This window comes from Lissotriton vulgaris, chromosome 9 (genome assembly GCF_964263255.1).
Source record: "Lissotriton vulgaris chromosome 9, aLisVul1.2, whole genome shotgun sequence".
Classification (NCBI taxonomy): Eukaryota; Metazoa; Chordata; class Amphibia; order Caudata; family Salamandridae; genus Lissotriton; species Lissotriton vulgaris.
Genome location: NC_141697.1, coordinates 792,265,208 through 792,534,842, shown reverse-complemented (window position 1 = coordinate 792,534,842; position 269,635 = coordinate 792,265,208). Strand labels below are relative to the sequence as shown.

The 269,635-nt window shown below is 45.3% G+C and overlaps 1 protein-coding gene across 2 annotated transcripts; it reads right to left on the bottom strand.

Moving 5' to 3' along the window:
- Positions 1 to 35,558: 35,558 nt before the first annotated feature.
- RIN1 (Ras and Rab interactor 1) lies at positions 35,559 to 197,468 on the bottom strand. 2 transcript variants are annotated; one of them, XM_086938539.1, is made up of 11 exons: positions 197,168 to 197,468; positions 173,708 to 173,871; positions 131,974 to 132,154; positions 88,894 to 89,008; positions 87,492 to 87,564; positions 83,764 to 83,855; positions 62,897 to 63,985; positions 57,085 to 57,390; positions 39,005 to 39,136; positions 37,518 to 37,675; positions 35,559 to 37,058 (listed from the first exon to the last, which is right to left on the bottom strand). In XM_086938539.1, exons 2-11 carry the CDS (start codon positions 173,776 to 173,778, stop codon positions 36,654 to 36,656), a joined length of 2,622 nt encoding a protein of 873 aa, XP_086794665.1. In that variant the 5' UTR covers positions 173,779 to 173,871; positions 197,168 to 197,468; the 3' UTR covers positions 35,559 to 36,653. The 2 variants fall into 2 exon arrangements, with proteins under 2 accessions (XP_086794665.1, XP_086794666.1); XM_086938540.1 differs by lacking the exon at positions 173,708 to 173,871 and having other exon boundaries at positions 197,168 to 197,427.
- Positions 197,469 to 269,635: the final 72,167 nt, after the last annotated feature.

Genomic DNA, 269,635 nt, shown 5'->3' with positions numbered 1-269,635 from the left:
CACATAGCAGTCAAATATCCAGACATAAAGTTTGCACCTCTGTCTGAGACAACCTCCTTCGGAAAACCCACTCTTGAGAAAACTCCCAGGAGGGCTATTGACACAACAGGTGCTGTTGTGGTCCTTAGGGGAATAGCTTCTGGGTATCTGGTGACATGATCCACTACCACCAGAATAAACCTGTGCCCAGATGTTGTTTGGGGATCATTGGTCCAGCAATGTCAATTTCCAACTCTCTCAAAGGGAACCCCCACCACAGGTAGTGGTATTAAGGGGGCCGTTGTGGTGCCACCTGATTTGCCACTGGCTTGGCAGGTGACACAGGAGCGACAAAACACCTTGGTATCTTCTGACATGTTAGGCCAGTGAAAGTGAGGGACAAGCCTGTCCCAAGTCTTGTTCTGGCCAATATGTCCTGCTAGGGGAATATCATGGGCTAAGGTGAGAATGAAGCCCCTGCATGCCAAAGATATGACCAACCTACTGGAAGCACCAGGCTTGGGGTCTCTAGCCTCTGAATACAGGAGCCCTTCATCCCAATACACTCTATGGGTACCTGTAGCATTCCCAGCAGCCTTAGCAGTATCTTGCTGTCTGAGGGGTTTAATAGAAGGGCAGTCCAACTGCGCCTGCCTCCGATCTGCCCTTGAAGGTTCCCCTGTCCCAAGAAACTCAACCTGATCAGGCTCAAGCTCTTCTGGGACAGTTCCTTCTTGGGTCTCACAATCAGCTTCCTTGGAAGGCTGATCCTAATCCTGAGGCAAGGGGGGAGGCACTGCCTTAACCCTACTGCTTCTCCTCCTGGTAGGCAACTTGTCCATATTTGCAGGATCCAGGGCCTGTTCAGTGTTGCACTTTTTGGCCTGTGACCTGGTCACAGCAAGGACATGTGCTGATATACCTAACATCTCTGTATGAGTCCTATACTCCACTTCAGACCAGACTGAAGATTCCAGATCATTGGCAAGCAAACATTCTACAGGGAGGTCTGAACTAACAACAACTCTTTTGAGGCCAGTTACCCCTCCCCAGGAGAAATTAACAATTGCCATACTATGGGTGGTAGTGACATTGCTTGCATTGGCCACTAGGTAATTGTCACCTAGTATTATCCGTCCAGGGTTCAAAAAGTTGGATGTCACCATTGTGACACTTGCTTATGTGTCCCTGTAGGCCTGGGCCACTTTGTTATTAATCAAAGGAGTCTGTCTGTACTTGCCCAAGTTACTGGGGCTCACAGTAGAGGACATAGCCATGTCCACATCTCAGACAAGAACAGCTTGATTTGGTATTCTGACTAGGCAAGAATCCACCTCAGTTCCCAGCGTCAACCCTACTACACCCTTCTGTTGAGAATCACTACTATTAGCTGTACTAGGGGGAATAGTTGCCTTAGGGGCAATGGTGGCTAGAACTGCCTCCTCCTTGTTGCATTCACTGGTCCAGTGAGTATTAACCTTACAAAAGTTGCACCATGGTTTCTTTTGACCTTCTTTCTTTTTAGACTTGGGGAACCCCCACCATTACAAGCTTTTTGGGGACCTGGCGAAGACTTCTGGTCTTTTGCTTTCTCCCCACCCTTTTGGTCTTGCTTCTTATGATTACCATCTTGGTTCTGTGCCTTCTGCTTCACCCTGGTTCTGACCCATTTGTCTGCCTTCTTTCCCAATTCTTGGGGGGAGGGCAGATTAGAGTCAATCAGGTGTTGATGCAATAACTGGTTCTGACAGTTGTTAAGTATTTGTTCTCTCATGATCAAATTATACAATCCTGTATAGTCATTAACTTCACAGCCCAGTAACCAGCCCTCCAGAGCCTTAGTAGCACAATCTACAAAGTCAGTCCAGTCCTGAGTCTGTGTCTTCGGGGTGTCTCTGAACAGCAACCTATACTGCTCAGTGGTTAGGCCAAACCGATCTATCAGAAGAATTTTCAGGACAGTGTAGTTGTTAGCATCCTCATCACTAACTGTGAGGAGCTTGTCTCTTCCTTTATCTGAAAAGGAGAGCCATAAGATCGCTGCCCACTGACTCTGGGGTACCTACTGTACTTTGCAGACCCTCTCCAAAGCAGGTATCCACTTGTGGATTTCATCCCCACCATTGTAGGGAGGGACAATCTTATTTAGGTTTTTATGGTCATTAGACCTTTCCCTATCTCTAGGAATGTTGCTGCCACCAGTGGGTTCTAACCCACTCAACTTTTGCTCTCTTGCAAGAGCCAGGGTCTCTTTTGCAAGGGCAATTTCTTGCCTCTTGAGCCAGAGATTTACTTCCTTCATCCTAGCTTTGTGCTCTCTCCTCTCAAGGGGATTCATCCTCCTTAGAGCAGAGGCATCAGACCCTACTGAGTCATCAGAATGCTCAGAGCCACTGGGCAGTGACCTGGGACTTCTGTGTCTCTGGTTAGGCCTATTTGGAAAGGTAGGAGGGGGCCCACCAAGGCCCTCTCCACCCCAAGATAGTCCTGTGTTGCCCAGGATAGGTTCATTAACTTCATCCTGGTCATCATCCCCATCGGAGACCAATGGATCTTCTCAAGTTGGATTTTCCTCTGTTGATGGATGGCCCCCCTCTATACTACCATGGTTACCTGGGTCTGATGCATTCTCTACATCATGAGCGGATCACTGACATAATATAGAATGCCAAAATATCGACCTACCAAAATATCGAGGTAAAAATATAGAATGCCAAAATATCGACCTCCTATCTCCAAACAGGTAAGTACAAAAATATTGAATCAAAAATATTGATGTAAAAAATATAGTTAGTCAAAATATCGAATTTTTTTAAATGCTTTAAATTAATTAAAAATTAATGAAATAATAAATATAATGAACTTTAACATACTTAAAATACTTAAATAACCTTAAAATTAATAAATAATTAATGTAAGTAAAAATAAACATACAAATTGATTTGTTAATACATATATATACATAAACGTAATATTAATAAAAAAATTACAATATTTTTACCGTAGGATAGCGGAAAGGGTAACATTTACTATTACCACTCCAGTGAGTGCAACAGTAGGGAAAGCGTTGGATAGCGTAGGAGTAAAAATTAATATTACCACTCTAGAGAGTGCAACAGTAGGGAAAGCGTTGGATAGCGTAGGTGTAAAAAATACTATTCCAACTCCAGAGAGTGCAACAGTAGGGAAAGCGCTGAATAGCATAGGGGTAAAAATTATTATTCTCACTCCAGAGAGTGCAACAGTAGGGAAAGCGTTGGATAGCATAGGGGTAAAAATTACTATTCCTACTCCAGAGAGTGTAACAGTAGGGAAAGGGTTGGATAGCGTAGGGGTAAACATTACTATTCCCACTCCAGAGAGTGCAACAGTAGGGAAAGCGTTGGATAGTGTAGGGGTAAAAATTGCTATTCCCACTCCAGAGAGTGCAACAGTAGGGAAAGCATTGGATAGCTTAGGGATAAAAATTACTATTCCCACTCCAGTGAGTGCAACAGTAGGGAAAGCATTGGATAGCAGGAGGGTAAAAAGTACTATTCCCACTCCAGTGAGTGCAACAGTAGGGAAAGTAAATACTTCATATGTAAATAAAAATAAAATAAATAATAATACCATTACAAATTAATTAAAATACTAAACACTTTTATATAATATATTAATTAATCAATTAAAAATGTAAATAAAAATAAATTAATAAAAATAATTACATACTAATACAAATTATTTACCAGTTAACAATAAATTAATTAACAATTAGAAAATAATAAAAAATTTGATAAAAGAATTTAAAAAAAAATAGATTACTTACAATTAAATTACTCCCCGCCCCATTCCCCTATAAACCCACAACCCACTACATAAACTAAATTAATAAAATTAACATAATTATCAATTAATACATTAATTAAAATTAATTACCCATTATATTTTAATTAATTACCAATTAATAATTAATTAACTATTACTTCACAATAAATACAAATAAATAAATTAACATATTTAATTATTTATAATTAAATAACTTCCCACCCTATTCTCCTATAAACCCACATTCCGCTACTGAAAATAAATTACTAAAATTAACATATTTATCAATTAATCTATTAATTTTAATTAATTACCAATTATATTTTAATGAATTACCAATTAATAATTAATTATTAATGATTTCAAAATAAATACCAATAAATAAATTAGCATATTTAATTAATTATAATTAAATTACTTACCCCCCTATTCCCCTATAAACCCACAACCCGCTACAGAAAATAAATTACTAAAATTAACATAATTATCATTTAATCAATTCATTAAAAATAATTTCAAATTATATTTTAATTAATTACCAATTAATAATTAATTAACAATTAATTCAAAATAAATACCAATAAATAAATTAACATATTTAAGTAATTATAATTAAATTACTTCCCACCCCATTCCCCTATAAACCCACAACCCACTACAGAAAACACATTACTAAAATTAACATAATTATCAATTAATCAATTAATTTAAAATAATTACCAATTATATTTTAATTAATTACCAATTAATAATTAATTAACAATTAATTCAAAATAAATACCAATAAATAAATTAACATATTTAATTAATTATAATTAAATTACTTCCCACCCTATTCCATCATAAACCCACAACCCGCAACAGAATTATATTACGCAAAAATTAAATACCATGAAAATAATTAATATAAATAATAAAATAAATATACACTTTTCAAACATATACTAACATAAAAAAACACTTTAAAAATTGATATTAACTTACCTCAAACTCGATATTTTTGTAGTCTATGTTATGTCCATTCTATATTTTTGTAGTCTATATTCTCTCCATTCTATATTTTTGTAGTCTATATTCTCTCCATTCTATATTTTTGCAGTCTATATTCTGTCCTTTCGATATTATGTCCATTCTATATTTTTTAATTCGATATTAATGCTATCCTATTCGATATTTTTGTAGTCTATATTCTGTCCAGTTGATATTCTGTCCATTCTATATCTTATAATCGATATTAATGCAAACCGATAATAAAAACTCGATATTTTGACTGTATACCATCTTGTCTCAACTTTCTGACTGCACACAGGCTTCTAAGTTCATTAAAAGTGAATGAGTCATACTTAGAAGGTACCCTCTGGGGGTCTTCTTGAAGAGGTCCACTAGGGCCTGCTTCCAAGGACATTTTCTAGTGAGGTCTGGTGTGTGCACCTACCTACACTAAATGGTTTCCTACTAGAACCTCTCTAGGAGTTGCAGTCAGGGTGTGCTAAGCCCTTTCCCCTACAAATGCTAAGTTCAGTAGAACTTGAAGTATTATAAGAACTTGATTTATATGTACCTACAGGTACCTTAATGTGATCTTTCAAATGATATCTTAAGATTATGTAGTCAAGTCAAGTCAAGTCAAGATTTGTATAGCGCACTACTCACCCAGAGGGTCTCAAGGCGCTTGAGGGGAGGGAGTCGCTACCTATCAAATAGCCAAGTTTTGAGTTGTTTTCTGAAGGAGAGGTGGTTCTGTGTGAGGCGGAGGTGGGTGGGGAGAGAATTCCAGGTTTTGGCCGATAAGTAGGAGAATGATCTTCCTCCCATGGTGGCTCTTCGAATGCGTGGAAATACAGGGAGGGCTTGATTGGATGATCATAGTTGGCGGGTGGGGGTGTAGAATGTCAGGCGTGTGTTGAGGTATTTGGGTCCTAGGTCGTAGAGGGCTTTGTGTGCGTTGGTGAGGAAGCAGAACGTTATTCTCTTGTTGACGGGGAGCCAGTGAAGGTCTCTCAGGTGATCGGAGATGTGATTGTGGCTGGGTATGTCTAGGATGAGTCGGGCGGAGGCGTTCTGAATGCGTTGGAGTTTTTTCTGTAATTTGGCTGTGGTTCCGGCGCAGAGGGTGTTTCCGTAGTCCAGCCAGTTTGTGACAAGTGCTTGGGTGACCGTCTTTCTTGTTTCAGTGGGGATCCATCTGAAGATCTTTCTGAGCATACGTAAGATGTTAAAACATGATGATGAGATGGTGTTGACTTGTCTGGTCATCGAGAGGGAGGAGTCTAGAATGAATCCCAGGTTGCGAGCATGGTCCGTTGGTATCGGTGTGCTGCCCAGGGCCGGTGACCACCATGAGTCGTCCCATGCAGAGGGGGATGATCCTAGGATGAGGACTTCCGTCTTGTCTGCATTCAGTTTTAAGCGGCTGTTCTTCATCCACTCGGCTACGTCTTTCATCCCTTCGTGTAGGTTGGTTTTGGCGGTGTTTAGGACGGTCTTTGGTGAGGGAGAAGATCAGCTGTGTGTCGTCAGCGTAGGAGATGATGTTGAGGTTGTGCTGGCGTGCGATGGATGCGAGAGGGCTCATGTAGACGTTGAAGAGGGTGGGGCTGAGCGCTGATCCTTGTGGTACGCCGTAGATGACTTCGGTGGCCTCTGATCTGAAAGTGGTGAGGCGGACCCTCTGGGTTCTTCCGGCTAGGAACGAGATGATCCAATCCAGTGCTTTTCCTTGTATCCCAACGTTGCTGAGGCGTTGTACAAGGGTGCTATGACAGACCGTGTCAAACGCTGCAGAGATGTCCAGGTGGATGAGGGCAGCTGTTTCCCCATTGTCAAGTAGTGTTCGGATGTTGTCTGTGGCTGCGATGAGGGCGGTTTCGGTGCTGTGTTTGGCTCGGAAGCCGGACTGTGAGGGGTCGAGGGAGTTGTTAGACTCAAGGAAGGCGGCGAGCTGACTGTTGACGGTCTTCTCTATGACTTTGGCAGGAAAAGGGAGGAGCGAGATGGGGCGGTCGTTCTTAAGTTCGGTGGGGTCTGCTGTAGGTTTCTTCAGGAGGGCATTGAGTTCGGCATGTTTCCAGCTTTCCGGGAAGGTGGCGGTGTTGAGGGAGCAGTTGATGATATCCCTGAGATGGGGTGTGATGATGGAGTTGGCCTTGTTAAAGATGTGGTGGGGGCATGGGTCGGTTGGTGATCCGGAGTGAATGGAGTTCATCAAGCGGATGATGTCTTCGGTGCTAATTCGGTTCCAGGCGCAAAGGGTGGTGGTGGGGGGCTTCAGTTCGGTGGTAAGGGGGGTGGACTGGTCGCCGAAACTATTATGTATGTCAGCGATTTTGCTGTGGAAGAACAAGGCTAGAGAGTCGCAGAGGTCTTGGGAGGGAGTGATGTCGTTGGTGCCGGCGCTGGGGTTGGTAAGCTCTTTGACGATGCTGAAGAGTTCCTTGCTGTTGTGGGCGTTGTTGTCGAGTCGATCCTTGAATGCTGATTTCTTGGTGGATTGGATCAGCTGGTGGTGTTTGCGGGTGGCGTCGTGGAGGGCGGTCATGTTGTTTGTGGTTGGGTTTTTTCTCCAGGCTTTCTCGAGGTTGCAGCAGTTCTTTTTGGAGTTCTTGAGGTCGTCATTGAACCAGGAGGCTTTTTTGCTACCTGGCTTGTTGTGATGGTTTTTCAAGGGTGCTAGTTCGTCAGCGCAGTGGGTGATCCATTGTGCGAGATTGATGGCTGCTTGATTTGGGTCCGATGATTTTGCGGGAGGGTTTTGGTTTATCGATGTGCTGAGCTGGTCGGTGGTAATTTTGTTCCAGTTTCTGCGGGGGACTTGTTGTGGGTGGTGGTGGGTCGTGGTCTTTCTGAAGTTGAAGTGGACGCAGCTGTGGTCTGTCCAGTGGAGTCCTGTGGCGTGATTGAAGGAGACGTGTTTGCTGGAGGAGAAGATTGGGTCGAGCGTGTGTCTGGCGTAGTGGGTGGGGGTGTTTACCTGTTGTTTGAGTCCGAGATTGGCGAGGTTGTCCAGAAGGGTGGTGGTGTTGCTGTTGTTGTTCTTTTCCAGGTGGAAGTTGAGGTCCCCTAGAAGAATGTAGTCCTCGGAGGGGAGGGCGTGTGGGCTGATAAAGTCAGTGATGTCTTCGCTGAATTGTGTGCGGGGTCCTGGTGGTCTGTAGATGAGGGTGCCTCTAAGTGTGGTCTTGGGGTCGGTGTGTATCTGGAAGTGAAGGTGTTCGGCGGCTGTGAGTGTGTCGTCGGAGCTGGTCGTGATGCGGATGGTGTTCTTGTGGACGATGGCGATGCCTCCTCCTGTTTGGTTGATGCGGTCCTTTCGGATGATCTTGTAACCGTCCGGGATGGCTATGGCGATGGCGATGTCGGGGGCAGATAAGGTGTTCATCCAGGTTTCTGTAAGAAAGGCGATGTCCGGCGTTGTGGTGTCTAGTAGGTTCCATAGTTCAATGGCGTGTCTGTGGACCGAGCGGGTGTTGAGCAGGATGCACTTCAGGTGGTTATTGTCGTAGCTCTGTTTGGCGTTTATGGATGTAGTGTGGGTCCGGTAAAACAACAGTAAGCTCTTATCCCATCCGCTGCACACCAATGTGAGAAGTTAGCCTGGCATATGATGTCCACTATTCTAGTGGGCACCTTGCACCAGTTTAAACGACCCTTATTGATGGTGGTTGTAAAGTCAACCTTATAGACAAGCTATCCTAGTGGTAGCATGGACCAGCAGTCTTAGGCTAAAACTTCAGAGAGCATGTGAAGCAAGATATTTTACCAATTATAATCCCTTGAATACCAAATGAAAGGACACCACACAAGGTATACATCAAATATATATGTATTTATTTCTAACACAACCCCCTGAACTCTTTATGAGGTCAGAGATCGAAGTACATCACAAGCTACTCAATTAGCATACGATAAGTTGCACAAATACAGTTTTGCCCTAGTGCCTCACAAACCATATACTAAGTAACTGGTATAAGAACCATTTCAGAAATAGTGAATAGGCCTAAGGCCTAGGGAATCACTGGGGCTACACTAGACAACCAAAGGTTAGGAAGTAGAAGACCCACTGGAGACGCGTGCAGTGTCTAAACACAGTTGCGAGTTACCATTGACTTATAATGGAGAACGAAGAAGTTACAAAGTTACTGATTAAGGACACTTCTGGGTGGACTACGGTGAAACTCCTTTTAACTAGGACACTTGAAGAGTCAATACCCACGGGAGCACCAGAGTACTCGAGTTACCTCACCCAGGGAAGCCGGGTGCAGAGGTGTCTTTTCGTGTCGGGTTTCGTCGATGCTTTCAATGGAGATCTGCAAAAGAAGTGCTGCAGGCGGCCAGTGGAAAAGTGTCTAGGTGGATCCAAGAGTGGATCGAAGAAGTGAAGAACCTGAAAGCAGAGGGGACAGAGTCTGGGTCACTAGCCAGTGACCAGGAAGGAACAAGGAAGGAACCAGGCGATGTCGCGATGATCCCAGGTGAGGAGGTGAAGCTTGTCTCTGCATCCACGAGGACCAGGAGGCGTTGACGACAACCAGGAGCTGAATTCGAGCTGTCCAACAAAGGATATAGTTGACTGCGGTGTCTGTATCCGGATTGGATCCAACAAGCCTTGGCAAATGCAATCCACGCAGGAAGTGAAGATTGGCTTCAGTTCAGACCAGCAAAGTCTGGAGAGCTTCTCCTTTGCAGAGAAGCTGGAGGAAGCCTGGAGCAACCAGGAAAGCAGTGTAGTTTCAAAAGAAAGTCTTCAGAGGGCTAACTAGCCAGCGGGCTAGCAACCGGGAAGACGCATCAAGCTGAAATGCAGGAGCAGGCCCCACGCGGTACTCGTGGAGTGTGGAAGGCTGAGCTTTCGTGCAAATGGCACTCGCGTCTGGGGCTTCTCATACCCCAATGCACAATTGCGAGGGTACCTCGGGAGTCGAGCAGTTAGCAAAATGCAGGAAGTCCAGGGTGTCTGGTCCCACGTCTCTCGTGTCCACCACGGGTCTCAGCTTTGCTGTGGATGTGGATCGGAGTCGGAGAAGTCTGAAAGTCTAGTTCCTGAGTCGCTGAGTCTTCGGGTACTGGCAGGAGCGTTGACAAACCAAACCGGAAAGTTACTGTTGGGGCCTGTTTGCACAGGGTGGACACTCCTTGACCACAAGGGAGATGTCTTCAGTCTTCTAGTCGATATAGAACATTGAAGGTCAAGTCAAGTCAAGTCATAAAATGTATATAGCGCACTACATACCCAGAGGGTCTCAAGGCGCTTAGGGAGGGGAGGAGGATTACTTGTCAAATATCCACGTTTTAAGTTGCTTTCTGAATGCTAGGTGGTTCTGGGTAAGGCGAAGGTAAGTGGGAAGTGAGTTCCATGTTTTAGCCGCCAGGTATGAGAAGGATCGACCTCCCATGGTGGTCTTGTTGATGCGAGGTACAGTGGCGAGGGCTTGGCTGGAGGATCGTAGTTGGCGGGGGGGTGTAGAAGGACAGTCGTAAGTTGAGGCATTCTGGTCCGATTTCGTAGAGTGCCTTGTGTGCGTGGGTCAGAAGTCGGAAAGTGATCCTCTTATTGACGGGTAGCCAGTGGAGGTTTTTCAGGTGACCAGAGATGTGTTCGTTACGCGGGATGTCCAATATGATCCTGGCTGAGGCGTTTTGGATTCGTTGGAGTTTTTTCTGGAGTTTAGCGGTAGTACCTGCGTAGAGGGTGTTTCCGTAGTCCAGTCGGCTCGTGACCAGAGCATGGGTGACTGTTTTTCTGGTTTCGGTGGGGATCCAGCGAAATGTTTTTTTGAGCATGCAGAGAATGTTGAAGCAGGATGAGGAGACGGCGCTGACTTGTCTGTTCATTGAAAGTGAAGAATCCAGGATAACGCCTAGGTTCCGTGCGTGGTCTGTCGGGATGGGTGCTTTTCCAAGGGCTTCCGGCCACCAAGAGTCGTCCCATGCAGAGGGGGATGTACCTAAGATGAGGACTTCTGTTTTATCTGAGTTCAGTTTCAGACGGCTGTGTTTCATCCATTCGGCAACTTCTTTCATCCCTTCGTGTAGGTTAGTTTTGGCGGTGCTGGGGTCATTGGTGAGAGAGAGGATCAGTTGAGTGTCATCCGCGTAAGAGATGATGTTGAGGTTGTGTTGGCGGGTGATGGCCGCGAGGGGGCTCATGTATACGTTGAAGAGGGTTGGACTGAGTGAGGATCCTTGTGGTACGCCACAAATGACTTCAGTGGCCTCGGACTTGAATGGTGGGAGGCGGACTCTCTGGGTTCTTCCGGTGAGGAACGAGGTGATCCATTCAAGTGCTTTTCTTTGTAATCCGATGTTTCTGAGGCGTTGTAAAAGGGTGCTGTGGCAGACTGTGTCGAAGGCTGCAGAGAGGTCGAGGAGGATGAGGGCGACTGTGTCTCCATTGTCCAGTAGAGTTCGAATGTCGTCTGTTGCTGCGATGAGGGCGGTCTCAGTGCTGTGTTTTGCTCGGAAGCCAGACTGTGAGGAGTCGAGGGATTTGTTGGCTTCGAGGAAGGCGGCGAGCTGGTTGTTGACAGCTTTCTCGATGACTTTGGCCGGGAAAGGAAGGAGCGAGATGGGGCGGTAATTTTTGAGTTCGGTGGGGTCCGCTGTGGGTTTTTTCAGAAGGGCGGTGAGTTCAGCGTGTTTCCAGCTTTCCGGGAAGGTGGCGGAGTTGAAGGAGCAGTTGATGACGTCTCGGAGGTGCGGTGCTATGGCGGAGTTTGCTTTGTTGAAGATGTGGTGAGGACATGGGTCTGTGGGGGATCCTGAGTGGATGGAGTTCATCAGGCGGATGGTGTCCTCAGTGGAGATTGGGTTCCAGTCGTTAAGGGTGTTCAAGGGGGGAGGATGTTCAGCATATGGTTGGGTGAGTTGGTCTCCGGGTTGGTTGTCGAAGCTGTTGTGGATGTCTGCAATTTTGTTGTGGAAGAATAAAGCCAGGGAGTCGCAGAGGGCTTGAGAGGGGGTGATGTCGTTGGAGTTGGCCGAGGGATTGGTAAATTCCTTGACGATGTTGAAAAGTTCCTTGCTGTTGTGGGCGTTGTTGTCTAGTCGATCCTTGAATGCTGTTTTTTTGGCCTTTCGGATTAGTTGGTGGTGTATGCGGGTGGCGTTTTTGAAGGCTTCCTTGGTGCTGGTGGTTGGGTCTTTTTTCCAGGCCTTCTCAAGGGAGCGGCAGAGTTTCTTGGACTTCTTAAGATCATCGTTGAACCATGATGCCTTCTTGTTGCCTGGTTTGCTTTGACGTTTTTTCGGTGGTGCTAGGATGTCGGCGCTGTTGGATAGCCATAGGGTGAAGTTGGCGGCGGCTTGGTCTGGGTTAGAAGAGTGGGCTGGGGTGTTTAGAAGGAGCGATGAGATCTGGTCGATGGTGATTTTGTTCCAGTTTCTTTGCAGAGTTGGTTGGGGGTGGTTGATGAGTTTAGGCTTGTTGTAGGTAAAGTGGACGCAGCTGTGGTCAGTCCAAAGGAGAGCCGTGGTGTGGCTGAAGGAGACGTGGTTGCTGGAGGTGAAGATAGGGTTTCATTTCAGAGTTTCAGTCCAGGATAATCTAAAGTCTCTAGACACAGCTCCTATCTTTATACTGATTTTAGGGGCTGGATTACCTGGTAGGTCCCTCCTATGGGTGGACCTGGGAAGGGGGTGGTTACACCCCTTTCCCTTTCTCCAGTTTTGCGCCAGAGCGGGGCTGGAGTGCCCCAGAATCTGCTTTGAACCGGGCTGTGCATGGAGCACCTTGTGTGCCCAAGCAGTGTCTGGAAAAGCATCTTTCCATTCAACCCACCCTGCCCCAATACACTACAGGCTGTGTGGGAAGGTGCTAGCACCTCCCTCGACAGGAAACCTATTGTCCAAGCCTCCCTGGCTGGAGTTTCCCCCAGCTACAGGAGGCCAGACTCGTTGTCTGTGGCAGCAGCATCCATTTTGTGATGCTGAGGCTCTGTTTAACTTTAACCGGGTAAAGCAGTAACTACATGTCTTCTCCCTCTAGAAGGGTGGAATGCTACCCCCGCCGCCAGAACTGGCGGGGGGGGGGGGGTAGTATTCCAAAGTGTTTGACACCTTACACAACATGTTTTGATAAAGCCAAACCAAAGTTAGCATTAACCACGAGGATTACAATGCACCTAAGAGTATATGGTATGGCTATATCATAGACCAGCTATAAGGAGATGGTTCTGAAAGCTGCAAAGGGGCTCAGCTCATGCTAGGTTACCCTCTCACATAAAACCAAGCACTCTGCCTCCAGGATTGGTGAGGCCTGCCATAGGAGTGACTTATATGTTACTATGTGTCTATATATACCATAGATATACTATATCTAAGTAAGGGGTGATTACACCACCTTACCCAAGCTGAGTGATCAGCCTGTGGTGTCAGTTTAGATGGCCAGCCAGGGGTGGCATAATACATGCTGCAGCCCCTGGTAGGCCTTGGATGCACCTATGCCCTGGGTACCTATGGTACACTATACAGGGGCTTACAAAGGTGACCCAATATCCAATCTGGTATGTACCTAAAGTTCATGTTATCAATTTAGAGAGAGAACAGCTGGGCTGTGGGTCTGATTAGCAGGCCCACAGCCACACAAAAGTCGAAAAACCAGAGAATCACAGCAAAAAGTGGGGGTGACCATAGGAAGCAGACCCTACTCTCCTACATAGTTTACTTGTTGATTTATATAGCGCAAGCGAATCCTCCCCAAAGGAATCTCTCGTCGCTTCAAGGAAAAAGGTACTTGTTGAACAAATGCAACTAAAACAGCCATGTCTTTACAAGTTTCTTGAAGCTGGTTAACTCATTACAAGCCCTGATGTTCTGTGGCAGTTTATTCCAGTGACTGGCTGCCAAATAGGAGAAGGCTCTACCACCCATCATAAACTTGTGTATTCTCTGGGTACGCAGCAGGTTGGCATTGCCCTATCTTAATTGTCGAGCAGGTTGATACCAGCTGAGTTTATTTCTAAAGTATACAGGGCCACTCCCTTGTAGTGATCTAAAGACCACACAGAGCATCTTAAATGAATTTGGAATAGCATTCCAAAAGACCAAGTAGTGACTTGACTCCGGTCTTGTCAACTGGCGTTCAGTCATCCAAAAGACCTTTCCTGGGTCTAATTCCTTCACCCAAAATGAGATGTCCAAGATACTCAATCTCCTCACTGAGGAATTTGCACTTCTCTGATTTGACCACAACACCATGAATGTGAAAGATGTCGAGAACCCTGCTCAATAATGAGTCATGTGACAGGACATCTTTAGAATGATCAGAACATCATCCGGAAACACTAAAACTCCCTCAATGCCACCCAACAGATTCTGCATAACACGTTGGAACACAGAGGCAGCGGAAGCTAACCCGAAGGGCATATGTTCGTACTGAAATGTACCCAGGGGTGAAACAAAAGCTGTGAGGAGGTGTGAGTCAGGATGCAATTCTATATGTTGATAGGCACTGGTAAGATTTAACTTGGAGAAAAACTTCGAGCCTCTGACACACGCAAAAAGGTCACAAATCTTTGGGAGCGGATGAGAGTTGACTCAAATCTCTTTATTTAAGGACCTAAAGTCAACGCAGACATCTGCTATCCCATATTATTGTCACATGTTCAATGTGATTCCTATGAAGTTATCCTTTTGCAATTTTATTTCACTGTTCTCGTATTTCTTGTTATTTCCTTGCTTTTATTATCTTTTCCTTATTTTTTTTAAATATTTTATTGAGAAAGGAGGATATGTTGCATTCTCTGCATGTCTCATTAGCCCTGTGTTCTACTGCTCGAGTCATCTTCTAATGAGTGTTCCACTGTTGCCTAGTTGCCTTGTTGGTTAGATTGCCTTGTTTGAAAAAAGGACTCAGTGAGCGGTTGGAGCTGGACGGTGAGCTGCTTATGTTTCTTGTCTGCTGTGTAGCCTTCTACCAATAAACTCATCAAACCTGACTCTGTTCCTGCCTCATCACTACAACATTTTTTAATTATCTTTTATTAACTCTTGCAATACATTGTGCTCTGTAAGTAGTTCTTTACATATGATGTTGCGTTCATCAATCTGAAGCAGTTGTATTTTGGGAAACGTGTATGACAGAGCAGCAGGAAGAAGTTACATTTTCTACTAAATTGATTTCTGTATATGGGTCATGGAATAAGAAACTTAAATTGAAGTCCGGTGTGGTGGGAAAGGATATTTGACTAACTTTTCATCTATTTTCTTTCTGTTTCGTTATTTTTTGGGCACACTTTCCTCCTGTGGTTTCAGGGTATTTTGTCGTGGATGGCTGCCACTCACACATTTCTGGCCAACTGTTAGTGAGGGTAACATTTGAGCCCATGCCTGAAACAATAAGTAATAACACTCCAGGCACAGTGACGCAGGCAAGCTGCTTCACATGCAGGGCGTCAAAACTGAAAAGAGCTTGCTATTTCAGTCAGAAATAAATAAGAGAAGCATATCCTAGTAAGAAGAATTAATCTTGAAGGAAATAGTCCCTCAGTCTCTTGGGAGGAAGCAATAATAATAATTCTCTTGAAACCTAACAAAAATCCGAGAGATTGTGAATCCTATCGTCCAATCTCGCTGTTGAACTGCGATCATAAAATCTATACGCAGGTTATTACACAACGATTAAATAAAGTATTAGGGTCACTTATACATTTGGACCAAAAAGGTTTCATGAAAGGGAGACAGTTAAGTGAGCTGACTCAGGATCTTATTGGAGCTATAGACGTGTCACAAACGTACAAGACCCCTCTAGCGGTAATGACATTCGATGCCACCAAGGCCTTTGACCGAGTTAACTGGAACTTTTTGTTCAAGGTAATACAGCGATTCGATCTGGGAGAAAAATGCTTAGTAGCAATTAAAAATGTCTACAAAACCCCTTCCGCTAAAATCTTGGTCAATGGGAACTTGACTCGTGAAATTAAAATTAAAAGAGGGAAAAGACAGGGGTGTCCTCTTTCCCCGTTATTATTTAAAATGTATATTGAGCCCTTAGCCGTTAAGTTAAGAATATCACGGAAAATTATCCAGTTTAGCTGTAACGGATGGGTAAAACAAATAGGGTTGTACGCTGACGATCTTATGGTATATACTGGGGATATAGAAACATCTTACCCTGAAATTTGGCTAGAGATTGGGAGGTTTGGAAAGGTTTCAGGATACCTGTTAAATCAACAAAAAACAGAGTTAATGAAATGGAATACAGAGTTTGTAAGTACCTATGAAAAGAAGGAGATAAGGTATCTGGGAATACAAATAACCAAAAACATAGATAAAATTGCACAAGTTAATTTTGATAAGGTTAAAAAAGAAGTTAGCACACTCCTAAAATCTTGGGGGGCTATGTCTCTTTCTATCCTAGGTAAATCTAATTTAATCAAAATGTAAATTCTTCCTAAATACACCTTTTTATTTAACACCATTCCCCTTGAGTTCCCAAAAAATTGGTTCAAGAAGGCGCAGGGTCTTTTTACAAAATTTATATGGGGAAATAAGAGTCCTAGGATCTCCCAGAAAAAACTTAGAAAGAATAGAGAGTATGGCGGGATTGCTAGCCCGGATCTTTATTTGTATAAGTGTGCAATTCAGCTAAAAAATTTCAGACAACTAATGATGGAACACAGTGCATTTTCACCCCTCTTTAAAGCACTTACACGGGCAGTATCTCAACAAGCCGACGCTTTTCTTCTAAAATTCGGTAATCCGAAATTTAAAAAAAAAAAGTGAAGTGAAGTTTTTTCCTTACGAAGGGAAGAGGATATGTTCTATTCTCTACACTTATGTTTTGCTGTATCCCTTTAAGTTTGACATTCCATTTCCCTGATGTCATTTTCTACTGTGTTCTGCCTAGTCAGTTAGCTCCCTGCTTTCTGATGGGACCACCAGTTATTCTCTGTAGTGCATAATAAATGCCTTATATTCTTTTAATAGCCTCATTGCTTCATTTACATCAAAGACGCTATTGACATCTGTAAAACTTTGGTCACAAGTAAGCCGCCTCTTAAAAATTCCATACTATAATGATATTACCCCGATCTGGAACTCTCCGGGGATACCAGCATGTCTGACATACGCATTGGCGTTGCCTTTGCGAAACTGTGGAATTTTACTGTGGGGCCAATTGTTAATTGATGGAGATCTTATATCTTGGCCACATTTATCAACCATAACTGGAAACTTGATCTCAAAGTTTAAATACTACCAATTAATATTTATTTATTTATTTATTGAAGTTTTGCATAGCGCTAGCTGGACCCGAGGGTATCAGAGCGCTTCACAGCAAATAGAGAAATGCAACCAGGGCAATAAGCATAGAAAACAAGAATCGGAAACGATAGGAGGGAAATATAGCCTGTACACCAACAGAACAACAACAATAATAACGCAATAAGAGACGGAGTTCGAGGGCGAATCAGTTAGTTCTGAGTTCCGCAAAGGATATCAGATTTCTGCTGTTGGGAGATGGGCTTCTCGCTAAATCCTGGAGCGTTCAAGGAAGAGGGCTTTGAGTAGCGTTTTGAATTGTGGGAAGGAGGCGGTCGTTCTGATATGTGGGGGGATGGAGTTCCAAATCCTGGGAGCGTTCCCCGCAAAGGATTTATTTGAGGTGTTGCGTTTCTGTGATTTCAGCGGGATGAGCAGGAGTGTGTTGGAGCTTCTGAGGTTCCTGGATTGTCCAGCCCTTTTGAGTTTAGAGGCGAGGTATTCTGTTTTGCCTCTATGCAAGGTTTTATGTGTGAGGCAAGCTGTGCGGAAGTTGGCTCGTTGGTCAATCGGGAGCCATTTCAGTTCTTTGAGTGCCGGTGAGATGTGGTCAAATTTCTTTGTTCCTGTGATCATTCTTGCGGCAGCGTTGAGGGTGGAGTTGAGGGGTCCCAGGTGTGACTTGGCTGTTCCAGTCAGTACAGCAATGCCATAGTCAATTCTTGAGAGCACAAGTGCCTGGGTGGCATGTTTCAGATCTTTGAGGGGGAGGAAGGGTTTGATTTTGTAGAGAAGTTTCAAGTTCATGAAAGCGCTTTTGGCGGTTTTAGAGATGTGCTTCTTCATGTCCAGTTTGGGGTCGAGAGTGATTCCTAGTGATTTTGCTGAGTCCGTTGGAGTAAGAGAGACATTGAGGGCATTTAAGGCTTTGAGCCATTCCACTATTTGTGGGTTTTCATCTTTGTTCGAAATTAGGAGAACTTCCGTTTTCTCTTCGAAATTGGACAAAAGCAGTTGGAAAAGATCTGAAAGGAAATACGTATTTACCAGTAAAGATTTGCTCAAAAAGCAACAAGGGAAAGGAGGTGGCGTATTGGTACTGGCTGTTGGTACAAAATGGAGAAGAGGAGCAGGACTCATTTATGAAAATTTGGAAGAAGGACCTGCCAGATGAAGATCTCGAATCTAGGGGGCAAGTATCAATGTCACTTCTTTGGTCTTGTATAAATGCTACACCATTAAAAAAGAATCACCTTTTTACAGCTCACAAAGCATATTGGACCCCCCAGAGAATTTCAAAGATGGGAAATCGGGAGATCAAGAAATGTCCTAAACGCGGAGAAGGTAATGCCAACGAGGTCCATATGTTTTGGAGCTGTCCGGTAATACACGAATTTTGGATCAAAGTGGGTGGGATCATATCAGATGTTATGGGGACAGAAATAAAATTATCCTCGAAATCTGTAATTTTTGGGATCCTTCCTAGTAGGGGGGGGGGGGGTGATTTAATATTAACAAAGAAATACAAGGCCTTGTTCTTTACCCTGATTTTGCTAGCACAAAGGGAATTGTGTATTAAATGGATATTAACATGTCCTCCCACAGAGAACGAATGGATATATTCCATTCAGAGGACGGCACGACTAGACCAAGCATGTAATTACACAAAAAAGACCAAATATTGGGAAATCTGGGATAAATGGGTGGAGATAGGGTCTCAGCACACATTTCGAGGAATTTGGTTTTAAATATTTTATTCTATTTCCTTTGGTATATGTTTCTGTAATCACAATGTAGACCTTGGTGTTGCTGAAGTCCTATGATGAATAATATGCTTCAGCTATGGTCCTGGGGACTAGTCTGAAAAGGGCCACTCACTCGTAAGTGAGAATATATGGGCTGCTTTCCGTCTCAAGATTATGGTTTTGAAATCCTAAAGAAGTGTCGAAGGTGCGGCTCTGGAGATACATAGTATCCTTTCTCCCTCATGGGGGGATAACCGGACCAGTAAACAAAAATGTCATCCTTTAGACACGGAAAGGGGTCAGAGAAGAACCATATATCTTGTTTTGATTATGGAAGCATATTACCTTTAAATGAGGACAAAAAAAAGAAGAACTAATCTCCAGAGAGGGATTATATACTGTGAATTATGATTTTACTTTCAGAAATGGTGTTCAGATTCAAACGCATTGTGGTGTACCATGAAGTGTGTCATAAAGGGTGTTATTTTCTTGGTGTGAGAACCAGTGCAGTACTTAGCAGAGTGGTTGTTAAAAATGTTTTTAGCTGATTCACCAACACCACGTGTGCTTCTTCATTCAGCCTCATTCTGAACCATTCAATGAACAATCTACTAAATCTAGGTAGAAAGAGTTCTTAAATTCAATTGGAGATCTCGCACCAGCAAAAGACACACAAAAGCAAAAATACTTCATTAACATAATAACAAACACCTGCACAGAGCACAAACCGGTGCAAGTGGGCATTGGAATTAATATCAGTGGCGGTTGGCACAGGTAAGATCAGTAGGGTGAGGTGGGGGGGGGGCGGTCGACAAAGACGGGATCGGTAAAATTAAATTTAAAAAAATAAACCGCTTAACTTGCACCTGCCGCATCTCCAAACCGGCGATGTGGCGACCGCAAGGTAAGTGTCTTTATTTCATTTTTATGTAATTTTATCAATCCTGTCGTCTGTCAACTTCTCCCCACCCTAGCCCACCACCGCCCCCACTCTCTTACCTGTGCCGCCACTGATTAATATTAAAGCTCTACCCCATCGCTGTAAAAATAATGCCAACTTCTTTAGAACTACTTTCTGCTTTGCAGAAGCAAATTCAGAATTCATACGGTGCCTGACCCTCTACACCCACTCTGCAACTTCACTTCCTCTTTTCCAAAGCCACACTTTTCACTCTCCTACAATGCTGACGAGTTTTGCAAAACAGCTGGTGTGAATGTGCACTGACTGAATCCTCTGTCACAACTAGAACTGCCGCTGACAAGGGGAGTGGAGGTTAGCATTTCCTGCCTTCTTCCTCAGGTCTGCATGGCCGGAGAGAGGCGGGAGGGGTGTTTGACCAATGGTCTCCATTGTACTGCCTCTCTCTGGTCTCAGGAGCACCCATATCAATATTTAGGAACATTGAAAAAGTGGTAATTTTCTACCAATGTCAGATGTGTTGACTTACATATGGGATGTCCAAGGGAAGAGATGGATCAGTGTGTGCCAGAATAACAGGTTTTAGGTCTTGGGTTGCTTTTTTTTCTATTCTGCCTGTTCGCGTTGAAAAAGTGTTTTGTCACTGCTATGTCACCAGACCGAAGAGGAGGGTTTCTAAATTTGCGTTCACGTAAATGACTTCTTGTGGAAGTGATACAGAGCAATATTGAGAGACTTTACAAAAAAAAATCTAGGGATAATCCTTTTAATTGATAGAATATATATACGGCACAATCTAAAGGGCATGAGAAAATCCTCTTATTGAAGCGTTGAATAAGGAAAGTGAAGTGTACAAAACAAAACCAATACATCTCATTGGAAAATTGAAAAGGAAAAAATAGACCAACAAGTAAGTAAAAGGTAATCCCCAAGAGTCAGATTAAATGAGAAAGGACATTAAAATATATTATTTACTTAAGTAAAAACAGCAGAAATGGTGATGCAAACAAGAATCAGCTCAAGAGACTAAGATGTAAATAGCGGGAAACCATAAAGCTTCTCTGATATTGATTTGAAGGAAAGTAGAATGAGGGCATGGGGAATTAAGATGAAGTCACAATACATACGAGTGATAGTAATAACTCAAAAGAACAACCATTGACTGAACAGCAAGTAACAAAGCTCCTCATCCACTGACTTAATGAAAATAATGGTCAGAAGACAAGGTGACACATTCAATAAATGCCCGCAGTGAGAACACACACAAAAGAAACTGACAGCAACAAATCTTACTACAACTGGGTTTGGAAACAAATACCAAAGACCTGGAGAAAATACAACTTAATAACACATAGGGACATTTAGATATCTGCAGTATAATGTTAGAGGTGGAATGTTGTATGGGGCTGCCTAGATTCTATTTGTGACACTTGGGGTTAGCCACCTGTGTGTGAGGTCTTGTTGACTGACCCTCCTTCTAACTTCTACTTGATTGTGAGGACTTTATTTTACCAATTTTATACTGGCGACGAGTGAGTGCAGGAAAACAACAAGACCTTAACTCAATGGGCCTGATTCACAAAGTTACTTACATGTAGTAAAGTTATGAGTTCAGAGACTCAGGACTTGTGGTTTAGCCTCCGCAATAAGAACTGCAGTGTGGTTTATCCGCCCGAGTGCAGAGGCTCTGTACTTATAACTTTATTACACATAATATCTTCCGGAATGGGGCATAGAGCAAGGATGATAAAGTGATTTTATTGAAAAGCGTTGTTTTCTTAGGAAAAGATGAAAACATAGAGGTTCTTGTGGTTGGGGTGATGGAACAAGATTGAGCTTGGAAGAAGAATTATAACAGAGATAATATGTCTGAAAACAAGGATATTGGCAATGCGGGCTCTGTATTCGAGTGTGTCCTTGTGCAACACATAAGACAGCAGACATGCTGGATCAGCTCTAAAAATAGAGTGAAAAGCTGGCTGCCATTTTTGGGAGTTTGGGTTGGCTGGAAACATACACTATCTCCTTTGGATAGTACATAGGTGATTCAATTTAAAAGGAAACAAGGTGAACAATTCAAATTTTACACAGAGGAAAGGCATTTCCTCTCGTTGTTTAAAGGTGATAGACACACCTTTAAGCTTCTCAGTGATGATAATAACAGATGAAGGTAAAGGAGAATATAGAAGCGTGCGAAAGTAATTCGACCAATTGTGGTCACAGGCACACCATAAAGACTACCAGAGGTGTATTTACTTATTTTCTGTGGCTGACAATCTTCATAGAATCTTTTTGAAGAAGTAATTCATTTGACAGCCACCTGACCAGCCTAAAGAGACAGAAAGAATGCATTTTATTTCCTAAGAGAAACAATATTTATATTTTTTATGCAGTAAATCTATGAAGTATCTGTTTAGGTGTTGGTCACATTGTGTTGGAAAATGCAGAATGTAACCGTGCCTCCGTTTTTCTTGCAATTTCCAGTCAACACAATGTTTGGGGATAGAATGGTTTGAAGTCTATGAAGGATTACCAGAGTTGGTTGCAGAAGGGGCACGGGGGTTGATGAACTGGAAATATATATAAGGAAACCGAACTTGCATTATCTACAGAGAATAAGTGCTATTCTAAAAAGGTTTCCTTTTGGAAAATGTGTCCAATGGGAAAATGACAGTGTTGAGGAGTATATAATCAGACTCTGCAAGCTAGCTGCAACATGTAGATTTGGCCCGCTTTGCGATGAGCAGATACATGACCAATTTCTACTTAACTGTAAAGATGAAAAGTTGAGGGAGGACCATTGGTTAAACGATGATCCTCCTTTGGCTGAAGTTTTGCTTATAGCAAAGACAGTAGACCATATGTTGGCTTGTGTTTCATAATTGCGAGGTGATGCAAAGAAATTAAAATACAGCCACAAATTAATGAGATGAAGAGTAATAAATAGAAGGATAAAGGAGGCAAAGTGGACAAGGGTTACTTTAAAGGTTCATGTTACAGATGTGGTCAATATGGGCATATGGCCAGTTACAAGGACTGTCCTGCATTAAAGGCTACATGTAATAAGTGTAGAAAGAAGGGTCATTTTATGAAATGTTGAAGATCCAAAAGGCAAACTTAACAAAAAATGAAACATCTGAAGGTTGAGGTAAAATTGTGCTAAAGTTGGGTAGTAATGTCACAATAATCCAAGAGAAATAGTCAGACTGGATAGAATAGATGTGAACATGTTCTTTGATTTTTTGCTCCCATTTTTAAAGAATGTCATGTGAAACTTCCCAGCATATCAAAGATGTGGGTAGTAGTCTGGAAGTGATGGATATAAGACCTAGTGAGTATGGATTTTTGGAAATTCCTATGCGAGGTTATTTTCAAAGATGTGTGGAGTTTAAAAGTAGAAAAGCTTAAAGAACAATTTAAATTTCAGACAAAGGTGATAATAACCATGAATGGCTTGGAGGGATCTCAAAGTATATTTATATCCTAATACTAATGCACATGTTCAAATTCATGAAATATAAACAGGCTGCAGGGATGCAGTGAAAGTATTTCCCGAGGTATTCAATGCTGAAATAGCATGTTTGAAAGGATATGTGCAGAAAATGAAACTAAAAAAAAAGCCATACCATGAGTTTTTAAAGCAAGAATGATACCCATAGGGACACAAGAACAAATGGTAGTGGAATTGGACAAGCTGATGGAACAAGGTATAATCACATGTGTAGAAGCTAGTGAATGGTTGTTCCCGGCCCCATAGTCGTGGCCATGAAAGCCAATGGGGAGATTCACCTTTGTCCTGATTTGAGAGCTCTATATGGGTCAGTTGCTGTAGGTCATCACCCTATTCCTAACACGTTGAAACTACAGCCAATGGTTGGTGAGGCTAAAATGTATACCACCCTGGATTTGGCCTCTGCCTATCATCAGGTACGGTTACATGAGCAGTCACAGGATCTGACAGCGTTTATCACTCCTTTGTATACATTCAAATTTAAACGCAAGTTCTTTTGTCTGCTTTTGGAGTTATTAGATTTCCAAGATGTGATGGAAGGAATTGCTAGTGTGAGATGTTATAAAGATCATGTTTTGGATTTTGGAATGTTAATTTGGGAGGAGCACAACAAAAAAATTAGGGCAGGTTTTGGGGCGTTTTCAAGATTTTTTTTTACTTTGAAGGCTAAAAAAGTGCAAGTTTGCAATGGAGGAGATTTGTTGTCTAGGACATAAAGTCTGCAAGAGGTGTCATGCCTAAAAGTTAGATGGTGGAATCTACAAGCAAGATCGCCTCTCCTCAGAGTAAAGATGAGTTGCCACCGTATTTAGGCATGTTGGAATTTACAGTTGTTTTATTGAATGTCATTCAAGAAAAAACGTTGAGATGAGGACTTTTTCAAGAAAGGGCGTCAGTTTTACCTGGCCGAAAGAATGTGAAGTGAAAAAAATACTTTTATGATTACAGGTGCTAGTCTAAAGGGTTTGGCAGTTCATTGGTCATTAAAGAAACATAGGAATGTTCTTTGAAGGGATTTGTTTATTGTGAAGCCTGTTCACAAACCATTCAGTGAGATTTTCATGAAGAAAGAGTTTGACACAGTAGCATCTAGGATATGTTGGTGCTTTATTGATCTACATAAATTGTTAATTTACTGTGGAGTGTATTCAATGAGCATGTAACAGTGCAGCTGGCTTTTTATCAATATAGGACAGGTGGAGGGTGGTGAAGCAGATGAATACATGGAGTGGAATATATGCTCTATAAGAACAATAGTTACTTACCTGTAATCTGTGGTTCTCCAGTATTGGTGTCTTTCATAGATTCACATGCCTGAACCATTCCCCGTCATCGGAGTGGGAGTCTCACGGTACATAAAAAAGCAATAATTTGCCTATAATAAACCAAAACCCTTGGTAATAACCAACCAGGAAGTAAAGTAGCCTGAGCTACAGTGAAAAAACTTCCACACTCATGACTATCCTAGTCATTTTGTTTAGACCAAACTACAGCCAATCTGGCGACAGCACCCACCAGAATGTCCTCCTCAGAGGCTCAGGCTCTCAGATTTTCTCGCACAGGAGTGAAACCAACATTATCGCCTGAGGAGCCTCTGAGGGGAGGTGGGTGGGTGCATGTGAATCTATGAAAGACACCAACACTGGAGAATCACAGATTACAGGTAAGTAACTATTGTTCTTACCCAGTATTGGGGTGTCTTTCATAGATTCACATGCCTGAATCAGAATAGATAGCAGTACACACCATCCTGCTCATAGACGCTTCTTATATCATAATGCATACACATGCTTTGCAAACAACAATGGCATGTAAAATAAGCGTCTAAAAGAGCATAGAGAAAGAGGGAGAACAGAGGCTCACCTTATTTAAAAAGATTGCGAAGCACTGCTCGTCCCACTGAAGTATCTGCATCGCTGGCAGCATCTAAGCTGTAGTGCCTGGTGAAGGTATGCTTGCTGGAACAGGTTGCTGCTTTGCAGATATGATGAAGAGGCACTCCAGCAAAAAGGGCTGTCGAGGAGGAGACCGCTTTCATAGAATGCGCCCTTGGCAATGATTGCAGTGGCCTTCCTGCTTGCTAATGGCATAGACCGATAGCTGAGGACACCCAGTGGGCTATGGTCTGTTTAGATACAGCGTATCCTCGACGGATCCTTCCGTATGCTACAAATAACTGGTCAGTCTTACGTAATGTAGCAGTTCGTTGTAGATAGAATTTTAGACATCTCCTGATGTCAAGGGAATGCAAGGCTTTCTCTGCTACCGTTTGCGGATTGGGAAAGAATGTCTTCAGAATTACTGGTTCGTTAAGATGGAAGTCGGATGGAACTTTAGGCATGGAACTTGGATTGGTACAAAGCACCACTGAGTTTGAAGTGAATTGCAAAAACGGAGACTTGATGGTAAATGCTTGAATGTTACTGACTCTACGTGCCGATGTCAGTGCTAGAAGAAGAGAAACCTTCAAGGTAAGGAATTTGAGATCCACCTTATGAATAGGCTCAAAGGGATGGCGCATGAGCTGAGTGACTACTACATTTAAAATCCAGGATGGAGGCGGGCGCCGAATAGGTGGAAACATTCGAAAAAGTTGTTTTAGAAAAATTGCTGAATCACTCTAGTTGAATTGAGAGAGTTAGAGCCATCTTGACGGAACCTCGAAATGGCTGTCAAGAATACTTTCAACGTGGAATGTGATAATCCCGATTTAGCCAAAAGAAGAAAAAACGGTAAGATCTGTTCTGGCTTGGCCTGAATTTGATGTAAGTTAGCAGAATGACACCAAGCACAAAATCTCTTCCATTTGAGTTTGTATGTCTTAATCGTTGCAGGTGCTCTAGCATTGGCTAAGACTTCTTGGCAATCCGCAGGAATATCTAAGTGTGCGAACTCAAGGTGTTGAGGAGCCTAGCTGCTAATTTTAAGGAGGCTGGGTCCGGGTGACAAACTTGACCCCCTTGGATGGTTAAAAGGTTCGGTATTGGTGGAAACTGAATGGGTTCGCACTCTGAGAGGAGGAGAAGCTTGTTGAACCAGTATTGGCGAGGCCATCTGGGAGCAATGAGGATGATGCGACAGGGTTGTTTCTTCATTTTGTGGATGACCCTGGGAACCAACGGAATCGGAGGAAAGGCGTATGCATATATCTGAGACCAATTCATCGAAAGCGCATTCCCGCATGATTGTTTGTGGGGAAGCCAGATTGCAAAGTGTGGGCATTTGTGGTTCGAAACGTCGCAAACCGGTCCAGATCTGGGTGCCCCCACTTCCGAAAGACTCAGTCCAGCGTCGTTTGGTGGATCTCCCATTCGTGATTGGATCTTGTCGCCCTGCTGAGAGAATCCGCTAGTATATTGGAAATCCCGGGAACATGGACCGCTGAAAGAGTGACCCTGTGACCCAGAGCCCAATCCCAAATCTCCTGGGCTTGTTGGGAGAGAAGGGCTGACTTTGTCCCGCCTTGTTTGTTTAAGTAATGCATACTTGTTGTATTGTCTGTTCGGATTAGTACTGATGACTCCTGTATGATTGGTCAAAAAGATTTCAAGGCCAAGAATATGGCCCGTAGCTCCAGGAGGTTGATATGCCACTTCCTTTGCTTTACATTCCACTTTCCGTTGGCAGTCATCACCTGAAGGTGTGCTCCCCATCCCTTGAGGGAAGCATCCGTGGAGATGGTAAACCTTGGCACTTCTGCCAGAAATGCACATCCCTCCTGTAACTGTTTTACCTGAGTTATGAAACATAAAATACCCAGGCAACACATAAACATGGTTTGACGGAAACCATATCTCTATTTTACTATTTGATTGTATAAACAAACTATATGCATTTGCTATATACTCAATGAAAGAAATCTTTCTATTGTTTTTTTAATCAGTATGTCAATGAATTATTTTGTGACACTTTTATATAATTTATTAAATTGAAATTTCTGTGCTATCTTAGTGCCTTAGTATTTATTAGTATTAATTTGTTACCTGAACTCTGCCAGTGTTTATGTGTTGCCTGGGTATTTTATTTTTCATAAATCAATTGCCCTGACCCAGGAACTTTATCCTTATCAGGGTGTCCTTGTTTTTCACATAATGTTTTACCTGAGTCCACCATCGAAAAACCTCCTTCATACGATGGATTATGTGAATAATGTCGTCGAACGACCCTGAAACCTGAAGGTTAAGCTCTTCTTGTAGAGCTCTCATTCTGAGACGACAGTTGGGTATTAGAGGGATGCAGGGTGAGATCATCCCCAGGAAAGATTTGTACTTTCGAACTGAAACAAACTCTTTTTCTTGTAGTTGGCTAGCCATCCTGCAGATCTTGTGTTGCCTTTCTCTTGAGACAAAAGCTTGAACGAGATAGGTATCTAGTGTGGCTCCCAAGAAAGGCTTTCTTTGAGATGGAATGAGATGAGATTTGTCGAAGTTGATGGAGAGACCCAGAGACTGGAAAAGAGACAGGCATCTCTAAACATGTGCGCTTGCCTTTGCAAAAGAACTGGCCTTGATAAGGTAATCGTCCAGGTAAGGGAAGATTTGAATGTCCTCTAGGCGGAGATGTGCTGCTACCGGGGCTATCATTTTTGTGAAAACACGGGGCGCTCAGCCCAAAGGGGAGAACTTTGAACTGAAAATCCCTGCCAGCCACTCTGAATCGTAGAAATTGTCTGTGCTTGGGGAGGATTGGCACATGAAAGTAAGCGTCTTGAAGGTCGAGGGTGGCCATGTGATCCCCCATTGAAAGAAGCTGGAGTATTTCTTGAAGTGTTAACATTCGGATGGTCAACTTCTTTAAGTATTTGTTGAGGGCACGTAAGTCGAGGATTGATCGCCATTCCCCCGATTTCCTATGAGGAAGAATCTGAAGTAAAAGCCCGTTCTCTTTTGCAAGTAAGGAACTCTTTCGATCGCTCCCTTCCGAATCATTGAGTGTATTTGGGTGAACAACTCCTGGATATGAGCTGGAGGTGGGCCCTTGGGAGGAGAATTCGGGGGGATTTTCTTGAATTCTAAACTGTGACCCCTGGCCACTATATTGAGGACCCACTTGTCTGTAGTAATTGCAGACCAATTTGAGTAGTATTGGGATATTTTTCCTCCAACTCTTGACTGGGGGAAGGGTAGAGATGGTGGCAGGCAGCGTGTCTCACTATTTTTTATTCGAATCTCTCCCACGGTAGGAGGACTTTCTTCTGGACTGCGTGTAGTAGTTACTTCTTTGTCCGTAAGACTGCTGTTTGTAGGGTTGATACCATTGGTTGGATTGGGAGGTTTGATAAGACCTCTGCTGACTGTAGTTTCCTCTGTTTGAAAAAGATCCGCGTCCTTTAGCTCCTCAAAAGGACGACTTGCGAAATTGCAGGCTACCCAAAGATGGCGCTGTTTCAGTGTCTTTCTTTATGGCTTGTAGAGCCTCGTCAACATGCTGGCCAAAGAGAAACTCGCCATCAAAAGGCATGTCAATTATCCTGGTCTGGACTTCTTGGCGAAACGATGTGGACTTCAGCCATCCTTGTCTTCTTAACACCGCAGCACCTGCAAGCTGTCTAAAGCCTGTAGACGCCACATCTACTACTGCATCGATTATTTCTGCTGAAGCAAGGTGCTGGAGATTGTGGTCTTGGAGATCTCAAAGTAGATATAGAGGCCTGAGGCATGGGAGTGGATGGAAGGGATGCCGCCGACTCCAAGGGAGGAAAACGACGATAATAATCTTGTAACATATACTGTAAATTATCAAGAAGCGCCAGAGGCATCTGTGCTGAGGGCACCGTGGTCGGAGCTTGATCTACGGATTCAGGGAACTATTCGTCGTCTGGATCCTCCTCTTGATATTTTATGAGCAGTTCCGATGGACTAGTAGGAGTGCGGAACCTGTCATCAATGTCAGATTTCTCCTCATCTTCATCTGAATCCAGCAATTGGTCAGGCAATTTAAGCGGTGATAGAGCTTGTAATGAGGAGCCACGTCTCTGAAGCAAAGAAGGTGATGTAATTGGTTGGCTAAAGGAGGTCTTAGATGGTGTAGAAGACCATACTTGTAAGTCAGTACACTTTGATAAAAGTGGCGTTGACGGTTTCTTCGTAGACGGTGCTGTCGTCGACGATGACGGCGTCGACAAGACAGTTACTTTAAGCGATGTTGTAATCTTCATCGACAATATTTTAGACAATGAAGAATCTTTCGTCGACGATGGGTCGTCAACGGGACATTTTTCGTCGACGATGAAGCAGTCGACGACGAGGCAGCCTTCGTCGACGGTGGAATCTTCGTTGACGAGGAAGTCTTCATCGACGGTGGGGTCGTTGACGTCGAGCCAATCTTCATCGATGGAGCACTCGTCGACGATGTAGTCTTCGTCGACGGTGTGGTTGTCGACATCAAGCTGCTTTTCGTCGACGAAGCACTTGTCGGCGGCAGAGCGTCGACGATGGAAGGCATTATCTTCTCCGACGAAATAGGCCTTACCGTGACCGAGACCAGCGCCGACGGTGAAGAGGCCGACGACATAATCATCTTGAACTTAGGAGACGAGAAGGTTACCGTCAACGTTGAGGTGGCGTCGACGATGGTAATCGACGACGACTCTGTCGACGGTGTAGACTTTTTCTTCTGAGGTAATATCTTCTCAGGAAGTCTTTTCGAGATCAAAGACTTTCCAGTCTTTTTAGGGTGCGACACAGATAAAGAAGGTGGAGAAGCCTTTTTTCCAGAAGACAGGCCAGAGCCCTTGGAGGGCTGAACCTTCCTCAACACCTTAGCCCCAGTGGAAGATGAATCTTCCTCAGCCTTCCTCTTCCTAGAAGTTTTTTATGAACCTGAGGCCACACTTCCTACCTCAGAAAGAGCGCTGTCTTGATCCTTTATCTTCTGTAGCCATGGAAGAAGGCGTGCTTCCCTGTCCCTGAGGGTCTTCTGAGGGAAGGTCCTGCGGATTTTACAGTCTTTAACCTCATGATCAGGATAAAGGTAATAAATGCACTTTTTGTGAGGATCTTCTTTAAAAAGCCGGAGCTTCCCACAAGAATCACAAAGCCTGAAGAGAGATTTCTTAGTTGATGACATCCTGGATGAATAAATTCAGTCAGAAAAGTGAAGTACTGAGCAGAGCTCAGAGAGACTCCCTTCACACAACGTGCGGTAGAAAATCTGAGAGCCTGAGCCTCTGAGGAGAACATTCTGGTGGGTGCTGTCGACTGATTGGCTGTAGTTTGGTCTATACAAAATGACTAGGATAGTCATGAGTGTGGAAGTTTTTTCACTGTAGCTTAGGGCTACTTTACTTCCTGGTTGGTTATTACCAAGGGATTTGGTTTATTATAGGCAAATTATTGCTTTTTTATGTACAGTGTGACTCCCACTCCGACGACGGGGAATGATTCAGGCATTTGAATCTATGAAAGACACCCCAATACTGGAAAAAGGATGTTGTCATTTGTGATGAAGAGTGGATGAAGGAAGTGAAAGATGAAAGAGAAAGATGATCCTGTCCATGTGAAAATAATTTTGAAATTGACATCTGGGTGGTATCATGGCATGAAAGAATGGGAGGAAAGTTCAAGACCTTCATGGATTGTAAGAGATGAACTGAGTGAGAAGGAAGGGTTTTCGTTCACAGATACACATTTGTTTTATTCTTCTTTGAAGGACAAGTTTGTACTCTTGCACATACAGGACAAAATTGTTGGTAGCCTGGGTTGGATATAAAGGTGGGAATGATGGTGCTGGACTATACCCCATGTAGCATTAATGACCCCTTTTTAAAGAGCAAAAAGAGCCCTATGAATAATAGGCTTTTATCTGAGGCCCCATGGGAAGAAACGCAAACTGGTGTACTTGGTCCATTTCAAGGAGAGCATTTTACTCCATATATCCTTTTTTTATTTGATCTGTTTTATAAATGGCCTGATGTCAAGTGTGTTCAAGATATTAGTTTGAAAATGATTGTCAGAATATTAAAAGATATATTTGAAAGAGCGGGATATCCTAAATCACTGCTATCTGAGAATGGAGTACAATCTGTTCATATGCGGTGGAAGAGTTTCTTAAAATATTTGTGGTTGTGGTTTTCAATTTGTCGCTACATTTAATTATTATTATTAGGGCGGTCTTGTATAGCGCGTGGTTACCCTAGAGCATCCCAGCTCTTATCAGGACAGAGTAATGCTCATGTGGAAAAAGAGACAGCGGTTAGCAGAAAAGAAACGTTTTCAGGTGTTTGCGAAAACGAAGGAGGCATGGCTCAGAGCGCAGACTTAAAGTGAGTGAGTTCCAAAGGGTGGCGACCCTCACGGAAAACCTCCTGAGCGGGTCTTTTTTACCCTAGGGGTCTTAAGGAGATGTTTTTGGTCTGAACGAAGTGTTCTGCTGGCCTGGTAGGGGGTCACCAGGTTTTGCAGAACGCGGGGGCCTTTACCCTGCAGGATTTTATGAGCTAGGCAGAGAGATTTAAATTTCACCCTTTCCCGCACCGGTAACCAATGCAAAGCCCTCAATGCGGGTTTAGCCGACGTTGACATGGGGATGTTGTTAAGCATTCGTGCCGCCGCATTCTGAATTTGTTGTAGTTTATTCAGAGTGGCCTCAGGAGCGCCCAAATAGATTGCATTGCTAAAATCCAATCTTGATATAATCAGCCCCTGGATCAAAAGCTTCCGAGATGAAAATGGAAGAAGAGGCAGCACTTTGCGCACAGATCGGAGAAGGCCAAAACAGACACCTGCCATCTTAGTAGCCTGGGTCCTAAAGGAGAGATCTTGCTCCAACCAAATTCCAAGGCTCTTGATCTCTGCCTTGGGTTTTGGCGGTGATCCCAGACAACTAGGCCAGACGGTCAGGGGGAGTGAGGGACTTTTCTGACCCATCAGCATGATTTCCGTCTTTGAACCGTTCAGCTTTAGTGCTGACTCCCCAATCCAAGTGTGGACTTTGGATAGCCAGGAGTGCAGCACCTGGGGATTTTCCGTGGCCTGGGATAGGGCGAACACCAGCTGGGTGTCATCGGCATAGCTCACGATTTTGATGTTAAATGGAGCCACCACGTCCTCCAAGGGGGCCATATACACATTGAATAATGTGGGGCTCAGGGAGGAGTCCTGCGGCACACCACAATGGAGGTGGATGGATGCCGATCGTGCGCTACCTTCCCAGACCTGATAGGTCTGATCGCTGAGAAATGACCGCAGCCATTTCAGTGCAGTCCCACGCACTCCAATGTCTGACAGTTGTTGAAGTAACACTTGATGGTTAACAGTGTCAAAGGCTGCACTACGGTCCAGGAGGATCACTGCCACTGATCCTCCCGAATCCAAATTGCTTCTTGCCTCTTCAATGACTGCCAGCAGGGCGGTGTCGGTGCCTTGACCAGGAAGAAAACCCGTTTGGGAACTTCTCAATAAACCGTTGGACTCAAGAAAATTGGATAACTGGAGATTTACCAATTTTTCCGCGATTTTACTAAGTCCCGGAAGTAGAGAAATGGGCCTGTAGTTCGCCATATCAAGGGGATCGAGGTTAGGCTTTTTTAGGAGAGCTTTTACTACCGCTCCCTTCCAGTTAGATGGTACCACTCCGGATCCCAATGAGGCATTGATAACCTCGGTTATCGGTTCAGCGATGGAAGGGGCAATTAGTTTGAGAATCCTCATGGGGACTAAATCACGGGGGAGCTACTCTTAACAGTCACCAGGACCTTAAGAACCTCATCCACAGATACTGGTCCAAAAGATTCGAGGGTCTCCAAGGGTCTCTCTCTGTCCTCATTGACACCCATTTACATGTATGACCTGCTCTACGTGTTCTTTTACAGACACCGCAGAGTGATCCCTTGTGCTAAGTACAATCTCAGACCTTGTGCAAATCTACCTGCCAGCTAAGGTAAACTGTGCAAAATGTCAGCGACGCATGTCGTTTTAATTCCCCTTTGGTTGATACTGAAAGGATCATTATCTTGCTTTAGATTCTGCCATAATCACCGCCCCCGGGCCGGTTTATAGCTCCAACCGCTCAATATAACTACTCTAGTGCATGTGGATTATTTATTTATTCATTTTTTCTGGTACTAGGACGCCTTGGTTAATTGAACAACACACTGGTTGGTTCGCCTTCCCCGGGACCCTTAGTCCATACCAAGCTCAGAGATTTCTCTTTCCTCATATATGAATTGCCATATGGAGACGCTAGTCCTGTCAAGTATTTGAAACACCAGCAATAACCTTAACGGTATACTCTCGTCTGTAGTTTTGTGTGCTCCAATTGTGCCTGACTAAACAATAAGAGGCATATCCCATGATCAATTAATACTAATCTCATTTATTTTATATACATCAATCAGGTTGCCTGCCCCGCACCTTGTCCTGATGAAGACCCCACAGCAAGGGCACCACTAATCCCTGCAAACTTTCGATGGTCGAAACGTCAACAATAACCTGTTTGGTTGTCAACTTCACGCCAATATTTTTCCATTTACTGTATTCTGTGGAGTATGATATGTTTTGATTTACGCGTCGAACCAACGGTCTTATGTCTTGTATATAGGAATTAACTCATCAATGCAGTTTTGTTAATTGGCTGATTTTACTGTCACTAATTCCCTTCCATCACACCATCCTCACCAGATCACTTCCTCCTCCCCCCTGGGGCACTGTACAACCGATTATGATATTGAATAATTGTTGAGTATATTCAATACACCTAGTCCCATTGTGAATAAAACAATGTGGATGCATTCATTGTCTGTGTAAATATTTTTTGAATTGCTTATATTATATCACACTCACGCTGGGACCCCTCCCTCTCAGTACTTATTTAACCCAGGTCCCAGTGACTATGTTTGGGTAAATCCCCCTATATATACACCGTGCACAAGAAGGGTGCACTTTATAATCCCGGAATATCTGGGTTGGCTGATCGCTTCAATAAAACATTGAAGGAAGGTATACGGATTGCTCGTATTAGTGGCACACCATGCAACAATGAACTTAAAGAGTGTCTGTTTGCTAATCGTACGTGCCCTCATTCAACAATAGGGCAGTCCCCTTTTGAAAAACCTAGCACTTGTTTAACACCTGGTTGGATGACATAGCAAAAGGGTTGTTTAAAACTAGTTGACGGTTAAATGTGGGAGGATAAATAGAAGTTGTGTCAAGAGAAGAAGAAGCAATATGTCTGGGAATTTGCATATGAACAATTGGAGTTAAACGTGGGTGAATGTGTCAAAGTTAAAACTCCTGTCGGGCAAGCAACATAGTCAAAAAAATGTATGCGCGATAGATTGTGAAGAAATTTAAAAATGCTGTTAAAACTGATGACAATATAATTTGGAATGTGAATAGAGTTGCCAAATTTCCAGATAAGGGCAAGGCTCATACGGAGGTAGAGGAAGGAGATGTACATAATGGTGCAAATAGTGGATTCCGTTAAGGCATCGTTGTAAACAGAAGTGAAAGGAAAACTGAAATCCGAGTTACTTGAAAAAGTATGTTTAAGAATAACTTGTATGCACTATGTCATACCTTATGCATAGTCACTACATTTCTAAATTTTTATTTCTATGTTTGTTTTGTTGGAATGCTATTTAAAATATCCTGATTTCTTGATATGATATATAACAAACTTCGTATATTTAACAAGAAGAAGTGTGATATCTTAGCAGGGCAGTAGAATGTTTGAAATGGAATGTTGTGTGGTGTTAGCTCTGTGAGGGCGAAGTCTTATTTATTAAACCTCCTTCTAACTTACACTGTATTGTGAGTACTTCATTTTAACAATTTTATATAAACAGAACTAGCAATAAAAATCATACCAATGCCAGGAAATGGACACCGAAGATCTGGTAGCAATAAAGCTCATTGAGGACTCCTAAGAGGAAACAAACTTGGGATGGCTAGTAAACACAAACAACTGTTTTACCCAGAGAAAGAGAAACAAATGACTGTAATGTTGTTATGGATAAATCTTATTCACATCAGAAGAAAGGCCACCTCATCGGTTTGCCAGATTACTCTGAATGAGATGCCCACAATGGTGTGCAATTTACCAGTCTTATTGGCAACATTATTGAGAACACATAACAAAGAATGAAAGAAATTTAGATCAAATAGCCAGTCACAAAGAAAAGTGCCATAGTTAATCAATCAACTAGGTTGAATTGCAAACAAAAAGATGCACAATGGAGAGTGCAACCCTCATCAAAGTGGTATGGAAAATGAGGAGCACATGCTGCAAGACTGCTCTTTATATCATTAGATATTTTCTGAATACTCTTAGTATGTAGGTCTGCCAATGCTTATGCAAGAGTTAAGCTCACTTTAATGTTATACTTTGTCAATTAAATGTTCTGTTTTAGTAGTCATGGTTTTTATAAGCTAATACAAAAAATACACCCAGTAGATAAATATCTAATTAAAAATATAAATAACAGCATCTCTTTATTAACATTTAGCACAGACCCCTTGCATAGCAGGGAAGCATTAAGGGTGGGAATATTATTTTCAGATCTTTAGACAAGTTAATTTAGACATTGTTATTTTGGAATGGAAATCCTTGCTTTCTGTCTCAAATGGACTGAGCAGTTAAATTCATAAAGTAAGGATTCTTATAGCAGCTTTAACATCATTAAAGAAGCTGACGGAATCCAGTGCAATGGTAGGCCCATCACTAAGTCTGGGGCCAGAACTAGGGGGCCAGAACATACAGAATAATTATGTACAAATGTGGATACATACAAACCCCCTTTGGTACATTAGGAATTTCAATGTTTTTAAATGTTCACTTGCATTCCCATTTGCAGTGTCCATAGTCAGTCTGTTCTGCTCATATACAAGCTCAGTACTCAACACTGATAAAAAAGGACTCCACTGTTTTTCACACCATGACCACACTACGTCTCCTACAATACTTTCTCTTTCCAACGTAATAGCTTACAAGATGGCTGTGGCATAGCTCAGTGAACTTTTGGCTTTCAGGATATTTTATTCCAGTTTTCCCCCTTTCTCCCATACGTTACTTGTGAGAAGAAAGGCAGATCACGTTCATCACAACATGCTTCTTCTTACCACCTTCTTGCCTTGAGATACACCAGGTCATTTCATGACATCTTAAGAGTGCATCTGTGCAAATATGAGAGAGTGATAGGAATATAGTTGCCCAATTATCACCAAAGTCTTCCTTTCTTCCGGGAAGCCCATGTGCATCTCATATAAAAGGAGCCTGATCAACATAGAGCCTTCCTTCCTGTGTGATGGTTCTGAAAAGACTCAAACCACTTACTGTAGTGACCCAAAAAATACTGGACCTTGGTTGTACAGAAGTATTCTCAATGGTAAGTTTTGACTTTTTCCTTAAGCGTTGCTTATGCAGAGTGAGGAAAGGTAAGGGCACAAAGCACCGCCAGCTTCATTATCTAACCTCTCTGTGAATGTCTTCTGAATTAAAGATGAATCATCTCCTCGCAGGTTAAAGCTTGTTGAGGCTTGCTGCGAGGAAGACAAGGTCATGAGCCATCCTCAACATCAACAGCATGCCGCCGCTGTAACTGCCAGACAGTGCTATCCTCCTTTTCTATATCTTCTCCATTAAAACCATTCTCCTCTTCATTGTGTTCTTCAAGTCTTTCTCTTTTCTCACCCTCTACCTCTTCTACACGCCTGTAGACAAAGTAAAAGTTGGCCTCTTGGCTCTGCAGTGTGGCCTTGATCTCTTGTGGGTGAACATCATCTGCCAGGCGCTGGTACTCCCCACCCACATAAAGGAAGATGCCATAACCCTCCTTGCTCGCCAACTTAAATTTCTGGGCACATAGGTGGCAGACTTTCTCTACTGTGTCCGAAGGGTGCACTACCAGCGTCTTGGATGTGCAGCCATTGGAGGAGTCCTGGTAGCCAATGCGTAGAAAATTCTGAAGGAGAAAGAGAGAGATTGAATTGATTAACGTCTTTTCCAGCACAATGCAAGAAGGATGACTTAGAGAAGCTACTGAAACATGGAAGTTGGCAGTGGATGATAATCCCCTGACCCTCTCCCTGACTATTTTTTTTCACGTACCTCGAATGATTTGCAGACATATCCTTACTTGATCAGTTTCATCACCCCCATAACTTAATTTCAATAAGTGTTTACAACTGCCCCAACATAATGACATGCTGCCGTTTCGTATTTTGAATGTCTGATTATAGGCAGGCAAAAAATTACATAACCGCACAGGTTTACCAGTGAACTGTTTCCCCTTCCTTTCAGAAAATTCACCTGCTTGAAAGATCCTTTCAACTTCTCTCATGTTTCACTTTTTACTTTGATGAAAGTCAGTGGCTGCTCCCTGCCCCATGCCTCCATCAAACAAAGGATTTGGCATCCTTACCTGGAAGTCATTGAATGACGGAAGGCCAGCCCGCCGCCTGTGCCAATGTGTGAGGGACTTCTTGAACTCCACAGAGAATTCAGTCTTTTCTGGTTTCTGCTCGTGATAGCTGCTCAGCATGGTCAAGCTCGCGTACAGGCTGGTCAGGTAGTAACCACCTGAAAACAAAAAAGGTGGCCTTCATAGGTGGGTCTGTGGTAAGGCAGGGAAATCATTGCTTTCCAAGCACGATCCCCCAAAGCAGCATTCAGTCAACATATTTCATACAAACTGTATCGCAGACTAATTAGTAGGATTCATTTTCATTTGTACGCAGTATTTGCTGCCAGTGTTATAGTCCATTGAATGAAACTCAGTGAGAGGGTGATGAGTGTTATGTTCCTGGAAGTTTATTCATAAAGGGTTATATGAGTAACTCATGACTTGGATAAAAGTAGACATGTCCACAGGACAGACACTGTGAGAGTACTGGTGCCCTGGAAGCTGTACAAGAACTTTCTGTGGGTAGAACCTCACGTACCTTGAAAGGTTATTTTGCAGAATATTTTGATTTGTGGAAATGTCAATGTATTTGCATTGTTCTTTTTCTTGACATGCACTATAACAGTAAATTTATAGAAAAACAAACTTAAAAAAATTACCAGCACCTTACGACACCTTCTGTCCAAAAGGTGGGGAATCGGCCAGAGACGGAATACGTATTGAATTGCACAATATGAAGGATATATGGAAAAGGTACATGTGTCTCTAAAACTGGGGAAGCCACATTTACACTCCTCTTGCCCACAATGGCGCAAGACAAACCTGTTCTGCAACGGTGCTCAAAGTAAATCAGCGTGAAATCTGTTGGGCAAGGAAGCTGTGTAATCTGCATATGCTTTACTTGTGATGTGTATGCCGTCAATATAGACAGGGCTAACTCTGTCATCTCCCTAAACTGCTTACCATTTTGAAAATGCTGGTAACTAGCCACAAGGAGTTCCACACAGGTGTTAAGAAGTAAGAGATATTGTGTTTGTGGGAGAATTAAGGCGTGTTATGAAGATGCCTGAATTTTCCAATATGCTGCTGTCAGTTCAGTTCAGTTCAAAATCAAAGTTTATTTGGACCATTGTCCTTAAACAGATAAAACATTCTAAAAACAGATCAATGTCACATGAAAACTTCAAAACCGTATAAAACTTATAACTCATTAAAATGGATCACACATGGCTTGGGCTAATCGCAATTCATAGTTCGTTTAACTATTTGCATGAATCTCCCCAATGCACAAACAATATCTAAGGAGAGCATTTCTGTTAGGAGGACACTTGCTGCTGTCAAAATGTTGATTGCCTTGGTAAGACCTGGGTGGATTAATACAGTGGACATTTTTTATGAATTGTGGGCATTTTGCAGAGACATCCCTGGTCTCTTGGACACCTTTGGCAGCTGAAGATGGTGCATGCATGTCTTTGATGCTTGGAGAGCATAGCAATGTGTCATACCTTCTCCCATGAGCAGAGCAGGGTCCAGGAGCTCCATCATGTACTCAACTTCAAGCAAGAGCTCTGGCAGGTCACACAGTGACAGGACATAGGACAGCAAAGGCAAGAAGTCGTCTGCCCCATATACGTTATCTATGGATAGAGGAATACAGCGACTTCAGGAAGTGTATCTCTAAATCACCATAGCAAAGGTCTATAGTGCACCAGACAGTCACAAGATTCCCCTTGGGGAATAGACACCAGACAACACTCATAGCAACTATCACTTACTACTATGAGCAACTCTTACCGTTTTCATAACATCAAAACAAAACTCAATTTTTGCTTTTGCTACATCTGCATCTACCCTATATTGTATGCTACAAAGGATAATAGCTCAGTTCTTCAAACATTTGGTACTCTACACAGTCGGGCTTACATTCAAGATGAGCGCTACAAGGGAAAAATTAAGAGCAAAATATTTTATTTTCTACTTTTAAAAGTTGGGTGTAAAACTCTTTTTAATAAATTATCTCTTATTTCTAGCAGAAATATTTTTTTATAGATATAAAATTCAAAATGTGTAGGGTCTAAAATCGGGGAGTGAATAAAAGCCTAGAATTGAAATGTCTGCAGTTGCACATCCCCAAACTGTTCCATATATTCTAGAAACCACCTTTTGCAATATATCACAGATTAGCTGGGATAGGAAGTAGACCATTTTAATCATCTAGTTCCTCTGTTCTATTTTTGACATTCTTCAAGACAGGGGCTGCAGTCTGAGTGGCATTTTCTAGAAAAATACCTTGGGCCAATCAAAACACTATCTGTTTTGGAGTAGCCAGCTTTGACTTTTGTATCAACGCGAGTTATCAAGGACTACTTTCAATTTCTAAACTCCACCCATTCCTCAAATCCTTAAAAACCCCTCACCACCCTAAACTCACCCAATACTGAACCCTAAAAAATATTTACCACCCATCTCTGAACTTTAAAAACATTTGCCATCCCTAAACTCTACCTATCTGAGAACCCTATACATTCCTCAATACCCCTGCCATCTAGCCATCATTGAACCCTAAAAACACCTCACTACCCCTAAATTCAACTCCTTCATGAATCCTAGGCACCCCCACCAACCCTAAACTCTACCCATTCCTTATACCTAAAACATCCCTTACTGCACCTAAAATCAAGACATCCCTAAAACCTTAAAACCCCTTTCTATGCCTGAACTCCACCCATTCACAGTCCCTAATACTCCCTCATCACTCCTAAACATTGCCCATTCATGAACCCAAAAAACCCTCACTAATCCTAATCTACACCGAAGTTTAGTGGAACTTTGTTTTTTTCCCTTAAAATTATCTTCCCTTTCAAATGTTTTCTCTAATTTTCTATTTATTTAAATTTCCTTAAGATTGTCTTTCCTTAAACTAGGTTTTCCGTGATTTGGTTTCTCCCAATGTGGTTTCTCAATTTTCGTTTTTGCATTAATTCACCTAAATCAATTCCCTACTCCAAAATTTAAAAAGCACCACACTCCTGAAACTCAAATATCAGAAAAGGTAGACCATTTTGATGTAATGATTCTCTTATCTTTAATTAAACAGGTTTCCAGACCTAAACCCCATCAGCACACCAGGATATTAATATAGGCAAGATAATTTTTTTTCAAAACTAAAAAGGTCCTGGCCTTATCTTATCTTATCAATATGTTATTTTCACTTGCTCTGAAGAATAGAATGCATAGGACTGCCTGTTCCACAGAGGACAAGGTCAACGTTCTACCCATGCCAAGTGAAGCAGTTTTATTACCAATAAAAAGGATCCAGCACCTTCAGGAAGAGGACGGAAAACTTCAATTTTACTGAAAGAGAAATAAGATGTGGCTGGCAAGGAACAAATGGTGTCCCTTAGTGTTCTAGCACCACATCTAGGGGCATATTTACAAGTAAATGTTGGAGCGCTGGGCTGCGTCAATATGGGAGCGCCACACACCTACATTTCCAAAATGCAGGGATGCACCACCCGAGTGTTTTCCCTAGCCATAGCACTAAAATTAGTTGCCTAATGCCAACAATCGCACCGTAGCACCACAGTGCAAGGATGCCTGCATTGCAGGTAAAGATTGCTTATGTGCAGGAAGGTTCTTCCTGCACATAAACAATCAATAATGTAGCACATATAGAAGAAGCAAATTGTCATTATTTAATGATAGTTTATGTGCATGAAGGGACACCATCCTGCACATAAACAATCATTAATAGCGTTTTTATCTTTCTATGTCTGCTGCAGAATGCAGCACACTTAGACAATGCAAAAGCTAGGAGAAATACAAAGCGCTAATTATTGGTGCTGCCTCAGATTTACACATCCTTGTAAATCTTGGGGAGTATCAAACAGCAAATAGGGTTGCAGTGGAAGGCCCACAGCAACACCCATTGCACACCCCTTTTACACAAAGTGATGCCTGTAAAAGGGGCCATATTTACTATGCGGCGTTAACCCGTTCGATGAGTCAGACGGACCCCGGCCATCGACGTCACAGTGGGCGTGTGTGGAGGACGGCCGGGGGCCGTCCGAACCACGCCCACTCATTATTCCTCCTGCACAGCGGCGAAATTCACGCCACGGTCAACGGATTAAGCAACAGAAAGTGGCTTGAAAATGTTTTGTCAATATGGAAAATGGCATAGCGCCACAAAAACGTCCCTAAAAGTGTTGTTCTGGTGGCACTTTCGCCTTGTAAATTTACCCTCTAATGTCATCGGCAAGGTATCAGTTATGTCATATTTGTGGCATAACTTCTGACATTGGAATATGGGGAGACAGACTGGAATCCTGGCCTTGGCTCTATCATTCTGTGATTCTAAATAAAACATTTAATCTTTCTGTGCCTTAAAAAAAATAGAAAAACATTTGTAGCATACTCCGGTTCAGTTTCAGAGCGTTCTAAAGCCTTTGGGCTAAGATTGCACTATAAAAAAACTGCAAAGAAATATGCTCATCTACAATTGTAAACTCCCTGGATTTGTTCTTCACGAAACCTTGATAACAGTTACTTTGTACCACCTCCATCTTTCCACTGCTTGTACAGGTCCAAGATGTCAATTTAATCTGAATAAAACGTAAAAACATAACGACTTGCATTTCCTGAGTTCTGTTTTTGTACTCCAATTTGGTTTAATAGGTTTTTCAACGATCAATTATTTTTATCCCAAAAATCTAAAATGTTAAAAAGTTGTGAAGGGCAAGGATTTTTTGTGTAATGGCATTCAGCAAAGAAAGACTTTGCTTACGTTGAGGGATATTCTTAATGAAGTGGCAGTGAGAGGCTTAACGCCCCACACCGCAAATTCATAAACGCGAGGCCGCACTCTTTTCTCAAGAATGTGCTGCAGCCTAGTGTTTCCCCCTGCGATAGCGCTAGGTTTCACAACTTAGCGCCAATGTAGGCACCCTTGCACCAGATTGCAAGGGTGTCTGTGTGCAGGGGAAGGTTGTTCATGTACAGGAAGGTGCCCTTACCTGCACATGAACATTCCTGAAATACCATTTTGCTTTTTCCATGTGTGCTGCACAAGGCAGCACACATGAAAAAAACACAAATTTGAAGAATGAAGCATTTCTCCTCGTTTCCCCAATTTAAGACCAGGATTTTTCTGGTCTTAAGTTCGGCACTGCTACCTATTATCGCCGCCCTTGATAATAGGTGGCAGCATCGATCACAATGGGTGTTGCGGTGGAAAGCCCACCGTAACACCCACTGCACGCCCCTTTCACGCTAAATTTAACGTGAAAGAGGCCTTATTCTCAAGGCAGCGGTAAGCCACTAAACGTGGCTTAAAGCCACGCTTGAGAATATGCCCCTTAGTGCTTTCAAACCTTTTCTGAACAATGAGTTAGTTAAACTACCACTTCTGACAAAACACACTGGCCTCTTGTCAAAAATTACAACTGCGAGTCCCCATATATCATTTGCAGAAACAATCAGTATTGAATTAGTATTCTAGTTATACTTCACTCTATTTATTAACTTTCTGTCTACTATATATATATATATATATATATATATATATATATATATATATATATATATATATATATATATATATATATATATATATATACATGTTTCTGGATTCTCCTTGCCCCCCACTCGTCGGCAGAAGTCACAGCACAGCAGCAGTAGGTAGGTTTCAAAATATTTCTTTATTCACACACCATGTGCAGGATGCAACGCATCAAAAAACGGACGGCCTACGCGTTTCGGCTACTCTAGCCTTCCACTGGACCATAGAGTCCCAGGGATCTAGACCTTATCTTATAGTGTAAAGTAAAAGTACCCTTTTCCATGTCTATTACATATGGCTTAATTTGAGCACCATTTTTGCTCTACATTTCTGTGAAGTACACATTAATCAAAAAGAAAAATATATTTTTTAAACAAAAATTTGGGTTCATTAAACAATGAAGTCTGGGCTAATGTATAATCTCCCAAAATTTCTGTGAAGTACACATAGTGAGAACAACAATTCTGGGCTTATATACACCTATTTACATGTATCTACATATTTATACACTTGGCATGAGATATCTAAAACATGCCTTGAGTTCCTCATATATTCCTAGTGGAATTCAACATTGTTTTTAATCATGACAAATATATTACCTAAATGTGGAAAAAAGGGTTTCATTTCAATTATATTTGTTAATCATCATGTGTTGTATATACAATTATGAGGATAAAACATAGATCATATCCAGATGTGTAAATGCATCTATTCAGTGTTCTCTCCCTCAGGCATGATCAAATTCTATTGCTATTAGTGAGCAATAATGGTGTAACGTGTATGTACAATTTTTTCACAATTTTCAAAGTCAATTCATGACCTCCAAATTATATGTACATCTAGGAATCTAAACAATATTTTTGAGCTATAAATATTTACACAAAACGGGGATAAACATGGTGATTTACAGGATCTTTCCCTACGTCATAGTGAAGTATATTCCATATTCTATGATTCCTGATTATTTTACACCAATAATATCCCAATCTCAGATCCTAGTAACGTTGTAACACCTATATATCTTTACAGAAAAAATAATCATGCTCCTCCAATGTGGATGTTTCCTTATCTCACGATGTTAGCCCATATATATATACATATGCCTTTACAACTTCCCTTGACTCATCAAGTTTGGCGCCAATAATCAATTATTTACATGAATGGGTCCAATTAATCAATTATTTACATGAATGGGTCCAATTGTTCCCTCTCAATTAGTTCTTTGTACTTCCCCATCATTTGGGCTTTCATGGAAGGAGTGCAATTAGTTCATAACAAGTGTACATATAGTTCAGCATCCAGGTTGTGTCCATCCGGGTGTTCAGTTCCCATACCAAGAATCATTCTAGATTCCAGTTTTCGTAACTGTAAAGTACGATCACCACCCCTCTCCGATGGTTTACTCAGTTTGATCCCTGAATATTTCAACAAATCTGGACTGCTGTTGTGATATTTTGCAAAATGTGTGGCCATAGGGTAGCTTGGGTCTCTGTTCTTGATCGCCCTTAGATGTTGTAAGATTCTTAGTTTTAGTTTGTTGATTGTGCTCCCTATGTAAAATTTCCCACATGGGCATTGTAGCCTATAGATCACATATTTCGATTCACAGGTTATGTGATCTCTTATTCTCTCAATTTTGCCATTTCGTAATCTGTACTCTTTTGCATTTGTGCCATGTTCACAGGCCTTGCATTTTGCACACTTCCAAAAGCCTGGCGTTGTCAACCATGTTGATTTTTTTGGAGTTTGTTCCTTTAATGTCAAATGACTTTGGGTTAAGATGTCACGTAATGAGGCAGTTTTCCTATATGTGATGCTTGGATGTTGGGTTAGTTCATGTTTTAAAGTGTTGTCCACGAGTAGTATGTTCCAGTTCTTTTGTAGAGCTTTTTTCATGTCCCTACTTTGTCTGTTGAAATCCATAATTAATCGTGTCTCTTCATCATTTTCGGTTTGCTCATCGTTGTCGCATTTCTTCCTGCTGCCACCAGGAGTCAGAAGGTCAATCCTATTCTTTTGAACCACTCTGTTTTTTGCAGTGATGATGACTTCTTCTGGGTAGCCTCTTTCCCGGAAGCATTGTGCCATCCTCTCGATCTCCTCTTTCATATCGTTCTCTTCTTAGCAATTTCTCTTTGCCCGTAGCTTTTGTCCATACGGGATGCTCCATTTTAAATTAGCTGGGTGTCCGCTATTAGCATGAAGTATGCTATTGCATGAGGTTGTTTTTCTATGAATTTTGGAGCACAGCTTTTTATCACTCACATACATTTCAACATCCAAGAAGATGAGGTTAGTTGAGCTGATTGTCGAGGTGAAATGGAGATTATAATCGTTTTCCTCTAGTGAGTCAATGAATGTTTGTAACGTTTCCTTGTCTCCATCCCAAATAATGAACAAGTCGTCGATAAAACGACACCAAAGTCTGATTTTTGATCCATGCTCCTTTTCTTTGTCCAGTACTGCAGTTTCCCATGCTCCCATCAGGAGGTTGGCATAAGTGGGCGCAAATGATGTCCCCATTGCGGTCCCCTGTTTTTGGAGATACAGTTGTCCGAGAAACAAAAATACGTTGTGCGTTAAGCAATAATCCAACATATCCAAAAGCATTGCCGAGTGTTCCAAATGGCTTATGGACCTCATTTCCAAAGTTTTTTTGACTACTTCCACACCGTCTTCATGGCGTATAGAGGTGTACAAAGAGGCGACATCTATGGTCGCCATTTGATAGTTGGTTTTCCATTCAATCTTGGAGATTTTATTCAAGAAGTCCATTGTATCCCTCAGGTAAGAAGGTAGGGCAGTTACATAGGTCATTAAAAAGATGTCTATAAACCTTGACGTTGTTTCCAACAATGATCCTATGGAGCTGACAATTGGTCTTCCTGGTGGTTTGCTGAGGCATTTATGTACTTTCGGCAGAAAGTATATTGTCGCAGTAATGGGATTCTCCGTTTTCAGATATAGATACTCATTGAAGTCTATGAGGCCTCTCTCCTTCCACACTAACAACATAGAGTGATATTCATTCGTCCAGTTTTCTAATGGATTCACCTCTAGTCGTTTGTAGTGTTCTTCTTTGTTCAATTGCCTATTAGCTTCATCTATATAGTCTGTCACGTCTTGCACAACCAGATTTCCTCCTTTATCTGAAGCTTTTATTATTATGGTGGGGTCATTCCTCAGTTCAGACATTGCTCTATATTCTTCTGCTGTTAAATTCTGAGTGTTGTTCCTCTTATTATTGTGGTCAAAAGATTTGCCTGCAATCCTTATTATTTCCTCTGTCATGACCTCTTGAAAGAGGTCCACTTTGTTTCCTGGTGGAAGCTGTGGGCAAAATCTTGACTTCCTTTTTAGGCCACTATCCCCTCCTACATTGGTGGGGATTCCCGATTCTTTGCAAAATTCAATATCCTTTTGGATTGTACTTGTATGGTCCTTTTGACTCAGGGAGACTGTGTCTTTGATTGTTGCTAATGTGACAATCACTGGTAAATCCTTGTGTCTAATGGACGATGTTGTTATCTTTGATTCCACGGGATCTGATTTCTTCTGGGCCTTTTCTGCATAAAATTTCTTCAGCTTAACCTTTCTGCAGAATTTATATAAGTCAATACGTGTATTTGGAACATCCATGTTTTTATTTGGGCAATAGGAAAATCCTCTATTCAAAAGTTTCAGTTGTGCATCAGTCAATTCTTTACTTGAGAGGTTGATCACTATATTGTCTGATGCCATACGTTTTATTGCAGCTACTTTTGCTTTCCTCTGTTTCTTTTTGCTTTGGCTCCTCTTACCACCCCTTCTTGTTCTGGCTTTGGTAGGGGTTTCTTTTGGAGTGATTGCTGTTCTCTTCCCCACGTGTTGGTTCTTCCTCTTCCCCGTTGCCGCGTAATCATTTGGGCCAACTGTATCCCCCCACGAAAATCCAGGGGTGTTGCATTAGTTTCTTCGTCATTAGAGCTTATTTCTGAGCTGTCCACCACCTCCGTGTGCTCCGGTCCAGTATTCACATCCATTGCTACATGACTCCTCAAGGTGTCGTATTTCCGGGCGAATGTATATATTCGACCATTCGTATAGTCCAACCTATCCCTGGTGAATTTGTTGGACTTACGTTTCTCTACCTCCAGTTCATGTTTTTCCACCTTCTTTTCCATGTTTTCAATGGTCTCTTTGTTCTCCTCTGATGAGGGAATATCTGTTCTAAAGCTTTGATGATCGCTGTTATTTTCTCTAGTTTTCTTTCCGCGTGAATGATGAGAGTTCTCATCAGTTTAAAGGAGCATTCATTGGTGTCAGTTTGCCATAGTTTTATAAGATCTGTATCCAAATCATTTAGCGTGGGCATGATTAATATTCGTAATCCCCTTGGGATTCTTTTGTACTCAATGTATTTTTCCAGAGTAGTCTTTTCTCACCATTTGTTTACTTCCAGTATTTTCTGTTGTTGTAGTTCTCTCACTATGGTTTTAAAGGTTTTATCTTTCTCTTTTTCCACCACATTGCCCCTTTGATTTATTCTTTCCGCGGGAGAGTCATCATTTAATAATTCGCTTGCCCTCATCTGGCGATTTCTTGATTTGTCTGCCATATTTTCTAGAGCTTGGTTGCGATCTTAAATCAAATTGATGTAGCCTTTCCTGGCTAGGTGTGCCTTTTTATTTTGTTTTACACTGGTTTCCCTGTCTCCCTACTCCTTAGGTTCTGCAGGTCACCATATATATATATATATATATATATATATATATATATATATATATATATATATATATACACCGCTTAACCATCACTATGTGTCTACTTAGCCTTAGAATGTGCCCACCAAACCGATATATCTCCCATGTTCATTTTCTTGGTGTTTGTGGGCATCTCTGCTACCTGGTTTCCAATTGGCTTCAATATCAGTGTCTTCAGTAAAAATATCAAATATATCCGACAAGATGGCAGATATTACACAAGTATATGGCATCAATCGTGAAGGTATCTATAGGGTACGGCTATGTTTTTTTTTTAGCAAACACATGACCAGATATTGCAATTATATTCATGGTAAATATAACACCACCATAGTAAAATGACCATTCCCCCTGGGGAATGGTCATTTTACTATGGTGGTGTTATATTTACCATGAATACAATTGTAATATCTATGCATTAATGATATAAGAACGTTTTGCACATCATAAGATGGCAGCCCTTTACGGCGTTAATGTCTTCCTCTATGTTTAGTATTGTGTAATAGACATAAAGAAGAGCCGTTTCGTGCACGCCATGTTACCATCGATAAAGGCGTTTGCCGAAACACTTCTGGCCACTGTGAGTCCATGGAAATAAAGCTTTTTATATTGGCCCCTGGGAGTGCTTTCCTGTGTGCTGGAGGAGTTGCGTGGAGATTGGAGCAGTGATATATATATATATATATATATATATATATATATATATATATATATTTGCACTTTAGCACTTAATTTGCACATTTCCACCATGGTTTCGTCCACGTGACTGATGAATTAAATCCTTAGAGAGGAAGAAAACAAGTTACTTACCTGTAACTTTAGTTCCCCAGTATTGGTAACTTTCATAGATTCCCATGCTTTGTATCATTCCCCGTCGTCGGAATGGGAGTCTCGGTAACAAAAATACCATAGCTGTAGGTACAAAAGACAATGGAAAAAGGCCTAGGCCTCATTACCTTTTGTAGCATATCACTCTCTTTGTGTAAAAGAGACCAAACTTTTGGCCTCAGCCAATCAGAAGTGCCTCACCACTTAGAACCTTCCTGAAGGAACCTCAGAGCCTCAGATTTTCGTAGCCGTTGTGTACTGAGACACCATCTGTGCTGTAGGCTGAGCTTTCCCCGGGGAGGCGGGTGGGCGCATGGGAATCTATGAAAGTTACCAATACTGGGGAACTAAAGTTACAGGTAAGTAACTTGTTTTCTTACCCCAGTATTGGAACTTTCATAGATTCCCATGCTTTGTATCAGAGTAGCAAGCAGTAGCAAGATAATCACATTTTGCATCATAAATAATAGCAGTAGACAACATAACATTAGATACAAAATGTGAAAAAATGGAAGGTGGGAAGACAGGAAAGCTCACCATTAGTGGAAGAGGTTCCTCAGGACAGCCTGTCCAACTGCTGCATCCTCCTGCTGCAGAGATTCCAAGCAGTAGTGCTTGGTAAAAGTGTGAACGCTGCTCCAGGTCGCAGCTCTGCAGATGTCCTTAATTTGCACCCCTGCGAAGAGTGCTGTGGAGGAAGCCACAGATCTTGTGGAATGCGCTCGTATCTTTCCAGTCAGAGGCTTACCAGCAGCCCTGTGACAATGTAATATAGCACTTGTGATCCACCTTGAAACACCCTGTTTGGAGAGTGGAAGGCCTTTACTTGGTCCCCCGAAGGCCACAAACAGTTGGGTAGATTTCCGAAAATCCTTAGTACGCTGTAAGTAAAACTTCAAGCATCGCTGTACATCCAGTGAATGCAAGGCTTTTTCCGCCGGTGTGGAAGGCTGAGGAAAAAACGTCTTCAGAATGACCGGTTCATTCAAATGGAAGTCTGAGGGGACCTTTGGCATGAACCTAGGGTTAGTCCTCATGATGACAGTGTTCCTTTTGAATTGAAGGAAAGGTTCCTGAATGGTCAAGGCCTGTAATTCCCCTACACGCCGAGCCGACGTGAGAGCGAGGAGAAGAGCCAATTTCCACGAAAGGTATTTGATGTCAGAACGATGGACTGGTTCAAATGGGCCCTTCATGAGTTGAGAAAGGACCAGATTTAAATGCCACGTTGGTGGAGGTGGTCTCACCGGTGGATAGACCCTGAACAGACCCTTAAGAAACTGTTTGATTATCCTTGAAGACCATAATGAAGGTCCAGATTCCGTCCTCCTGAATCGTGACAAAGCAGCCAAATGAACTTTAATCGATGAGTGGGCCAGACCAGACTTGGCCAAGGACAGTAGGTATGGGAGGACCTGATGAGGTTTGGAATTGAATGGATCAATGTGTTGCTGTCGACACCAACAACAGAATCTTTTCCACTTAAGGCGGTAAGTTTTGTTAGTAGAAGGGGCCCTTGCTTGGGACAAAACCTCCCTAACTTCCTTAGACAATGGCAGGTTCATAAATTCTCGCTGCTCAGGAGCCATGCAGTCAGGTGTAACGACTGAGGGTCTGGATGTAGAATCTGTCCTTCGGACATCGTGAGAAGATCCGGCAGAATTTGGAGAGGTACAGGAGGAGCGATCGACAGCAGATGGAGCTCCGTGAACCAGAACTGCCTCGGCCAAGCCGGGGCTACCAGGATCATCCTGCACGGTTCCATCTTGAATTTCTTGATTAGTCGTGGTATTAGAGGAATGGGAGGAAAAGCGTAGACAAATGTCTTCGACCAGGGTATCAAAAGGGCATTTCCCAGAGAATTTGGATGGGGAAGCCTGCTTGCGTAAGACCGGCATTTGCTGTTGGTCGGGGTGGCAAACAGGTCGATGTCCGGTTTTCCCCACCGGCTGAAGATTTGTTCCAAAATGTCTTGATTCAACTCCCATTCGTGGGTGACCGAGGATGACCTGCTCAGTTTGTCGGCGTTTTCGTTGAGGACGCCCGGCAAGTGTTCCGCCATCAGAGACATGTTGTGTTGAATAGCCCAATCCCAAATCTGCTGGGCTTCTTGTGACAATGGGCGTGATCTGGTCCCTCCTTCCTTGTTCACATAGTGCATGGCCGTGGTGTTGTCCGTCCTGATAAGCACTTGTGAACCCTCCAGGAGAGGAAGAAACGATTGCAGAGCCAGACGTATCGCCCTGAGTTCTAACAGGTTGATGTGAAGGCCTTTCTCCTGGGGCGACCAATGCCCACTGACATGAAGTGCCTGCAGCACTGCTCCCCAGCCTTCCAACGACGCATCCGTCGTTATCACTTGTGGAGACGGGTCGCTTGCGAAGGATAGGCCTTGGGACAAGTTGTCTAGGTCTGTCCACCATAGGGCCGCATTCTTCATTTCCGGAGTGATCGCCACTGTGTCGTCGAAGGAACCGTGGACTTGCCGCCATTGATTGTCCAGTTGTTCCTGCAAGGGACGCATCCTTAGTCTGCAATGGGGAACCAGTGGAATGCACGACGATATTACTCCCAGCAGAGACTTGTAGCGGCGAACTGAAAGAGACTTTTTTGATTGCAAGTCTTGGGCCATCGTTTGTAACTTGTGCCTCCTTTCCAGAGTGGGAAAAGCTCGTGAAAGCTTTGAGTCCAAGATGGCTCCCAGAAACCGGGCTCTTCTGGACGGGATCTGGCAAGATTTCTCGTCGTTTAGAGTGAAACCCAGGTTTCGGAATAAATTGGTACACGCTTGAACCGCCTGTAGCGCTGCCTCTCTGGACGGAGCCTTCAGCAGCCAGTCGTCCAGATAGGGGAAGACTTGAAACTTGTGCCTCCGTAGGAAAGCCGCTACTGGAGCCAGCACTTTCGTGAATATCCTCGGGGCTGAACGGAGTCCAAAGGGTAAAACCCTGAATTGGTAATGGCTCTTGGCTACTGTGAATCGCAGAAACCTTCTGTGTGCTGGGTGAATCGGAACATGAAAATAGGCATCTTCGAGATCGAGTGTGGCCATGTAATCTCCTGGGTTGATTAGTTTCAAGATGTCCTGGAGGGACACCATCCTGAAGGATAGAGAGATGAGATAGGTGTTTAGCCCCCTGAGGTCTAAAATGGGACGCCACTTGTCGAGCGTTTTCCTCACCAGGAAGAACCTGGAATAAAATCCCTGGTTTCTCTGATTCGATGGAACTGGCTCTATCGCCCCTTTTCGGAGCATTTGTTGAACCTCGAGCCGAAGGAGACGCTGGTGTTTTGAAGGAGTGGCTGTCGGGGGCTTGGGTGGCGGAACTTGAGTGAACTCTAAGGTATGCCCTTTCCGAATGATGTTGAGCACCCAACGGTCCGATGTTATGAGGGACCAGTTGTGAAGGAATTTGTTGACCCTGCCTCCAACTGCTGATTTCCTGGAGGAGGGTCCAGTAGGAAGAGCCAGGAGGCCGCTATTGGCGCTTGGACGAGTCCCGTCCTCGCGCACCTTGCTTTCCTTTACTGTAAGGCCTGGAGTAGTTGGTAGACTGGCCTTGCCGCTGTTGGTAAGATTGGCGGTGCTGTTGGGAACCGGATCCTGTGTTGGAATACCGTTGGTGTTGGAAGGATCCTCTATACGTACCACCCCTGCCTCTGGCTCCCTTGAAGGGGGACTTCCTGTACTGAAGTGTTCCTAAAGACCTAGCGGTCTCTGTGTCTTTTTTAATATCTTGAAGGGTGTCGTCAATAAGTTTGCCGAATAGAGCCTCACCATCAAAGGGAAGATCCAACACTTTGTTCTGGACCTCTGGTCGGAACCAAGTAGCTTTAAGCCACCCTTGGCGACGGAGCACTGCCGCTCCAGCTAGTGAACGAAATGCCGTAGTAGCAATATCCATTGCACAATCGATTATTTCCATCGATGTCGCTTCCCCCTCTTTCAGAACTTTCTTTGCCTCCGACATTGATTCAGGAGGTAACTGGTCAAGGTACGGGGAGACATCGCACCAAAGTTGACGGTCGTACCTTCCCAGGATGGCTAAGGCATTAGCCGCTCTCACCAGCAAACTCGCCATCGCTGAGAATCTTTTCCCAACATTATCTAGCCTCCGTCCTTCCTTGTCCGGAGGAGTTGTCAGCGGTGCCGAAGGGTTGCGCGATTTCCTCTGCGCTGCCTGCGAGATTACAGAGTCCGGTTTTGGATGACCTTTCAAGGCCGCTGGGGCATCATCGGTTGCTCTATATTTCTTTTCCAGACGCGGTAGTACCGGCACCACCGTCGCCGGGTGTGTCATGGTCTTTAGGCCCTCTTTCCATACATGATCCACAATCGGAATAGATCTGGCATTTTTCTGGAAAGGTTCCTTAAAGTCATATAAGAAGCAATCCGTGGTGACTTTAGGCATTGCCAACTTAAATCTTGCCGCCGCCCTCTCCATTAGCTGATGGAAACCTCCAATATCCGCCGGCGGGGAGTCCGCTGGCTCTGGATTTGGCGATGCGGGATTGTCAATAATGTACTCATCATATTCCGTGTCAGGAATAGAGACGTGATCCGAATGTTGATCCTCATCCGAAGAGTCATCAACATCATGCGATCTTGGTACCCCAAAGGAATCCTGAGGGACGGTTGTTTGAGGCTGCGGAGAGGTTGGAGCCGAGAGCGTAGGTGGCACCACTGACGCCTGAGTCGTGGAAGGCGTAGCAGGTGTTGACGTAGCTGGCAAAGGCCTACTGGCCTTAGACTTATAGTCCTGTAGCATTCTATGAAGATCCTGTAGGAAAGATGTTGGCACTGAAACCATTCCCTGGTCCGAGTGCCGTTGTTGATAGTGACCATGACTATGATCATGCTCCTCGTGGGTGTATTCGCCCTCTGAGTCGGTGTCCTGACATTTGACAAATAGTTGCGAAGGACTATTGGCATAACTGTATGCATCTTCCTCTGACTGACCCTCTTGCAAGAGCATTGTTGGAAGCAGAGGGGACACTGCCCTTGGAGAAGTCATCTCCGGTGTAATCCGCGTCACAGAAATGGTGATACGCTTTTCCGTGGCCAAGATCGTGGGTTCCGTCGTCGACGGTTGTACATACGCCGTCGAGATAGGCGTCGTGGACGTTGTCGTCGACGAGACTGTGGACACACCAGCCGTCGTCATGATCATCGTAGTGGTCGTCGACGCTCTCGTCGACGAGACCATCGTCGACGACATCGTCGTCATTGTCGTCGACGGGACTCTCGTCGTCGACACTGTCGTCGTCGCCTTCGTTGGTACCATCGTCGACGGGTTCTTCGTCGACGGGTTCTTCGTCGACGGGGCCTTCGTCGACGGGGCCTTCGTCGACGGGGCCTTCGTCGTCGACTGGATCTTGGGCGTCGACGGGCCTCTCGTCGACGGCTCCTTCGTCGACGGCTCCTTCGTCGACGGCTCCTTCGTCGACACTTGTGTAGCCGGTGCCTTCGTCGACGGCGCCTTCTCCGCCGACGACGGTCTCGTCGCCGACGGGCCTCCAGTCGATGGCGCCTTAGATGACTTAGTCGACGGGTCTCCCGCTATCGACGTCTTCGTCGTCGAGGACCTAGAAGTCCTCTCAGAAGACTGGCTTTGAGGCGTTTTGAAGGCTGTGGAAGTCTTCGCGCCAGCAGACTGCGTAGAAGGTCCATCCCTCTCCTTTACACTTCCGTGAGGAGATTTGCTGGGACCTTGGCTCTCAGACTCACTAGGGGTCTTTTTTGAGGCCTTAGAAGATCGACTGACAGAAGAAGAAGGGGAACCCCTACCCCTTTTCACTGACCTTCTAGTAGATGTCATCGATCCAGCATCTTCACTGTCGCTGGAGACAGAATCCTTCCTTGATTTAAGCTTTTGCAGCCATGTCAGGAGCCTACCCTCACGGTCCCGGAGGGTTTTGGCAGAAAAAGAGCGACAGATTGCACATTTATCCACTAGATGGTCAGGATAGAGGCAATAGATGCAGTCCTCATGCTTGTCCTCCACAAACAGCCTTTTCTTGCCACAGGAGGAACAAGGCTTGAAAAGCGCTTTTTTCTTCACAATCTCCGACATACTGGCAAACAGCAACAATCCTGAGAAGAATCCAAAAGATCCTGAAGAAAAAACTGAGAAAAAACTGATGAAATCCTGTAGAAATTGTAGAAGTTGAGCAGAGCTCAATGGAGACTCCCTAGCACAACGTGCGGTAGAAAATCTAAGGCTCTGAGGTTCCTTCAGGAAGGTTCTAAGTGGTGAGGCACTTCTGATTGGCTGAGGCCAAAAGTTTGGTCTCTTTTACACAAAGAGAGTGATATGCTACAAAAGGTAATGAGGCCTAGGCCTTTTTCCATTGTCTTTTGTACCTACAGCTATGGTATTTTTGTTACCGAGACTCCCATTCCGACGACGGGGAATGATACAAAGCATGGGAATCTATGAAAGTTCCAATACTGGGGTAATGTTGTCTTTTCGCCCGAATATGAGAATGTGAATATTTGTATTATTTTGCACACTCATCATTTTATCGGTGACATATAAATTTGTTTTTTATCAACAGTTATCTTTCAAAGTCTTACCGAATGTATTATACATATAAAGTGTTTTGGGGCGAGTAGTATGTTTTCCAGCTTCATTAGCTGGTCAGTCACGAGGCCAATACAATGTCTATGCACTGTTACTTTAAAATGTACTCTCAAGGCAACACTCATTGTTGAGTGAACAAACGGTTGTGGCTGCGAAACGCGTCTTGACAGAAAAGGAATAAAAGAAACTTGACGCACATACCTTGGGTCCGTGTCCAGATTGCGGCAAGCGGCACGAATCAGCGAGTCTGCGTGAGTCGTGTTTTGGAATTTTGCATATATATATATGTGATCAAGCTTTGTTGAAAGCGAAACGCGTAATGGCGGCTGGCTGGCTGGAGAAAATAAACCACCTTGATTAAGCACGAACTATGGGTCTGCTCTTTCGTCATTGGGATAAAGACTTGGGCGGCTGCCTGGAATTGTTTGTTTGGTGAACTACATACTCATATATATATATATATATGTATATATATGTGTACACACACAATGCATTGTCCCCTTTACGTTTCAGGGAAAAACATCCCGAGTTGTGTATGCAGAAATGAAACACTTATAAAGGAATTACGCAACAATTATAAAGCATGGACCAGAGGTACAAAGCCATGTTGTAATCACAAACCCTGTGATTGACATGATTCACAAAATGACATGAACTGCAAATACGGGGAAGGGATGTGGTTATTAGCAAACAGGGAGGTGTCCTTCCTCGTTGTGCATAATGTTTTTTCCGACCTCGGGGGAGCAGGCAGTGGTCCTGGGAACCATTGCCATCTCCTCCTTATGTAAACCCAAACAGGAAACTTTTTAAAATTATTATTATTATTATTTTTTTAACAGTGCAGGCTCCAGTATGGATTGCTTTATGGAGTGCTTTTGAAAAAGTCGCGCATTTAAGAATGCAAACTAAATGACGTTCTTCTGTGGCTGCAGGCCGCCAACCCTTTGTATCCAATCACAGGGGGGCCCAAATTGCAACTTGCTAAATTAATTTTTATTGTAAATGAGCCCCTAAGTGAGCAAACCCCGGTTACTTTCCGCAACCTGTTTCTTAGTACATCGGCGCCACAGGCCTTATCTCGTTTTCTGTTCCTATCTCATTCTGTTCACATCCCTGGACAAATCACGTGAAGCTAGTGGAAAACAATCTCCCAAGGAACAGATCAAATTCGCTGGAGTCATCATTTTGTGTCTGAAACATTTTTTGGAGGCTGAAGCCTGTTTTTTTTAAATCTTTTTTTATTGATGCTCGTTTCACTTTTTGGACAATGGGGCACTGCAAGCAATCGCAACAGTGCATGCGAGAGAGCAACGAAATGAATTACAAATTTACAAAAACAGCTTTTGTTTCTGTGTCTGCTCCCCTTGCCGAAACAGTTGCAATGATTTGATTCAACTTTTCAAGGCTCAAACACACTAGCAACACCCACAGAACCATGATAAAATTCTCCAACGGTTTGCTTCCTTCAAGGCTAGATTTGAGGCCACGGTACAGTGGATTTGAACTGAAAGATGCGTTTTCATGTTTAGTGTGTACTCGCAGGTGAGGTACTTCACAATGTGGTATTTGAAAACAAATTACACGACAGGATCGTGAAAGACTAGAAATAGGGGATAAACTCACAATATAAGGTGGAACCTAGAACACTAACTGTGCAGTCATTTCTGGATGTCCCCAGGACACTGTAAGGGTGTGATGACCTTTTGTCTAATAACTAATTCACCATCTGTTATACTTTTCAAATTTCTAAAAACTTTGTAGCAAAGATAATTAAGAATTCTCCAGAGTTAGAAGAATGTGACTGTGTGTTTCTGAAATGTTTGTTAGAGAGTGTAACATCTGAACCAATAAGGTAGGAGTAAGAGCCTCACCTGAATGGGCTGCCATGGAGTTGTACATCAGCTTGCAGGCCTGCAGCAGAATGATCACCTTGTCTGTCGGCGAGTAAGCCTTCTGCATCTTAACCAGCTTGTGCCGGATCTTCTCTACTTCCTGGGGGGTTGGCAGGCCTGATCTAACCTCAAAGGCCTGTGGCCCCCTCTGCCGAACAAGCGCAAGGTTCTCCCGTAGTTGCTGAAGGCATCCATCTTCAGTGAAGGCCTTTCTGAGACGACAGTCCAGGTATCTCTTCAGGGGCTTTAGGATACAGCGATACATAGCCTTCTCCATGACTCCATCTTAGCAGAAACAGAAGCGAAGAGGGAGTTCAGCAGAATTTAGTGCAGATAGAGCACAGGCAGCAGCACTGTGTTTCTCTCTCAAACTCACACTCTTAAGGTGCCCCCACACACACACACACACACACACAGTTTATTATACTGAGCTTTCTTCTCAACCGTAACTCACTTTAGGATTGGTGCCTTTTTTATCATCTTCTGGGTCATTTCTCATCCTCTATCAAAAACTACCAAATATTGCCAAGGAGTATTTTTCTGCCATATTTGACTTTTTCCTCCTGAGACACTTTAATGCAAGCTAGCATCATGGTTACTGGGAGGCGTTGCTCTTTCTTCAGGCAATCAAGAAGGAAATTAGAAAGGCGGCCACAGCGTCCAGCCCTTGATAGATTGTGACTCCAAGACCCCATAGATCAGCCTTTGCCATGGATCTTGTTATAACCTGAGTCTAGAATTCGAATAGCTTCAACTTGAAAATATAGCTTTAAAACAGATCTTAGCATTAAGTTCTACTGCTATCCTAGGAGCCCTTTCTTGGACCCCTGGTTTCACTTTGATCGTTGCTCAGGGACATATCTCAAGCCAGCAAGCACTGATCCGAGTGGTAGAGGAACTGCTGGAAGGGGGACACTATCTAGAAAGAGGACAATGTCCACTTTCCAGCGGTACCTCCCATGTTAATGTCTACTTGAGGATCAATGCCGGACTGCGATCGCCAAATATCAATCCACCCACTAAACACCATGGGGGGAAGGTGGAAGGACGACCCAGGAATGGGAAGTGGTCCCATCAATTAAAAAATGAAAAGAAACGATCATTCTGAAACTAAGGATTTACAAATACAAAGAAGGGTGCTGGGTGGTGCACCCTGGCATAGCACCAAGCTCCCATCCCACAATGATCCCTGGCAGACTTTCTGCTCCAGATGATGGGGTGGGGGGGCAGATTGGGAATATTTATCCACAATTTACCCCGCTCCGGGGTGGTAGAAATTTTACTACATAAAATGGACCATTTGTTTTAACAAAAAAGATGGGGTGGGATGGCCGGCTCAGCCATCAGGCAAGCACTCTCTTTCAATAATGACACAAGCAGTCTTTCAGCCCACGCCGGTGGTCAGATTGTGGGGGGTTACCCACAATCTGCCCCCCTTGTGGTTGGAGGGGCAGAGAGCCCACTGAAGAGCAGGGAAGTTTTGTTTAAAAAAAAGGAAGGGGTGGGGTCGGCCCCAGCCTCCCTGCCATGCCGTTACCCCATAACAGTCCCTTAGGGAGATCAGAAAGCCAACTAGACACCCAACAAAATTATTTAAAAGAACAAAATAAGTGATAGGAGGCCTGTCCAGACATTAGGCTGTGGCCTACCCCATACTGTCTCCAGGAGTCATTCTCTATGCCCTGGGAGGGGAGCGAATTGGAGAGGTTTACTCCTAATCCAACCCCTCATGAGATCCAGATAGCCCACAATACCTAGCATTTTCTTTTTTTTAGAAAAGAAAATATGCAGTGGGCATAGCCCACCCTGCCATCCAGCCTTACCACCACTGCTAAAGACCCAACATTCTGTAGGCCACTCCAGGATGTACATGGGGGTGTTTACACCCAATGTGCCCCTCTGGGGAGTGGGGTAGCAAAAAGCCTACTCACCTGTGGATTAAAAACAAATGGGTTGGAAGGTGAATCGAATTTGGCCATTTCTCCCAATCCTAAAACCCCAAATATCTTCCTGCACCGCCGGGAGAAGAATGTATGGATTTACCCCCAATCTTCCACTGGGGCATACAAAACCAAATGGATGCTAGCGATATATTAAAAAAAAAAAAAAAGCAATGTGGCAGCTGTCCCTTCCAGACATCAGGCCACAATCCAACCTCAAAAGCCCCAACAGTGTGTCTTCCTCTTTGGGGCATGCAAGAAGAAATATGGATTCTTTTGGGTTAGTTTTGACATATGGACCGGCAGAGAGGCGGTAAATCCCAATTTCTCTCACTTACAATGGCGAATGCCCACAGATTCCGGCTCTGAGTCAGCCAGCAACTTGGAAACACTAAGGCATTTCTGATACCTAGAGACCCAGCTGAATCCAAAGTAGCATGGCTTGTTTTGATACCACTATGTTTTCTTACCCAGAATTCCCTGCAGACATCAATCTTTGGCTGAAATCATGCATTTTCCTTGCATATTCTATGAGGGAAAGTTACGGAATTTGCGGTGATCCCGAAAATTCCTACCACCCAGCTTTCCCACACTTCTCACAATAAAAATGGTACCCTACTTTTCTGCTATTGCCTTCTCTTTTTAGCAACAGTGGACTCTGGAAAGCGAATTTACATTATATTACATAGGGACAGTTGTCAAGCCAAATGGACATATTTCTTTTGACAGTAGATATTTGTCATAATGTATATTCCTGGTTTAAAAACTGTTATGGATGATATGTTATATTGTTGTTATTCTGAATCATTACATATCTACAACCAGCTTATTTTCCTTTCTCATCTTGCAGTTGAAATTGTTCAATCTTTCTTAGAAAGGGTCAAAGAGGATCTAGAACTGGATCCAAAGGAGTTAAAGGATCTTAACTTAAAACTCCACCTACATGAAAAGCGAATTTGTATTTCAGCCACAAGGTATTTCATTCCTACTAAAGAACTACGGGCCAGATGTAGGAGAGGAAATACTGGTGGGTAATGGCCGAATTCGGCCGTTACCGACCGGTATTTAGGAATCGGCATGTAGGGGTCAGTATTTTACAGAATCGGTAAATTTACCGATTCGGTAATTCCACATGTAGGTGGCACTCCTGAGAGTGCCACAGGCCCTTAAGAGTCGGTATTTTACCACCCAATCCTATTGGGTGGTAAAATACCGAATGCAGGTGTGCATGCACATCTGTGCATGCACACCTGTGCCATGTGACACACAGACATGCTTAGGGCATGTCTGTGTGTCACATGGCACACATGCCTGTATTTGGGGTGCTAGAGGGTGTCAAAGTGACACCCCCTGCACCCTTGCAGGATTTGGTATTTACCGATTCGGTAAATACCAAATCGTTTTTGCCCATTGATTCCTATGGGCTTCAAGGCCCATAGGAATCAATGGGCAATACCGATTCGGTATTTACCGAATCGGTAAATACCGAATGTTAGCGATTCGGTAATTGAAAATTGAATTTCACCTACATCTCCCACCTTCTATTTTACCGATTCATAAATACTGAATCGGTAAAATTCGGTATTTATGAATCGGTAAAATAGAATTACCTACATCTGGCCCTACATCTTTATTTGATGCATATGTCATGATTCTGTCAATTAGGCCAAAGAGGAGTCCTAGCTATATAGGTACATCTTCTATGTCCATTTTGGTGGCATACAGTTCATTTTGGTGTTCAAGAATATGTTGTCTCTAGCGCCATCTGCGCTCAAAATAAATCACTACATTCCAAACTTTTTAGCTATTTCCAGCCATTTGAGTGGCTCATGAACCTTGGTATACAACCTCTAGTAACTTCATCATGGATATTCCGCCTATAGAAGGTTTCCAAATTATAATGGTTATCATAAAACCTTTTTCAAAGTCGGCTCATTTTTCTTCTTTGCATATTTAGGGGCCAATAAGAAATGGCCCGATGCTGTCTGATATACATAACTTCGGGCACAGGAACTCAGTGTTTTTCACACTTTTGGAAAGCTATTTGTAAGACACAAAAACAAGATCTCTCCTTTAATTACCGCCCTCAGTCCAAGGGGCAAACATAATGAACTTTTAGTGTCTTGAACAGTTTCTATCGTGTTACAGTAATTCCACCCAAATAACCAAACTTCTTATTTTCCTATTGCTGAATTGTCATATTATGCAACTGATAATGCCACCAAAGTTTCACTATTCTTCTGCATGCACGGTTATCATCCAAGAATTTCTGTTCTTAATATCATATCAATCCGTTTGTTCCAGCAGTTGCTGACTATATAAGCCATTTACAAATAAAGACACCAGTCTCTGATTGTCTATATCATTCTAATGTCAGAATAGAAGAATATGTTAAAAATTCAAGGTCAAGCTCTTCGTCTCTTGCTCCTTGTGTCAAGGTCTTATTGTGTTCTTATTTTGTTCTTGTTCAAGTGTCAGCTAACATGTTTTTGCGCACTTATCATCGTTCATAGGATTAATCCTGTCACTATTTTTCTAAAGTAACCTAGTATTTGAGGATTTCATACTGACTTACATCTTCACAAATGAAATCTTATGTTTCTGATCCATATCATCCTTTACTTTCAGAATCACCTCCTGTTATGGTGCAAGGTCAACCTAAATATGAGGTTCAAGAAATCTGTGACACCCGAATTTTCCAAGGTTGCTTTCAATTCTTCCTACATTGTAAAGATTATTCATCTAGTGAACGCTCTTGGAAAGATACTTCTGTCCATGCGTCCTGGCTGAGTCTTTATTTTTTCTAGTGGCATCCAGATAAGACTGGACCTTCAGAAGGGCGCACACAGTTTCACCTGGAAACAAGACTACCTCTAGGCAATGATAGAATGCTCATGGTCAATTAGCCTGTTGTCTACTGCAAAGAAGACAGTACCTCTTTGGTTCTCATGCTTTGCATGTGGGCAGCAGATTGCTTCCACTTGTTCCCACAGCCCCTGCAACCCAGAGCACTATTTGTGCATAGTGGAGTGCTGAGCTGAAATGTTCACTGCAAGGCATGGGAGTATGGAGGAAAAAAGGATGTTGAAAATAATCTCCTTCTCACACCTGCCCTTTCGAGGGACCACCATTCTCCTGAAGAAGATGGCATGAATAGCCTTAAATCCATTACTAGTCAAGATTTCCACCTATCCAGGGATTGTTGCCAGGATTTCCCAATAACAGATGGTTCCAATCATTTTTTCCTGTGATTTCATCTTTTGTTTAGACCATATAAATAAGAAGGCACTGGTCAGAAAAAGACCCATTGTAACATTTCATTGACCTATTTTTTCTTTGTATTCATTGCTGTATATGATGCTTTCTGACACTGACTTTTTGTTCCCTAGCTGTACCACAGTATTTCCTATTGGATTCCATGCTTGAAAGACTTTATGTTAGGCTCCTTCATAACCCTGACTCAGGGTAGTGTAGGAACTTTACAGTGTCCAGTCCATTGCAAGAATATGCACAGGATTCTAATGTAGAGCTGCAGTCCACGCTTTCATTTCAGACCTAACTTGCATAGCAAAGAGAAACCAAGATATGCACGTGCACACACACATGCACACACACCTTAACACACACATGCATACACTCTCTTCTCTATCTTCCCTTTCTTCACATGTACAGCACAGAGAACAGCAGGGTGAACAGTCTTGAACACACAAAGATCCCATTAGATGCGCCACAATCTACTATTTAGTGATGTAGCAGAGTGGGAAATCTCAATGTGCAATCAGTTAGAATCTGTTGAAGTCGACTCTGTAGTGAATGTCCAACTAACATTACATTGCTATGGTTCTACTCACCTTGGTCTTCTTCAGGGAGCATGGTCTGGAGATTCAAATTTAGCTCTGATCCATCTAGAAGGCAGTTCTTCATCTGCGACATAAACTGTCGTACCGCCTGAAGTGTTGCCTTGCAGGGCTGTGGCACCTTCTGCCTACTCCTCACCAGTGTTAAGAAATCCTGAACCATATTGCCAAAGGCTGTCCTCCTGTCCTGGGCAAGTTCCTCTACTACCCTCAGAACCTTCTTCTCCGGTGGCAAGAATGAGAGGAAGACCTCGCTGACAGCCCGAAAGGGTGTCTTGGTCCGCCGACTCGATGTTATTGTGCTCTTGCGCTGCAGCTGAGGTGAAGAGTGTTTATGGTGCCCATCCATTTCAACCTCATCCAGACTGCTGAGGGAGCTGCTGTCCAGCTCTGTGAGGGATGGTAGCCGCTTGCTATCAAAGTCCAGTGTTTCTATGTCTGAGATCCTAGAAGAGTTCATGGTTTCAGGATCCATAGATTTAACATCATTGCTCACCATGAGTCCTTCAGTGGGGGCTAACTTCTGGATCTGTTCAGTTTGCCCAGACCGGGGCACCTGGTAGTCCTCTTCTTCTTGTGTTGGTGCAAGCATAGATACTCCTTTGAGACCAATATCAAAGCTCCCTTTGCTAAGTTTCTTCCGAAGACGCGAACGTAGTGACATCTTGGGCTGCTTATACTCCTCGTCCACACTGAGCTGCTTTGTGACTAGCACTGTTCCCGGCCTTTGCCTGTGTAGGGCCTCTGCTGGGATCGGGGGTGGAGGGTTGGGAGGTGGTGAGAGTGGGCTGGAATTCTCTGTTGACACACGCACGGTTATACTCTTTTTGAAGCGTCCACGCTTGAGACGGCTCTCAGTCACACCGTCCTCCAGAAAGAGTGGGTTGAAGAAGCGGAGTGCCCCATTTGCTGTCAGGCAGTTAAGCTCCAGGGGGCTACGGGTCTTCAGGATGGAGACAGGATTATTGTCCAGCAACTCAGGAGTGGAACAGTTGGAGAGGTCAAGGACTGGGACATCTGGTTGTGCAGCCTTTTCTTGATTAGGCTTCAATTCCTGCGTGTTGAGTGATGAGTTCCAGAACTCTAGAATAAGAAACAATATGTAGCTATGTGTTAATAATTAGAGAAAAATTCTGACATCATTTTTAATAATAAGAAAATAGTGTTTCAGTTAGATGTGTTTAAGTTAGCCGAACTAGGCCTTAACAAGACTGTGCTGTTGTGTAACATGGCTGATAGTAAAGAAAATGACAGTCAAAGCTGGCTGCATCATAGCACTAATATTTTCCTTAGTTTAAGACATGTTGCACAGCAGCCTATGCCACAGTGCAACATATCTAAAAAAACATTGACAAAGCCAATAGATCTTGTGTAGGCCAAACTTATTGGCTTTGCCAATGCTTGTTTTTCCCACCTAATAAGCTGGATGCTCAGAATGTGTATCCATATACTTCTGAATAACCTGTCCTTCCTCGGCAGTCAGAGCGAGACCTACTTTAACGAAAATGGCAACCTTTGCCTATGCTTGTTATTCTAGGACTTTGACCTCTTAGAGAAACGCAAAAGAGGGTGGTAGAAGGAGGCAAGATCAAAAACAGTGACAGAACAAGTGGGAGGAATTAAAAGAAGAATTTGGCAAAGCCAAGAGATCTTGCCTATGTGACATTTATTGGCTTTGCTAATGTTTTTAGCTTGTTGCAAATGGCTGAAAGGAATTTTAAAAACCTGTATGACACAGCCAGAGCTGTCTGCGTCATAGCACTTTTTCTTTATTTTCAGTTATGCTGAACTGAAGCTAGCGCTACTGTATACAATAGCCCAAAATTTTTTGAAAAAGCCAGTAGATCTCGCATAGGCGAGACCTTTTGCCTTTGTCAATGTTTGGTATGGCATGCCATATGGTAAGTTATAAGTATGTATTCAGTGTTTCAATGGTTGAAGTGCTAAAGTTATAGAATGAAGAATGCCTTTGCCAAGGTGGTAGTGTGTTCAGATTCAGAAACATTTTAGGACCATACAGAAACTGCGAAGTTGTACCATATAAATACGCTTAATGTAACATAGCTTGTAGGTAGACACAAAAGTCCAAAAGGTTACAGTTTTTATTACAGTGGTGATCTAGGCTCTGTGTTACTTTGGGTACAATGGTTACAAAAAAACCTAAAAAAGCACTCCTGAAGACGGTGCAGTCATAAATACAGCAGCAACGAGAAAACTGTAAAATTGGCTGAAATTTATGCATGTGTGCTGAAGTCCATTGCCTGTACATTTCGCCTATATTAAATTACACTCCTACTTTTCATCTTGCCCTGCCTATAAATGCCTCTTTTAATATTTCTTTAGGTCTGATCCTTTTACTAAGATCTATTGAGGTTAATTATGCCTACGACATTTATTTAGAGTTTATTTGCTTAAGATGACAGCATTGGTAGCGGCTTTGCACAGATGGGTTCACCATTCAGATTAGGACCCTAATGCCCGCAAGGTGACTGCACTTGTAACTGCTTGTTTAGTAATAAAATAGAGCAATAATCGGTGTTCAATGGGTTTCCTAGAGCTTTTGGCCCCTGTGCCATTGCACCTGCTGCACCATTCAAATTATGGCCCTAGGGGCCGCAAGGTAACTGTACTTGTGACTGCTTGTTTAGTAGTAAAATATAGCAATAATCGGCGTTCAGTGGGTTTCTTAGACCTTAAGGCAGGGCCGGTCCTAGGATTCGTGGGGCCCCGGGCAGGATAGGAACATGTGAGGCCCCTCTAATTTACATAAAATGTAGTATCACAGAAGTGTCCACTGACTAATCATTTTTTGGCACTGTTGAAGTAGCTTTGCAAGAAGCTACCTCTCTAATGTGTACATCACTGAGATGGCTACAAATACAAAAAATAGCCCTAATAAAATAAGTGCAAATATTTTAAAGCTGTATTATGTGGAAATGCAACACGTCAAACAGGGTTTAAAAGCTATGCCTCTATCTCTCCAAAACCAATGTTTCCAGATTAGTGCATGAATAAAATTCTAAGACAGACTGTCCCATAGCTGTACAGTGGATCTTCAGGGGGCTGCCTGATACTCCAGTTGCACCAATGAAGTTCAAGGTTAAGGCATTTGGTTTTAGCAGGCATGGACATCAACATAAAGGGATCCATGATGGTTCGGGTGAGCGACCTGAAAATGCTCCAGTAAACAGAAAGCACAAATAAGAGGATGAGAGGGCACTTGGAAAATAAAGAGGCAGGTAATTGAAAACTTTGGCAGAAGGCTCAATGTACTTAGCAGCACATGCTAGTTCAAAGACAATTTTACCTCTCCTCCAGCCTCCTACTTTTTTTTGCTGGTTCTGCCCACTTACATTCACCTCTCTCCTCTGTGCTTTACTTTTTACCTCACCTCTTGCTCAGCCTACTTTCTTCTCTTGCTGGTTCAGCCCCTCTTACATCCACCTCATTCTGCATGCTCTCCTTTTAACGTATTATCTTTCCCCAATGCCCAAGCCTTTTACCTTTACTCTTTGGTTCTGCCACTCTTACATCCATCTTGACCCTCACACCTCCATGCTCTACTCTTTACCTCTCATCTTTCCACCTTGCCTCTGATATTCACTTGCTGATTCCTCCCCTCTTAAATCCACATCTCTCTTCTCTGTCCTACTCTTTACATCCCAACTCTCTACCCAGTCTTTATCTTCTTTGCTGGTTATGCCATCCTAAATCCAGCCATGCCTTTAACTTCTTCTCTTTCCTTTTATCTTTTCTTTCTGCTCCTACTTCATTACATACAACTCTCCCCTTACTTCCTTCCTCTCTCCTCTTGCTGATTCTGCCACTCTTCCATCAAACTCTACTACGCTATCTTCACTGCTCATCTCTCCCCCAGCCTTATAACTTTTGTCACTGGTTCTGCCCCGTTTCCATCTTCTCTCGATTTTCATCCTCTTGAACACTCTAATCTTTTCTCACAGATTTTGCCTCTTACACCACCTATTTCCATTCATTATTCATTCATATTATCATCTCTTCCTCAAACTTTATTTCATGGATTCTGCCCCTTTTACATCAATCTCTCTGCTATCCCCAGCTTTGTTGCTTCTCTTTCTCGTTATGTCCTTATATCCATCTTTCTCCTCCATGCTGTATGCCTCATCTCCCCCCCCCCCGCCTCTTACCTTTTTCACCGATTCTGGCCTTCTACATCCACATCTCATCATTCCCTCTCTCTTCTCTGTATAAGCTTTCTTGATTGTTCTGCCTCTCTTACATCTGCATACCGCATCCATGTACTGCCATTCTTCTCTCATTTCTTCCTTCAGACTCCTAAGATTTCTTTGCTGGTCTGTCCCCTTTGCATCCACCTCTCCTCTTTGATCCCCTTACCTCTTACCTTGTCTCACTGTTTGTCTCATAAATCCATGTCTCCCTTCCATGCTCTACACTTCACTTTATCTTAACTACTGTCTCTTACCTTTCTCACAAATCCTGCCTATACTACATCCACACCTCCTACCTACCTGCTGAGCTCTTCACCTCTCATCTCTCTGCAGTCTCTAGCCTTCTCTCACTGGTTCTACCTCTCCCCTGCCTCTCTACCCTAGCCTCTTACCTGCTCTTGGTTGTCTTGCCCTCTTATATCCAATACTCACCATTCCCTCTCTATGACACTTAAGTTTTCCTGAGGGTTCTGCTTCTCTTATATCTACCTCGCCTATCAAAGCACTGCCTTTCATCTTTCTCTTCTACTTTGTTCACGGGTTCTGCGTCCCTCATGTCCACCTCGCCCCTCCATTCTCAACTCTTTTGGGGATATTCCGAAAAAAGTCATGTGACGCATCGCAGCCTCCCCCTCCCCCCCCTGTGCGGCTGCGCTGCCCTGCGCGACAGCCAGGGAGCAGGAGAGCACTATATCTTCAAACACTTGGCTCTCTCATCCCCTTTCCCTTGCACCGTCACTCGTTTCAGCTCTGTGCGCCATGCACACACCTTAGCGCTGAAGCGCTAGGGTGTGTGCATGAGTGTTGCATAGGTTTTGTACAGAAGGGTACCCTTCTTGTGCAAAATAACTATGCTGGGTACGATACTACGCTTTTCCCACTTTGCATACGTGCTGCGCAGTGTAGTGCGCATGCAAAGTCGTAAAAGCATGGAGAAATGAAAGCATTTCTCTTGTTAGCGCCTCCTTTGAAGGAGCGTTAACTTTTGTCGCAAAACCATGTTCACAAATTTTTGTAAATATGGTTTTGCATCAAAGGGCATGGGTGGTTACATGGGCACGCCCATGTACCACCCCCTCGGCGCAAAGTAACGCAAAGCAGTGCTTTGCGCTTCTTTGCATTACTTAGAGGGTGCTTTCCAGCACAAAACAAGTTTTCGCTGGAAAGAAAATAGCAGCAAAAAAAATGTGCGCTGGTTAACGTCACTTTTATGACGCAAAACCTGCACAAAAGGTTTGAAAATCTCCCCCTTCATGTTTTATCTCTATCACCTCTACTCTCCATTCACTGTTTCTGCCTCTCAAGCTTCCACCTCTCCCCTACATACCCTGCTATTCACCACTCTTCTCTCCGGCCTCTTACCTTGCTTCACGTCTTGTGCATGGGCGCAATACAGTCCCCTGCATCACAGATGTGCCCACAGCACTTCTGAGGGCCCCATCCCGCCAGGGGACTCCCATTCAGCCTAGGGCCAATGAATATCTGTGAGATGTGGGAGACTCTGGGGCCCATTATCACATTCTGCAGGGAGGGACCCCATCATTTTGTGTTACACAACTGCTCTCATATTACTTTTCAGATGCGTAAAGCAATGAATGGTGAGTGGCCTGAGGGGTTATATGACTTGGGTGTATCTTGGAGGGTTCATTGCACTCCCCTTGGGGTGATAAGGATGGATGTGGGATCACCCCCCCATCGCTTCCCCTAACTGAATGTTAGCATCTCAACTTAACTTTTAAAGAGCGAATTGCTCATTCTTCCTTCGGTTCATGTAAATTACATGAAAATAAAAAACACCAAGCGCTTATAACTGTAGTTATTATTTATGTTAAACTCCTTTTATGTTTGTTTTGGATGAACATGCTTGTTTGAGAAAAAAAAACAGAGTTGCAAAAAAAGAAAAGAATAATAAGCCCTTTATCCATTTCTTCCATAGAAGGAGCAGCACCTTTTGTAATGTGAGATCACTCTGTGGTTTTGTGTTGTGAGCCCTGCAAGTTGCTCTGCGTTTCTTTCATGCAGGGGCAGGGCTCACTTCACACCTCACGCCAATTCAAGCATCTCCCTAACTGCTTTTATGCAGATGCAGTGATTAGGCTGATCAGGGCCCAATCTGCACTGCAGCATCTGAAAGGAATGGGGTGTCATATTGCACTTTCAGTCCATGGCAGCCGGGGAGTGAGGGGGCCCCCGCCGTGGGCCTCGCTCATTGCAACACGGCTGCAAACCCCAAGGGAGGGGGCTCCCCACCTGTTACTCTTACAATGGCACCATTTCAAAGGTTGATGGGCCCGTGGGGGGCCCCCCTCACAGTAACACAGCCGCGAGGCCCTGGGCGGCTGCCCACTCTGCCCATGCTTAGCGCCGGCCCTGCCTTAAGGCCCCTGTTCCACTGCACCTGCTACACCATTCAAATCGTTACCCTAGTGCCTGCAAGGTAATTGCCCTTGTGACTGCTTGTTTAGTAGTAAAATATAGCAATAATCAGTGTTTAGTGGGTTTCCTAGAGCTTTTGGCCCCTGTGCTACTGGACATTCTGCATTATTGAAATCATGACCCTAGTGCCTTCAAGGACAAATGAGAAATCGTTTATTTACGGTAATATATAAGTTGCAAAAAAGGCACAGTTGCAGACTGAATACAAAAATATTGTGTAGCTAAACATAAACACAAAAGCTTTCAAAAAAAGTTCCTTTAAACTTATCCAACTCTGCAAAACGAGTTGCCACAGATGTCATAAATGAAGCATTTGCCGTACACATCAAAGTGAAAACAAGGCATTGTTAAATTGTGTTACAGTGTGGCTAGCCCTTTCCTGTGAATAAGATCTTATCTTGTGCTTGACAGTGAATGGCCCATATACAGGGTAAATTGCCCAAGATCACCATATGCTAGTCTGTCACTCAGACTAAAATGCGGTTTTGTACTTTGTTCCTAAAAAGGCAGTTTCACAAATAAAATGGGCTCACCAAAGAGGAGGAATCTTGCAAAAAAAGTGCAAATGTTTTGTGCAGCTGAAGAACGAGATACCTTTTGAGATGGCTACATCTAAAATAAAATATTTTTAAAAGGGCACCAGCTGGCTCCATGGGGAAAGTATGATGCATTACGCTTTTCTATAAACGCTTTCACTTTGAAGTCAGCCGAAAGCAAAAGAAACACCAGGCTCCCAGGAAAACCCAGCTTGTCATTTGACCGCGGTCTTTGAATGTTCAGCAAAGTGACAAGATAAGAACAAGATTTAAAGGCCTATTTATTACAGAAAATAAGTTTGTGGAAGAATACTCTAAATACGGATTTAGCATGGGGAGGTACAAATTCAAGCTGCACAGCCAAAAGCAAATAAAGCCAGCAAATGGAAAGGCAGAAAATGTGAGTTACGAACCACAAAGCCAATAGCAAGCAACAGGCAGAGTGTATTCCTTTCTGAAAGTCCCAAAGATGTCTTTAACAAAGCCAGACAGCTATGCTGTCGGGTAGGTGGTGACCTAAACCCTGAAAGAGTTAAAGAAGACAGGAAATGCAGGGTGGGGGACCAAAACGCCATGGAGTAGAAAACAAATATAGACAGCTTGATATTCAGCAGAACCGGCAGCAGATTTCTTAAAAACCCAAAGCCTTTCTCTGCAATTGAAAAAAAATCAAATTAGGCATTGGACTTTACCCTGTATATATAGAAATACGTGAACAGGTTTTATCTAAAGAACTAAACTGTCTAAAACGTATGTGCATCTGAGAGACGGAACAGATTAAAATAAGGCCAGAATTATTGGCATTGATATTTTGTGAATAGATTTTGTGAGTACACTTCCTTATGTGATTTTAAATGCTGGATAATTCTATATTTAATGTAAAAAATACGCAAAACCTACTCTTGTGTATTTATCGTTAGGATTTTAGTTTGAGCAGCAAGAACTAAACAATGAAAAACAAGTGTTTCCATTACTAAGCTGAATGATACTGATTGTAACAACATCAGAAGAATAAAGGCGGAATCACTCCCGCAGAAATAGAAACCTGTGAACAGTAGTTTACACATAGATCTTTACAGTTGAAAGATTTCAGTGAAATCTAAAAAGGACAATATCTGACATTAGAAAAAGTGGCAGGCCACACAATTTGCAGGTGAATTGTGACCGGGAGAGGAGCCGGTATTGGAACTGTGGCCTGCTTCTATGGTTTGAGCAGCCCATCCTTTTGTCACCTGTACAAGTATGCTGCTCCTCTCGGTTCTTTTAATGGCTCCATGGTTTTTGTGTGCTTACCTTTTAACTCTGTGTGACCTTTTTCCACAATACTATTCAACCTGTGCTATCCCTGTCCTTTTTCGATTTGACGTTTATGATGCTTCTGCCATTCATGGCAAACATATTTTGACTTACTTTAAGTAACTTTGGGCAGTCTCCTTCAGCGATTGGTGTCTTTTGATTGGCTCCTTTAGCAATTGTCTTGAGACATTATCAATCACATCTTGGATCAGCGCACATCATTATTTGGTGTCAATGTTTTTCTATTGGCTGTTTAAGTGTATTCTTCCACCTACACCTGGCAGTGTGAGGATCTATTTTACAATCTGCAAGTGATCCATTGGCATTGAGGAACGAGCACGGACAAAAGCATCTGAAACAATGGATACAGCTGAAAGAAAACAACCCTTTTTTCCTGTTGTGCTCATTTTACAGATGATTTTGTCTTCGCTCACCTCACAGTGCAGCAAGGAACACTGACAAAGCCAATAGCAGGCAGCAGGGGCAGCTCCTCCACGTGGGCGGAGGAGCGTCGCCTCACTGCTTTCTCGCACTGAGAGAAAGCAGAAGGGTTTGGTTGGCCAGTCCTGCTCCAGGCCAGGGAGGAGTGGCTTGTCCACTGTTATGGGCGCTGACTGTTTGGTCGGTCCCAGGGCCGACCAAACCAGTCCTACGCACTCTACCATTTTCACCATGTTGGCTGCATGCAGCCTGCATGAAGAAAACGGCCTCCCCATAGATGCCTGTGCTGCCATTGCTGCATTGTGATTGGCTTAGGGGTGGAGAGGGAGGCTGCCTGCTTCCTGTGAGGAGCAGAGGGAAGAGACGTGACGTGGGACCGTAGGCGAAGGTAAGTTTAATTAATTTTTAGGTTTCGCCTCGTTGAGAGCTGCACACTGCGCAGCTTTTTGGCGCAGGCGAAATCTAATGTTAGAACAGTGTGGCTTGGGAATCCGCCCCTCTGTTCCATTGGCTAGCTCCATAAATGGAGGCTAGCCATTGGAACAGAGATCTGTCCGTCATGGTCGGACCAGATTCGTGGGCGTTCCCGCAATTTCTTCCCTCTCCGCCCCGCTGTGCGCGTCATCTCGGCGGTGGGTGGGTTGTTCATTTTTTTTTTTCCAGCTTTGTTTTCGGCATTTTTCTAAGTGTCGTTTTCAGGGGTGGGTTGCGCGATGTCCCGCTCTCCGTTCCCGCCTCCCCTCCCGCTGTCCGTGTGCCTGTTCCTGCCCCCCTCCCGCTGTTCGTGTCCCCGTTCCCGCCCCCCTCCCGCTGTCCGTTCCCACCCCCCCTCCCGCTGTCCGTGTGCCCGTAGGTGCTTGTTTTAAACAGCAGTTTGCTAAATACTCTAGGAAGAATCTCAGTCATGCATCAAGCACCTAACTCCTCCGAAGCACCAAACACTCAACAGGGGCACCTATACACCAGCTGGGTGGCACAATGTAGGCTGCACAGCAGGCTCCCCCTCCTCACCTCAGAGCCGCCCCCTGCAGTAGAGAGGTAAACACACCTCCACTCTATCAGCACGGGCGGCCATGAGTTACTGCACGCGCCACGCACGGGCTGTAATGTGTTCTTGACTCGCTCTGTGCAACAGATGCCTGTGGTGTCATGTGAGCTCCTGTTTAAAGGAAACCTGTGTCATCCTCCTCCTCCACTTTGCTTCATCTTACGGAGCACCCATGAGCTGGCTAAGATATTTCCTGCCTCGCCGCTGATTTCCGTTCTGGCAGATTAGCAACATCCGTCCGAGCACAGTTCTAAAGGCTCTCGAGTGACTGATTCGGGCATTAGATATGGTCGTGTTAGACTGAGCTCCCCGACGCCAGCCGTCAGATGAGTGTGCGCCCTTTTCAGGTTGTCTCATTCTAGCGCTTTCTACAGGCTCAGAGCGGACGGAGGGTGTCCCTTCATAAATTTTCCTCTAGCGCGTCTCACTCGAGCGCTTGTCTTTTAAGCTCAGGAAAAAAACACAGTCGGCTCCTTCTGATCTGGCAGTCGGTGGCCGTACTAATGTGATTGCAGCTTCCTTGTTTGTGAGGAAAAGGTGCAAACGTTGTTGCTCCGTCCTTTTACCTTCCAACGAGGAGCCTGTCGTTTTCCACTCCCTGTTGTTTCTTCCGGTTTGAAGGTTATGAAACCCTGCGCTAACAGGCAGCAAGGCAGAGCTTGTGTGTTATACCCACCGTAATTGCGCCAATAAGGAAAGGGGCATGAAAGACATTTGATTGTGAACTAAAGCCATCCATATCTCTCCCAAAGTTCAAGTCGACCGGTGCATTGTTTAGTCATTTAAATGAAAAAAAATGTTGTGTTTTATTTTTCAGTTTTTAACTTCTCAAATGTATTTTTCCGATTTGGTTCACTGAGGTGGGTCAATAGATACCAGCTGCAGTCTCCGCAACATTTTAGATTTAATTCTGTCATTTCTACCTGCAGTGGCACAGCTTAAAATGACAGATCCTTTGCGAAATATACCGAGGTGTCCCTAATATTTACTTAGGTCTTGCGTACACACCAACATTTGAAAGCAGGGAACATGAATATTTTGAATACAATTGACTTGTTTTTTAAATCTCTACCTTTAGTGAACCATTCACTCTCCCCCAGCACCCTCCCCTCCCTCACAGACACACACACCAAGGTGCATGGAGGCAGAGTGCGGGCTATAGGCAAAATGCAGAGCCTGATAAAAATGTATGAAATGGGAACACTTTCCGACAAGAAACTTCGGCCTTGAAGCTGAGGAACGGGGTTCGAGTCTCTGCACGGACACCCAACAACCTCACCTGTGATTCTGGGCAAATCATTTAATCTCCCCGTTTATAACACAATGAATGGGTCCCTCTTTAACGCAACGGGTGCTCATATAAAGTGCTCTGATACCTTTGAGTTGAGTTCACGCTATATAAAACTCCCTCCATCCCCAAGAAAGACAGACAGAATGGGTGGGAATAGAAGGAGTGGTTGCGAGAAAGATGGAAGAAGGGGCGAAGGTAAGGTTTGAGAGGGCAAGGGATGAGAGAGTGAGGGGCAAGAAAATAGGAAAGACTGGAAGGGGAGAGATGTAGGAGGGGGAGGAGAAAGGAAAGGAGATACGGTGAAGTGACAGGCAATGGGGGGTGAGAGCGTGTCTGTGTGCACACACTGGGGAAGTGATTGAACAGCTATTGGTGTATTTACTTAACAGTCGTATATAGCACCTATGCACCAACAGTTGCTAGGATGCTTTACATATAACCCTGGAGTTACACACAATTACAAAAGACATGCCTGGAAACAAGCAAGCAAGTTGGGAGGTGGAACACAGACCAGGTTGTGGCTTCTGAGTGGGGAAAACATTTGTTGAACAATGGCAGTACCTACACAACTACTACTAATTAGCACACTGCAAGTGCGACAATTCAGTCTATTCCAGGCCCCCAAAGATATAAAAATAGCTTGGGCAGCAGGTATTTGTTGTTTTAAAGCGTACTGAATTAATAAACATTTGCTGTTTGCTCATCTCTAATTTATACAAACAGCATCATAATGTGGTGGCTGTCATAAGTGCCAGTGTCTGCAATTACATGTCGGTGCAGACAATTAAATGCTGGTGCCAAACATTAAGTGCCGTTGCCGAGCACCGGAAACCACTGGCTTAAATTACGCACTGGGGAACAGATGTGCTTCTAGGTGCTTCCCCGGAGCAGAGAAGGTGGGCTCAATTCTGGATCCGAGAGGTGAAGTGTCCAAGCAACAGTAGGGCTGCACAGCCGCACAGCGTCCCTCGAGTATACCAAGACACCCTCACAGCAGCACAGCACAGAGTGACAGTCATTGTTACTGCACTGCAGAGACCTCACTGCATAACTGTAGAGCCTGACCCTCACTGCAGGGCTGAACAGCATCCCTGCAGTATACCAAGACATCCCCACAGCAGCACTGCACAGAGGGACCGCCATTATTACTGCACTGGAGAGACCTCACTGTAGAGCGTGACCCTCACTGCAGGGCTGCACAGAACAGCCCTCCGTGCAGTACTACACAAAGAAGCGCTTAATGGAGAAATGCACAGAATAATCCTCATTACCACACTACAAACAGTACCCCTCTCAGAAGCACTGCGCTAGAGGGCAACACTGCAAGGTGATAATCATTACATCACTGCCCAGACCGACTCTAATTACAGCACTGCACACTGTGGCCACCTCTGCAGCACTGCACACTGAGGCCTCCTCTGAAGCACTGCACACTGTCTCCTCCTCTGCAGCACTGCACACTGTGGCCTCCTCTGCAGCACTGCACACGGTCTCCTCCTCTGCAGCACTGCACACTGTGGCCTCCTCTGCAGCACTGCACATTGTCTTCTCCTCTGCAGCACTGCACACTGTGGCCTCCTCTGCAGCACATTAAAAAACAGAAAGGGAGGTCTCCTCACAAATCCAATCCAGGGACGAGGAATAAGGGGAAAACAAGAAATCAGAACGGTCCCTCTTATTAAATTAAAAAAGAGGATAATACTGTCCACATTATGCCACCATAGCTCAAGAGATCCTTATATTTAGACCCACTCCAATCATTTATATACAAAATATGAAAACAATTCTGGTAAAATTTTAAACAATTTATTATAAAAATATACAATGTGAAGTATCAATTACTGTGCCACAGTACAAAATATTTAAAAGAAGAGAGTGTCAGCATCCTACAATTGATTCAATGGTGCACAACTTGTTTTTAATAATTCACTGCTGTTTTTAATTTCTTATTGTGTGTGTTTATGAGATGTGCACCATTGAATCAATTGTAGGATGCTGACACTCTCTTCTTTTAAATATTTTGTACTGTGGCACAGTAATTGATACTTCACATTGTATATTTTTATAATAAATTGTTTAAAATTTTACCAGAATTGTTTTCATATTTTGTATATAAATGATTGGAGTGGGTCTAAATATAAGGATCTCTTGAGCTATGGTGGCATAATGTGGACAGTATTATCCTCTTTTTTAATTTAATAAGAGGGACCGTTCTGATTTCTTGTTTTCTCCTCTGCAGCACTGCATATTCACCCTCACTGCAGAAATGTGTTTGTATGGCTGGCTCTGGGTGTGTGTGTGTGTGGCTGGCTCTGGGTGTATTTGTGTGGCTCTGGGTGTGTGTGTGTGTGCTAGTAATTGCTGTCTGCTGAGCTCGTCCGTAGGGTACAATAGGTCTCACATTTGCGAGAGATTAAGATAATGGCAATGTAAATGACAATGCCATTTATTTATCTGTTTTCAAAACCAACACATAAATACAAATTTTGTCATTTACATTTACAATGCCAATAGCTCAAACTTTTCCAAAGGCCAAACCATTGCATTGTAAATGCTTGTTTTTAATGAACCCCCCTCCCCGCATGATCCTCTCCCTGTGTTTTTTTATTTATTTTATTTTATGCGTTTTTATATAGCGCAGACTTTACCCGAAGGTGCCAGAGCGCTTTACAATAGGAACAGTAGTGAAACGAGGAAAAATTACAAGTCAGCATGTTACAAAAGCAAACGTTACGTTACATGTGACCCTTCCCCACCCCCCTCACCCGCAAGTCAAGCCGGCAGTGACTGGCAACCAGTAAATGGCACACCTGTTGGCTTGAAAATGCTTGATCACGTTCTGCTAGAAAGACAGCGCACCTGCAATTTAGAGCCCTTCTATGTGTACTGACATCAGTATAGGTGTCCACATCCCACTGTAGGTGGGGGATTAATGCCCAGAGAGAGCTCTATGAAAAATAGCCTGTATTTGCATTCATACCACCAGGTTCAGCAGCCATGGCACTTCTTTAGATACGTGGGCTCCTTGAGGCTGGTCCAGATGGACCAACAAGGAAATGGTATAGGTGGGCAATCTAAAAACTTTGAAACTATCATATTTTCGAACTCCATGTGTATTCTCTATGTCAACAACTATCTGATTTGTCATGCCAATAATAGGCTTTGTAATAAAGAGTTTGAATGGTAAAGAGGCAGCTTCCAGAGTAAGGAGATCTGCAGGAGGGTTTGAGGAGGTGGTGGTAGGCAGGACGTTGAGCTGGGGTAGCACACTGGACACACAGTTGTAGGGAAGATGATGGAGGGAGATTCTGCCTCCGGCAGGCCTCTCCCCAATGAAAGAGGGTGAATTTAGTATTCCCCTATTTTCCTGCATCAATATATATATGACCAAGGCCTCTGGGAGGCCGAAACGTTATGCTGTCCGTGTGTTGCAGAATAAATTAATTTACTCACGGAAAATACTGGGTCTCCTGTTTTCTGGCGGCGCTGCGGTGATATTGAGACTACGGCGCTGTTTCGTGAGAACTCGTGTGGATATATATATATATATATATATATATATATATATATATATATATATATATATATATATATATATATATATATATATATATATGCCACGAACCTCGCACATCAGTTTATCCAGAACCACGAAAGACGAGCGTAGGCCCAGGTTTGGTGCTATTTAATTTTATTTGGATACACCACCAGCCGCCATCACGACATGTTTCCCTGCTTTGATCACATGAAGATACATATATATATAAATCTATATCTATATATACACATACATACATACATACACACACACACACACATATATATATATATATATATATATATTCTCCAGTAAGTGCATATGGATGGCGTGCAACCTGAATGACAGGGGTGCTCATTGAAAGCACCAGACCATGCATGCATAAATATCCAATGAACTTCTACAAGCAGTCATTCACAGAATGGCACTCCAAGCAGTGTTACATTGTTCAGTCAGCACGGCAGATCAAAGAATGTTGGGGGGGGGGGGGGGGGTGGAGATGTGGATTAGTAGCTAATGCTCCTGACTTGGAAACAGGGGAACCGAGGTTCAAATCCCAGGCTCAGCTCTTTGATCAACATTGTGTGATTCTGGGCATATAATCTGCCCATGCATAAAAAAATATGAAATGTAATGCGTGTAAAATGTATTGTGTATCCTCACTAGATCTTCTGCACCCCCCCCCCCCCCCCCCCCATGAAGTGTACATTGCTTCGTTGCTAGGTTTGCTCTATATAAGTACCACTACTTATGTACAGATTAGAATCTCTGTCTTTGTGTTGCAGCCAAGATTTATACTTCAAGCACTCTCTGACAATCTTGTCCCTTTATTTTCTGAGGATGGGAGGTTCTCTAGGATGCTAGTTAGAGGGATCTCAGATCTACTTGACCACGGTCACCTCTGTAGGAACTGTTTCTTTTGCTTGGATTGTCTGTAAACTCAGTTGCCTTTTAAATTGTTTCTGGTCCTTTCTTTGTGCAGTGCAGTGACTCTTGGAAGTGCAATGACAGTATAGATCTCAGACAGTCCCTGTGCTGTGTCTCTTGTAATATTCTATGTTTTATGTGCTGTAATTAGGCTTTGCCTGTGTCCCCATTCGTGTTCAGCTAGGATGTTAAGGTGCTCCACAATGTTTAGCATCTGTTAGTTCCTGCAGGCTGAACGCTGCACCATGGCCCTACTGGGACATATCCAGATGTCATCCTGACCCTTTTATGTACCTGGCCAATCATCATGTATCTGTAAATAAATTACTGCCAACCATAGTTGCCAACATTTGAAAAAAAAAATTGGGTACACTTTGCAGCACCGCTATCAATTACTTACTTGAAAATGTATCCCACCCACTGCTTCTAAGCTCCGCCCACTCCGTACAACCCACATAACTAGCATAATGTAAGACCGCCTACTTATCATAGTGCAGAATAAAGGGTCTACTCAATTAAGAGAGAATTGCAGGGAATTGAGACGGGAATTTCAAAATTAAGGCCATAGTAGCTGTGTTGGAAAAAGTCTCCCATTCAGCTGCATTGGAGAATTTTTCCAACTCAGTTACTTTGGTCTAAAGTTTGAAATTCCCATCACAATTCCCTGCAGTTGAATTGCTGGGACTGTCCCGGGAAAGTGGATTGCCTGGGACAGTCTCCAGCAAAAAAGAGGACAGCTGGCAGCTAAGTTCCAACCAGTGTTTACTATGATCAGCTGTTTGCTAGCAGCACACCTTCGGCTAACTAAGTGTGGGACTCCTGAAGTCTGTCAAAGAAGTGACTAGATCCAAGCTTAGATTTAGAAACCCAGCCAAAGCAAATAGGAGTTAATCTGACCAGTTGGCAGACAATTAACATATACAGACATGTTTTTGTCCTTGAATTCTGATACTTCTAATTTGCTTCCTATTAGAACTGCTGGGCTACGTAAAACATAGCGAAAAGGAAAAACTACAGTGGATAAACGACACATACCAGACCTGGAACCACTCGCGATCAGTGGACAATTGCTTACTTGAAAGAAACGGTTACATTTAAAGTATGTATCTATAGTGGAGCAGAAATCTAGTTGTAGACAATGTACATGGCAATGGGGCTGACAGAGAAAGTATATCACAGGAGCGGGGAGAATGCTGCTGATCGTGCTGCCAGCTGCAGCGAGTGGCACCAGTGGCAATCTTTTGAAAAACGCCATTGGGCCGTGGAAAGAACTCATACAACTGAAGGGTAAGCACTTCTGAAATTGTAACTAGATATGTTACATTAACCTCGCTCTAGTCATACAATAAGGGGGCATATTTACAAGGCCCTATTGCCACAGGAACGTCACTTTTCTGTGGCGATAGGGGCTTTGCCTTATTTACAAGGCAGCGTTAAGCCACTTAACGTGGCTTAGCGCCGCCTTGTAAATAAGGCACCCTTTTAAGCAATACTGTGGGGTGAGCAATGGGTGTTGTGGTGGGTGTTCTCCAATAGCATCCATTAATTTTAAAGCTGCCCCATATTTACAAGAGTGGTGTAAATATGGGGCAGTGCCAAATTTAAGAGCAAAAAAACCCTGGTCTTAACATGGCGCAACGAGGTGAAATGCTTTGTTTCTCCTCTTTTTTGCTGTTTGTATGCGTGCTGCATTGTGCCACACACAAGGAAACAGCAAAAGGCCATGCACGATTGTTTATGTGCAGAAAGGTGTCCCTTCCTGCACATAAACAATCATTTTAAAAATGTCAATTTGAAGCTTCTATTTGTGTTGCATTTAGCACCACACATAGAAGTTACAAATCGTCATTTAAGATCATTTATGTGCAGTAAGGAACACCTTCCTGTACATGGACAATCATTCCCACAACGCAGGCTGAGCCTGCGTTGGTGCTAGGCAGGGATGTATGACGGTACCACGCGTACTTGTACAACGCGTACCGTTACAACGCTACTTTTACCACGCAAGTCGTTACAACGACTTGCGTGGAGGGGCGCTGGATAGTAAATTATTTAATTTACTATTCCAACTCCAGTCCCCGTGGACTCTAGGGAAAGGAGTTGGATAGTAAATTAAAGTATTTACTATCCTGGAGCGCCCCCCAGCGCATTTCGTTGTAACGACCTGCGTGGTAAAAGTATCGTTGTAACGGTACCGCGTTGTAAAATATGCATGGTAACCGTTGCATACCATAGTCAGCTGTAATTAGCGCCAGCGCAGGGGGAAACTCAGGGCTGCTCTGTTTTGTTGTAAAAACGGTGCAGCCGTGCGTTTCCAAAGAGGCGGAGGGCAGCATTAAGCCAAGATGGCTAACACTGCACTCTGTCACTTCTCTTGTAAATATACCCAAATGTTTTGTAGTAGGGGTGTCCAATGCAGGTTCAGGAGGTGTGATACAAGTCTGGTTTTTAGGCTAGACACATAGGATAAATGTAAGTGAAGTGAATGTGAATGAATTTCGTAGTATTATATGTAAACTTTACCCTGTCCTACTGGTAGAAGCTGAATATGCCTGGCATTCACATATGCCAATGGCAGAGGCCCCGCATTTCACACAGACAAGACAGGCTGAGGCAACAAACAGCAGACCTATCCTTCAGGTTGGACAGATGTTACAGACGCACGAAACTGTACAGCTAATTCTGAGGATGCTCGAATGTAGAGACACGTTCCTTAGACAAGTGCCAGATACACAGAGGCCCCTGGAAAGTAAGCTGCCTCTCGGGCTCCAGGACTCTTACAAGGTTAGGCCACACAGAAGAGACACATTCACCAACGCGTGAGGGTATAGGCTGGCTGTCTATCAGAAGAGGCATTCACAATATGCACAGAATGTATAGTCAGTCGTAATCCACAAAACTATCCATTTTGCTACAGAAATAAAAGAGTCTTCACCACTCCAAAAGAAAATATAACGTACAAAAAACTTGGGCACCACACAGAAAGGCCTTCCCTCATATTACCAAGATCAGGAGCTAAGGGCTTGCACAGCAAAGCTATCACTTGACTTGTATGGATCTCTCGTCCCTGTCCTCAGATGGCGGAGTTAACCTTGACAATGCACACTGTGTACAAGCTGAAGCCTCAGACAGCACGACTCGTCCCCTGGGCTGTACAACAAATGCAGCCTCGGGTCTCAGACAGCAGAAATATCTCAGATTGTACAAAATGTTATAAAAAAAACACACACAGAGACAGCAGAGCTATCCCTCAGGTTAGACAGCATGTGCAGGCTCAGGTATCAGGCAACAGAAGTGCCCTCGGATTGCAAAGAAGGGTTGGAGCAGGGGAAGTTCAGATCTTGGAAATAGGTGCTCACTCAAAACTTACAGTATAAGTATCCAAAAGGGGCCAAGGAAGAAGTTCAGGTTATCTATCCGTTTAGAACAAGACCTCTGTCTCTGACATTTCTTTGTTATTTCATCAATTATTTGTAAATTACAAGTAATATCCCTCGCAGTTAAGGATTGCATTCTATGCCTCTATGCTCTGAAAAGAGACAGATTTGTTATTCAATAATGTTTGTCGAGGCTGTAATGAAGACCTGGCCGAATTATAGTAAAAGGGTCAACAAATGTTGATGCACACGTGTTTTTGTACACTGTGAACTTTGTATTCTGGTTGTTTCTGAATGATGTATAGCCACAGGTACTGATAATTTGTAATTTATGAAACACAAATTGTGGGTTTGCCTACTTCGATCCGCACATCAGATTACTGTAGATATTTCGAAAAAGAACCCATCATTCTAAACACAACTAAGGCAGAGGTGCTCTTTAAGGTGTGTGACACCCACCCACCAGGGTTTCGATCCGTCCACAGATTCAAAAGAACCCTGGCCACCAAATTATATGCATTCCACCTGAGCACACCCGATCATTATTTCTGTAATCCAATATATGTATGTCGCACTCCGAGAATACCGCAGTGTCACTCCACACTGTGGTCCCAAATCCAAAGATTTCAAGTAAAAAGAAGTAGTCCTTTCACACTCCTCAGTTAGATGTGTGCTTTTAATGACGCGCGTTTCGCCCACAGGGCTTTTTCAAGGCTTAGTTCTATAAATCGAAACAAAAACTTGATACGTCATAGGGGAAAGATCTTTCTTTTCAATTGATACTGTCCGGATGTCAACACAGGCGGTCTTTGTGGAATTCAGATTAGTTCCACCTCTTTTGATTCCTCAATCGGTGCTAATATCCCAAATTGTTATACGCTTCTCGGTCTTTGTATAGTCGTCGTCCAGGCAGCATAAACGATCAACTGTGTCACTTTCCTTTTGTTACTAGTTAGATAAAGTGTTCGGATCTTGATACATCCGACGGCCTTGAGGCAATCACTCAAGGCTAAAGGACGTGATTCCTCATCTGTTGGCTTCTACCACGTACTCCTTGTGGACCAAAAGAGGTGGAACTAATCTGAATTCCACAAAGACCGCCTGTGTTGACATCCGGGCAGTATCAATTGAAAAGAAAGACCTTTCCCCTATGACGTATCAAGTTTTTGTTTCGATTTATAGAACTAAGCCTTGAAAAAGCCCTGTGGGCGAAACGCGCGTCATTAAAAGCACACATCTAACTGAAGAGTTTGACTGGACTACTTCTTTTTACTTGAAATCTTTGGATTTCGGACTACAGTGTGGAGTGACACTGCGGTATTCTCGGAGTGCGACATACATATATTGGATTGCAGAAATAATGATCGGGTGTGCTCAGGTGGAATGCATATGATAATTTGTAATGTTTTTAACCAAACACATCACTGTTTATGACAGCGAGCCATGTTATATACGTGTGCATTTCGCAGATTTGTGGGTTTAATTGTGATAATATGGACAGTGATGTTACGCTATCATTCATCACACCCATTTTCGTTTGCATATTTAAGACTCAATCTTTACTACTGGTCACTTAATAAAACAACAATATTTTGAAAATAAACTTCAGGAAAAAAATCTATGAAAAATCTATGAGGGAGAGCTCTGGCGTCTCTTTCCTATCCCTCTGGCTTCACGTACTGTAAAACATTTCAAATCCCAATACCACTGACGTAGTCAGGTGAGTCTCATCTAAAAACGCACATTACAGGAAAGACACTTACCAACCCCGAGATGAGAGATCGCCTCCAGCTGCTTGTGAGACGTGGCCTTCATGATGGCCTCTGGCAACCGTAGCAGCTGCGGGAGGATGTCCCTGCGAGGAGAAAAAATGAGAATGTCACAATAAAGTGCTCTCAAGCGCCGTCTCATGAGGACCATGTAAAGTGCCCAAGAGCCATGCACTTTTCCAAGCACTGGGTGGTTTGAGGGAAAAGCTTGACCTGAAAGTATCAGCAGATATGTAGAGACATGGACAATCTTGCACCTCAATTCACAGCTTAATGGAGGCCTCCATGGGGCAGACGTATGGATCAGCAGCAAATGCTACTACAGCCTTTCGGCCTGTGTTGACCACAATGTGGGCAGCCCCACTGATGCCCCACCGTAGCATAGCCTCAACCACAGACAATATGTATGCAAATAAAAGTGTTGAGAGTCAATTTCTCTCCCAAACCCTAGAACAATTATTCTTCAAACGTCTCACTTGTTACCCCTCTTTTCTTCAACCTACTTAATCCACTGAAATCTGCGATTTTCCACCCCCATTTCACGGACACAGCCCATCTGCATCTTGGTTCTTCCCACAAGCATCTGTCGTCCATCCTCACTCTCATACACCTTTCCACATGTTTGACAGCACAGTTCACTCAGCCATGCTTATGACGCTCATCTCCTTGGACAATAATGGTAAACCATTAGAAATTGAAGTGCCTCTTCTGTGTTTACTGGTGCCCAATGGATTCACCGTCCACCCTTGGGATACGCCTTTAGGGTCAGCTGATCGACCACTCCTATTCTTCCTCAACTGCCCTTTGTGACATGGTCTAGTCCTTTGGCTTACAACATCAACATATATATACAATGCTCAGGCCCCCCTACATCCCACAAGATGCAAATCCTTAAGAGTTTCCAGGAATTTCGCTCCTGAGCATCCTACAGCCACTTCCTCTCTCTCACCAAGGTTTAAAATCCCAGCTCCTAGCATTTTAAAGTCCAGACACTTAATAATCTGTTCTAGCATGCACTACCCGCAGCCCTGTTCTCTCGATACACACAACCTTCCAAAAACCCTGTTCAGTGCTTAATTTGAGCCAGTGGTTTCCGATGCTTGGCACCAGCACTTAATTGGTTTCCAGTGCTCAGCACCAGCACTTAATTGTCAACAACCCACGTATGATGGCGCTGCTTATCTAATTTCGATGTGAGCAGAACAACGGTTGTTTAGGAATATAATATACAGTAAGAGTTACTAATACCTGCCTACCCAGCCATTTCTTTAGCTTTAGGGACCTGGAATAATAGAGAATGTCGCACTTACGGGTGAAAGAGTTGTTTTGGTACCGTTATTGACAGCGACGATGGGCAATTGGTGGTGCAACCTGTAGCGGCCTCCTGGCCAGGGCCTTGTCATTTATTATTTTACAAATTAAGCACTGACCCCTGTTCCAAATGCCACCGCAATGCAAGCATGTAAGTCAATGTGAACATGTGTGATGCATAAATACAATATCACGTCCTCCATCACCACTCACATACCATCAACTCTTCTTTCGCAAACCACCTCATCTATCAGCATGTTCTTATGTACTATCTGCACCTAGAAGCAGCTCAAAGGGCTGCTAAATAAAAATAAATGCAATTGTTAAAAATAGCCTTGAGGTTGTGTACCGTGATCTGCTGTGTTGTTACTGATGAGGCGCTGGTACATTTGGGATGTATCCAAAGATGTCAGCTAGGCCAGGGTTGTACCCTGCTGCAGTCTAAGCCCTTTTATAGACTGTTGTGGATGAGAAGGCAGCCCACCCGAGGGTCAGAAGGTACAAGGCCTGGACTTAGCTTCCAGTGACTCTGAGCCCCTAACCAAGACCCTAAGTTGAAAACCATGGCGTTCGGTGGCCTTTGAGGAGTGACACACCTTAGCAGGCGCGCAACGTCCATAGGGCTAAAAGGGTTTCATCAAACTCCCCCCCGCCCGGCCCATTGTGTATCTCAGCCGGGCTGCTGCAGCTCCAGCTGCTGTGGGCTCGGCTGGGCAGTGTCTGGAGTCTTATCTCCGGCACACCCGAGTTTTTCATAGGTCTTTAAAGACAATTTGCATATTTGCAGACCTTTGTTAACTGGTTACCAAGGCTTCGTTTTTTTCTGGTTCCAGTTTTCCCTGGGCCCCCACTCTGCCTATTCCTTACATTTGTATTTTATATCTACGGCGGTAGTGTGAGAATGCATTTCATGAAAAGGAATATAAAGTAGGGTTGGCAAAAGAAAAATTCCAGCCATGTGTTGTTTAAAGAGCCTGCAAATACATTGTCTTGACACTAAACAGGGTTATAAATACAAAAGTATGTATTCATTTGCAGTGTGACGTCTGCCTTTGTTCCCTTTAATCATCAGTCTTGGATCATTCAGGCAGCCCTAGAACACAAATAAAAGTGCTTTCAATTTATATTTGCTGTTCGAAGTATGCACAGATAAGTGCTAAAAATACGGCTTTAGGTGACTGTTTATTTTTGGACTGTCTGGGACATCAAAATAATGAGCTGGCAACCCTAATCATAAGACTGGAAGTTTGTTGCAAGATCAGCACATTATTTATTTCCTCCATCCTCGATCCCTGATTAATGCCATAATAGCAAGAGTTTAACTTATATCTGAAACCCTACGCCCGCCAATAACAAGATGAGTTACTTCAAGTGTCTGTGAATGCACCCTGCATTCAGACAACTCACTCCTCATTCTCGCCCTTCACTTTCACGCTCACCCTGCACTCACAGCTATCACAATGCACTCACACTGATCACCATACACTCACACCATTCACCACTCACCCTGAACTCAAAGTGATCACTCTACACTCACAATGCACTTGTGCTGTTCACCCTGTACCTCACCCTGCAGTCACACGAGCACACTACCCACCCTGCACTCATGTGACACTTCACTCACATGTCCCCCTCACTGCTCAATCTGCAATCTCACTCAAACAAGCCCATCACTAACCATGCATTAATTCATTCCACTCTGCACTTACAGTTTCACCCAAATTCATATGGTCACCTCACTCACCCTGCAATCCCTCCTCTTACTGATTGCACCTCTGCACTGTTGCATCTCTCACCGGTTGCACCCACATTGGCAATCCTGCCACCCACGCAGCACAGAGGTTTAATGTGCCTGCTACAAAGAATGTGTGCCATGCAGATCACAGAACTGAGTGTGAGTAAATAATGAGTAGCACTATGAAAAAATAAAATGTTTGTCAGAAAGCGGCTATGGATAAATGAGGTGCATTGTTGGTGAGTGGCAGTGAGTGAATTCATGGAGAAGGAGAAAATGGGGGCGGGGTACCAAAAAAGACTGTTGCACCATGTGTAACGAGTGCTAGTACCAGCCCTGGCTGAGAGTATTAGCCCCCCAATCTCCCCCGCCCCCCCCCCCCCCCCGAAGTTCGGTCTGATTGAAACCTTAGCGTATGTGAAGTGGGGGCAGAGCTAATGTAGGTATGTACTTAGAGGTCGGTTTGCAAAGTTTTGTGGGCTCAATACATTGTAAGAAAAACACTGATCCCATGTTTTTCTGGTCCCAGGCTTTGCTCTCACTCACCAGAGCCCACGTCAGTAACGTTGGTGGGCGAAGCTCAGTTAACACAAGGTGTGTGTGTGGGGGGGGGGGGGGGGTGTAAGTGGGAGCTTCGTCCCATTCTCTTCCTGGGAGGAGCTCAAGGGAACCTTACCTGGCACTGCAGTAGGAGGAGATGAGCCGGAACAGATCTGGGAATGTGAGCTCGGAGCTGTCCAGGGACCACTCTGAAAGAGAGTAGGAGCGCAAGAAAAGCTTCAGGCCAGCAGAAACGGAGGTCAACATGAGAAGAAGGTAGGAAGAATGAGGGAGAGGAGGAGAGAGCAGGAGAAAGGAGGGAGTGAAAGAGCAGTGAAAAGGGGATTAGAGTGGAACTGGAAAAAAATGGAAAGAAAAGTGGGGTATTAACTCAAGGGAACAAAGCAAATGGGCAGAAAAATATAGAGCAAGCAAAGAAACAAGATAGGAACAAGATAAAATGTGATATAATGAACAACGAGGAAAGAAAAACGAAAGTAAAAGAAAGACCAAAAGTATTAAAGAATAATAAATTAAGAACTAAAGAAAAAACGAAACAAACAGGGAAGAATAAACAGAGGACAAATGGAGGTCAAAAATTATAGAAGTAGAGCAACATAAGGAAATATCTACATAACAAGAAAGAGAATGAGTCTCGGAACGAGAAATAAAGATGATTTGAGAAATAAAATACAATAGAAAAGTCTAATAAAAAATTGCAATCAAAACAAAAATTATACAAGTTGGAAAGTAAGAATTAAAAGAAGATGGAAAAATAAAGCAAGACAGGGTAGGAAAAACAAGGAAATAAAAACAGGTACATAAAAAGAGTGAGAAACAGGAATCAACAGAGGAAACAAGAGAGAAAGCGATTGGCAAATGCCTGGTGTTGCCGCCAGATTTGTGGGGTTGTCAATGCATGTTTGTTCTGTCTTAGCATTTCCAAAGCTTTCTTGATGGGCTAGTTTCGAGACCCTCATCCATCGGAAAAAACATTTAGTAAAAGCAAAACATTTTTGGTCTTAAAAACATGCATTGCCATAGTAGTAGTCCACATTACTTAAGGGAACTAACTTGTGTGTGAATGTGCACCTGTGAAAGGAAAGAATCCCATCACTCACAGGGAAATTAGCCAATGGCTTAAGTGGGCTGACAAAGTTTGAACCATGCTGTATGATGTAGTGGGTGGAAGAAAAATGTAAATAACACAATAAAGGACCAATGGATGAAGATGACTCGCTGAAAACCCCTGTAAGTAAGTAAGTATAATATACATATACTTTTAGTAAAATTAAAAGATCTAGGCTAAAGTCAGACCTTAAAAGAAAGAAATGCATGAAAAAATATCTTCATTATGACCAGCAGGGGGCAGCAGGACAGAGGACATGGAATAAAAGCAGGCTCCCATTGAAAGATATAAAACCCCAGACGACGTCTCTCTAAGATATTTTACTTTCTACACCAATGTGCTCAATGTCAAGAACTGGAAGTATTTCCTATCAGCTTCCTCCCTTCACTGTAGAACCCACAGGTCTCACCAGAGTGTTCCTCTTGGATGTATACATGGTGGACAAAGGATGGGCCACACACGTCCGACAGTCGCACACAGAGGACTTTGCGCTGGTTGGTGTTTGATTTGCGCACCAGGAACGTCTGCGGAAAGAAGGCCAAACATTGGGATCAGAGACATTTCTGTTTGAACTACACAGTTGCGGTCTCAATTGAGTCTTAGAATGTTATGGTGCCGATTGCGATGTGGGTGAACACTGTATGTATGTATGTATGTATGTATAGGCATTTATATAGCGCACTACTTACCCGGAGGGTCCCAAGGCGCTTCGACCGCTGCGAAACCCTTCCTGGCTTCCCTGAGAGATGGTCCCTTAATGGGTATCTCCAGGGTGAGACCAGGCATCCCCGGCGGTCTGGTGGGGCCGTTAGTGAAGATCAGGCAAGCTAATGCCCAGAGTTGCCGAGTGTGAACGCTGGATCAGAGTGGGCACCGAGGCGAGAGAATTATCGAGTCCGCTGACCCTGGTCCAGAAACCTGCCGCGCCGGGAATCGAACTCTGGTCCCGGGCCGTCCTCTGCTCTCGGGTCTGCCGCCTCTAACCAGTGAGCCACACTACAGAAGCTAAGGTGCCTTATACTAGGGGTCATATTTCTGAGGGATTTGCCTCATGCTCGGACCATGCAAAGTGGTACATGCTTGACACAAACCTCTAAGTCAGATTTTTGAAGCCAAGCAAAGCCAATGTGCACGGCTTTGAATGGCTACAAAAATCTTGAGTAAGACAACGAAGCACAAATCGCTGCGTTGCGTAACAAGGAGAAATATCTTAATGTCTCCTCATTGTTTCCTTTTTCTACGTGAGCAGCATTCTGCAGCACACACAGAAAAAGGAAAACGTCTCTTGGGACTGTTGTTGTGCAGGAAAGTGCCCCTTCCGTCACAAAATCAATCCTGCGTACAACGAGGCACCGTGGTGCAAGGGTGCCTATGTTGACCCTAGGCTGTCAAAACGGTGCCAGCGCAAGGGGAAAGGACAGGAATGCACCCTTTTGAATAGGGTGACTTGCTGCGCTGCCCCGTGCCACACAAAACATCAATTTGTCCCCAAGTGTGCAAATTAGTAACTGTGCAATATGAACCCGACTCTAAGTTTGACAGCTCAGAATGGGAAACAAATGATGTGCCGATGGTGAGGTTATGCCACATTCCATACCAGCCCTATGTGCTCCCTCCATCTACAGCAAGTTTTACCTGCTGCAAATGGCGGTAATGGAGGGAGCAAATGCCCATGATTTGTGCTCGATTCGTGATCTTGTTTGGGGCACAAAAGGGATTTGTGGCCCCATCGTGACCGAGCACAAGGTAGCATTTGATAACGCACTGTGACTGCAGTTGTTCTGACAGGAGGGGGAGCCCTATTTGGCACAATAACTAGATTATGCACCATAAATGATTTTAAAAGTATGTCACTGACTGCAGGAATACTTTCCTGAGGCAGAATGCATCGATTAGTATCGCATATACATATCCCTACGTGCCTACTGCAGTGCAGGCGCGTCAAGGAGGAAGTCCATGCAATCAATGCAAACGTTCCATATGTACCTCGTGCCATTGCCAGAGCACATTCCTTCCGGAGTCCTCAGTCAGCAACTAAACACATATACTTGTAGAGAAAGAAACCATACTACTAAACCATGCAAAACCCAACAAATATCATCACTGATAAAGTTCAATGACTCATTCATTTTACACATTCATGCATGGTGGCAACGACAGGCTCCCTTTCCCGAGACAAGCTAGGTGATGAGTGACTCCTTGGTAGGCGCCCCTTGCAACCCACAAACTCGCGTGTACACAAAAGACCTGACTGACACACACCTGATCTACCTCTCAACCTCACAAAGTGAATGCTTGCCGACAGTCAGTGACCAAAAAAGGCTGATATTCCCAGGTTTTGAAATGACTAACTAATATAATGGTGAAATGGCATCGCGCAAAACCTGGCTGGTGACGTCACAGGAAATCATATTATTTGCTATGTGGCATGGAAAGAGCCATGTGGCTACTGGCCCTCATGGCAATATGAAAAATAAGTGAACACAGTGGCAAGTTTTCATCTTGCATATTCATCGTTTTTCAGGAAACATATCTCTGCAATCCACAGATGGAAGGCAGTAACTCCAGCAGCATTCAACACATGCATTGCAGAACACTACAATACTTTCAGAGACTTGTTGTCAGTTCTGCTCATTTGCCCCTGCCAGCACTGTCAGTGCTAGTACCAACAGAACTAATAACCATCACACTCCTACAAGTGTGACAATTCAGACTATTCCTGGCCAAACAAAGTATAAAAATGCCCAGGACAGCTGGAATTATCAATTGTAATGCATACTGAATTATTAAGCACTGTTGATGTGGTCACCTTAAAAATAGACAAACAGTCCCACCATGTGGTGGACTGCCATAAGTTCGGGTGTTGAGAATTAAGTGCTGGGGTTGAGCATTGCCAAATACTGGTTCAAATTAAGCACTGCCTTTCTCCTTCTGCTCACAAGCTTCCTTCTGAGTGCCAAGAGATGCATCAGCACTCTCCAACACCTATTTGACATAACATAACGTGTCTCAAATGGGGAAACCTCTCCAATTGTCTTTCTACTTTTCTCCTGGAGGAAAATGTTTTATAGAAGCGGCTTAATGCAATAGACCTGGGAGGTTCGATTTTCAGTTATGGTAAGCACCCAATCTGACGATAGCACCAATAGACACTCTTGCTGCTGTTCTCACTATAGAAACAAACCCTCAATGAGTTACATTATGTCACTGAGTATTTGTATAGTGCAGCACTCATCACTTAGCCTCTCGGTGCTCTATCGAGACTTCGGTATAAGATCATGATTCACCCAGCATTAGTTTCCTGTTAGGTGACATTGATTCTCTAACCACATTTCAGTCAATGGTTGGTTTTGAGTGTGCAGGTTATTGTTATGGAGGTGTTTGATTGGGGGTGTGCTGGTGGAGAGCTTCCAAGCTAACCCATGTCAGTGTGGTGCTTGGAATGGGTTGTACTTGCGTGGTGCGTCACAGTGTGACTATAGGTCTTGATGCCTTCTGCCTAACTCAGGTCAGCTGGTGTTTGCCGGTAACTGGCCCTGGTTCACATGGACAGTTGAGGAGAGTTATATTGAAGTTGTATTAAATATAGGTTCCTCTTCTAATTCAATATGATGCAGGAGACACTTCTGATTGTTGATGGAGGGGGAGAGGTAGCTCTTGGCTTTGCTGCGCATTGTTATAAGGGGGTTGGGGTGGGCTTGTGTGAGATTGGCTCAAAGGGATGTATAACAAAGAATGCACTTCAAGTGATGAACATGGAGGTGGGGGATGGAAAGCGGTTAAAGACGGAGGGTAGTCGAATGTTGGAAGTGTGGAAGTGGGTGACAGCGGTTGTCATGTTTCGCAGATGGAAGTTTGTACTGGATACGTTCTGGAGAAAAGGACTAGTGAGTTAGTAGAAGGAGAGTAATCGTCAGATGCTCCTCCCCCTTGAGGGTTGGGGGTAGGGATCTTCTGATCATTGGATGTCTGGTCTGTTACAGTCTTGTAAGGGACGGTTGAGGAAGCTGGTGTCGACTGCTAGAGGGGGTTCTGAGGTAGTTGGATAATGTGAGGTGTCAGGTGTGAAAGGTGTCAGCTGTGAACATCTCTCCCCATTTCAGTTCTATTTCCTAATCTGAAGCTTAGTAGCCAGGAGGAGAGTTTGGAATGGTGAGAAGGTCATGGTGGCAGGAGGTCGAGCGAGGGGATCATCTAACATGTACTTGGAAGTTGGAGGTGGAGCTGGTTCACAGGGGTAGTTGTCAAGGCCAGTCGAAGGATTTAGGAGTGAAAATTAGGAGGAATGGTGGGTGATGGGAAGGAAACAGGAAGATCGGAAGGATGTATGCTTAAAGATAAGTAAAGGGTGTTTGCCTAGCAACGCCTGCATTCATAGTCCTCCCATCCTATCTGTCTTACAACCATCCTCCTTTTCCTGAGCTCCATCAAGTTCTTAATACAGTTCTGAATTTGGTAAATAAAAGAGGACTTACTCTCACTGGATATGGAAGGGTGGGAAGGGTCTGAAACATGAAAGTGGGTAGAGACACACACTGTCTTGCTTTTAGCATTGCAGCCTCAAATTTACCTTACCCTGCTATGACCTTTTCTCCAGTACTGTCCAATGAGAGACATTTATCGGTTTGACTGGAGGGGCTGAAAGTCTATGAGTGCGTGAGTTACACAAGTTTAGGAGATGCCCCTTTTCTCTGTAAATGTTCGACCATCCCTGAACCATCTTCAAACTATCTTTATCCTTCTAAAGCCCAGACCCACAAACCTGGACGAAAAAATCGTGTCACTTGTGAAAGCACTTTCAATGAGAATTACAGAACTAGGCTGCACATTGCAGCTGCTCTTAGTAGAACAGAATATTATACTTCCAATATGGCCTCCAAACTGGACAATGTGTCAGGTGAGGACTCAACAAATGTGAGCAGTGTTGCATATACGGCCTTCCCATTAAGAACCTGTATTGAACGTGAGGCTTCTAACACTTGTTATAACAGCACATATGTGGTCTTTAGAACTAGACACAGCAGTGCAGATTTGGCCTTAACAACTGGAGGCAAAACTCCAGATGTGTCCTCCATTATTCTGGGTTGTGATCTGTAGCAGCCTCCTATGCGTGTTTAGATTATGTTAATAAATAATTGCAGGTTTGATATATGTTACTGTGATATATGTTATCCATAACGGAGGAGTCGTTGCTATCACCTTAAAAGGAGGGTGTTTACACTAGGAACTTTTAACAAGTACAACAAGATTGACCGCAAGTAGAGTGATAACTGGGGCCAATGGAATTTAGGAGCTATGAAATCTGGAAAACTCAAATGTATCTTTTTGTGCATGATGGCCATTGATGTAAAGATGTGATGCTTCTTGCTGGGAAGCCGATGTAATTCATCCAAATTAGGTAAGATGTGCTTCCGCCTAGGCACCGAGTAATCGGGCGTGCTGATGCCTTCTGAATCAGTTGTTATCAGGATTTATTTTTCTTTTGGTGAAAGATAGATTTCCACAGTTAAGATGGGATTGGACTGCGGCTTTGAATATGGCTATATGATGGCCCTTTTCTTCACCCCGTGCCGGCTGCTCCGGCCCTTTTGGAGTACTGTTTGGTTTACATTTTAAGGATGTCCTTGCTGTACTGCAGCGAAGACCCATTGGACAATATCACCAGTGCACCTATATCCTTGCAAAATCTTGGTGTTTCGGTGTAGATAAATCCGGTAGTCAGCATCAGGATAAGAATATTGATTTGTAAAATCCTCATGAGTAGTATTGAAGTTCTTTTAACTGTTGAAGAACCAAAACCCCGGATTTCCCTCGGACCCAGGGTAAGCGGCGCGGGAAACGCCTGAATCTACCTTACCCTCCTTATAGCATGCAAAAGGAGACTCTGCAACCTTCGTCCGCAGAAAGAACAGGATTTATTAGTTTAGCCCGGGCTATAGGACAGAGTCCCAAGCCCATCAGAGATAAGACAAGGGAGGCTGCGGCTTCACTCCGTAGGTACAAGCCTTATATAATCATTCTCCCTGCCCATGCAGCAAACATTTATGAAACACACAATACGCCCCAATCATGGCTGGCGTCACCGAGTCTGGAAATGCCCACACAGTCCTTTGTTCGCGCTGACTGATATTGCGAGACCACGGCGTGACCCACAGGTGTTGGCAAACAACAAGCAGAATGGTCTGTCGCTAGGTGATAAGCTCATAGCATAAGAGTGTTCTCGTCTTTGTTCTTCTTCTGAGAACTGACTCGATCATAAAAAGGAGGGGGCTCATTTACACAAGCGGTGCAGGTTTGCAAAACAAGGTCAGGCAGAGCTTTGACATGCAATGGTAACATAAAATGGAATCTTAGGAAAACAAGATGGAGTCAGAAGAGAAGATCCTTTTCTCAGGCCCTCCTTTTGCCATTGAGTGGCAAAGCTCGGAAAGTTCAGGAATTGTCTATTTGCATCATCTCTTGCTCCTCGCGTTGCAACATCATCTTAGCATTGTTATCACGTATATTAAAGGGTGGTTGTTTGAGAAGTTGGGTCCACAAGGAGCAACAAACAGGAAGACACTGAAAGCAAAAACAGCAGGAGAACAGTACTGCAAGGGTCAGTGCCACATAGACGAGAATCTTCCAACCCCATTGAGACAGAAGACCCCAGAGCCAACTGGTGACGGACCAGGTACCAGCGTCCTGGTGAATTTCTGAAGAGATCCGGTGCATGTTTTCGATGGCTTTGTATACTGTTTGTGCATTGTCTGGAATATACACACAGTAGCTAGAGCCGATCAACCTGCAGACGCCTCAACCATCCGCCAGGATGATGTCGAGGATCATATGATTCTGCAGAGTCATAAGACGATCCGCTTGAACTTCAGCAGTTATGTTAGCAAGGGCTCCTGCTGTTGCATTCACCATGGCCTCAACCACCCTGGTGAGGTGGCGAATATTCCGGCTATTCATCATGGGACCCCAAAATGGGACAACGCGCAGGAGGAAATCAGCAGCTTCTTGTCCCGCTGTATCCTCGACTGATATCACACCTCTGGACACACGCCACCCGGGAAAGAACGGTGATGCATATCCGAGGCTGAGTAGGTGGACGGCAAAAGGAACGCTATGCAGCAGGTCCCTCCCCAATTCTGGTGGAGCCAAGTATAGGCCTTCGCCCCACACACAAAATAGGTATTAGGAGAGGCAATCAGTGGGGGTGAGGACGTGCTATTCAATGTCCTTGATATAGCACAATAACTGTCCCCAACACGTTCCGTCCCCAATCCTTTAATGCACACAAGGCCGGGAATACGGGCCACAGAGATCGGTGACGTACGTTGGGCTGGATTCCTCTGTTTAAACCTGGTGAACTGGAGGCGACCAGTATCATTGAATATTGACATCTCTTCTTTCTCTTCAGTAGACGCAAGAGTGGAGCCACTGGTGGGGCAGAAGGGTTTGGAAACATTACCCTTCTTATTCCGCCAGAACTCATCACAGAACTGTTGGATAGCCGTTGCGTTGAGGTTTCCCTTTTCAATGGCATCCATGAGGAGCATCATCCAGGCGAGGCAAGAGGCATGCACAGAATATGGATAGGAAAGGAAAGGCATTGCCCGAACGGCAGAGAAGGGCAATAGACCACAGACCCAGCAATTAGTTGTATTAATAACCAATTGATGTTGATGGTGCATCTGTATGAAAGTGTTGTTAAAGAATTCCCGGTGACGGGAAAGCTCATGGACAGGTAAGGTGAACTGCAGGTGTTCAACAGGAAGTGGGGTAGGAGTAGGCAACACAGTTGGGTACTCTCAGTGAACCCCTGTGGTGCGCGACAAAACCAGAAGCTCCTCCCACCCAAGGAGAAGCCAAACAGATGACGGCTGTCAGGATGAATGGGTATACTGAAGAATGCATTCTTGAGCTACTGGAAAGAATAACGGGCGTTAAATGAACAATTGAATCAGGTAGGGGGGCTGGGCTTCCCGTAGTCACAGCAGAAGGTGGGGAGGGAAATGTAACCACCGGCGGCGCAGGCCGATCCAAGAGTGCCGGGGGCGCTCCTGAGACCGGAGACCGTCACATCGCGTGCCCCCTGGAGAGGAGGGGGAGGAACTGGGTGGGCCTGTGGGGTGGGCAGAATCACGGGATACATGGGGGCATAGGCGTTAGGGTGATCCATCAGAGATTCACCCAACAGTGAATCCTCTTCCTCTTCTGTACCTTTAGGTCCTTTCCCATTATTCCTGGCCAGATAGCAGCCCTGCATCCTAGCTCGATGTTCCCTATCTGCAACCTCAATGGCTTTCTCTACCCTATCCTGCTGATATTCCCTCGCTTGATCCGCCATCGACATTCTTGCCCTCTTTTTCTCCGCTGCCTCCTGTTTCCTCTTGCGCTGATCTACCTTCTTCCGCCACATTCGTAAGGAGTCAAACATGGCGGGTCTAACCTTTTACTTAAAAAGTTGCTCTTCCAAATAATTTAGTGCTTGATAATCAAAGGTGCCAAATTGTGGCCATTGTAACTCCTCCTTTCCTCGCTGGGTATACCTCGTCCAAAGGTAAGAGAACACGATGGGGGAAGGACCATACTTGACATACATATCATAATTAGGCGTCCCCACCGGAGGAAGCGGACAAGATTCCTCCAGTGGGAGTCCTGCGTGCATGTACAACAACAAAACTTCCTAAACGTGCTGCACACCGGCATTTCAGACAGACAACAGCGGGTCCTTGTAAATAACTCACCTCGCTGGCTTGACTTTTGCAAAAGTCAATAAACAAGTTTATAAAACAGTGGGTGATCAGCCTACCCTTACCTGACAGACATAGTCCTCTTCTGCAGATGCAGGGCAGCGTCTAACTCCGGACAGAAAACCACCTTCCGGGGGACCCCAGTGGGAACGTGGTCAAGTGGCCCAGACCGGGTGGGGAGGGCCTCAAGCAAGACATTCGGTCTACCGGACATCAGGGTCCTTCAGGTAGGGCGCCTCCTTCAGTCTTCCTTCGCAGGCCTCATCACGACCACCGGACCTGACCTGCGTCCCCGTGGAGTACCTGTTCAGGTGCCAATTGTAGAACCAAAACCTCCCTCAGACCCAGGGTAGGCGGCGCGGGAAATGCCTGAATCTACCTCACCCTCCTTATAGCATACAAAAGGAGACTCTGAAATCTTCGTCTGCAGAAAGAACAGGATTTATTAGTATAGCCCGGGATATAGGACAGAGTCCAGAGCCCAACAGAGATAAGACAAGGGAGGCTGTGGCTTCACTCCGCAGGTACAAGCCTTATATAATCATTCTCCCTGCCCATGCAGCAAACATTTATGAAACACACAATACCCCCCAATCATGGCTGGCGTCACTGAGTCTGGAAATGCCCACACAGTCCTTTGTTCGCGCTGACTGATATTGCGAGACCACGGCGTGACCCACAGGTGTTGGCAAACAACAAGCAGAATGGTCTGTCTCAAGGCGATAAGCTCAGGGCATAAGAGTGTTCTCGTCTTTGTTCTTCTTCTGAGAACTGACTCGATCATAAAAAGGAGGGGGCTCATTTACACAAGCGGTGCACAGTTGCAAAACAAGGTCAGCAGAGCTTTGACATGCAATGGTAACATAAAATGGAATCTTAGGAAGACAAGATGGAGTCAGAAGAGAAGATCCTTTTCTCACTGTGATGACCCCGAACATTGAATAAAACTATCATTGGTGATGCACCAAAGATGTCCCATTGCCACTAGTCAAACTATTAATGAAACATGAATTGGCAAAGTCACTAGCTTTGAAATGCTAAGTGCAAGCCGCTGTGCAAAACAATTAAACAACACAGGATTGCGTGGATAAAGGTTTAAATGGGTGATGACAGTGTCATTTTCAGATCATAAAATAGCACTCCATGGATCCATCGGTGGTGAAAGGATATACCGAAGCAGCCAATAGAAGGAATGGCAGATGAAAAAACTCAGCTGAACTGAGCCAAGATGCAATTTTCAATGCCTCAAGCTGATAGCTGAAGAGTTTTGCTAGGGGATGCTGTAAAAAAGCCCCCAGCCCTCCATATACTATGTACTGAATATCTTCTTATTCTCACACACAAGAAGGGGGAGAACCATGATACAAACAGTACTCCAGCCTCCCTTGTCACAACCGTAGCACACACAGAGATAAGTAGTGTGTATAAATCTGTTCAAAAGAGGTTGCATGTGCTCAGTGAAAAAATACTGCCCTCACTCACAAAATTGTGACATGCTTCATCCTCGGGCTTGCTTCAATACACCCCAGCGCAGACAGACAAACGCCTGGGGTGGAGCAAAAGGGAGGGGAAGACAATACAAACTTATAAAAATAATAATCTAAGTAATGGATCCTGGGATCACCGAAAGAAAAAGTGCAGTGAAGATTACAACTAGTTCAGTGGTATCTTTTATAAGTAATTTATTCCTAGATCCACTTACTAGGATTAAAAATGTGAAGGATGGTGGTGACAGGAAAGTATTAGGAGTTCTTTCACCCCTCCTTACTGCCAGGTTGTCGACATGTTTCAGCTACTTAACTTGTGCCTACAATTTCAGGTCACCACAGCATGCATCAGGACCTTCCTGATCCCAGATTTTTAATCAGTCCCTCAATACCCCGTGTTTATGGACTCCGGAACTAGTTGATCTCGCAGACAGGAACCCATTCTGTAACTCACTCCAGATAATCGAGTTTTAAATAAGTCTTGCTTAAACTGGGGAGTAAGAGGAGGAGACCCCCTGTAGTCACATTTACTCCAAGGGTGGTGCTATGCTTCGACCTCTTGTCTCTGGCTCGCTGTGAAGAGATGCCTGAATATCTTCTTACCATGAATGCGTAAGAAGCATTCCATGTAAAATCTAAAAACTGGCCACAATGACAGTCTAGTTATTGGCATTGGTGCAAAGAGGGGCACTGCACTGTGTCAGAAGCGGAAAGCCCAAGCGGAGAGTCTTTTTTCATCATCTCTCCTAAATTACCAGGGGTCAGAACCGTGGGCATAGCTACAGACATTCCAACTTGACCGGCCAAATATTCAGGGCTGGCGGCTACCAGCCATCAAATCAAAGCTGCTGCTTTTTAAGATTTCCAGGCACAAAATACTGCACTTGCCCACTAAATTTGCAAGATGCAGAAAACTGGATAAGCAGACATGAGAAAAAGAGAAACCACATGGAACAAGGCCTCACGGTTGAATGTAAACTCCCATCAGACCTGAATAAAGGACACAGGCAACCCACTGGAGGGAATGTGATTTAAAATTACATAAATTGGAATTGCTGTTGGTAGACTCCACAGAGAGACCTAGATCTGTATGAGCATTGCATTTGAATTCCCCTCTCACACATTTGATTGATATGCACTAGTGAGAGGGGTGCTGTACTTTCACTGATGTAGATGACAGTGCTCTCCGCCGAGCATCTTTCAGACTTTTCAGATCCAAGCCATGGATTTACCTCGGTGCCTAAAGGTGATTTAGTTCCATGTATGCACTATTCGAAAAACACAATCACAAGGGTACAGCTGATGTATCTGACAGTGCACTATGGCGCACACCATGATAATTGCTCCCAGGTTTCAGGAAGAGCAAAAGCCACGAGACCTACCTGTGTTGCAAAGGTGTCATTCGCCCTAATGCAAGCAAACAAAATGGGGTTCCCATTCCCCAGTTTGGTAGTTAAAAAAGTTAGAATTGGCACTCAGATCAAGGTGCCACTGCACCTACTCCAGTATTGAGAGCGAGGTCCCTGGTGGGGTCCATTTTATGCAGGTATGGGGATTTTTTATCAGGAACAGACAGATAGCCTGTGCAAGTCCCCAGAAACTCTGGCCCAGTTATAGGGTTGTGGAGACCTGTATTAAATTGTGGAGATTATGTGAAATTAAGAAAATTTGTGTGAGATCATATGGGCGCGAGCAGTCCAGTATCTCACACGAGAATGAGAGTGGGTGATTCAGGACCAGCATTCCAGCCCAGTGACACTGACATTGGCGGATAAGACTGCCCGTCAGTGACGTAACACAGGAAGTGATTAAGGGTCAGAGCAGGCTGACACGGAAATACCCCTCTTAGACCACCGAAGACTTGTTCACTGAGTTGCAGAATTTCCCATCGGAGGTGTGAGTCACTGCATGTCAGCCCACAAGGCCCTAACTCAAAGGGCACCACCTGTTTGTGGTGCATGGCCCTTCAGGGTTCCAATATGGCCACGGTTCACACAAGGCTAACGCTCTGTACAACAAACTCACAAAGGTGATGGGAAGAATGCGTGCCAATAATCTTAACCATTGGGAATCAAGCTGGGTAGCATTTCAATCAATTGTTTTCTACCCACTGTGCCACTCTAGGCATAGGCCTGCCTTATGCACATCTGTAATGACTCTAATCCATCTCGAAATGCATCCGAGGTCCCTCCAGAGAGGAACACCAGCAACCCAAGACCGGTTTCTCTCTCGGTGGTGGGAGGAAGGTCAAGTAGATACCCATTCCTGAATGCTCTACGGACCAGAGGACAAAATGGAGCTAGATAAAAGTGACACTGTGGCAGGGGATGTAGTTAAAAAATGTAGAAGTGGAGACACATATACAGGAAGGGGTGAATGACCAAGGAGTCAGGCAGGCATAAGAAGCTGTGGTCATGATAGTGGTTTATCCTGTCCTGTTAGTTCTGTCATAAACAGCGCATGGACTTAAAGTTTGGTCTAAATGGTGTCTTTGTTAAAAAATATTACTAAACAGTGTTGACTTTGCTCTGCATAGTGCTGCAGTGCATATTGGTGAAAGCAGGGCACAGTGATCCTGTCTGAGGCAAATAATGCTCACCAAATCATTAACAGGCTTTGATCCAAAGACTTTGATCTGGTATCATAGATGTTAGTGGACTCAGGGCTCTGAACATATGAAGTTAACTGACACTGTCCACAAACATTATTTTAAACTCCCCCTCTATGCCTTTTGATTTTTCACAGGCGCGTGTGTCATTACATCACTCCTGTGACACTTGTGAAGCCATGCTGTGTGTCCCTGATCACACTTCATGCTCATTATTTTAGCTTTATCGCCTCCAACCACCGTGATGTGTATTCTGTCCAGACCAGTAGAGGAGGGATCTAACATTCATGTGATCTGCCAGCCTGGTCACTTCTCTGCCTTCCCACTACTAACAAACAGCCCACGATCAGCAAGTAAACAGCTAAAGAGGGCATTCACACTGTTTGCTGATCATGATTCTGAATACCCCTCCTTTTGTACATTAATACCAGTGCCAGATTACCACACAGGCAAAGTAGGCACCGACCTATGGGCCCCATTCCTTTTAGTGGCCAGCGACAACGAATCAAAATTATATTGATTTAATCTTCAAAGAAAATCCGGTGCATTAGGAGATAATTTTCGAGTGGGGAAGAGGGGGCGAAACTTGGACTGCCTAGGGGACTCTATGGTAAATACTGACACTGCAAAGAGCGGTATTTACATGTTGGTGTTATATCACCTTCGCATTCTGAGTGATGTACCTGGGAACGGGGGATAATGCAGTAATACTGAACGCATTCCCCTGTTCCTACTGAACACACTCAGAATGCTGTGGGTATCCTTGGCCAACTCTGGGCAGGAGAAAGTGCGCCATTTTTGCACTACTGCAGTCATAGTGCCGAATGGGTTAGTTTGTGCCCAAATGAGAATTACTGATACCTCTCGGAATGATGGTCAGTGTTTGGGCCAAGGCCAAATCCTGGTGTCTTCCACGCATCCTCAATACACATTCCTCTGAGAGGACAGTGACAATACAGTCAAATCTCATGTTCATTTCAGGGCAACTTAGGGGGATAAGGAAGTATATATTTCACGTTTGATTCTTTAACAAAACAGGAAGTACATTTTCAGCACATTTCATACGACTCACCCCTGACTGTATTTTCTGGGAAACGCGCTATCGCCGAATTTATTGTATTGTCATCAAGTAAGTAGAGAGGTCGCCGTCAACAGAGCTCCTTCCACTACCCAGAAAGGAGCTGGCCTAGATAAAAATAAGTTTTCTGAGAGCCAGGCCTTCCTCTGCATGCTGTGTGCATGTGTACTTGGTGTAGACGCCACGTTGTGTCAGAGGGAGGTGAAGTGGTCTACACAGAACAATGACTTCTCAAAGGACTTGGGCAGTCACAGACTTCCGGTTTCCGCTTCCCTTCTGGCCTTCACATCCTCAGACCGGCTAAATATTCCCTGACTTCTTAACAACCTGTCCATCCAGAAGCCTGTTTATCCAGAGGTTGCAACACAAACCCCCATCCTTCAGTGGGCATCAAGGAAGCCTAAGGCCTCTCTGTGTATCTGTGAGATATGCGAGTCCAGGGGTCCCTCACCACGTTCTGCTTCAGGCCCCACCATTTTGTGTTACGCCGCTGTGTTAACCTACTGTTGTGTGCGAACACCAAGAAAAAGTGGTGTCATTGGTGATCTGGTCTACTGAAACATGTGTATTTATTGATAGGGCAGTACATCAGAGAAGCCAGTGGGGCTGGCGTAGCTAGTCAAGAATAACAAGGGTGTAGCCAAAAAATGAAAATGCCCCCAAACCCCCAGTTTGAACAAATCCTCCAGGGACTCAGACTGAGCAAAGCCAGTTTGCACAGCTCTTTCTCGAATAGTTTCCTTGACCCTTAAGTCCACTATTCTATCCACCCCCCTCCCATCCACTTTCAACTTTCCATCCTTCTGTCATTTCACGTATCAGACCATCCAACCAACATACCATCGATTCTTCCACCATTCCACCCATCCCCTGACATTCGATTATCCATCTATTCCAATCTCTTTCAATTTAAGAAAATGCTCAAGACCTGGCTATTCTAATTTGGTTCTCACTGTCAATAGGGTGTTCTTCTTTTCTGGCGCCGACAGATCCCATTGGGGATGATTTGCTGCGCCTTACAAATGAGTAAATTAAATAAATAAATATTCATCCATCCACCTTTCCACCCTCCCATGCACCTTTTCAACATTCCATCCTTCCAATGACTATACAATTTACACATTGATCCACCCTCCCACCGATCCACCCTCTGACTATTCCACCCATTCATCCTTTCACTATCTATCTATCTATCTATCTATCTATCTATCTATCTATCTATCTATCTATCTATCTATCTATCTATCTATCTATCTATCTATCTATCTATCTGTCAATATCTATCTATCTATCTATCTTTATGTCTGTCTACATCTATCTGTCTGTCTGTCTATCTATCTATCTATCTATCTATCTATCTATCTATCTATCTATCTATCTATCTATCTATCTATCTATCTATCTATCTGTTTGTCTGTATATCTATATATTTATCTGTCTGTCTAGCCATCCTCTCACCAATAGAATCTTTTACCTTCCATCAGTTTATCATTTTATCATCCAACCTCGTACCCTTTCTTCCTCTGTTCTTTTCTATCTTCCTTTCAAGGGACCTTACCTCTATGTTTCATTTGTTCCTTTAGTTCTTCCTTCCTTTCACCTTTGATTCCTCCCCTCCTCTTTTCTAGTTGCTATCTACACTTCATTCATTCCTCAGTCTTTTCTCGCCTTTTTTTAAAATTACATTTCTCTCCCCCACACACTATTTTTTGATGCTCTTCGTCTGCCCTCGCTTCATGTTTAAATCATTTCTTTGTCTCGTCACAACTTGATTTTCTTAGCAGCCCCTGAGACACACCCCTTAGCCCAGACAGTCCTTACAGATTTTTAAGATGGTCTTGCTTGCATAAAGAGAGGTCGCTATGAATCTAGGAAATGGTTAATGCGGTCTACATTATCAGGTCATCGCTTCGAAAGACAACCCGCACTCCAGAGGCTAAAGCAAGGGGAAACCTTGTTTACAACACACGTGTTACAACACATGTCATTACAATGCATTTTTTACATCGCAAAATCCATTACAACGCATGTAATTACATCGCATAATCCATTACAACGCATTCCCAAAGTAACGCCCCAGCGGAGTAAGAATAGTAACTGTGTTGTAATGGATTATGCGTTGTAACAACATGCGTTGTAATGAATTTTGCGATGTAAAAAATGCGTTGTAATGACACGTGTTGTAACGCGTGCGTTATAAGTGTCATATTCTAAAGCGAGTGGTTCACACTGCCCTTGAGACGGAGCCTGGCACTGAGGAGCCAGATTTCCCTGCATGTCCTTCTGTCTCTGGGCAGCTGTGCTCGGCTTCAGAATATACAACCAGGTGTCAGTAGTAAGGTGGCCTACTGGGACATTCAGCCAGAACTTTGCTTCTGAAAAACAGTAGGGCTGGGACACATTTACTCCACGTCAGCTGAGCCCTATTGCTTGACTCTGCGCCGTTCCCACTGCCCTTTTAGCTAATCTCGCCTGTTAGTGGCTCTCCAGGTCAGTCCACCTTGCATACCAAGCCGATACAGCAGGGGCGAAACGCAGGAACATACAGCGCAGGTAGGCACTCAGCTCTCCAGGGGTGGGGTGGGGAGGTTGCCATACACTTCAAAGGGACACTATTCGGGCCAAGTTCAATGAATATCTGTGAAATATGGGGTACTGCAGAGGGCCCCATCATTTTGCATTACGCCACTGGCACAGCATGGTTTTAATAAAGTAATTACCAAAGTTGACATTGGCCATCTAGTAATTCTGCTTCTGTAGCCTTGTTTCTAAAGATAATATCAAATTACAAGTGATAGTATTTCAATAAGAAAACAAGTATTTGCCTCAACTGTTTCCTCCTCCTTTGTTTCACTTGGTTTGTGGCTCTTGTGACACCTGGTGGTTTGCACGCCGCAGTTTCGCAATGTTATGTTTTCTCTCAGCGATTGCATCAGGAAAAACACCACAGAAAATGAACTGAGAACATGAAGAATTCTTAGATTGATTGTTGTGCAGAACCGCAGGTGGGGCAGCCATGTGGCGTGACACCGACTGACTTTTTCGCAACACCGCGGGCTTTTGTAGACACTGAAGTGAAGGCTCTTTCCATGTCTCGCGAGCACAGGCAGCACCACAAGAGAAACCTGACTGAGCAGCCGCAGAATTTTCGATCTAAATATGGCTATCAACTGCTGCATAATTTACAGATTCGAAAAAGACTGCGTTTCTAGCTAAAACAGATCAAAAGTTTAATAAACTCAAAAGTACCACATATGTTGCAGCTCAGTGACAGAGTCTTTACAAAGGGTCACTTTCAGCTGCTGACTTCAGTTAAGAGGGTACAAATATGTTTTTTTTCCCCACACAGTAGTAATATCTTCAATTGTTTGGCCGGGGAAATTCTTTTGTCAACAGCACAATACAAATCCTGAGATGTAAACGGGATTCAGACTGGTGGATGTAAAAATTCCTCAATTTTTTTTTAATTCTTGCTAATTCACCTTAGCCTCAAATGCTGCTGGCAAAACAGCAGTTTCTAGAAAGAACTCAGCGTGATGAAAAAAACACACCTTTTCATTTTACAGTGTATGTCTTAAAGAAATTAGTTTGATCTGGAGTTGGATGAGGCAGGGTTAATAAAATAGTGTTCATGTGCTTCCATGTAAGGCAAAATGGATATTTTTGGTAAGCAGCATTTTGCTGGTAGACAAGGTTCTTATGAAACCTTTTTCTTTTTACAAAGTTTAAGGATCTATTTTGTGTCAAATATATGTTAATTAAATGTGTATCAGCTAGAACCGTGCTTTTTCCTTTTAAGGGAACAGCACAATTGCAACAAAATGTTTCTAGAGAGTGAAAAAGGTAGCCAGGTTTGGTAATTCATGATGAAATAGCAAAGCAGCCTCACCATCAGGTTGTTCCTAATGCTGGTGCTACCTACTAAAGTTAAACTGTATCCTAAGAATATATTTTTAGGTCGAGCCTACCAGACAGCACAAATTGTCTCATTGCAAAAGAACTATTGTGGGCTTGCCAATAACTTACAGATCGCCTATTGTTTACCATTGGTTGCTTTTATTGTCACTTTTATTTGCTTGCTTCTCATTCAATGGCTTTCCTTGGTACAGCTTGTCCATTTTGTGTTTGTCCCTATCCTTGGAGCATAGACTCTTTACCATCTCTCTGACTCAGTGCCTTCTATCCTTCCACTGCTCAATTTTAGGAAACTTTTTTTTTCTTTTTGGTTATGCACTCCATGACAGTGCATGTGTTTTAAATTCTTTTTCTTCTCCTTGCGCTTCCACTAAATATCCATCCTGAACCCCATGCTCCATAGTAGTGCACTTCTTCCTTGCCCCCTTATGCACTTCTCTCTGGCTCCCGCATTGCTGCCACTTTCATGTTCTTCTTGCTTCTTGCTCTCTCAAGCGCTGTGTTTTAATCTCCCATGCGCCCTAACAATGTATCCCATCAATGTGAGTTTTGCCCCACTCCCTGTGTTGCCCTCTCCCTAATGTGATACTTTGCCCCTCTTCGCCCCCACCCAATATCCCCATTTACTAGTACATTACACCCTTCTGCCACTCAATCCTTGTATTTAATATATAAATATATATCTTTCATGCTAAAATATATTTATTTATTAAAATTGGGTTATCAAAGTGGCATCGGCCATCTTGGATCAGAAATTAAAAAAATCAGATCAAATGGTGTCATCCCCATATGCCAGCAGGGGGTGCGTCATCAAGCTTTTTTTTACATTCATATATTCCTTTGACGTTGTTGCACAGCAGTGGAAAAAGCCTGATGCTGTAGAGCATCACCAAAAAGCATTGGCAACATTATAGGTCCCAAAGGCGAGACCTATTAATGCTTGTTTCTTCATGGATTGAGATACACCTTGTTTGAAAATCATACTGGTGCTTGAAGTGACATTTTTGACCAACTCCCAAAAAAAGCTTCAGGCAGGTCTTAATTCATTTCTTAGATTATTTCTGAGTTGGTAGGTGGATAGATCTTCCCTATATTCGGTAGGGCTGTTGAGGAAGTGGTTTCTCCTTGTGGAAAAATATTTTCCGCATGGAGCAAAAAAATTTGAGTTTCAGAAGGCTTCCTATTCCAGCTGTGTGGAGTTCTCTTCGTGAAGGACTCCACAAGGCAATAGGATTCCACTTGGAATGTCACATGACCGTCCCAGAAGTACAAGAGCAAACCCGCGCATGGCACTACTTTCCATGTGTACTTTTGGGACCTTCTGTGAATTCTAGAAAGTAGAAAAAGTGTGTGAAGGTACCAAGACTGAGATCTTCACCTGTAACTTTCCTACTTTTACTGTGATTAGCCCCTGTGTTCTCTTAGTAGTCAATTAGGTACGTCGTTGTTTCAAAATTGTTCTGCTATGCCTTGACACCGATGAATGTTTTTATTGCATATGAAATATGTACATTTGTCCTATTTAGAGGAACCTGATAATGGCCCTTTTTGTTTTTTCTTTCTGGAACAAAACATCAAGCCCCTGTTAGCTACAAAAAGAAAAATATTGTGTCTTTCATGATTTGATAGATTGCAATTATATTTTATAATTGTTTTCAAATCCTCTTATTGTCTCATCATGAACCTATTACTCACACTGGGGGTCTGGTATTTTTCACTGAATGCTATCTAGTTGTGTACTGTTGAGCAATTCTCTCTTATCGTGAATACATTCTACTTGCTTGTGTGCCTTGAAAAAAAGTCATAGTTGTAGTTACTATTTACAGAAATTTAAAATTTGATTAACTCTAAAATGGGATAGAAACTAATATACCAACTCAAACTATTGTTTATAAAAAGTAAAATGTTCATAATTATCCTTGGGAATCCTTATAACTATCATATCCTCAGTATAAAGGCATGGGGAGGAGTCATGCCTGTGTTTTTGAAGAAATTGCCCTGTACAAAGAGAATTTGGAGAGAAAAAAAATTACCAGGAGAGCTGAGCCAGAGCGGTGTAACGGTCGGCTGTGGCTTTAAGAGCCGGTGCAGGAGCCGAGCCATGAAAATGTTTGGAATGTGAATCATGAAACAAACATTAAAATATATTCAAAAATCTTCAGAATTAAAAAAAAGAGTAGTTTTTAGCACGTGGAATCATTTTATTTCACATCAGATTAGATCATTGCCCTCAGAAGCATTTATTAAAAATGTGTGTACCCTATGTGTGGCCTAGTTTTCCGTTTTTACTGATTTTGAGATAAGTGCACATAGAAAGCTATCTCTATTCTGTCCGCATTTATTTTTAAGTATGGAAAAATACAGAAAATTGGTCTTCTTTGGATGATCTTCACGACTGTCAATCACAAGTGTCATTCAGTAAGTGTGCAGATTGAGAGATATAAGAATAAAAAAAAAACAAGAAAAACGATTTCCTAATTGAGTACCTAATACGTGTACATATAAACCTGTTTATACTGTTCTATAATACACATATTTTCAGATAACTGTATTGCAATCTATATTGCAGACTTCTTCTGGACATTCAAATTGAAACATACACTTATCAGTTAAATAACTATGAAATATACCCATTGCAGATTCATATATACTCTAAACACAAATTTAAAACTGATAAATACAGATAAAATAACCAAAAATTAAATATGAATAAATACAGACGTAAATGTCAACAAAGTAGCAGCATAAAACCGGGAGCTCTAATTATTACATAGGGAGCAACATTACAGTCTATTAACCACTTGCGTGTGGTGCAAATTTTCACGCTGTGCAGGGATTTTCATTAGTAGGCGGGATTCGGATGGCGGGGGCCATCCTCTGCACACGCCTACCGTGACGCTTGACAGCTCCTGGCTGTCACAAGCATGCAAGGGGTTAAATCATGCACAAGAGATGTTTTTGGAAGGCGCATATCTTGAACTCACATATTTCAAGGCACTCTCATATGCTATAATGAAGAAATAGGAGGCACAGTGTTATGGTTATCATGCTTGTTCCTTTTAGGTATTCCTTTTTTTGAAATATTTATGTTGGTTATTAGTATGGCTACTGGAAAAATTTGATTTTGTGGCTACAGCTATTTCTGCATGATTATGCCACATTTGCCACATAATCCATCATCTGCTATATAGACTGCAGATTTTAACAAAAAAGATATCTTTCTAATTCAAACAAATAAATTGCAGCAAACCGGGTTACAGCGAAGCCCTATGCAATGGCTGAAGAGTCATCTTTCAGTTGTTTATTACCTTATTTAGATGTTAATATGTACTAATGCATGGAAAGCTTTGCCCAGACAGTGTTAACATGAAAAAAAAATCACAATATGTTGCCACATAATTTAGTCAGCCCTCTTGCATTATTTGGTCCTTTTCCGCCGCATAGATCCAATGGCCCAATTTGATATAAATGATGAAACACAAAATGTACATTTTTTCATGCTACTATTTATTCCCACATGATTATCATGTTTGCTTCATGTTATTTCGTAGGAATGAAATCCACAGTTTTAGTAATTTTTTTGAATGAGGAACAAACAGTGGGGGCTGGTGGCATTTGAAAGTGGTGAGGCGTAAAAGTTGAGCAAGAGTTTCATGTAGTGAGCGAAGTGAGTAGGTTTCATGGACAAAGGTGGGGTACAACTGGGTGCTCCTCCCAAAAAAAAGTTTAAAAAGATTGTCAAATGTTGCATTTTGAAGCAAATTCATTTATTGAGAAAGCAAAATTTACAATGCAGTGGGAAGGTATAGTCTTGAAATCTTAAACACATAAAAAATTGCCCCATATATTATTGCATTAATATGTTCACCAGTTACTGTAATGTACAAATTGTACAATGCACCAACTTCAGCCCTTTAAAGTGTGCTCTTGCTCAGTGTCCAGCACTGCATGTGGGATTTAGGAAGAAAATGCTCTAAGCCTTCCACAGGAAGCACCCCCCACTGCTGGCTGCAATCAGTCAGATTGAAATATATGCAGAGGTGTCTTAGTGGGATGGGAAAAGCTGGGGCTCTCTAAAAGGGAACTTATTTTTTTTTGTGTAAAAGTCTTTTCTTCTTCTCCTTTCAGAGTCACCAAGTAGATATTGGCAAAAAGATTGCCATGGGCAGCGAGAATACATGCCTTTGCCGGTGCGGTGTTTAAAGTCGATCAACGTGTGCAAGGTTTTACAGTTACTGTGTGTGCAAAGCAAAATAGAGTAGTACCTATGCAGTACGTAGGAAATTAATCCTCAAAAAATCTGTGTTCAGGGCGCTTGTATGCATCACTGCTCAGGTGAAGAGCCAACTGTAACAGGCACAAACCCTATTCCCAGCCCTCCAGGCAGAGGTCACGATACTCAGCCCATGTAAAACACTGACCAAAGGCCCAGACAAGAAACATAAGCAACTGTCTGCGCTGCTTAAATTTCAAAGGGAGCATCACTGGCACTGCTAATGAGTATGAACCCTTCTCAGTAGCAAACGGTTCCTCCGGGATATTGCATACCTCCAATGTTAGACTTCTATTTCTAGCACCACCAGATCAGGCGCAGCTCTAGGCTCATGGCGGCCCTGGGCAGGGAGCGTAGGTAGGGGACCCCGGAAGAGGGGGTCTGGGCGGGGCGTAGCGCGGAGGCCAGTGAAGAGGGGGGTCAGGGTGTTTGGAAGTGAAACAGAGCCGGAGGCTGCCAAATCCCTGCCAGGGGCCACCACGCAAATATGTATCCATCCTCAGAGGATTATTATAATAAGGATAAATATTGGCGTGGTGGCCCCTGGGGTTTGGTGGCCCTGTGCAGGTGCACAGCTTGCACATGCTTAAGGCCGTCCCTGACCAGATTTCCAACCAAACCGCCAGGCCCCTTCCCAAATGTTTTGAAGTCTAGTAGTACAACAGTAGTACGCTATGCCTGCGGAACCAAGGAGGTGCATTGTGGGTTAAATAAACTACAGTACTTCAGTGAGGCCCAACTGGTACAAAGTCACGGACATAGGCCCGACTTCTTCACGGAACCTTGTATCAAGGAAGCCCTTTCCTGCAAAGGCCCTCTGATAAATACTCGTGGGTGGCATGAAGGGTAGGGGGGGGGGGGGTATCGCGTGAGGGGGTTGCACATGGTGAGGGGAGACGAGAGGGGTTTAATTAAAAAATAAAATAAAACTTACCTGCCCCCGGGTCCCGCGTTTCCCTGCTGCCACAGCTCTCTTCAGGAAGCTGTCACCCACAGGCAGCCTCCCTCCCCTCTACCAATCACAACGCTGCAATGGCAGCGTTGTGGTTGGTGAGGAGCAGTGGAGTGCTCCTCATTTGGGACATTTTCTCTATGTAAGCTTCTGAATGCAGCAGCCTACACAGAGACAAGCATTTGCAATGCAATGGGTCTCGCAATGACATTGTTTTGAGCTATTGGCATTGAAAATGTTTTGGTTTTTTTCCCTTCGTGAAGCTCCCTGCTGCGAGAGCTGGCGCCAGAGAGAAGAGGAGGCGGGAGGGAAGGGAGGTGGGTGTGTGAGGGGGGACAGAAAGAGGGGTGGAGCAAGATGGGGGCGACTGTTGATGTTATTATTGTGCAAAGGAATAAATAAAGTGTCCAATTGTCAGAGCAGCTCCTTAAGTTTCTCAATCCCACAGAAGCGCCTTGCTGCCTTGTCAGGGGAACCTGGCACTATACAAGTGAGACGATGCTGACAGGTGCCGTAAGAAAGAGGCGCTATACCAGTGCTACAATGCTGATAGGTGCCTATGGCACGTGACGCACGTAAACAAGTGGGAAAAGAAACACTGACATATTTATGTCTCCATAACAGACACACACCTACGAGTGTTAAAACCAAACCTGTTTATGTTAGCACTCACTTGACACAAGTCTCAAAGCACAAACGTGTTCTTATCTTCACACGGAAACAAGATCTCAGTGGAGCGCACCTACACATGCACTGTTTGTAAACATCCAGTTGTGGCCATGGGGTTTGTCACGAGGCACTCCTGGAGCATCAGAAAGTGTGGTGACTGCAGACGCCTTACAGACTTTAACAGGTGTGAAAAAATGCCAGCATGTTCATATCTGCATGCAAAAGCCTCTTGTGAACAAGTGTGAAAACACAACGACACCACAGCCTTGCTGATGCTACTATTACCCGTTCCAGTGGCGCTGGTGTTCTTATCTTGAGGAGAATGAAGATTTGATAGAAACATGTTGGCATTCAGCTCCCTGCCTTGCTGGCTGTACATGGGTCTCTGCAGCAGCAGACAGGCGCATGGACCTGCTGGTCTATCCTAGTCTAAAAGCGGAGGAAGTGATGCAACACACCCCAATTTATACTTCACTTGCGAGGGTCACACATTAAACGTGACAGATTCAAAGAAAGGATTGATTCCCTTTAAAGAAAAAAGTAAAAATTTTGAGATGAACCCTCGGGAGACTCCGCCCTCTTCAGCCCTCGAACCATATGCTTCAATAAATGTCAAAGAAAACATTCCTACTGTCGTAATTTGACAATGGCTGAGTTAGCGCTTAGCTGTGCTACACGTTTTTCCCCTTAACTTGACTATACTTGGAAACGCCATTTTGTATGGTACGGCGGCCATTTTAGAGAATGAGCGGCCTCGTGGTCAGCATGCCCTTTAGTCCGTTGTCCGTACCACTGACCACTCGACTTTGCCCAGCAACAGGCTATTTTTAGTAACGGTCAAGCCTGTACATGCGCAGTTCCAACTGACCAGTCACCCCTCAGGAATGTGCCGCCAAACTGACCAGTGGAATTGTAACCCCTCCCATGAGTTGGCTGTGTTCCAAAAATGACCATATATGTACATAAAGCTCTGTAACCACGTACCGCCTATCTTTTTATTACCTGTAAACTGTATAAAAGATCGAATCACACCACTGTTCGGGGTGATACTTCTTGCATTGCCGAAGGGTGCTGTAGGAATGTACCACCACCCCATGGGGTCTTAATAAACTTGTTCTTTGTACTTTTCAGTTTCCGTGCCAACAGTTCTTTTTGTGTACGTGGGTTATCTTCAGAACATGTAGGCCTTGGGAACCCGATACCACAAATTGGCGACCACGAAGGGACTCATCGGCGACTCGGATGCCCGAAGGAGAGGTCGTGACGAAGGTTTGGAAACTCACCATGGACGCGTACGCTGCCACTGAGTGACCCGAGTCTTGGCACCCACGGTGTTTCTTCCCTTCCTTCCGATCTGACCTTCCAGGTGGCGCCGGTCTCCGACTGAGTTCTTGATCGTCTGCGTTGCTGGATAAGTGCCGTTTGGCTGATTCGATTAAAGACCTTGGCAGTTGGAACCTGGATATTTGAGACTGGGTAAGATTTGTGAGCGGTAAGGTAGTCTACGGACGCTTACTGAAGTTCTATGATTTGTGATCGGTAAGGTAGTCTACGGACGCTTACTGAAGTTCTATGATTGTGTCTATGATTTGAGTTAGCTAACATTTGTGACTTTGTGACCTTTCAATCATATGTGTAGTGCACTCCACATAGGCAGGCATGTAGAGATGTTTCTCTAACCTTGTTTTTTTCTTCTGAGCGGCACATTTTGTGTGAAGTACTGTAAGTGCCAGTTTATACGGTATTGCGCTTTCGTGATACCTTTCGAACATGCCTGTTTTAAGCACACTCCGAGAGATGTGCTGTCTTGGAAATGGTACCTCAATCAGGTTAGCGGAAGCACAGCCGGCTCCCCCAGAAGGAACTCCAAATCGTGATATGTACATAAAATTTGGCCTTCCCCCTATAATGTACAGTAAATTATGGCATAAATACACTAGAGCCGATCCTGAATTGCAATGGCCACTACATGGGTCGTTTGACTTACGAAAGGTTCAGTTTGTGGAGCAATGTTTGTTTCAGCGCAGGTCTAGACAGAATATGTTTGATTGTGTACGAATGTGGGAGAAAGCGGTGCGTGAACGTATGAAACGTGAAGTTGCCTTGGCGGACAAAGAGCAGCGCAAGGCTGCTCGAGATAAGGCTTTACAGCTTGAGGAAAAAGAGGCACAGGAAAAGAAAGAGAGGGAGGAACGGGAACGTAAATTGCAAACGACCGGTCAATTTCCTATTAGGCGACCACTTTATCCTGTCCTTACTAATGAAATTGATGATTTTTCATTACTAGATCGATCACCGCCTCCGTACGTTCCTCCTACGGCTCCGACCGCAGAGTCTGACGATGAAGGAGAGGATAAGTCGGGAAAAAGGGACAAGTCCGGTGTCAGGTTATCTGCGGAAAGAACAGCGGATTTGCGTAGTTGGGCCCGTAAATTGAATACAAATTTTTGTAACTGTGTCTGACGTTCTTCTCGAGAGGGCTAAATGGACAGAACGAGAATTGATGTATTTTCTGGCTACTTTGGCTGATGAAGTTATTACTAAATTTCGTAAATTTTCGGATACGTTAGAACCTAAGGCTGTGTCGGTCATCATGAGAATATCGGTAAAGGTATATTTGTTCTTGCAGATGTTGATACGTTTTTCAAGCAACTGATCCAGCTACGGGACGAGACGTCCAGATTACGGGACGAGCAGAAAAAGAATAAGGAGTCTGGGCCGGAGTCCACTGAGCAGTCTAAGGAGTGTTCTCTCCGGGGTTCAGATAAGAATTCTAACGTGCATGTTATGCCTATGCGTGAAGCTGCACCTTTGTATGTTCCCCCTAAGGGAGAGGGTACAGATGAGGATAAAATGTCGAAGGATGCGAAGGGGTACTTTATATATAATTGGGTGTACACGCCTTGGAATAGAGCAGATGTTATGGCGCTTAAAAATTCTTTGCCTGATCTTCGGAAAAATCCGGCCGCATTTTATGAAGGGGTGGAGGGGGCTATTTCGTCCTGTGTTATGACTCTTGTTGATATAGATCTGTTTTTTGGGTTAATTCTTCCACCTGATATGTGGAGATTAATTCGTAAAAATAATGATGAAACAATACTCGGGGCAACATGGAAAGAAATAAGCCGAGCAGATTTAGATAGGGAGCCTGCATGCAAGCCATGTAACTTGATTCTAGACCTTCCGGCTGCTATTTTAATTAAACTAAAGACGCTCGTTCCTTCTAAAAAGATCGATTGGACCATGCTGGCTTCATGCAAACAAAAGTCCGATGAAACGGTCTCAGATTTCTTTACACGCTTTGAGGAGGCGTTTCACGATTACAGTGGTCAATCGTTAACAGATGATACGGGTAGGCATTTGTTTGTAGATAAGTATGTGGCTAATCTCCTACCGGAGATTGCAAAACGATTAAAATCGAGTGAAAGTTCCTGGGCCACGGCGACCCCTGTGTCTTTGTTAACTATGGCTCAGTATTATGAGCGGCAGGAATTGGAGGCTAAAGAAAGTGTTGATAAGAAAGCGAAGGAATTGAAAACGAAGGTGATGTTGGCACAGATTCGTGGACCGCAATCTAGAGGGAATGAGAGAGGCAGGCGTGGAGGGGGTAATGCGTACGGGCGTACGGATATAGCGGAGGACCAATGTGCTCATTGTAAGGAGTTTGGTCATTGGGCTGATGATTGTTCGGTACTTCGGGAGCAACGTAGTCAGCGTGGTCGAGGAGGTGGACGGTCGAGGGGAAGTTATTCGGGGGCGAGGGGCAGCGGAGGTGATCGAGGAAGGAATGAAGAGAGGGGCCGTGGCCAGGATGAACGTAACACTTTTGATAGGCGAAATCAGTATCAGATATCGGAGGGTGAGGATGTGGAGCATCAGGATTATGTGCATGCATAGGACTGCGTAGGATGGGGTACGGAATCAGTTGAAGTGCCAGTAGATCAGAGTGGTCCATATGTATCAGCGGGCATTTTGGGTTCTACTGATCAGTTTTTAGTCGACACAGGAGCTACTCGTAGCGCTTTGTCAAAAAACTTGGTTCCGAGGGCTCCCCTGTCTGGCGAGATGATAACATGTGTAGGGTTTGATGGCACACCCTCTCCCAGCCCATTATCAAAACCTCTTGCACTTTGTCTTGATAAATTCTTCAGTTTTAGGCAATTTTTGTTGTCACCCTATACACCAGATAATATCTTGGGCATTGATTTGCTTAAATATTTTCGAGCAACGATACGTTGCGCTCCCGAGGGAGTGCGGGTCATTTTGAATGACAATTATCCCGAGGCGGATAGGTTTTGCACTGTACAAGAAATTACAGCATTAGCCTCTCTCCCTCACACGTTATGGGCAACCTCTGACACGGATGTGGGACAGATGCTTATTCCACCAATTCGAATTACTGTAAAGGAGGGAGTACCTTTGCCACGTGTACCTCAGTATAAGATCTCTAGAGAAGGTGAAATTGCCCTGACGCACATTGTCCAAGATTTGATCATTCCAGGAGTAGTGGAGGAAGTTCCTTACAATGTTTGCAACAGCCCCATTCTTCCGATTCTTAAGAAAGATACTGACGACAAGGTCTATCGATTTATTATTGATCTGAGAGAAATTAACAAAATTGTCGTCCCCCAATACCCGGTGGTGTCTGACATTACGACTTTGCTCACATTGGTTCCCCCAACGGCAACGACCTTTAGTGTTATTGACCCGAAAAATGCGTTCTTTTCGATCCCTGTCCACCCTGATAGCAGATATTTGTTTGGCTTTACGTTAAATAATAAATCGTATAGATTTTGTCGTGTTCCTCAAGGTTACACTGAGAGTCCTAGTATTTACAGCCAGGCTTTAAAAAGGCAGCTTGATTCTTTTGTGTTACTATCTGGAGTTGCCCTTATCCAGTATGTCGATGACCTTTTATTAGCTGCAGACTCTTATGCACTATGTGAGGAGAGTACACTTGCGTTGCTTTCCTTTTTGGCACAAAACAATCACAAGGTTTCGAAGAAAAAGCTTCAATACTGTAGACCCAAGGTGACCTACCTCGGTCATCTTTTGTCTAAGGAGGGGCGTGCATTAACATCGGATCGAATTCAGGCGATTCTAGACACACCAGTCCCCCGCACACAGAGAGATGTACGCGCCTTCATAGGACTAACGTCCTTTTGCAGACAGTGGATCATGGGGTTTTCGCACATTATAAAACCTTTGTTAGCGTTACTGTCCAAAACTACACCAATGCCCCTTGAATGGACAGATGAATGTCAGAATGCTTTTGAACAGTTGAGACAGGCCCTTTGCTCTGCACCCGTGTTAGGTACACCAGATTATACAAAGATTTTCACATTGTACGTGCACGAGAAAGATGGGTGCGCATTATCAGTGTTAGTGCAGGCACACGGGGATAAGCAGAGACCATGTGCGTATTTTTCTGCTGTTCTTGATCCTGTAGCACGAGGGTTACCGGGGTGTTTCCGAGCAGTTGCAGCAACAGCAGTAGCTATACGGCAGAGTGAGGGAATAGTGTTATCACATAAACTGCTAGTGTTAGTTCCCCACGCAGTAGACACCCTGTTGAATCAAACGAAGACACAGTATCTTACGAGTGCACGTTTGACAGGATATGAGCTCACACTTTTGGCGCCACATATCACACTGAAAAGATGTGCTACCCTGAACCCTGCCACTTTATTGCCCTATCCGGTCGAAGAGGGTCAGGAAGAAAAACATCATGACTGTGTTTTCCTCACAGAGGAACAGACAAAGGGTCGTGTCGACCTACAGGATATGCCACTTCCAGATGTGGATGGGGAACTGTGGGTTGATGGATCGTGTTTGAGGCTGCCAGATGGTACGACTTCCGCAGCATATGCGATCACGACACTTAAGACAGTGGTAGAAACAGTACGGATACCACAAAAATCGGCTCAGGCAGCAGAGCTGATAGCCTTGACAAGAGCATGCAAATTGAGTGCCGGCCTATGTGTGAACATATACACGGACAGCCGGTACGCCTTCGGAGTAGCACATGATTTTGGGCTGCTCTGGAGAGAACGCGGGTTTTTGACTTCTCATGGAGTACACATTATGCACGGAGAACTAGTGCGTGATCTCCTAAACGCGTTGCTTTGCCCAAAGAAAGTAGCGATAATCAAATGCAGTGCCCATAAAAAGATCACTGATAAAGTGGGTCAAGGAAATGCTTTTGCAGATAGCATAGCAAGACAAACGGCTATGTCCCGAACTGACTCCCCCATGTATGTAACAAAATCACAGGCTGAGCGATGGTGTGATGCTAGAGCAGAGATACTAGATATCCAAAAATCAGCGACTGAAGCAGAACTTGCGGCATGGGCAGCAGATGGGGCGTTAGATGATGAGGGTTGTTGGAGAAGCAAAGACATGGAGAAATGGAAACTGCCTGCAGCTTACTTGCAGGCGATGGTTCAGATGACACACGGATTAGCACATGTGGGAGCTCTGGCGATCACTCGTTTGTTATCACGAGTTTGGGAGCATCCCGAGATTGCTAATACTGCCAAGAGAGTAGTGCAGACCTGTCTGATATGTTTACAACACAATCCTGCGAAAGGGACCCATACTCCGAAAGGAGGGTTCGTACCACCTTCTGCACCATTTGAGGTACTCCAAATGGATTACATCCAGCTTGAGCGCTGCAATAACCTTAAGTATGTCCTGGTGGTGGTGTGTGCTTTTAGCAAATGGGTTGAGGCCTTCCCCACGAAGGATAATACAGCTTTAACAACAGCTAAGGTGTTGCTCAAGGAGTACTTTCCTCGCTTTGGAGTTTGCAAATTTTTGTGGAGCGATAATGGGCCTCATTTTGTTGGGAAAATGTGGAGTATGTATTGAAGGGGTTAGGGATCCAGCAGAAGTTTCATGCTGTGTTCCACCCTCAGTCAGCAGGTCTTGTCGAGCGGTACAATCCTACGGTGAAGCTGAAACCGGCTAAGATTGTGGCGTCCACGTCATTGAAGTGGCCGGATGCCTTACCGCTAGCATTGCTCTCTCTTAGATCAGTGCCCCACTCTCGGACAGGCCTCACACCGTATGAAGTGGTGTTTGGAAGGCCTATGAACATATGGGGAATGCCTAAGCAGCGATTGATTCATGATGTGCCTTGTATAATGATGAACGATTATTTGGCACGATTAACAAATGATTTGCTTTCTATTCATCAACAGGTTCGAGAAGCGCTCCCTGGCAATTCTACTGGAGAGGCTCATAATCTCCGTCCTGGAGATTTTGTGATGGTCAGATCGTTTGAGAGGGCGAACAGCTTGGAACCGAGGTGGCGTGGCCCCGAGCAGGTCCTCCTGGCTACTCGAACAGCTGTACGAGTGACAAATAGAAAGCGGTGGGTGCACTCGACTCACTGCCGTCGTGTTTCTCCGGATCTGGTGAATCCTGCCGTGCTGACCGACTACAAGGAGATTCTAGATAAAGAAAAGAGCCCAGCTGTGACATCGGCCGAAGTCGAGGGAGCCTTCCCGGACCACACTGTTTCTGGACGACAGCGTTACGATCTGCGGCCACGATAAGGAGAAGATTTTTTATTTTTGGTTTTTCGAGACTGGTTGGTTACCGCTCTGGGGTTTGTGAAACGGAAGCCGGGAATCTCAAGGGGGGGGATCAGTTCTGCCAAGAGTAGCGACACCCGTCTTGACCCCGGAGAAGAAAACAACGGCTACCTCGGAGCTCAGCACCGTATTTTTTAATTTTTTTAGATATATTTGAGACATTGTGAACTCTTTGAACTATGGCGTCTGCTGCATCACGAGATAAGAGAATTCTTGGTGCCATTTTGTTCATCTTGACGATTGTGGTGATAGCAGTGATAGCCTGGGTAGTAGAACTCGTGGTACCTGTACGTGAACATTTGCTGCCGACTACCCCGGCTCCATCCGAACATTTTCACTTCACTTTGCCTTACCATGAAGAACGGCACCAACAGACTTATTTGAACAATAGTTTTATTCAGATTCTGCATCACACTCATAACATGACAAATACTTCCAACTGTTGGGTGGCGGGATGTTGCCTGGGCATCAGAAGAAAGGGGGCACTCCACTTATCCCGCTCCCATTTTCACATAACGGTTCCTGTAACGCCTGGTACACTCTTCTTTTCACCTTACGATGGCCAACGAAAGGGGGGGTGCTCTTCCGTTTGAATAAAGTTTGCCACCATGACCGGGATGGGTATCCACGAGCTGAGGGTACTCGATTCGAATGGGAAGAATACCGCCCCGATAATGTATCTGCACCTCGTGTCTACAGCAATCAAAGGAACATTAATATGTCCAGTACACATGTTATTAATGTCGTCACTACTAAGGCAGACCTTTGCATTTGTAATAAAGGCACAATCCCGGTGGGGAAAAGTGAATGTAACACTACACTTACATTTGATAGTCCAAACGGTATATCATTTGTGGCATCTCGAAATACGTATTTTATTTGTGGCAATAAAGGTTACCATCAACTCCCTTTAGGATGGTTAGGCACATGCTACGTATCGTTTGTATTGCCCCCTGTATTTATCGCCCCACCAATGTATCATAATGACTATATTCTCTATCATGACTTTGTACTAAATCGTGTTAAACGTGCTGTTGTACTGGATGACATCGATCAGACTGACACCGCCTTACAGCAATATGTGGACTTTAATTTGGGATTGTTTTCCTTTGTGGGGGCTGCATTGAATAGTCGGAAAATAAGATGGCTGACCCGTGTTGTTGAGGCTGTAGCCAATGATACTGCTATTGCATTGGGGAACATAACAGAAGAACTCCAAATTTCTAGGATTGTTACGCTCCAAAATCGTATGGTTCTAGATGTGGTTCTAGCTGACCGTGGGGGGGCATGTAGAATTATCGGAAGTAGCTGCTGTGTATATGTACCTGATAATTCGCCATCTGTTTATGATGCCATTTCAAAGTTGCACAAAATAGCTGCTGAAATACACCCGGACAATGGCACTTGGACTCTCTCAGGGTGGTTCTGGTCGATGCTTGCTACTTGGGGTTGGAAGCTGCTGACGATTTTTTGTATTATTGTTGGGATACTGTTCTTTGTATGTCTATGTATGCAATGTGGCCCAGCTTTATGTTCCATGTGTTTGTCGGCTTGTGTACCATCAAGACGGGCTCTTGCTCAAAACAAAATGATGCTTCATAAAGAAGTAGCTCAGATCATGCTGATTGATATCGAAGATGAACATCCTGACTACGTCCATTATGAGGTAGCTTCAGCTAAACGCTAAAAGGGTCGTCTGTCGTAATTTGACAATGGCCGAGTTAGCGCTTAGCTGTGCTACACGTTTTTCTCCTTAACTTGACTATACTTGGAAACGCCATTTTGTATGGTACGGCGGCCATTTTAGAGAATGAGCGGCCTCGTGGTCAGCATGCCCTTTAGTCCGTTGTCCGTACCACTGACCACTCGACTTTGCCCAGCAACAGGCTATTTTTAGTAACGGTCAAGCCTGTACATGCGCAGTTCCAACTGACCAGTCACCCCTCAGGAATGTGCCGCCAAACTGACCAGTGGAATTGTAACCCCTCCCATGAGTTGGTTGTGTTCCAAAAATGACCATATATGTACATAAAGCTCTGTAACCACGTACCGCCTATCTTTTTATTACCTGTAAACTGTATAAAAGATCGAATCACACCACTGTTCGGGGTGATACTTCTTGCATTGCCGAAGGGTGCTGTAGGAATGTACCACCACCCCATGGGGTCTTAATAAACTTGTTCTTTGTACTTTTCAGTTTCCGTGCCAACAGTTCTTTTTGTGTACGTGGGTTATCTTCGGAACATGTAGGCCTTGGGAACCCGATACCACACTACTATTAAGGATTACGTCTTTGCTTAAAATCTTATCATGCGTGCCTGTAGGTGCGCTTCAGTGGGCACACACACACAACTGAAAGTGAAAGATTACTAAGAGGCCAGGCGCAGCGTTGGTTATTTAAAACAGAAATGCGCTTGGTTTGTACGCTATATAATAAAGAGTGAGATTGCTACACTGAATCATGCCTACTATAACATGTATATACATCACTTTAAGGTTGCTTCCGCCCGCATCATCAGAGGCAGGATTCACAGCTGACTGTACAGCGGAGCTGTACCTCATGTACATGCCCAGAGGGACTCCAGCCTCTGAACACCCTCCATGCCGCTCCCCATTGACTCGTCCGCTCCTCCGGCAGGCGCCTAATACCAGGACCTAAAGTGACCACCCACCGACTAAGATATTCAAGCCATTGGCTGCCAGGTCCTGTTCTGGTGAATGAATGGCGACCGTAGATGACTTAAAGTTTCAAGAATTCGATGCTGCTGCTAACTTGCTATTCAGAAAAGGGGGTGGTGATGTACAGAGTATCTGAATTAAGCAGACCACTCCTACCCAGTCCAAAGATCAGGGCTTGATCCATCACCGTGTTTTAGCTCACTGCACCATCCCAGCTCATACCTGCCTACAAACAAATTAGTCTGTCCCTGGCCCAGTGCATCATGGGAACAGGGCAGACCAAACTACCAAGCCAATTCTTTTACTGGAAAGGAAACAAGCTTCCGGGGACCGGTTTCTGGCAACTTGCTGGCTAAATCCTGATGCCACCACAACCAGCATAGATGATCCAAGTAAAACAAGGCCTACACAGCTTCCCATCAAATAAAATGGGTATTGTTAAACTGTGTAATGTGGCATCTCGTATTTTCAGCGTGTAGAAACAGTGGACGTGCTGTATTAAGTCCTACAGTTTATGAGGTGTTGCACTGAGATGCTGGACAGAAGGGTAGGGCCCTATTTTTTAAGGCATTTTCCTTTGCCTACATTCACCCTGGAAACACAAAGCTCAGTGGGTCAAGTATATAGCATCAAAACATAACTTTACTGGACGCGCCCAAGGCTGAGTCAGAAAAGAGGTTAATTTCTCTATACACCAGTCCGAGGCGAGGGCTTCTCCAGCCGAAGCTTTGCATTACGTATACACTTCCATGCAAATGAAATAGTGTGCCTTTTTGTTGGTACCAGCTCATTCACACACTTACGATCAAGACGTCTCCCTATAAATGTAATTAACATGTGCAGCTTGCTGCTTGAATAAGGGAAAGTGAAAGAGAGACATGCGCACTCTGTAGGCACGCCGTGAGCGTGCACATTGGCGTGGCCTGGGGCTCGTGCCCAGTGGCGGCGCCTGCAGACTTTGCCGTACTCCAATGGGTGCTGCGCAGCTCGTGCGGCCCAGGTAGGGGGCCGCCAAAGCAAAAACACATGGCATGCCGCGGTTTGGAGAGGACTCGGAAGTAAAAACCCCAGAGGTGCTGCTGCTGTGATCAGGGGTGTTGTGGTTACTTGCGAAAGATGCCAAGGTGTGCTGTGATTGCCGGAGAGGAGCACTTCGGTACGCGCTGACGGGACGGCAACGGGAGGCTACCATATCATAGAGACCAATTTGAAAAGCTGTCTCCGTGGAGCCTATGGGGAGGGGGGTGTCGGTGCACGGTGTCGGCTCTCTTGATGCTGTCCCACAGCATCGGGTTGTCGTGCAGTCGCAGCCCCTTGCAGAACCAATGCACCGCGTGGACCCCCATAGAGGGGGCAGCGAGGGCTCTGAGCATCAAGGGTCCGTATGGTCTCCTGCAACTTCTCAGTCCCTCTGCCCGCTCCTGTGCCGGTGGTCGGGCAAGCAGCAGTTCACTGCTGTTGGGATGCGGCGATGTGCAGTGGGGGGGAATCATCCTCAGCGCAGAGGTGATGGAGAGAGGGGGTTGGGGGCATGGTGGACCTGGGGCGTGGTGGTATAGGACAGCGGGGGAAGTGGTGAATGCAGAGATGGGCAGTGGCGCTATCAGGCAGCGAAGATGGCTGACCAGCCGTACCTGTGTAGATAGGCAAAGAGATGCTGATTGGCCACAGGGCTGGCTGGATGAAGGATGATCTTCAGCCGGGGCAGCGCACGGGGGTAGGGTCTTCTATTGGGCAGCGAAGCTGGCTGGAGGTTAGCATCAACGGGGAGGGGGGAGGGAATGGGAAAAGTGAAAGTAACGCTGCTTGAGGCTTGCCTCAGAAGGGGGACAGAGATGTGCACACCACGTGGCTGTACGTGCGTGTGCACGAGCTCCAATCGCCAAAAGCCCAGCGTGTGGCCATCTCTGTCTCCCTTGAGAGCCAAGACAGCAACAATAGATCTCGCTGGCGACAGCGCTTTGCGCTGCGTCGCTAGGTGCGAGACCTAAAAAAAAAGGGAGAGTGGGCGATCCTGCTCAAGGGCAGGGGGGAGTGGCTTGCCCACTGTTGTGCACACTGACTCAGGGCAGACCAAACAGTCAGTATGCACAACAGTGGGCAAGCAACTCCCCCCCCCGCCCTTGAGCAGGACCGGCCACGCCCAACCAGGCACTGACTTCTGCTTTCTCGCTGTGCGAAAATGCAGAAACATAAAATGGTAGTTATTACCATTTATGTTTCTGCCTTCTCGCACTGCAAGAAAGCAGTGAGGCAGCCGTCCCACGCCTCAATGGGGGAGCCGCCACTGGGAATAAAGTTTCATGGAAACAGATAGTTTAGCTTCTCGTTTACTGCCTTTTATGGTTTAAATCTCTTTATTAAAATTTCAGAGAAAACAAGACAACAAGACCTCAATCTCTTCTTTAGACATCGCAATACAAACTCCAGCTCAATAAAGACAGTCTTGCTCAGTGCGTGCTAGGAGTTGGTCAGCAGTACAGGACACGTTGAACGCCCCAGAACTGAGCAACAGGACCCCCCGCCCCTCCCCCTCTGTCTACAAATCAGAAGGAGAATCCCACTAGTTGGAAAAAGTAGAAGATAGACAAATCAGCAGAGTGTGGCCTTCCGCGGGCGCACAGATTTCCTCAGTTCTGGGATTGGGGTGTCTGCCAGACGCAGAAGGCGTAGGTAACTTGGACAACTCAGTTCACAGAACTCCCCAGTGAGTAGTGTCAGGAAAGGCCGCCACAATTCAGGGAATTCCTCCCCTCTACCTGCTAGGACTAGCGACAGTTTATCCATGCCTAGCACCATCCACAACCTATGCAGATGCCTGTATGTGGGGGGGGGGGACCTGCGGGGTCCTCCAGTGTACTAGAATGTTTTGTGTGGCTGCCGCTAGTGCTATAGCGATGAGGCAGCCTCTCCATGATTTCAAGGGATACATTAAGGCATTGGGCAACCCCAGGAGGATATAGGATGGGAACCGGGGTAGTTGGGTGTCCAAGTGTGAATCGTCCAGAATTGCGCTCCAGTACTCCTGCAGTCGGTCGCAACTCCACAGCAAATGTTCTAGTGTGCCTAGTACCCCACACCATCTCCAACAGCGGTCACTAATGCGGGGGTCGAATTGATGAAGGCGCTCAGGTTTATGGTACCAGTAGGTTGCCACTTTAGTCAGGGTTTCAGTGAGGCCTGCATGATATGCGGAGTGTCTGGCTCTGTAGTAAATTCTTTTGGTGTGAGAGCCCTCCCTATTTCCCGCTCCCACCGACATCTGCAAACATTGTACGAGTAAAAGTTTGTAACAAGGAGGTGTTGGTACAAATCGGAAATTAATTTTTTGTCAGACGTGCGCGTGACTAGCCACTTCTCATACGGAGTGAGATGATGTTGCGCTCCTGGCTTAACCTGTGGATGAAGTGCTCAGTGACGAACCTGCATATAGTGTAGGCTATCACCCTCTGGGATGCCATAGTCATCTCTTATTTGTTGGAATTAAAGGATACTGTCCAGGTTAAAAAGGTGCCCCAAAGACCTGGGGTGAAATCGGGGTTGGCAAATAGTGGTGTTAGGGGGGAGGGGAAGGAGGTTAACTCGTGTTCGGTAGAGACCCGATCCCACACATCCATGACCGTGCCAGTGATATGGGACGCATATAGATTAGGCGGCCGGTGGTGCTTTGGGAGGAAAGGAATCCCTTGCAAGGGCATGCCCGCCACCGCCTGGTCCTGGAACAGTCAGTTTTTGCCAGACTCCAGCTGGTGCCATTCCACCAGGCATCGGAGCTGCGACGCATAGAAATAGAGTTGTAGATTGGGTACCCCCACTCCACTGTGCTCGGGTGGGAGAACTGCGATGGCCTGCTTAAAACGTGGACGATGACCCTGCCATATGAAACACGCCAATTCAGCCTGCGTCTGCTGGATCCAGCCTGTCGGAGGACGCAAGGGAAGGGTCTGGAATAGGTATAGTATCTGCGGCAGGAGTGTCATTTTGGTGGCCGCTATCCTTCCTAACCAGGAGAGGGAGTGGCGCTTTCATCTCTGGAGCTCTCCGCGGAGTTGTGTGCAGAGTCTAGAATAGTTTGCGTCTATGGTGGCTGAATGGTGGGGCCCAAGAGGACACCCAAGTATGGAACCGTGGTGTTGGACCACTGTATAGAGTGTTCCTCCTGACCCGCGGCCAACGTCTCGGCCGACAGGGAAATATTGAGGGCAATGGACTTATCGGTGTTGATCTTGAACCCGGAAGCCAGTGCGAAGCTGTGCATTTAATTAAAAAGAGCTGAAAGAGATTGGATGGGGTCAGTGAGGGAAAGTAAAATATCATCTGCGTAAAGGCTAATCTTGTGTGTGTCCCCTCCAAATTTGATTCCCGTGATGAGTGCATGTTGCCGAATCCTTTGTGCTAACAGATCCATGTATAGAGCAAATAAAATTGGGGAGAGGGGACACCCTTGTCTGGTCCCTCTGCCGATCAAGAAGCAAGAGGACGTATGCCCATTGACGCGCACCACAGCATTAGGCAGCCTGTAGCAGTTCAGAATACGGGTACAAAAAACGTCCCCCAGTCCAAAGAGGTGCAAGACCTGTTCAAGATAGGGCGAGTAAACCCTACTGAAGGCCTTTTCGGCATCTACTGCTAGTAGCATGCAGTCTGGTCGCGTGCACGACCCCGCTTCAACTAGATGGAGGACCCGCCTAGTGTTGTCGCTAGTTTGGCGCTGGGGTATGAAGCCGGCCTGGTCCGGTTCCACCAGCTGTGGCATGTAGGGTGCTAACCATCCTCCTAGAATACTTGTATACAGCTTGAAGTCAATGTTCAAGAGCAAAATCGGTCAATACGAGCTACAGCGGGTTGCATCCTTTCCCGGTTTCGGTATGACCGTAATCGCCGCTTCCAAGAGTTCAGCAGGTATCGCGCCGGGTTGGGCAAAGGAGTTAAAAAGATCTCGCAACAGGGGGGCCCCCTGGTGACAGAACATTTTGTAAAAACGCCGGATACCGGATACCCATCTGGGCCGGGGGATTTCCCCAGTTTCAGATGCGAGATCACTGACTCCTCCTCTTTGAGGCCGATGGCTCTGTCCAAGAATGCCGCCAGAGCTGAGTTCAGGGGTTTACTGCCTTTTAAACAAAAATCACGGGTTTACTGAACGTAAGTGCATGCAAGGGTGCCAATTAATTGTTTATTCTGAAAAATTAAAACATGAATTGGCATGTTATATAAACTAAGATTAGAGTGTGAAAAGATAGAGAGGACTCTGTGCCAAAGACTCTAGACAGAGGCCATATATAATTATATCAAATGTATTGCTGAAGGCTACCGAGAGACACACTTAGCCTTTACTCTGTGTGATTACCAGCCTTCCTTTTAACACAAATGAGAAAAGCAAACAATGCTATTTCACTGAACATTGACTTAATTGTTCAGAGGAGGTATGCGTTAAGAATCTTATAATTTCCACAATATATTGCAGTGCTATTTGTTGTTCGCACTATTGATAAATATTGCTGTTACTATATTATTTATTTTCATACAAACTACTATTCGTATGTTGCACACAACAATAGAATTTCAATTCTAAAATAAATCTTTCAAATATATCACTGGTTTTATAGTGTCCTTGATTGTGTAATTCCATTATGAAAGGGAGTTTGGATTCCATAAATGTGCCCTGTAATTTCTCTTAGGAATGAACGTTACCTGAAACGCATCCCATATGCATAGTGTTCAGTGGGTTGTGGGGTGGTTGGAGTCCATCTGGTTTTCTGTCTCAGGCTTTCAATATAAAAGGGGGCATCCATTATTCCTAGGAATTCAGGTAATGAAGGCATCCAAAAACTATGTTCCCCTAGGAATTACTTAGAAAAGTGTTGTATTGGCCTTACTAGAGTCCGCAATAAATACAAATAATACAGATTCATCAGTAATCTGTGTTATTTTATCAAATGAGTTTTGAAAACTGAATTTAGAAAAATGACAATATAAAAAATGTAGGTGCTTCAAGTGACAGCACAGTGCAAATGCAAAAAAGTGAGCCAAACACATATAGCACAAAGTGTAAGAATATACACAATATATACAGACAAGAGATTACCCAAATAGGACAAAGATTTTGCCGAATCCGATAGTATCACCATTCAGATTTCAATAGTTCAACAAAGTATGATATGGGTGTAGACCTCATTAGTCAATGTTTCAACCCCTTACAAGAAACCACACGAGGTCTTCCTCATGACAACAGTGAATTGATAGCACCCTGACCACTAAGACTCTCGTCTATAAGAGGTCTCACTTATGAATCCTTGTCAAAAAGGACCTTCAAAACCTCTAGGATTTAAAGTGACAACTTGTGTGTAATGGGCTTCCTCTATCATGCTACAATGCAGCTCAAACAATGTAAGGCTTATTTGGGTGATCCCTCGGCTGTATATATTGTGTATATTGCTTACACTTTGTGTGCTATATGTTGTTTGGCTCCCCTTTTTGCACTTGCATTGTTCCGTCACTTGAAGCACCTACATTGTTTATATTGTCATTTTTCTAAATTCAATTGCTTAAAGATAAGGTACACGATGTTACAGTGAATCTTTATCATTTGCATTTGTTACATATTTGATTAGGCCAATACAACACTTTTCTAAGTGACTCCTATGGGAATATTGTTTCTGTCTCGGGCTAGCACACTGACGAAGTCTATAGTGCTATGGGGTTTAGAAAGCCTAGTCCTGGGTTGTGTTCAGGAACATTATTCAGAACACATATCAACTGTAAAGTTACATATTTGCCTATAATCACACAATGTGGTCAAGCAGGGAAGCCAGGATTCCTCCCAGGGTTTCTGGGTTCACATTGTGCAATTCAGCGACAAGATATATATTTTTCTCCTCTCCCATTTTTACAAGAAAGGATAATGATTGCATGACAATGAGGTTAGAACATGAAAGGCAGACAGACACTACATGAAAGCTCTCCTTCTTTTGGGCTCGAGAGTCCACGGGGATCTCAATTTTAGCCACTGCCAGGCATCTGGCTCAAATCTGGCTCAAGCTTTCAGTGGCTCGCCTACCTCTACTCTCTGCAATGCATATGCTTACAACCAATTTCATGCTATGCTTTAGGAAACATCATTACTCAACAAGGATTGTCAATACCAATAGGTCTCGCTATTAAATGAAAGTCCTTCCTCAGTCAATGATGGGTTTAAGCCTTCAATAAGTCATCATATGTACACTCTGTCACTCATCTTAGCACTCGTGTGTTAATTCCTTCAACCGCTGTATTATTCTTGCATTCATCCACTTACACAATCACAATAAACTGTCACACAAAGACAAAAATATATGCAAGATAAATTAAAAGAATAGAAGTACAAAAATAAAAAAAAGAAAACATGCTTCCATATAAAAAAATCTCAGATATGCTTGCAATAACAAATAAATTAAACTTAGCAGCAGGTGACCGTAAAGCAACTCAGATCTACAGTAATGAGCATACACTTTACCACAAGGCAAACACCAGGTACACATTAATACATTTCCAAATATCTTCAAAGTTACAGTTGTCAAAATGTAATACAATCCTTCCTAAGAGGGCCTAATAAGGACTATCACATAGCAATTCTTCTATCCCCGAGTAGGTCACCAACACCAATGCTCTTGCCTACTAAAGTAATCTGTGAGATTCAATTTAACAAACTTCCTGCCTACAGGATTTGACCACAGTCTAATAGGAATCCACAGTTAAACGTCTATTGCCTTTTTACAATAAGTAAATAAGACCTACTTGCTTTCTCATAATGTTTCCTAATAAACAGATCAAACCTATTACGTTTGAAATAACTTTTCCCAATGAACGAGAAAGGCCCACAGCCCGGTAAGGGCCTAACAAGGATTATCACCATGAACATCTTGTACGCTCAAGTTTTGTCACGTGGCTTCACGAACACTAAAACACTTCCCTACTACTTGTGAGACAGCATTTAACGAAGTGCACATCTACAGCTTGTAACACAGTGTGATAAAAATCCACCATGAAAGGCCTATTGACTTTAACAAATGCTTTTAACAAGTTATTAAGGTGTGCCTACTGTGTTTGTCATATCGTTCTATAATAAAAAGATCAAACCTATAGTTTCTGGCATAACTTCTTTAAAGTGAACGAATCAGGTGTTTACCTTTTATTACTGGCTTGTCAAAATAAATCAAGCCTACTGTTTGAGTGTAAGCTTTCAAGCAAGGAAGCCATCAGCCATACGCTCACAAAATTAGACATGTAAACAACGCTACAGTTGGTAAAGCAAAATACAAGGTCTCTTGAAAGGGCCTAACAAGGATTGTGGTAGTGTTAATCTTCTTTCTCCAGGTTTTGTCAGAGGAGTTAACCAACACTAAAACCCTTACCTATTCCAGTAAACTATGAGGGCCTGATTCACAAAGGGCCTCCACACTTATGGCCGAGGCCCTGCAGTCATTGTTGTGGAGTCTCCGCACTCAGGGCGGAATCTCCGCAAGGAGAATTCTCGTTGTGGAGATTCCGCCCTGAGTGCGGAGCCTAGCCCTCGACTGCAGGGCCTCTGCCACAAGCGCGTCGGCCATTTGTGAATCAGGGCCTGAGTTTCCATGTAACAAAATACCTCTCATCAGATTTTAATACAATAATAATTATGCGCCCATAAATCTCTCCTGACTTTAGTGTATCCTTTTCACAATAAATAAGTCAGCCCCATTGACATTATCATAACATTTCCTAATAAACAGATCTTGCTAATAACTCTGGTCATTGGCTCGCCACCATAACCAACAGAGCCCTGCTGCTTTGAGCTTGAGTTTTCAGACAGGGCAACCAGACATGAACACGCCATACATTTCTAATCATATTGGAGTCATTTGTTTAACCTGAAATGCCAAGTTCCATCCCAGAGGCATGTGTGTGACCAAAAGGTCAAACACAATAGCTTTTCTTGATAAAGAGCCTGGTTCAGAGAGCTAGACAGAAAAATGATCACAGATGGTTGGCAGGCAAGCACTCTTTCTGAGGAAACACACAACTTTTGACAAATCAAAAGCTTCACTCAGATGAATCAACGTCTGGGTGGAACCACAGTTTCTCTCTGTCTCACTCCGAAAAGCTCTTTTTTGGTCACATAAGGTCTGCCAAAAGCTGCACTGTCAAACCAGACTTAAAAAGCGGCACAGGGCTACCTTATGTGCCTATGCGCCAAGTTCATAACATGACCCAAGGAGCATTGGCTGCTTATGAGCTGCATGTTTCTGCGCTCTGATGCCTGAAGCTCTTGCGCCAACTCATGGAGTTAAAGGATTGTTGTATAAACTGTAGACAACACGATTTCTTCACATAGGGGCACATTGCTTCATTCGGTGATTGAGAGCAGGTGCATAACTAGCAGGCCTCTGGGGATGTTTAGTCTCTCTGTGGCATCTGGAAGTTCTGCTTCATCCACTGGACAAAATAAAGAAATCAAATTGTGATACGTACCCCAGGGGGCTCTCTCTGCAGGATGTGAAGGGCTGTGGCAGAGTTCACTGAGAGCTGGAGCCAGACAGCCTGGGTGAGCAGGAGGCGGTCGAGCACCCGGACGTGCTTCAGAGATCCCCGCTGGACGATCCTGCAGGGGGAGGAGGTGTCTGGGTAGTCATAGACAGGATCTTTCATCACCCTGGGGAAAAGATCACACAAAAAGAGAATTATTATGTTCTGGTGCAAAGCAAACTCTCTGCTCATGACTGAATTTGTGAGAATATGTATTCATGCCAGATACATAAAGTAAACGTATCCTAACGAAGAAGCCTGGGACAACTGTCAGCAGCTGGAATCTCCAGGCACAGGATTCTGCCTACATGCCAGATTCCAGCCACTAGGATTGGCTAAGATGTAACACATTTCCACCTGTTAAACAACAGTAAATATATATACAATCTTAGAAATAATAGCTCGTAATACAATATGAAATGAAGCATACATTCTCATACTTGTATAATCCTTGCAATTAGTGTGATACATATGTTTATTGAGTACAATACAAAGTTCATTGTTCATATGACTCTATAGCAACAAATAACGAATATGACATGCAGTAATCTATATACCATGTCAGTTTCTGCTTTAACCTTTTACCAAGGCGATGCCCACCTTCTTCCCATCTTCACTAACCTCTAATATGGAGTGAGATTTCCTGTTTTCATTTGCACAATTACCCGGCTTTTCAAACTCCGGCCATTGGCATTTAGGTAGCCATACTACCTTACTCATACTTTAAACATTTCCATCAGTTAGCTCAACTACTTGGCTTCCCCTTTCAATATTTTCATGGGTATCAAAAACCTAGAATCCCCTGTCCTCATCAACCTCCCCTTTCGCACACACACCCATTCACAAACTTTGAGCGGTTGAATATTCCTCGTTTGTATTTCCTTTAACCCCTTCAGCGCGGCGCGAATTTTCGCGCTGTGCTGAAGGTTCTAAGAAACGGGCGTGGCCGTGACAGAACGGTTCCGTCATCAGCACAGCCCAACCGGCGCTCATGACGGAACCGCTCCGTCATGAGCATCGAAGAGGTTAATTGCACTTTGTCATTTACAGTCCATCTGTGAACAACTTCCGTCACCACACCAACATTCACTTTATCTTTTATATCCATCATCCACATCTAATTTAAATTATACAGTGCCTGTCTACCTCTCATTTTCTCAAACAGAGATATATCTCCTGATGCTCCTGGTGTAACTCTGCAATTTCACAGTAGCTGTTTGAGTGCTTGATAGCAATTTTTCCCTTTAACAAATGCCAGTTGTAAACCTTCTTCAACACTTTGATCCACCTTTCTACAATGCCATTACTTTGCGGATAGTACACCGATGTGGGTATGTGATTAATCTCATGGTCCTCCAGAAATTCTTTCATCTCAGTCGATCTCAATTACACACCGGTGTCTGTGATCAGGAATTACGGAAATCCTTCTTTTTCAAACACCTCCTTGAGGAACTGAATCACAGCTGGAGAATTAAAATGGTGCACCATTTTAACTTCTGGCCATTGTGATAGCTGATCAATTAAAACAATGGCAAACATTTGACTGCTGGATAAACACATTGGTCCTGCTATGTCAAGAGAAACTCTCTTCGATACTGTAGCTGGTCTTGACACAGGAACTTTTTCATAATTTACCACTTTTCTGTGTTTTATTACTAACTTCACATTCAATACACAATCTAACCTTAGCTTCTATGCACCGATCAATAGCTGGCCACTAACGTTCACTTTTGACTTTCCTTTTCATGCTGCTCATCCCAGGATGACCCTCGTGAGCCATATCTAACACAACGTGTCTTAAACTTCCTGGTACCACAAACTGCTCTCCTCGTAATAACAAACTGTTTTGTTCTGATAACTCATTGGCTACGTAAAATTATAGTAATACATCATCATCCAATGACTACTTATATGGACATTTTGATCTATTGTACTTTAAAACTTTCTGAATTTCCTAATTGTTTTCACAATTTTCTTTCTTCAATGCAACCACCTGACTCTTGACAAATGGACACAACCTTCTCCATACCGTCATCAACAATACTCATATCATTGTCATCCATAATCAGCAACCTTGATGAACAATCCGACAATATATTTCTGGCTCCAGGGATTTACTTGACATCAAAATAAAATTTCTGTAGTTTGTACTGCCTTCTCGCAATTCTGGGTGTTGCTTTTCCACAACATTTAGGTGTGAATAGCTCTACAAGTGGTTGATGGGCTGATCTCACTTCAAATTGAGTACCATATGCATATTTTTCAAAGTACTCCATTCCCTAGCAACATGCCAAAGTTTCTTTCTCTAATGTTGAATACTTTAGCTCCACATCTCTTAATGGCCTTGAGACAAAAGTAATTGGGACCAATGTGCCTTTATGGTTTTGCATTAAAACATCTCCAATAGCTACATTACTAGCATCAGTAACAATGAGGAAATTATGGAAAGAATCAGTACGCTCCCCTCCTATGCCACAGCGAACACTGGCTGAGGCTCCATTATACAGTTGTTGCAATAACACTATTATGTTTTGGTCAACCCCTAATGCTGTCAGGATCTCCCATAGCCTCCCATGCCTTACGAAGTCAAAAGCCGCGGTGAGGTCCTATGTAGTGTCGAAGGTTGCTAATGTTGGTGCTGAAGAAATTAAATTTTTTTTGTGAAAATTCACCCCCAAACCTTTTCCCTTTTGCCTCCTATTTTTCTGACCATGTGTTTTATTGCTATAGGATTCTGGGCACTTTACCACTGCTGATCAGTGCTAAAACGCATATGCTCTCTGCATAAATTATGAATATTATTGGTTATCTAAGATTGGCATATTTGATTTACTGGTAAGTCCCTAGTAAAGTGTACGGTGGGTTCCAGGGCCTGTAAATCAAAATGATTCTAGTAGGCTTGCAGCACAGGTTGTGCCACCCACATGAGTAGCCCTATAAATGTTTCTCAGCATACCACTGTAGTGTCTGAGTGCACAGTTGTAAACTGCCATGTTGTCCTGGAAAGTGCAACCACTTTCCAGACCCACCCCTTCCCTTTCCTTACATGTAAGCACCCCTAAGGGAGGCCCAAGGTACCCCCATGGACAGCCTGCAGTGTATATGAAAAGTAGGCCATATTCTGGTGTATATGACATGTCCTGATAGTGAAATACTGTGTATTTCATTTTTCGCTATTGAAAGGCTGTCTATCCCATAGGCTTATCATTGGGGATGAGCTGTAACATTATATATGTGTAGCTTTCCATAGGGACAAGAAAGAAGAATGGAGTTTAGGCTCTCTGAACTCAGAATTTATTAACACACCTTTTGGTAAAGGTGGTTTTTAAATTATGTGTTTGAAAATACTACTTTTAGAAAGTGGGCATTTTCTTACTTTATTGTTCTGCGTGCCTCTAGCTGTTTGCGTATTCAGCGTCTGGTGTTTAAGTGATATTTTCTGGGGATTTGCATTCACTCTTGACAGTCACTAGAGGTGTCACAGACTTGCTCTGGAGCAGAAAAATGGCAGTTCCCAATGCCCCTCCAGAAACCTCCACCACTCAATTCTATGCTTGAGTTAGCTGAGTTCCCTGGGGGAAAGGGGATGGGGAAATAAGAAGAGACAGCCTGATAGTCTTGGTTCATCTCCAGAAAGGTTACTTCCACTTCACTTCCACCCTTTCTCACTCTCAGTACCCTTCTGAGCTATTGGAATAACTGTAGGAAGAAACGCACAATGTAATCTACTTTATGGTAACATTCTAGCATATTATTATTATTATTTCCTAATTATCTTTATCATACCCAAAACTACTATGGCTCCTCTTCTATGTCTTATGTATGTATGTCTTCTTTTTTAATAAAAATTTCTATTGAAGAATTTGCTTAACTGTTTGTACATTATTCATAACAACTTTAATACTTGTATTTTCTTTTCTTTCGTTTTTAGAGTCTACTTACATGTTAGGAAATTCAACTACATGTCTCTGGATCGTTAGTCAGCTCAGGTAAGATGACGAATAATTCAGTTAGTATTCTCTGATAGTTCAAGTGACTTCTTCTAGCAGAAAAGATTAATTAAATAAGGAGTTTCTTCTTGTAATTTTTTAGTTAGTATAACATCAGGATGCTTCAACTAAACTAGGAACTCTGGCACTCGCTATTCCCTTGGGTGAACTCAAGTTAATCTTGGTATTCAGTATGGCACTTTCGGAAATGGCTCTTTCCTTGATGATGCGCAGAAAGCATAAGAAGAGTTACAATACTCATGTGCAAACGATATGGAGGTTACTGCCGATCGACTCTCTGAGAAGACACTTATTAAATAGGCTTGCGGTCGGCCATCTCCCTGGAGAGACACTTCTAAAGGAGTCGCGTCTGCTCAAATGACAGTAATTAGTTATTCAGAAGAACACTTACCAGGAATAATCCAAAGAAACTAAACGACGACAGATGCCACTACCCTAACTAGCTAGCGCATCGGAAAAGGCTGCTACCTCAGAAATTTCTTCAGGTGAAGTGCGTGGATGTATGATAGGGCAAACTTCACATTCCATTGTGGTTTACAAAAAGAACTAGATCACCTCAAGAGAGATCAGCCTGGCAGCCATCTTGAGTTTCCAGTGCTGCCAACTCATCCTCCAATCATTAATCTCAATAGCTTGTTTATGTCTCCAATTAGTTTTCCCACAGGATGTACTGGCCGTTGTTTTTGTGGGAATCTTCCTAAAAATCTTGACAAGAGGGGTTGAGGTGTGCCCTGTCTTGCCTGGGCGACTCATTGCTGGGCTGAATAGACTTGGTCTGCTTTTAGAGTGGTGGGAGGAGTTTTGCATGCAACTGATTAGGCTGTGTCTCCTTTTTAACAATGCTGTCTCTGCCCCCTGTAGCCATGCTGCACCAGGAGGACATGACAGGTTAGTAGATGGTTGAGAGACTCTTACAGCAAAGAGAACAATGGCAAAATGAGGTATAAGTATTGTACTTAAAACCCCAGGACTTTAGATTACTTCAAGAAACAAGAGTACCCTGCCAAGAAGAAGATTGGAAGGACTGTGTGAGAAGCGCTGCCTTTTCTGTGTGAGGGGTGGGTTGGCCTGCAGTTGCTGCTTCTGTCTGTGGTGGAAGAAACAGACCAACTCTTTTTGCCCTGCTGTGGTATCCTGTTTGGGAAGAGTCTCTAATGCCTTGTGTTTGCTTGCCTCCTGTTAGAAGTCGCAGGGAGATAAAAGACTTCAAAGAAGGACTGGATTTTTCTTTTTTCTTCTCCTTTTCTTTCCTCTAAAGAAAGAAAGCCTGCAGAAGTGATTGATTTTTAATCCCCAGCTGAGGAAGTGTTGAAAGAATTAACTAGCGTGTGGTGAACGCTTCTATTCCTTATGAAAAAGGGATTAAGCCCTAGTGAGCACTGTTCCAGGCTATTTTGGGGGTTTGGTGCCTTTTGGCACATTGAGAGTACCGTAGTTACTTCCCCCGTCATTCTGGCTTGCCAAAATGGGAGTGCATGGTGAGCATGCTTATTTTTGTGTCCTCCTTCCCCCACGGTGTGCCAGGCTCTCTAATAGAGAATCGACTGCCACGCTGCAGGAACCCCTCTGGTGGGGTCCCTCGCCCCACGATGGACATTGTAAGCGGAGAAGAGCAAGTGCAAACCCGTGGCTCCATTACTGGCTGAGGGCCACCGTAAACCCCCCACCTGGATGCCTTACTAAAGAAGAGGCAGCAGCACCTGGAAGGAGAACGCTGCATCCCTTGTCGGCAGCACAAGTGGGTTCCTTGGGGCGTGAGGGCCGCTCTCACCCTGGAGATCGTTGAGGTGGGCTCCATCACAGCTGCACCGCGTGCAAGTGAGCAGCTGCCTAGCCCGATCGATTTCGTACACAGGGGCTAAGGGAGGACTCCTAGCGCACTTCCAGTGTGCCTGTGCCCACCTTCTTTGGGGGACACACCGGTTGGATGGCAACCCAGGTGGCAAGGCATTGGTGGGGTCAGATACCTGAGACCTGGAGAGTTGCACCGCATGATCGCGGGCAGCTGCTGCTTTTCAAACCTTTGGGGCCACCGCTTTTCCCTTGTGGTCATTGTGGTGCGAGCACAGGACAGGCCCCCACTGCAATTGTCTCGCCTGCTGCGCCACGTGTCTGTGGTCAGCTGCCTTTCACTGTCGTTGAGGGACATGTCGTGTTTCCTCACATTCACAGAGCTGGCATTGTAGGTCCATCAGTTAGGATTTACATGTACTTGGAAAATTCTGTATAAAGTGTTTTAGGAGTGCAGGGAAGCTGCACCCTATATGTTCATGATGATGGTATGTTGATTCGTGTATTTACATGGTTTCCCCAAACTGCGGCAGGTTGAGGTCCTAATGTTATACTTATTGCCTTATTTTACACTAAATGTTTATGACAAATGTGCTTTAAATACTACAAATTGATTGTTGATTTATGTGATTATGATCTAATGTGTTTTGGTGTAGAATACAAAAGATATTTTTATATAACCTTGTGTGTAGTCACTTTTGTGTGTGGTGTGCCTAGTGTGCCACTGGTGTGTGTGTGCGTGTGTTGCACAAACGCGTTAAACATGGCCTCTAGGATAAGCCTGACTGCTCTGCCAACCTACCAAGGGGGTGAGCAGGGGCCCGTGTGTGTAAGTCCCTTACCCTGACTAGAGTGGTAGGTTCTGGCTGGGCATACCCTAGCCAACCAGAAACCTCATTTCTAACAGTAGGTTATCAAAAATACATTTCTTGGCTAACTGCTTGCAGTTCGAAAGAGTACTGCCAGTTTTACAACACATTCTGAAGTTGGACTTTCGTATATAGATGATAAAATTAAACTTCAATAACCACTCTTATTGTGGTTGAAGACATGGCACTCTCCTCATACAATTTTTCTAGCCACGTTTTATCAGACTGTGTTAAACTGGATCATTGGCACTCCATCCCCTGGCTTACATGTATTAAGAAAACTTTTGCAGAGCTTGGTGTCCCAAATGTATTTTATTCCCCAGACACTATTGACAACAAATCCAGAGCTGATGTATACTGTTAGCTGAAATGTAGAGATTATGACAAAGAAGGGATGGAACCTTATTTGTTGTTGGTTCCCAATATTGAACACAGGTTGTATCTTATCCATTTTAGACTGTGCACTGTACACTTTTTGGCATCTTTACCACAACAGGGAACATGGGTTTCCTCCTTAAATGACAGTCCCTGAGACAATAGCAGCCAGCAATCCCTTATTAGTTTTATGTTTTCGTGGTTTTTATAACACAACAAATAGAGGAGTGTTCCCTTGAGGTTCGTTACAACCTCTAGGGGACACTCCTTGTCCCTAATTGGGGGTACAATATATGCACCTTATAGAACAGAGGTTGTAACGAACCTCAAGGGGACACTCCTCTATTTGTTGTGTTATAATAAGTTCAGGGGACCATGAGTTCCTTCCCCACCTACATGGTGAAATACCCTTCCTCTCTCCTTTGTTGATTTATATTCATGGTTTTTATAACATGCCTAGAGTCCAGCTTTTAAGGTCTATCCTACGTTCAAATAACCTAGGAACTTGCAGGCTTGGCCTCTGTCTTTTACAGCTGCTAGATTCCATCTTTACATGGCATGCAGTTCTTGGTTATATCAGGCAAGCATTGAGAATTAGGAGAGAATTCAACATTCCACAGAAAACTCTCCTATCCTATGTATTTTAAGATGTTTGTCATTTTTCCTTCACATTTATGAGATCTTAAAGCGGATATGATTTTGTTTTGGGGCCAGGGGAATGTCATGTCTAAACCTTTTTTTTAATGAGGTACTCTTGGAAAACCAGTTTCTGTATGAATGCGTTAATCTATTTCGGTGGCAATGGAATCTGCACTTTAATGTCTAATAGGACGTTATATTTGTAATGTATCTTTTTAACGATTATGTATTTTTTATGTCTGTCTTTTTAATGGCTTTAATAGCCCAATAAAAGTATTTGACATATATAATATATATATATATATATATATATATATATATATATATATATATATATATATATATATATATATATATATATATATATATATATATACATCCTTCCATTGTTTTTTCAAGCAATCATCACGCAAAGGGCAAGCTGCATGTTCACCCCAAGTCAGACCTACGCATATATCACATGCATTAGGATCATGTCCATAATAACACAGGAAAAGTACAGACAGGAACAACACCTTACATTTTTTTAGGTTCCACCAAGGTTCCTTGAAGCAACACCTGCCATTTTCACAAATCCTGCGCGTTAAACGCATTGTCTCTGATGAACAGACATACATCATGCGCATTAATGAAATGCATGAACGGTTTCGTGTCAGAGGATACCCTGAACACATCTTAAATGAAGCCCAATCTAGAGTCGATCCTATTTCCAGAGAAGACAGCCTTTTTAAAAACCAAGAAGGAGCAAGATCAACGCATGGTGTTAGTCTCTAAATACTCCACAGTCAGCCCTACATACAAGAAGATCATACGGAAACACTGGCCCATCTTACAAAGTGAACCCGATTTTAAGGGCATTTTCGAAAAACCACCACTGTTTGCACATACCAGAAGCAGGAACATCAAAGAGATCCTATCAAAACCCACCGAAACCCACATACAACACCGTGGCACCATACCTTGCTACAATTGCAACCACTGCAACAGCGTTATCAAAGGCAGCAGCATTCAACACCCAATGAAAGGTCATAACATTAAACTCCAAGTTGATGCCACCTGCGACTCGATGAATCTTATTTATGCTCTGAAATGTCCTTGTGGAAAGCTGTACATCGGCAAAACTGAGCGCAAGATCAAAACTCGCCTCAACGAGCATAAATCTAATATCAGGTTGAAAGTAGAGAAATCCAACATTGCCATGCACTTTGTTGAAGCCAGACATTCTATCGCCCAATTGAAGTTCATAGTGCTTGAGACCCTAACTAAACGAGAAGGAATAGATAACCATAAACTATTGCTAAAAAGAGAACTTGAATGGATTTATTTGTTACAGACCCTGAAGCCACATGGCCTCAATGATCGCATTGAGTACAGTTGTTACCTGTAATGTTGATATTATGTATTGTGTATGATTTTCTGCTTATTTATGCAACACCACATCTGTTTCCTGACATTGACTCCCTGTACCCCTACCCTGTTTGAACGATCAGCACACCTTACTCCCACACTCCAAGATGGCCGCCACTGTACTAAAACAACACCAGTCCCTCGTTTATGTTTAACCTGTTCCCGTCACACCACCGAGTGATTTTAACTAGCGTCCAACCGCCCGAGTCACCTACAGACCTTTCGAACACGAGATGGACGGCACGCCTTGCCACCAGTCCCTATGAAGTAAGTCTCCCCCGCTTATAGCGCGACCCGTCTCAGCAGGTTATCGCGCACTGCGCGCATTGAAGATAACACACGCAGTAACTTCCATTGCACTACCCTTACCCTCACGTAGTCACTCGGAAGCCCATTAGTACACCCGCTTTCGTCATTTTTGGCACTCTGTCACATAGTGCACATGTACATAAATATTAGTTTAGATTCACCTAACTCCTACTGATACCACCTTCCCTCCCTTCCTCAACACCGCTCCGTGACCAAGGGCTTCCCAGCCCGAAATGCATAGGAGAGCAAAGTTCATGGATGTACCTATATGGATTACAAACCGTCATTTGATATGCCTAAAATATCGAACTGAATAAATTTGCTGAATAAAAGCATTTAACGTTCTACCTTGTGGATGAATCAATCACTTTGATCACCTATTGGAGTGCCTACCCAGGGGATGTATTTGCAGATCTCTGCAATACACTACTCATGTGCATAATAATGGGCAACTAAATAATAATGAATTCACGACATATCCCTGATCGAATATTTTGAGAACTCCCTATTTGCCTTGGCACATTATGTTACTGTGCTGCTTTGTGGCTAAGTAATTTAGCACCTAACTTGCCTACTACGGAGCAGATGGTCTTCAGTATTGTGTCCTCTTGGGCAGCATACCCCCTCCCCCGCTAGCAGCTAGTCTTCCTCTTCTCTTCTTCTCTAATTAAGGGGAAATTATATATTCTTTTTTACTTGGCCTCCTCTAAGGAGCTGGAGAGAATATCTCACTGGGACCCCTATCTTGGGTAAGTAGCAATCTCAAGCTGAACACAATGCATTGATCTGAAGCATCACTCGCGCGGGGGGGGGGGGGAATGGAGCGGGCGCCGGGGGTCGGCGGCGGTGGGATTCTCACGGGGTGTCACCGGGGTGGTGGGGGATCACAGGGGGTGTCGCGGGGAAAGAAAACAAGCATTTGCAATGCAATAGGTCTCGCATTAGGAAAGTTTGAGCTATTGGTCTTGTAAATGACACATTTTTTATTTATGTGTTGGTTTTGAAAATAGCGAAATTAATAGCTTTGTCATTTACAATGCCAATAGTTATAACTTTCGCAAATGTGACACCTATAGCATTTGTAATGCAATATGTGTTGTATTTACATGACTTAGATATATTGTTAATACCCATAACAATGGCTTTTAATTTTTTTTATAATTAATACTTAAAAAAAAGTGATTGTAATTTATAATGGCACTAGCGTACATTTTTGTAATTACCTTTTGTGAAGATTATGTTCAGTGTATTTTATTGAGACGAAAATCCAAGAACAGAAGTGAAATATTAACATCTTTTTGTGGGCTTGAAAAAAGTACAGACGGACAGGAGGACGGTGTTGCAGCTGCTGAGATGGGGCTCGGGAGCATAGAGTGTGGCGTAACAGGACAGTGGGGGGATGGTTGGGTTTGGGGGGGATGTGAGGCTTAGATTCGGAGCTGCCATCTTTGGAGGGGGTGAGGTTGGGTTTGGGTCTAGGCATGGTTTATCATCCTGGAGCTCATGTAGAAGGGTGCAAGGGGGGACACTGTGTTTAGGCAGCTCGGGGAGGAGGCAGCGAGGAGTTTTCATTGCTGAGTTAGGGGGAGCTCTGCATTTCTGCTGTTTTGGCCCCTGGAGGTTCGTGGTTAGGATGGAGGAGACGGATTGGGGGTTGGGACGGAGGCGCACCTGGGTTTGCAGTGGGGGGAGGGGCAGTAAGTTGGACAGCTGGGGAGGGGATAGCGAGGGGTCTGGCAGCAGGATGGATGGGGAGGCGATGCCGTAGACAGAGGGGACCGTTGCGGCAGGGGGGGAGGGGGTAGTCATCATGCCAATGCCTTTATCCTTCAGAGGCCGGTTGGGTACAGTGTCTGCGGGCACTCGGGAGACATTCAGGCGCTGTCTGGGAGGGGCGAAGGGGGAATTGCAAGGGAGGATGCGGGGAGGGCTGAGGGTGATGGGTACAGGTATTGCCGAGCAGATTGTCACCTTCAGAGGTGGCATGGATGGAGTGACCTGGGTTATCCGGGCAGAGGGTGTGCGGTTTCACGGGGCGGAGGGGTGTGGGGCTCCAATTTGAATGAGTGAGGGAGTGTCGCAATGCTTGGGAGCAAGTGGGGGCGCCTGTAAGGGGATTGTGTCCCGGAAGGCGGGAGGTTGAATGGCGGTATAGGAATGCTGGTGGGGGGGGGGGTCGGGAACACGTAGGGGAGGAAGAAGCAGGTAACAGTGGGCGGGGTGTCAGTGGAGGGGACGAGCCTTCGGGGCTAGGCTGGTAAATCAAAATAGCAAACATACACGCTGACTAGGGTTAGAAGGTGGCAAAAGCATGCCAGGGGCAGCAATTTACATAGCTGAGGTAGAGATAGCAATGGGTCTGATTACAGGGTAAAGGAGGGAGGGGACTGGGTTGGGGGGATGAGGTCGTCCAGGAGAAGGACTGTCTCAGATAAAGATATCAGGGCGTGCGGTAGTTATTAAGGAGCTTTTATTGGAGGTCAATGGGTGCGGCAGAATCAAGACAAGAACCGCATATGGGGGAAGCAAGGTGGGGTCAGGGAGCCTGAAGCAAGAGGGAGGTTACAGTGGAAGTCAGGCGGAGGAGAGGCAGCCTTTAAAGTCTGATGCGAGGCACAGACAAATGGGGCAGTGGGGAAGAACCTGTCGGTACGGTCGCTCCACCACGCTCCTCCTCACTATCTGCTGATACGCGCCCTGGTATCGTTTTCTGCACGTTTTAAACTGCACTGTTGTATCCTGTATTATAGCGCTTTACACGCATAGCGCCACTGTAACTATTTGCATAATTCAGCGCGACCTCGCTCAGGCTATTGGGATAATATTTGCCTGTGTGTGTGCATTTGTCTCTACTGCTCACTCGATCATTGTTGTTTGGGTCTGTGCTTTTGGTTGGATTGCATTTCTCTCTCGACGCATTTGAGTTTCTGCTGCCCCTGTCTGCCTTTCCCCTTTGACCCTCCATTTTGTTGTTGTTATCCCCTGGCCCGCCCCTCATCCACACTACCGCCTCCCTGCTGCCCCTCCCACGCTCCGCCCCCTCCACTGTCCATTTATGTCAGATGGTCCCACGCGCTACGGCCACGCCGAAGGTGCGCCAAAGGTAAGCCCGTCTACGCCCGTCCGCGCCTGGACCACGCCCAGCGCCAGACCCCCTGGCCCCCGTAATGCCCAGCCCACTCGCATCACTTACGATGCCACCACCCTCCTAGCCCTTAACCCCGGCCGCTCCCCCAACTGCGTCCAAGCCGCTCCTGGACACACCCATGGACCCTTCTCTTGCAACTCCTGCAAGTTCGACGGCACCAAGAACAACTCCTCATCCACTAACACCAACCAGATATCTGACACCATCCACCTTAAATGCATCCTGCTCAACACCCGCTCGGTCCACAGGCACGCCATCGACCTCTGGAATCTACTAGACACCATTTCACCGGACGTCGCCTTCCTAACAGAAACATGGATGAATGCTTCTTCAGCCCCAGACATCACCATTGCCATTCCGGAAGGATACAAGATCATCCGAAAGGACCGCATCAAGCATACAGGAGGAGGCATCGCTATCGTCCATAAGAACTCCATCCACATCTCAACCAGCTCAGACGTCAACCTCGCTAGCGCCGAACACCTTCACTTCCAGATCCACACCGACCCCAAGACCACACTCAGAGGCACCCTCCTCTACCGGCCTCCAGGACCCCGTGCACAATTCAGTGACGACATCACTGACTTTATCACCCCACACGCCCTCCCCTCCGAGAACTACATTCTATTGGGAGACCTCAATTTTCACCTGGAAAAGAGCAACGACAGCAGCGCCACCACCCTTCTGGACAATCTCGCCGACCTCGGACTCAAACAACTTGTCTCTACGCCCACCCACATCGCAGGTCACACGCTCGACCCTATCTTCACCTCCAGCAAACATGTCTCATTCAGTCACACCTCAGCTCTTCACTGGACGGACCACAGCTGCGTTCACTTTACCTACAATAAGACCACAATCCACAACCATCCTCAACCCACCCTGCGAAGAAACTGGAACAAAATCACCAGCGACCAGATCTCCTCATCGCTTCTACTAAACCCCCCCGCCCACTCCTCAAACCCCGACCAAGCAGCCATCAACCTCACCCAATGGCTATCCAACAGCGCCGACATCCTAGCACCGCTGAAAAAACGCCAAATCAAGCTAGGCAGCAAAAACGCATCCTGGTTCAACGATGATCTTAAGAAATCAAAGAAACACTGTCGCTCCCTCGAAAAGGCCTGGAAAAAAGATCCTAACACCAGCACCAGGGACGCCTTCAAAAACGCCACCCGCATACACCACCAACTAATCCGGTCTGCCAAGAAAGCCGCATTCAAAGACCGTCTAGATAACAACGCCCACAACAGCAAGGAATTATTCAACATCGTCAAAGAATTCACCAACCCCATTGCCAACTCCAACGACATCACCCCCTCCCAAGCCCTCTGCGACTCCCTAGCTTCCTTCTTCCACAACAAAATCGCAGACATCCACAACAGCTTCGACAATCGACCCGAAGACCAACCCACCCAATCTTCTGCAGGACCTTCACCCCCCTTGAACATCCTTAACGACTGGAACCCAATCTCCACTGAGGACACCATCCGCCTGATGAACTCCATCCACTCAGGATCCCCAACTGACCCATGCCCTCACCACATTTTCAACAAAGCAGACTCCATCATAGCACCACACCTCCGAGATGTCATCAACTACTCCCTCAACTCCGCCACCTTCCCGGAAAGCTGGAAACACGCAGAACTCAGCGCCCTTCTGAAAAAACCCACAGCTGACCCCTCCGAACTCAAAAACTACCGCCCCACCTCGCTTCTTCCATTCCCGGCCAAAGTCATTGAGAAAGCTGTCAACAACCAGCTCGCCGCCTTCCTCGAAACCAACAAATCCCTCGACTCCTCACAATCCGGCTTCAGAGCCAAACACAGCACTGAAACCGCCCTCATCGCAGCAACAGACGACATTCGAACTCTACTGGACAATGGAGACACAGTCGCCCTCATCCTCCTCGACCTCTCCGCTGCCTTCGACACAGTCTGTCACAACACCCTTCTACAGCGCCTCACAGATGTAGGAATCCAAGGAAAAGCACTGGAATGGATCACCTCGTTCCTCACCGGAAGAACACAGAGAGTCCGCCTCCCACCATTCAAGTCAAAAGTCTGAAGTCATCTGCGGCGTGCCACAAGGATCGTCACTCAGCCCCACCCTCTTCAACGTATACATGAGCCCCCTTGCGGCCATCGCTCGCCAACACAATCTCAACATCATCTCCTACGCGGATGACACTCAACTGATCCTATCACTCACCAAAGACCCTAACACCGCCAAAACCAACTTACACAAAGGAATGAAAGAAGTAGCCGAGTCTATGAAGCACAGCCGTCTGAAACTGAACTCAGACAAAACAGAAGTCCTCATCTTAGGCACCTCCCCCTCCGCCTGGGATGACTCTTGGTGGCCAGAAGCCCTTGGAAAAGCCCCCATCCCGACGGACCACGCACGGAACCTGGGCGTCATCCTGGACTCCTCACTCTCGATGACCAGACAAGTCAACGCCGTTTCATCATCTTGCTTCAACATTCTTCGCATGCTCAAAAAAACATTTCGCTGGATCCCCACCGAAACTAGAAAAACGGTCACCCACGCACTGGTCACGAGCCGCCTGGACTACGGAAACACACTATACGCCGGTACCACCGCAAAACTCCAGAAAAAACTCCAACGCATCCAGAACGCTTCAGCCAGGCTCATACTAGACATCCCGCGTAAAGAACACATCTCTGGTCACCTGAAAAACCTCCACTGGCTCCCCGTAAATAAGAGGATTACTTTCCGCCTCCTAGCCCACGCACACAAAGCACTTTACGAACTTGGGCCCGATTGCCTCAACACACGACTGTCCTTCTACACCCCCTCCCGTCAGCTGCGATCCTCCAACCAAGCCCTTGCCACTGTTCCTCGTATCAACAAAACCACCATGGGAGGTAGATCCTTCTCCTACCTGGCAGCTAAAACCTGGAACTCACTTCCCACTCACCTTCGCCTTACTCAAAACCACCTAGCATTCAGAAAGCAACTTAAAACTTGGATATTCGACAAGTAACTCCCCACCCTCCCTCTAGCGCCTTGAGACCCTATGGGTATGTAGCGCGCTTTATAAATCTCTTGACTTGACTTGACTTGACTCCGAAGTGAACTCGAGCGGCCATATGGAGAGGGAGGGGGTGGGATGCCTAGTGAGTTTAATGCCCATGGCAACAGAGGGAGAGCGTGGCGCGCGCGCACGAAGTCTCTGGGAGCAAATGAAAGCTCCTAAAACAAGCTTGGAGAATATGTAGGAGCGAGAATTAATTAGCATAATATGATTATGTCATAGGGAGCGATGGTACACAAATTTGACATTAATGGCAAGAGGAGAAGGGGCATCAATGAAATGATTAAATCAAGGCAAGTTTAAAATACCGTCAAAGATGTCACTAAAGTAAACTTACTGCTTACAACAAGAAAAACAAGAGGATGGGGATACAGCCTGGTAATAGGGTGCTGTGGGGAGGGGGGTGTAAAGGGAGAAATAAAAGTGCTTCAGCCATTGTTGAAGGCAAACGCATACTACTAAAACAAGCTCTTGGCATTGCTGTGGGGAGGGGGAGGAGAAATGTGAGACACGGCCTGGCGGCCGTGAAGTGTGAAGCAGTGGGTGGGGGGAGGAGAAATGTGAGACACAGCCTGGCGGCCGTGAAGTATGAAGCAGTGGGTGGGGGAGCCCTTTGAAGTGAAGCTCTCCGGGGAAAAGGCGCGTGCTTGTGCTCATGTGAACTGTCGGAAATCCTCCCGATGTTTTGAGAACTTTTTTGCCCACTAAAATTCTCCCCTATCCATTTCTTGCGGAATGGGATAGGCGAGCCCTAAAAAGGAAATAGAATTAAACGTACCTTTCCGCCTGGTCTTGCGTCTTCTCTGCTCCTGCCTCCAACAGGAACAGGAAGCAGGTAGCCAGGGTCCCTCCCCCAAGCCAATCACAACACTGGAATGCAGCATTGTCATTGGTCGGGACAGAGCCCAGCTAGGGGCTAGTGGGGTGGGCATGCTCTCCATGTAGGCTGCAATGCAGCATGCAGGGAGAAGGGTATAGTGCACATGACTGGTTTGGGCTGCCCGAGAGGGCCGACCGAACAGTATTTGCGCACTTCGGAGTGGGTAAATCAATCCTCCCCTGCCCTGCTCGGAGAAAAGCAGAGCAGCCCAGCCCACCCGCCCGCCTGCAATTCTCTAAGCAAACCTAAAATGGTAATAACTAAAAGCTGTGGTGCGATGCTCCTCCGCCCTAGTGGAGGAGCTGCCTCTAAGTTTATGTTACATTTATAACCATATTAATTCGGAAACTGGAGCTCTAGTAAGGCCATTCTGAAGGAAAAGACTTAACTCTTTTCTGCTGATAATTTTCAGGAGTGCCAAATGTAAAGATACCCTTCCACCTAAGCAGTATGAAACACTAGCATGTTCCAGGGCTCTTGTCAGGAGGCCACTGCAGCTTGCACAGCACACTACCCCTAACATTGCTGCCAAGGAGTCACAACACAACTACTAACCATCACACTCCTAGAATTGGGACAATTCAGACTATTTCAGGCCTCCAAAGCTATAAGAATGGCTTGAGCGGAAGGTAATAGCCATGTTTCATGTATATTAAATTAAAAATTACCTGTTGTTATGGTCATCTCTAAATTAGCCAGACAACACCACCTTGTGCCAGACTCTCACAAGTGCTGGCATTGACAATTAAATGCCAGTGCTGAGCACCTGAAAACACCAGCTCAAATTAAGTCTGGGCTTAATGCAAACTTATGCTAAATGAATATACTCAAAGACAAAAATCCATGCAATTTTAAGAACTGTGACATGCATAAACATCATCATAACACAGAGTGCACCAACAAGACAAATTTTGAAACCTGATGCATACCATCCTGGCGCTGCCTTGCCGTCAGACCAAGATACCGGAAGCCCCATAGAAGCATTGCCCAGTGGTTGTGATGTCCAGCACCTAGGGCACCGAGGGGTCTGAGTATTCAGCACCTTAGTCCGGAGGGCCTTGGGAGATGCTTTAGTTTACACAAACTATAAATGATAAACATGTTTTCTCTAATCTCATTTATTGTAGATCACATGAAGTACTCCCTAGAGCCAACACCTGATACATCAAAGAACTAGTGGCATAGCTAGCAATAATAGAGCTGGTGCAGCTGCAAAGGAGCTCAGCAGTGTTAAGGGCACAGCGCACTTCTATTGTGAATAGTGGGGCTGATTCGCAAAGGTAAACTTACAGTTTTGTGTAAGTTTACGATTTTTGGGGAATTCACGAAAGCTGACTTTAAATTATACTAGTACTAATTTCACGACTGTAGAGACTCCGCACATAAAAAAATAAGCCTCTCCTATCTTTTTATATGCATAGTCGCCCTATTCGTAAAATTTTGTAGGTGCTACATAAAATGAATACATCCGCGGCTTATTTATTGTTCTTGACTTAGGGTGAGTTCTTTCTTTCAAGGGTATTTTCCATGTACCATTGTCAATTAATTTTGAGGGCATTATGAAACTAAGTTGTTTGGGGTCAGGTTCACGCTTTCAACTTTAGCTGGGGACAATGTTAAGCGTGCCTTGTTTTGCAGTGTGAGGGATCGGTGTTGCATGCGTCTCTTGGCGCTTTTTATCATTTGGGAAATGCTGTAAGTTGCCGCTGTGAGGCAGGGAGGTTTTCTATTGGTGGGCGCTGTTCACTACTGAGGTGCTGTATGGTAAAGCGGACTGATGCAGGGTACGCGCCAAGCCGACTCTGTTATGTTTTTCCTTCCCTGTTGGCCCAACTAGGATGCCATTTTGGGTGGCAGTCTAGTTGGTGCCGGCAAGCTAAGGTGTTGGCAGGAAGGGCCTATTTAAGGAAACCTTCTGGGTAACCGCTCAGCAGACATGCCAAAGACAAGCCCATTTATGCCCGTCTGTCCCCTGGACGCACTCAGGGAACCACACAATTGACCAAGACTGCTATTTAAGAATGGATTTTTTGTATACTGGCCAGTTGTGGCTTGCTTCATCTACGTTTTCTGCCATTATGGAGCCATTGCAAGCTCTCTCGGGGATGTCTACATTAGACGAAAGCGGTGAATTGCTGTCAATCCCTACTCTTTAACTTTGGATTCAGTTAAGGTTACTCTAACACGCGATCTAATTAACACCTGATCGGCAATTAAGCATGCTATCAATATGCTTTATTTTTTTAATCCAGTCAATTAAGGCTTATGATTTACAACTTACACCTGGTTTAAGTCGGCGACCTTACAGTGTGTTATAAAATTGTACAGTGCCGAAGTCCCTCGAAACTTTGAGGGTTTGGGGGGTACGGCCATCATCTTTAAAGCTGACTTCATGGTTCAAGAAGTGAGCTTGCATACACCAGGTCTATGGCTTAACATGCAATCATCCCCTGAGGCCCCTGGGTGATTTCACTAAATACTGGTCTGTATTTTTTTTTGATAATCAAATGTATTGAAATTTTCAAGCACAAATTCATAAAAGCATCACAGTCAAGCAGAATATCATATTGTGCATACATGTGTAGAGCGACAAAGATCGGCGAATCAAATAACAGGGTAAATTCATACAGAGGGTTAAACCCAGAAGACAAGCTGCCCTTATCCACTCCTCAAGAGCACAGGTTGAACCATTTGCGCCATATCTTTTGAAAGAGTTCAGGGCAGCCCTGGGCATCGAAGAGGTGCTCCTCCTGAGTCTTTATTATGATTGTTAATGCCCTACTCTGTATTTATAGTGCTGGTCAAGTTTAGCATCTGGGCTCAGTTACTTTCTGATATTCAGGGCACTCATTTAATTTACACCCTTCGAACTTTTTCAAGTTGTAATTGGGCCTACCAAACAAAGTAGTCATATGTTGTACCTGATTTTAGATCCCATTGGAAGAGAGAGCTGTTTGGCTATTGTCTGTACCATGTACCTGGACAGACCACTATTTAATTTATTTTAATATTATTAGTGATAGGAAGGCCTATCTCAGATAGGCCTGGGTGTGAAATTCTGCTCTGCTCACTGAGTTTTTCCTATTCCGGACTCCGTGTAGTATGCAGTGTTCCAAAAAACTCTGCGACGCAGAGTTTTTTCTTCGCTCACTCTTGCCAACATTAAGTTGGTGAGCGCGAGTGAGGAAAATCTTACTCCAGACCACCTTTCGCTGAGATTTCTCAATGCGGGCGGGTGCGGATGGTTGCTAGAGCTCGCATTGAGAAACCTTCTGTTCGTGTTGAGGAATTTGCCGCTCGAGTAGAATATCTCTTGCGCTGCGCATGGTGCTGTTTGTTGCGGATTTTACAGTGCAGGACAAACAACCAGGGCTAAAAAGCAGTGCAAACGACAATACGTAAGGCACTCCACCGCTTGCGGAAGTTCGCGTAGCGCTGCAGAGATTTTGGATCACTTTGGAACTCCTCCCAGGCCTATTCTCAGACACAAACTGATGAACGCCTCACAATTAATACTCCCCAAGGCAAAACTTCTATAAATAAAGCAAGAGATTCCCTACGACTATAAACGTTATGTTCAGTGGGTCAACACATCCCCTGATGTCACCCTTCCTTTAACCCCTTGCGTGCTCATTTATTTATTTTATTTATTTGAAAAGTTTTATAAAGCGCAAACAAGATCCTAACGGATATCAGAGCGCTATACAAACAGTAAATGTTACATATACAGGCAATAAGAGTAGATACACACAGAAGTACGGAGAAAATGATAAAGAAAAACAATATTGTTATATTTGGCATCAATCAGTGTCTTGTGGTTGAGAGCTTAGGTGCCTTTCACCACATTGATTCAGCAGATCATACTCATGTTTAGCCAAGAGGATGGATTTAACTTCCTTTTTAAAAGCAGTAGTGGAAGGGTTAAGTCTGATTTCAGGGGGTAAGGCATTCCAAATTCTAGGCGCCATCCCAGAGAAGGATCTGTTATAGGTTTTTTTCTTATGGAATTTTTGTGGTTTCAGTAGTAATTTTTCTGCATTTCTTGAGGATCTGGTACCACCAACGGAGATCGTCAGTTTCTGTGCCAGGTAGCTGGGGGTTTTTTGATGTAAGGCTCTGTGCGTCATGCACGCAATTTTCAGTTGAATTCTCGCATCAATGGGTAGCCAGTTCAGGCATTGGAGGTCCGGGGAGATGTGGGAGCTACGTTTAGAACCAGTTATGAGTCTTGCTGCAGCGTTGATTGAAGCTCTAAGGGGTGCTGTTGATGCTTTGGGCAGGCCACAAAGGGTGACGCAACCGTTTTCCACTCTGGGTATAAGCAGAGCTTGTACTGCCTGCTTAAAGTCATTGTGTGGTAGGAAAGGTTTTAGTTTCCTCAATGTGTTTATCTGAAGGTTAGCTCCCTTTGTAGCATTGCTGATATGTTTTTGCATATTGAGGTTACTGTCTACAGTTATTCCAAGTGATTTCGCTGAATCCACAATGGTCGGTTGTATGTTGAACGCCGGTATATGTTTGATCCAATCTTGCAATTTCGGGATTTGAGCCGGTGGGGCTATTAGAAGAAATTCAATCTTTAGGGCGTTCAATTTAAGATGATTTTCTGCTTGCCAAGTTTGGGTGTTCCTAAGAGCTGTGTTGAGTAGGTTGATATCCTCTAAGGGGTGTCTCTTGAGGTATAGCTGTGTATCATCTGCATACATGTGGTATTGTATGTTAGAGGTTTGAAGAAAACCCATTAGAGGATCCAGGAAGAGATTAAACAGTGCTTGTCGTATAGAGGAGGTGTACCAGGGGTTGGTGAGCCTAGACCATTTGAGAAAGATACTTATTAACCCCTTCACTGTGCCGCGAATTCCACCGTGGCGCGGGGGGCTAGGGGGTGAGCGCAGCGCTTCGGTGCTCATGACGGCTCCACGCCATTATGAGCCACGGGCGGCGTGTGCTCATGATGCCAAGGAGCCATCATGCCGCTGCCGCCGCTCCTCCCAAGCGATTCAGAAAAGGGGGTGGTGATGAACAGAGTGTCTGAATTAAGCAGACCACTCTTACCCAGTCCAAAGATCAGGGCTTGATCCATCACCGTTATTTATCTCACTGCACCATCCCAGCTCAGAACCTGGCTATATGCAAATCAGTCTGTCACTGGCCCAGTGCATCATGGGAACAGGGCAGACTAAACTACCAAGCCAATTCTTCACCAGAAAGGAGACAAGCTACCGGGGACCGGTTCCTGGCATTTCAGCCGTCTTCGGCCCGGCTTGCTTGAATCCTGATGGTGCAGTGAGAAAGGGACTCATGTCTGAGTATACCCTGCCACACCTAGAGTGGCCAAAAACGATTCAGAAAAGGGGGTGGTGATGAACAGAGTGTCTGAATTGGCAGACCACTCTTACCCAGTCCAAAGATCAGGGCTTGATCCATCACCGTTTTTTATCTCACTGCACCATCCCAGCTCAGAACCTGGCTATATGCAAATCAGTCTGTCCCTGGCCCAGTGCATCATGGGAACAGGGCAGACTAAACTACCAAGTCAATTCTTCACCAGAAAGGAGACAAGCTACCGGGGACCGGTTTCTGGCATTTCAGCCGTCTTTGGCCCGGCTTGCTTGAATCCTGATGGTGCAGTGAGAAAGGGACTCATGTCTGAGTATACCCTGCCACACCTAGAGTGGCCAAAAACGATTCAGAAAAGGGGGTGGTGATGAACAGAGTGTCTGAATGAAGCAGACCACTCTTACCCAGTCCAAAGATCAGGGCTTGATCCATCACCGTTATTTATCTCACTGCACCATCCCAGCTCAGAACCTGGCTATATGCAAATCAGTCTGTCCCTGGCCCAGTGCATCATGGGAACAGGGCAGACTAAACTACCAAGCCAATTCTTCACCAGAAAGGAGACAAGCTACCGGGGACCGGTTTCTGGCATTTCAGCCGTCTTCGGCCCGGCTTGCTTGAATCCTGATGGTGCAGTGAGAAAGGGACTCATGTCTGAGTATACCCTGCCACACCTAGAGTGGCCAAAAACGATTCAGAAAAGGGGGTGGTGATGAACAGAGTGTCTGAATTAAGCAGACCACTCTTACCCAGTCCAAAGATCAGGGCTTGATCCATCACCGTTATTTATCTCACTGCACCATCCCAGCTCAGAACCTGGCTATATGCAAATCAGTCTGTCCCTGGCCCAGTGCATCATGGGAACAGGGCAGACTAAACTACCAAGCCAATTCTTCACCAGAAAGGAGACAAGCTACCGGGGACCGACTAATTTGTTTGTAGCCAGGTTCTGAGCTGGGATGGTGCAGTGAGCTAAAAAACGGTGATGGATCAATCCCTGATCTTTGGACTGGGTAAGAGTGGTCTGCTTAATTCAGACACTCTGTTCATCACCACCCCTTTTTATGAATCATTTTGTCCACCATAAGCGTGGAAGGGTATACTCAGATGTGAGTCCCTTGCTCATTGCACCATCAGGATTCAAGCAAGCCGGGCCGAAGACGGCTGAAATGCCAGAAACCGGTCCCTGGAAGCTTGTTTCCTTCCCAGTATAAGAATTGGCTTGGTAGTTTGGTTTGCCCTGTTCCCATCATGCACTGGGACAGGAACAGACTGATTTGCATGTAGCCAGGTTCTGAGCTGGGATGGTGCAGTGAGCTAAAAAATGGTGATGGATCAAGCCCTGATCTTTGGACTGGGTAAGAGTGGTCTGCTTAATTCAGACACTCTGTTCATCACCACCCCTTTTTATGAATCAGCTCCTCCCACGCGGCACTAATTCCCCGCCTGTGCGGGTGAATTAATGAGCGGGCGTGGTCATGACGGAACCACACTGCCATGAGCACATGCCGCCCGTGACTCATGATGGCATGGAGCCACCATGAGCACCGAAGCGCTACGCTAACCCCCTAGCCCCCCCCCGCGCCACGGTGAAATTCGCGGCACAGTGAAGGGGTTAATAAGTATCTTTCTCAAATGGTCTAGGCCCACCAACCCCCTAGTACACCTCCTCTATATGACAAGCAAAGTAAAGTGTGAATTGTGAATGCAAGAAGCTGGAAAGGGTCTCTTGCTCGCACTATTCTTTAGAAACCAAAGCGTACTTGCAGGCTACTCTGCAAACACATAAGAGATTAGCTGTTTCTGTTAAAGCTGACTATTATGTAAACCACATCCTGTATACAGAACTCCTTTGAAGAAATCTTTTCCGTAGTGTGTTTATAATATTCACCTGTATGTCCTGTGCTGGCAATTGAGCATTCTCAATTTGCTCTCTAACCTTTTTTAAGACACAATTGCAGCAAAATGCAACAATTTTCCTCAGGCTTCACCTCCAAGTACATCGAAGGTTGGGTTTGCAGATGAAGTTTCCATTCTGGCTGATGAGGGATTTGCTGAGATTTCTATGAGTTTAGGCAGGGTCTAACCTGGACCAAAATAAGCACCAAAATAAAAGTGGCCCACATTAGCAAAGAATATAGTTTAAAAAGTGGTAATATTGGGGAAATTGACAGGAAAAACCAGTTCATCTCGTCATAAAACTGGCCCAAAACTGCTAAAAAAAGCGGTGCACGCACTGAACTAGACCGGCCCATAGGGCACTGCTTGATTGCCCTATAGGCCAGCCCAACCCTGAATTTCGGGCACTTTGATTCTCTTCCAGCTGACTTGGTCAGATAAAATGCTGGATCTGTTACATCTGGCTCTCCTCTTAACCCTATTCCACCTAGAATTGGAAAGGATTCTTTCTCTGACCTAGCCGAGCCACTATGGGATGTAACAGCTCCTCAGCCAAGGGTTCTGTTCAAGATGAGTAGAAAAAGGCCTTGGATGTCCCACTTCTGAAAAAGTCCAATGCTGATCCTGGTGTATTTTATTTTATTTTCAGCCAACTTCATTGTTGCCTTTCTGCATAAAATATCCTGGAGAAGTATGTTAACGGGCTTATCTCAGGATTTTGGAGGAACATCAGATATTAGTTTCTGTCCAATCTGGTTTTCGTACGTCCCACAGCCTGGAAAAACACTAGTGTTGGTCCTTGATGACCTTAGAATCATGGGCAGATACCGGGCAGTGTGCTGCCATGTTGCTTACAAACCTTTCTGCCTCATTCAATACGGCCTGTCATTCCATCCTGTTGACTAGACTGGCTGAAGTGGTCATCAGAGGGTCTGCTCTGCAGTGGTGCAAATCTTATCTGCAGGGTCAAGGCAAGGGGGTCTAACTTCACCTTTCAATCAGAATAAGGGGTTCCATGGGGGTCAACCCTCAATTCTACCCATTTCAAACTCTATATCAGTCCTCTGGCCTAGGTTATGATATCCTTTGGCATTAATTGTATAAATTATGCAGACAATATCTATTTTGATAACTCCGCCGTTACTCCCTTTTTTGATTTACATTAGAGTATGTCTGAAGTCACACCCTAGTTAAGGCAGAATGCATTCAAAATGGAAGCAGGTAAATAGGAAGTACTGTGGTTTACCTATAGCAGTCCCCAGAGGGCCTTTCCCATGGATTTCTGGTTGCGTCTTGGATGAATGATCCTTGTCCAGCCAAGGTGGTGTGTGTGAGAAGTTGGCCAGGCATATGTTGTCCACTATTCTAGTTGGCACCTTGCACCAGTCCAAAGGACCCTTATTGATGGTAGGTTTAAAGACAACCTATATAGAAAGCTATCCTAGTGGGATCACTGAAATAATATCGACGGACAAAATATCGAGTTGCCAAAATATCGTGGACAAAATATCGACAGTCAAAATATCGAGTTTGTATCTACAAACAGGTAAGTACAAAAATATCGAGTACAAAATATCGTTAACAAAAATATAGATGTAAAAAATATCGACTTTATTAAAAACAGTGTTAAATTAAATTAATATTAAATTTTAATTACTAAAATATACTTAAAACGACTTAAACTAAATTATAATAATTAAATAATAAATGAAAATAATAAAAATAATTTTTTTAAATCTTATTTGTTGACCCTGAACCCTAAAAATACCCCTTTACCCAAAAACCCAAAACTGACCCTGAACCCTAAAAATACCCCTTTACCCAAAAACCCAAAACTGACCCTGAACCCTAAAAATACCCCTTTACCCAAAAACCCAAAACTGACCCTGAACCCTAAAAATACCCCTTTACCCAAAAACTGAAAACTGGCCCTGAACCCTAAAAATGCCCCTTTACCCAAAAACTGAAAACTGACCCTGAACCCTAAAAATACCCCTTTACCCATGAACTGAAAACTGACCCTGAACCCTAAAAATACCCCTTTACCCATGAACTGAAAACTGACCCTGAACCCTAAAAATACCCCTTTACCCATGAACTGAAAACTGACCCTGAACCCTAAAAATACCCCTTTACCCATGAACTGAAAACTGACCCTGAACCCTAAAAATACCCCTTTACCCATGAACTGAAAACTGACCCTGAACCCTAAAAATACCCCTTTACCCATGAACTGAAAACTGACCCTGAACCCTAAAAATGCTCCTTTACCCAAAATTTATCAATATTATTTAATTAGCAATTAATTATTAATTAACAATAACAATAAAGTAAATATATTAGAACATTAGCTGTAATTATTTTAATAATTAATATTATTTTTTCAAAATTAATTACTTAAAAATTACACAAAATTATATATATTAAAAATGTACTCTAATTAATGTAATTAACTAATTACAATTAATTAATTAACAATTATTTACTAATACAAAATATGTTCAAAATTATATTAATTAATTAACTAATTAATATTAATTAATTATCAATTAATTATTAATTAAAAATATTAACAAACATATATTAATTAATTAATTATTATTAAATTACTTCCCACCCTATTCCCCTTTAAACCCACAACCCGCTACAGAATTACATTACGCAATTATTATAAAAACAAAATTCATGTAATAAAATATTTTATAACATTAATACACACTATTCACACATATTATTACATAAAAATACACTATAAAATATTATATATTATTAAAAAATCGATATTTTTGCTATCTATATTTTATACAGTCGATATTACTTCACTTACCTGAAAAACGATATTTTTGTAGTCGATATTATGTCCAGTCGATATTTTGTCCAGTCTATATTAAAAACTCGATATTATGTCCAGTCGATATTTTGGAGTCGATATTTTGTCTCTATACCATCCTAGTGGTAGCTGTGGAGAGCAGCCTTCAGGCTAAGTCTTGAAGGAATGTAAAGCTGCTTGTTTTACCAGTCTATAATCTTGTGAATGACTAAATGAAAGGAGAACACACCAGGTATATATAAAAATATATGTATTTATTCTAAACACATCCCTCAAGTCTCTTTATGAGGCTAGAGGAAAAAGTATAAACAGTAAACTTAATTAGCACACAGTAAATTAGCACAGTATACGTTTTGCCCTAGGGGCCTCACAAACCATATACTAAGAAAGTGGTATGAGAACCACGAGGGACAGAGACAAGGCCTAGGGCCTGTAGAACCACTGGGGCAACCAGGATCCACCCACTGTAAGGACACAGGAGACCCACGGGGGACGCGTGCAGTGTCTAAATACAGCCTCAAATCGCCCTTGACTTCTATGGAGAAAGTTGCGGTTAGAATTTTAAAGATTAGGGACACTTAGGAGTGGACTAGTAAAAAACCCCTTCAGTACTGGACAGTTCGAGAGTCAAGACCCATGGGAGCACCGAAGTACTCGTGTTACCTCACCCAGGGAAGCTGGGTGCATAGGTGTCTTTTCATGTTGGGTTTTGTCGTAGTTTCCTATGGAGAGCTGCAAAGAAGTGCGGCAGGTGACCAGATGAAAAATGTACGGATGGATCCAAAGGTGGACAGAAGATCTGAAGAACCTGAAAGCAGAGGGGACAGAGTCTGGGTCACTTGCCAGTGACCAGGGAGGCAACAAGAAGATGCCCACCGAAGTCAGGTGATTTCAGGTGTAGGAGGTGAAGCTTGACTCTTCAGCCACGAGGACCAGGAGGTGTCGACGACAACCAGGAGCTGAATTTGAGCTGCCCCACATTGGATTTCGAGTGTTGCGGAGTCGGTATCCAGATTGGACCCAACAAGCCTTGGCAACAGCAACCCACGCAGAATGCAAAGATTGTCTTTGGAACAGACCAGCAAGGTCTGAGGGACTCACCCTTTAGAGGGGAGTCAGGGCACGTCTGGAGCAACCAGGGAAGCCCAAGAAACAAAAGAGTTACCTTCGTGGGGACCCACCAGTCGACGGACCAAAGATCGCAAAGGGGCCTCAAGCAGGAATGCTAGAAGCAAGCCCATGGAACACTCGTGGAGTGTAGGCCTACAAGCTTTGATGAAAATGGTGCTCAGGGCTTGGACTATAAGTAGCCCAATGAACAACTTCAGGAAATCTCGGAAAGTAGGTGCACTTGCAAATATGCATGGTGTCCAGGAGTTCCGGTCCCACATCTCTCATGATGGCAGCGGGTCTCAGCTTTGCTGTGATCTCTTGTCAGCTCTGAGGTGTCTGGAAATCCATGCCCTGTGTCGCAAATCCTTTGGGATCCGGCGGGAGCCTTAGAAATGCAGACCTGAAAGATGCTTCTTTGGTGCCTGTTTAAACAGGGGAGTCACTCCTTGACCCCAAGGGAGATTCTTCCATCTTCTAGTCTAAATAGAATGTTGAAGTTCCAGGATATATGTTGCAGAGTTTTTTCCAGGGTAATCTAATCTCCTAGGGACTGGGTTCCTATACTTATACTAAGTTTAGGGGATGGACTAACTCTAAGCTCACACCTATGGGAGACCTGGGGAGGGGGTAGTTACACCCCTTTCCCTTTGTCCAGTTTCACCCAGAGCTGGGGCTGAGTGCCCCAGCAACCGGTTTGAACTGGGGTATGCACAGGGACACCTTGTGTGCCCCAGGTACTGTCTGAAAAGCATTCAGTGAATGCACCCACCCTGCCCCAATACACTAAAGCCTGTTTGGGGAGGTAGTTACACCTTCCTGGGCAGGAAACCTATTGTCCAGGCCTCCCCTGTCAGAGTTTTGTCTAGCAGCAGGAGGTCAGACTTGTGTCTGAGGCAGCAGCATCCATTTTGTGATGCTGGGGCTCTTTTAAACTATACCGGTCAGGTAAGTGTGTACATGTCTTCTCCCTCTAGAAGGGTGGAATTCTACCCCCGCTGCCAGGACTGGCTGAGGGGTAGGATTCCAAAGTGTTTGACACCAAACACAACATATTTTGATGCAGCAATTCCAAAGTTAGCATTTATTGCGAGGTTATAATGCACTTAAGAGTATATGGAATGGCTGTATCACAGAACAGCTATAAGGAAGGGATTCGGAAAGCTGCAGAGGGGCTCAGGTCATGCTTGGGCACCCTCTCACACAAAACCAAGCACTCTGCCTTCAGGATTGTCAAGGCCTGCCATAGGAGTGACTTATAGGTTTACATGTGTCTGTATTTAAAGGTAGATATAGGTAGCCTATTTCTTAGTAAGAGGTGCAAGCACCATCTTACCCAGGCTGCAGTAGCAGAAATGTGGTGCCTTTTTGGAAGGCTTCCCAGGGGTGGCATAATACATGCTTCAGCCCCTGGTAGGCCTCTGGGGTACCTATACCCTTGGTACCTAAAGTACCATATACTAGGACTCACAAGGATAACCCAGTAACCAATCTGGATTGTGCCTAATGTACATGCAACCAATTTAGAGAGGAAGCAGATAGGCTGGGGTCCTGGTGAGCAGGGCCCCAGCCAGTCTAAAGTTGATAAATCAGTGAAACACAGCAAACAGTGGGGGTAACAATAGTAAGCAGATCCTACTCTCCTTCAGTATGGATACTTGGGTTTCTCTTGGATGACAATCTGTCCCTCTCCAAAAAGGTCAATCATCTTTCTGTCATTTAATGTTTTTTTATGCTGCAGGTTTTACTTAAAATCCTATTGCTACTTCCATTCTCTGTGCATCCGGTGGAGGTGCAGGTGACTATTTTGAGCAAATTGGATTATTGTAAGTCTCCTTTTTCAGGGGTATCTTATTGTACTTTTAACTAAGCTCCAGACTAATTCAAAAAGCAGCAGTCAAGCTGGCTCTTGGCTTGCCAGTTATGCCTCTACAGGGGCGGCTCTGAATCCTTTACACTGGTTATCAGTTTGAAATAGGATCTGTTTTAAGCTACTGAGTAGTACACACAGAGCCTTCTATGAAACTGGCCCCAGCTACCGGTGCAACAAATTCATTCATTATCCGCCAACCCGAAACTTAAGGTCCACTTTACTGGTGGTCCGCAGGTATGAGAGGGTACCCCTTGGAGGCAGATCTTTTTCTGTCTCGTCACTAAGTTGTGGAATGCTCTTCTATTTACCCTGTGTAAAATTCATGATCTTTCACTTTTTTGTAAAGTGTTGAAAAGGTGGCTTTATCCTCAATAGATTTCTGTTTTTTTATTCCTCGTACAGTCTTTTTTCCCTTAGTGCCAGGACACCTTACAGGTATAAGAGCGCTTTAATAATCTATTAATATGTAGCAAAACACAACATAACATAACGTAACTGTTAGATTTGGGGGTCTCTAGTTAGCACAGGTAGGTACTTGTGAAAAATAGGGACCCTCTCCTCTAGTCAGGACAAGGGGATTACACTCCTAAAATAACCCCTGCCCACCCTCTAGGCTGTGTGGCGCGAGCAGTCAAGGCTTATATCAGAGGTGTTGTAAGTTAAGCAGTTGTGACCACATACAGTAACCCAGTGACAACACTACAAATGGACACCACACAGGTTTTATATAAAAAATAAGTAGACTTTATATAGAGTTACCACAAGACCAGAAACGACAAAAATACACACTACGATTACTTTAAGATGGTAGATTTAAGCTTAGTTCAGTTCAGTTCTTAGATGCGACACTCTGCGTCAATGTACCTTAAGTTGCGCTGCGCTTCCACGACAAGCAAGGTCGCAGCGATGGGAAATGCAGCAAAGTCAGGTGCAAAGAAATAAAGACGTGAAGATCTTCCAGATACGGCGTGCTTCTCAGGGATGCAAGAAACTCTCGGTTCAATGCGTGGACTGCAGTGGCGACACCCTTACGATGCGACGGCAACAGCTCCAGCGGCGACGCTCTTCTCCACGATGCGTGAAGCTTCCGCTCGATGCGACAACTACAGCGGCGACATCAAAAATGCAATGGCAGCAGCTCCGACGGCGGCGCACTTCTCGGGGATGCGAGGTGCTCTTGGTCGATGCATTGCAATGCGACAGTTCCAGCGGCAACACCCTCTGGCTTCGGAGTTGCGACGGCAGGCACAGCGACGGTGACACGCTCCAACCTCGTTGCGAGATTCTTCTCCTGATGCGGTGCAGTGCGACAGCTCCAGCGGCGACACCCTTCTTCTTCGGAGTTGCGACAGCAGCAGCGACGGTGACACGCTCCCTCTACGTTGTGGCACGCTTCTCTCTGTTGCGGTGCAGTGCGACAGTTCCAGCTGCGACACCCTCCTTCGGAGTTGCGACGGCAGGGATAGCAGCGGCGACGCGCTTCTTCTCGTTGAGTCGCACTTCCAGCTCCTTGCGACACGCAGTTCCTCAGAAGGCCCAAAACAGCAGCAGGCACTTCCACAAGAACTCTGGGGAGCTGGGGGGTGAAGTCTGTTGTCCTGAGACTTCAGCAGGAGGCAAGCTCTTTTCCAAGCCCTTGGAGATCCTTCACAAGTTGAAAGTAAAGTACACAAAGTTCCTTTCTCCTTCCTTTGGCAGTAAGGCAACCACTGCAGGCCAATCCCCTAAGCAGCACTTCAGCTTGGGAATAGTCTCTCCTCAGTTTCTTCAGGTTCCTCTTCTCAGTGAAGGTTTCTTCTTGTAGTCCAAAATGATCTAATTTCATGGGATCAGGGTCCCAATATTTATACCCCAAAATCCTTTGTTCTCTGAGGGGAGAGGGGCCTTTGCCCAGTCCAAACCAGTTCTGAAGCATTCTGTTTACCAGACATCTCCTTTCCTTTCACAGTGCAGGGCAGGCACATCAGACGCCCCACAGGAGGTGGAGCCAGCATTGTGGAAGGCAAGTATAGTCCTGGAGCACTTTGTTTACAGGACTCCTTCTCTTCTTTCAGTGTGTAGGGCAGAGACATCAGCCGCTCCTCAGGGGGTGGAGCCAGCATTGTGGAAGGCAGGCACAACCCTATTCAAGGTTCAGGTGCAGGTTTGGTGAAGTGTGGCTCACTGGTTAGAGCAGGCAGACCCTGAAGCAGAGGTCAGACCCGGGACCAGGGTTCAATTCCCGACGCGGCAGGGTCTTGAGCTCAAATGTCCATGGACTCGATAATTCTCGCTTCGGTGCCTGAACTAATCATGGGTTCACATTCTGCAACTCTGGGCATTAAGCTTGCTTAATCTCCACAACGGCCCCCCGCGGCGGGATGCCTGGCTTTCACCTTGGGGATGCCCTGTAGGGGCTATCTCACAGGGAAAAGCCAGGACGGGTTCCCAAGGCAAGCGTGGAGATGCCCCTTCAGGGGTCGATTCTGGCGCTATATAAGAAACATAATAATAATAATAATAATAATAACTCCTCCCTCCCATCTAGATGCAGATCTCTCTATTCACCACTGGGTGACTTAGCCTGTCTCCTGGAATTCCCCAGCCCTGTCACTCACAAAACCAGACATAGGAATACACAAACTAGCAGAGGCAGGTTTGAATGGTTAGACAAGCAAATACCTACTTTCTAAAAGTGGTATTTGCAAACACAGAATATTAAAATAAACTTTACTAAAAGATGAATTTTATTATTCTGAGTTCAGGCATTCTAAACTCGAATTTCTACCATGTTCTTTGAGACAGTTCAGATTATAAGATGTAATACCTCTAGCAGCCCATTCTGGCCTATGGAGAACAGGTAAATAGTGAAAAACGAAAATGGCTGTAATTCACTATTAGGACATGCCACGCACATCAGGGCTTGTCCTACCTTATACTTAGAATGCACCCTGCCCTTGGTCTACCATAGGGTTGACTGATATGAAGAAAAGGGAAGGTTTGGGGACTGGGAAGTGGGTGCACTTACGCAGTCCACATGATAGTACCAGGGTGCATGCAGGCTCTGCAATGGCAGACCTTAGACACATTTTACAAGGCTGCTTCGGTGGGTGGCACAACCCGTGCTGCAGGCCCACCAGCAGCATTTGGATTTACACGCCCTGGGCACACTCAGTGCACTAGACTAGGGTCTGACAAGTAAACTAAATAGCCAAACATGGAACCACTGATTAATACATCAATTTACAATAGGGAGAACTTGCACTGTGGCACTGGACAGCAGTGGCACAGTGCGCAAAGCATCTAATTCCAGCAAAAAGACATGAGGCAACAGCAAAAATGGAAGGGAGACCCACGCCAATGGTGCCAGTTCTAACACGAGTCCCCTTCAGCTGAAAAGTGGGGAGAACTACCCTAACTCCTGGGAGTTCTCTTCACTAAGGCGAAAAAATCTGGACAGACCATCAGAGTTGGTGTGTTATGTACCAGGGCAGTGTTCCACCGTAAAGTCCATACCCTGTAGGGAGATGGACCACCTCAACAGCTTTGGATTCTCACCCCTCATCTGCATCAACCATCTGAGGGGCTTAAGGTCTGTCTGAACCCGGAAGTGAGTCCCAAACAGGTATGGTCTCAGCTTCTTCAGTGCCAAGACCACAGCAAATGCCTCACGCTCAATAGCACTCTACCTCTGTTCCCGTGGAAGTAGCCTTCTACTGATAAAGGATACAGGTTGATCTAGGCCCTCCTCATTCATCTGTGACAGAACAGCCCCCACACCATGCTTTAAAGCGTCTGTTTGGACAATAAACTCTCTTGAGAAGTTGGTTACCAGGAGCACGAGCGCCGTGCACATGGCAGCTTTCAGGGCCTCAAAAGCTTTCTGACAGGTGTCAGTCCAGATCACCTTATTGGGCTGCTTCTTGGAAGTCAGCTCTGTCAAGGGTGCAACAATGTTGCCATACCCTTTGACAAACCTACTGTAATACCCTGTGAGACCTAAGAAGGCTCTCACCTCTGTCTGGGTTTTGGGTGGCTCCCATGCCAGGATGGTTTCAATCTTGGGTTGTAGGGGCACCACCTGGCCTCTCCCAACTTGGTGTCCCAAGTACACCACGGGACCCTGCCCGATCTGGCACTTACTCGCCTTGATCGTGAGGCCTGCTTTACGCAGCGCCATCAACACTTCTCAGAGGTGGCGCAGATGTTCCTCCCAACTGGCACTGAACACTGCAATGTCATCCAGATAGGCGGCACTGAACTCATCCAGTCCAACCAACACCTATTTGACCAACCTCTGAAAGGTGGCAGGGGCATTCTTCATCCCAAAGGGCATAACACGGAACTGGAAATGTCCATCTGGTGTGGAGAATGCTGACCTCTCCTTTGCCCCATCAGTCAAGGCGATCTGCCAGTACCCAGACGTTAAGTCAAACCTGCTGCTGTACCGTGCAGCCCCTAGCCGATTTATGAGCTCATCAGCTCTGGGGATGGGGTGCGCTTCAGTCTTCGTGACTGAATTGAGCCCTCTGTAGTCCACACAGAACCGGAGTTTGGGTGTGGCACCTGGTGCTGTAGCCTTCGGGGCCAAGACCACTGGGCTGGCCCAAGGACTGCTGTATGACTCAATCACCCCAAGTGCAAGCATCTTTGAGACCACCTCTTTGATGCAAGCCCTTACCCTGTCAGTTACCCTGTAAGACTTGTGCTTCAAAGGTAAGCTGTCTCCTGTGTCCACATCATGGATGCACCAATCTGTGGCACTGGGAACCAGGGAGAACAGATCAGAAAACTGTCCCAGCAACTGGTGGCAGTCATTCTGTTGCTCAGGGGTCAGGGTGGAAGACAGGTTAACACCATCCACTGACCCATCTTGCTCTGAGGCTGACAGGAGGCCAGGAAGAGGCTCAGTTTCCTACTCCGTCCCGGCATCTGTTGCCAAGAGCATTCCCACTTCAGATCTCTCTAAGTGGAGATTAAGGCGGTTGACATGTAGGACCCTCAAGGGGTTCCTAGGAGACTGCAAGTCCACCAAGTAGGTAACTGGACTCTTGCGCTCCACAACCTCAAACTGTCCGGTCCACTTATCTTGCACGCAGGGCTCCACTGGGGCCATGATCCACACTTTCTGACCAGGTTGAAGCTCTACCAGAGTGGGATTTTGGTCATACCAGCACTTCATCTCCTCCTGGCTGACTTCCAGATTCACCTCAGCGAGTTGCCTGAAATGCCTAGTTTGGTTTCTGAAGGCCAGCATGTAGCTATATACATCCTTGGGAGGTTTCCTGGGAGATTGCTCCCAGCCTTCTTTAACCAAACTCAGAGGTCCTCTGACTGGGTGTCTATAGAGAAGCTCAGAGTGAAGGAACCCTAGAGATTTTTGTGGCACCTCACGGCATTCAAAGAGTAGGCATGGTAAGAGGACGTCCCACTTACACCTCATGGATTCCTCAAGACCCATTATCATGCCCTTTAGGGTCCGGTTGAACCTTTCAACCAGCCCGTTTCTTTGGGGGTGGTAAGGAGTGGTGAAGTTGTAAGTTACCCCACACTCCAGCCACAGGGACTTCATATACTTGGAAATAAAGTTGGTTCCCCGGTCAGACACTACCTCGCGAGGGAATCCCACTCGGGAGAAAATTCCCATCAGCACCTGACCCACACGGGGGCCGTCACTGTCCTCAGAGGTACGTCTTTCCTGGGTACCAGGTGGCATGGTCCACCAAGACCAGGATGAACCTGTTGCCCATGGCTGTCTTGGGGTCCAGTGGCCCCACTATGTCAATCCCCACCCGCTCAAAGGGGGTACTGACCACAGGGAATGGCTGGAGAAGAGCCTTGTGCTTCCTCCCACTCTTTCCACTTGCCTGGCAAGTCTGACAGGTCCTGCAATGAGTATCAGAACTCTTGCGCATTTGGGGCCAATAAAAGTGGGTGACAAGCCTTTCAAAGGTCTTGTCCTGCCCAAATCTCCTGCTAATGGCACATCATGAGCCAGCCCTAGTAGGAAGGCTCTGAACTTCTGGGGTACCACCAGCACACGGGCTGACCCAGGTTCAGCAACCTTAGGCTCACTATACAGGAGACCATTCTCTCAGTAAATCAAGTGTGACCCTGACTGATCACCTGATGCCTTGCTTGTAGCCTGTTGCCGCAAGCCCACAAGAGAAGGGCACTCTCTCTGTTCCTTGCAAAATTCCTCCCTGAAGGGGCCTCCTTCTTGCTGCCAATGGGTCAGCTCAGGCAGGTCCCCCAGCTCAGCTACTGTCTCCCCCGTAGGCCCCAGGGCATCCCCCTCAGGGTCTACCTCCTCCTGGGCCATGGGAACTTCAGGGGCCAGTCTCCCGCGCTCCCAACCACTTCTCTTTTCGGCAGGGTCCTGGGCCTCCCTCTCAGGCTCCAGGTCCTATTGAGAATCCCTACTGGCTGACATTGACCGGGTGGTCAGGCACGCCCAGTCAGGCAGTCCAACCATCTTCAAGTGAGTTGTTTTCTCTACCTTTTCCCAAGGGGAGCTCACCAAATCATTTCCTAACAAACAGTCAACAGGCATGGCAGGTTTCACAGCTACCTGAAGAGTACCAGAGACCTCTCCACCACTCAAAGGGCACCTGAGCCATTGGACAATGACTCTCTGTGTTGTCGGCGTTAACAACTCGGCAAAATGCATGAGGGACAATCTGCTCTTGAGACACCAGGTAATACCTGACAGCTGTCACACTGGCTCCTGTATCTCTAAGAGCCTCCACCTTTTGGCCATTGATGGTCACTCGCTGCCCATATTTTTTAGTGTTCCTGGGTAGCTGAGCTTCTGAGACCGGCTCCCAGTCTCCTAAAGAGACAAGGGTCATCTGTGCGGGACCCTCCCACCTTAGACTGCAATCTCCTCCCACAAGGCTACACTAGCCATCTGCCGGGTCGGAGCACCAGTGGGTGTTTGTTTACCAAACAGGCGGCGCCTGGGATCATTCGCTTTATGACCCTGATCACCACACTTGTAACATTTCAGGGGCCCCTGGGGAACAGGACTACCTGGCGGGCCCCTTGCTTTCTCACAGGGGGAGGCTGTGAACCTTTCACGGGGTTCCCTTGGGGTCTACTTTGGGGCCTTTGCTGAACTCATTTTGTTTACCCTTGTCCCCCCCACTCTTCTGCTGGGGACCCTGCCCACCTTTGGCTGAGTCTCCCATGTGAACCTTGTGGACCCTGGTACTGACCCAGCGGTCCGCCTCCTCAGCAAGCTTCCTAGGGTTAGCCAGCTTGCTATCTATCAGATGCTGGCACAGCTGTGGAAAATAATTATCTGACAAGTGCTCCCATATAATCAAATCAAAGAGAACTTGAAAATCATTGACCTTGCTGCCCTTTACCCAACCATCCAATGCTCTGCAAATGAAAGTGACATATTCAACCCAAGTACTGTCTTCTAACGTTTTGCATTTCCTGAACCTCTGCCTATAGAGTTCAGGTGTCAAACCATATCTAGACATCAATGCATCTTTCATGTGGCTGTAGGAATTGTGGGCTTCAGAAGGCAAGTCTAACACTGTATCCCACCCCTCACTAAGGAACCTTCCCCACAACCCCGCTCCCCAATCTCTCTCAGGGACCCGGTGGGAAGACATGGCTACCTCATAGGCTCTGAACCACTGACCAATATCATCATTTTTGTAAAACTCCTTCACCACATCCTTGGAAATATACACCCTACTTTCTGAATGTACTGGCGGTATGCTGCTTCCAGAGGGAGTAACTGCTAAACTTTTGGTTTTAAACTCCAACTCCCTCAAAACTTTTTTATGCTCAAACTGCATTTTCTTTTCCTCAAGATCTAACTTTCTATTTTTTATTTCTAGCTCCCTATCCACCTTGAACCTGGTCAATTCCATCTCATGCCTTCTTGACCTCTCTCTGTCCTCCAACTCCTCTGGAGACAGACTTTTGTTAGAGCCAATGCTACGGGCAGGGGAAGGTGCCTTCCTTCCTCTTGAACACAATGGCTCTTCCTGTTGTACTTCTGCATCATCATCCTCCTCAATCCTAGGAGTTTTCCTGGCTTCTACCCAGGCCCTCAGCGCCTTGTAGCATTCTTCCTTCACTTTAAATCCAGAAGTGGAAACATTGAATTTCTTGCAAAAGTACTTCATATTCAGTGGAGAAGTGTGGCTCCATGGTTAGAGCGGCAGACCCTGATGCAGAGGTCTATCCCGGGACCAGGGTTCAATTCCCCGCCTCGGCGGGTCTTGGGCTAAAAAATTCCACGGACCTGATAATTCTCGCCTCGGTGCCTGTTCCAATCATCGAGTCCCACTCTGCAACTCTGGGCAATAGCTTGCTTAATCTCCACAACGGCCCCCACAACGCTAAGGATGCCTGGCCTCCACCTTGGGGGTGCCCAGGAGTGGACACCTCACAGGGAAAGCCAGGATGGGTTCCACAGCGGTATTTGTACAAGCGCCTTGAGACCCTTGCAGGTGAGTAGTGCGCTATACAAGTATCAATTTACACTTCATCTGCCTTACTGTGTAGCATTCCAGCCTTTCTTCGTCCCATTCGCAATTAACGGAGGCTACAGATTCTGCTTTCTCTACTGAATTAGGCATCTTTCAAAAATAGGCAATCCAAAAATCAAAAGGGAATATACCAAAAAGTATGCAGTATCGTTATGGTCTGCACTCACTAAGTAGCTTTCACCAGTCACTGTACATGAGTCACAAAGGCAAATCCAGAATCCTTGCCGCTGTTTCCAATGTTAGATTTGGGGGTCTCTAGTTGGCACAGGTAGGTACTTGTGACAAATAGGGACCCTCTCCTCTAGTCAGGACAAGGGAATTACACTCCTAAAAAAAACCCTGCTCACCCTCTAGGCTGCGTGGCACGAGCAGTCAAGGCTTATTTCAGAGGCGTTGTAAGTTAAGCAGTTGTGACCACATACAGTAACCCAGTGACAACACTACAAATGGACACCACACAGGTTTTATATAAAAAATAAGTAGACTTTATATAGAGTGACCACAAGACCAGAAACAACAAAAATACACACTATGATTACTTTAAGATGGTAGATTTAAGCTTAGTTCAGTTCTTAGATGCGACACTCTGCATCAATGTACCTTGAGTTGCGTTGCGCTTCCACAACAAGCAAGGTCACAGCGAGTGGAAATGCAGCAAAGTCAGGTGCAAAGAAATATAGACGTGAAGATCTTCCAGATGCAGCGCGCTTCTCGGGGATGCGAGAAACTCTTGGTTAAATGCGTGGACTGCAGCGGCGACACCCTTACTATGCAACGGCAACAGCTCCAGCGGCGACGCTCTTCTCCACGATGCGTGAAGCTTCCACTCGATGCGACAACTACAGCGGTGACATCCAAGATGCGACAGCAGCAGCTCTGACGGCGGAGCGCTACTCGGAGATGCGAGGTGCTCTTGGTCGATGCGGTGCAATGCGACAGTTCCAGCGGCGACACCCTCCGGCTTCGGAGTTGCGACGGCGACATGATCCGACCTCGTTGCGAGATCCTTCTCCTGATGCGGTGCAGTGCGACAGCTCCAGTGGCGACACCCGCCTTCTTCGGAGTTGCGACGGCAGCAGCAGCGACGGCGACACGCTCCCTCTTCGTTGTGGCACGCTTCTCTCTGATGCGGTGCAGTGCCACAGTTCCTGCGGCGACACCCTCCTTTGGAGTTGTGACAGCGGGCACAGCGACGACGATATCCTTCTTCTCGTTGAGTCGCGCTTCCAGCTCCTTGCGACACGCAGTTCCTCAGAAGGCCTAAAACAGCAGCAGGCACTTCCACAAGACCTCTGGGGAGCTGGGGGTGAAGTCTGTTGTCCCTGGGACTTCAGCAGGAGGCAAGCTCTTTTCCAAGCCCTTGGAGATCCTTCACAAGTTGAAAGTAAAGTACACAAAGTTCCTTTCTCCTTCCTTTGGCAGTAAGGGAACCACTGCAGACCAATCCCCCAAGGAGCACTTCAGCTTGGGAATAGTCTCTCCTCAGTTTCTTCAGGTTCCTCTCCACAGTAAATGTTTCTTCTTGTAGTCCAAAGTGATCTAATTTCATGGGATCAGGGTCCCAATATTTATACCCCAAAATCCTTTGTTCTCTGAGGGGAGAGGGGCCTTTGCCCAGTCCAAATCAGTTCTGAAGCACTCTGTTTAGCTGACTTCTCCTTTCCTTTCACAGTGCAGGGCAGGCACATCAGACGCCCCACAGGAGGTGGAGCCAGCATTGTGGAAGGCAAGTACAGTCCTGGAGCACTTTGTTTACAGAACTCCTTCTCTTCTTTCAGTGTTTAGGGCAGAGACATCAGCCGCTCCCCAGGGGGTGGATCCAGCATTGTGGAAGGCAGGCACAGCCCTATTCAAGGTTCAGGTGCAACTCCTCCCTCCCATCTAGATGCAGATCTCTCTATTCACCACTGGGTGACTTAGCCTGTCTCCTGGAATTCCCCAGCCCTGTCACTCACAAAACCAGACATAGGAATACCCAAACTAGCAGAGGCAGGTTTGAATGGTTAGACAAGCAAATACATACTTTCTAAAAGTGGCATTTGTAAACACAGAATATTAAAATAAACTTTACTAAAAGATGTCTTTTATTATTTTGAGTTCAGGCAAACTAAACTCGAAAACAGTTAGCATTATAAGATGTAATACCTCTAGCAGCCCATTCTGGCCTATGGAGAACAGGTAGCCTTGCAATAGTGAAAAACGAAAATGGCTGTAATTCACTATTAGGACATGCCACACACATCAGGGCTTGTCCTACCTTATACTTACAATGCACCCTGCCCTTGGTCCTACCATAGGGGTGACTGATATGAAGAAAAGGGAAGGTTTAGGGACTGAGAAGTGGGTGCACTGGCCCAGTCAGCATGACAGTACCAGACTGCACACAGGCTCTGCAATGGCAGACCTTAGACACATTTTACAAGGCTGCTTCGGTGGGTGGCACAACCAGTGCTGCAGGCCCACCAGCAGCATTTGGATTTACACGCCCTGGGCACACTCAGTGCACTAGACTAGGGTCTGACAAGAAAACCAAATAGCCAAACAAGGTACCACTGATTAATACATCAATTTACAATAGGAAGCACTTGCACGTGGCACTGGACAGCAGTGGCCAAAGCATCTAATACCAGCAAAAAGACATGAGGCAACAGCAAAAATGGAAGGGAGACCCACGCCAATGGTGCCAGGTCTAACAGTAACTAACACACATGTGACTGAGGGTATCCTGGGGGTCAGGCTAGTCATCTCACCTCCCATGGACCTGCGCATAAGCTCTGAGCCACATCAATTATTTGGTGAACCTGGTTTCTTTGATGCTGGTGCCCGCCTTGTGCAACCACTTGCACATAATAAGCACTGAGGGCCTCATTTACACTATTTTAACACACAGCAGCGCAGCAAGCCTTCCTGCTGAACTGACATGCATCAAAAGAAAAGGGAAGGAATTTGCCATATCTGCAAGATACGGTGCGTTCCTGTCCTTTGCCCCTGCGCTGGCACATAATGGGCTGCCATGCGCCAACAAAGGCACCCTTGCACCACGGTGCAATGGTGCTTGCACCACGGTGCAAGGGTGTCTGCATTGTAAGGGTGATTGTTTTTGTGCAAGAAGAGACATTTTCCTGCACAAAAACAATCACAAGAGGTGTTTTCCACTTTCAATATTTGCTGCACAGTGCAGCACACATAGAAAAAGGAAAATCGAGGAGAAGGTATTTCTCTTGGGTTGTGTCTCCATTACGCCTCCCCTGGAGAGGTGTAGGAATCTGTTGCATTCCGAGGTTTACAAAACCTTCATGGATGTTGCGTGGGAAAACTCACAGCAACATCCATGGAACGCCCCTTTCACGCAGAGAAAGTGCTTGCAGCACCGCACTGCGTTACTTCCTCGTAAATATGGCCCTATGGGCCGTGGTGAACCGTGGCACTTTACCAACTAGTACGCGAGATTGAGCGCGGGCCAAATGTATCCCCTGTACCCACTTATACACGCTCTAATCCTGGCTTCTCCACTTGTTCAAAAGGGTTGATCCTCGTAAAACAAGGATCTCCTTGTGCATCGACTCCCTCTTCTATTGAAATAAGAGCGCTTGGAGATAGACTTTAAAGAGCTAAAGAAGAAGAGACATTTACATTTAACCAGCATTTACCTGAAAGGAGATGGCGATGGCGTTAGCAGCCCACCCTTGGATGTGGGGTCCGTCTCTTCTTGTTGATCCATCGACTTAGGGCAAGGGGTATCACGTCAAGCTCCTACTCACCCCCGAGTCAAGCTGTCGGCGCTGCTCCCTGGGCGGGCGGGCGGGCTCCAGCGCTGTGGGAGAGGGAGAGAGGCAGATCGCTGGCTTCAGTCATGTGTGAATAATGCTAGGCAAGGAGGGAGGGGTGCCAGGACGCCCCCATTTGCCAAGGTCGTGCCAGCAAAGATTAACCCCTTTACATCATTCGGGCACTGGTATGGAGCGGTCGAGGGGGCCCCAGTCAAGAGCGGGGGTGCTGTGGCATCTGCTGCTGCAGTACCAGGTGCCCACTCACAGCTCCGCCAGTGTACTCAATTTTGACTTGCAGGGACCCCTTCTGCACGGTGTGTAGTGCTTCACAAACTGGCCTGCAAAGCACCGTAATCCTGCCACGCAAAACCACCGCGCCCCACAGCAGTAGAGTACTTGGTGGTTATAGGCCCCAGTGGGAGGAAGGAAATACCCCCCCCCCCCCCCCCCCCCGCTGCTGTTTGAATTATGAAACACAGCCATCCGCAGGGTTTAGTGGGCCCCTCGGGTGCACCTGCTGAACCTATGGAGGAGGCCACTCCCCCGCCCACAGGAAACAAACTCACACACAACCCACCACTGGGAACGCGCCACTCGGCTGAAGAGTCTCACTCCAGACCGGCAGTATCCCCGCTGAAAAGGGAGCAGGGTTCCTCGGCTCTGTCAATGCAACCCACTCCCACTCTGACTGAAAAGCACACCTGCTTTCGAGGGGCCGAAAAAGCGTTGCCAGTGCTCCTCCATCTGGAAGAAGAGCAGCCACTGATATGCCATTACTGGGGGCCACGCGCAGCTGTCCGTGCGCCTCAACCCGCCCGGTAGCACCCTCTGGTGTTTTCATACGGGGCCCTCCCGCACCCAGGGCCACCAACATACCTCAGAGCTGACGTGGATCCCGTGCTGCTTCGTCCCAGGGATCCACGCGCATCTCTTCCAATGCCCCTCACTCCTGGCCTGTAACACTCAGCTTTTTCAGTGCAGCATCCCACGCACAACTCTCTTACTGTAATTCCGTCCTAAACGGCAGCCACCGAAAACTACCAGTGAAAGTCATTTTCAAAGATTATCCCCAATAAATAATTGAGAAGGATTTTAATCTGTAGCCCGGTGGAGTAACCCCCCATGGGATCAGACGCGTCCTCAGATCTTACAAAACAGAGCATTCCTGACTCGAAACTCAGCTTTTAAACACGTTGTGTGTTGTCCTCGTAGAAAGATGCAGCTTTCAGTAACCATGGAAACCCTGTGAAGTTTGGACAACTGCAAATTAACTTTATTTGCTCCAATTGCAGGCTGTCTGTTTTTCCAACCATGAGCTTTGGAGATCTATTTTCGTTCGCTGTGTGATATGTAAAACCTTCTCGGACCAAATTTAAGTGAGAGAGGCGATGGGAGTGTCAGATAAAGCTGTGCATCAAAGGCCGCATCGAGAGTGGGTACGTATCCTTATCAATTATTTACCTTATTCCCAGCAGCGATTTGAAATGTCTAACAGATTTGGGAATATTAATGCTTGCCCGCAGCCTTTCTATCTTTCTCTACACGTCCTGATAGAAAATGGAGAGCGCGTGACGTACACCAGTGCCACGCGGACGTAGCACCCTCATTTCATGTAATGGCAGCTAAAGGCGACCTGAAGGCTGGCCTGAGCATTGTCGCGCACCTGTGAGTCTTTGCAGGAAATATGCACTAACCCTCACCCAGTCACACCCTAATTCAGCACTCCTCAACTCCCTCCTTCAACTACCACTCCTGTCCCAGCAACGCACCCCACTACCCTTCGTGTAACTCATCACCTCAACCAGAGGCGCAACTAGAGCCAAATTTCGGGGGGGCTAAGAAAAAATTTCGGGGGGGGGGGATGAACCTTTAATCAGTAGGCAGAGTGGAGCTGCAGGGGCTCTTAGAAGGGGTGAAACAACTGCAAGGAAGGCCTAATTAACATTCAAATGGTCCTTTAAAGACCTGTGAAACGTTCGGGTGCGGCTCTGTGTGTGCCAGGGATCTGTCTCATCCCGGGCTGCCACACACGACGGGGGGGCGAAGCCCGGGGAGTCCAATGGGTGTTGCGAGCCTGACCTCAACACACCCCACATGTACAACGCAGAAAATTACCACCTGTGCCCCTCAACCACCACCGCACAACTCTATACTAAGCACAAAGCAGCGCAATGAATTTCATATTTCCCTCTACTAATGCACCATTAATCCTTTTTGGGTTCCGGAGTTTAATGTTCTCTTACCCCCAAATGATGACCAGGACACGGAGGTTCTGCAAAGAACGCCCTTCTTTATTTCCGCCTCATCTCGACTGCTGCGCACATCCCCTGTGGCTCCCCCTCTTCCTGTTGCCGTCATGCCTGACCCTGGGGCAAACCATGGACAGGCATGACAACACAACACCTCCCCCTTTGGTACATGAAAATGTCCACATGTAAACTCACAGTTCTTCAATAAGTCGGCTTGGCTTTCGAAGGACTTGTCGCGGTCGGCTGGGCCGTGACAGGTCCGGTGACTGGTCCCTTCTCCAATCGTGGGGCTCTGCTGCTCAAGTGGGTGTGTGGCGGTCTTTTCTTCTTCACTTAACGTATATGTGCTTTTGTCACGTTTCTCACACCGGGTGAGATTCGTCGGATTGCATTTCTTGAAATTAGATATATTTCTTGTCGTTCTCTTGGTGTCTGATTCTGCCATGATCATAGTCCCTTTCCGTCCAACTACCTGCAACGGGTGAGGGAGATAACGACTGTCCTCTTTTGTCTTCCTTTCTTGCTTCACTAACACCCAATCACCTTCTTGGATGTCAGACACCTTGGCATGTCTGCGATGATCTGCGTAGGCTTTAATTTTTGCTTTCTTCGTGTAGTCGAGGTCTACCAGGGTCTTGTGGTCTGTGGTTGTAATTCAAGTCTGTGTGGCCTCCTCAGTGGCAGGTATCTGAGTACAGGGAGTTCGGCCAAGCATCGGCGTGGTTGGGCATTGACTTGTAGTGCTGTATGCTCGCAGTACCTCGTTTAGCGCTGGTTGAATGTCTTGGTGTGTTAGTTCCGCTTGTTGTACTGTCTTTTTGATTGTGGCCATAAACCGTTCCACCAATCCGTTCGCCTGAGGCCACAGTGGGGTGATTTTTCGGTATTTGAAGTTGAGGTGTTTTGCGAAGTTTGCGAAGTCCTCACTATTGAAAGGTGGACCATTGTCGGTTTTCACTACAGTGGGGATCCCCCACACGGCAAACGTTTCATCCAGGACTGGTATGACGGTGGTTGCTTTTGTAGATGAGATTTGTTGTGCGATGGGGAAATGAGAGTACTCGTCCATGATGACTATGACGTACTTTCCTGATTTTATTGGGCCGAAGAAGTCGATCGCTACTTGCTGCCAGACACTCTCGGGTAGGTCTGACATTTGTAGAGGTGCTGCCGGTTCCTCTTGTCCTACTAGTTGACAGTGGGCGCAGTCCCGCAGGGTGTCTTCTACCATTTGGTCGAGAGATGGGAACCAAACGCATTCACGAAGTGCTTTCTGCGTGGCCACTTTTCCCCAATGCCCTTCATGTGCCAGAATGATGATGCCCGACCGCAATCGTCGGGGGATGACACGTCTCTGTCCTCTTAATAGTATTCCTGTGTCACTGATGGACAGTTCTTCTCTGACGTGTTTGAATGCCACAAGTTCTTGTGTGTTGATAGTTTTATTTGCTATCGGGTCTTCTAAGTGTCGCCACGAGTCTGTGAGAACTCTATGCATGACGTTTTGAAGTGTGCTGTCTTGTGCAGCAGCTTCAGCAATGGCCTCTAGTGGAACTGCTGGTGGGCAAGCTTGATCGATGACGAAGTGGAGATATTCTTCAGCCACAGACTGTCGCACTCGTGTTGTTGCTTGGGGGTGTCTTGAGATGTAATCCGCCGGGTTTTCTGCCTTCCCAGGTTTGTGAATGATCGTGTACGTGTAATCTTGGAGACGGAAACCCCATTGTTCAATGCGTGGTGCCATTTTCACTTTAAGGTTGCCGAAGATGGTGATCAGCGCTTGATGGTCCGTAATGAGCGTGAAGTATTTGCCGTACACGAACAGGTGGAAGTGTTCGCACGCCCACACAACTGCCAGGCTTTCCTTCTCCGGTTGAGAGTAGGCTTTTTCCTTGTCCGTGAGGCTGCGGCTCGCATATGCGACAATGTGGCTTTGGTCGGCTGTGTCGTCATCTTGTGCCAGGATTGCCCCGAGGCCTACAGGGCTGGCGTCTACAGTGATTTCCGTTTTACGCTTGGGGTTGAAGTAAGCTAGATTGATGGCTGAACTGACAGCCGCTTTAATTTTGTTGAATACGCGATCACAGGTGGTTGACCATTCGAAGTGTTGCCCTTGACGGGTGAGTTCTCGTAGTGGATAACTGATAGTGGCATAGTCTTTAATATATCGTGCACAGTAGCTTGCCATGCTGAGAAATGACCTAACGTTGCTGACATCCGAGGGTTGTGGTGCGTCTGATAATGCTGACACTTTTTCAGGGTCTGGTTTCATGCCTGCTTTCGAGAAAATGTGTCCATAAAATTTGAGTGTGGACTTGTGGAATTCACACTTCTCTGGGTTGAGTGTAGATTGGCGTTGAGAAGAGCGTGGCATATGCGATCTAGTGCCTTGTCGTGTTCTGCCTGATCTGCCCCGAACACTAAAATATCATCGCTGTAGTTGAAAGCGTTTGGGACATCTTGAATGACTCGCCGGATGGCCTCCTGGAAGATTTCAGCAGCAGATGAAATTCCGAAATTGAGGCGCTTGTATCGGAAGAGTCCTTGATGCGTAGTGAATGTTGTGATATACCGAGACTGTTCGTGCAGCTCAAGTTGGTGGTAACTCTTGTTAAGGTCAAGTTTGGCGAAGATGGTGGCTCCATTCAGACGAGCGATCATGTCGCTAATATGAGGCCCTGGGTGTCGCTCTCGTTCTATAGCTACGTTCGGGCGCGAATGTCCACACAGAGACGTACTCTATTGTCCTAGCCTCTTTTCGGTACCACCACCACCGGTGATACCCACGGAGTGGGACCCGACGTGCGTTCAATGATGTTGGCTCGTAAGAGATCTTGAAGTTCATCATCTACGGCTTGTTGTAGGTGGAAAGGTATTTTCCGATGTTGTTGCGCCACTGGTGTTATTTGTTCATTTATGTGGAGTTCAACCTTGAAGTGAGCTAGCTTTCCTAGGCTTTTAAACAGTTTTGGAAATTTGTGAATGATGTCAGGTGAGTCCTCTACTGTGTATAGGAGTTCAACTAGTCTCAGACGTTCTGCTGTGGGCAGGCTGAGGAGACAGTCTGCTGTTTCAGGGCCTTCAATGACATGAATGTAAGCTTCAATTGCTCGATCTTTATATGTCAGCGTGGTGCGAAAACATCCTAAGCATGGCAGGGGGTCTCTGGACATCCACGTGTAGACTCTCACCGCTGCGGGTTCTAGTTTTGGCTTGGGGTTCATACTTTGATATTCAGTGGGGCAGATGTAATTGAGGGAGGCACCTGTGTCCAAGACAAATTTGGCAGAGTGGTTTCCTATCTGAATATGTAGTTGTGGATATTTCTTTAGTCTGTCTGGATCAGATACCATGCAAACGTATTCGTCACTGTCTTGAGATATGGGCGTGAGAGAAGCTGATTCTCTAGATGTCGATCTCCGGAATGTACGCGATTTGCGTGATTGATACGAGCTGCATGACTGCGTGCTGGATCCTGATGAGCTTGTCGAGTGATCTCTTCTTCCTTGTACAGCCCTAGCATGGTGTCGTGGCTCTGCAACTCGTCTGGTCCATCTCTCTTCGGTGCGACGAGTTTGACACGCAATTTCAAAATGGTTGTTTCTTTTGCATCTGTGCCATTGTTGTCTAATGGCCGGACACAGTCCTGTATGGGGGTAATCTTGTCCACATCTGTAACACTTCGGCCGGTGTTTCTTGTCCCGGTTGTCTTTCACCTCCCGGCGAGGTGACCTGATGTGAAGTGACCGAGAGAATCTTCCCGATGTGGGCTGGTCCGACCGGTGCCTTGGCTCTCAACGCGATTGCACTCGTAGGACATGTTCTTTTTTTTCTATCTTGCTGGCTTCCATCTTCTTCGCATGTTCTTTTGCTTGGTCGTTTATGCGAGTAAGTTCTTCTATTTCATCTAGCGTGTAGTGTTTCTTTAAGAGCCGTCGGCGTAGCGATTCTGACTGACACCCATCAATGATGCGGAGGCGCAGCGCATCTTCTGTGGTGAAATTGTCGAATTCGCAGTGGCAGGCTAGTTTCTTGAGGCAGGTCACACATTGCTTCTTCCCGGTCTTGGGACGCTAGATTGAACATATATCGTTCGTAATCGAGGTTTTTCTTTGGTAGAAACTTTTTATTCAGTGCTTCTCGGACCCTTGCATAAGATGCAGCCTCGATTGGTGGTAAGTCCTTAATGATGTGTCCTACATCTTTGCCTATCAGGTTGCGGAGTGCTATGAGTTGCTGTTCGGGATCTCGGACTTGTGACCTTTTCATAAAATCTTCAAAATCTTCCAACCAGCTTTTCCACGCAGGTCCCATGCTGTGCCAAACGTTAGTGGCAGCGGCTCAGGGGGGCGCAGATATGACACACCCAGGGGTACATGTCCGGGTATGGCAACAGGTGCTGCTGAACCTGGCACTGCTGGTGCTGTAGAGTCAACTGTAGACATGGTGTGCACTGATCGCTGCCTAGAGAGGCGTCTTTGCTACTTAAAACAGCTGTTTTCTGGCTTGGCAGGCTCCCTGGTGCTTTCCACCTGCAGATTCTGACTGTTTTTTAGCTTGGCGGGCTCCCTGGGGCTCTTTACCGACAGCGCCTGACTTTAAAATGGCCGCCACCGTTTGGCTAAGTGGAGAGAAGGTAGCTGTGCTGGATGCCTGACCTTAAAATGGCTGCCGCCGAGGACTACTCTTGCTGGACTCTGCAGAAGGCTTATGGAGAGCTCACCTCTTCTCTCTGTCAGCAAGATTCCTATCAGGCAGGTTACAACTGTCTCCTGGCGCCACTGGTTCTCCGCTTGTGTGTGACTCGTGATGAGGCACCGGTGTCCACACGCGCGAGGCGCACGCTTCTCCGGAGCTGCCTGTCATTTTGTCTCTGCGCGTTCAGCAGCGCCGGCAGCTGGTGTCTTGATGTGGGGGTGAGGGGGCTCACCTTCGTCGCCAGTTTCATGTTCTCTTTCCCCCCAAATGATGACCAGGACACGGAGGTTCTGCAAAGAACGTCCTTCTTTATTTCCGCCTCATCTTGACTGCCGTGCACATCCCCCACGGCTCCTCCTCTTCCTGTTGCCGTTATGCCTGACCCTGGGGCCAACCATGAACAGGCATGACGACACGACACGGAGTAGTGTGCTACTCGCCGAAAAACGATTCAATGCCTTGCAGGGGCAGTAAGCGTTATATGAATGTAATTACACTTACAACAATCCATCATAACAACACACTATCATCAACCACGTTCGTTCTCACCCCAGCTCGCCCGCATTTCAGTGCTCCCAGGATTGTACAGCCTTCATTCTGTAACGCACTGCTCTCCAGGGCTACCCTCCCACTCCATACAGCCTTACTAACAAAATCAACACCCCACAACGGTACCACACCACACTCCTGTACCAGACCACACTACCACCTTCCAGACAGTACCAAATAGTTCCCCTCAAGAACTGCACTATAAACATCCAGTATAACAGCACAGTGACGCAGTATGACATTTCCACTACCACTCAGCTACTACTTTTTTTTGTGTACCCCTCTTCAGCACCACACTACCACACTCTCCCATGTCTGCCAACACACAGTCTTTAGATACTACTACAATACTCTCTCTGGACTATAATACTAGATCCCACTGCTACCCTCCATTTCCACACTGACACCACCCAGATTCCATCCATCAATGCCACATTACAGAACTGCAGTACCACTTCACAGAGGCGCAATACAATATAACTTAACAACACTGCAAACCGACCACTGTAGTAGTAATAACCCATATAAGCCTGCCATCACCTCTAAAACCCCTGCAGCTCCACCCTCTAGCACCATAGTTTCACCCACCAGCCCCAAGCAACTACCATGAGCACCACACTACTATATTCTCGTACAACCTGCTGCACCAACATAATGCTGCCCCTCCATGTGGCGTGTCCACTTCCATCCATCATCGTTTAACATAAGGTTTAATTTGTGCCTATGATGGAAGGTGGTGAGCACTGAAATTCATTTTTGGGCACCAGTACTAACTTTTCATCATCACATTTTTTCCAAAGGGAAGAGAGTGAGAAAGGTAAAAAGAGGAAGAAAGGAAAACTATGATAGAGAGAGAGGAGAGGTGAGAGAGAACCTACAAGAGTGAGAAAAGAGACAGGAAGTGTAGGTATGGTCCTGGGAGAAAGTGGTACGAGGTGGCATATTGGTATTCAACTAACCTGGCATTTGGCAACACCATTGAAGGGCACACAAGAAAAACGTAGTGCCCCTAAAGTTATTGTTTACCACCTAAACACGGCTTCTGCCTCTCATAAGCATGTAAAAACCCTACCGCTTTACTATCAATACACTTCCTCCCCATGCTATGGTTCCATTACTAGCCATCAGCACTAGCACTACTAACAGTACAGTGCCATTTCATACCATCTTATTAGCAGCACACTCCAATGCCTCAGTTCATTACCATCCCAACACTCCCAGCCATATCAAGATATTACCACCTCCACTGTCTGACTACCACCCCCTCAATTGCACCATTAGGTCACCTTAGCGTACTACACCACCACCTCCACCATTGTTATCCACACACTACTAGGTCAAAGCTACACTCCACCACCCTATTTGACTGCACAACACAGGATCATTTTACCATCCATACCACTGACCGATAACACTTCAGGACTGCCTACCTCAGACTACCAATAAAACACCACCACGTCACAACACTGTTCTGCATTACAACAACGCTGCCATCGCACAGCATTGCACTAATGCCCAAAACAACAGTAACACCTCATAGCACCAAACTACCACGGCCAATGTCCCACCACCTCAAAACTGTTGCACCTCTCACCAGCACCACTTTGCTTGCACCAGAGCACCTTTCCACTAGTAACATCAAGCACATTACCACCTCCTACTAGTACTATCCACACTGCACCACACTATCATAGCAGCACCACACTACCTGCTCCTCAACGCAAGCCAAAGGCTGCTACACTTCGAACCGACATGAAAAGAACTTCATAGCACTGATCTTAACCACTACACTATCACTTCAATATTAGGAAGCCACGGCAACAGGATTCACAACAGCACTACCAACCGAACCACTAACTCCCAAAATTACACTGCCAATGCCTTGCACTCTCATACCACCCCTGATACAGCAGATCTGAATTGCTACCTTCACTGCACTGAGATTCCACAGTACCACACTACTACCCTATACCATTAAAATACTACTGCCGAGCACTGCACCACTGCAGTCAGGAACGGTCTTCACCATCACTACACAACCACCACAAAACACTGTGCTACCACTCGATAAACACCTATGCACCAATATCCTACACCAGAGGGGCATCTCACCATACCATACTACCAGTGGCAGTCGGTGCAGGTAAGCACAGTGGGGCGGGGTCAGGTTTGGTGAAAGTGACATACGACTGGATAAGGAATATAAAATAAAAACATAAATAAACCCACTTACCTTGCACTCGCCGAGTCGGTGATGCGGCGAGCGCAAGGCATGTGGTTTTAATTATTTATTTTATATTCCTTATCCCGTCGTATGTCACTTTCACACCTCCCAACCCCCGCCCCACTGCGCTTACCTGCACGGACCACCACTGGATACTACCACCCCATATCACCACACTTCTACCTGATACTATTAAACCATCACAATTAAAGACTGCCTTACCACCCACTAGATCTGCATTGCTGCCCTTAAGTGTCGCCTTTCCATTCGTCAACTGTCACAATAATGTACTAACCTTCCACACCGTACTACCAGCCTAATTTCACACTGTAAACCATAAATGCTTTTGGATCTAATTAACCACATTATACAGGAAATACCCAACATTGCTAATAATTTCTATGAAATGTTATTCACTTTCAGGATTAATAATCACTCTTGTCTAGAGGCCACCACTGGAAATTAGTTTTCCAGTGTTTGTGCAAGTGGGTCTTAATCTGTGATCCGAGGACTCCTGGGGGTCCACCAGGCCTACTCAGGGGGTCGGTGACTGTTTTAGAAAAGTAAATATTAGAATGAATAAATTAAAATTAATTAAAGTACATACCAACAAAGAAGCAAAATTGAAAATATGAAAACTTTTTCTATATTTGAATGTGAATTACACAAAACATTTCAATAGTTGACCATTTGCTTGTTGTAAGCTTGTTTTTCAGACCTTCCAGGATTTTGCGATTTCGCGTATGCCGCAAAACCGTCACTTTTGTAAAAATGCGGCGATTTTTACAAAAGTGCCCACGAAATCAGCACTTTTGTAAAAATGCAGCGATTTTTACATAAGTGCCCGCGAAAATGAAGGAGGTGTGGAGTGTGGCCTCATTTGCAGATTATGACTTTCTAAAAGTTCTAAGGGACATGTTCACTTGTAAAGTGAATGGCGCCAAGAAACCTAATGGTGTTAGTCGCGCCTTACAAATTTCTTTAACATAACATGGCACACAACTAGGTTTGAGTAAAGGGCTCAAGAAATCTCTCAAATTACAATAGCCTCTGATTATGAGGAGCCAATTACAGCTTTCCAGGTCTGAGTGCTCTGTATGCTATTATGGTACACACCACCTATAAATGAGTATCACTGTTAACTTGATTTAATGTTGTGTCTTCAAAAACACACAGATTCCATCTCAGAATGTGATTGTCCTGAAGTGCGGACCATGGTATATTTGGAGGACTGGGGAGATTAGAGAATGGGACACATTCAAGAGTATGAAGTCCGACTTCCGAGCATGATGGCGGAAGGGACAGAAACATGCAAAGAGGCTTAGATGAAGGCACAGCTTTAGTTAGTTTTGAGTCCGCAACCATCATCAGTCTTTTGGATCATCACTTCTGGCCACAGTCGTTGGGAAAAACAGAATGCATCAGGAAAACATTTCTGCATCTGTTGTCTTAAGCTATGGACCTAGTGTAGTTCAAAATGGCTAAGATGCCAGGCCTTCTTATCTCTAATGAGGAAGCAATGACTTTGGTTGTACAGTGTTTTATTCAGGCAGCTCATTCTGCTCTCCAGTTCCCTCCTTCACACTCCAGCTTACTTGCACTCGTATCTCTCCACCTCCCCAAAAAGTCGCTATTCATTTTATTATTGTCTACTTTTGTTTCAATCAACAGTCACCTCAAAGTGGGCTCTGCCTCTTTCACCTTGATTCTGTTGACAGAGCATTAAAGGTCCCCTTTGCTACCGCCTTCTGCAGTCTGCTCACCAGGGTGCTACAGTGTCATCCCTCTCTTGAACTACTGAATGAGGAAATTGTGCCCCACTCAAAACAATATTTGTGTTCCTGTCAGTGCACTTATTATTAAAGTGTGAAGTGCAACTTCATAATATAGCAACATTGACATGAGAAACAAGCATTGAAAATGCAATAGGTCTCGCCTTTGATTAAGTTAAAGCCATTTGCTTTGTTAATAGTATTGTATAGCAAAGCAAATGGCTTTTACTTAATAAAAGGTGAGACCTATTGGATTTTTAATGCTTGTTTGGGTTTGTGCCTGCAGCACTCCTTTGCCAGAGCCTGCTTCCCGGGCCTACTCGGCACGCGCGGGTGGAAGGCTGATTAGGACAGGTTTTCATCTTTTGTGCATTAGGCTGTGTAGTTTTACGGTTTTCTCTTAATTGCCTAGTGATTCAGTCAGTGGCGAGCAGGCCCCCTGTAATTAAACATCCTTGTGTTGCACTGCAGAAAGTGGCGCCTGGGAGCTTTCTGCAGTCTGCATAGGCCAATCACGCGGCCTGGGAAGAAGGGGGTGCAAAAGGGTGGCATGGATATACCTGCTATAATGCATCACAGTGGGGTGGGCGGCATTGACAGAGTGGTTAGTGCCCTTTTATTTATGGTGCTTTTCAGAAGTTGAAAGATCTTCTTGGAGTTTCTTGTTGCTCAAATGGGTGTAATTGATGGTATTTATGTTTCCTTCGTTTCCATTGCTTGATTTCGTTGCTTGATTTTGCAACTAAGTAAGTGTCACTCGTAGTCGTTGAAATATCACTCATAATTTCACTGAAATTATGAAAATGTCACACATAGCAATCTAAAACCTTGGCAGCTATGTGTGGGTCAGTTTGGGGAGGTTGAGGCAGGGAGTAAGTGGTGGGCCTTCATGGAAAGGTAGTCATGGTGCCCCAAATCTGTGCCAAATCCAGGCTGATATGTGGTGCATACCTCGTATTTTCACTTCGCATGACCTTCCCAGTGGCCATGGTTAAGCCGGGTCCTCATAGTCACAGGTTCAAATCCTGGTGAGTCAACTCAGCCTTTCATCTTTCTAAGGTCAATAAAATTAAACCACAGAGTTGGGTTACAATAAAAATCTGTTATTCAGCGTCAAGATGCCCTTGGGTGAACGTTTGCTTTACAAATACTTATGCTATGTTACTGGTGGAATCTCCTCAGCGTTGCATGTTACTCAACAGAGTATCTTCACCCCCCCATGGGAGGAGCCACTTTGGTGATAAACATTAAGGCTGAAACCCACCAAAGTATTTCTTCCCATGGCGGATGCTGCAACTTTGGTGGACAACCCTCCTGTGAACTGCGGGTTAATCCTTCATAAGGTGAATTTTCAACAGCTGCCTTGTCAGAGGGTGTAAATCTGCCAGCATGGGGGTTGGAAAATCCGCCAACCCGAGTCAAAAGGAGGCTGTTTGTTGTGTAATTAAAAACAAGATACAGAGTTTTACTTTCATTTCAGTAATCCCAATCCGGCCACATCCAGTAAGGCAACCATAAACTTAGCTGCCCATCTCTCCATGTAGGACAGAATAAACCTTTCTAATTCAGAAATTGCATTAAAATATATGAAAGTATGGGTTGTCTAAATGCATCAAGATATATTTTAAATATAGGCACATTGGACATGGAAGGTGAGGGGGTAACATGGCCAACTAGAGCTGGGCATCAATTCACTAAAATGCTAGGGGTAGTAGAAAGGACATTAAAGGAAATTACTTCACATCAGGGCCTAGTTCAAAGTGGAATACTCTGCGAAAACAGTTTCAATTGTTTTAATGCTGAAAATGAATGATTAGGAGTAAAATAAAGTGCTGCAAAAATGCCGCTAAATTTCCATATTTGTGCCGCTAAATTTGCTAACCCATGCCGCTTTATCCTGGGGGATCTTGTTTTTGTAGTTTTGTGAATTGTTTTAAGGTTTAAATTTTAGAATTTGCTCATGCCAGGAGTCCCCGGCTTCCAATAATGAATTAGGGGTCCCCGGATTCCACTAATGATTAAGTGGGGGAACACAGAAGTCAAAAGGTTAAGAACTGCTGGTTTAAGCGATTTATACTATACATACTACTTCTGATAGAATTCTACATTCCCTGTAAAACATGGAGAAACTGCATAATCCCAGACTGGCATATTTAAATTTTCTATATGTCTATTGCTGAGTCCAAACTTGTAAAGAGTGAGTTGTAATGGCCACTGTCAGCGTTACAGGCAGTGTGTAGGAGGCCTATTCATATTGTGTTAGTTTTATTCTGAACAATGAATTTTACTGATAAGTATGACTGAACATGCTAAACTTAGGTGGTTTTCATTGTGATTATAATATAGTCTTAAAACGAGAAAGGATTTCATCAAAGGCACGTTGCATTTTTGCGACTATTTTGCACTATTAGTCATTTAACCATAAATATTGCCAGTAGCTACGTTTTAGGTGTAATAACACCAAGAGCAACAGGTTTATGAACTCCTAATTAGCTTCAACTTGGGAAAGGGTATTTAGATTTTATTGATAAATTGGTAGGTTGGAGTTGTGGATTACTGCTATGGAGCTTAACAATCTCTTATTTTGAGGTGTATGAAGTGAATCTTGGGGGTAGTTAACTGTTAGAAAATGTTTTTTAAGATGTTATTAATTGATTGTGTTATTCGGTGATGACATTGTGTTACATTATACATTTTAATTAACTGAACAATAAAACTATCATTCATTCATATAAGGTCATAATATATGGTATTATAATTATAATAACACTTTTTTAATGTAAAAATCTCCCTTTTAAATATTGTTAACCCTCCCCCCATGTAGGCTTTGTTGCCCAAAAAGTAGGGTGCATGGTGTTTAATATTGGGACATGTAAAAAATTAATATTACCATACCATAGCCATACAGTGACAAGACTCAAACGATTTTTTTCACTGTGGAAGGCCTAGCTGTCCTATATAGAAAACCAGAGTGCAGTTAAAATACTAATACGTTTAACTCTGAAAAGTGGACAGTTAGAAAAATAACTAAATCAATAGTTTTAATACTTATTAAAAATAGAAGTCAATAATGGAGTCAGATTTCTAATAATTATTAAGAAAAACTTAATTTTTAGAAAGTTTTTTTTTCCTGCCTGAAGTTTCTGAAGGCTACTTTGCATTAACTCTTCAGCAACTAAAGGATTTTGCTGAGCTTAGAATAGGTGTGAACAAGATGTGAAATGCCTTCCAGGAACAATCAATCAGCTGACCTGAATGGGTACAGATGCCTCTGACCTCCACAGACTTTTTGTAGTGGGGGCTGTGGGCATCCTATGACATCATACTGTCAAATACTGTTTGACAGGTCTGTTGAGCCACATGTAACACTTGGGGCACACTACAAATGGAGCTAACAGGTTGCCAAGACAATTCTTGTGGCGCCCTTGACTGGTTGCTGAAGGTCCCTCCTTTTGTCTAACCAGAGTTGCATCTATGTCTTTGTTGCGGATACAGTGCATGCCTTAAAATTAATTGTTTTGTTAGATGTGGGAGGACATTGGTGATTTCCCTATGGCACTCCCAAACACCCTCCAGCCCTCAGGGCCCAAGTTCAGTTTGGCCTAAAACTTTCCCCATTTTGAACATGTCCTGCCACATGCAATTTGGGGTCTGGTTGCTGTAAGGCAAACAGGAACTTCTTAAAAAGTGGGTAGGGTTGGCCCTAGGAGCCTTTAAACAACCATTGATTAGGGAGCGCTCAGAAGACATCCCCACCCACAAGCTGGAGCCGGGGATAAATGTGGCATCTCTGAACATCAACTTCAGAACACTTTCTGGACACAGAGAAGATCCGAAAAGGACTGAATCTGCTTTCTTGGTTTTGAGAGGAGCCATTAATAACTGGATCAGTTCCCTCTTTTACCCTGGAAAAGGAATCGGACTCCAAGGGTCAATTGGCTGACCTTCTTTGTCTATAGGGAGGCAACACGATGCAAAAGGCCTTTTCTCTGAAGTGCCAAACTGAGTAGTGGCAACTAAACTTGAACAATACATTGCTGATGGCCTCTGCCTGATAACATGAGAGTCTTTATGTGATCTCCCCTGAGATCCAGGGGGATTTAGAAGTGTACTCCTGACTTAAAACATTGTCAGAAGGTACCATCTTACACTGGAACGAACTTGGTTGGTGTATCTGAAAAGTGCTCCATCACAGTCATCCTGAAATTGCACCTAAATCCTAGATTACCACGACCCTAGACTATAATTGGCGCCTAGTGCTTTTTGTCAGTATTTGTCAGTACTTAAAACTTAAAAAACTAATATCTCTGGTTCTCCTTCTGGGATTTTTGTCATTCATTTTGTTTATCCACTTTTACTCTATTTTTCAAAAGGGAACCACCACAATCCTACACACGACTGAGATAGTGGCAAAACAACATTCTGTCTTATGGATAGTAATATGATACAACAAAATAAGGATTAAGGTAATCCTCCTCAAGTATTGTTGTTGTATTTTACTTTCAAACTTATTCAGACATGAATGTACGAATTCACAAATTAACAAATCAATACCCGAATAGAGCACAGAATTCAATTGTTGAATGAGCTTTGAAAATGATTTTCTCTGTTTTTCTGTGTTTGTCTGTTTGTATTAGGATATATAGGATGGAGGCACATGGGAGTGTGAGAGTTTGGGTAAGAATGAATAGTGCTGACACAGTGGATTGTATTAACTATCAATACGTTTTACACCCTATTTGAAAAAAGGCTGCTACCTCTTAACAACACCTTTTAAAAAATGATGGTTCAAAGAATGTGTAGATACACGGATATAGATTATATTTTCCTGTAATGACCTATAGCACGCAAAATATAAACATGCTGCCTAAATATCCTTTTTCTGTTGATCCCTGTTAATTTTAGAAAAACACATCATAAGAAGGTAAATCCAGTTCCCTTTTTAAATGTTCAAACTGCAGCTGTAATTTTTTACACTCTCAGCTGGCTCTGGGAGGAAGCATGTTGCATTATGACATCACAACTCAATTGTAATAACCTATTACACTTGAAATCTAAATCATTTTGTAATTATAGCAGGATACAGGCAGCCCAACTTGACAACAGTAAGGAAATTAGAAATGGGATTTTATACAGGGACTGCAAGCTTTCATGTATTATTCATCAATAAACACCCGCTTGAGTGTTTTAATACAGTGTGAATTGAGTATTATCTGCCACTATGCTTGAGATTCATGTATTATCAAAATTCTTGTTAAATCAATGTACCAGGTACTTTCCTACCTTTTCATCAACATGGTAATATAGCGAGGACTCATGGATTTTTTCGGCTCTCAATAGGTCATATTCAGCTGTAGCAAATTGCGCTATGCCATCTCATTATTTTAATTCTGAGTCCATCCTCATTCCCCCCCTGATTTGTCAAATTTGACTCGACTTCTTGTATTCCATTCTCATGCCCTGCCGGCAAATAATGTTAGTTGTTTTTTGTAATCCGCACTTTTTTTTATAATTTATCATATTTGTGGAGATTGCGGGCCAATTGCAAAAGTGTAATGTAGTTCTCTACCTCGGTGAATGCTTTCAACCAAATCTTCAATGTTTAAAAGAAGGCTTCCTGCTGAAATTGCTCCATCACCTGGGATAGATGTGAACCATCCTCCAAACAAAAGTCACTTCTGCTGGATTACCTTGAGGGAACTCCCATTTATGTACCTTCAACTGGGAAGAGTGACACTGCTGAAGTTTCAAAAAGTTTCTCTGTGATTAGCAAGGAGACTCAAAATATAGGGGCATAATTTACTACAATTTCTCTTGCTCATAGACAGCAAAATCCTTTACGGTATTATAAAGAAAGGATGCATGAAACTTTTGTGAAAGCGAAGTATCATCTCCAGTATACTGTGCTCTCAACTCCGCACCACTTTCATTTAGGGTCCATTAAAAGTTCTGTCGATTCCAAGGAAGTCTGACTTGTGTGGCCTGTAGGAACACTGCAGGTCTGCTGCATTTCCCCAGTGTACTAGAACCATAGACACCTCTTAGTTAGAGTTTACATATACTGAAAGACTCAGTTCACCGCCATAACTAGGACATATAGGACAAGGAATAAAGATACCAAACAACTTTCACAAAAATGGTACCAGAAAGTCTGGCACCAAGTTACGATTTCCATGTATTTGTGAAAATATTGCAATGGAAACAACAATGGTTACTTTTTCCACTCTACATTCAACAGCCATAGGAAATTTTCCACAAGGCAATGATACATTTTCTCTTAACTGGGCATGATTATTATTTATATTTCATTTAGTATTTACTTTTAGTTTGTTACAATGTATAGATTTTTATTAGGTACGATTTTTCAGAAAGCAGTCTGTTTGAAAAATTGCATCATGACAAGTTATTTCATTCATTTTCGTCAGGTAGTTTAGTGTCTTTTTTAAACACACTGCTTTGCATTTTCATTATCAACGTGTGGTTGAAATCAAAAGCTTTCCATGAAAGTAATGTTCGGTAAAAACTTTAAGCCTGGTTTTGAAGGTTATTGTATATAGATTAACCATTTAGCATACTTCTGTCATCGAGCTTGGGCACCTCATCTGTCATAACAAGTCACTTATCACAACACCAGTAGTTTTGTAAAGTCTGCCCTTTTATACAATCCGTTGCTTTCCATCATTGGATTTTTGGACAAGACTCTTGCAAAAATGCCAGTTCCTGACCTTTCAACCCTGTTAATGAAGCGTTCACCCGTTTGAGATTCACGCGGCTTCGATACTGCTGCCATCTTGGATCGGGCCCAGACCCCTCCAAACTCAACAGCTTCTGCTGCTCGCCGGCAGCTGTCATCTACTTACCTGTGTTTCTAATTTAGTGTGTCATAGACTGTCGTAATTTGAATAATCATGCCATCCCAAACGCCTCCAAGTCCAAGAGCGATTGTTCCTCGCCCACCACCATCTGCACAGCAGGTTTTACTGCTCGCTGTGTTTTTAAACTCACTCACATGATATGCATTCGTGTGCTTGGACACGAAAGCTTCCAAGGCCACCAGCTTCTTTCTGTCACTCGCCCACGGCAGCAAGTTACAGTACTTTGCCATCTTACATGAATTCACACTGCATACTTCCTCCGTCTGTCGTTTGCATGCACGGGGTTAAAAGAATGCATCGCCTTAGGCAGAACGCGTGGGCGCCCTCCTGTACCCAGGGTGTGCCCGCCAGAACCCTGACGAAGAGTGCGCTGCGCTGGATGAAGTCAGACCTCTCCGACCGCAGCTGAGGGAGAGTTTCCGAAGCAGGCAGGGCTTGAGTCAGCCGGCCAAGAGGAAGAGCCAAGGCAATGAGTGTGTTGGGCCGCCCCTGCCACCCTCAGCCACATGGCACGCCGGCAGGGGCCAGGGCTGTGTGCCTGCCAAGCGGAGGCGTAGCTTCCATCGATGCACCAGGTGCAGTGGCACCGGGACCCAGAGGCCCGAGGGATCCACTCGTCACCCACCGTCAAGAATAGTGGCAAACACTGGTATCATTTCGAAAGTGTAAAGCGAGCGTATAATAATGCAACAAGTGCGCCTACGCACTAGAAGGCTCGGATTGTTCTTCTGTGCGCCGAGGGGGTTAATTTCCGCACAGTGTGGCGTGGGGGGGGGGGGGGGGGTAGCTTAAAACGAGGCACGTGACGTGTCCCACACGCACTTGCATGTTCTAAGGCGTTGATGTGCCTCAGTGAGGAGGACGCTTCCTAGCGCTTGCCTGTCATGATGATGCCTCAGTCGACCAGGTGGTCCTCGTTATGAGACCAGCCAGTGTGATAAGTAACCTGTCGTTCCTCTCCAGCAGACTTTTGAATGCATTAGGACAGCCTACAGTGAGAGTTGAGTCCCTGGTCGCCTATGGACTCGTCTGTGACATTGGGCGATCCACTGTTGCTTCACCCCGCTATTTCCATGAATTATGGCGTAACTTGTGTCGTAGTTGTACACTGCTCCACTAGTCCCCGAATACCTCGAGCGTTCGGAAATAAATACTTGTTGAAAACAGACATGTCTGTCTCCTACTAAAGACTGCCTATGTCACTGCTGCACTGACTAGTAAACGGCATCGGTAGCCAAATACCCCTCTCTGGCCAAATACCCCTCACTGGCCATTGGGTGCCGCTGTTGTCCTAAATAGTAAAACAAATCAGTAGACCTGTCCAAGCAGCAGGATGGATGAGCCTTGCACATTCCGACTGAGTCCGCGGAGGCTTCTCCTGGGCGATGGTCTGGCTGATAGTGAGCCTCTGGCCCGGGAGCCAGGGCAGCAGCACGTATACATGACGCCAAGCCAGCTCCTTGCTGTTACTCTTTTGAGATTGGCAAATCAGCAGATTCATAGAAAAAAGGCGCGCAGAGCACCACAATGGCCACAGCAGGAGCCAGGGCCGACTTTAGGGGGTGCGACTGGTGCGGAAGCACTGGGCCCTGACCTGGGGAGGGGGCCCTAACCTCAAGGGAGGGGACGACATGGTGTTTAGCAATAACGTAGGATTTAAAAACATCTTCTGCAGAGTTCCTTGTGCATCCAGCTTTTCAGGCAGCAATAAAAGTATCTAGATAACTCTTGCATTAATGTTCCTGGTAGAAAGATAGATCAGAGTTTTGTTTAGTGACATAAAGTAAGTGGTATAAAGTAACGTGCAAAGAACACGTACTGTGCTGATCACAAATCGGTATTTTGTATGGTTAGGTGAGTGGATTACTGTTTTTGTCACAGAGACCCTTTTGTTACTGCAGCAGCACATAACATACATTCCTAATATAGAACAGTGACTGTTAAGAACTTTCATCAACGAGCTGCATGCAAATTGCATAAAATAGTTTTTTTAAACCCTGCCACAAAGAAAATGGCAGCAAGGAGTAACGTGGCAGTAAATCTATTCTGCTTAATTGATTGCAATGTCAGCATTTTAAAATATCTAATGGGGTTAAGGCAACTGCTGCAGAGATCTTTATGTGCTTAATGAATCTCAAGGAATATTAATAATGGTGAAATTTGCTGGAGAGGTTTGTGTTTTGTCTGTTTTTAATGAAAGCAGCAGTGGCGTAACACAGGTCCCCCCCCATCCCCCCCCGTGCGGGGGTGGCCCAAGCTGCAGGGGGCCCCCTCAGTACAGTACTAAGGTCTGAGAGCTCTGGATTAAATCCGGAGTGGGGGACCCCCCATATACCTTGCAGGGGGCCCCATCAACTTTTGTTACACCACTGGAAAGTAGCATAGAAGGTTAAGATGTCTACTGCAAAGCAGATATGTAACATGCAGATGATAGATTTTTATTGTATGTAAATGGGTAAGGGGCTTACTGATTTTAATACAGAGATCATTTTGTTAGTTGCATTTCATAAATTGTAATCCTAATATAGCACAGTAAAAGCTACCAAGGACACGTGGCTCCTACATTTTGTAACCCTCACTGTGGTATTTAAAACATCCTGTACATTGATTTTAACACATAGGATTTTATGTCAATATACAATTGTGTACTATTGATGTAAAGCACTCTGACACCCTGCAGTGGGATTAGGAGCGCTATAAAAGAAATAAAACAAAATTGTGGAATTTAAATTGTTATTGATGTAAATACTGGGTCAGACCAGCACATCTGACATTCTAGCAGGGCATGCATAACTCTTATATACAGAAACTGACCAAAGTCAAAAGCATGCCTCACTTGAGTACCTGTGAAGTGATAAACGGTGTACCTTTGTTTCCCCTTGATTATATTTAGGTGTGAAGCTCCTGATAGCTCCCTGTCAGGATACGCCAACAGAATGAGACCTTATGGCCCTTAACTTTGGCCTTTGTTATGGACCCCGCTAGAATTTGATAAATCCCCTCTCCACCTGCACGTTGCTGCTCTCAACGAAAGCAGACAACGTGCAGGCGCTGCTGAATGTGTCCCAGTGGCTGAAGATTACACCATGCAAAGTTTAGCATATTTCTATGGTGCCCAACCTCTTGGCAGGATAGACAGTGTCCACCGTGTGAAAAAAGTGGATAGACGCTGTCTACTCGAGCGTAACCTCAACGTGCGCCCTTCAAATAGCGCATTTAACTTCAGGCTAACATGCACCCAAGTAGTGACTACGACCAGGGCACTAAGACTGTAAGAGAGCACAACTGATACATCCTTTTATAAACCGAAAACACTTCTAAGTATGCAATGTCAGTCCTCACTGGAATGGCATATTGTACAACCATGAGGAGACAAAACTGCAGGTATCGCCCACTAGACGAAGCAGCACCACAGAAGACAACTTGAATTCACATTTTAAGGGATATCTTATGCGGCTAGTGGGAGACAAGCACTGCAGGCTTCACCTACAAGGCAAAGCTCAATGACTAGGAAAACAACAACTAACACAACACACACCGCAGGAGAAGTAGGGGTCAACCACAGTAAACCTACAGGAGGAAAACACATCTATAGTAGAAGACAACAGCAACCCATGTGCGCAGAACAACACAATTCCCTTTGGAGCCAAGTGGCTACCGCCTTGAAATGGAATCACTACATCCGAGTAGAAGGAAACAACGACCTGTGAGAGGAAGACAACATAAGTTCTCATTGTAAGGGCAACATTGTTTCACTAGTGGAGACAACAACCAGAGCATTCCCTTATAGGTCAAATCATTGCTAGTGAGACAGAGTCGTACTGCGTACTGGGATAAAAAAATCGTCCCAGGCACCAAAATAAAAATGGTCTCCATTAGCGAACCAGACAGCGAAAAAGTGGCCAGTTTTGAACTTGTAAAGACATGTTGTATAGTATTTTGCATGGTATGGGGAAAGGCATGCATGTGTGATTGCTGTTGACAATGTTTGCAGTAATATCAGGTAAATCAACAGTAAATACCGGCCCACCTGGCCACAAAACAGGCCCATAACTGTTAAAAAACGGCCCACACATTTACCTGTCAGACCAGCCCATCAGGCACTGCCTGACAGCCCTATAGGGAAAGACTATCCCCACAGACACCACAATAAAAGATATGAGGGTCAACCACTATGGTCCTGAATGACAGCAAAAACCCAAAGCCCTAGGAGGAGACAACCGTAGGGCACCACATCACTAGAAGGAGGTGCTACTTACTACGACTCTCTCCTACAGGAGTAAACAACACCACGAGGAGGAGAGAATCGCTGCCACTCTCGCCTATAGGGGAACACTACTTCTGTAGGAGGAGACACCCAGTGCAGTCTCACCTGCACAGCGGTCGCTGAAGAGATGGGGGTCACATAATAAGAAAGCAGTCAGGAATCACTGTCATCACAAGCCACATTAAGTGCTGGTGCAGTACAAGACACAGCTGCAGGAGACAACAGCAGTCACCCTGGAGGGGATCTCTTCACTTTCCCTGCCGCTCGCAGCTGTTGAAAGGATACTTCCGCATGTAGTGACGTGAGTCTGAGACTCCGTTTACCACAGCATTTCATTTCTCCCGTGGCTCCTCGAGACCCTACCAGGCCACCGCTCACCTGCGCCGGACTTCACCCTCTCACATATGACGAATGTTATGAAAGAGCCTCTGTTAAGAAGGAGAAATCTACAAGGAAGTGCCCAATCCACACATATTCAGCACACAGCGCAAACCCCAGACGCTTCAATCGCCGACTTTCCTTTAGACAACCGGTTCACTCATACTTCTGAAAGGGTGAGTCAACCCCCTTCTGGGCTGATTCGAACCTGAGACCTGCACCATGGTGCGAACACATCTGGTACCAAGTGTTCAACCCACTGAGCTAACTGACTCGCATCGAGTGATGTGAAAAATATAAACAAAACTAACAGAGAACAAAGACTCACCTCACTAAGGAAACCCGTCGCCCTCGGTGTTGGTCCACCTGAAAACCTCTTCAGGATACAGAGTTTTGCCCGGATCCTTTCCTCGCGCTTCAAAGGTAACAGCCCCGCCACGGTTCCCTCGCGGCTGCCTCGAGCCAGCTCCTCGCGCGTTGCCTCGCGCCAGCTCCGGGGTCGCGCGGTGGCTGCGCGCGCCGCGGCGGATTCCTTAGCACCGCCGCCGGGCCCTTCAGCCCGTCTGGGAACAATTCCAAACTCACCTCACTCACCGAGGAAGCAAAAGGAGAAAAAAACACACGCTGTCAGCAGGCGGAGTCCACTTCAGACGTCAAGAAGGAAAAGGTGGGCGGGAGGGGGAAGGAAGTTCGACAACCTGTGGCGTTTTCATCCTGCCTGGACGTGACCGTGTGCGCGGAGGAGCACGGGCTCGGCTGCAGGCTCTGGTGAAAAACTGCTACCAGTCCCAAAAAGTTAAAAGACAGTGCCGGTCTGTTTTCAAGATCAGAAATATTGTAGTAGTCTTGAGCAAAGGTCTGAAAAAGCGTTGCGTTGGGTAGCGCGAGCCCCTTGATTTGTAAAAAAGTGGTTAATGGTATTGGAAGAGCACACACTACTCTAGTGTTTCAGTTTAAGTAGTACTACGGTTAGGCAGAGTAGCGCGAGCTGGCCCTGCATGGGAACCTAGCGCCTCATTAAAACAGACACACACACCTGGCAAAAGGTAAATAGTGTGACTGCCATTCGAAATCAGGGGCGTAAAGCAGGTCCCTGACGCACAGTTCAATACTCCAGGGCGCACCAAACCTGCTAATGCCACCATTCAGCACAAGACAAATCTGTGAGCGCTCTGCTACCTTCGGGTCTTGTTAGCGCTATAGAAAACTTCTAAATAAATAAATAAATCAAGCAAACCTGACTCTCCCTAGGAGAAGTGTGTTCAACCATCCATCCATACATCAATATATTCATGTAGCCATCCTTTCACTCTTCTCATCTGTCCATTCTCATCCTCTATCCTTATAGAGCCTATCACTCTCCATCCAACCTTTCACCCTTCCATCGATCCTTCTTTCACCCTTCTATCGATGCTTCCTTTCAACCTTCCATCGATCCATACTTTCACCCTTTCATCGATCCTTCCTTTCACCCTTCCAACGATCCTTCCTTTTACCCTTCCATCGATCCTTCCTTTCACCCTTCCATCGATCCTTCCTTTCACCTTGATCCATCCTTTCACCCTTCCAACAATCCTTACTTTCACCCTTCCATTGATCCATCCTTTCACCCTTCCATTGATCCATCCTTTCACCCTTCCATTGATCCTTCCTTTCTCCTTCCATCGATCCTCCTTTCACCCTTCCATCAAGCCTTTCTTTCACCCTTCCATCTATCCATCCTTTCATCCTTCCATCGATCCTTCCTTTCCCCCTTCCATCAATCCTTTTTTCGCCCTTCCATCGAGCCTTCCTTTCACCATACCATCGATCCATTCTTTCATCCTACCATCGATCGATCCTTTCATCCTTCCATCGATCCTTCCTTTCCCCCTTCCATCGATCCTCCTTTCACCCTTCCATCGATCCATCCTTTCACCCTTCCATCGATCCTCCTTCCCCCTTCTAACGATCCTTCCTTTCACCCTTCCATCGATCCTTCCTTTCACCCTTCCATCGATCCTCCTTTCGCTCTTCCATCGATCCATCCTTTCACCCTTCCATCGATCCTTCCTTTCCCCCTTCCATCGATCCTCCTTTCACCCTTCCATCGATCCATCCTTTCACCCTTCCATCGATCCTTCCTTTCCCCATTCCATCGATCCTCCTTTCACCCTTCTAACGATCCTTCCTTTCACCCTTCCATCGATCCTTCCTTTCACCCTTCCATCAATCCTTTCTTTCACCCTCATCAATCCTTTCACCCTTCCAATGATCCTTCCTTTCACCCTTCCATCGATTAATCCTTTCACCCTTCCATCGATCCTTCCGCTCCCCCTTCCATCGATCCTTCCTTTCACCCTTTCACCCTTCCATCGATCCTTCATTTCACCCTTCCATCGATCCATCCTTACACACCCTTCCATCGATCCATCCTTTCACCCTTCCATCCTACCTTAACCTTTTCTTCTACATTTCCTTTCACAATCCTTTCACATCCTTTTCCTACCATTCTTTCTTGGGTTGGCCAACCCATCTACTGTCTCTAATCCTTTCTTTCTTACATTTCTGTCTTATGGTCCCTCTATTTGTTTTTCCTTATTTTAATTTCTCCATCACTGTGCCACCATCCTCACCCCTGTGGCATGGTATTTCCTATCAGTATTGCTGAAGAGCAGGCCTGCAGACAGGAGAGGCTCATAAACAATTAAAGTTTTGGGTGGGACTCGGCACACCAGCTCATTGGGTGCGCCCGCAGAAGCTGCTTAAGTGGGGAGTTCACTACCCATTGACTCATCACAGTATGCAGGGTCACCGCATCATTGTGCCTTATACCTCTGCACACAATGACATATTCAGATGCTTTACAAACTTTGTTCAATGTGCACTGAGGATTAGAAATAGGATGGTGCATTGTAATGTACGATGTTCATCGCATCTTGATTGTTTTTATGTATGTGGTTGCTGATCGTTTTGAGACCTTTTTTAAAGTTTGATATACGTGTGTTGTTTTGCAAATGTGAACTAGTATTACTCTGTGCTTTTATGGCTTTTAATAATTCTGAATAAATATTATTTGATTGGTTGATAGAAGTTTTATCCTTGAGTGGTTGCCTGCATGGACACATTTGTACAAGAGGATTGTGCCTTGAGTGCAAAATTCACGAAATAACCGCTCGCACGCCTTTGCATTGAGCATGAGGCTACATCGTGCATAACATTGCACATTGCAGACATTTCTTGTCCTAATGTGATCAGTGCCATCATCAGCACACAACGCGTACCAGATGTGGCGCTGCACATTTTGTTGTTGTGGTTGCTATTTACACAACGCTGCAGATCTCTGAGCCGCGTTTCCGATGTCTTTTAAATCGTGGCTTTATTTACGGAACTAACCCACAGCACCAATCATTACAATTCACTTATAAAATAATAAATTAAATAAAACAATAACATACATCCCAGCAAAATAAACTCATTCAAAATACACTGAAAGTGCATTACTTATGTTAAACCAGTTTTGTGACAATCTATGGCATACATTAACCATTAAAAATACAAACGGAGGCTTAAAAGCTCGTCTGTATAATTGGCCAACCAGTCTGAGTGAAAGACAGATTTCCAGATTTCGATTGTATTTCGTATATATCCCAGGAAAACACAAGGAAGCCAAACAAGCAAAAGAACTAGAGTGTAGTGTAGGTCCGTAAAGTACACCAGCTTGTTCAGTCGGATTTGTTCCAGTGGACTTGAAATAATGCTCGAGCCAATGTTTCCGCAGGCCAGCATATGCTGGGCAAAAGAGACGGAAACTGACAAGAGAAAAGTGGTGCAAGAGTAAACAGTGTAAGTGCAGGTGATGAGTCAGATTGCAAGTGCTAGCAGATAGGAGGCATGGCGTACAACCACAGATACCCATAGCAACAATGACAGCAGGTGTGCTAAAAAAGATGGATTAAGAAATGCATTCGTTCTGGCAAAGCAAGAAGCCAGCACAGTAACAGACAAAACATACATGGTGTGCAAACACATGCATCACTGACCTGGTATCTACGGAAGCTCTCTGAGCTGACGTCACAGAGGAGGGGAGCGGACATCTACTAATGCAGTATGCCAGGCAGAGTGATAGGCCGAGCTGGGGGTATTGAGGGGGCCATGGAGTTAACAAGTGTCTGAATCAGGATCATAGACATAGAAGAGCACCAGGTGGTCTGCATGGGCACAATATTCTGAGAAGATCAAAGAGGTCATTAATGTTGGTCATCGCATTCGCAGCACCCTCTCACTCCAGAATATTTGGACCCTCTAAATAGTGGCAGCTGGCAACTGTGCCAAGTGGGGAGGCGGTAAATGGGTGGTGGGTGGGTTTTTACATAAAATAGATTTTTTTTTTAAATAAAGCACATAAAACATTACTTACTATGCTTGCTGCTTCGTCCCTGCTCCGGTCTTCTTCTGACCTCTGGATGTCCAGGGCCCCAGCCATTTGTGACAACGTTTTAATCTTTTACTTCTTGTCATGAAAACCAATTTATAAAAGCAATTCACCAATACGTCTGCCAGAATCTTCTGGTCCAGGGTTATATGGAGTTTGTAGGTTCTCCAAGAACTTGAGGTACCCAGAGCCATAAATGAGCTGCACCTTCTAATGTTTTTTCATCGTGCACCGAGTATAGATCAATTCATAGGGTAAAATATATAGAGTAAACAATGCATATGAAAAAAAACTATGCATTTCTGAAATGTATACTTGATACTGGGTTTAGAAGCAGTGGTTATTTATATATCTCTGAATTTGTGGGTACCCACACTAGCATGTGATTCAGAGGGCTTTAGGCAAAAGGTCTTCATATGCTGGCTTACATTGGGAAGGCACAAAAGCAAATAAATCCAATTGGTAATAAAAAATGTTCTACTATAATGTGTTTCCACACATTTTCCAATAAAAACAGTACCCCACTTGAGTAGCTGGGCCTAGCACCTGTGATATAATTAAGGTTCCCTGTTTTCCGTTCTTACTGATTTATACAGATAAATGCAGACAGAAAACATTCATTTTCTTGTCTGTATTTATTTTTAAATGTGGATAAAAACGGAAATTGGCTTTGCTTTTTGAGTAATTTTAAATACTGTCTGCCATGACTGCCAGGCCAATAGATGTGTGGATTGATAAGGATGTTAAAAACGTAATGAATTTTAGTAAAGAAGCTTTAACAGCAGTAGATTGGCGCACAGTTGATGCTGAAATGTGGATATTTTCATAAAAGTGCACTGATTTACTTTCTGCGGGTGTTCAAAGCACTGAAACCTGGAAAACTTCGAAGTATGAGTGCAAATTTATCGGTTAAATAAATGTGGAAATATACTAATTTCAGCTTAATTTTTCCACAAAACCCAAAATAAATATGGATAAATACATACGGAAATGGCAAAAAAATAAATACCATAACACCGGGAACCCTAGATATAATACACCCCAAAACATGACCTGACGTAATTATATTTTACCCAGATGAACCCATGCTTATTTTTACAATATGGGTAGCTGCAGATTTCTAGCCCTAGCTCATTCAAGAAAATCTACCATACCCAGACATTTCTAAAAACGAAATATCCAGGTGTACTCAGGGTGGTGTGAATCCTGTGGTTCTAATGAGCTGCTTTAACCAAGACGTCCTTGAAAACTTCAAACTTGGACTAAATACACCCCTTTTCTACATATTCCTGTGATGGACAGTTATGGAATCTGCAGGCAGTTACACATTTCCTACCACCCAGCATTCCCCTAAGTGTCCCAGTACAAATGGTACCGCACTTGTGTGGGTGGGCCTAGACTCTGTGACAGGAAAAGGCCCAAAACGCAACACAAACTCTTTCCACTGAAAAACAGCCCTTTTTTGTGCAATTTGGTTAGCTGTAGATTTTGGGCCCTAGCTAATCCGCAATTTAGGGAAACGTTCTAAATCTTCACATTTATCAAACATAGACACTCAGGAGAGTCCAGGATCACATGACTCGTTTCGCTCTCACCAGGGTTTCTTACTCTGAAAACCTTGCAAAGCTCAAACTTTGGCTAAAAACACACATTTTCCTCACATTTCTATGCAGAAAAAGATTCAGGAATCTGCGAGGATCCACAAATGTCCTACCACCTAGAGTTCCCAAACGTCACCCAAAAACAACAGTATTCCACTTGTGTGGGTGGGCCAAGAGACCATGACACAAAAGGCCTTAAAGTGCTACTTGAGAGATTAGCGCTAGAGGTAGCTGCGGTATTTGGGGCCGTGCCCGGCGCCATGCATGGAAACCTACCAATCACAGACATTTTTTTAAACCTAGACACCCAGAGGATTCTAGGGTGGTGTTCCTTGCGTGGATCCCACAACATTTTCTTACCTACAATATCATGCAGACCTTAAACTTACTCAAAAATCAACCATTTTTCTAATATTTCTGTGATGGAAACTTCCGGAATCAGCAGGAACCCCACTTGTCCTGATAAAAACGATGCCCCTCTTGTGTGAGAAGGCCCAGTGCCCGTGATAGGAAGAAATAAAGCCAAGGTCAATGAGAGTCCTTCACGGATCAAACCAAGGTCTATCAGAGTCATGTGCAGATTTGGTAAGCTTCTCTAAGTGGCTGCACAGACAAGCCCCAAAATCCACAGCTACCCACAATGCAAAAAGAGGGTAGTTTTCAGTGGAACAATTTGATGTGTCTATGTTGCGTTTTGTGCCCTTTCCTATTGTGAGCACTAGGCTCACCCACAAAAATTGGGTTGCCTTTTTATGTGGAGACATGTGGGAACACTAGATAGTTGTTAATTTGTGGATCACAACAGATTCCAGAAATTTCAAACACAATATTCAAATAAATGACTGATCTTAGCTATTTTCTCACTTTCAAGTTTTGCAAAGCACTATGGAAAAGTGAGTGAGATCAATAAAGCTACACCACCCCCCACAAACATTCGGGTGTTTAGTTCTCAAAAATTGAGGGGTTGTTCCTTAACTTTGAAGTGAAACCACCACTTACACATGTTAGTTTTGGCACCTCCAGACGTGCTACATTCAAAGAGCAAATACTAATCACAGCATCAAAATATTGAAACCAAAACTACCGAGGGTAAGTCATAAATTCTCAACCAGGCACTATTCACTTGATGAGCCATTCTCACACCATTCACACTCCACACACAAGACTTTCATACCATCAGCCATGGGTCTCATCCAATACAGCAGTACACTCCCATCAACATACTGCAGTCATTCAAGGGCCTATCACATTCATGCCCCGCAGGACAGAATCACCAATCAAACCACCTATCACCCAGTCATCAACAAATTGCCTACAAACACACTACAAGCAAAGGTTTACACTCATATGGCTAGAGATGTTGACGGTTGGTGCCTCAACAAGCTTCACAATGAAAATAAAGTTTGAGTAAGTTTTTACTTTCTGTCATGTACCTGCTTTCCTCAATGTTCTGAGTATTACCAAACACGTGCAAACTGAACCTTTACTAATCGTTCCATGAAAGACACAATGTAGCGCAAAATAAAATTTTCATTTATGGGGGCATTCTAATCAAATGTGTATGTTGCATCCACATATAATCTATGTTGTGGTAACCTAAGTGTTAGAATATTGTAACGTAGTAACATGAATGTGACATATTTAGGCCCCTATATAGAAAACGTGAAGAATTATTGTGAAATAATGAAAAGTAACCAGCAGAAACACGTAAGCACTCGTGTTGTAGAACTGACAACCATTTATTGATGAATGTGTTTGTTAGACGGACCGGGAGGGTCGGCCGAGATTACGGGGAGAGGTCTCCAGGGAGAGCCGTCTCCAACGACTGTACAGGTAAGTAACTTCCCCCCCACAGACGGACACCACACAAGATTGAAGGTTAACGAGACTTTATATGCAATTCTTAGGTTACGTCGCTATGATACAAGGAGGTCTGGACTCAAGGGTCCCCTCGGTTCTGATCTCTGGTTGAGGAGAAAGGGTAGCGGGACAGTCTTAGTTACCAATGAGTTAAATAGCTCTCAATCCTCGAGCTCGGCGTGGTTGCTGATCGGGCCGTGGAGGAGCCAAGCAGGTCCCGAGATGGATGAAGGATGGTCGACGGGCCGTGGAGAAGCCAAGCAGGTCCCGATGAAGATGATGGTTACAACGGTCCGCGGCCTCGCCAGCAGATCCGGACGACGGTGAAGAATGAAGGTTACGACGGCTGTGGCAGCGCCAACAGGCAGGACGATGGTGCACAGGACAGAGCTACGGCAGCGCCAGTAGTCCGTCCAGGATGAGTTCCTCTTACGTCTCTCGACTCCAAGATACAACTGACTTCCTGCTCTGGAGCTGCCCCAGTTATAGGGCTGGCGTGCTTTGATGTCCGGACCCTCGCACTTGGAGGTCGGGAGGTCCGGGATGAGGGAGTCCAGACACCCAGCAGGGGGGTGGAGCCAGCGCCCGGGGAGGCGAGGGGCGAGCGGCACTGGGCGGGGGGAGAGCCATCGGCACCTCTTTCTCCCATTGACTTGCCAAGTAGCCCGCTCACCTCCTGGGTGGAGGGTGGTGCCGGATTGTCTGAGGCTGGGCTAGGCCCAGGGTTGAGGTCGATCGGGGGCCAGGCGGCCTCGTGGCGAGGTGTCCAAGATGGCGGCCCGGCTGGGTGCATGGGCCGGCAGTGGATCGGACCCACGAGGTTATCATGTTCGAGGGCAGGGGTCCCTGAGGGGACGTAGGGCGTGCAATGGTGGTGTGTGGTGCTTGCGTGACTGGGCTCGGGCCTGGTCGAGCCGGGGGAGAGCGGCCCGTCATGTGGCCTGTCCAACATGCGTCCCCCCCAGCTGAAGGCGGGGAGAGTTACCCATCCTCTTGGGGACTCTCTTCGTCGAGGCGGAAAAACCGGGACAGGCCATCGGCGTTGGCGTGGTCGGACCCAGGCCGGTGTTCGACTGTGAAGTCCATACCTTGTAAGGAGATGGACCAGCGTAGCAATTTTGGGTTTTCCCCCCGCATATGCATCAACCACTGCAGGGGTCGGTGGTCAGTCTGCACCCGAAAGTGGGTGCCAAAAAGGTAGGGCCGGAGCTTCTTGAGGGCCCATACTACAGCGAAGGCTTCCCTCTCTATGGTGCTCCAGCGTTGTTCCCGGGGTAGGAGTCTCCGGCTGATGAAGGCCACCGGTTGATCGAGGCCTTCGGTGTTCACTTGGGACAGGACCGCCCCAATGCCCTGGTCGGAGGCGTCCGTCTGGACGACGAACTCCCGTCTGTAGTCTGGGGCCTGGAGCACAGGAGCGGAACACATGGCGGCCTTTAACTGTTCGAATGCCGCTTGACACTCTGGGGTCCAGTTCACCTTCTTGGGCTGATTTTTTGACGTGAGTTCGGTGAGAGGCCCCACGATGGTACCATAGTCTTTCACGAACCTTCGGTAGTAGCCCGTGAGGCCCAGGAAGGCTCGCACCTCAGTTTGAGTGATAGGGGGTTGCCAGTTCTGGATGGCGGCAATTTTCAGCTGTAGGGGGGCCACTAGGCCGCTTCCCACCTGGTGTCCGAGGTAGGTCACCGACCCTTGTCCAATTTGGCATTTGCTGGCCTTGATCGTGAGGCCAGCTCGCTGAAGGGCTTGCAGCACTGCTTGGAGGTGGTGGAGGTGCTCGGTCCAATGGTGGCTGTACACAGCGATGTCGTCCAGGTAGGCGGCGCTGAACTCTTCGAGCCCCGCCAGGACCTGATTGACGAGCCGTTGGAACGTCGCTGGGGCATTCTTCATGCCGAAGGGCATGACCGTAAAGTGATAGTGGCCATCGGGGGTGGAGAAGGCAGAGCGTTCTTGTGCTCGGGGTGTGAGGCCGATCTGCCAATAACCTGCCGTCAGGTCGAAGATGCTGAGGTAGCGGGCAGCGCCCATTCGGTCGACCAGTTCATCTGCCCGGGGGATGGGGTGTGCGTCCGTTCTGGTGACTTCATTCAGGCCCCGGTAGTCGACACAGAACCGGAGTTCTGGTGTGGTCCCGGGGGCGGCTGCTTTGGGGACCAGTACGACCGGGCTGGCCCATGGACTGTCTGAGGGCTCGATGACCCCGAGCGTGAGCATCTTAGCTACTTCCGCCTGGATGCAGGCCCGTACCCGATCAGGTACGCGGTAGGCCCGGTGGCGGATAGGAGGGCTGTCTCCGGTGTCCACATCGTGCACACACCAGGAAGTGACACCCGGAGTGAGGGAGAACAGACTGGCGAACCGTGATAGGAGGGCTTGGCACTCTTGCCGTTGTTCTCTGGTGAGGGTCTCCGAGAGTCGGACCCCATCCACGGAGCCGTCTTGCTCCTGGGTCCGCAAGAGGTCAGGGAGAGGCTCGGAGTCGTCTTCAACCCCATTGTCTGTGGCCATCAAGAGGCTGAGTTCTGTTCGTGCAAAGTGGGGTTTCAGTCTGTTGGTGTGGAGGACTCGGAGCGGATTCCGGGCGGACTCCATATCGATCAGATAGGTGGCAGGACCCTTGCGCTCGATTACCTTGAAGGGTCCCGTCCATTTGTCTTGGAGAGCGCACGGTTCTGTGGGGGACATTACCCAGACCTGTTGCCCCGGCTCGAATTCAATGGATGAGGCGTTCTGGTCATACCATTTCTTCATGTCCTCTTGACTGGCCTCTAGGTTGGCTTTTGCTAGGTCTCTGAACCGCCGGGACTGGTTGCGGAGGGTGAGGAGGTACCGGAAGACATCTGGAGGACTCTTGGCCGGAGGCATCTCCCAGCCTTCTTTGATCAGGCTGAGTGGCCCCCGTACTGGGTGCCCATAGAGCAGCTCGAAGGGGCTGAAGCCTAGGGACTTCTGTGGGACCTCCCGGTAGGCGAAGAGGAGGCACGGCAGCAGCACGTCCCACTGGCGACGGAGGGGCTCTTCCAATCCCCCGATCATCCCTTTTAGCGTGCGATTGAACCGCTCAACAAGTCCGTTTCCTTGGGGGTGATAGGGGGTCGTGAAGCGGTAGGTGACCCCACACTGTTGCCAGAGGGACTTCATATATTTAGAAATAAAGTTCGTGCCTCTGTCACTGACGACTTCTCGGGGGAACCCCACACGGGAGAAGATCCCCATCAGGGCCCGGCCGACCACTGGGGCTGTCACGGTCCGGAGAGGAATAGCCTCAGGGTAGCGGGTGGCGTGGTCCACTAGTACCAGGATGAAGCGATGGCCTTGTCTTGTACGCGGGTCCAGGGGTCCCACAATGTCTATCCCGACTCTCTCAAATGGGGTTGTGACTACTGGAAAGGGTTGCAGGGGGGCCTTTAATTTGCGGCCGCTCTTCCCACTGGCTTGGCACGTGGGGCAAGATCGGCAATGCTGGTGCACATCGTTTCTCATTTTGGGCCAGAAGAAGTGGGTCACTAGGCGGCTGTAGGTTTTATCCTGTCCCAGGTGCCCTGCCAGGGGGGCATCGTGGGCCAGGTTTAGCAGGAAGTCTCTAAAGCGGAGGGGCACCACTAGTACTCGGTTGGCCCCCAGCTCGGCGATTCGTTGCTCGCTGTACAATAGATCATTGTCCCAGTAGACCCAATGAGTTCCGGAGGTATCCCCGGCGCTTTGGGCGAGCGCTTGTTGTCGGAGTCCCTCAAGGGAGGGACAGGTCTTCTGTTCCTGACGAAATTGTTCTTGTGTGGGTCCCCCTTCTTGAGCCCACTGATCAAGATTAGCGAGGTCGGAAGGTTGAGCAAGTTCGAGGGGGATGCCATGGTCGGGGGTCTCGGCGGGGGCGACCGGAGGCGGTGGCGCCGGCCATTCTGGTTCTTCCGGGTGATGGTTGGCACGGGCGGCCATGGACCGGGTGGTGACGCACGCCCAGTCTGGGACGCCCAACATCCCCAAGTGTTCTTTTCGCTCCACGGCTGCCCACGGGGAGCTTTCCAGGTCATTTCCGAGGAGGCATTCCACGGGGGCGTCGTCTCGGACCGTTACCTTCAACATGCCGGAGACCCCTCCCCACTCAAAGGGGACGCAGGCCATCCGACACAGACTTTCCGAGTTGTCGGCTGATCGCACAGGGCAGAGAACGTTCGGTAGATATTGTTCTGGGGTCACCAGATGACAGCGGACGGCTGTCACACTGGCCCCGGTGTCTCGAAGGGCTTCGGCCCGTTGTCCATTGATGCTCACCCATTGGCTGTACTTCTGGGTGTTAGCGGGTAGGGGGACCCGCGGGACCATGTCTCTTCCCCCTAAGCACGCGAGAGTCATGGCGGCTGGCTCCCACTCTTGATACTCTTGCTCGCCTGTTTCTTGTTCCTCGGAGATCTGTTCTTCCCCTAGTGCCGCGGCGGCCACCTGGCGGGGTCTTGGACTCTGATACTGCGGGCAGCTTGGGTCGTTTGCATAGTGGCCGACTCGTTGGCATCGGTGACATGTAACATTGGCTCTGTATCCCGGTCGCGCCGGGGTGCTGCCCCGGTTGGCCGGGGGGGTGGTGCTGGTAGCGGGGGCGGCCGGAGTATTGTCTCTTCCTCGTCCTTGGCCCCCTCCTCCTCCTCTGGGTCGGTAGTGACCATTGTTGTTCCTGTTCTGCTCGTAGGACCCATTCCGGCCCACTCTGGTGATCTCCCACCGGTCAGCTTCGGCTGCGAGCTGCCGGGGATCGGTTAACTTGCTGTCGAGGAGGTGTTGGCGTAGTTCAATGAAGCAATTGTTGGACAGATGCTCCCATACCATCAGATTGAACAGCTGCTCGTAGGTCGTGACGTTGTTCCCTCTGATCCAGCCTTCGAAGGCTCGGCTAAAGTACGTTACATAGTCCACCCAAGTTGTACCTGGAATGCGTGTGCAGTCTCGGAACCTCTGACGGTACATCTCGGGCGTGAGGCCATAGCGGGTGAGGAGGGCCGCTTTCATATGGTCGTAGGAGGTCATCTGGTGGTCTGGGAGCTGTAATAGAGTATCGCGGCCCTCATTGAGGAATTTGCCCCATAGGCCGGCTCCCCAGTCGGCTCTATCGATCCGGTGCGCAGTCATCGCGATTTCATAGGCCTTAAACCATTGCTGGATGTCGTCTTCTCGAAAATATTCTCGGACCACATCCTTGGGGATGTGCACTTTTTTCTCCGCGGTCCCTGGGGTGGACGGTCTGTCGGGCACCCCTAACTCTTTATTTTGTTTGCGCAGGTTGATCTCGGCTAGGTTCCGTTCGTGCTCGTACGTTAGTCTTTTTTCCTCGAGCTCCCTTTGCCTCTGTTTCTCCTCTCTTTCTTCTCGGAGGCGAAGGTGCTCTAAGTTTATTTTTTGCTCGGCCAATTTGAGTTCTATGTCCATCTTGAGTCGGGCCATTTCGAGTTCGTGTAGTCGGGCTTTTTCTCTTTCTTGGATCTCGTCTTGCGAGAGACTGGTTCTTTGCCCCTCAGGGGCCGTGTTGGTATTTTTCGCGGTGCTTTGCTCAGGGGCTTCGACATCCCCGGTCTCTGCCCAAGATTCTAGGGCATGCTTAAAATCGTCCTTGGTACTTAGTCCGGTGGTAGCGATACCTAGTTCGATGCAGAACTGCTTTAGTTCACGATGGCTGTATTCCTCTAGTTTTTCCATTTGGAACTTCTCAGTTGATCCGCTCTCTTTAGTCGACATTGTTGTTCGTTGTGGGGTGAGCTACTCTCTGTACGTTATGCGGTGATTCGGATCGCGCCGCTGGCCACCAATGTTAGACGGACCGGGAGGGTCGGCCGAGATTACGGGGAGAGGTCTCCAGGGAGAGCCGTCTCCAACGACTGTACAGGTAAGTAACTTCCCCCCCACAGACGGACACCACACAAGATTGAAGGTTAACGAGACTTTATATGCAATTCTTAGGTTACGTCGCTATGATACAAGGAGGTCTGGACTCAAGGGTCCCCTCGGTTCTGATCTCTGGTTGAGGAGAAAGGGTAGCGGGACAGTCTTAGTTACCAATGAGTTAAATAGCTCTCAATCCTCGAGCTCGGCGTGGTTGCTGATCGGGCCGTGGAGGAGCCAAGCAGGTCCCGAGATGGATGAAGGATGGTCGACGGGCCGTGGAGAAGCCAAGCAGGTCCCGATGAAGATGATGGTTACAACGGTCCGCGGCCTCGCCAGCAGATCCGGACGACGGTGAAGAATGAAGGTTACGACGGCTGTGGCAGCGCCAACAGGCAGGACGATGGTGCACAGGACAGAGCTACGGCAGCGCCAGTAGTCCGTCCAGGATGAGTTCCTCTTACGTCTCTCGACTCCAAGATACAACTGACTTCCTGCTCTGGAGCTGCCCCAGTTATAGGGCTGGCGTGCTTTGATGTCCGGACCCTCGCACTTGGAGGTCGGGAGGTCCGGGATGAGGGAGTCCAGACACCCAGCAGGGGGGTGGAGCCAGCGCCCGGGGAGGCGAGGGGCGAGCGGCACTGGGCGGGGGGAGAGCCATCGGCACCTCTTTCTCCCATTGACTTGCCAAGTAGCCCGCTCACCTCCTGGGTGGAGGGTGGTGCCGGATTGTCTGAGGCTGGGCTAGGCCCAGGGTTGAGGTCGATCGGGGGCCAGGCGGCCTCGTGGCGAGGTGTCCAAGATGGCGGCCCGGCTGGGTGCATGGGCCGGCAGTGGATCGGACCCACGAGGTTATCATGTTCGAGGGCAGGGGTCCCTGAGGGGACGTAGGGCGTGCAATGGTGGTGTGTGGTGCTTGCGTGACTGGGCTCGGGCCTGGTCGAGCCGGGGGAGAGCGGCCCGTCATGTGGCCTGTCCAACAGTGTTTATTATTTGTGTCATTTTATATGTAGGTAGGAATATTAATCAAATATTCCTTATTTTAAGGAGAGGTTTTCTGTTGTTGTTCAATTGTACCCTGCCTTCCGCTCCTTACATATCATGATTCAAGGACCCTCTTCTATTTTGCATTACCATCCACCATTATGTTCAGTGCAATGACTGTAATGCACTTGTCATATGGCAAACAGCACATCTACCTCGATGGCGGATAAATGTGTCAAACAAGCCATGAGCAAGTACAAGATTTTCTCAACTTGAGGAAAGAATTTGAAAGGGTGCTTGCCTAGTGAAGTAGTAGCCAGTGGAAGGTATGTATCCATGCACAGCTATTGAAAGGTATATACTAGGACAGCTCCACCTCAGACAATTTCCGAATACTTCACTTTTTTATGGTACAATTTAAAGCAAGTTGGAAAACATAGGCTTGGCGAGATGTGCACTGACAAGGGTAATGAGTCTCCTGCCTCGTTTCTTGATTAGAGCAGATTCAGCAGCAATGACATGTTTGAATCTTTCTTGCTGTTGCATGAATGTGGTTGTCAAAGTGAAGATCCTGCAGCCTTGCTATGTTCTCCACAGCAGATGAAGTGGAGGCTACTGCTTCTTCAGCAGTAAGAATTTAAATGACGGTCAACTGAACGTCAAGAAAATACTTTAGTCTTCCTGTGGTGTTCTGATAGTGAATAATATAAGCAATTTTATGTTGCCAACTGGATCAGATGGGTAAACAGCTTCTTTTACCATGTGCAAGATTTGCAGCTTGCTTTGTATGGCTGAAGTACCTGGCCATTCTTATCCACTCTGCCCAGGTACTTGTGTTCAGGTACACAGGTGGTTTTGTGAACTTTGGTCAACTGACCCGAAATGGTGACTGGGAAAGTGCTCTGATCATGGATTGTAGTAATGAGCAGGTACACATCCACTTATCAGAGAATTTGACTGCGCTCAGTTCTTTGGAAGGCATTGCAGTGCTGTGAGATTTTTTGGAGCTTCTTACAAACGAGTTGCTGTGGGAACCCTTTTTGGTGACATGAAACTGTACTACATGCTACAGAGCCAGCTCTGTTCAGCTCGCCGAACAGGTTTACTCCTGTATAAAGTAGTCCACGTAAAGGTTATAACATTTATGAAGGAGTGGCTGGACAAGCTCCCGTGTAATCTTTTCTGTGACTCCTAGCATGGGAGGGCAACCTACAGGATTTAGAGAGGAGTCCTTTCCTGTTTACACTCCTAGGCTGTATACGGATCTATGACAGAATATCGAAAGTCAGAATATCGAGATACAAAAATATCGCAACAAAAATATTGCTGTCAACAATATCGACATCCTATCTACAACAAGGTAAGTACAAAAATATCGAAAAAATATATAGATGTCAAAAATATCGTTTTACAAAAAGTATCATTTAAAAAAAATTAAAAACAATATGCAAAATTAATTAAAAAATACTTAAAAATATAATAAATATAGTTAAACATATTTAATATTATTTAAAATTAATAAGTAATATACATAATGTAATAGAAACAAATATTAAACAAATACATATAATAGATAATATATATACTTAATAATCAGTTTTAATAACTATTGTAATAACTTATACATCATAAAAAATATAAATTACAAATTCAACTATAAACATAACATAATAACATAAATAAAATGTATTAATTATACAAAACATTTTTTAAAAAAATAATTTAGTTTTAATATTTCTAAAATTAATTATATACTACATTAAGTAAAACAAAACAAAAAATATTAAATAACAGAGGAAATAAAATACTATTCCAACTCCCCCCAAAAAAACAGTAAAGAAAATGTTGGATAGCGTAGGGGTAAAAATTACTATTCCCTCTCCAGAGAGTGCAACAGTAGGGAAAGCGTTGGATAGCGTAGAAGTAAAAATTACTATTCCCACTCCAGAGAGTGCTACAGTAGGGAAAGCGTTGGATAGCGTAAAAGTAAAAATTACTATTCCCACTCCAGAGAGTGCAACAGTAGGGAAAGCGTCGGATAGCGTAAAAGTAAAAATTGCTATTCCCACTCCAGAGAGTGCAACAGTAGGGAAAGCGTCGGATAGCGTAGGGGTAAAAATTACTATTCCCACTCCAGAGAGTGCAACAGTAGGGAAAATGTTGGATAGCGTAGGGGTAAAAATTACTATTCCCACTCCAGAGAGTGCAACAGTAGGGAAAACGTTGGATAGCATAGGGGTAAAAATTACTATTTCCACTCCAGAGAGTGCAACAGTAGGGAACGCGTTGGATAGCTTAGGGGTAAAAATGACTATTCCCACTCCAGAGACTGCAACAGTAGGGAAACCGTTTGATAGCGTAAAAGTAAAAATTACTATTCCCACTCCAGAGAGTGCAACAGTAGGGAAAGCGTTGGATAGCGTAGAAGTAAAAATTACTATTCCCACTCCAGAGAGTACAACAGTAGGGAAAGCGTTGGATAGCGTAGGGGTAAAAATTACTTTTCCCACTCCAGAGAGTGCAACAGTAGGGAAAACGTTGGATAGCATAGGGGTAAAAATTACTATTCCCACTCCAGAGAGTGCAACAGTAGGGAAAGCGTTGGATAGCGTAGGGGTAAAAATTACTATTCCCACTCCAGAGAGTGCAAGCGTTGGATAGCGTAGGGGTAAAAATTACTATGCTCACTCCAGAGAATGCAAAAGTAGGGAAAGCGTTTGATAGCGTAGGGGTAAAAATTACTATTCCCACTCCAGAGAATGCAACAGTAGGGAAAGTGTTTGATAGCGTTGAAGTAAAAATTACTATTCCCACTCCAGAGAGTGCAACAGTAGGGAAAGTGTTGGATAGCAGAGAAGTAAAAATTACTATTCCAACTCCAGAGAGTGCAACAGTAGAGAAAGTGTTGGATAGCGTAGGTGTACAAATAACTATTCCCACTCCAGAGAGTGCAACAGTAGGGAAAGCGTTGGATAGCGGGAGGGTAAAAATTATTATTCCAACTCCAGAGAGTGCAACAGTAGAGAAAACGTTGGATAACGTAGGGGTAAAAATTACTATTCAAACTCCAGAGAATGCAACAGTAGGGAAAGCGTTGGATAGTGTAGGGGTAAAAATTACTATTCCAACTCCAGAGAGTGCAACAGTAGGAAAAGTGTTGGATGGCGTAGGGGTAAAAATTACTATTCCAACTCCAGAGACTGCAAAAGTAGGGAAAGCGTTGGATAGCGAAGGGGTAAAAATTACTATTCCAACTCCAGAGAGTGCAACAGTAGGGAAAGCGTTGGATAGCGTAGAGGTAAAAATTACTATTCCAACTCCAGAGAGTGCAACAGTAGGGAAAGTGTTGGATAGCGTAGGGGTAAAAATTACTATTCCAACTCAAGAGAGTGCAACAGTAGGGAAAGTGTTGGATAGCGTAGGGGTAAAAATTACTATTCCAACTCCAGAGAGTGCAACAGTAGGGAAAGTGTTGGAAAGCGTAGGGGTAAAAATTACTATTACAACTCCAAGGAGTGCAACAGTAGAGAAAGTTTTGGATAGCGTAGACATTAATAATAACATACTTATAAATAAATTTATATTTTAAAATATTAAAAATATTATTTATTAAATAAATCTAAACTATTTACAAATCCCAATAAATATTTATTTAAAAAATAATTACCAATTAATAATTAATATCTAATAAATCAATTACCAATACACAAATATAAATTTAATAACTACTTAATTACCTATCAATTACTTTACACACTATTCCCCTATGAGCACACAACAAACACCAATAATAAAATAATACACTTAACATAATGATCAATTAATACATTAATAAACATTAATTACCAATTAATAAATATTAATTACCAATTAAATATTATTTAATAATAATATAATTACCAAAAACAATTAATAAAAAAAGTATTACTTAATTACATTTAAATTACTTCCCACCCTATTCCCTTATAAACCCATAACCCGCTACAGAACATAATTATCAATTAATCAATTAATTAAAATAAATTACTGATTAATAAAAATTAATTACCTATTAATTAATAATTAATTTATAATTCCTAAGAAATTAATAATTAATTTACTATAATTAAATTACTTCCCACCCTATTCCCCTGTAAACCCATAACCCGCTACAGAACATAATTATCAATTAATCAATTACTTAAAATAAATGACTAATTAATACAAATTAATTACCTATTAATTAATAATAATTTATAATTCCTAAGAAATTAATAATTAATTTACTATAATTAAATTACTTCCCACCCTATTCCCCTGTAAACCCATAACCTGCTACAGAACATAATTATCAATTAATCAATTATTTAAAATAAATTACTAATTAATAAAAATGAATTACCTAATAATTAATAATTCTTTTATAATTCCTAATAAATTACTAATTAATTTACTATAAATAAATTACTTCCCACCCTATTCTCCTGTAAACCCATAATCTACTACAGAACATAATTATCAATTAATCAATTAATTAATTAAAATAAATTACTAATTAATAGAAAATAATTACCTATTAATTAAAAATGTATTTATAATTCCTAATAAATTATTAATTAATTTAGTATAATTAAATTACTTCCCACCCTATTCCCCTATAAACCCACAACCCACTACGGTACTAAAATACAAAATTTACTTAAATTACATAAAAAAATAAAGAATACATATTAAACACATAATAATATAAATGAAAATCATATAAAAATCGAAAACCGGCCCCGCCAAAGAGTTCGGTCGCTGCCCCAGTGGTCCGGCCGAGCACTTTGCCAGGGCCGGTTTTCGGCCGATTTTGTTACAGGGCCGATTTTGCAGCTATGCTGCAAAAACGGCCCTGGAACAAAAACGGCCCCTAGGGCCCAAAATCGGACCCCACCCTTGCGGCTCACCGGGGGATTTCCCGGTGCCCGCAACGGCCAGTCCGGGCCTGTGAACAGCAATTACCCCTTGTACTGCATCATTGACTCATAAATGGCTATATTCTTTCCAGGACTATACATCTCTGGAAACCTAGCAAACAAATGTTCCACGACAGGCTGAACTTTGTACAACCTGTGTTGGTCTGGATGTTCCTGTGGCAATTTAGCAGAATTATCACTGGAATGCAGCATATACTGCAATAGCAAAAATTATCTCTGCTCATGACTGGCGCAAAGCTGGGTGTTACCCAAACCGCGCAAGTAGGCCTGTATGATTGTACGCTTGGTTTGTGCACAAACTGCATTTTTAGAGTAAGACCCTGAAATGTATTACTTAAACTCCCCAAATGACATGTGAGTCCACTGGTGTTCCTTTGAATGAGGCCATAGAGTGTCTTCATGCTCCCTCAGAAATTGTTCAGCACGCAAATTTGTTGGGTGCACATTTTCCTTAAGGAAGTCAACATCCAAAAAGAGATCGACGTACTGAATGAGCAAAATATTTGCTGTATTGACTTTACATTCAACATTCCGGATTGCCGCCGCCAGTGGTTCTTGCCTTCTTCATAGAACCACTGGCGGCGGCAATCCGGAATTCTATAGATATCCTTCCACCTATGGCCTCTATGGATAAAATCAAATTATATGCAGATGACATAATGCTTCTTCTTAGACCGGAGATGCATTCGCAAGCACAGGCTCTCTCTGTTTTTGCTGAATTTGAAGCACTTGGAGGGTATCGAATCAATAGGAGGAAAACCGAGATCTTAATTTGTGGTAGTATAACCCCCGAACTACACCCGGATTTTCAAAACTGTATTAATAATAGACCCAAAAGATATTTGGGTGTCTATTTTATGCCATCTGTAAGTGAATTGTACTTTTTGAATTTTGAACCCTTAATAAAAAAAGTTTGCGATCTGTTTTCACGATGGAATACCCTACCTTTGTCCATTCTAGGCCGGGTGGCATTAATTAAGATGTCGGTTCTCCCCCTATTTAATTTTTTGTTTTCCACTATCCCATGTTCATTACCGGGCTTTTTCTTTTCGAAAATCGAATCGATGTTCTCAGCTTTTGTCTGGGCTAAAAAGACACCTCGAATTGCCATAAATACTCTATACGAAGAAAAAGAACAAGGAGGTCTCGGTCTCCCAAACCTTAGAGATTACTACTTTGCTTATTTTGCACAGTGTCTCTCAAGATTCAAACATCCAATGTCAAGTCAAGTACTGTTTATAAATTTCTTTTTTGAAACAATATGCAAAGAAGCCAAAATCTCTTCTCCATTACCCATACCTAAATCTCCTAAACTAGTCCGATACAAGGTTTTAAATTGGTTTTTTAAAAAACGAGATGCCATGTTGAAGAGATACTCACTTCCTCTCTTTAGTTTAAAAACTCCATTTAGTGATGCTATTTTAGGTTTTGGTATTAAAATGGGGCCAGAAATTATACAAAACTGGGTCAGACTGGGGTTTACATCACTACTGAATTTCGTGGAAAATGAAGCTTGGCTAACTCCTACCGAGATGCTTTCTCTAACTGGGGGAAATTTTTTTCTTATGGGTTCTTATAATCTACTATATAAAGTTTTTGTTCAAATTGATTTAGTACAGATCAGTCAAGCCTCAGATTTATCCAATGATCTCTTTTGGTCTTCACTATTTATGAAACCAGGAAAATGGAGAAGAGTCCTAGCACAGAGTAGAGAGGAGGATCTGAGTACTAAAGCAACTAAAAAATGGCAGAAACATGAAAGTCTCTACTTAACAGTCAATATGTGGAAAACATTAAATAAGTTTAATTTCTCGGTATTGAGAGGCGCTAACTGGAGGCGAATGCTGTTTTTTAGTAAATGGCTGCTATATTATACACCTGCAGTCATTGCCAGAATGTTTAGTAATTCATCTCCCATCTGTTTTAGATGTTCTCGACCAGATTTGGCTAATTGGTCTCATATAGTAGCCTTATGCCCCCGAATTGGGGCCTTCTGGGAGGGCATTTTTTCTTTGCTTTCACTTCATATGCAATGTACGATTATTAATTATGAAAGACTGATTATATTTGGTATTGATCCAGAACTTAATCTGGTTGAGTCACTAGCAAAACTGGTATATATTATTGTAGCGGTGGCCAGATCACTGATTCTTAAGTATTGGAAAACAGATGTAGTACCCTCTTTGGATGAATGGTATGAGAAAATGAGGAGAGTAAGGAAAAGTGAACTTAAATATGCACAAAGGATTGGGGGACTCCGTAAATTTGAAAAAATATGGGGGACGTATTTTGATTAAATCTCTATGTATGTTTTTTGATATGAAATTTCTTCTTTCAGGCTTTATTCTTTCTTGAGAGGATGCTATATTGTTGTAAATTTTTTTTTTTTTTATTTGTTCTTCAGCTTATCATTCTGTTTTTTGGATTTTCTGTAATGATTGTTATGAATGAACTGTCAAGAACTGAATAAAAACATTAAAAAAAAAAAAAAAAAGACTTTACATTCAACATCAGTGGTGAACGGCGGAATTTTGAGGCAGTGCTTGCCACCACATGTGCCTGCTCTGTGGGTTGGTTTACCCTGCTACTGCCTTTCTGCTGCACAGATTGTGCTTGCAAAGGGACATACAGACTGTCATGGCCATATTCCTCAGAATCACTGGGAGACACGACATTGGACAGAAGTTAATGACTGAAAAATCACTTCCAAATTCTCTCTATTTTCTTCTTCCCGGGTTACTGTCTCATTAGCTGATCCTGGCTCAGAGTTGTCCTCAATAACTCGAGTTAGGGCCTGGTCAGCAAAGGTACACTGACACAATATTTTTTTTTTTGAAAAACATTTTTATTGTTTTGCAGCAAGGAGAAAAACACATAGCAAGCATGTCACCCTCAAGCAATATCCCCGCGCCCCCAACCCCTCCTCCCCCCACTTCCTTCAAGGTCCAATACCCCAGGATCATAGTTCAGATGTCCATCCATTATAGTTCACAAGGCTTTTGAGGCACTGTCTCTTGACCCCGAGCCACATACCCCCTCACGGCAGGCAAACTTATAGAGATGTGGGTCTCCTCAGAGTCCTCCATCCAGTCCATGATAATGTCTGATTTACACCACACTTTACGGAATTTCTTCGGGCACCCTCTCGCTTTGTACGTGACCCTTTCGGGCGCCATATAGATATCCATGCCCCTCCTCCATTCCCTAAGCTGAGGTATATCCGGTACACTGACACAATATTGACACTCAAAATATCCCCACACAAAAATATTGGGACCACAAATACCAATGTAACAAATATCTACATCCTATACTTGTAATCGTAAGTACAAAAATATTGGGGGGGAAATATCGATGTCATAAATGTAGTTGTACAAAATATTGTAATATATATATATATATATATTGAAGCTCCGTCTCGCCTCGTATTTTCAAAGAAAGAGAAAGCACACAATTTAATAGGTTTTTTAAATGCTAATTCCTAACTATAACTGGTGTGAAACCTATGGTTTTTTTCAGTGATATATATTTATATATATATATATATATATATATATATATATTGAAGCTTTGAAGCTACCTCGGTTTACACCTACTTCGCGCACTCGAAGGGCGGGTGCTTTCGCGGGCGGTGTCCCCCGCAATGAATTGAAGCTACGTCTCGCCTCGTATTTTCAAAGAAAGAGAAAGCACTCTCAGGAGCGGGTTTAAAGTTTATTATAAAAACCCACAGCAACCAGACGCGTTTCGGCGTTTTGCCTTTTTCGATGGTCAAATGCGCGTCTGAGGCAGCCATTTTTATTTTGCATACACACATGGTAATGTTCGACATAGAGAGAGGACGAATCGGCAAAAGTATAGGCGCCATCTTGGCATGGTCATATACGTCTTTTTATGCCGGCTGTCCGCCATTGCATTGTTATAGAGGAACGAGACATTACAGTTCATCCATAATTATTAGTAAACATTAAGGGCCCTATTAGGATGGCGGGCGTACTTAGTCTGCCCGCCACCCTAATGGAGATCGGGACCGCCCGCCGAAATGGCGGGGGTCCCGACATTGGCATTAGGATGCGCCCGCCACAGTGGCGGGCGCATTCCTCAAGTTTACATTGTGGCGGGCGGTGCTCACTGCACCGCCCGCCATAATATGAAATACAAATGCACGCATTTGCATAATCGAAACGGCCGGCACCGCGCGGTGCCTGCTGCTGCGATTATGCAAATGCAGGGGGGTACCACAGGTACCCCCCGTGTGCCACCCCCCTATGGCCGTCACTCTGGGGGCCCACAGGGGGCCCCCGCAGCAATCACCGCCTGCCTTTCCGTGGCGGCATTGCCGCCGCGGACAGGCCCCTGAATTAAGCCATCGTAATATGGCTGGTGGTGTCCATTGGACACCCCCACCATATTAATCTATTACCGCCGCGGTCGCAAGGCGACCCGGCGGTAAAGCGGCAGATGGTCTTTCCGTCCGCCATTGTCCCCTCCGCCATCCAAATCAGGCGGAGGGAAAAACGAGAGTGGTTGTCGGGCGGATTGCCTCCGCCTGGGTGGCGGTGGCCACCGCCGCCCTGGCGGAGGCAATCCGCCCGATATCCTAATGGAGCCCTAAATGAGATCATCACAATGTTACAATTCATTACAATAGCGCCCTGGATGGGCTTGTGACCAATTAGTACTCTCCCCAGTATTCGTCCTTCAATCTCGCCCTGAATGGGCACTGTCCTTACATAATTCATTCACTTCAATATTACACATATGCCCACATATAAATTCAATCATTACATTTCTACACATTCCTTATATATTTCATCTTAACTTAGTTTTCCTTACTTTACACTGATCATCATGTAGCCATAATTCATTCTACATCTTACCAATTATTTTCCCAGATGTACCGCTAGTTCTTCATGGGTATTAAGACCTTCTGGGGACGAATACTGGGGAGAGTACTAATTGGTCACAAGCCCATCAGGGCGCTATTGTAATGAATTGTAACATTGTGATGATCTCATATAATGTTTACTAATAATTATGGATGAACGGTAATGTCTCGTTCCTCTAAAACAATGCAATGGTGGACAGCCAGCATAAAAAGACGTATATGACCATGCCAAGATGGCGCCTATACTTTTGCCGATTCATCCTCTCTCTATGTCGAACATTACCATGTATGTATGCAAAATAAAAATGGCTGCCTCAGACGCGCATTTGACCATCGAAAAAGGCAAAACGCCGAAACGCGTCTGGTCGCTGTGGGTTTTTATAATACATTTTAAACCCGCTCCTGAGAGTGCTTTCTCTTTCTTTGAAAACACGAGGCGAGACGGCTTCAATTCATTGCGTGGGACACCGCCCGCGAAAGCACCCGCCCTTCGAGTGCGCGAAGTAGGTGTAAACCGAGGTAGCTTCAATTAATGACCTCGCGCACCGCCGCCCGGAGAACCACAATGATGATGTGAGAGACAACTAACGGAGCAGCTGGTCGAAAGGAGCCGAAATTCGGAGGCAATCCGGATTTCCAGCGCATTTATCAAGAGAACTACAGAGTTACGATGTGCAGTGACTCGGAGCGCTGTGAAGTGGCGTTGGAAGTTTTCAAAAAGACACCAACCATGAGTATGCCCAATACACAAAAAGAGGACCGGACTGTAACCACGCTGGCAACTCAATTTACGGCATTGGAAAGGCTGAAGGAACGCGAAATTCGCAAGTGGTGGGAGGGCACTTCCCTGTAAAACTATGTGGAGGTCAACAGAGTGCCAAGAGGCCTCCGCATTTACACCATTCCAGCCTATGAGAATCCGCACCCCACACTGCTTGAGGAATGGGCGGAATTCACAGCTCACTCATGCAAAGGGATGCTGCTAATCCTGATTAAGTTTGCGTGGAGCGATCATGAGCAAACAAAAAAAGACATTGACGACTTGGAGACGGAAATCGCCATGGATGAAAACAAAGTAAGGCAACAAGAACTACGGGAACAAATGATTAAACGCCTGCAGAGCTACGAAGGCAAAATCAGAATGAGAAAACAGGAGAAATTCGAACGTGACGAGCGCGATTATGCGCAAGGAAGGATAATCACCTTCGCCAAGAGGTATGACGCCCAACGGAAAGCGTTACAGGAGAAAGTGAAACAGCAGGCAACAGTGCAACCTGAAACATCTGAATCAGAGGTAACAACCCCAGAATTATCCGAGGATGAAAATACGGATGGTCAGGGGAACACAACAAAGAGTTTCCCTTTTCAAGACGAGTTCCGTGTGATGCGACAGTCATTCCAAAAAGCCAGGGGCAAACCACCAGACCCAAGAAACACAGGCCAACGAGGAGGGCGGCTACTGGCGAAAAAGGTCGACAGTCTCCATCGGTAACCAGGATCAAGAAGAAGTTCCACAAACGCAGGTGAATGGTGAAGAACAGAACGAAGGTGAGAACCTAACTATTATTAATTTGACTTCACGATCATTATCCCCGGCAGAAGAGAGAGTTCTGAAGCTGGGGTTTTCCTTTTGTGCTCAGAAAAACCTAGAGTACACACAGACTTGCATTGACCTTTTTAAGTTCATAAGAAAGCTTAAACTCCACAAGTTCTTTAAAATGAAGCCCAAAAGGGATAAGACCCATAAGGAATCCATCTTAGCAACAGATTTATTGGTGGGCCGTGACCTAGCAGGTATGCAAACACTTGAAGATCTGAGAAATGAAAATTAACTGAATACGGAACAACAATTGACTGTAGGAATAGTGGGTGTGGAACAATAAAGTGCTCTAACCACGTTCAAACCTGTATACACGTTTCAACCACAGATGACAACAGACATTATTGACACTTTCTCTGATGTTGTCACGAAAGAACTTATGGCAATAAGACACAAAAAACGGGGAAGACCCAAAAGGCGCAATATAACTTATGAACAGATTCAGGCTTTGGAAGGGCTAAAAAACGATAACACTGTTGTATATAAGCCCTCTGACAAGGGCGGAAACGTAGTAATCCAAACCTACGAGGCATACAATAAGGAAGCCCTAAGACAGTTATCAGACGAGTCATCCTATGAGAAAACCAATAAAAGTGTATACCTCACTAGCATTAACAATTGTCATGCGTTACTTAAAAACGGGTATGAAAAAGACATGATTATTACAGAGGAGTATCTGTTTCTGAGGATTTTGAACCCAATTGTTCCATGTTTTTACCATCTACCAAAGGTGCATAAGAATGCACTAGAACCACCAGGGAGGCCGATTGTTTCCTCACAGTCGAGTCTTTTAGAACACATTTCTATTTACATTGATCATTTTCTTTTCGAATTTGTACTGTCATTGAAGTCTTATGTGAAGGACACTAGGGACATTGTTAAAACTATCGATTCCATGCATTGGCGGCAGGGCGATGTAATGATTGTAATGGATATCACCAGTCTATATACATGCATTGCGCATGCAGATGGCATTGAAGCAGTGAGGTACTTCTTGCAGAATAGACCGGTCAAGTTTACAACCCATAATGAAATGGTCTTGCAATTTTTGGAATTCAGTCTGAATAATAACATCTTTCTGTACCAAGGGCAATACTATCACCAGGTCTTGGGGACCGCAATGGGCACCTGCTTTGCCCCCAGCTATGCAAATGTATTCGTTGGCTGGTGGGAGGAGCAGGTAGCCTGGGTGGAGACCAACCACAATTGGACTAAAAACATAGTCACCTGGCATCGTTACATAGACGATCTCTTTGTGATCTGGAGGGGGGCGATAGAAACAGCCTTGGAATATGTAGACAGACTAAACAACAACCTGGTACATTTACAATTCACTGCTGAGATGAGTACCTCCTCAGTACATTTTCTAGATCTGGAGGTATGCAAAACGGATGGTAGTATTCACACTATGTATCGAAAGCCCACAGCGGGCAATTCTATATTGCACGCGCAGAGTAGTCACCCACCAAGACTAATAAGAAGTATTCCGTTTGGAGAACTCCTACGGATTAAAAGGAACAACACTAGAGAGGTAGACTACCTGAAACACGCACAGGAATGCATGAACAGATTTAGAGCACAAGGTTATGAAGAACGTACCTTGCAAGAAGCTTTCAGTAGGGTCAACAATACACCCAGAGAGCAACTATTTAAAGGGAAAAGTAAGAACTGAAAATGGCAAATTCAGGATGATTACGACCTTTTCTGAAGAGGCAGGGGACCTGAAGAAAATCTTCAAGAAAAATTAGAACCTGTTAAAGCTAGACCCAGTGATAAGTTTGGATATTCCATCCCAACCGCTACTCACCTTCAGGAAGGCTAGTTCACTGAGGGACAAACTCACGAGTAGTTATCAGGGTAAAAAGCCTTCAATCCAGCTATCTACTAACCTACAAGGTTTCTTTCCTTGCGGAAAATGCAAGGCGTGCTCCAGCAGTAGAAAAGTCTCTTCATATAAGGTTCCAGGAATTGATAATCCAAAAAAGATCAAAACATTCCTGACATGCAGTACTCCATAGACGGTATACTGTTTGGTCTGTCCTTGTGAACTCCAATATAGTGGGAGTACCATCCATGAGACGAAAAAAAGAGTCCTCGAACACACCAGGGCTATAAAAAACTGTGACATGACATATCCGGTAGCCCGTCACTTTCAACAGAAACATAAAAGTGACAGGGACTCCCTTAGATTCTTAGATTCTTTATATTGGACCATGTCCCAGCACACCCAAGGGGGGGGTGACAGATTAATGATGTTGCAAAGACTAGAGTCTCGCTACATCATTGATTTACAAACGAAGCACCCTGAAGGTCTTAATACCCATGAAGAACTAGCAGTACATCTGGGAAAATAATTGGTCCATAAGATGTAGAATGAATTATGCCTACATGATGATCAGTGTAAAGTAGGGAAAACTAAGTTAAGATGAAATATGTAAGGAATGTGTAGAAATGTAATGAGTGTATTTATATGTGGGCATATGTGTAATATTGAAGTGAATGAATTATGTAAGGACAGTGCCCATTCAGGGCGAGATTGAAGGACGAATACTGGGGAGAGTACTAATTGGTCACAAGCCCATCCAGGGCGCTATTGTAATGAATTGTAACATTGTGATGATCTCATATAATGTTTACTAATAATTATGGATGAACTGTAATGTCTCGTTCCTCTATAATAATGCAATGGCGGACAGCCGGCATAAAAAGACGTATATGACCATGCCAAGATGGCGCCTATACTTTTGCCGATTCGTCCTCTCTCTATGTCAAACATTACCATGTGTGTATGCAAAATAAAAATGGCTGCCTCAGACGCACATTTGAAGTAGGTGTAAACCGAGGTAGCTTCAATATATATATATATATATATATATATATATATATATATATATATATATATATATCAAACGAAGTAGGTTAACCTTGGGAATGCCCGTTGTTATTTCTGTCCCAAGTAGGAAAAACCAACGAATCCCAAATTGCTGGCAGAAGGTACTTTATTTAAGTGAAGGTCACAGCAGCGCTCACAGATGACGCGTTTCGGGCGGATGCCCTTGCTCACATAAAACATGTTTCCCATAATGCCTCTTTTTAAACCTGTTCATGAACACCATGTGATGCACAAATATATATATATCACTGAAAAAACCATAGGTATCACACCAGTTATAGTTAGGAATTAGCATTTAAAAAACCTATTAAATTCACAGAAAAAACATAGGTTTCACACCAGTTATAGTTAGCTGGAAATTTTACTGACATAAAACTATAGAAATTCCAACGTTATAGTTAGTTGGACTCACTATAACAAGCGTGCCTGCAATGCACTGCTGATGACGTCCCATATTACATCACTCATGACATCGTCAGTGACATCACTCATGACATCACTGATGACACCAGCCAGTGAATGTGTGTCTTTCTTTAAAATTAATATGTTTAATATTTGTATTTGTAAAGGTTGATGGAAGAATAAATGGTTAAATAAGTGTGTAAATGGATGTTTTTTTTAAAAAAATGATTGGTTAACTGCTTTATTAAGTGTATTTTATTGAATACATATATTAGGGAGTAACTTTTAAATATTGAAATATATGTATCTGTGTTTCACTTTGTGTATAAGTAGCTGCATGGGTTGGTGACTGACTGTTTGTATGTGTTTTGAAGACAGCATATGTGCAGGACTGTATGGGTGGATGAGTGTGTATATGTGTGTGTTAGTGAGTGAATGACTGTCTCACTATTGTGTTTTTTAGTAACGACATATATTTTATTCTAGTGTATGTGAGTTTTGATGTATATAAGTGAGTATATGTGAGAGTAAGAGATTGTAAGAGTTCCTGTTTAAATAAGTATATGTTTATATAAATGATTGTTTAAGAGAGTAAGTATGTGTACCTTTCCTTAGAAGTAAAGAGGTAGTGTGTGTATAGTTTTATATGCAAATAAATGGATGTTCAATAATTTATTTGCATGTGTGAGTAACTTTTGGATGACTGTCAGTGTATAACAGGATGTATAGATGTATCACTACATATGATGAGTGAGTATATGTATGAGTGACTATATAGAACTGTTGGTAAATGAGTGGATGTGTATATAGATGGTGGAATTACTGAATTGGTTGTTGTAACTGGTATGGGTATCTCCATTTTTTTGAAAATGTTAGTTTCTATTTTTGAATATCTATTTCAAGGGTTACATTACACTAAAAGGAGGTCTGTCACTCTGTCACAAGGATGGTGTCATAAGTGATGTCATGAGTGATGTCACTGACGATGTCATGAGTGATGTAATATGTGACGTCATCAGCAGTGCATTGCAGGCGCGCTTGTTATAGTGAGTCCAACTAACATTAACGTTGGAATTTCTATGGTTTTATGTCAGTAAAATTTCCAGCTAACTATAACTGGTGTGAAACCTATGGTTTTTTCAGTGAATTTATTCGGTTTTTTAAATGCTTATTCCTAACTATAACTGGTGTGAAACCTATGGTTTTTTCAGTGAATTTATTAGGTTTTTTAAATGCTAATTCCTAACTATATATAGGGCCTCAAACCTATGAAATGTAATATTTTTTATAATGAATCTTATATTGTATAATTATATAATACTTTTTTTATTTTTTATTTATTTATTAATTTATTTTTTTGCCCTGGTGCGCTCCCGGTGCGCGCCCCGGTGTGCGCACTGGAAAGCGCAGTTTTCCGGAGCGCCCCGGGTCGCACACCGGTGAGCATCCGGTTAGCGCTATTGCCGCGAACGAAAACATTGTGACGTTTCGCGTAGCCGCGTCCGCGTGATACCCACGGCGTAAGCGCACCCGGAAGTACTCGAGCAAATACGATCGCACAACTTAAGCATCTGATGCGCTTACGCGACGCGCCCCGTGGCGCGCCCGGACGAAGGCGGCAACGCCGAAACGCGTTTGTTTGTTGACTGAAGTGTATGCGCTGAAAATAAACTAAGCACAGAGACCGAGAAATTTGGCTGGAGTGTCCTTATTTGCGGAACAGTTCGTGGATTGAACTGTGGGTTGGAGAGATGTTGCGCACTCCACCGTGCGTTAAGGAGGCACCCGGGGTAAAGTGGAGCGGCAGAAGGTGGATGTGAGTTGTGAATATATATATATATATATATATATATATATATATATATACATTTTATCAAACAAATGCCAATGGCTTCCACTCGCCTCGATCACCAGGTAATTTATTCATTCAGCCGACGCGTTTCAAGGCTTTCCGCCTCTACTCTTCTTCTAGGGCTTGTTTGACAAAAGGCAAATGCAGACTCGTTTTTGGCTCTTGCTTTCAGCATTTTATTGGCTCCTGACCCCTTAGTGGGACCACCCTCTGCTTTATTTGAAGCATTGCATTGTGGGATGTGATGTTTCAAAAACCAGTATTCAGTCTCTCCTCAATGGGTGCTTTGCGTTATTGTCCATATTAAACAATTTATATCCTTATAGTAAGGTCCCAGAAAAACGAGGTGAGTGCATTAAAAACAGCTTACTGTGCTGCATGTCATCCAGCAGTAGTTACCAAACGCAGCCTCTCTTTGTATTTGCATGAGATGGTGCTCCTCCCCATGGTGTACATATATACATATAATTATTTTTTTTTTTTTACACTGAGGAAGGCGTGCAGCCCAAACACGTCTGTCCAAGTGGTATACGTGTGGCAATGAAAAATGTATTGACTTACTTTGCCAGTGTGCGCCCCATTCTGTGACCCCAAAGGGAAGGCCACTTGTTGGGCTATATATAGATATATATAATAAATTATTAAACTTTTTTTTTAGATTTAATATACATTTTAACAAATAATACAAATAAACTTAATTCAAAAAAGTTAAACACATATATAATAATTAATATATATATATATATACATACTTTAAAACAATTATCAAACTAATGATTTTACTGTATTTTATCATTTAAAATTTTTTAACCCCTCCCCTGCTGATGACGGAACCGCTCCGTCATCATCTACAGTTGGGCTGTGCTGATGACGGAGCGGTTCCGTCATGGCCCGGCCACCGCGCCTGCGCGGTGCTGATTTCGCGCCTGCGCGGCCGTTCTAATGAGCGGGGCGGGTCATGACGGAACCGCTCCGTCACCAGCATAGCTCAACCCCGGCTGGTGACGGAGCGGTTCTGTCACCAGCATGCGGCCGCCGCGCGGCCGCCCCACCCCGTTAGCGCTGCGGCGGAATAGCCGCCTCAGCGAAAGGGTTAAAATGTAATGTCCAGATGGCCCTGCTGCAACAAGTGACCCGGACTACAGCTGGTAAAACATCGCTACTACGCAACGATTTTTCGTGCTCGGGATACTGAGAAGCCCGGTGTCCGCCACTCTTTACAGGAAGGCTCAGGCAGAGTGAGGTATTTTACCTCCATCAGGACGCTGTGCCGCAGTATGGCTGTCCCTGCCCTATTGCTTACCTGGTACGAGCGGCGGCAGCAGTACGAGGGGGCGCAGGGAAGGCCGTGTGGATGTTGGGAGTACTTTGGGAACACTTCGCCACCCACCAGCACATTCCTGACAATCCCGGGGTGAATCTTTCCACATACCCCACTCCGCCGACCCGGATGTATCGGATTACTGCATTCTGGGATTTGAAGTCCCGGCATTTACAGCGGCAACCAACAGGTGTGTCAAATCAGCAAGGGGGAGGAGCTTGCAGGACTTAAAAGACTGAGATGCTGTATTGGGATAATTTTGGTGAAGAACTCTACAATACAGGGCTCTGAGGAAGGCTATAAGCCGAAATGCATCCGTCTCGATTGCCTACGCTGCCAAATAAAACTTGGTTTTTCCCCGGACTCCCCTTCTGGCCTCTGTTTCTTATACGTGTGGAGGGATGGATTGCCATATTTTCTGCACCAGCCGGTGATGCAGTCTAGATGGCCCTGCTGCAACAAGTGACCCGGACTACAGCTGGTAGAACATTGCTACTACGCAACGATTTTTCGTGCTCGGGATACCGAGAACGGTGTCCGCCACTCATTACAGGAAGGCTCAGGCGGAAAGAGGTATTTTACCTCCATCAGGACGCTGTGCCACAGTATGGCTGTCCCTGCCCTATTGCTTACCTGGGACGAGCGGCGGCACCAGTACGAGGGGGCCCAGGGAAGGCCTTGTGGATGTTGGGAGTACTTTGGGAACGCTTCACCACCCACCTGCACATTCCTGAGAAACCCGGTGTGAATCTATCCACATCCCCCACACCGTTGACCCGGATGCATCCGATTACTGCATTCTGGGAGTTGAAGTCCCGGCATTTACCGCGGCAATCAACAGGTGTGTCAAATCAGCAAGGGGGAGGAGCTTGCAGGACTTAAAAGACTGAGATGCTGTATTGGGATAATTTTGGTGAAGAACTCTCTGCAATACAGGGCGCTGAGGAAGGCTATAAGCCGAAATAAATCCGACTCTATTGCCTACGCTGCCAAATAAAACTTGGTTTTTCCCCGGACTCCCCTTTTGGCCTCTGTTTCTTCCATGTGTGGAGGGATGGCTTGTCATATTTTCTGCACCAGCCGGCGGTGCAGTCCAGATGGCCCTGCTGCAACAAGTGACCCGGACTACAGCTGGTAAAACATCGCTACTACACAACGATTTTTCGTGCTCTGGATACTGTGAAGCCCGGTGTCCGCCACTCATTACAGGAAGGCTCAGGCGGAGTGAGGTATTTTACCTCCATCAGGACGCTGTGCCGCAGTATGGCTGTCCGTGCCCTATTGCTTACCTGGTACGAGCGGTGGCAGCAGTACGGGGGGGGCCAGGGAAGGCCTTGTGGATGTTGGGAGTACTTTGGGAACACTTCACCACCCACCTGCACATTCCTGACAAACCCAGTGTGAATCTATCCACATCCCCCACACCGCCAACCCGGATGCATCGGATTACTGCATTCTGGGAGTTGAAGTCCCGGCATTTACAGCGGCAACCAACAGGTGTGTCAAATCAGCAAGGGGGAGGAGCTTGCAGGACTTAAAAGACTGAGATGCTGTATTGGGATAATTTTGGTAAAGAACTCTACAATACAGGGCTCTGAGGAAGGCTATAAGCCGAAATGCATCCGTCTCGATTGCCTACGCTGCCAAATAAAACTTGGTTTTTCCCCGGACTCCCCTTTTGGCCTCTGTTTCTTCTATGTGTGGAGGGATGGCTTGTCATATTTTCTGCACCAGCCGGCGGTGCAGTCCAGATGGCTCTGCTGCAAAAAGTGACCCGGACTACAGCTGGTAAAACATCGCTGCTACGCAACGATTTTTCGTGCTCGGGATACCGAGAAGCCCAGTGTCCGCCACTCATTACAGGAAGGCTCAGGTGGAGTGAGGTATTTTACCTCCATCGGGACGCTGTGCTGCAGTATGGCTGTCCCTGCCCTACTGCTTACCTGGTACGAGTGGCGGCAGCAGTACGAGGGGGCCCAGGGAAGGCCTTGTGAATGTTGGAAGTACTTTGGGAACACTTCGCCACCCACATGCACATTCCTTGCAAACCCGGTGTGAATCTATCCACATCCCCCACACCGCCGACCCAGATGCATCGGATTACTGCATTCTGGGAGTTGAAGTCCCGGCATTTACCGCGGCAACCAACAGGTGTGTCAAATCAGCAAGAGGGAGGAGCTTGCAGGACTTAAAAGACTGAGATGCTGTATTGGGATAATTTTGGTGAATAACTCTCTGCAATTCAGGGCGCTGAGGAAGGCTATAAGCCGAAATGCATCCGCCTCTATTGCCTACGCTGCCAAATAAAACTTGGTTTTTCCCCGGACTCCCCTTCTGGCCTCTGTTTCTTCTACGTGTGGAGGGATGGCTTGTCATATTTTCTGCACCAGCCGGCGGTGCAGTCCAGATGGCCCTGCTGCAACAAGTGACCCGGACTACAGCTGGTAAAACATCGCTGCTACGCAACGATTTTTCGTGCTCGGGATACCGAGAAGCCCAGTGTCCGCCACTCATTACAGGAAGGCTCAGGCGGAGTGAGGTATTTTACCTCCATCAGGACGCTGTGCCACAGTATGGCTGTCCCTGCCCTATTGCTTACCTGGGACGAGCCGCGGCAGCAGTACGAGGGGGCCCAGGGAAGGCCTTGTGGATGTTGGGAGTACTTTAGGAACACTTCACCACCCACCTGCACATTCCTGAGAAACCCGGTGTGAATCTATCCACATCCCCCACACCGCTGACCCGGATGCATCGGATTACTGCATTCTGGGAGTTGAAGTCCCGGCATTTACCGCGGCAATCAACAGGTGTGTCAAATCAGCAAGGGGGAGGAGCTTGCAGGACTTAAAAGACTGAGATGCTGTATTGGGATAATTTTGGTGAAGAACTCTCTGCAATACAGGGTGCTGTGGAAGGCTATAAGCCGAAATGCATCCGCCTCTATTGCCTACGCTGCCAAATAAAACTTGGTTTTTCCCCGGACTCCCCTTCTGGCCTCTGTTTCTTCTACGTGTGGAGGGATGGCTAGTCATATTTTCTGCACCAGCCGGCGGTGCAGTCCAGATGGCCCTGCTGCAACAAGTGACCCGGACTACAGCTGGTAAAACATCGCTACTACGCAACGATTTTTCGTGCTCTGGATACCGTGAAGCCCGGTGTCCGCCACTCATTACAGGAAGGCTCAGGCAGAGTGAGGTATTTTACCTCCATCAGGACGCTGTGCCGCAGTATGGCTGTCTGTGCCCTATTGCTTACCTGGTACGAGCGGTGGCAGCAGTACGAGGGGGCCCAGGGAAGGCCTTGTGGATGTTGGGAGTACTTTGGGAACACTTCACCACCCACCTGCACATTCCTGACAAACCCGGTGTGAATCTATCCACATCCCCCACACCGCCAACCCGGATGCATCGGATTACTGCATTCTGGGAGTTGAAGTCCCAGCATTTACCGCGGCAATCAACAGGTGTGTCAAATCAGCAAGGGGGAGGAGCTTGCAGGACTTAAAAGACTGAGATGCTGTATTGGGATAATTTTGGTGAAGAACTCTCTGCAATACAGGGCGCTGAGGAAGGCTATAAGCCGAAATAAATCTGCCTCTATTGCCTACGCTGCCAAATAAAACTTGGTTTTTCCCTGGACTCCCCTTTTGGCCTCTGTTTCTTCTATGTGTGGAGGGATGGCATGTCATATTTTCTGCACCAGCCGGCGGTGCAGTCCAGATGGCTCTGCTGTAAAAAGTGACCCGGACTACAGCTGGTAAAACATCGCTGCTACGCAACGATTTTTCGTGCTCGGGATACCGAAAAGCCCAGTGTCCGCCACTCATTACAGGAAGGCTCAGGTGGAGTGAGGTATTTTACCTCCATCGGGACGCTGTGCTGCAGTATGGCTGTCCCTGCCCTACTGCTTACCTGGTAAGAGTGGCGGCAGCAGTACGAGGGGGCCCAGGGAAGGCCTTGTGGATGTTGGAAGTACCTTGGGAACACTTCACCATCCACCTGCACATTCCTGACAAACCCGGTGTGAATCTATCCACATCCCCCACACCGCCGACCTGGATGCATCGGATTACTGCATTCTGGGAGTTGAAGTCCCGGCATTTACCGAGGCAACCAACAGCTGTGTCAAATCAGCAAGGGGGAGGAGCTTGCAGGACTTAAAAGACTGAGATGCTGTATTGGGATAATTTTGGTGAAGAACTCTGCAATATAGGGTGCTAAGGAAGGCTATAAGCCGAAATGCATCTGCCTCTATTGCCTACGCTGCCAAATAAAACGTGGTTTTTCCCCGGACGCTCCATATGGCCTCTGTTACTTCTACGTGTGGAGGGATGGCTTGATATATATATATATATATATATATATATATATATATATATACATACATACATACAAATACCAATAACATAAAATCTATTTTAAAAAACTTACTATTATAAATTAAAGCATTAAACTATTTAAAATCTTTAAACTGAAATTTTCCACTCCAGTCAGTGCAACAGTAGGGAAAGTGTTGGATAGCGAAGGGGTGAAAATGACCATTCCCACTCCAATCGGTGCAACTTTAGGGAAAGTGTTGCTAGCGGAGGAGTAAATATTCAACTCGAATGAGTGCAACAGCAGGGAAAGTGTTGGAAAGCGGAAAGGTAAAAATTACTATTCACACCCAGTGAGTGCAACAGTAGTGAATGTGTTGGATGGTGGAGGGTTAAAAAATACTATTCCCACTCCAATGAGTGCAACAGTAGGGAAAATGTTGGATAGCGGAGGAGTAATAATTACTCTCCCCACTCCAGTGAGTGCAACAGTAGGGAAAGTGTTGGATAGCGGAGGGATAAAATTTACTATTCGCACTCCAGTCAGTGCAACAGTAGGGAAAGTGTTGAATAGCAAGGGATAAAATGTACTAATCCCACTCCAGTCAGGGCATCAATGAGGAAAGTGTTGGATTGAGGAGGAGTAAAATTTACTATAGTCACTCCAGTCAGTTCAAAATTAAAAACAGACAAAATATCATCAACAGATTTTTTTAAAGTAAGTAAAAAAATATAAATATGTTGAAATTAAAAATAAAAATATATTTAACATAAAAAGAAATATTATAATGTTAAATACATTTCACAGATACCTACAAATATTATATTGCATAAAATAAAACAATAATTTTGAAACAAATACATATTTTTAATTAGAAATTATGTATTGACAAAACATAAATTATTACATAAATTTAGTCTATTTACTTCCTAGTCTATAACACCATACAGCTCACAACCGTCATAAAAAATGTGTCTGCATAGTTAACATAATTCATTATCAATTAAACAAATATTATAAATGAAAAATCAAATCAAATCATACCATGTAATTAACTTCCCACCCTTTACACCTATAATCCCCACAACACACACCTACAATAAAACTGTAAAAAAATAATTACACTATAAAAAGAAAATCCAATTAACTAATAGTATTGAACAACTTATTATAAAGTAAGTAAAATTAATTTACTACCCACTCTTGAACCCATATAAACCCAAACCCAAAAAATAATATTTAAACAATGACCCTAATTAATTATCAATTATTTAATTAATATTATTTACCAACTAATTATTAATTAATTAAAAACACATTACTTCCCACTCTTTACCCCTATAAACCCCACAAACCGAACCTAAAATTAATTACACAATTACCACAATGAATTGTCAATTAATGAATTGATATTAATTAACAATTAAATATTAATACATTACTTCCCACCCTTTTCCCCTAAAACCCCACAACCCGCACCTAAAACTTACCTCAAAAAATGTATAACCCAATTACCATTATAAAATCTCTATTAAATAAATATTAATAAATAAAAAATATTCATCAATTTATTATAATTAAAAAATACTTTCCACACTATTCGCCTATAAACTCACAACCGCTACGGAACTAAAAACGCAAAATTTGAATAAAATAAAATGAACATCTGCTAAAAATGTAACACATAGGTTAAAAATCATAAACAATAACACATCCCATATAATAAATATATACTAAAATACATAACACTAATTACAAAAACGATATTTTAAAAACTATATTTTTGCAAACAATATTAATGACTTCTATATTTTTAAAATCAATATTTCTTACTTTAAAATCGATATTTTTGACCACAATATTCTTGTCGATATTTCTGTGTCATGATATTTAAAACTCGATATTAAGTCAACATTTCCAACTCGAGATTTTGACTGAATACCGTCAGCAAAGGGGCATTCCGTGGTTGTTGCTTTGGGTGTTCCGACGTACCTGACACGTTTCCAGATTTACTCAGTTTTGTAAAGCTGGGAATGCATCAGAATCCTACGCCTCCCCGGGCAGGTGTAGGCGTGGCGCAATGAGGAGAAATACTTTTATTTCTCCTCATTTTCTCTTCTTTCTATACATTCTGCAGCAAGCATAGAAAGATGAAAATGCCATCAATTATTGTTTTTGTGCAGGGAAGTGTTCCTTCCTGTACAAAAAGAATCAACCTCTCAACGCAGGCACCCTAGAAACATGACGCAAGGGCCATAGGTACTTCAGTGATGTACAAGCAGTAGTTCATTTGTAAAAAAATAAGTGCTGGGGTTCTCCTCAGGCGGCAGCTTGCACAAGCCCCTTTTTCCTCTTAGTGCTACCTAAAGAGCCAACTTCTAACCATGAAAGTTGGGAGAGGATGTGACATAATGGCCGAGCTGCTGACTTCACTGGGGAACGAGGTTCAAGTCTTGGCGTCGGCTCAACATCCTGTGATTCTGGGCAAAAATTATTATGTCCTAACTGGTGCTCATGAAAAGCGCTGGTGTTGATGATTAAGTGCAAGTGCTGAGCACTGGAAACCACTGGCTCAAGGTAAGCATTGTGTACAAGATTATTCCAATCATTGTTTAGCAGCTGCTTCACTCTCCTTCAGACTGTAATGTCTGTGCCTAGTGCTTCTCTGAAAACAAAGAAAGCAACATTAGTAGCAAGTTGTTGCCACTTTGACAGACATTTGGGATGCCCACTCCTGGTATGACCTTCTGTATTCCTTCTGCTCAGGGTGGAGTGGGGTTGGGCCTTTGGGGGTGAAGGCTAAGATTATACAAAGACCCCAACTTCAGGATGAAGCAGAGGGGCTTCGCACTCCCTGCCTAACAACTAGATTCCTGCGGCTGAGAGAACCACAGTGGCAGGAACACCGTGCCCCTCTATTTTAATCCCAGCCCTAACCCACATTCACAGTTTAAGGAATTGAGAGAGTTAGAAAGAGTGCTCATCCATTAGGCTGGTATCTGCGACTGGCCAGCCATCGTTTTGTTTGTTTCTAATGACTTAAAGTTGTGCACTGATGTTATTCCTGTGCCTCACCCTGGAGCTCACCTCACTTCAGGCAAGACCACACCCAGGTCAGATGTCCTTGCCAGGCATCGGGCATTTACACAGGACCCTGGAGGGGTGGGGCCCTGTTTGGCAGCAGTGGGGGCGGGTTTTGCAGCACTGCTGCAATATCGGCCTCCTGTAACAAAACCAGCAACTAAGGGGTCTATTAGGACTCCAGTTTGCCCGCCACCCTAGCGGTGCTGGGACCGGCCACCAGTGGTGCGGCGCTCCCGCACCGCCAATTAGGATTCGACAACCACCATGGCGGTCGCATCCTGTATATTTAACAATGTGGCGGGCGGTGCTGCATTCAGCACCCGCCACAATGTTAAAAGGGCATGTTGTGCATTTGCATGCACAACGTGATAGGCACTGCATGGTGCCTGCCACCTTGTGCATGCAAATGTCGGAGGGTACCATGGGTACCCCCAAGTGCAGCCACCCACCCCCCCATCCCCCTGGGGGCCCGCAACTGGCCCCCAAAAGCATTCTCCGCATGCCTTTCCATGGCAGAGTCTCCGCTATGGAAAGGCATGAGACCACCATCATCGCTATATAGATGGCGGTGCCTGGAAGGCACCACCATCATATTGCAGGTCTTTTCCACCCGGTAGGCAATCAGGTGGATTGCCTACTGGCGGAAACCTGGCGGACGGTCTTTCCATCCGCCTGGGTCCCCACCGCCATCGTAATATGGCGGGGTAAAATGTTAGGCGGGCGGACGAAAATGGCAGGCGGATCGCCACCGCCATACGGGCGGTGGCGATCCACCCTCCATCCTAATTGACCCTCATTGGATGGTTCTTTCAAAACAATAAACCTTTTGTGGACCTCAGCTCTGCACTGGTATTTTATTTATTTATAAAGTTTTATATAGCGTGAACATGATCCCGAAGGATATCAGAGCGCTTTACAGTTTGTTGCAAAGGAAGGTAACAGTGGCAGTACAGGCATCAAAAGGAATACCAACCCAACAAATCAAATAGGCATGCAAACAAAAAGGTTACAGTCAAAAGGGAACAACAAAGAGTAGGGTAATAACTGGTACAGAGCGAACTGGGAGGGGAGCCAATGATTATTAAAGAAGAGGAACACCCAGCGCTGACTTAGGGTGTAGGTCCAAAGCATTAGAGCAGACAATCCGAGAACCTTTTGAGGTAAGAATTTGTTCATGAGGAATCTTTTTACTTCCAATTTGAAGGCAACCTTGGAGGAGATTCTGCGTATTTTCGGTGGGAGAGAGTTCCAGATCTTCAGCGCAGAGCCGGAGAAAGCTCGGTGACATGTTCTCTTTTTGCGAAAAGACCTGTGGTTTCAGGAGGAGAAAGTTAGAACTCCTAAAAGGTCTACCCCCTCTGGATAATTCTAACTTTTGCACTAGATAAACGGGGTCTTGAATTGGAGGGCTTTGTGAGATAGACAGGCAATCTTTAGCTGAATTCTTGTATCATAGGGCAACCAGTTTAGGGATATTAAGACAGGGGAGATGTGCGCATTTCTTTTGGTACCTGTAACTAATCTGGCCGCAGCATTCAGTGAAGCACTTAGTGAGGCCAAGGTATAGTTGGGGAGGCCACATAACGTAGCACTGACATAGTCTAGCCTTGGCAAAACAAGCGCTTGGACCACGTGCTTTCAGTCAGCTTGTGGGAGGAACGGTTGAGATTCCTGAGTATCCTCATCAGCGGATTAGCTCCATTGCACACATTGCTGATATGATTCTTCATGTTCAGATGCTTGTCCGGGGTGATTCTGAGCGATTTGGCTGAGTCAATAATGAGGGGGATTAGTTGAAGGCAGTGAGGTGGTTCATCTAAAGGTCTAACTTGGGGATGTGATTCGAGGGGGAAATTAGAAGGAATTCTGTTTTGGAGGTGTTGAGCAAGAGGTGGTTCTCAGTTAACCAGTTTTGAGTATTTATTAGGGTAGTGTTAAGTGATATGAGGTTATCCGGGGCGGAGATTTTCAGATAGAGTTGCGTATCATCCGCATACATATGGAAGAGAAAGTCAGCGAAATTTAGTGCATTAGCTAACGGTTCCAATAACAAGTTGAAGAGTACAGGAGATAAGGCAGACCCGTCGGGGACCCCCATGCATGCTGATGATGGCTGAGCGAGAGAGTGGTTTGCCTTAACTCTTTGGGATCTGTGGTGGAGGAAGGACGGGAACCACTGCAGCACCGAACCAGAGAGGCCTATCCTGTGCTCCAAAATGGATAGGAGGTTGTTGTGATTAACAGTGTCAAACACAGAGGAAAGGTCAAGGAGGATAAGGAGGCAGGATTCATTTTGGTCAAGCATTTTTAAGATGTCATCCATAACGTGAGTGAGCGCTGATTCTGTGCTATGCCGAAAACTGGATTGATGTTGGTCCTGGAGATGGAAATTCTCGATGTGGGCACAGCGTTGAGATTGGACTCATTTTTCTTGGAGTTTGGCTAGAGTGGGGATGTTAGAAATAAGGAGGAAGTTATTAAGGTACATACTATCTGCGGTAGGCTTTTTTAAGATCGGTGTTACCTGAGCAGCTTTTAGGCACTCCGGGAACGTTCCTTGTGACACATTTCTAAGTTTAATGTGAGACATTCACTTAATATACTTCCCTGCTGCTTACTAATTGGTAGGACCCAGAGTTCTTGGCTTTGAGGTTTACTATTGCACCCACACTTGTATCACACATCGGGGGAGGGCACTACTACATTTTCAGAAGGAACAAATGGGGCCAAGCCTGGACAAGGTTGTTCTTGGGAAGGAGTTTGTTTGCTTCTGTGTCCAGGTATTATAAAAATTATAATAGTAGAGAAGAACGAAAGTGCTAAAGTGCTAGGAAGGATGAAAGATTGAGTTGATCCAATTGGCATTCATTAATTGCGGTGACCCTCATGAGGAAAACGGATCACTGCAGCGGCAGAGATCCGCATGTACCCCATAATGTGTGTAAGCTGCACATCCAGTTCTGCTTTATCCTTTAAATTTTAATACTGAAGTCACTCCCTGCTGAAATAAGGTGACAATCAAAATAGCTGCAATGGTTAGCCTTAATAGACTGAGATATTCATCAGATTTAGGGCCTGAGTTAGAGTGTGGTGGAAGAAAAGAGGAAGATGATGTCCCCTCTGCCAGTGCTGGAGTGGCCATTTGACCGCTCGAGATTATCCTGTGTGACCGGAGCGACTGGAGGCTGGTTTTGAAGGGCACAGGGCTGCCACTGGGCCTTCAAAAATACTCTCTAGCTCACTGGGGTTTATAACAGGAGGTTTGAGAAAGAGAAAGAAAGAGTAAGTTGAAGAGAGAAAGAAAAATAGTGAAAAAGAATGGATGGAGAAAGGAAAAAAGGAAAGAAGGAGGAAACAAAAGACAAAAAGAAGAGCTGGTTTGAACATTTCTGCTAAGAATTTTGGTTCCAAGTCCAGCACTGCCATCCACAATACTTAGATTTTATTGGACTCCATGCACTCCGAATAGGACAGACCGGCAATAAACCATTTTTGGTGAATGCAATGCTATGTTAATTTATGAATCCATTAGATAGCTGGATGAAACAACGGGTAATCAAGGGGTTATACACTATGGAAATGAAAATATTGACAAACTGAACTATTGGAGATGAATTAGAGATCATACAAAATTGGTTTCGGTAATCAAATTGATTAATAATTGATTTGCATATTTGGATTTAATGTAACGCTTGAAAGCATAATACATCAAACTGACAATGTTTGAGTTATGGGGCCACAGAATTCAGTGATAAAGAACAAAGGGGTTGTGAGATGCATTATGGCACTGAGCCAGAATAATAATGGAGACTTGGTCATAGCAAACCCCCCTAAATAGCTATCAATGGGCCATGAGAAATATAAGGGCACTAAGCAGCATACAGAGAGTTTGGATAAAGTATCCCCTTCAGAGATGTATTAAGAGGATGAGTTTACTCACTATGGGTCTGATCAGGATGTCGTTTGGAAACTCTCACAAACTAATCGGTTCCGGAATAGTTTCCAAATGAATTGGATACTGTGAGTCTGGATGACCAATGACGATGCCTCCCAACATCGTTCGGTTGGACCCGCATTGACTTCTGGGGAGTCAAAAAAAGTGTTTTTCCAGTGTTAATTTTGAACACCACTACAGCCATAGGGGAAAAAAGCTTTTTTTAAATGCATTTATCCACGGCTCCTACCAAAAAGTAAAAAAAAAGAAGCATGGGCTCCTGTGTTCTCTACTGTTTAGCCCACATATGTGCCAGATCCCTGGGGTGGGAAAAAAAGGACAGGTGGCACATGCGGCCACCCCCTGAGGCTCTTTTAAGCCCTGGGTCCACCACCTCCCCTCCAATGGCCCCAGAGACCACTTCCTCCCCAGGGCTTTCATTTTAGATTTGGAGGGGGTTCAAGCCACAGGGCCCACCACCTCCCGGGGCTAAATTAAAAGTAATGGGGGCGCGCAGACAACCTTGGGGACCGCCACCTCAGGGCCTATAATATAATTAAAACTGGGAACGTGGCTGCGCGGCTCCCCTCCCGGGCCATATACAGCCCGGGGACCACCACCTCCCCGTGGCTGGCCCATGCAGATCAAAGGAGGGCCACGCGGCCCCCCTCCAAAAGCCATATATGGCCCTGGGGCCAGTCACCCCCAGGGCCAGCTTCTGCTATGTCCCAGCACCCGCCAAGTCAGAGTGAACACAAACTCCGCTCTCAGCAAGCGAGAGCTGTGTAACTGATCCACCTGACTGAGAGCAAAGTTTTCGTCTTTTTCCCTGCCAGCTGTCTGGCAGCCAGCTGGAATCGCAGGGGTCTTGATACTCTCCCCCCACAGTCCTGTTAGGAAAGAGGAGTAAAAGGCATAATAAAGGTCAGAAATGAGCATAAAGGGACAGTATAAAGGTCAGAAATGTGCAGAAAGAGGCAGAATAAAAGTCAGCAATGAGCAGACAGAGGCAAGATAAAGGTCAGAAACGAGCAGAAGGAAGCAGAATAGAAGTCAGAAATGAGCAGAAAGAGGCAGAATAAAGGTCAGCAATGAGCAGAAAGAAGCAAAATAAAGGTCAGCAGTGAGGAGAAAGAGGCAAATTAAACGTAAGAAATGAACAGTAAGAGGCAAAATAAAGTTCAGCAACAAACAGAAAGAGGCACAATAAAGGTCAGAAATGAGCAGAAAGATGCAGAAAAAGGTCAGCAGCGAGCAGAAAGAGGCAAAATAAAGGTAAAAAATGAGCAGAAAGTGGCTGAATAAAGGTCCAAAAAAAGCAGAACAAGGCAAAATAAAGGTCAGAAATTAGCAGAAAGGGTCCAAATAAAAGTGCAGAAAGAGGCAGAATAAAGGTCAGCAACGAACAGAAAGAGGCCTTGATAGAGGTTAGAAAGGAGCAGAAATAGGCAGAAAAGAGGTAAAAAAACAAGCAGAAAGAGACAGAATATTTTCTGACTTTATTTGCTTTAAGCTTTCAAGGTTCAGTTTGTCCCTCCCATTGCCTAAAGGTTGTGTTTATAGTATTTGTCCATAAACTCCCTTTCTGGTTTGCTTTAAATATCTTGGGGACTTTCAGAAAGTTGACCTAGGAATGCATTCAGGCCGTTGATTACAATTGGCTTTGTGGTTTGTAACTCACATTTTCTGGCTGTTTGATGGATTTACTTGCTTTAGTCTCTCCAGGTTCAATTCTTCCCTCTAGTTGCCTAAAGAGGGTTTACTGTATTCTTCCTCAAACTCCCTATTTGCAAAAATGGCTTTAAATCCTGTTCTTATCTTGTCACATTTGCAGTGCATTCTAAGACTGTAGCCAAATGCCAGGTGCTGTCCACAGAGGGCGCTTGCTTACTTTTCTTCTTCAAAGTGAGAGGATTTATATAACAATCTTGCAAGATACTGGGGGTAGGAAAGACGTTTTTTTTCTGGCACACAACAAAATTTAAATGTATTATGTAAGTATTTAAGAATATATCAGAATTAGGAACACAGATGAAGCACATTTTTTGTTATTTCTGAAGTGTATTGGAAACAAATACGTTAATATGATCAAAACAAATCATTACACCAGGTGATGCAATTTCCACACATTTTCATTTGTGCACTGTATAGTTTTATTAGTAAAGCTGTATATCTGTGCAAAGGTAATGGTCATATCAAATGAAAATGTGTTGTCTGCAATGACAGTGCATTACTATACGATGCATACTCCACTCTATACCACTCCACTCTGCTCTACGCCACTCTACACCATTGCACTGTACTTTGCTCCATTCCACTTTATGCCCCTCACCACCATCTGCACCACTCCACTCTATGCCACTTCCTGCTATGCCTCTCTACTCTGCCCTGTATTCTACACCAATACACTCTTTGCCACTCTACTCTACACCAATGGACTCTTCACAACTGCACTCTACACCACTCCAGTCTAGGCCACACCAATCTACTCTGCAAAACTCCACTCTATGCCACTGTACTCCACGCTACTCTGCAACACTATACTCAACACCACTGTACTCTATGCCAGTACACTCTACTCCAGTGCACTTTACTCTGTAACAGTCAACTCTATGCCTCTGCACTTTATGCCACTCTAATCTACTCTGCACCACTGCACTCTTTGCCACTCGACTCTACGCCATTACACTCTATGCGACTCCACGCAACTGCACTTTACCCTGCACCACTCCACTCAATGCCACTTCACTCTACTCTGAAACAATGTACTCTATGCCACTACACTCTATGTCACTCTACTTTACTCTGCGCAACTCCACTCTATGCCACCGCACTGTACGCTACTCTACTCTTAACCACTGCACTGTACGCAACTACACTCTATGGCATTGCAGTCAGTGCCACTGCACTCTACTCAATGCCACTGCACTCTACGCCACTGCTCTCTATGCTACTCTACTGCAGTTGACCCAACTGCACTCTGAAAAACTACTCTGCAACACTGCACTCTTCACCACTGAACTCTACGCCACTGTACTCTGTCCAACTCCACTCTATGCTACTCTACTCTACGCCACTGCACCCTTCTCTGCAGCACTCTACGCTACTCTGCCCAGCACTACTCTACGCCACTGCATGCCACTGCACTCTATGCCACTTGACTCTAATCTGTGCCACTGCCCTCTGCATCAGTCAACTGTATGCTACTCCACTCTGCACCACTATATGCCACTCTACTCTCCACCACTCTACTCTGTGGCAATACACTCTGCCTCACTATACTCTGTGCCAATCCACTTTGTGCCACTGCACTCTGCACCACAGCACTCTACTGTGCACCACTTTATTCTGCGCCATTGCATTCTACTTTGCTGCATTATATGCCCCTGAATATAATGCCACTACACTCTACTCTATGCAGTGGTCGAAGTGGGGACAAAAAAGTAGGGGAACTGTGGGCGGAGACTCAGGGGGCGGGAATAAGCAGAGGATTGGATTAGTGGGCGGAGTCGGAGGTGTGGCTAAAAATAGCAAAACATACCAATTTTTAGTGCATTTGGCATTTCACTGACCAGTTACAGCTTATAACGTTATTTAATTCAAACAATCGATAAACATGTTCATTTGAGGTTTAATATATAAGTTGTTTATATTTAATTCATTTACAATGTGGGACATGTTTCCAATCACAGAATATTCCAAATACGCTTATAAGTGGAATCATAAGCCATTTGTCTCCGGCCCATGCAGTTTCTTTCATTGGCACTTCCTGCATTGCAAATCCCTGGTGAGTTTGCAATGCAAAATGGAGGCACCAATGGGTGAGGTGGACTGGCCTCAAGGGTCCTGTGTATCATCCCCAGATCGAGCCTCCCCTTCCCACCGTCATTCTGGCATCGATCAATACCCTGCTTTTTACATACCCATGTTCTGTCCTCTCTTTGCCACCACTACTTCCTGGCATTGCTCATTACCGTACTTCTGGCATAGCAGGGTTGAGCCCTCCTCTTGCCAACCTACATCTTGGCCTCACTCTTAACCCTGATTCCAGCAAACCCAGATCTAGCCCTCCCCAATTTTAATTCCTGCCATCGCACATTACTCCGCTTCTAACATACCCAGATCCAGCTTTGCTTTCTCCCACTCTCACTTCCTGGCATTGAACAACATCCTGCTTCTGGCATAGCCAGTTTCAGCCCTACCCTTGCACCCTTAGCCCCTGGCATAGTCGTTAGTATGCTTCTACCATACTTAGATCCAACCCTCATCTCATCACCCTTAGGTTCTGGCTTCACTAACTACCCAACTCCTTGCATACAGGGTATATCCCTCCTGTCACCTTACTTCCTGGCATTGTCCTTTACCCTACTTCTAGCACCCCAGGATCAAACCATTCTGTTGCCACCCCTATTTAAGGCAACGGTAATTACTTTACTTTTTGGATGTCAGGAGCCAGCTCTCCCCTCACCCTCCTCACTTTCTAGCACTGCTCATTACCATGCATCTAGCATACCCAAATACAGCCCTCCCATCACCACCCTTACTTCAGGGCACTCATTACCTTGCTTCTAGCACACCCAGCTTCAGCTCTACCCTTACCGCCTTTACTTCATGTTCTAGTTTCTTGCCATGCTTCTACCAAACTTAGATCTAGCCTTCATCTCGTCCTGCTTAGTTTCTGAAATCACTCACTACAAAACTTGGAGGATACCCAGGTTGAGCCTTCCTCTGACCACCCTTACTTCCTGGCATTGCTCTTTACCTTAGTTCTAGGAGTGATTCAGCCCTTCCGGTGCCATCGCTACTTCCTGGCATTGCTAGTTACCTTGCTTATAGCATTACTAGAGTTAAACCCTATTTGCTAACCTTACTTAAAGGTATCCCAACTTACCTTACTTCTAGCATACCCAGATCCAACCATCCCCTCACAACCCTTACTTTTTAGACATCATTACCCTGCTTCTAGCATAGACAGGTTCAGCCCTTCCCTCGTCCTCTACCTCCTTGCACCGCTTATTATTGCCCTACTCTAGAACACCCACGTCCCGACCTCCTCTCGCCACCCTTACTTCCCGGGATTGTTCATTACCCTAGGTCTAGCCATAGTTGGATCTCGACCTCCCTTTGGAACCCCCACTTCCTAGAATCATTCATTCCCCCAGCTTCTAGCTTACATGGTTCATTTCTCCTCTTTCCACCCTTACTTCCTAGCACCACTCATTTCACAGCTTCTTCATACCCAGATTCAGCCCTTTCTTCATCCCTCTGTATCCTGGCATCGCTCATTACCCAACTTCTAGCATACCCAGATCATGCAATCCCCCTCAACCTTACCTCCCGGCATCGCTCATTATCCTATATTTAGAGTACCCAACTCCAGCCCACCCTCCCCACCCAAACTTCCTGGTATCACCCATTACCTTGCTTCTAGCATACCCAATTGTTCACCCTCACATCGCTCCTTACCCTGCTTCTAGCGTCCCCACATTGAACCCTTCCACGCCTCCCATGCTCTCTGGAATTACCCTGCTCCTAGCATACCTACACCCAGCACTCCCCTCGCCAGCCCTCACTTCCTAGCATATCATTACCCTGCTTCTAGCATACCCAGACCCAGCCCTCCTTCGCCACCCTAACTTCTTGGCAACGCTCATTACCCTGTTTCTAGCATACCCACATCCTGGCCTCCCCTCGCTCCCCTCCACTTCCTGGCATCACTCATTACCCTGCTTCTAGCATACCCACATCCTGGCCTCCCCTCGCTCCCCCTCACTTCCTGGCATCACTCATTACACTGCTTCTAGCATACCCACATCCTGCCCTCCCCTAGCTCCCCCTCACTCCCTGGTATTTCTTATTACCCTGCTTCTAGTATACCCAGATCCAGCCATCCCTCACCACCCTCACTTCCTGGCATTTCATCCACAGACTGCAAACTGCCCATGGGGCACATAGGGCGAGGGCATGAAAAAGACTTGAAGGGCATCAGAAGAGCCTCTGTAGTGTAATTATAGGTTAAACTGCACGTCTGGATTGAGATAGGTAGGGACAGCAGTGTTTGGCCCCTACCAGCAGCACAGAGAGCAGTGGCAGATTGGGATAGATGCCCTTCGGTGGAGCAAAATGCCAACCTTTTAGAAGAGTAAAGAGGGAGATTTGTTTAAAATAAACGGAAGAATTAATTTCCCCCATTGACTTCTGCAGAAGCCGCAGGCTGCAGAAATAAAGCTGGTTTTGGCTTTAAAGGTTGGGCGTCTCCCGCCCAAATCGGGCCTATTGACATGTATTTATTTGATTTATTTTGAAGGTTTTATATAGCACGAACAAGACTCTTGCGAGTATCAGAGCGCTTTACATGACAAGTAAAAATATATACAGTATATATTACGATATAATGAACCACGAAATAAGTAATAGATACATCTGGATCACGAAAAGGCAGTGCGATGCTAGTGCAAAACGGCAAAGATAAACAGAAGGTCGGGCCCTAAAATAGTGTTTTACATATAATCAGGCAGCACACCACTTTACATACAGTACCTCTCCTACACTGCTTTTATATATAATCATCCCAGTACACTGCTTTACATATGACGTCCTCTGGTGAGCAGATTTATAGGTACTCGCTCTGAGCCCTGTTTATATACAGTGCTCTCCAGTGCACCAATCACAGTTCTATATATAATAATACCGGTGCACTGCTTTACATATAACGATCTCCGTTGAACTGATGTAAAAACACTCACTCCTGTGCCTCGTTTATATGCAGTTCTCTCCCGTGCACCGCTATACATAATAGTGATTTCAGTACACGCTTCTATATATAATGACACCAGTGCACTGTTTTACATATAGTGCTCTCCAGTGAACGGATTTATGAACACTCACTCCTGTGCCTTGTTTATATGCAGTTCTCTCCCGTGCACCGCTATACATAATAGTGATTTCAGTACACGCTTCTATATATAATGACACCAGTGCACTGTTTTACATATAGTGCTCTCCAGTGAACGGATTTATGAACACTCACTCCTGTGTTTTGTTTATATGCAGTTCTCTCCCGTGCTCGCTATACATAATAGTGATTTCAGTACACGCTTCTATATATAATGACACCAGTGCACTGTTTTACATATAGTGCTCTCCAGTGAACGGATTTATGAACACTCACTCCTGTGCCTTATTTATATGCAGTTCTCTCCCATGCACCGCTATACATAATAGTGATTTCAGTACACGCTTCTATATATAATGGCACCAGTGCACTGTTTTACATATAGTGCTCTCCAGGAATTTTAAATGCCCGCAGTGAGCCTGGCATGGGTGGTGCCGCCAACTGCACTGGCTTCTGAGTAGGGCACTACACATTGAAAGAGCAGATTTCGATGTGCAAGTCACAAAGTCCCCCAGGTGGCGTCCGTCAGTCTGCTTGACACCAAAGAATCCTTTGTCACAGGTCACAGGGGGGCGGGCAGGCAGGCAGTGTCCTCACAAATGAGGTGTGAATCACGGTCTCACGGCAGCAGCAGGGCCATCAGAGGTAGCCGCTTTCGCGCTATGCTACACTGATGGCCCTTTCAGTCTCACTTTGTAGGCCCCGAGACACAACAGGGAAGGGGAGGAGGTCGGGTGCAGTTCAGAGGCCCTTGTCAATATTCACGTTGCAGCACGCGCCCGACCTTCGTCAATATTCGTGTTGAACCACTCAAACAAACAAAAGGTGTCATTTTAAAGTGGCTATTCCTACAGTCCCGGTACGCCCTTTTAAAACCAAGAAGTAGGGGAACGGACTAGCATAATTTTTAGAAGTAGGGGCACGCCGTGCCCTTCCGTCCCCGCCCACTTCTAACACTGACTCTATGCCACTGTACTATGCACTCTACACCAGTATTCTCTACTCCATGACACTCAATGTATGCACTCTACGCGATGCCACACCATGCCACTCCAATACACTCTCTACCACTCCACTCTACAATACTCTTCTCCACTCCACTCTACGACACTCCACGCTACTCTCCTCTACGTCAGCCATGCTGATCAGCAGCCACGCTGGCGTACAACATGGCTAAAACACACTGGCAAAGCTAATTGCTCTTGAGTAGGCAACACCTATTGGCTTTGTCAATGGTTGTTATTACTCCTGTGCTGGGATGCAAAGAGCATCCCAGTGTATCTTGCCGGAGACTGTCTGCGTCTGCCTACGTCCTCAGGCCCCAAATCCAGTCAGGCCTGTGTTCGTCTCAGGCAGGACATGTCTCGCCTCGCCACTACCTGCTCCCACACACTTTGCCACTCCTCTTTCCACGGAACTTCTGCGCCCTCCTCCTCACGAGGACAGCATTTTTTCCAGGATTTTCTAAAAACAGCCCAGATACACCGACTCTTGTTACAGCTCGTAAATGCGCACCTGGCGCGTGCACCCGAGATATGGGCGTGTCAAGAGGCGTGGGAGGGGCTTGAAGGTGATCAGCTGAGGGTAATGTGAAGGGGTGGTGTGTTGCGAAAAAAAGGCAGGGTTATGAAAATCTACTGCGTTTCGTAACGAGAAAAGGTCTGCCTATTTGCGCAGTCTAAGAAACAAGTATTGTTGGTAACCTTGGGTCCAATACTGTATTTTGCTTTACTGTGTTTTTTGTCTGTCACAGTCCTGCTGCCAGGCTGGGGCCTCTGATATTTCAGTGGCCACAATCACAGGGCTGTGGACGAGCCCTGGACCTGGTCCCTGGCATGCATACAGCTGATGACGCCCTGTGCCAACAGGCATGAAAAGTGTTTACCACGGGCTAACTAGGTACTGGTTATTGAGCAAGTCTGAAACGAAGTATGGATGCTGTAGTAGCAGAGCTAACCATAACGCCTAATTACGTTTTAACAACCGTAATATCCTTTCGGTAATGTTTTCAAAATCTATATGTAAAAGGAATGAAGAGAGATCCATGAAATATATATTTTGCACACTTCATGGCGATTGTATTGTTCACACAAAAATACAATTTCAAAGAATTAGAGCCTAAAAATTGTAGTATTGTGCATTAAATAATATTTGTCATTACTGCCTTTAAAACACACTTTCTTGATTGAAGAAAACATGCATTATAACAAATATGAAATAGATAACATGTTCTGGTTTAAAAAAAACATTTTATAAAGTGTTTTATTGAGTTGGCTTAAAATTTGCAAATAACTCTGCATCATTGCTTTCTATCACTCAAATTATAGCGTCACAATACAACTACCCTTTATGTTTCCGCTGGAAATGCAAACTGGTAAATATAATAGTGACACAAGGAGTGGTGCATACATAAAACAAGAATGGTAGCAACCTTAAGGAACTACCACTAAGTGGCACCATTACAAAACATAGCCCGACGAGTTGCCTTTGTAAAGTGTGAGAAGAGCTTCAGATGTAAAAACAGAATTGAAAATGCTCCTGATGGTGTAAATAACGACATTATTTATGAAGTTATGTTAAACCTTCATTAGGAAATTTAAAATTTAATTTGTGACTTTAACATTTTAGGTCTTTACTAAATGTTACCATATTTCAAATAGCTTCCTGGGGAGCACATGTGCATAATGTAGGAGAGTAGGGTCTGCTTCCTATGGTTACCCCCACTTTTTGGTGTGATTCTCTGGTTTTTCGACTTTAGTCTGGCTGTGGCCCTGCTAAACAGGCCCACAGCCTAGCTGTTCTCTCTCTAAATTGATACCATGTACTTTAGGTACATACCAGATTGGTTACTGGGTCACCCTTGTGAGCCCCTGTATAGTGTACCCTAGACACCCAGGGCAGAGGTGCACCCTAGGCCTACCAGGGGCTGCAGCATGTATTGTGCCATCCCTGGTTTGCCTTCCAAACTGACACCACAGGTCTGTTCATACAGCCTTGGTAAGGTGGTGTAATCGCCCCTTACATAGATATAGTATACCTATATCTATATACATATATAGACACATTCAGAGGATCGTCACACTGCGAGCTCGCGCTGCCAGTTCCAAACAATGATGAAGAGCAGACCCTTTAATAGCTGGTGCAAAGTGCTTTTTATTTCATTAGTGCCAGCGCGTCCGCCACATATACACCTACAAGTCACTCCTATGGCAGGCCTTGACAATCCTTGAGGCGGAGTGCTTGGTTGTATGTGAGAGGGTGCCCTAGCATGAGCTGAGCCCTCTGCAGCTTTCAGAACCATCTCCTTATAGCTGCTCTATGATATAGCCATACCATATACTCTTAAATGCATTATAATCCTCGCGGTTAATGCTAACTTTGGTTTGGCTTTATCAAAACATGTTGTGTAAGGTGTCAAACACCAGTTCTGGCGGTGGGGGGTAGCATTCCACCCTTTTAGAGGGAGAAGACATGGTGTTACTGGTAAACCCGGTTAAAGTTAAACAGAGCCTCATCATCACAAAATGGATGCTGCTGCCACAGACACAAGTCTGCCCTCCTGCTGCTGGACGAAACTCCGGCAGGGGAGGCCTGGACAATAGGTATCCTGTCCAGGGAGGTGCTGGCTCCTCCCCAGACAGGCTTTTGAGTATTGGGGCAGGGAGGACTGCATTCAGTGAATGCTTTCCAGACCCTGCCTGGGGCACACTAGGTGCTCCATGCATTTCCCAGTTCAAACCGGTTGCTGGTGCACTCTGCCCCAGCTCTGGTGCAAAACTGGAGAAAGGGAAAGTGGAGGGACCTGAAAAGGTAGTCCAGCACTTAAACTTAGTATAAGTATAGGAACCCAGTCCATGGACTTTAGATTACCCTGGATGAAACTCGGAAACATAAATCCTGGACCTTCGACATTCCATTTCGACTGGAAGATGGAAGACATCTCCCTTGTGGTCAAGGAGTGACCACCCTGTTCAAAGAGACACCAACAGCAACTTTGCCAATCTGCATTTTTGAGACTCCTGCTGGATCCCGAAGAGTCTGCGACCCAGGACACAAACATCTCTGACCCCGAACTTTGCTCACAGCAAAGCTGAGACCTGTGACGGACACGAGAGACGTGAGACCAGAACTCCTGGACATCCTGCATTTTGCAATCTGCACTCACTTCACAAAATATCTCGAACTTGTGCATTGAGGTGCTTGAAGCCCCAGACCCGACCATTATTTGCACTGAAGCTCAGAGGCCCCCACTCCACAATGTCCTGTGGGCCCCACTTTTGCATTTCAGTTCAACGAATCTTTGCAGTTCCTAGTCCATTGGCTAGTGAGCCCCCAAAGACTTTCTTTTAAATCTAACTTGCTTTCCTGGTTGCTCCAGGCTTGATCCAACTTCCCTACAAAGGAGAAGCACCACAGACCTTGCTGGTCTGCAAAGAAGCCAATCTCCACATCCTGCGTAGATTACGTTTGCCAAGGCTTGTTGGGTTCAATCAGGATACCAACACCGCAGTCAACTAGATACTTTGTGGAACAGCTGGAATCCAGCTCCTGGTTGTCGTCGACACCTCCTGAACCTCGTGGCTGAAGAGACAAGCTTTACCTTTTCACCTGAAATCACCCGACATTGGCTGGCAGCTTTCCATCGCCATCCTGGTCACTGGTAAGTGACCCAGACTCTGTCCCTTCTGCTTTCAGGCTCCTCAGATCTTTGATCCACCCTTGGATACATCCGGACACTTTTCCTCTGGTTGCCTGCAGCACTTCTTTGCAGATCTCCATTGAAATCGACGACGAACCTCGACACTAAAAGACACCTATGCACCCGACTTCCGTGGGTGAGGTAACACGAGTACTCTGGTAATCTCAAGGGTATTGGCCCTCCTAGTGTCTAAGTCTAAAAGGGTTCCATCGTAGTCCATTTGGAAGTATCCTTAAATTGTAAAATTGTAACTTGTTCGTTTCCCATAGAAAGTCAATGGTAACCCGTGGCTGTGTTTAGACACTGCACGCGTCTCCCGTGGGCCTCCTACTTCCTAACCGTTGGTTGTTTAGAGTAGCCCCAGCGATTCCACAGGGCCCCAGGCCTGCTTTCTAATTCTCACGTGGTTCTTATACCACTATTTTAGTATATGGTTTGTGAGGCTCCAGGGCAAAACGTATACTGTGCAACTTATCGTATGCTAATTAAGTAACTTGTATTGTACTTTTACCTCTGACCTCATAAAGAGTGCAGAGGGGTTGTGTTTAGAATAAATACATATATATTTGATATATACCTTGTGTGGTGTACTTTCATTTGGTACTCAAGGGATTATAATTAGTAAAACAACTTGCTTAACTCGCCTACTGAATTCTTAGCCTGATGACTGCTGGCCATTGCTACCCCTAGGATACCTTTCTATAATTTTGACTTTACAACCACCATCAATAAGGGTCGATTAGACTGGTGGAAGGTGCCCACTAGAACTAGTGGACATCATATGCCAGGCTAACTTCTCACACATACACTTTTGAAGTTTGATCAGCAACGTTTAAACTGTTGTTTTTTTAAGTTCATTTTTAGCTGTATTTTAAATGGGCTTTTCCATAAAGCACCTTTAAGCACACATTTCACAAAACAGTTCGCATTAAAATAGACCAAACTTGACATGCAGTAAATTAGAAATTTTCACCATACATTTGAGAAAAACTCTCTCAACGTGTGCAGAAGTTGTCTACAGTTTGGGGGGCTGTGCTGGAAGAACATACACAAGATCATTAACAATGGAAGATTGGTTACTAGGTGGCACAAAGAGGGTTTGCCAATGTGTATTTTGAGCCAAGAGTTCATCTGAATGCATCATTGTACAATCGATTGTGCAATCAAACTATGAGTGAGTCACAGAAACAAATATATATTGGGACAGAATGACATCTAGTTAACAAGTCAACTGAACACGTAAAAAGTTTTTTTTCGTATAATTTTTTATTGACATTTTTTAAAATTGACATGACAATGTGTGCACACTGAGATAGCACATTGAAGATCAACAAATGGTTCCAACAATAACCCCGCCCTCCCTCCCTGTTAGGCTCTGTCAAATTTACATTTTCAAAGTAAATGCTGTGTAATGAATCAGGCATATCGTGAGAGGCTTTCTGGTGGCCAATTTAGATAGTTCCAGATAGTACGACTATTCTTTCCACTGTCCATTCCTCAGTCACGCATCATAATCACCCCGCCCCTATCAACCTTTGTGCTCAAGGGGGCAGGGCAGCCAGGAGATCTAAAAGCTCAGTGTCAGAATTGACATCCAGGTTTGCAGGTCGTCTGCCAGTTCGTTGTGAGGGAAGTGACCCGATTAGTGTCACCCAGGTCACCCGCGACCACCTCTCAGCCTTCCACACAAATGATGTGTCGGTCAGACAGTAGAGAATACAAACCAAGTATATTTTATTCAGGTACACTCGAGAGGAGTCCGGTCTGACCAGCCTCCTTGGATTGCTGCAGAGGGACTGACTACAGCAAACATAGAGATACAATATGTACGCTTTCTGAAACAAGAACATCCCCCCTAATGGAAATCTACTAACAGGTGCCGCTAAAACAAAGGAGTACAGTAAGATGAGTTTCAACTTTGTGACCGGGTACACTTTATCTACTTGCCAAGGTTATTCTGTTCATGTCTACAGCTATGCTAATGCGAGAAAGACTCTATCTATGGACAAACAAATGCACTAATTGGAACAGTGTATTAGTTAGCAGAGCAAGGCCTAACCTTGGAGAAATGAAAATTTCCTCAGTCTGAGTCTTGAGTCTGGGAATACATAGCTAGCGACATGATTCAAAATGGCGGCTGAACCTAAAATGGTGCCGCAAATGCTAACTTAACCCGTACAATGCATGAACAGTACAGCTAAAATATTTTTATTCCAACAGTTGTCACTACGTGTTAACGCATGTGGCTCTCCTCAGCATTCAGCCATATCCCTTAGCCAATCTGCTATCCTAGGTGCAACTGGGGACATTATTCTAATGGCTTTTCTGTGCTTGCTACTACAAGGCCTAGAAGGAGGAACTTCCTACTCAGTTTCTTTTTTTTTTAACCAGGAGGCATCGCAACAGGCACTGCCCTACATCCCTAGGGAATGGACCACCCAGTGGTTGCGTTTAGGGACTTTAAAATTGCCTCACAATAGTCATCTAAAGTAGGACACAACCAAAACATTTGAAGGAAGTCCACTCCCTGTCCGGCACAGCGGGGGCAGGAAGAGGGTTGCGCTGGGTATATTGCATGAAGTGTACTTGAGCTGAGGTAAACCTGATGCATCACATTATATTGGAGTAACTTAAACCGTGCATTAGTAGAGGTTGCCTTCATCAAGCAATGGATTCTCTCCCAGGCCTTAGCCGAAAGTGGCGCTTCCAACACCTCATGCCACATGGCGTGCATCATCACCTCTTCTAGAGGCGTATCCTCCCTCACTGCAATATCAGTCTCTGGCTTTCAGCCATGTTCAACAGCATTCCCAGAGATGGCCATACCCAGCAATTTAGGCAGACTTTAGGAATTGGTCAGTTCCCAACTTAAATGTTTCTGTGGCATCAGCCAAGGTGATAAACCGATCTTTTGGGTATAAGTCCAAGTCTCGAACCCACCTGCACCCCACCTATCTATTGAAATAGTCCGCGCAATGAGACTGAAGGGGCACTACGCCCAAATATTTAGGTCAGGTGCATAGGGGCCCTCTGCATTACAAGTCTGACCACCTTCACCCATTCCCTGGAAACCTGTCTGACCACATATTGCTTGGAAGACAAAACCCTTGCCCCATCATTAATAGCTATGTTAGATGAACACTGTTTCAAGTACCTTTCACCAATCTACGCTCCCAGTTCTCAAGTTCGCCAATCCATTGCATCACATGTTGCAGCTGAGTTGACAGATAGTAAAGTTCCAGGCATGGAAATTCAAGACCTCCCTTCCACCAGGGGCGCTTCAGAGGGGCCAGGCTGACCCTTTTTCTCCAGAGGGTCCATAGAAGTTCAACTATCAGCTTGTCTAATTCCACAAAGTATTTTCTATGAATCTTAATTAAGGTCCCTGTTGGAACCTGGGATGTCAGGTCACCTAGGGTAGCCTGGCCTAGGGTAAGACATGCAATCCTAAAGGCACAAGTGTGAAGGTTGCAAACCACCCAGCAGTAAATCCACGCAATAACACACAAAAATGACACTACACCAAGGTATAGAAAAATAAGAGCTTGTTTATAAAAATAATGGGCCAGATGCATCAAGCATCCATTTTGCGATTCCTTATTAGCGAAAAATAAGGAATCGCTAATAAGGAATAGCAAAATGGAATGCATCATGCAATCACACAAAAAATAGCGATTCCTTAATTGCGACTCGCAAATTGCAAGTCGCAATTAATGAATACCTCCCCATTCATTCCTATGGGCCTAGAGGCCCATAGGAATGAATGGGAAGACAATCTCAATTTGCGAATCGCAATTAGCGATTCGCAAATTGAGATTGCGAGTTCAAGGGTGCAGGGGTGTCCAAAGGACACCCTGTTACACCCCTGAATGTGATCTGTGCACATATGTTGCGCACACACATGCCCTTAGGGCATGTGTGTGCGCAACATGAAACTTTGAAAAATGCACAAAAGTGCATTTTTCAAGGTTTTTGCAAATTACCATGAAGTTGTACTTCGTGGTAATTTGCGTGCCCTATTAGCGAATTCGCTATTTTTGATACTTTCATGCATTGCATTTAAGGAATCTCAATTTGAGATTCCTTAAATTCAAACAATCGCAATTTAGCGAATTCTCTAATAGCGAATTTTGCATTTGGGATGATGCATCCCAAATGCAAAAATTGCACTTGCAAAGGGCCAGATTCTCAGAATCTGGCCCTTTTGCGAGCGCATTTCGCTTGATGCATCTGGCCCAATATACTCTGCTTTATACCTCTGAAATTCAGAACTCAGTGCATTCAGATGTCATATAAGAGTAATATTGTCACTTTCAGAAGTATCCACTTTTCACCTTAATCAGTATTAACAGTACATTCCATTAAGCTCTGCTATTTTGACTTTCTATAACTTTCATCACAACATTACTTTAGAAGAGGCAGTGTCAGCACTTTATGTTTAGTCAGGCAAGCAATAACCATTTCATTGTTAACCTTACACTGCCCCTGCTTAGCTTGTCATCTCCCCATCAAAGAACAAGAGTGTCCCTGTGGAAAGCTTGTACTCCCCTAGAGAAAGTTACACATTCCTTTCCCCTTTACTATGGACCAAAGAAGAACTAGTTATAACCAATTAAAACAGCATTCAATGAAGTCCCAACAGGGATTCCTTAAAGGCACTGCACTCCTGGGGACAGATTCTCTGTTCATTACTTGTCAGATCTCAATCACGGGCACTAGTCTTACTCCGGTTGTGAAGGTCACTTCCCCCTCGTGAATATCTCCTTACTTGTTTTTAGGTTGATGCTGGAACCTCCATGCGCCAGAAACAAGGGGGATAACTAGATGATATGGCCAAGGAACCGAGGGCTGGAAAGGCTCTCTCGCCTCAGAAGGCTCCTCCGTGCTCCCTCCCCCGCTCGGGCCGACTCCTCTGTGAGGCGCTCGAGCGGAAGGAAACAAAGGCAGAAACCACGATGCCCCCCAGGCCCCCCCCGGCCCTCTCAACTCTCCTTCCCTGCTCGGGCCAGCTCCTCCGTGTGGCGCTCGAGCAGGAAGAAGACAGAGCACACTTCAAGCGGTCGTGACTCCTGGCGCTCCTCTTCAGCGCCGGTCCGGCGAAGACACTTCTCCCGCTGTCATGCGCGGAAGCGCTCGCGTTGGTGCCGCCTCCCACTGCGCCCGCTCAAAGGAAGGACGCTTCACTCCCAGGCCTGCTCGATCCTAGGCCCCTCCTGTGCCAGCCACCCGGCTCAGCTGGGATCATGCGCGGTAGCGCTCGAAAGCCAGTCAGTACACCGACTCCTCTCACTCCTGAGGAGGCGCTGCCACGGAGCGCGATCGGTGCCCCAGGGGTCCCGCTCCCAATTCAACGAAGAGAACGAATTCCTAGCCCCTCACTTCTCACCTAACAGGCTGAAAGGCTTGCCACACACCACAAGACCAGTCAGTAGTAAGGAAATCTTGTTGTTATACCAAGGAAGTGCTCCCTTTCCACACTATAGAGAGGAGGGGGGTAAAAGGGGGGCTCCTTCAGAGTAGAGCCACAGAGCTCTTCTTCAGCACTAATCCCCTATCCCTCCTTACTGGACAGACTAGGGGCACAGGGGAACTCTTACTTCAGCTCCCAGGGCAGGGTCCTTCCCAGCTCCAAAGACTACTGGAATTAACCCCTTCACCTAACTGTCCAGGGTCAGCAGGATGAACTAACTTGGCTAGGACAACAGGAAATGGGAGGTGGAAAAGCCTTGACAGAGGGCTACCCTTGTAGAGCAATCCACCCTTCAGGATCCTACCCCTACCAGACCTCAGCCTTCACTCTAGCTGCTCCTCATTGACAGACAAAATGGCTGTCCAGCATTCCGCCTTTTATAGGCTGACCCACAGGGTTCCAGAAGGGACCAGAAGGTTCTGGATCGCCCTATACTAGTCTATGGGCAAGTTCTGGGTTTGGCAGTTAGGGCAGTTGGTAGCCACCATTTTGTGGTTCCAACTATTTTCCTGTCAGAACAGGCCTCTAGGCCTGAGGTGAAAAATTATGAGGGGGAAAAGAACACCTATCCCCTTGGCCAACACCTAGAAAAAGTTAGTGGACAAAAATTATTAAGGGTATGAGGGGCAAAAAGGGGACAAAATAAATAATAAATTGGAGGGACTACGCAAAAAGCCAGACAGGTCTAACACGCGTCCCCCCCAGCTGAAAGTGGGGAGAACTACCCAACCCCTTGGGAGTCCTCATCACTAAGGCGGAAATACCTGGAGAGACCGTCTGCATTGGCGTGGTCCACTCCAGGCCGATGTTCCACCCGGAAGTCCATTCCCTATAGGGAGATGGACCACCTCAACAGCTTGGGATTTTCCCCCTTCATTTGCATCAGCCAACGAAGGGGTCGGTGGTCAGTCTGAACCAGGAAGTGCGAGCCAAAGAGGTATGGCCGCAGCTTCTTCAGAGCCCACACAACCGCAAAAGCTTCCCTCTCAATTGCACTCCACTTCTGTTCCCGGGGAGGCAGTCTCCTGGATAAGAAGACTACAGGCTGATCCAGGCCCTCTTCATTTAGTTGCGATAACACTGCCCCAATGCCATGTTCTGATGCATCTGTCTGGACAATGAACTCCTTGGAGAAGTCTGGGGCCTTCAGGGCTGGTGCCGCACACATCCCCTGCTTTAGTTTCTCAAAAGCTTGCTGACAAGCTCCCGTCCAAACTACCCGTCGAGGTTGTTTCTTAGAGGTGAGCTCTGTGAGGGGCGCTACAATAGTGCCATACCCCTTCACAAAGCGACGGTAGTAGCCTGTGAGGCCCAGGAAAGCTCGGACCTCAGTCTGTGTCTTGGGGGGTTCCCAGGCCATGATTGCCTCAATCTTCGCCTGCAGGGGCTGCACTGTCCCCCTACCCACCAAGTGTCCAAGGTACACAACCGACCCCTGCCCAATCTGGCATTTGCTGGCCTTGATTGTCAATCCAGCTTGTTTCAGGGCCTGGAGAACTGCTTGCAAATGTTGCAAATGGTCCTCCCAACTGCTACTGAAGACAGCAATGTCATCCAGGTAAGCAGCAGAGAAACTCTCCATTCCAGAGAGGACCTGGTTCACCAGCCGCTGAAACGTGGCAGGGGCATTTTTGAGCCCAAAGGGCATTACACAAAATTGGAAGTGTCCCTCAGGCGTGGAGAAGGCTGACCTTTCCTTTGCTCCATCTGTCAAGGAGATCTGCCAGTACCCCGAAGTGATGTCAAAGGTACTCAGATATTGGGCAGCTCCTAGCCGGTCAATTAATTCATCCGCCCTAGGGATCGGATGAGCATCAGTCTTTGTCACTGAGTTCAGTCCTCGGTAATCCACACAGAACCTCAGTTCGGGTGTGGTGCCTGGTGGCGCGGCTTTTGGCACGAGCACCACCGGACTGGACCAAGGGCTGTTGGAAGGTTCGATAACTCCCAGCTCTAGCATCTTGGCAACCTCTCCATGGATGCTAGCCTTCACCTTGTCGGACAGCCGGTAGGTCTTCGACTTCACTGGTGGGCTGTCCCCTGTGTCCACATCATGGGTACACAGGTGAGTCCTTCCCGGGACAAGGGAGAACAACGTAGAGTACTGCTCCAGTATCTGGCGGCAGTCCTCCCGTTGCTCAGGAGTTAGAGTGGGAGCGAGAATCACTCCCTCCACTGACCCATCCTTCTCTTGAGACGAGAATAGATCTGGGAGAGTTTCGCTTTCCGCTTCCTCTTCCCCATCAGTCACCATCATCAACATGACTTCGGGCCTCTCATGGTGGGGTTTGAGTCGGTTGGCATGCAGCACCCGTAAGGGCTGTCGAGGGGTCTTAACTTCCACCAGGTATGTGGCCTTACCCTTCTTCTCCAACACTTCAAATGGGCCTGTCCAGCGATCCTGGAGGGCACTAAGCTCTCCAGGCTCCATCACCCACACTTTCTGGCCAGGCTCCAATTCCACCTGGTGAGCATTGTGGTCATACCACTCTTTCATAACTGCCTGGCTGGCCTCCAAGTTGTCAGAAGCCTGCTTCCACAACTTCGCCATTTGGCTCCTGAAGGCCAGCATGTAGCTCACCACATCCTGGGGGGTTTCCTGGGAGACTTCTCCCAACCTTCCTTCACCAGGCTGAGAGGACCGCGTACAGGGTGCCCATACAGCAGTTCAAAGGGGATTAAGCCCACTCCCTTCTGTGGCACTTCCCTGTAGGAAAAGAGCAAACAGGGTAGGAGGACGTCCCATTTCCTCCGCAGGCTTTCGGGCAGACTTCTGATCATGCCCTTCAAGGTCTTATTGAACCTCTCAACCAGTCCATTCGACTGGGGGTGATAAGGAGTGGTGAACCGGTAGGTCACTCCACACTCCTTCCACATCGCCCGCATATAAGCTGACATGAAGTTGGTCCCCCTGTCGGACACAACCTCCTTGGGGAATTCCACTCGGGTAAAGATCCCCATTAGGGCTCTAACCACTACAGGTGCAGTGACTGTCCTCAGAGGAATTGCCTCTGGGTACCGTGTGGCATGATCCACCAGAACCAGGATAAACCTGTGACCAGCTGTTGTTGGTGGATCTAAAGGCCCTACAATGTCGATGCCCACCCTCTCAAAGGGTGTGCTAACGACTGGAAGTGGTTCCATGGGAGCCTTCAGCTTTACCCCTGTTTTCCCACTGGCCTGGCAGGTTACACATGTCCGACAGTAAGTGTTGGACGCCACTTTCATCTGAGGCCAGTAAAAGTGGAGGACAAGCCGAGCAAAGGTCTTGTCCTGGCCTAAGTGTCCTGCCAGAGGTATAGCATGAGCCAATTCTAGCAGAAAGGCTCGGTATTGTTGCGGGACTACCAAGGCCCTTGATGAACCAGGTAAGGGTACCTTGGGTTCACTGTAGAGGAGTCCATCCTCCCAGTAAATATGGTAGTGTCCCGTAACATCACCTGCTGCCTGGGCTTCAGCCTGTCGCCTCAGTCCCTCAAGGGTGGGGCACTCCCTCTGCCCCTTACAGAATTCCTCTCTGGTAGGACCTCCCTCCACATGCCACTCAGCAGGGATGGGTAAGTCCTCCAGAGAGTCTACTTCCCCCTCCACGGACTCCTGGTCCACCACCGCAGGTGGCAGATCTGTCACATGGGGTGTGGAAGCCGAAGCAGGCTCTTCCTGTCTCCGGGTCTGTCCCTTTTTAGCAGCGGGTTGGGCCATTGTTCCAGGCTCCAACCCAGGCGAACTCCCTCTCCGGGCAGTCGCAGACCGTGTGCTCGCACAGGCCCAGTCAGGTGTACCCAGCATCGCAGAATGCGTCCGGTATTCCACCTCTCTCCAAGCGTTGTGCTCCATGTCATTCCCCAACAGACAATCGACTGGCACGGCAGGGCTTACGGCAACTCGAAGTGAACCTGCAACCCCCTCCCACTCAAAGGGAACCTCAGCCACTGGATAGTGGCCCATTCTGCCATCAGCCATCGCGGCGGGGTGGAGTACATGGGGAACCACCTGCTCTGGAGACACCAGCTGACTTCTCACCATGGTCATACTGGCTCCTGTATCTCTCAGAGCCTCCCCTCTCTGGCCACTGATGGTGACCCATTGCCCATACTTTGCAGTATTTGGGGGCACCTGAATCTTTGGAACCATCTCCCGTTCTCCCAGGGACACTAAGGTGACACCCGCCCACTCACCCCCCTTATCTAAGGGCAACTCCTCCCCGAGCGCTACACTAGCTACTCCCGGTGGTTTTCCTCCGGTGGGAGGGGGTGGTCTCTTTGGGCATCTGACATCTCCTTTATAATGTCCAACACCACCACACTCAAAACAGTGGAGAACCCTTGGCTGCTGGCTTTGGCCAGGATTAGGGTTTCTGGGCGGGTTTGCCTTAGGGGTGAAACCTGCTCCCTTTCCTTGGAAATTATTTTGGGGACCTTTGGAGAACTCCTTCTTTTTATCTCCCCCCCTCCTTCTTCTGGGGGGCGCCCTGTCCGGCTTTTTGAGAATCCCCTCCAGTCCCCTTTGAGGACACCCGGGTACTTGCCCAGGTATCCGCCTCCTCTGCAAGCTTCCGGGGATTGGTCAGCTTGCTGTCCACCAGGTGTTGGCGCAGCTCGGGTAAACATTTCTCGAGGAGGTGCTCTTTCAAAAATAGATCATACAGCCCCTCATAATCCTTCACCTCGCTGCCCTTGACCCAACCCTCCAAGGCTTTCTTGGCGTAGTCTAAGAAATCTACCCAATTCTGGGTACTCAGTTTGTGACTTCCCCTGAATTTCTGTCTGTATCTTTCAGTGGTAAGTCCAAACTTTTTCACCAGTGCCACTTTCATTGTAGGGTAGTGGGTTTGCTCATCCTGCTCCAGAGCCAACAAGGTGTCCCTGCCAGCAAGTGGCATGTATTTATACAGCCCACCCCCCCAGTGAGTTTCTAAGATCCCGTGAGCCCTTAAAGAAACTTCATATGCGGCTAACCATTTGGCAATGTCATCGCCTGTGGTGTAACTGGCAATGACAGCCTTGGGTAGATAGGGTCTGGGTTCAGTGGTATTCACTTTATTTTCGCTGCCACCATTATCTGGATTAGGAGACCTTAATGTTAAGGCTTGAAGGTCTAGCTCCTTTATGGTTCGTTCATGGGCTAACCTCCTGTCCTCCCTCTCCATTTCCATCCTAGCTAATTCCAATTTCATTCTCCTCTCCTCCCTCCTATCTTCCATCTCGGCGTCAGTTAAACCCCTCTCCGAGAGGCTGCTGCCCACCCTCGAAGGTGTCCTGGGACCTGTCAGCAGATTCCTCCTTCCATCTTGGTACAACATTGCAGTCTCAAGGACAGTGTCCCTGTCACTCCCTTCTGTGTCCGGTTCCTTCTCTAAATGAGCTTCCACCCATGCCCTTATGCTTGTCAGTAACTCGCCTTTCCTGGCACCTTTTTTAAAGAATACCCCCTGTTGCTGACACCAATCTTTGAGTTGGGTCACAGTGTAGGATTCTAGCTCTTCAAAATTTAATTCCATCTTTCACTATGGGATTAAATGAACACTCAGGAGAGAACCAAGAAGCGTGACCTGAGGATAACCTCCACCCACCACCAGAAACAAATTTGGAAAAACAAAATTCAAATTAGGAGGGCCGCAAGGAGAAAACTCCTGGTGTAGGCCAGTGTATTGCGTTGAATTACTATTGAGTAGCTGCAACCAAGTCAGGATCCCACCGCTAGACACCAATCTGTTGGAACCTGGGATGTCAGGTCACCTAGGGTAGCCTGGCCTAGGGTAGGACATGCAATCCTAAAGGCACAAGTGTGAAGGTTGCAAACCACCCAGCAGTAAATCCACGCAATAACACACAAAAATGACACTACACCAAAGTATAGAAAAATAAGAGCTTGTTTATAAAAATAATATACTCTGCTTTATACCTCTGAAATTCAGAACTCAGTGCATTCAGATGTCATATAAGAGTAATATTGTCACTTTCAGAAGTATCCACTTTTCACCTTAATCAGTATTAACAGTACATTCCATTAAACTCTGCTATTTTGACTTTCTATAACTTTCATCACAACATTACTTTAGAAGAGGCAGTGTCAGCACTTTATGTTTAGTCAGGCAAGCAATAACCATTTCATTGTTAACCTTACACTGCCCCTGCTTAGCTTGTCATCTCCCCATCAAAGAACAAGAGTGTCCCTGTGGAAAGCTTGTACTCCCCTAGAGAAAGTTACACATTCCTTTCCCCTTTACTATGGACCAAAGAAGAACTAGTTATAACCAATTAAAACAGCATTCAATGAAGTCCCGACAGGGATTCCTTACGGGCACTGCACTCCTGGGGACAGATTCTCTGTTCATTACTTGTCAGATCTCAATCACGGGCACTAGTCTTACTCCAGTTGTGAAGGTCACTTCCCCCTCGTGAATATCTCCTTACTTGTTTTTAGGTTGATTCTGGAACCTCCATGCGCCAGAAACAAGGGGGATAACTAGATGATATGGCCAAGGAACCGAGGGCTGGAAAGGCTCTCTCGTCTCAGAAGGCTCCTCCGTGCTCCCTCCCCCGCTCGGGCCGACTCCTCTGTGAGGCGCTCGAGCGGAAGGAAACAAAGGCAGAAACCACGATGCCCCCCCAGGCCCCTACCGGCCCTCTCAACTCTCCTTCCCTGCTCGGGCCAGCTCCTCCGTGTGGCGCTCGAGCAGGAAGAAGACAGAGCACACTTCAAGCGGTCGTGACTCCTGGCGCTCCTCTTCAGCGCCGGTCCGGCGAAGACACTTCTCCCGCTGTCATGCGCGGAAGCGCTCGCGTTGGTGCCGCCTCCCACTGCGCCCGCTCAAAGGAAGGACGCTTCACTCCCAGGCCTGCTCGATCCTAGGCCCCTCCTGTGCCAGCCACCCGGCTCAGCTGGGATCATGCGCGGTAACGCTCGAAAGCCAGTCAGTACACCGACTCCTCTCACTCCTGAGGAGGCGCTGCCACGGAGCGCAATCGGTGCCCCAGGGGTCCCGCTCCCAATTCAACGAAGAGAACGAATTCCTAGCCCCTCACTTCTCACCTAACAGGCTGAAAGGCTTGCCACACACCACAGGACCAGTCAGTAGTAAGGAAATCTTGTTGTTATACCAAGGAAGTGCTCCCTTTCCACACTATAGAGAGGAGGGGGGGTAAAAGGGGGGCTCCTTCAGAGTAGAGCCACAGAGCTCTTCTTCAGCACTAATCCCCCTATCCCTCCTTACTGGACAGACTAGGGGCACAGGGGAACTCTTACTTCAGCTCCCAGGGCAGGGTCCTTCCCAGCTCCAAAGACTACTGGAATTAACCCCTTCACCTAACTGTCCAGGGTCAGCAGGATGAACTAACTTGGCTAGGACAACAGGAAATGGGAGGTGGAAAAGCCTTGACAGAGGGCTACCCTTGTAGAGCAATCCACCCTTCAGGATCCTACCCCTACCAGACCTCAGCCTTCACTCTAGCTGCTCCTCACTGACAGACAAAATGGCTGTCCAGCATTCCGCCTTTTATAGGCTGACCCACAGGGGTCCAGAAGGGACCAGAAGGTTCTGGAACGCCCTATACTAGTCTTTGGGCAAGTTCTGGGTTTGGCAGTTAGGGCAGTTGGTAGCCACCATTTTGTGGTTCCAACTATTTTCCTGTCAGAACAGGCCTCTAGGCCTGAGGTGAAAAATTATGAGGGGGAAAAGAACACCTATCCCCTTGGCCAACACCTAGAAAAAGTTAGTGGACAAAAATTATTAAGGGTATGAGGGGCAAAAAGGGGACAAAATAAAGAATAAATTGGAGGGACTACGCAAAAAGCCAGACAGGTCTAACACGCGTCCCCCCCAGCTGAAATTGGGGAGAACTACCCAACCCCTTGGGAGTCCTCATCACTAAGGCGGAAATACCTGGAGAGACCGTCTGCATTGGCGTGGTCCACTCCAGGCCGATTTTCCACCCGGAAGTCCATTCCCTGTAGGGAGATGGACCACCTCAACAGCTTGGGATTTTCCCCCTTCATTTGCATCAGCCAACGAAGGGGTCGGTGGTCAGTCTGAACCAGGAAGTGCGAGCCAAAGAGGTATGGCCGCAGCTTCTTCAGAGCCCACACCACCGCAAAAGCTTCCCTCTCAATTGCACTCCACTTCTGTTCCCGGGGAAGCAGTCTCCTGGATAAGAAGACTACAGGCTGATCCAGGCCCTCTTCATTTAGTTGCGATAACACTGCCCCAATGCCATGTTCTGATGCATCTGTCTGGACAATGAACTCCTTGGAGAAGTCTGGGGCCTTCAGGACCGGTGCCGCACACATCGCCTGCTTTAGTTTCTCAAAAGCTTGCTGACAAGCTCCCGTCCAAACTACCCGTCGAGGTTGTTTCTTAGAGGTGAGCTCTGTGAGGGGCGCTACAATAGTGCCATACCCCTTCACAAAGCGACGGTAGTAGCCTGTGAGGCCCAGGAAAGCTCGGACCTCAGTCTGTGTCTTGGGGGGTTCCCAAACTTCCCAGGCCATGATTGCCTCAATCTTCGCCTGCAGGGGCTACACTGTCCCCCTACCCACCAAGTGTCCAAGGTACACAACCGACCCCTGCCCAATCTGGCATTTGCTGGCCTTGATTGTCAATCCAGCTTGTTTCAGGGCCTGGAGAACTGCTTGCAAATGTTGCAAATGGTCCTCCCAACTGCTACTGAAGACAGCAATGTCATCCAGGTAAGCAGCAGAGAAACTCTCCATTCCAGAGAGGACCTGGTTCACCAGCCGCTGAAACGTGGCAGGGGCATTTTTGAGCCCAAAGGGCATTACACAAAATTGGAAGTGTCCCTCAGGCGTGGAGAAGGCTGACCTTTCCTTTGCTCCATCTGTCAAGGAGATCTGCCAGTACCCCGAAGTGAGGTCAAAGGTACTCAGATATTGGGCAGCTCCTAGCCGGTCAATTAATTCATCCGCCCTAGGGATCGGATGAGCATCAGTCTTTGTCACTGAGTTCAGTCCTCGGTAATCCACACAGAACCTCAGTTCGGGTGTGGTGCCTGGTGGCGCGGCTTTTGGCACGAGCACCACCGGACTGGACCAAGGGCTGTTGGAAGGTTCGATAACTCCCAGCTCTAGCATCTTGGCAACCTCTCCATGGATGCTAGCCTTCACCTTGTCGGACAGCCGGTAGGTCTTCGACTTCACTGGTGGGCTGTCCCCTGTGTCCACATCATGGGTACACAGGTGAGTCCTTCCCGGGACAAGGGAGAACAACGTAGAGTACTGCTCCAGTATCTGGCGGCAGTCCTACCGTTGCTCAGGAGTTAGAGTGGGAGAGAGAATCACTCCCTCCACTGACCCATCCTTCTCTTGAGACGAGAATAGATCTGGGAGAGGTGCGCTTTCCGCTTCCTCTTCCCCATCAGTCACCATCATCAACATGACTTCGGGCCTCTCATGGTGGGGTTTGAGTCGGTTGGCATGCAGCACCCGTAAGGGCTGTCGAGGGGTCTTAAGGTCCACCAGGTATGTGGCCTTACCCTTCTTCTCCAACACTTCAAATGGGCCTGTCCAGCGATCCTGGAGGGCACTAAGCTCTCCAGGCTCCATCACCCACACTTTCTGGCCAGGCTCCAATTCCACCTGGTGAGCATTGTGGTCATACCACTCTTTCATAACTGCCTGGCTGGCCTCCAAGTTGTCAGAAGCCTGCTTCCACAACTTCGCCATTTGGCTCCTGAAGGCCAGCATGTAGCTCACCACATCCTGGGGGGGTTTCCTGGGAGACTTCTCCCAACCTTCCTTCACCAGGCTGAGAGGACCGCGTACAGGGTTCCCATACAGAAGTTCAAAGGGGCTGAAGCCCACTCCCTTCTGTGGCACTTCCCTGTAGGAAAAGAGCAGACAGGGTAGGAGGACGTCCCATTTCCTCCGCAGGCTTTCGGGCAGACTTCTGATCATGCCCTTCAAGGTCTTATTGAACCTCTCAACCAGTCCATTCGACTCGGGGTGATAAGGAGTGGTGAACCGGTAGGTCACTCCACACTCCTTCCACATCGCCCGCATATAAGCTGACATGAAGTTGGTCCCCCTGTCGGACACAACCTCCTTGGGGAATCCCACTCGGGTAAAGATCCCCATTAGGGCTCTAACCACTACAGGTGCAGTGACTGTCCTCAGAGGAATTGCCTCTGGGTACCGTGTGGCATGATCCACCAGAACCAGGATAAACCTGTGACCAGCTGTTGTTGGTGGATCTAAAGGCCCTACAATGTCGATGCCCACCCTCTCAAAGGGTGTGCTAACGACTGGAAGTGGTTCCAGGGGAGCCTTCAGCTTTACCCCTGTTTTCCCACTGGCCTGGCAGGTTACACATGTCCGACAGTAAGTGTTGGACGCCACTTTCATCTGAGGCCAGTAAAAGTGGAGGACAAGCCGAGTAAAGGTCTTGTCCTGGCCTAAGTGTCCTGCCAGAGGTATAGCATGAGCCAATTCTAGCAGAAAGGCTCGGTATTGTTGCGGGACTACCAAGGCCCTTGATGAACCAGGTAAGGGTACCTTGGGTTCACTGTAGAGGAGTCCATCCTCCCAGTAAATATGGTAGTGTCCCGTAACATCACCTGCTGCCTGGGCTTCAGCCTGTCGCCTCAGTCCCTCAAGGGTGGGGCACTCCCTCTGCCCCTTACAGAATTCCTCTCTGGTAGGACCTCCCTCCACATGCCACTCAGCAGGGATGGGTAAGTCCTCCAGAGAGTCTACTTCCCCCTCCACGGACTCCTGGTCCACCACCGCAGGTGGCCGATCTGTCACATGGGGTGTGGAAGCCGAAGCAGGCTCTTCCTGTCTCCGGGTCTGTCCCTTTTTAGCAGCGGGTTGGGCCATTGTTCCAGGCTCCAACCCAGGCGAACTCCCTCTCCGGGCAGTCGCAGACCGTGTGCTCGCACAGGCCCAGTCAGGTGTACCCAGCATCGCAGAATGCGTCCGGTATTCCACCTCTCTCCAAGCGTTGTGCTCCATGTCATTCCCCAACAGACAATCGACTGGCACGGCAGGGCTTACGGCAACTCGAAGTGAACCTGCAACCCCCTCCCACTCAAAGGGAACCTCAGCCACTGGATAGTGGCCCATTCTGCCATCAGCCATCGCGGCGGGGTGGAGTACATGGGGAACCACCTGCTCTGGAGACACCAGCTGACTTCTCACCATAGTCATACTGGCTCCTGTATCTCTCAGAGCCTCCCCTCTCTGGCCACTGATGGTGACCCATTGCCCATACTTTGCAGTATTTGGGGGCACCTGAATCTTTGGAACCATCTCCCGTTCTCCCAGGGACACTAAGGTGACACCCGCCCACTCACCCCCCTTATCTAAGGGCAACTCCTCCCCGAGCGCTACACTAGCTACTCCCGGTGGTTTTCCTCCGGTGGGAGGGGGTGGTCTCTTTGGGCATCTGACATCTCCTTTATAATGTCCAACACCACCACACTCAAAACAGTGGAGAACCCTTGGCTGCTGGCTTTGGCCAGGATTAGGGTTTCTGGGCGGGTTTGCCTTAGCGGTGAAACCTGCTCCCTTTCCTTGGAAATTATTTTGGGGACCTTTGGAGAACTCCTTCTTTTTATCTCCCCCCTCCTTCTTCTGGGGGGCGCCCTGTTCGGCTTTTTGAGAATCCCCTCCAGTCCCCTTTGAGGACACCCGGGTACTTGCCCAGGTATCCGCCTCCTCTGCAAGCTTCCGGGGATTGGTCAGCTTGCTGTCCACCAGGTGTTGGCGCAGCTCGGGAAAACATTTCTCGAGGAG

Bases quoted from the DNA above. Each gene is read 5' to 3' on its own strand.
- RIN1 (XM_086938539.1), bottom strand. From the start codon at position 173,778: ATGGATCAACAAGAAGAGACGGACCCCACATCCAAGGGTGGGCTGCTA. The intron at 57,391-62,896 runs GTGAGTAGAACC...GTTTCTGCTAAG, and splicing joins GCTCCCTGAAGAAGACCAAG to ATGGAGTCATGGAGAAGGCT. The intron at 39,137-57,084 runs GTGAGGCTCTTA...CTCTATCCATAG, and splicing joins CTCCATGGCAGCCCATTCAG to ATAACGTATATGGGGCAGAC.